Here is a 288,358-nt window from a genome sequence, read left to right on the forward strand (position 1 = left end):
GCTTGGTGTGGACTGTACTGGCTTGAAAATACTAACTACTGATTCGCATCGAAGCGTTTATTCGAAAGTGATTTTATCACTGTAAACCTGTGATCTCCCTGTCCCCACTAGGCCTGGCCCCACCATGCCCCGACCCTACTTTACTGGCTTTTTAAGTTTAATATGGTATTTGAATTTTTGAAGTCAGTACGAATGAATACTTTTGGTATAAAAACGTTTTACTACACACTCTACATGAATAAACGAATTTCATATTATTGGTATGTAAAATATAAATTTTTTTCATTAATTCCATGGCTTGATTTTTGATGTGTAAACGGTATGTACATTCAAAGACCAAACTGTTCGTTTATATAGGCAGCAAAGTGCATTCAGTGTGAACTTCTTAGAAAAACTTAAAAACTCCATCTACTACTCATAGTTCAGCTTGAATAAAATCACTACATTTATTGTATACAGTCGACTAAACTATACAAATTGAAATTTCTGATTATTTCTTTAACACTGTAAACAAACAAATTTAAAGTGCTTGTTTGTAAAACTTTTATCAAAAATAAACGTGAGAAAGTTTCTTTCATAAATAAAGGTCTGAAAACTAGGGAAAAATTAATTGGTGGAAGATCATAACATGTTTTTTAATACAATATAAAATATGCAAACAAGTTCTATAATAGTTAAAATTGTAACTTTATTCGATAGATAAGACACATAACTTTTATTACTTTTTATCACATTACTTTTTATTTTGGCCTTTTTTAAAATTTTATTATCTCCATTTATCACTTCTGTCTACCTCTAAACTAATTATGGTTAGCTTAAGTTTGGTCCTAGGCACTACAATTATAAATTTGTAGATACGACTTGTACCGAAACGATTTATGCAACTGATATTTATTAATTAACGCGTTAAAATACAGTCACTACTGGTGTGCTAGAATTTTTTTTTTTTTTGGTTTACTTTTAAATACAACCTCTCGCCATATATTTAATCCGCTACTGGTCGACAAATAATAATAGTATTCTACAAAAGCCTCGTTCTCTTTGTATTGTCATTCTAGATTTCACAACGTGCCCAGCAGGTCTTGCAAAGCGCTACTGTACATTATTTATGTTGTCTGTGCTTTGGCAACACTAATTTATTGCAGATTATCCTGACCCGTACTTGCAAAAGCAATTATACAGTGTGTATATATATATTTGAAGCATTATACCTGTATATTTTATTCTTTTCCTCGGAAAACCGGTAAACCGTTTCTTGCGTGCCAAATTAGCTGACAACCAGGGACGGCGCCAAGGGGGGGGGGGGCGAGGGTGGGCGGTCGCCCCCTCATAACAAATTCTTGCCCTTCTCTCGCCCCCCCCCCAGATATTTTGCTAAATAGTATAATTTTAAATATTTGATTATTATTCCTAAAACCCAAATTTTGAATAACTGTATTTTTATATATACAAATTTAGTTAATACGGAAATTGTGAAAACAATTGTTGTTTTGATTTAAACCTGTTTATCTATACAAATTTAGTTATTAGTTATGACATTGCCACCAAATGTGGCCTTTTTTTATCAATATATTTTGAGTGTTTTTGCAATCGGTTTTCAATAATCCGTCGCCCATATAATTATGTGTTTTGGTGTATATATATAATTATAATATTTACCTTTGTGTGTGTGTTTTCCAGAAGCTCAGTGTTTATTGACGGATTGTTTTGGTTTAATAGAATGTAGGTATAACACGATAACTATAATCTCCACTGACTGGTTGTTGGGCGTTTTATAAGCCTTCATTTTTACTTCGACTTTCATAGAGTACAATAAGAGCTATATGATGGCCGACAGGTAAAAATAACGCTTATTTAAAAAAGTTGCCTTACTTAAATTGTACACTAGTATATATTGTCCCTTAATCTGTAATAAATTCATATTTTATACTATCTCACTGATAAATATTAAAGTAATTCACTAATAAATCATTATAATTGTTTTTTATTGACAGAAGTAGGTAAAACTATTGTGGTTGCCCCTCCAAAAAATTCACTTGATCTTTCCCGCCCCCCTGGGAAAAAAATTCTGGCGCCGTGCCTGCTGACAACAAACGCATTTAGAAACTATTTTATCTCAATTTTCCTAAAAAAGCAGAACATATTAATTAGAATATAACATGTTCTAATATTACCACTTATCGGATGCTAATAGCTACCATAATGTTATCCGCATGCTTCGAGTTTAAATTGAAATGATTAAAAAGGACATTAATGTTTATTTTATTCATGAGACCGGCAAAGTGTGTTTACTTGTTGTGCGTCAGCCCTCTAATCAATATTCATACAATACAAATCTCATTGGCTACAAAATGGTGTTCATAATTGTTTTCCGAGTGAGAGTTTTGCATAATGAAACCATGAATTTCCAAGTAAATTCTGAGACATCTGAGAGGAGTAATCGACACGTGTATATCAGGCTATAAATGTAAACTACATACATATTTATAAGTCGTGTCTAAACTGTGATAATAATATGCACGTGGAAAACACTTCAATTGGGTCGATTTACAAACAATGTCATTACTGATCATAGTACCCACTCGGTAGTAACTACATATTATTACAATATAAGATCATTTGTTTCATTATATTTGTTACACGTGGAACCTAATAAAATTAATTATTTGCTGGAATAAGCTAGTAGAACAAAATATAGTGTTTTGAAACATAAGCAACAGGTGCGTTTTGTGTCGAATATGTGTCATTTGAGGCGAAATTAAAATTTAATTTAAAAACTAGCAATGCAAGAATACAGATGTTATTTATGTGTATGTAAGTGTTGAGAATTTAAGAAAAGAGAATTTTAATTTAAAAAACATTGTGGTAAAAGTAGACAATGGACTGAGAGGAAGATATGCTTACTTAGTTACAAGTTGTGCGAGGGTTAAGAATTATTATTGCTAAACACCCTCAAGCGTTCTATTTCTCTCTTGAAAATTTGGGCAAGTTATAAATACAAATTAGGTTATTCAAAACAACAATTGGGGGGTATTAAACGGTTCTTAACGACAGTTATTGAAATATCTGAGAATAACTGATGGTACTGTGAATACAATATTGTTTTTGAATAATATACTGCTGACTGCTATTGTACTTATGCCATTCAAGTTATGTATATATACTTATATAGGTCTTTTGTTGCTGATCGTTTACTGTGTTGTCGGCCGATCAAAGAATCTATCCAGCGGGTTTTTCCCACGCGTTTCGCTTTGAATCTAATGTTATTGACACCTACTGTGATGAAACAATAAATGACACGTTGTTAGAACTTTTTCTTACAATTATTGTTCTAAACGACCACAACTGACTAAAATGAAGACACACCCATATATTATGCATTAATGCTACGACACGCTTAATTAAAAATAATATAAATGTGAATAACGTTTCATTAAAAACAAAAACAAAAAACACTAGTTGTAATAAAGTACCAATAGTCTTGGTTTAGGATGCAATTAATTTACAATTGTAGGCAGCTTGAATACAGTGTTCTAATAGTCTCAATCTGTGAAAGGAAAACTTGCAAATTAGTTCAATAAAATCGATTTTTTGTTGAAACAAAAAAAAAAAATTCAAAATTTAAAAAAAAAAGCACGCATCAGTTATGACTTCATTATAGTTTAGCGTAAAACAAACATGTACATACAAAATATGTTAGTAAGTAATTTATTAAAAAATATATAGATATATGTTAATAAATTTTGCAACAAAATGCAATATACCGTTAACACACACACAGCTGTTTGGAAAAGATAAGAATTCTGTGTACATTATTAATTGGATATTTTAGTTTAAGCAAACAAAAATCAATCGACATCAAAATTTACAAATACAGGACAAAAACATTGAATTGAGTTTATTAAAAAAAAAAATGCTCTAAAAAACAGTTACAATCTGTTAGTGTTCACTGCCTAATATATCTTATTTTCTAATTTATAAAGCGAATAGTATATTATTTTATTTTCCAAATTCAATATAGCCTACCATGAAATATGATGGCCGCTTACTATTTTATATTATAGGACTACTATTGTTTGGACTGTACTGGTTAAGACTGTGCTATTATTTACTTGATTTTACTAGTCTAGTTTTTTATTTAAATTTTTTCCCAAAATAGTTTATTTACTGTGCTCATTTCATACTGTACATAGGTCCGCATCGAAACGTTTGAAATACATTTTAAATTGTACACAACAAAATTTATTTCGTGGAATGTAATCTAAAATATGTGTAAACTTAAAAAAAAAAATACTTGAATTCATAAAAACACCAGAGGATCGTTATTTTACAGGTATTTTGATAGAATATAAGGTATATCGATGTATATATAAGATTTATACATACTGCATACAACAAGATCAGACTAATCAAACAACCTAATATCAATAATTCATAAGTACGATACTACCAATTTTTGTGTAAATAAGAGCTTTACATGTGAATAACAACTTTATTTTTATGAAAAATAATCCAAGTTCGAGTAGGTAAGTGAAATCGACGCAAAGGACTTTCCGATCGTCGATAGCTGTTAATACCAAGATACTAATGTAAGTATTATAGAATTTAAACAAGTTAAGCAATTATTATTGAAAGAAGTGACAAAATGGTCGTGTTGAAATCGCGGTATGTAATGTTGTATTTTCTTATACCGCAATTTCTGTACCGGTCGCACGGTGACGAGAAGGCGGAACGTGTCGAGGACTGTTTAAGCAAATTGTTAAGCTTACAGTCTTTGGCTACCGGTTACATTTACCCGCCTGACCGATTCGAGAGTCCGAGTTTGGCAGATAGGTCTCCCCGTGATTTGCAGGCCACAATAGCCGGCTTGTACGACGAACTGGAATGCGGATACGTTTACAGCGCTCAGTTGCATTTGAAATTGATGGGCGATGCGGTTTTCGACAACATGGCAACATTTTTCGCCACGGAGACAATCGACGATTTCACGTTTGATAAGGAAGTTTTGATGATGATCGATTCGCTGTTGGATCCGAGACACGATCGGGTAAACGATCTGTGGATCATTTTCGTATACGTCCGCCAAATAAGTGTGCTCTTCGGGCATTTGCTCAGCGGCGGTGTTGCGTTGAATTCTAAAGGTCTGAACAAAATCAAACAGGCTCGCAAATACGTGCTGTCCGTGATGGACAGACACTTGTACGGGTGTGCATTCGACAACTATTTCAATAGAGAATTCAAATGGACACATCCAGACGAGGAACCGCAGCCGAAGACACGGTTTGCTTTTCTACATCGGAAAACCGCCAGACGAAACGCAATACGACGTAACAAACGGTTATTGCACAGGAACTTCAACGAGAATCGCAATAAAGGTCTATTGCAGTTCTCGAGTACGTGGTCCGAGACGTTTTCGTACGACTTGTTGCTGTTCCTGGACGAAAAAGCTCTGAAATTGTTCATCGACGAATTCGTAGCTGCCAATTCCGATCGATTGCTTCTGACCGACAAGCTACTTGTCTACTTGAGGTTGCCGAAATTCGAAAACGGCTTAACCGGAATCAAATGCCTCGGCAAGTACCAGCGTCAGGTGTTGGGTACGTTGACAATGATAATGTTGGACATAACTCTCGGGTATACCATTGGATCAGGCGAATCCCACGACGTTTTCGTACACGCCAAGACTTTCAGCGATGAAATCTTAGCCAAATTTACGGACCTGATGGTGTTAGATGACGACGAGCAATTCAAACGGGTCAATGAAAAATTTGCATACTGTTACATAACATTGTTTTCGCACGAGAAACGTTCCAGTAAGGACGAACATGAACGGTGCAAGTCACATTTAAAACGCATGATCGAAAGGGCGATTGAGAATATTGCTACTGAAAACGATTTGCCCAGAATCGAATCGACGGTGAATAACAAGAACCGGGTGGTAACCTTAAGAGACCTCCTCAGAGTGGGCATACGGTTCGTCAGTAAAATCCAAAAAGACATAGGGAAACGTTCAATCAGATTAGCGCGATCGTTTTGGAAAATGATCTACGAAAAACGTGAAATAATTTCACGCATACTTCCTTACATGTAATAAATATATATATATATATTATATAATTGTATAAAAAGAATTGTTCATATTAAATTTAAGGCGCTGTTAAATTATTTATAGTGCACCTAATTTGTTTTGTTTCGGTTGCGATAGAATGAATACTAATACAAATAAAAATATATTTACAATAAAATATAGCGTTCTATTTATTATTTATTTATTCCACCCAGAAACTTTGTGGGTTAAGTGCCACAAAAAAAAAAACACTTGTGCTTTTCATCAGTTATCTTGCCAAAACAACTAGACAATTATGAAAATACAAAAACGATCATTCGAATTATCGATTATCATATAAAGAGGTATAATTTCGTCGGCACATTTGTTTTTTCATTGAAAACAAGTTGTCTTTTGGCTATGTCTTGCTTTGTTATTTGTGTTTTAGAGCGATTGAATTTGCTTGCACGATAGTACCATATTTTAAGGGATAGTCTCCCTTATCAATATCATTAAGGTTATAATGTAAATCTATGATAATCTATTTACTTATTATGTACTTATTATCTATGTAATCCAATAAACATTTAAATTATAAATAGACATGAGTAGGCGCATTAAAAATGGGCGGTTGCGGGTGTTAGGAAATGATCATAACTGAGAAGGAATTTGATCAATTAGGTTTTCATACCGAAAAATGTTAAAAAACTTACATTGAGGGTGTATTTTAGGATTTAGAAATATTTCGGTTTAACAAAAACGTTGTGCTGGGCCTAGATACAATTCCTAATGAGAGTATGCCTGACAGAAGGTTTAAGACCTAAATAGGAGTGGATTGAACTAACACAAACAAAATGTGATGACAGTAAACCTCTATTCCTTAGAGTGTAGAATGTACGTTTTAACAGACATTTTTTTATATTCTCTACTAGAAAGTTGTCGGCGCAGTAAATTCAAAAAAAGACTGAAATCATAAACAATTGATTTGAATTTTTTTATTTTTCGTTCCACAATTTTGAGCACAGTCAATAGTAGGTATGACCGTACAAATTAAATTTCAATATTGCAATATTCTCTAATGCGAACATAAGCTGATATAAGTCTGAGTAATTGTTTAACTATAACTAAGAAGGTATAATATAATTTAAACTGTTCCGCGTCGGAGTGATGTATGCACAAGGTAAATCATAGTGAAATATTAAAAAAAACCACTCCATCCGTCTATATCTGTCTGGGACTTGAAAGAGGTCTGCTTTCTAGTGTTGGATTTCTTATAACAATAATTGTTCCTGAATATTGGCTAACTTTCTGTTCTGCTTAGATATTATAACCGAACGACTTAGGCCAGAAATGCTTAAGCGCCTGAAAAAATAAATAGGCAACATAATATACATTGTACTTTTGGTGTATTTGGGACGTTCCTCCTCAATTTAAAAAGTCAATATAAGACATACGTTGCTACTTTCCATTTAAGCTGTGTTAGGGCACTATAAAATATAAAACAAGTAAACATTTTTAATACTATGATTTTTATTCGACAAATGATTAGCGTTTTTTTTTTTTTTTTAACAAATGTTTCCCTTTAATGGAAGTAAACAACCTGACATAAATGGGTTATAAATGCAAAAAAAAAAACCCTAGCAGAAATATGTAAATTTTACTAGCATTCAATGTTGTTGTAAGATATTCAATTTCAAAAAAATATACCGTTTAGAAATATAGACATTTTTTTTTAATTTTTCACACAAATATATCAAATTGCAACATGTTGTTTTTTCGAGAAAATAATCGTTTGGCATTTTTGCAAATCGTTGGCTAACATACTAACGGAAATTGTATTTTGAAATAAAAATATGTATTTTATAACGCTAAACACCTATTATCGAAAAGCTTGGATGACGCTTGTACAATACAATTCAAAGGATAGGCTGAGCAGTTATTACTCCAACTGGTCCCACTTACTGGCCATCACACCAAAATAATTAACTGCAGTTAACCAAAAAAACAAAAAAAGTGGCGCTGCAAATCTATAAACAGACTACTAAGAACTACTAGCTAAGAATAAGAAACTATAAATAAACTATAAACTATAAAAAAACCTAATTATTTTCTCTACTCCACGGAAAAACATTGAATCATGGATGTGTTATCATTTATCTCTTATCTCTTATCACGTATCTCTTATCACTTTTCTAATAATTCATATTACCCTAGATATATATTATAAACTAGATTGCTGACTAGTGATAAGAATGGTAGTCGACGTCCGCCGTTTTTGTGAGATTATGTGTGTGTATAAAATATAATATTGTTATAAACATATTTTCATGCGATAAGGTTCTAATTCCAACAAAGATGGCTGAAAATGGTAACATCAATTATCTCTATAACTGGCGTCATTTACATTTAACAGTCTAGTTTATTGAATAAACTTTATTCTAGAAATAATATCTGTATCTGTATTTCTGATCTCTTATATCATCTAAAAATGTTTTTGAATATTATCGCGCGAAAATGGCGACATGAAATTTTGTTGTATTCAGCCCTATAACATAATATCCATGTTAGAATATTGTGCTGGGTTTCAATAGACATTTTATTGTGTTCTTTAGAAAGGTTGCGGTGCAGTAAATTGAAAAAGAAGGTAAATAGTGTTGCAAAATAAACGAAATTGACAAGTCTCATAACATGTGTTCGTTAATATTCGTATCGAATTTACGTCGTTTATGTTAACAAAATGGTACCAACACGAAATATCGATAAAAGTATTGTACCTATTGACAATAATATGTGCTTAAAAATGTAATTTTTAGCATTAGGGTGGATACGATTAGGGTTGATTAACAATATGACGATGACATTTTCAAATGTACCGACCTAGAAATTGAGATTTTTTAAAAAATTCTATTATACTATAGTCGCACCCCAAAAGTAGTTTTGGTCTAATTCTGAGGCCTTAAACCTGAAACTTCATCTAAAAAAGCCAAATAAACAAAAAACGTTCCATGCCTTCTCTGCGAAAGGGTTTATGATATTATGTTTTTGGTTAGCTAAGCTCTTTAAACTTTTTAAATGTTGGCTAACAAATTAGGTACATATTTTATATTATGTTCCATCCCCATCACCGTGCTCTGGCCACATTTTGGTGGCTCTTTCAATTAAAAAAAAATATATCCGTTTTTATGCAATGTCAGTATCGGTGAAAAAAGTCTATGTTATGTTGTTAATTATGGAGGAGTATGGAGGTGAATTAATAGAGATAGTGGATTAGAGATAAGATATTAAAGATACTAGATTGCAGGACATAACCTGATAAACATGAAGTAAGGATACTCTTAAAAAAAAAACTATGTAGGGCTTTGAATGGGTTTTTCCCGATAAAACCCGATTAAACCGCCCAAGTAGTAGGTAGTTGATAAATTATATCACCGTCATCGAGTGTTTTCCATATGTCTTTTGGTATTTTTTATAACGGAAAACCCCTAAATACCTTTGGGTAGGTTGGGTTTTTTTTCAAACTTGCTATAGTTGCCCACGACCAAGACTATATTATAATATTTATGGCGCACTCCGGACCCGTTCGATTGCACCGTGTGAGAACTAAATGCAATTATCATCATTGTTGCGTTGTTTGATTATTATTATTTCAACCAATGTCGGTCATACGCGCCACAAATGGATAAGAATTACTTGGCTTTTTTAATAGCAGCGATCACGGCGACCGGAGCGTGTGACGACGTTTGGCGTCGGACGACGATGGTAATATAATTATGACAAAACGAGAAATATTATCATTTTTAACCACGGCTTATGACGGCCGACCAGGTAAGATGTGAGTATAATATGAGAAAAATAATTCTACACACATTTGTATTCGTCGCCGCGGCTTTGTATAGCTGTTCGTATCGCCACACACAAACGCTGACGGTTGAGACACGCATTCAATCACGGGGCTTAGGGCCATGACGATGATGTGCAGCTGTTGTCGTCGGTGTTCTGGGCAAAAGATGGCATTTCAAGTCGACACACGAGGTAAGTAAGTAAGTTAGTAAACGGCAGGACATAAGAATAAAAAAAAACACACAAACGTGTCACCGCACAATGTGCATTAAGAATTATTATTATTATTATTATTATTATACGAAAATACCTCAACATTTCTGCGCTATTGTTTTTGTACCGAATTAATATCTACGTGTATTTATTTAGTTAAATATGTACTTATTTAGTTAATTGAGACACTCGTTAGAACAAGGGCCCAATTCGGTATGTTAATATAATATTGTGCATGGTATTGAATACAAAATATTACATTTATAAGCTTTCAATTTTAAAAGTTTTGATTGGAACAAAGACCCAATTTTATAACTCTTAAAAAAAATCTGCTAAATTAAAATCAAAAATTAATTATAAAGTTTTTAATAACGAAAAACGTACATAGAAAAATAGTTTTTTATGTCTACTGAAAAAAAAACAAAATTACTTTTATGCAATTTAACAAAATATTATTGAAAAAAAAATGTTTTTTTCATAATTCAATTGTACAACATTTTATCATAATAAAAGTGATTCACTTATATTTAATGTAAGTATACATAAAAAACTACACCCACTATAATAGGAAACTTGTTATTGGAACAAAACTAAAAACTTCTAGTCCGGCAATTGCTTTAAGTGCACAAAACAGGACTTTTTTTTTTGAATTATCAAATCATTGGCTTGTAACGTTCAACAGTTTAACCGTGTGAGAAAAATCGCTCTGTTTTTCGTTTTCTTAAAATAATAATACATATCCTAAACCAATTTTGTTGATGAAACTCTAAATGCTAATCCAAAATATTGATGTAACGTTGCCCAACGTTTAAGCTAAATCAAATATTATAGGCTTTATTATTATTATTATCATAAACGTAAAATGAATATAATTATATTGGAGAAATGTATACTAACGTTTTCGTTTTGTTTTCAGCTAAAATAAAAATAATAATAAGTAAATGGATTGGTTTTCCTGTAAACAGTATAATATTATTTAATAGCATTATTCTGCTGTCAGATAAAAGTTACAACAAGTGAGAAAAAAAAATAAATCAGTTATATTCCAAAATAAATACATTTTAAGCTTACCCGAATGATGTGGTACGAATTGTGGTTGAAAAAAATGGAGTATAAAAATAACGAGACACACTAATGTTGTACGGTTTGGTTTTGTTTGTACAGAAGTATTTAAATTAAAAATCAAGAAAACTAAATTAATAATTAACATAAACATTTATTAACGTACACAGTGAAGGGACTACTCAAATGCTGTTGGTATTCATTAACTTACATAACTGAAAACAAAAAAATATTTATGAAATACTCTGATTGTTTAAAACAATAAAAAATATGTTAAGTTCGTTGTAAATTAAAACGAAATTTATTTCAAATTCTAACATTAAGGTATTAAGATCACAACTCATAACTTAAATAGATATCCTGGGGTAATGAAGAGGTTGATTATTTCAGGGGGCAAAAGAAAGACAATATTTAACATAAATTCATTACAAAAATCTCATGATTGTATAACCAATAACAGCTCAATCTGGGAAGGTTTGTCGGATCCGCATCGAGGCCAAAATATAATACATTTTTTTTTGTTTAGTGTTCAAAACATTAATAGTGTTAAATGGAAAAACACCATCAATATTTATGATTGTTTTTTTCCACAAACTTGGGGTTTTATTCTTAGAATATGTCTCCTGTTTGCAGTAAAAACAGTAAACAATCCCCACTGGCCCTTTTAACAATAATAACAATGTAAATTGAAAAACGATTTCACACTTATTGTTCATAATATATCGACACAAATTTTACTGATTTTTAAAAGTTATTCACATTTCAGAATTCTTTTACACTATCCAAAATGAAGTGTTCTGTTGTAACAACGTGCTTGACCAAGTTTTATAGCTTTCATGCGGAGAAAGTAATAATTTTATAATTTAATTTATTTTTTTTCCACTGGAACGATTTTTTTAAATTAATATATTTATTATAGATTATAAACACCGTTTTTTATTCGTACTTAGGAAGGAAGGCGTAAGGGTTGAAAAAATCACTCCTTCACCCTTGAAATCCTACAAAAATCTTTTACATACAACTTGGACTCGCAATAACGGCAACCGGAATGGGCTGAGTCAGCTGATTGTGTTGGGCCAAAGGTTGTTCATTCATTACTTATCTGCTTACAACTTCTACACTTGACCATAAGTACGAAAAAATCTTAATTATGGTGTATACATATTTTGTTAATACAAGCGACGAAGAACTATTAGCCTAAAAGCTACAAAGCAACATTAATAATAGATCTAATAGCATATATTAATAGGTACATATATTATTTTGTTAAATGTATTCAACATTTACAAACAAATTAGGAAGGTTTAAAAATTAGCCAGTTTTTTTCACCTGAGGTCTGGTCTTCCAAAATCGTTTCCCCTACTCGACTTTACCCTCCCCTACTCGTTCACTATTTGTGTGTGTGTACGTACAACACAGAATGCCGTGGTTTTATATAAATATTATTTTTTTGGCATCTTTATTGTTATTTTTATATCGGTACGGAAATCTCAAGGGTTGAAGTTTAACGAAGCCATTCGGTCGTCTCTGGGGTATCGTTTAGACCTCTGTATCTTAAGGCTCGGACATGGCCATAACAACGCCCTCTCGAGAATTCAAAAAAAAAAAAACAATAATAATATTAATAAAAACAGCGGGTAACCGGGTAGCTTTAAAAGTTCGTCCAAAAGTATACCCTTCGACTATACACAGTGGCTTAAGAGCCAGATGATCGAAAGCAATACCTCTTTGAATGTGTTTATGATATTTTAAAAAGTATAAAAACAGACCACGGCGTGGACTAGGATCCAAACGGCTCTATGTAAGTTTTTATTAATGTAAAATTCACTTTTATTTAGGCTATGAATGTTTATGTACAGATTGTGAATGTTTTTTTTTTTAATAAAATGTACAGGTCGATCAACTTATCGTGAACCACTCAATATCTCACTGGGTATCATAAGAAATTACATTTTTTTTTACACTAAGTAGGGAGGGAGGTAAAAGCAAAAAAAATTGTGAGAAATTGAGATCACATTGTATAAAAAAATTATGGAAAAAAAATGAAATTGTTAATCAAACCCAGTAAGATATTTAGTGGTTTACCATAAGTTGATCACCCTGTATATATCTATCCGTGATTCTGCGTTATCAACTTAACTTATAAATGTTATAAATATATTTTCATGTGATAAAGTTCTAATTCCCATAAATATGGCGGAAAATGGCGGTAACTTCAATTATCTCTATTGGCGACATGTACACTTGGCAACCTAGTTTATTATATTATATATATGTGGCTCATAATGGCTACTGATAAGAGGCAATTATTGATAAAAGATCAGTTAGGGTTAGGTTAAATTTGGATTAAATAAGTGAGATTAGGTTGAGTTTAGGTTAGGATGAAAATAAAGACTATTGGCGATATATATATATCTTTTACTTATTTATTTTTAAATTCCTGATAATTTAATGTAAATAAAAAAAATTGTATACTATAAATTAAAAAATTGGGCATTGAAGATTGCTTACTGCTTATAAAACCCATTAAAAACCGCCCGCTTTCGATGACATTATTCTACAACACCCATGTTAGGTTAGGTTGGGTAAGGTTAGGATAGGTTAGGTTAGCGGGTATGTTCTTAAAAATACGTTTATTAAAACATATATGTATTGATATGTAGGTAAAAATGGGTAAATTTTAGTACTACTCTCTTAAATCAAAAAACATGTAAATATCTGATATTTTTACAGTTTCCAGTTTTAAACAGTCAAAATTCATTAACTGAACCTTATATGGCATTAAAAAAAAAAAAACGTCTTTTGTTTATATCATAATGACGTGTAATTCTGACATTCTGTTAAATCTTATATCATTACAAATTTTTCGTTTTTTTTTTTTATGCTGTACTATTTGCTTGTTTGGCGTTATATTGAATAAATAAATAAATAATTCATAATATTGTTTCGGTGTTTTTGACATTTTTTTTTCTTTTAATAATGGGACTTCCGAGCGACTATAGAACTCATTTTCGGACCACCGTGCGCCGGCACCGCGGCTGCTGGGCCCTGCGCTCGCGTCGGCTGCGGTCGGTAGCGGTCGGGTCCGATCGCCGTTTCGGTGCGGCGTGCCGGCAGATCACGTGTGCCCTACGCCGAACGTGCCGCAGAGGTAGCTTGCTCATCGGTCCGAGTGAGTGGATTTCGCGTTGCCGGTTTGGTTGTTGTCTATTTATTCAATTTTTTATTTGCCAGTTTTACACGCGATATTCATATTTTTATTCATTAGTATTATTGTACAACAACGGAGTCGATCGTTTCCACATATCTATAATTTTTTATTTCATTCGCCTTTGTCCTATTCCATGTATTAAAATCGTTACCGGAATAAAGGACAATATATTCGTTCGTCGGCGCCAAAAAAAAAAACGGCCATCACGGTAAGATTGATATAAAAAAAAAAAATAAAAAAATATTACATATTTTGTATAAAAAGTCAGCAAACAAAACAGCTCTGTTTTTCACACGAAAATTAAATCCGAGAAAAAAAAATTGTCCACATTTTAACTGCGTTAAGCCCCTTTTCAAAACTATACTTAGTTTTCAAACTTAACCGGTGAGAACGGTCATAAATGGTGATACACATATTATACTTCTTATAAGTTACACCACATGTTTTGTTACTTCAGATTAACATAACAATATGAAGTTTATCAAACGATTCGTTTAAAGATTAAGTATACAAATTTAGTACTTTACTTTGTGTGCAAACAATTCTGAAATTAATATTCGTGAAATACTCTTTTAAAAATATCACAAAATTCCTAATCGGAGAAGATTTTTTTAAATAAATACAAAAAGGATTTATACAATTTAATGGAATTTATAAATATGTAAAATATTGTTATCGAAGTTCAATAACATAATATAAAAATGTTGAAGTGTTCAATTAAACTTTATTATTTTTACTTCACAACAACTTTTGAGTTTGTGTACAATTCGTTATTTTGACCATATTCTACAATAATTATTTTCTGAAACATATTTTTAATTTATTTTATAGCACATCCCTTTAAATAAAAAAAGTAATTACACGAACGAGCAATGTATAGATTTTATTGGATTCATATAATTAAAAAAAGAAGAAAATATTTCAAAGAGAGAAAAATTGCCATACCTACTTATGTCGTTTGCAGCAACCGTACTTACATTATTGTAAGGACAGTTCAACAATATTGAAACTGTACTTACATTTCAAGTATAGTTGGCGCAAACGGTCGTTTAAACTCTAAATTGTGCAATTAAAAACGTTTACTTTAAATTAAACATGTTTGCTGGACTCAAATTGTTGTTTGTTAATAGGTAGCAAAATATTTGGCTTTTATTTTTTCAAAAATTTCAAATGCTAAAATTTTTTATCTTTTAAAAAAAACTTCCTTGTGTTGTGTACCTATTAAAAACGACAATATATTTTATTTAATCAGTAAATATTTAACATAAACAAACGAATATTGCCAGTAATTTTAAGGTCAATAAATTGACAAGCCCGGTGCATATTTTTCTGGGCGAGATAATAAAAATTGCAAAATGATGTAAGAAAAAAAATCAATTTTTATGACAATATATTATATTGTTACATACTGCCAATTTTAATTATTAAAAAAAAAACAATTATTTTATGAGCTCTTGCTTTATGAAACGTTAGACATAAGATTATATTAAAAAGTATTGCCTATATTTGACCCCTTAAAAGGTAAACGTCTCTGTACACATAATAATATGAGGTATAATTTATTGAGACCGTTGGTGCACGTTTGGATGTATTTAAACGGTTAATTTAATCCTTCAACGCTTAATGGTGTATTTATATGTATTTTCTTTTTTTTTGATAATTAACCGAATATTTTTAAATCGCTAGTTAAATGTCGTAGTAAGGATTGTATGTAAAAAAAAATACAAAAGGTATATAATATATATATTTTAGTAAAAACTTTAAATAAATGTACAGCGTTGCCACTTAAGTGCACCGGTCATATTATCAGCAACAATTATATTGCATTGAAGGGTTAATGTTGTGGCACGTGGCGGTCTTTGAAGACATTTTTTGCTGATAAAGTTAGCGAAAAAATTAATACCAAAAATAAATAGTACAAAGTGTGTGTATATTATTTGTATATCGTCCAGTAAGAAACGCCCTGTGTCAATCATCACTATAATACAACGACAATAAAGCTTTCAACGAAATTGAAGTGACACCGTCTTAAGTGTCTGCGAATTAAGTATTTTAATATTTTATTTATATTAACATAACAAAATGGGTTTGATTGGTTGATTTATTAGTATTTTTTTTTCCATAGACTTTCAAGAGTTTTGTATTTTCTTTAAACAAGTTTTATGTGTTATGATTTAAAATGAAAAAAAAAACATAATCCAAATTTGAAATTACTTCCGCTATATAAAATACACATTGTATAAACTACTCCGGTTAGGTACAAAGTATATTTTTTAAATTCAACGTTGAAACGTTTTTTTTTTAATGAGTCCATTCGCTTAAGTACATGCATAGGTGATTTTTTGAACTTTAAAAAATTAGCGCAACGCTTATTTTTAAACGAGTAAAGTGATATATTGCGTTATCATTAATAATAATTAGCCAATGTAAATAATAATATATTTTTCACACATTTATTTATCTTCATCAATTTTCGATAAAACATTTTGATAGAAAAATGAAAAACCTTATCCGTTATTGTCTCATTGAAATTTCAAACTTATGGTTTAGTTTGATTCTTATAAAATAATATTGTAGATAATTTCAAAATAAAAAAATGTTCACACTGGTGTATTTTAATTTTTGGTCTTAACAATAAAAAGATAAGTAGCTATTTCTTTAGTTCCAAAAACGACATATCAAGTCGAATACGTTTTATATTTAGAAATATGGCAAAAATATCCTGGAAAAAGTTAAGAGTATCCACACTTTATATATCGATACATGGATATGTCCTGCATCTAGTATCTCTAATTTATTATCTCTAATTCACTATCTCTATTATTTCACCTCCGTGATACTCCTCCGTGGTTGATTACTTTTTAATGTTAAAACACCTAAGACATATTTTCCCCTAAACCTTTATCGAAGCTAGCAATGTAACTAACTAAATTACAGAAAAAAAAAATAATAAAAAAATCCTTCAGGCTTGTGACCTTTTTCGATTTTAATATGTCATTTACACAGTTTTTTGGTGTAAACATTTTCCCAACACAACTGTAAGTCTGACTTATTTTGGAGTTAATGAGCTCGGCAACATAGGTTTGACGACATCATACCCTTTGGTAACTGATGGAAGTGTACCAAAAAAACAAAATAATAATACCAAGGCCGTGTTGTCTTCAAAGGAAATATTTGTACAACCCTTTTGAGTTTGAATTCAAAATAAATATGAAATCTACAAAGTATACGAGGCTATAAATCTAAGAAAATTTGGCGCACGTCAAACATAAATCACCGGATTATATTTTGGAGTTGAGCACACCAAACGATTGTGAAGGCTATACTTGTTTTTTTTTTTTTTTTAAGGCTAATTTGATTGTATCGCGTTATTGCGTCGTTTTTTAATTACGTCCAAAAAGTAGTTCAGGTAAAAACAAATTTAATTTTTTTGAAAATGATTTTTTAGATTACTACTTTTGGCGTCGGTTTGCTTTACTTACAGTGTACTATTTTATCTTTTTACTTTCTGTCATTACTTTTAAGGCAGAGGCGTGATGGGATTATGGAAAAATGTACTACTAAAAAAAAAAAGAAATTATCTAAAATCTATCTTTTGTACAATCTCATATTATTTAAGTCAACGGTAATTGTTTTGTAAGAATTCTTACAAAACACACTCTACCGCCATTGTCTTATATCAATATATATATATTGACATATATAAAATATATTCCAGAGATATGCTAATTTACATGGTTGTACTTAACAGCTTTAAGATGTTGTTGGCGCCTTGAAAGTTAAACTACTATTTTTGGCGTAGATATTAAATATTCTTGGCCGTGGATTCTTCTTCGGAGAACTTCAGTTGGTTATGAAAACTGTTTGGAATTATTATTAATCGACATTTTCATAATTTACATAAAGTGTCTTTGCAATACATCAGATGTTCGGTTTCTTTTGGCCGTTAAGTCTTAACGATTGAATACAAATTATAATCCCTAACCAAACAAAGCAAAAAACGATTGCCGACTGGAGTGGTTGAATTTTTTTCCAAAAGAAAATTGAAAAAAAGTGACAAACAAAATGACTGTGATTTACACGGTACAAATTTTCATCCATTAAATTGTGACTTTTCGACAATATAAATTATACGACTCGGAGTAAAATATTTCAAGTTGTCGACCACAGCCAACTTTGGCGTCGTTCGAATAATTCTATTATTTAAATAAGTTACCGGATAAGAGTTTTATTATTCGAGTATATTTATTATTTTTTGTCAACGGAAAATAATTTATATTTATTGGTTAAAGGTTCAATAACAGCAAATACTACCTATTTATTTCAATTTAATATTTGTTTTTTTTTTCAATTAACTATGCACGACGGCAGCTGTTATTAAATTATATTTTGTACAAATTTATTGACGTATCTGCATTAAGTGTGGATACTCTTAACTGAGTTTACTCGGTTCTTCTTCTGATTCATTTTTGGCTTTCTACAGACAATTTTGAGCCGTCGTTAAAATCACAATTTATATCTGGTCTCCGTTTGAATCATGCTGGGATACGTTGACCTTCTCTGTTGTCCTATTCGACTTTTTTTCTCGATATTATTATTGTGTTCTGATCTATTAGAAAAGTTTTTTTATTTTATTATACGTGACAGGAGGCGGTGTTTGTCGGCGTATACATACATATATATTTTATTATAATGCATTTTTGTTATTATATGTTAATCTTATTGGATGGTTTGTTTGCGAGAAATTCCGCCTACTGGTTGTAAAAAAAAAAAAAAAAATAAACGATTTATACCTAAATCTTATCGTTATTTCCATAAACAACACTTTTCAAACGGAGGACTTTCAAAGTAGGTGGGTTCTCGCAGCATATAAAATATATATGCATATTATCAAGTACTTACGCAACGGCGATCGTATTGAGAGGTTATGGTTTGATGTACATTCTTCACAAAATTCTCAGCATATTAACAGAGAGATAAAGTATAAAAAACCAGACACAGTTATTCTTATTTTCAAAGAAAGGTCCCCGCAGCTGTTCGACGTAAAGGTCGAAAAGAATAACCAACATTAATGTGTATACATATATATATATATATATATATTTTTTTTTAGCGTTTTCTCAAATACTTTGCTTCAGTCAGTCTCTGTGCGTTTACCCCGCCATATATAGGTTGTCCAAATATTTGCCTTAAGAAGAACATTCGATTTTATATATCAAACATACGCTGGACAATACCTAAGTTCGGGGAACTCTTTGGGTTTGAGTTGCTAGGCATATTCAAACACACAACAACTTTATGTATTAAAAACGTCCAAAAAGCATTTTGATTTATTTTTTTATTGATTACGACTTAGCTAGCTCAAGTTGAAATTTAAGGGGCTTTAGTGCAACAACCCGGTAAGTGCACATTTAACATTTGTGTACAGAACAATCAAAAGAAAATGCATTTTGTATTATCTTAAAAAGTATTACTGTTTGTTCCACCAAAATGTAGATAATAGTTTTTCCATGAACATTTTCCCATTAAAAAAAAATTCAAGAGTATCCACACTTCGTGCAGATACATCAATACATAGATATGTAATGCAATCTAGTATCTCTAAAATATTATTTCTAATCTATTATCTCTATTAATTCACCTCCATAGTACTCAGAATGACCGCCAGCCATAAGACATGTCAATGTCAAAAGCAATTTTTTATAAAAATGGACTTACCTACCCGGTTGTCGCGCTAAGCCCTTCAGTTGTGCCAACGGTTGGCGTATTTCAGGGCTGCCACCACATTTTTCCCTGGTGATGTCAATACCGTAATCTGAGAATTTAATTTTAGCGATATCAATTATTAACAACGAGTAGTATGGTTTTTTTTTTATGTTGTAGTTATAATTTCAGCTAAACTGAACTCTCTCGCTAATTGCTATCGCGCAAATTAAAACATTGAAAATATTCCAAATAAATAATATAATATTTTCCACGGCCAACATTATATTATTATAAATTAATTCGATTAAAAATTTGTATGCAAATAATTTGGCCAGTTAAAACCTTACACATGTATATTTTAATAAATGCTATTTAATATCTGTTTCACAGGGCTCGTGCATTTTAACCGTTCATTTTTTTTTTTTTTTTTTGGTCACATTTCTATCTTCGAAGTGGGCAAAAATACAATTTATATATGTGTAATAACAGTACACATTATTTTCTAATATAACATTAATGTTTTAGTTGACGGATTATTCTGGTAAATGTTTTGCTATCGTTTTGATGAAATATTACACTAATTATAATTGTATTTATTGATTATCATTTCAATAGTTGTTGTACAAACGAGTTCGAACAAGTATCTTGTTAAAAAAAATAACATACAACAATTTTTTTTATGGCTTTCACATAGAAAAAAATAAGACCAATCCGGGAAAAAAATATTTTTATTTAAATAACCGGTACCTACTGACTTGTTTTTTTTTTGTAATTTCTTACAGTTAAACTTGGTAATGTTGACAAACGAAAAACAACACAACACCTTATTAAAATGTAAAGTGAATTGATTGGGTTGTTTTTTATTTGTACAGGTTATATGTTATGCATTAAATTACAGTGACCCAAACACCCACCTATCGAATTTCATTTGAATTTATTTACTCATTTATTATTATTATTATTACTTTTTGGGAAATGGTAGCTGTAATTGAATGCGTTCAGAGCAATCGCTGTACCTTAATAAATTGTTTACAATTATAATTTTGAAAAAAATCTAGCCTAATCGAATACAGAAATGGTTTATAACATATTTTCACCTTGTAGAGACAAATTAAAATAAGAAAAAGAAAATCTCCTCTCTCGACATTTACAAGTACAACACAACAATGATCTGACTTAAAGACATAATAACATCCTTACCGAACCGGTGACCCAATCTTGTAAAGTATTTTAACGATGATGAATGTTTTGTAATTTTCCACTACTTGGAATATTTTCCAAATTGAGTAAATAAAGTGTGAATTCATATAATTTTTGTATTTATATCATTAAATACCAAAGACAATACATTTAAGTTATTTAAGATAATAAACGCAGCTATACACTTTCATAACGATAATAATCAAAATACAATGTGCATTTTAAATAAAAACAGGAACAACGTCTTTTACATGTGTTTTTTTTTTATCAGTTTATTATTTTTTATGGGTCACGTTCAAATCAAATTGACGGAAATTCGATCATAATAATATTATTCAGAGTTTGGTTTCAGCCATGACGTTTTGCAAATGAGCAAAATCAATCTACAATAGCATGTTTTTCTTTTCTGCTCTCATCGAACAGCGTTTGGTTTTTTAAGAGATCTTGCGACTACATTGTTTGCAACAAAATATATAATAGCGTTATGCACTTACCGTTATGCATGCGATTCAAAACAAATAACGACAATGGAAAAACGAATACAGGTCGCTGCGTTGTCTATTGAACGCATTAGATTAATGTACATACTGACAAAGATGTTGTCCTTATCCAGTTTACCACTAAAAAAACCATTGTTTTCATCGGTATAACACTAGTGTAGAACTCAATTTTAGTTTTAAATTCAATTCAATTGAAAGGTCCCCATCAAGGAAAAGGAAATACCATAAATTAAAATATTCAATTACAGCACAACAAGGGTAAAATTAAATATAGGTGTCTATTTGGACGTTAACAAAAGCGAATGAGAATGTATATGTTTAAGTAAAATATTATCAAGTAATAGCACAGACTAGAATATTATGAAAACAAATAGTTCACTGTAAACATAAATCATGATGACTTAAAAATGAAATCAGCGTGACCACAGGTTTGAGCATAAAACTACATAATATCATCACAGATTAGATAACGAAAAATTATGATTGATAAGGAGTTTGTACAATAATATTCATGTTGCTATATCTGTTTTTATATAGACTGTGGTATCAGCAAAAAGGTGAGCAGCAGTATGACCGGAACAACGAAATTATATTTCTCTCTGGTACAAAACATACAACTTATCGATTATCATACCATCACATTATCATATGAAATTGTAATTTATCTATTGGTCTGTATAATATTGATAAGGGTGATTATGTGCAGTGTTTAACATCTTATATAAAAAAAAAAGTATTTATTTTGATAATATCTATTGGTAACAGATTTTTTATATTTTCAAGTACATTAATAACTAGGTAGTTGAAAAAAAAACCATCAGGTGTCGTTAGGTTTTTTTTTCCATCCACATACATTTGTGTCTGAGCGCGTGGTGTAAAGTGAAGTGAATATAATAATATTGTTACAATTTGTTTAAACGTATCTGTCATGTCGTCGAATCGGCGGCGGTGCTACTTGTTTTACATAATATTAGTTAGCCCACACGTTGTCGGTTTAATTTCTATAGATTAAAATACATGCTAACGATATCGGAACGGTTGTGATTAATTCCTCGCCGTCAACACGTTACCGGGTCAGTACTAATATTATAATGTATTATTCGTTTGAAATAATAAATAAATAAAAACCAAGAATTAAAGCGTCATGTGTGATTTTTTTTTTATCAATTCGTTGACAATATGTATCGACCGACCGGTTTTTTTTTTGTAACGATGCTCAAAAAACGATTGGATGGCGTTTAAGCAGTTTACCGCCTCAAGACCGAACGGATGTTAGTTCACACACACACACCCAGTACAGTCTCTCGCAAATAGTTGCCATTTAACATAAAATATACAATGTGAACATCCGTCTGAATGTATCCGTCTATTTTCTAAAGACATAGTGCTGCCGACAAACGTTGACGACCTAAACACAATAATTATCGTACACCCCCCTTACTCCCAGAAGGGGTGGAATTATTTCCAAGGGGAAGTGCAGTTAAGAAACGAGCGCAGATAAAAATAATACTACACTCCACCGTTCCTGCGGCCCTAAGCTCGAAACTTCAATAACTTCAAAAATAGTCAATCAACCGGTGAAAATGCTAAGTACATTATTTTTAATTAAAAAAGTTAATAAAATCTATACGTTACCGTTTAAGTTTCAAAGGTTGCTATCAAAAAAACTAAGTTGAACAATATGAAAAAAAAAAAAATGATTATAGTTTCTTATTAAAAACCCTGTGAGATATTGAGTGGCTCATGATAAAAAAAACCACCCTGTATATCGAATTCAAAATAGGTGTTCTCATTTGAAAAACTAAAGTACACGATCTATTAACGTAGAATGGATAAAGTTAACAAAATGTCCACGATATTGAAAAATATAGTAAAACTTATACCGAAAAGAATAGGAAAAAAATAATTTTCAAAATATTCTCAGGTATTTTCCGGGAAAACGAGTGCCTCGCGCTGTTGGATCTGCTGTTTTTTTTTTGTGTGTCGTAACATCAAATTATTTAAATCTGAGACAAATTTAAGGGGCGTCCTCGTTGAAATTCTACCAAAAAAAAAAAGACCCGTCTTGATAATAATATGTTTATTTACTTATAAAAATTAAACAATAAGCACAGGGGGTTTGAACGGCGATCCATTAATCTCGGAAACCGTCCACGGTGCAGACGGCAGATTTCACACAGGCCCAGGAACAATTAATTAATCTTCTTATGTGTACCTACGACGTGGCTTTGTGAGAGTCTGTATAATCACTTAAACTATTACTATTAAAACAGTCGTGCACACGCTCAATTTACCGTTTCGGTAACAGTCATCGATTATCAACGGCGAACAAAACAAACTCTAGGACCACGGCGGATAATCGAAACTGTTTACCAGGCGCTATTATTAGTATAATTGCCCCCTCTCCACCCCTTGCTATCCCTCCCTTTTTGGAGCCTTGCCGAAAACAGTATTCCCCCCAAAACGACAAATATCGCATTGTCACACAAAATACAAACTAGAATATCAATCGTAAAATTCCAACATGTCTCCTGTTAATTGTTCACGTACAAATAATTGCTCAACTTATGAGTTTGCAAATGATAACTTTTCTACGATAAAGTTTATTTGTTTTTTTTTTTCGTTAAATTTAAAATAACAATATATTATATATATAATTTTTTTCTTTATTAATATATACACAATCTGTTCCAAATAGGTGCAATAACAGTATTAGCCAAAGTAATAAAATTACACGAATACTTGAGAAAAGAAGCCACCCATTGATGACACTTTTAAGTGATTTATACATTATATTAATAAAAACATGTTAAAACAATATTAAACAGTTGAAGCCAGCTCATTTTTTGGTCAAAAAGTATGCAAGTCACTTATTGTTGTTACAAACACATCACATAAGTTAAGGAGTTATTTTTTTTTTTCCAAAAGAACAAAGTTATTCTAGTCTATGATTTAATTACTAAAAACCTTAAGGAAATAATATTATAATTTAAGTTAGATATTTACTGATTTATTGTTTAACGATTCAGTTAGAGTTGTTGCACTACAACAATTTTTAACAGCTATTAAGTATATGATCTGAACCCGTAAATGTTTTTTTATATTTAATCGGTTAAGTCACGGACAATAATATTGATATATATGTATATGTATATATACACATATATTATGTTATGGAATCAAGCAAGTCATTGTCTTCTAATATATTTTACCGTGGACGTTGATAAGGGTTAAATGAAATTAATTTTCACCAATTGAAATAATTACAAAAGTGTGTAAATGTCAACTGAAATTATCCTTTTCGAAATAAAATTGTTCGAACGGTGCAAAAAAAAAAAAGGAGTAACTTTACTTGTCTCTTTTTGACTCACATCTCGCGATTTTTTTTAATTTTCCTTCACTGTTCATTGACAAAACATAATAACGTTAATCCTGCATTTGGTCGGGGTTGTACTTGTATCATATTATACTGTTCGCAATAATTCAGGCTACGGTCGAAGAGACTAAAATATTATAAGAATTATTGCCATATTGTAAAACCGACACCGTTTTGCATAATAATTGCAGTTTATTAAACACCGACGTTTTGTTTGGTAGGCGAACGTATAATTTTATTTTTACACTAATAAAATAATAATAATATACATATTGTAGTATAATCAAGTTGGGTATAATATGACGGGGCTTGCCTGATTTTTTTCTTATATTATTACTATACTACTGTGTGTGTGTGTGTGTTTGTTAATAACAGCTTTGCATTAAACTGGACTCGGATAACGTGTATTTAACTGTCATTTCAAGTATAATAAAATATTTAATTACTGGACACATAACCTTAATGCGGTAATAAATCTCGGCAAGTCGAAACGAGATGAATAGGAAAAAAAAAAAAAGGTAAAATATCAAATCCACCTGGTTTGACTGTCTGGCAGGTATGGCGTTTCCTTAAATATTTACAATAGAATTTGTTCTAATCCGAGTCTGATCTGTTTCTTACACAACTACAGATTATCACATCCGACGCTAACTTGTTTAAAAGTTATTTGATTTCTCGTGAACATTAACGTTGATTACAATTGTAACGACCGTATTTCCAAGCAAAACTTCAGTTATAAATTAGTTGTAAAAAAAAAAAAATTACAACCAGCTTGGTATGTATCTTAAGATGTTCCACGAATTTGAAAAAGTTTTTCGGTCAGACACATTTAATTTATTACACTCTATCAAATATAGGACCGCTCTCAAAGAATAAATCATATTTAAGTTTTCCATGCAAAAAAAAATTAAATAAAATGGCGAAAAATTAAAAACTATTTTTAAGTGATTAATTTTGAAATTGTTTACTTGTTGTGATTTTATTTTCAGTTGATTGTTATCGTTAAATGTTTTATACTTATTAAACAAGTTTAGATGTACCGATGAAAGTCGCGATATTTTAATTATTTTTATAAACAAAATTAAATACATTTAAAGTATTTCCGGCATGATTTTTGGAATTAAAATAAGTACTTAAAATTTAAAGAAAAGTTCATAGCAAATAAAAACAAAGGTTATTTTCAAAACGGGTTATACGAAAAGCGAGTAAAGCTTGAAAAGTTTTTGGAAATCATTTAAAGTTCTAAAAAAGTAATTATTGCGGTTGATAAACTTGAATATTTAAATTTACACTTATTTATATTTATACTTTATAAACATGCACAAAAGGTGAGGTTACAAATTATTTTAACTGTCTTATAATTTATATTTTGCTTTCTGAAATCTCTGAAATTCAGTTTAAACTAGGTTTTCTATATTTTAACTGAATTCAACGAAGAAATATTAGCCCCAAGACAAAAACTGATTGTTTTGGTGGTTTTATAACTGAAAACTAAAATCAAAGGAAAATTATATTTTGATAAAATAATATGTTAGTGCGTGATTTCAAAAGTGAAATAATACCATAAAATATGTAAAAAAAATAATTCGTCTCATAATAATATTAAATTTTTTTTTTCAGCTCAACATTAAGTGTTAGCCATAATAAACTAAGTTTCTTTATTTTTTTCTAGTGTTTGTAGTGTACTTTATATTGATATATGTCGATTTAATTTGATCGATTGACTTCTAAAACCAAACTAAAGAATATGATATTGTAAACAATTTTGGTTTTTTTTAGGTGGGGGGGGGGGGGGCAAAATACAGCTAACTATTTCTGTAATTAATTATAGCCTCGCGCCACTGCGTCGAAGGTTCAATTTTCCTGCGCTTTACTCTCAAGTCTTAACACGTTAATTATTATGGTCCATTATTAATCAGACTGATGTCTGTGAGCGTGTGCACTTGATTCCTAAGCAATCAATTTCAAACGCAAGTTCGGTATTAATCATTTTGGAAACACTGAACAGGCACACCGAGCTGTATATTATGTATGATTAGGGCAGACTGTATTTAATATGACATATCACTATTTCAATTTAGACATTACAAAGGAAATGTTAATAACTGCATATTTGTATTTATGTTATGCAAAATATACATTTTATCGGTTAGGTATACAACACAAAGGTCCCTAGACAATAAAAATAAAGATGATACAAATAATTATGTTCTTACAACCTGCTTCAGTTATTTACTTGTGATAATCAGTAATAATGATAACACGAGTAAGGTGACTACAATTACCGTATGCAAATGGGTTTAAAATCTTATGTGGCTGCACTGTAAAAAAGTAAGCGCTACGAATTAGATAAAACCAGATGGCGCCAGGTGGTGGTCATATGATAATATATTTGAAGTGCTATAGGTTGACACACAGTGTTACCATATTACTAATAATTTACTACTGTATACAGATTTCAATGGTTTAATTTGTTACGGTACAGTATGGTTTAATATGGTCGTACCTAATCAGTAAATAATATCACATATTAAATTATTCTCATTGTGTTATACTATGCTGCCATGTAGTTTATTGTTTTCAACTAAAGGTTGCAGGATCGCCGCCATTAAATTATAGTCGATTCATATCAAAGTATATATTAGTATTGGCAATGGCCTCTCCTTATATTATTTACTCTATGGATGGCGCTCTTCGTCGTTTTTTGACCCTAACTGAGTTCCGCCTGAGATCAGTGTGACCACATGCGAGGAACGAAATTATTGTAGCAAACATTTTACTGTAATATGCTAGCAAATAATTTTTACAATACATTTGTGATAAAAATTAATAAATTCAGTGACGCTCAGTTCTGAAACAATAATTCCTCAGGAAGTTGTAAGAAAGAAGGTTTACCGTTAGCTATAGTCGGATATAAAAATACAAAACTTAGCTAGACTCGACAAAGTTTGACACGAATCGTTTACCGGCTTAGGGTTATTACGTGCTCTAGTTTACTTGATAACAATAATAACACGGCTGTAATATTATTATGTAGTTCGGGTCTTCCACCGTTTGCAAAAAATACGGGCAATGAAATTTCATGAAATACACGGTTTTCGTTTTAAGCGATTGCACAACAAAAACAAACGCGTGCCAATTTTCCGTTATTGTATTTACCAAAGTAGTGTGTACAATAGTCACTCGTTATGGTATAGTTTCATTATAAATATTATAATGTATTTACAAAGTACAACAATATTATAACACAACTGTATAGCGGGTGTACAGTGTGTTAAAATAAAGGCGAACTGCGACAGTGTGACCACTTTAAATAAAAACAAATACTTTCTTTTATAAGATAATGAACACTGCACAGTATCACCGTTATCAATTATACAGACCAATAGATATGACAATACGGTAATGTGAAAACCGTATGATAACCGATGAGCCGTATTTGAAAATATGTAATAGAGAAATGTAATTTCGTTACTCTGGTCACACTGCAGCTCGCCTTTTTGCTTACTTCATAATATTTTTACTTATATTGCGACCTGCCCGGTTCGTCATTAGCTTTAACGGTCGTTAAGTTTCCAAATGATTATCAGTGGTCAACAAAACCATTAGTACAAAAGTGCTGCCAACCTTTTTATATTTGATGTATGCACTGTTTCGTTTATTTCAAGCGCGTTAAAAACATAATATGTGCTGGTTTCACGTTTAAGATTTATAAAAATATCTCAAGATTAAAAACTACGCACGAGTTTTGGCGTGTTGGCAACACTGATAACAATTACTGTGTTTATGAAAACTCTCCTGGCTTTTTGTCACGTGTGACAACAGCAGAGCTGGCGGATAATACTATTCAAATCAAATGGTCGATAATTAATTATTAAATTTTTTAAATTATTTCAATTTCAATTGAAATTATTATTTTTTTATACTTTCATAGTTAACAGATTGCACAATAACCAATTTAGGCTAGTTAATATGGACTATAAGGAAAGACATAGTATGTCATATCAAGAGTTCCCCTCGTTGGTTCTGTATGTAAAAAAAAAATAGCTATACAATATTATGAAAAAGAATTTTTTTTTTTTTAAATCTAGTATCTTATATCGACTGGGTCATAGCCGTTAACCGATTACTAGAGTGTGTAAATAAATAATATTGTTTTATCATCTGTCGCTTCCGGAAAAGAGCACTGGCATCAGCTTACAAACGTTGTCGCCGTAGAGAGACTAGTCGGTGTAGTGTTTATAATAATAATTGTGATGCTATCCAATTTGTATATACAATATATAGATACACATTTAAGTATGTAATGTATTTTGAACGATACCGACCGAGGATGTGCGTTCAAACCGTGTTAAGGTCAAACTATGACGTGGGCCGTTGTCGTCTGGCCGGTTCTTCCTACTCGCAGACATTTTTCAGCATTTTTTACATTTTTCACACAATTTTTTTTAATCGAAATAACATATAGCGTCGTGTATAAATATAGCTGTTTGCAAAATACAACGAGATAATATGATATTTTCGGATTCACAATAGCCCGGAGGGATGAATATTTTTACACATTGCACCCGTTAAGCGAATTGTCTCCGCCAAATTACATAACTAGTCTGTTGAGAGAAGAAAATTGTCTATAAAAACGGCAAAGAAGACGTCATCTCAGTTAAAAACCGTTAAAAAGAATTGTACATAATATTAAATATAATATTGTAATTTTTGTTCAAACCGTTTTCTATTATCTATTTAGTGTAGGGCTCAGTTTTTTAACCGTTTAAAAATATAACTATCGAATTAATTAATAACATAATAAAAAAATAACTCCCAAAAGATTAGCAACATTTATTATTATTCTGATTTATGAAAACGGTCACGTTGAATCTCCGAATTTACATATTATCCATATAGATTTGTTAAGATATTGACTTGATTTATTTGGTCGATAATTCCAATGTTGTTAAAAAAAAAAAAAACAAAGATTTATAGTAATTATACAAAACCAATTGTACCAAATGATGATTTCTCTATTAATATTGTATATTTGATTTTTTAGGCGAACATTCAAACAAAGGGGAAAACCACTTGTATTAGTCGGTAAGTTTATCCGATGCATTTTTTTTTTGGCTTCTAAGAATAATGTTCAACTTCAAAACTAGTGGCTCAATATTTGTGGGTAAATCAATATTATAGAATGTGAGATTTAAACTGGAATACAGTGTTGGCCACTCATGCACTAGAATTACATAATAATATACCACAAAATGATACATGTTTGGTAAATTGTTTTTTTTTCTTCTGGAAAATATAAAAAAGTCATAACATTTTATATAGGTAAATGATGTATCTATTGCACGCTTTGTAAATAAACCAGAAAAATAACCAACTGATAGATAACACAACGAGCCACCGCATAAGTCCCAGTTTTCAGTCATAGATTTAATGTGCATAAATTAAAATTAAAAAATTTAGCTTCAAGGAGGAGGAGAAGGAGGTTTTTTTCTTCTGGAAAATGTAAAAAATTCATAAGTTTTTTCAATAAAAACATCTCATCAGGATATAATAAATATTTCACTATATATATATAGTGATTACTGTACTAAGCTAATTGAGCAACTATATATGCTTACAAGATTATTATTTCTTTGGCCAGGTGTATGGGGGTGAGAGACAAAGAGAAAATAATGGGAGATAAAAATAACATAAGACAATTACTATTTACCTTGATTTTAACAAGTTCGACAAGGAACGAAATTGATAACGATCAAACACTTAAGTATTAATAACCATGTAATAGTAAATATATAAATCACTATGTTACATTATTATGTTTGCAGTTATCACGCATATTCTTACCAAGTCGACCAATAATATTATATAAAAAATCTGTATAGAAAATCATACACGTTTTGAGTATAATAAAAATAGTACACCTATTTATTGTACATCTATTTTATTTTGTAATTAATACGGACAAGACAGTTTTTTGATGACTAATAGAAACCGATGGTGTTTTTCTCGGCAAGAACAGAAGAAAAAAACAATAAAAGAATAGTGGAATGTTTTTTTTTTTTTTTTTACTGTCCGATTTAATTTGAGCCAATTGAATAGGATCGGCAAAGACAGCAATAATACAATCGTTGTTATGATGAAAAAAACCAAAACAAAAAAGTGACCAAGGCGCCAAGTCCATTTTGAAAATTAGCTCTTGTACTTAGAAGTTCGAGAAAATCGAAAACGTGTGTCTTTCTAAATCTCTGCTGACGGATTGTCCGGTTCGATGGGTTTGGTTTTCTTGTTTTTAATTTTTAACTAGGTTTCTTTTTTTTTATAATTCTTTAGAATTATACGCTTCCCTCCGTATAGGTATATACACACTGTGGTAAAAGTCTTATGGTTTAAAAGATTAGTGTAAACCATTCTCCAATTATTGTCGGGAACAGAATGAATGTTTTTAACTCGGTTAATTCCAAACTCAGTTTTGAAAATGATAGATATCATTTCGTCTTGGTCCCTTTTAAGTGGATACCATCCAAGTTATCAACCTCAATAACTAATAATAATAATATTGCCCATAATACAAACAAATACAACCGTTGTACGTTTTCAGTTTTATATAGTAAAAATGACTAATAATTTCAGTAGCATTTTGTTACTGTTTGCAAATCGTACGGTGAATTAAATTGTTTTTTTTTTGTGTATTCCACGCTACAGCTGACTTATAGACATTAGGCTGTGTCGGTTATTTCTTGACTTTTTTTTTTTGTCGTCTTTTTTATTGTAGTTGAATTTATTTTATACACGCTATTTGATGATATCCCTGTTAACCTGTTGTCGTTAGACGTTAAAGTAGGGGGGTTCTTTATTTTCCCATAAAAATTAAAATTGAGTAACGTTTCCGTTTATCTGCACAACGTTCCTTTGGGGTCACGAGCTTAGTTCTTAGATGATAATATTATTGGCACATCACATGCTATCAATTGATAACGACAATGTTTTTAGGCTACACGCGTAACAATGTTACTAATATATGTTTACAAAAATAACAAATAACAATAAACAAAAATATTTAAAACAATTTTTTTAATTTTGGTTTTTTTTCATGCGACACAAAAAACTTTTTTTTAAGTACATTTTTCTAACGAAAAATTATTATTTTGCCTAATTTATTACCATTTAATGGGTTTATACAATATTGATTTTTAATTTTAATTTAGCCTAAGGACATTTTTTAAAAGTCCCCTAAAAAAACTGAAATTAGAAATTGGGCCCTTGTACTCTAAAAGCGTCTTAATTGTGTTTAATAACAACAATGTTTAATCAAATTCAATAATCCCAATCAATTTTCTCACTAGGTGAATTTATTTCTTCGTTTTGTCGATCAATTTGCTAGTTTACTCAATTTGTTTATTTGAGTTGTTTACCAGTTAAATCTATTTTTTACTTGTTTTACTCATTTGACTTACTTGTACCATTTTCTTCCTCGATGTAATTATTTTATTCGATTACTATTTTATTTCCTATTCATTTACTCGATTACTCTATTTTTTTCTCGATTAAAATTATTATAATTTTACATTTTTAGCCCTTATTTTATGTATTTATAGTTTTTATTTTAAATGTAATTATATTACCATGTAATATAATACTGCTTTAAGCAATATTATGAAGATTGAATACATTATAAAAACGTTGTAATGTGGTAGTTAATGATTTCATTATAGTTTTGTATCATTTTTTTTTTATATATATATAATTTGTATTGAAACTCATTTTTATTATACTTTATAGTTTTCGTTGAAATTATTCATTATTGGTAGGTATAAGATTTCAACAGTGAAAACGTTTCTAACTTTTTAAACTATACACTCTTAACACACTTCTTTGTTACTGTCTTTTCATTATTGATGTTGTCCATAGTTAGACCTACGTCCGATAAACCCAATTGAAACGTTAATGTATTTTCTTGGAATTATTATAAGTTTGTGAACTTTTTCAATTATAATATCATTTAGATTTTTTCCAATGATAGCTCCCTCCCTAATTACAATTCCACCTATTCAAAAAAATAAATAAAGGACAAGCGTTTGGTCTCTTTTAGCAGTACAATAATTCGCAGAAATTTAAAGCTGTACAAGTTTCAGACTGTATTGTTAATTGAGAGTTGTGAATTGTGATCCCTGAAAGCAAAATGTCCATTGTCGAATTAAAAATTGGTCGACAATTTCTTTATAACGAGAAAAATCTTACAAACTGTGTAAAACAAGTGTCAGTGAAAATATGATGCCACATTTGGATTTGACAGTATTCAGGTATTATGTTTTTGGTGTCAAAAAGTTTTATCTTTTATCATTGTGTTCCCCTGTTATTGTTTAATGTGTTAAAACGAAATCCAGGTCCAAGTTATATTGTTGTTTTTTTTTTTTTTTTAATAGCTTATGTTGCTGTGTGCTTAAATGATAAATAGTAGGCAAACCAAACAACAATATCATGTAAAGTTTATTTTAAAACCGTATTCCCGTTTGAAATAAAACAAAGTTTGTTTGTGGTGTTTTTTTTTTGCAAGAGAGTACAATACTGTCAAGTGGTATTCATGGAAAAGCACAATCACGACACATGTTACATCAAAGTAAGCATCTATTGTTATACAATGTTAAACTACAGCGAATAAGCTTTTGTAATTAGTTACAACTTTCCTTTTAAGTTTTCATTTACAATATTATGAGAGAGAACGCATCATAGTATATTTTATCTTTTTGAAATTCAAATTGCGGTTTTCAGGTGAAATTTCCACGTAGGAGCAAATCACCTGATCCTTGAGCGGGGGGGTTAATCAAATTTGATTTTTGGTTATGAAATTAACTTAATAGACGTTTTTGTTTATTTGATATCCTGTCCAGTTCGCCTCAACACTGCGGCAAATGTTTTCTTTTAAGTTGGCTTAGGTAGAAATAATCCAAGGAAATTTTACTGTACGATTTTTAGCTAGCTTTGTAATAGACTATTTTTTAAACTACATAATCAAATTACACTTTTAACTGAAAAAAAAATATAATTTATAGTGTTTACACTTCATTCGGATACATCAATACATGTATAAGTCCTAATAATAATTTATGTATAATTATATGATTATTTCCGATCTATAATCTCCTTGCGATAGTATATGATAATAGTATAGTCTTAATATTGTATGTTCTAGCCAAACGTTTTTTAGTAGTTTTATAATATCTGGCCATAATTGATTTACCGGCAACATTTATCAATATTTAACATTTCTCATAAATCATATTTTGTGGTTCACCATTAATTAAGTGCCTACCTAACAAATTCATTTGACTACCCTTATATATCCTTTTATTCTTATATCCTTATATATCTGTATATATCCTTACATATCCTTTTATGAGGCGCTCAGAAGTCAAACTGATTAACTACATAAAATTAAATTATTCAGGACAGGCAGTTCAATTATTTGAAACAATGTACGTAAGCACAATCGCCAATTTTCTTAGCGCACTCTAGTGGGGAAAAATTCAACTATGGAGTTATTTATCTTGGCCACTGAAAATTATACACTTTTTTAATCCAACCATATGCTATTTTTCGCAATTTGAAAAAAAAGTGGAGTTAATCGGTTTGGCATCTGAGCGCCTCATATATTATCCTTCTATCCTTATAGTCTTATATACTTAAATACTTTTATCTCTAATCTCTAAGATCTAATCTTTTATCTCTTGTCTCCAATCCCTTATCTCTAATCTCTAATCTACCCTCTCCTTTCTCCGCAGCCGCCGAGTGTGACCTACGAAATTGCAATAATTTTTAAAAGAAAACCGGTGTAGGCAATTACACCACCCTGTATACCTGCTGTACACCGTGTGCACAATGCTGTGTCGTTTATTGATTTCAAAACAGCGCCAACACATAGTGATGATAATAATATATTATTTTGTACATCGAGCTTTCTTTGTGTCGTTTTTAATATCAGCTATATGATAAATATTTATGTTGTTTTATTGCACCGTAATAGCATGTGTGACTGCTAACATTCCGTCTCGGTGCTCTATTTCATAATATACTACGGTTTAATCTATTTTCCATACAACCTTAACGCGTCAGAGATTTTATTTTTTATTTATACATTTTTTAGGTTTAGGATATTTATTCAAACAGTATCATTGACATCGCTTATTTTCTCCAAAGAATTTTTTTCACCTCAAAACAGTGTTTGACGGCCGTCTATATAGGCAATACAAAAGCACCGGTGTGCAGGCCAATTTTTTAAGCGGGTTTAACACAAAAAAATCTCACAACCTGTACATAACTGTTGTCAGTACACTAAGCATAAGTGATTAGAGTATATATAAAAAAAAAATAGAAAAGTGTACTTGGGGACTTCGAACGATGCAAAACAGTAAAATAGTCTTAATTCGACACTTGTCTCTGTCTGAATAGTTGAGACAATTAACAAGACAACAGCTAGTAAAGGTCAAGTAACTCGCAGCTGTAGAACCACAGCTTTTATCACAAACGCAAACACCGATAATTAGGTTAATAAGGACGTCGTTTTCTTACTAGAAGTCCTCGTCGAGTTAGGTTTGACTAATAATGTTGTTTTAATCGCCTAACACAACAAATCGTGCACTTGTCAGTTTCAGAACAGACAGCTATGCGTTTCTAAACGATTGCCATTTTTACAGTGAACAGAAACGTTGGAAAAATCAATCGAATTGGACATTGTAGTTTTTTTTTTTAATAGGATTTTCATGTTGAAAACATAAACGTTTTATCCGATATAAAAAAATGTTATTAAATAAACCTACTCTTGACCGGATCAATCGGAATTCCGTTACTCGTTTACCAAGCTTTACACGCATCCGATATGTTTGTAGTTTTAATGGGAATTCCGTGCATATTGTCTAGTACCATAACGTACAGCAATAAGGTAAACATACCTAAGTCGACGGCCGTTTTAATTAAAAAAAAAACTCATCAAATCAGATAAAATCCGAAATTTAAAAACAAAAAATCGTGCAAACAATGTTTTGAGAACTGTACAACTTTGGCACGAGTCCGAAATGAATGCAAGAAAAAATAACAAATGGAAAAATATTCGTTTTTTATTTACAAAAATCTATTCAATAGTCGTCCATTTCTTCCTAACCTAAACTCAACCTAATCTTACCTATTTAATTCAAATTTAATAAAAACCTAACTGATCTTTTATCAAATATCTCTTATCAGTAGCCATTATAGTCCATAGATATATATGTCGCCAACAGAGATATGTGAGAAGTTACCATTTTCCGCCATATTTTTGGGAACTAGAACCTTATCACATAAAAATATGTTTATAATATTTTGTTAAGTTAAATTGATAACACAGAATCAGGGATAATATATATATATATATTATTTTATGCACACATAAATTCCACTAAAATGGCGGACGTCCATTTCCATTCTTATCACTAGTTGGCTATCTAGTTTATTATATATATATATATATATATATATATATATATATTATATATGTATATATATATGTGTCCAGATCTAACTTAAACCTAACTTTTAACGGATATTGTTTTTAAGGATGGCTTTTTTTTTTTTTTAATACCGTTTTAAGTGAATACCGATTTTGTTCATGTTATAAGTTTTTGGCCGGACATATTGTGTTGTGAAATTTGATTTCCTATAAGATAACCAACCAATAGTGCGCGCCGTCGTGTGAAATTGATAAGACATCAGCGGCGGTGCGTTGGTCGGACCTGGTGGTCGTTATTCACTTAAAGGATTTATACATAATTCATGGGTAGGAGACGGATTCACCCCTTCGTTCTTTGCATCAAAAGCACACAACACATTCGCGTTATAAATTCCAGTGTATACATTACCATCGCGCGTGTGTGTGTGTGTGCAGTTGAGGAGACACAAAAGTAATCGACGACGACGTTTTCCGGGCATCTTATACGTACCGTTTATAAGGAAAACTACATACCCTAAGTACAACAAGGCTTTTACACAGCCTCCGGTAATTTACCGCTACACGCCGTGCATGTATTTATGTGTTCAACACGAAAATTGATATTCTTAAAATATATTATTATGTCAATGGTATATTTTGCTAACGAATATTGCTACATTGGAAGACTCTTTTTTTTCTCTCTCTCTTTTTCTTTAGTTCTAACGCGTTATACTTTTACAGTGTGTTTTTTTCTTCCTTACCTGTAGTTTGGACCGATATCAACTTTTTAACCGGAAATCGTAATCGAGATGGTACTTCGAAGAGCTGAAAATTGTTTAAACCACCATAAATCGCCGATAAGAAATAAACCCTCTTGGTCCAACCTGACTAGGCCACGTGTTTTTTTTTTTTTTTGTTAAACTCGAAAAGAGCACCTACACAATTAGAAAATTGTCAAGTTTCGACCACTCTTTCAAAAGATAATGACGTGGTTCTTTTAACAACATGCCCAAATAATTATCTCAAATGCTAGTCTGCAAATAAATAGGGTTGCTTAAAACGAGCGCACTGACAATGGCTGTACTTCTATGGCATATTCCAATAGTTGTATTCTGCTGTAGTCGAAAACAATTTCACATGAATAAACCGCCACTGGGTAAAAAAAAAAAAAAACTTTGACAATTACTATTATGCAAAGCCCCGATGGACAAACTTTTACAACTCGAATTATTGAAGCATTTGAATGTTCTTTTGTACTTAATATATATATATATATATATAGCCGAGAATTTGTTCGTAAGAACCATTTGGTTAATGCAAATCCAAGTTTTTAACAACTCTTTGACAACTCCGCAATGTTCGAGCGTTGATTTATATTCTTACAAATGGAATGCTGCGTTTAAATCAATTTCCGTACAATGATAATATTATAAAATGTCATTTTTTTTTTTTTTTAAGTAAACCAGATTACAACTCAGCATTCTGAAATAGAACCGTATTAAGAGTGCTAGGCTTAAGTGTGGATAGACTTATAATATTATAGCAAAATCGGTGGTCTAAGAGTAACGCCGGATAAAACCCAATACTCTTGTAGCTTACACTAAGTCCCACACGTGGCTAGAATGAACATAACCGAGTAAGTCACGTACTTGTGCAATGATTGGCCAATAGTATCACTACACCAAACGAAATACTTATTTAAAACTTCTTGTAAAACACTACAGTCATTAGAAGATGTCACTGAATAAGAAGTTAATGAAAATGTAGCAGAAGTTATGGAAAGTAGATTAACTATTTATTGCCAATTGGCGATGCTCCAAGTTTTGTAATATCATTTGTATACTATCAATTATCGACTTAACTCTCCAATACAATTAAGTATAAAACAATTAAATATTATTTACACATAGTGCAACTGAAATATTTGATAGAAAGGACTTTGATAGAATTAATAGCTTTCTTAATTTGTTTAATGATTCGAAAAGATTGTAAATAAGGATTCAATTTTCAAAAGCTATTGAATTAATTAAAAACGATTATGTACTATATTTTCAAATACTACTAGTCAAAAGATTAAAAGCCTAAGATCTCAAGGGATCTTGTTCCTATACGTTTCTAGTAGATTTGAGGGGCGGTTGTATCAACATTTGTCTAGACCTAAACACCAAAGGCCATCCTTCCCTCTAGTATTCTTCGTGTCTAGTTCCAAGCTAAGAAATAATGAAGACGTTTCCGGTTTCCCATTGTCAAGTTGGAGTTAAGCTGTATAGCGTACCGGTTAGTAAATTATAAAATGTGTAAATCAACGTACCAGTTGTGTTGAAATATTGCTTAAATCATATTGTCTTTGAAAACACTTCAATATTATTTCACCCTATCTGGGTTACGATAACACTCAGACAAAAATTTTATATTTTGTTATGCTCAAGTCTTCCGAAGATGATGTTTTTTTCTCCTCAAAAAACATGCCTTCGGCCAAACACAATCCCTCCTCGTAGGGAAATCTAATTTCGATAATTTCCTTTTTTTGTTTTAAAATAAAACAATATTTTCATAGGATTTCCTGCCATAATAAACGGCGAGTTGTGAAACAGGCGCTGCCTCTGGTACGATGCTCGTGAGTCACCCGGTATATTTTTAATTACCAGTGATGATAATTACAAGATAAATTGCATACACTTTGCACTCGCCAGTAATCTGTGTAATTTGTCAACCTTGATTAAACTACAGCCCGCTGTGTAAAATATAAGTTGTATCTCTATTATTCTACCTAGAAATTCAAACGGGGATGGAAAACGTTTTTAACCTTTTTTAAGCGTATTATAAATTCAATCTAGTCTAGTTTTAGACCAGACATTGTCGATTATTTTTTTAAATAAAATACAAACAACTATTAAGCGTTATTATCTAATCAATTTCATTCGTTTATTGGTAAAATTTGTTTTACAATATAATATTATGGAAAAGAGTAAATTTTTATTATCTAAATGTACATTATTTATGATTTTTCAGTTATAATACAACTTTTTCTTTTATACATTTTTTTTTTTTCATTCTATTTTGTTGTATTTGTCTTATGTTTAGTTTTTACCATTACTATAATAAAACGTTTTCAAGAATATTTTCCAATTTTGAAATTTATTTATCATAGTACAATAGTTAAGTTCTAAATTATACTGACTTTTTTTTTACCGCTAATAGCGAAACAATTATTTATTTTAATGTTTTGAACTTATTTTATGTATATTTAGTATATATCCCTTTGGGTCCTAAATTAAGATCCAGGCCAAAAAAATTGTTAACTTTTAGGACTTAAGTTAGAAGACATACAATAATTATAATGACATTCGGACGTTGAAGGGTACAACTAAGATAATATTTGCCACTATTATAGCACTTGGGTGTTTAGGACATAAGACCTCTTTGTGGGCAAAGGGAGAATGATAACAACAGTTTAACTATATTTCTACACGTGTTTTATCGTGGGAAACAAAAATCCCATATCTTTTCTTTAGGGTTATCATACAATAAAATAATATTATCAAAAAAAAAAAATGTTCACATGACAGTCTCATTAGAAAAGTATAAATAAATCAGAATTCAATTGAACCCTGCTGAACCAATTATTTTTTATCAAAATGTACACGAGGTTTCGACGCAACTTTTTTGATAACAATTTTTGGTAATTTTTGGGGAAAAAACTAAGTACGGGAAAACTACATTGGAAAATATGAAAACTCATAAAAAATTTAATTATATCAAAAACATCCTTTTTCCATTTTCTTGAAAAAAAAAGTTGTTTTTTTCAAATATTTTAACTAAAATAGCTTATCTAATTTTATAGATAAGCTTTTTTATTTATTTTTGTATCTAATTTTATTTAAAAAAACTCAATTTCTAGGCAATTTTCTAATACGACTAACATTTATTAAGAACCAGTCGATTAGTAGCTAGTATATTAAAACTTAGACATGACATTGTGCATGTCCAACAGCACATTTAGTAGAATCAATTTTAAACTAGGTTTTTTAATAACAACAAAATCCCATTAAAAAAAAAAAAAATAATAAAAAAATTCATCCATTCATTTCTTATCCTAAGAATGTCAAATCCAACAAGAGGTATCCTGGAGGGATTATGGAGGAGTATTACAACATAAAATTAAGACAATACCATATTATATTATCATATTTAAACGTTGCTATCGTTTAAACTTTAAAGAACGGTTTCAAGAAAACTTAGTAAACTCAGGACATATTATGAACGATCTAGCGGTTGTAAGTGATTATATATTATAGATAAGAGCTTAAGTAGGTACTCCTAAATAGGTTATAAGGATATATGAGGATATATGAGGATATAACGATATATATATATATATAAGGAAAGTGAAATGAATTTTGTTAGGTAGGCACTTACTTGCTGGCGAACCGCGGAAATTAATTTATGTGAAATGTTAAATATTCACAACTGTCACTTCCTAACAGCTGTCCTGGATAGGTATCAGGACATATTATCCATATTTGTCGATTTGTCTGCACGAAGTGTGGATACGGTTAACTGAGTTTACTCGGTTCTTCTTCTCGTTTATTATTATTGTATTTCGTTGTTGGCGTTTGTCTTTGGTCCGACATTGCCGGTTTTTTTATGTATTCTATTTGGAGAGTTTAATTAACCGACACACGCAATACCTTGTGTTATTCACTAGGCGTTTGCGCGCACACATTTATTTAAATCACTTTAAGCCAAGTGCAATGATTGACGTCGTAAGTGGTTTTGCCACCGGCCGAAATCGAACCGTACACGCCGCGAACGTCTTAATTTACATACCTATTATAATGTTATTATTATTATTATTATTATGTTGTACGAATGGCCCGGCACGTTCAATGTGCATTTAATTGGTCAGCACGGCGGTTACCTGTCACGCGACCAACACACGAGACTGCTGAACTCAACGGCGAAGACAGAAGGCGGATAAGATATTCTTGATAATTACTAATCGAGGAGATGGAAGAATAAAATTTAAAAAAAAAATTAAAAGAATCCATTAATTTAATCACATAATAACCAGAACGGTGATACAGGCGATGGCATACTAGTGCCATCGGTAAAGTCACAGGAATGTAAAAAAAAAAAAAAAATGATTGAAAACTGATGGCGTTAAAACAAAACCACTGTCAACCTGATAGGTGTTTAAAATTGTTTATGTCGTCAATGAGATGAGATGAATCCAGTTTTGAAAATCCGAAATCCATCATTTTTTTTTTTTGTGAATCTATTTTAGATTTGCTTATGAATTTCTTCCAACAAAACCCCGTTATAATTATCTTTTTGTAACAAAATTAAATAATAGGTTTACACCGTCCGAATTACAATTAGACATTTATTTTGCAAATACAAGTACAGCTAAACTAAAATTATATATTATCTATTAGTGGTAAGTGTGAATAGTTATTGTTAAAAAAAATAAAAAAGTAATAGTTTTTTTACGGTACATAATTAACAATAGAATGAAAATATCTGAAACTTAAATACAATCTATTTTTAATTTTTTTTTCCAAGCTTATCTACGGATGTCTGAGAAAATATTTAGCACAATTATAGATCTACCTTTAGTCAAATTTTCAGCCTTGAAGCCCTAAAACTACATTAGAAAAAGAGAAACAATGAAAAAGTGTCCGCCCCATCGGAGGGAAAGCTTTTTATACATTTGTTAACGTTTAATTTTGGTAGACTTTTATTTAAATAATAATTTGTATTTCTCGACCAATTTCCAATAATATTGACTTAGATTTTTAACTTTTATGTCAAAAGTGTTATTATAAAATTCTGGAAAATCCGAATTCTGCTCAGCTCGGTTGTTGATAGTTTGAGCTAAACTTTAATTATATAATTTTTACCCTATACTTTTGGTCCTGTTAAACGCCACCTCAAGAATCAATTTTTTTTTATAACTTGATGGCAGTCTATTGCAAGTCAATTATTTTGAAAATTCTAAAACGTCTGTGTAATAATAAATGTCGTATCAACATGCAAAAAAAAGCTGTATTAGGTTAAAAAAAAAAAAAGAAAACAATTTCCCAATTATACATAATACTTAAGCCGTTATTGTAGAAACTACTACTAGTGCACTGTTTATGCGTAGTCAGACAACTACCGCTTATTTACATAGTATTTATTTTTAAATATCTAATATTTTTATCCGTCGTTTCTTGCTATTAAATTCCGTGACCGTCAATACACTATGTATAATATAATAACATGTTTGTTTAATGTTTTCAACCGCTTACCGCCGCAATCCGGATTCGTCGGAATATTTTAGGCGTGGAAGATTTTCGTTGGGTATTATTTTCTTAAACTTTATAAGAGGTCCCCTTCGATAATAGTAATTATAGGAAGTAGGATTATACCTAGTTTATGCTCGCAAGTCGAGAACCGAATGGAAACGGCCCGTTGTGGGTTTAACGAGATAGTTTCGTGTTGTGAAAAATAAACCACTTAGCTGACAAGTAGATTCGGTCGAACTTGTTATCAGCTGTCACGATCGCCACACCTTATACACATAGTTCTTGTAGCATCGCGGCCCGACAACGGTATAATTTGTTTTTAACCAAATAATATTTTATTAAGTGTATAACGTTCTAATGTAATAAGAATAAATTATTAAAACGGACGGTCGGCAGCGATTTGTGATGGTGTCAAATTATACTTTTTGTTTGGCACGTCCAACAAACTAGGCGTTTTATTTTATACATATAAACCGAATCAAACTCATTAAAAAATATATAAAATTCTATTTATATTACATGTATAATAATATATACCTACTCAAATAAATGTGAATAAATAAAACGCTTGCAAAGTACCATTTTGTTTTTTAAACAATGTTATGTTTACTTGATTTTAAAAAAAAGCCTATACTCAGTTCGATGGGAAGTCGTTCGGTCTATTTGAAAAATAAGTTTGAAAAAATGTTTTAAAACTTGACCAAAACTGCTTCGCTGAAGTGCCCATTCTCGACTTTATTAAGTAAATAATTTAAATATATAAACTTAATTAATAGGTATGTAAGGAATGAACTTTTTAGATTAACTTGGTTATTTTGAAGTAAAATTATTAGTTGAATAAGTTTAAATAACATAAAAGATAACCTTTAACTTTATAAATGCATTTTAACTTGAATTCTCATAATTTGGCTAAGAGTACGAGTAGACTGGAGATAACTTTTAAGACAGAACCTTTTATGGTCGAAAATTCATGAAAAATTCACTCTTCATTTTATCTCTTTCCATTTCGAAATCCAAAACAAAAGCATATTTTTTCTTTTACTGACATAGTTTAAAAAATACTAATTTTATTTCAACAATTACATTTTTTATTGTTCGGAGATGAACAAAAATTGGCGCCTGGCCACTATAAATAATATACACATATTATTTTTTTCACTAAAATTGACAGTCGGTCCAGATAAAAAAAAAACAATAATCAACAAATTGTGGTAAAACTAATACTTTCTCAGGTCAGAGTCGAAGCTATAATAACTATCGGAAAGTCATTTATCCAACCGATCGTTTACCAGTCGGCGGCTTATATTATTTAAAGCTTGGCTCATCAAACCAATATAAATCAACGGCTTTGCCAAAGAAGCGGATAAATATTTAGCAGGTTTTTTTATTTTTATTTTTGAAAACTTTATCTGAACATTTACAGTACATTAAATACCGGACGTTTAGCATGATAAAAATAGTCTTACAGGCGTCATTAAAAATATTAAAATCCTGGCACACCGGCCACACACTGCCTGACTGCTAATGACAAGCGTGTGTGTGTGTGATAATAAATCCTAATACAGAGGAAAATTGTTTTCATTAGCTGTGGTTGTACAAACATAAACCGGAGCTGATAACAATTTTAATTGCAAGTTTGAATTGACATAAGCAAATGATTTCACTAGAATTCTAATTCCACAATAACGGCGTTGGATGTAATTGAGAAGAGTTGTTGCTGTTCGGCCGAAAATTAATGTTTTTAAAAATGTATAAGTAGGTGAATTTTCAATCGAAATCTTTCTATCCAAAAGCTGTCAGTAATCGAGTGGTCTAACTTTTGTACTTCACTAAACTCAGCTTACTTAGAAATTTAAGCACCCTCCCCCAAAAGCAACGACTTAAAAATATATTTAACGAGATATTTAATGTTTCAAAAATATGTGTTACAGAATACTGTTTAAATATTGTGAAATTATTTACTTTATTTCAATGTCCGTGGAATATATGTCACGCAATGTTATATTTTAAGCATTATAAACACATTCTGTCAACGTTTCGAAAACGGTTAGGTTTATGTATGTTATAAGACAATATTTATTATATTATTATGTAAATAAAGAATTCCACAACACCGTACGGCGGTTAGACTGCACGAATATTATCAATACTGAAAGTGATTAAGCGTCGAAAAGCTTCGACACGAATATAGATGGCTGTAGATGGTAAAAAAAAAATATATTAAAAAAATATATCAATAAAAATCACTATATATACTAAGGCGACATCGTGGTATGTGTATAATCGTGTCAGTAGTAGCTGTTCTTCTTGCTATTCGACCCTTGTACACACACACACACACACAGTGTAAGAGACCATTAAATCCACACAGTCAACCAACACCATGGTCGTTTATCCATACATGGACTAGACCGAACATGATATTATATATGTGTAAACGGAGAAATATTTTTTATCGACTTTATACAATGCGTTATTTCATAAGATTACGGATACACTTGGTCGCATATTATTATAATAACAACCGTGTATAATGTGTAGAAACGAATGCGCAAAGAAAACCACCTAGTCCGACAAGCCTGAACATCAACCAAACGCGTTACAATTTATTGTTGAAATACAATAAATATCGGTTGTTCCTCCTAGTTAACGTTATGATGTTAATACTTCACAGCGTGTCACGTTTTAAAAATATGCAAACTTTCAAGATGTTCTACTGGATTTAAAAGTGTTTTTTTTTCCTGTGTTGGACTTTTTGAACTTTAAGCTTCACACAAGTCCCCGCATTCTTTGTAAGGCGTCTGATCTATAATATTTTATGTGAAGCTACTGTCGAAAAGTATAGCGTTTCCATAATTTCGCTGGAATTCTCAAGTAAGAGCTGAGTAAACAAAGTAAACCGAGCTAAGAGGAGAATTTTTAGCCCCTCGACATACTTACCGGATCAGCGCCTGACAAATGTATTTCCTTTAAACATTTTTTTTTTTTATGAATCAATAAGAACGTCACAAACACGCACGGGATACGTTTATCAGAGAATCGTAATTCGAAAAATGACTTCCTGGTGCTTGTGATATCGGCGTCATATTTCAGGCTGTCAGAGTGAAACATTGACAAAATCACAAAAAATGAACGAAACCAATAAAGTACCATCAAAGAACGGCTTATAACCAAAACAAAAACAAAAAGAATACATAAAAAAACGTTTATTAAAAATAATAATATATTATAAAACAGTAAAGACAATATTATTGTAATCTGATGACTTCAATGGATGATTTTCGCATATATTGTGATTTTAGTAAAATAATAAATATTAACAGTGATATATGCTTAAAAATTTCAGATAATCTAAGTGTACGTTTTTCTGTTTTTTGTTGTTAAGTATCAGTTGATCCGCATTTAAGCTGTGCAGTAGTTTTAATACTAGAATGCGTTCGATATTCATAAAGTGTATTAATTTTATGACTTTGTCAAGTATAATATTCTTTTTTTTTATTTTGTAAGTCGACCATAAACTATGAAGTAGTTTTATGGCGTTAATAGAACTTTACATAAAAATAACAAACTCACGGCGACCTCGTACAGACATAAAGTCTTTGGAAAGTTCAAACTTACTCTAGCGACTAGCATTAAATCATGAAAAATGGGCTAAGCAACTTGACGATTTTCGTGAATTGTCCACACTTGATATAGCCCGAGAGGCCATTTCAATGATTTATCTTGTACTTGTAACCCTTAGAAGTGTAAATATATGTATATTTTATTGAATATGTGTATTAATTGTATTTAGAAACGATGGCGATAACGATATAAACATTTTAGTTTTATTAAATATATTATTTTATGATAAAGATTAAGCAAAAGTTTATGTGGTGGTGAAACTATTAAAAGACGATTTTCAAAAATAATCTGGTTCGAAAAACAAACTTTTGTTAAAAAAATAATTGTACTCTACAATACATGTTTGTGGACTATTAAAATTCAAATTAAAAAAACCCGCACGGTAGGTTGGGGGAAGTATAGTGGAGTGGGATCATAATTTGTAGAATGTTATTTAAGTTTTAAAGGTAATGAGTTAATGTTTTTTTTTTTACTTTTGGCCTTGTAAAGTATCTTTGATGTACGATTGGTCGTTTATAGACTGATCGCATAACGAAATCGGTTTAGTGATTAAAACAGACTGAAAAAAAAACCATTTCCACGTTCCTCAGTATTAGTGTTAACTGTGATACTGTAATAATCACTACGGTTAGGATATTCATCGACCAACTAACTAACGGATTTGCCAATTTGTTTTAATCAGTTATGATAATTTACCATTTACGAGATTCAACGTTGTCTTTTGTGTTTTTTTTTTGTTTTTAATTAACTTTTAATCCGTTTATTTGAAAATAATTTGTGTTGTACATTTTTATTTTCAATTGATACTATTAGAAAACAAGGGCTCAATTTCAAATATTGGGTTTTTTCAGGAGACATAAAAAATTATTTTTCTAGGTACATATTTTTTTTTTTTTAACGAAAACTTTATACTTTAGCTTTTAACTAGGGCTTTTGTACAGCTCTATAATTTTAACCGGTAGATAGTTTGAGCAAAAAATATCTGAAATCCTATTCGACAGTCCCGAGTCGTCGACCGGCAACAACGAGGATGGTCAAGGTAGCGCCACCGATTGTCTATTCAACGTTTCATCACAGCACTCATCAATCTCTCATATAGCCTCGGCGGTCGTCGTCGTTACTGGACGACTGTGTGTGTGTGGGAAAACGGTAGGAGTGAGAGGGCGAGTATAGCTGTTGTGCGTTGAAAGAGAAGAAAGTAAAATAAATATATATATATATATATATATATAAACGTCAAATGTCCTCCTTTGGCTTTGATTTAGATGTCTGGTCACCGTCGTCGCAGTTGTCGACATGAACGTTTTACCGATTTTGAAGACTACCACTTATCTCCTGTGATTGTCCACTGCCAACGCGAACACAGCAATACAATATTATGTACAGGGTGATGATCATCACTTTATCGTGAACAACATTTTTAGTACATTATTTTCAATTTTAAAAAGTTCATGAAATGTATGCGTTACCATAAAAGTTTCAGAACTGTTTAATTCAAAACGGTAAATTATCATAGCTGATAAAAACAAATTGGGAAATCTGTTAGTTGGTTGGTTGATGAATATCCTACCGCAGTTTGAAATTAAGAATACTTTAAGAAAAATATTTCAACAACATTTTCATCATATTCTATGAAATATCTGAATAGGTATTATTTTTTTTTTCCATCTTAGATGTTATTTTTAGTGTCTTTTTATTTTTTTATGACAGATCAAAATGTATGTGTGCGTATTTACAGTGTGATTTATATCTTATTATTATTATTTATTTATTTTATATTCATAGTTTTGATATTATAATTTATAAATAACTACTTATTTAGCCGCTAGGAAACTTAACGGCAACGCGATAATAATATTTACAACTGCGATATGATAATATATAATAATTTTTACATACAAGTTGGTAGTGCAAATAAATCTTGTGTACAATCGTATACAATGAATCCTGTACAGAGTAAAAAAAATAATAACAAGTAACAACCATTCGTTTTTTTATTTTTTTTTTATACATATATATAGTAAGATTGCAATTATAATTAAATTTGTTATGTGTGTTTTTTAGAATGTCATAAATTAAGTCAGCGTTATAAGTATACGTTTTTCCTTAAAAAAAAAAAAGGAGGAAAAACTAATCCAAATTATTAAATTTACTGCGTTGTTTTTTGTTTTTCAAGTGAAAACACAATAATTAAATTTTCCGGACATAAGACTTTTGTGGATACCACGAAGCCTTTTGAAATAGTAAGTAATGTATGAAAAAAATATAATAACCATCCGCTAAACTCCATACAAATTTTGAAATGATTCAACGCAAATACAAATATTAAACACAATTTCAATTAAATGTTACCCAACACAAAAAAATAATTAAAACATTTATTTGTTGTATTGTAAATATATGTGTTGATGTTTGCAATATTATGTTTTAAGTCATTTTGTTTTTGCCATATTCGTTTAATCGCCATACAATTTTGCAGACTTTTTTTATTCTTGTTTCTCACTCTTCTTTTCTTTTATTTACAAGCTACAGCATTAGTACAATAAGTAGACTTAATAGTATGTGTTTAATGGTTATCATGACCATATGAGGATGTTAACATAACGATATTATGGATGACACGGACGAAGTAACTGCATCTAAGAGCATCAGTGCAGTGTGCATCAATCAACCCGGTGTTTTTATTTTCTTATTTTACACGAGCACTTCTCCAAGCAGGTATTTTTTTTCTCGAATCCCGGGTATTATTAACTCTACATTGTACATTAGCACCGTAAACACCATTATAATATTATTTTATTATTTTCACTCAGTACATTTAAAGGGATTGCCACACCCAATGCACTTTAACGGCAGTGTCGAGTTTAATAATTTAGAACAGTTTACATTTATTTTTTCATACCATCGTTATAAGCGGAAAGCTTAAAAGTAAAATATATTTATACCTAGAATATATTTTTGGAAATATATCGACCAGAAAAAAGTCGTCCACTGTAATGTATATATATATATATCTGTGTCCAGATCTAACTTAAACCTAACCGATCTCTTATCAACTTATGCAACTGTCTTTTATCAGGACTCAGGAGCCATTATAGGCTGTCCTTTATCATTATTATCTTAACAGATGTCTCTTATCACTGATGTCTTATCATTTGTCTCTTATCAGGAGCCATTATCCGGTGACTCTTATCACTAATCTTTTATCAGATGTCTCATTTATTATTCTATTATTAAGAATTGTAGTCCCACAAAGATGGCGGAAAACGGTAAGTTCAATTATCTCTATTGACGGCATGTACACTTTGCAATCTAGTTTATTATATACATATAATATCTGGGTTGGTTTGCTGAGTACGAGGCATTATAATAATGATGTTACAACTCTATTTATGTGTGTAAATATTTTTACTCTTCGGTTTTTATTTTTCCTCTTGTACCGTTTACATACATAATATTATTATTAAATGCAAAATCCATAAGACGTCGTCAATGCTGCTGCGGTGGCTTCGGTCGCTGCGAAACCAAGCTGAAGGCATAACAAGCGAAAGAATAATATTTATTACGAACGGCGGTGGTAATAATGGATTTTGTATGTCTCGTGCGGATCAGACGGTAGCAAGATTATCGCAATCAGGTTTATATTGTGGCGCAAAAAAAAAATAATATGTAAAACAGATTTCCCGGTTCAAGTGTTAATCTGTGTGCGCCATTCGTCGTTACCCGTCGTCGCCTTTGTAGTAGTACAAAGAAAGAATTTTTAATGCGGTAAAACATTTAAATAAGTCAATAAAGAAAACAACTGGAGCGGATAACACCTAATTATAACTTGCAAGTAGAATCGTTTGAAATGTCACTATTGCAACAAAACCTTATGGCTCTTTTCTAGAAGAAAAATAAACTACTTGCACCTTGATCGGATCTAAAATGGGTCACTCTCGCTTTTTGTAACGTTTCGGAAATAGCCAATTGGCTTTAAGGTTTTTATTTTATTTTCCGCAATGGTACTCTGTATTAAACGTTTTGCCAAACTCTTCAAACATTTGTGTCCTGTAAGTGCAATTCCGTACACAGCATAAAGCTGCTTTTAATTTATATAAATTATTCATTCGCCCAACTCGGTTTTGCCAGCAGCAAAATTGTCATGGACCCTTTTAAAACCGAGATTTTGTTAAATCCCAAAGGTTTATTTGACAGCCCAAATGTTAACTTATAATATTCAATTATCACACGTGTGTAATTTGTTAGGTTCAAAGTATGTTTTATTATGTAACTTATCGTTAAAAGTATAACGAGATACAATTATTTATTTTAATTAATTGAAAAATTATAGGTGTAACAATTAATGTAAATTTTGGCTATGTGACGTTTTCAATCCATGATATATGTTTATTCAGAGCGTCTCTTGACATTATAAATCTTCTGGGCTAATCAATGTTTTTTTAGTTGGTTTTTTTCTGGATAAATCAATCGTTGAAAAAACACAAATTTAATTGTTTTTAAATTTAAAAAAAAACAAGTAAATAATAAGTAATAAATAACTTTTCTGTCAAAATAGCCATTTTAAATACCTAGTAAAGTTTTTGGTCATGTCATAAATTTTATAAGGGAAACGAAGGGTTCAGTGCAACAATCAGATAAGTCCATTTTTTTAAATTGTTTAGGACAATCGAGAATTTTTTTTTATCCCATTAACTACGATTGGCGGGGAAAAAATTGGTTTTGTATTACTTTTGTATGTAAATATAATCTGATTTTACTTGCACCAAAATGATGTAGACCGTTTTTCCATGTATATTTTTCCATGAAAATGTATTTTTGATACAAATGGACTTACCCGGTTTAATTATTGCTCTGATCCCTTTAAATACTTATGACGTTATTAATGCTTGGAAAGCTGGAATAACAGTACTTGAGTGCATCCATAATTAAAATAATACTGTTTCCATAATATTACCCGAACACAATGAATGTGTGAGACGGCCAATAATTAACTTGGCACGACGGGTATGCAAAATAAAAAAGGTCGGTGTGTTTATAACACCGTACGGGGGCGTAGGAAGGACTGATGTAACCGGTGTATAATTGAATTATCGTTAAAACCAGTTTCAAGTAATAATATTATACTTATACCTACATAATATATTATTATATCACACAGGTAGACACTCTCTCGAGCTACTCACTTTTCTATACAACTATGTTGGTGTGTATGTATTAGATTAATATACATACACAAATATGGTGTTTTTATCCAGTTTACCACTAAAAACATTGTTTTCATATTGGTTCAATACCAATGTAGACCTTAATTTTAGTTTTTGATTTAATTAATTGAAAGGTCCGTCAAGGGAATACCTATTTCCGAAAATTACAATTTACCATTTAACATAACTCAAAATGAAATCAATTTGACCACAGGTTCGAGCATAAAACTTCATAATAACATCACAGATTAGATAACAAAATAGTATGATTGATAAGGAGTTTGTACAATAATATTGTTAAAATTCTGCACAATAATATTTATACTAATTCATGTGGCTACACTGGTATGTTCGCGACTCCCTAATCAGATCTTTTTTTATTTCCTTTGATTATGACCGAGTGAGCTATCTGTTGTCATATAGTCTGTGATTATTATATTTTTATTTTTATTTAACGGTCTAAGCCCTTTGGAAAATATTTACAAATATCTTATACGGTTACGACAAAGCAGCTCCGACAACGGTCATTGCCATATACTTATAATATAATGTTATATTATATCTGACCAGTCATTGGTTTTTATGACTTTCGAAAATGTTTATAAAAAAAAAAAAATTATCAACTCGGTGGTTTAAGGTGAATATTATTATTATTATAACGGATCACATCAACCGCAAGTACGGCTTTATGGCGCCGTCGTCTTTCATTTTTTTCTCTCTTTTTTTTCGTTTCAAAAATGACTAGTTCTTATTTACACAGAAATAAACTCGTTTAATTGGAGTTAAAATAAATTCTGTTCCATAAACCATGTTTTATATTTTATCTGTTGTTAAAAATGCATTTTATCACGAGTTAAATTACAGGGTCATTTATCGTTGTGTAAAAATGTATGTATAGTTTAATTTTCTTATCAATGTTTTGCTTTAAAGTGCTCATAATGTGGACATGTGCGTTATCAGTTTATCATTGATTAGACCCTGTATAATAATAATATTAACTCTAATACTGCTGATACCATTTATTCAATAACCATTGTACTGGTAATAACCTGAATATAAAACAACGATTGAGCAACACTCGAAATAAAAAATAAAGCTTAACAAAAGTCAGTTTATTACAATGGTAACGGTAATAAACAATGGTAATTTAGAGTATTGTTTTGTTTTTGGTCTTGATACACTACTCGAGGCGTCAAATTTTATCATACACATAATTTAGAAATCCTAATGTTTTTAAAAAAAAATTGTTTTGTTCGAATGTTTTGTTGATAGAAAACTCTGTAAATGATAACAAAATAGAAATGACACTTTTTATTCACCTAAGAAAAACGAGTTTAAAAAGTATTTTTAAAAATAAATATTATTTATTCAAAAATGTCACTATTTTGCTCGTTTTAAAATTATTTTCATTTATTTGGATGAATATTTGGTTACCCATTTTAAAAAAAGTATCAATTAATTGATTTACACCTTTCATGGTTAATTTAAAATAATATGAATTTATATTAATTTATTCATTATATAAAATATGGCCGTGAAGAAGTAAGTAATAAGTTTATACAACAATCAAATGGTTTAGGTGCGCTGAATATAATTATTATTATATAACAGTTGTCCAGATCTAAAAACTTAAAAGACTTGCCTCGAGACATTTTATTTAAAAAAGCAACCGCTAGATCGCGCCACATTTGCGCTACTTTCGTGACGCTATTTTGTGTTGTTTTTGGTGTAGGGGCCAAGGCTAAAGCATGTTCCATGCTAATACACCTAAACCGGTCGGTAATTTTTTTTTTTTAAGATCTATGTTCGCTCAGACTTACCGGATTGGGTTTAAGTAGTGTCGGACACGGTATGAGGAGTTTGGTACCGGTAAAATTTTGTTAAATGCATTTCGTTCCACTAGTCAAGGGTCCACATGTCACTCAGATGTATGTGTGTGTGTGTGTGAAAGAGAGAGGAAACTTTTTTGGACGAGACGTGCTTGGAAGTCGGAACAAGCTGATATCAAAAATAATATTCTATATTTGAGCTTGGCGTTCATCAAACGACGGCCACGCAATAAGTTCATTGTTCGTATGTGGAAATTCTTTATCTCCGAATTACCACACCGCCGCGCGTTTGCCGGCAAGTTGTTCAACGTTTTTTTATTATATTATATACGGCTGTGGAATTTTTTTTTTTTTTTTCACTATAAATTACATGGCAAAATATAAAAAACCGAAACGACGGAATCCGCCGCCGACGTTGAATTTAGAAGATTCAAAAATAGGGGACGCTAAAAAAAAAAAAAATAGAAAATTGTTATCAAGGCGACCGACTGTACAACATTATATCATAGTCTAGTTTAATATACATTTATAAAAATTTGTATTTGGATGTAATTGGATTTTTTTATTATTATTATTGTTAAAACTTATAATCGCTCGATCTCAGAACGACCTTGGAAATAAATAACAACGTTATAAGACGTAATGGGGTCGTTCTGTGTGAAATCGCCGCACAAAAATGTTCGCTTTGTACTTAGAATTTTTTTCAAGACTTTGCCGAGAAAATTATTTGCATAATTTTTGGCTTTCCAAATAAGTTGCCGAAATAAATCACCCTTTTTTTAATTGCCAAAAATGTTTAAAACAATCTCGATACACATTTTAAAACGACAAATACACAATAGTCGCAAATAAACCTAGTAATTGTTTAAAAATTACTATTGTTGTGTGTGTGAGTTAATATTAGAAAAATACATATCTTATTTATTTAACCGGACCGTTTATATTTAAGCTTCGGTGTGGAGCTAAGAGTGTATTTTAATGGTTCTTATTGAGTAGTATTTTTCATGAAAATTATTTGCTATGGTTATAAATTATTATGATATTGCGTACTAATTTAAAATGCTTCTTTATAGACTTTTTCCTACTTAGGAAATCCTAGCAATGTAATAATTGCATTACAAAAACCGGGCTTTTGATATATTTTCAGCTTTTAAATTATATTATTCCTAGAACTAAGTTGTTCACCGAAAGCAATTTAAACATGTACGTCGACAAACTCGAGAAAAAAGAAACACAACTGAAGACCAAAAAAAGCGTTAATTTTTTATTTTTGCAACAATAATTTTCATCGTTTATAAATACACTAAGCGACAAAACATTGTTGAACTGTCGCATAACTACTATGATTTGAATTTGTGTCTGAGATATACAATATTCGTTTTTATATCGTTCAAAACAAGTGCGGTGTACAATGAACAAAGACGGGTGATAATGTTAAAAAGTAAGAATAAACACGTGTGTGTTCTAGAACCCAGGTACCCATATTTATTGTTCAATAAATAATCTCGATCTTTGTGTCAATAATCGAATTATGGAACAGTACGGAGGAGGATTGTGAAGTTAAATTAATAGAGATAAGATAGTATAGATACTAGATTGCAGGACATATCCGTGTATTGATGTATCTGCACGAAGTGTGGATACTCTTGACGTTTTTCTCCACTCTAATTGGTTAAAAATCAATCAAAATACAGAAAATAACGGTAGCCTTGTTTGGAAATTGCCGAAAAGAGATCTCTATTTGCGGAGACAAATTTTCGACAAATTTATAATGTACGTGGTTATACGTTTAAAAAGGCATAGAGAAATTCATATAAATATTTTGTATTAATATGTATATATTGGTTTTTATGTCTTGCTCGTTGCAATAAATCAAACCGTAGTACAATAGATACATAAACGTCCGTTTATAACGGCGAACATTTTTGTGGGCATACTTTCTATGGGGTGAAGGGGGTGGCAATTCGTTATTGTTTCCAAGGGCTGAATTCGTTTTCCACGTTTAATCCGGCAACTCCCTCGCGGTGATGAATATTTGGAAACGAGTTGTACGTACGACTTGTACACGATCACATTTGTTTCTCCTATTGTGTGTCGATAGTATCGATTCGGAAAATAGCGGTTCCGGCCAAGACGTTGTTCAATAAGATGTCATCAACCAGCAACGGTATTACACACAGATAACGCGAATCGCTCGTCGGCTGTGTGTGATACGACAGATTTGTATAATATGTGTGTACACAAGTTACCTATTCGGTAATGGAGTTTGTTATTAAGACACACACACACACACCGCGTACTTCCGGTCTTAACGCCAAGCAGCACCAGAGCTGCTGATGTGGTACTCACATCATTCATAACGTTATACACGAAACCGCATTGTCTTGGAAATAAATCTCTTTATCCGCGACTTATTATTACCGTTTTGTTTCGTTAACTGTATTAAAGTTTGTCCGGACCGTGCGGATCGTGGACTGGTTACTAATGCGGTATCATAGTAAAATATGTAAATAGCACAACTACTATACGTCATACAAAGGCAAACACGTGTAATCACATGTATATTGTGTTTTCTGTTGTGTCAGAATCCCTTTTTTTTCTCTCCGTTCTACTCGACCAAAATCGATAATCGAGGTACCGCATGAAAGATTAAGAAACGAACGACAATGGATTGAGCCCGTTGACAACAGCAAGGCAAGTATTAAAGCCAACCTAAAAATCCCATTCGGCATTGGGTTTACCGTTTAACCGTATAGTTGACAACATAAAAAGCTATTTACAAAGCCAGCAGCGAGTAAATTCGGAAAAATGCATGCATTTCGGTTTTTATTGTCGCTTAAAATGTATTTTACTTCAACGTCGATTTTGTTTGTCCGTCAATGTGCGTTCATCTAATCCACACGTGTATGATAAGAATAATTACATTCGTCTCGCTTTATATAATAGTTAACCGTGTTAGTTCAACACACATTGCCCGTGATTCATTGGTAGTCGGACTACCATGTTAACCGACCCGCTTAATTAAACCACATTTTGAAATATATGGAGGAGCACACAAGTCCCCGACCCTATTGCTAGTGGCCCTGTGATCTGATGGAACCGAGAGCATAATAAGAATGGCGTATCATTAGACTACAATCTACTTAACCGGAATTTTGGGTCAGCCGGATAAAATAATGTCAAGTGGACAAATCTCGGCCATTACACGCGCATGGCAAATCATAAAACATGGAGAACACGGTTTTCGATTTAAACATGTAGGCACTGCTTTCGGACTGTTGTAGAAGACGATCAAGCTTAATCTGCAACGGTACTATCGGTCAGTCAATCAATGGTTAATTGATGTGCAACGCTTAAGATAAGAAGAGCGATCCACCGATGGTCGAAAATCAGCCAAATAAGGTATGACTAAGTCTTTGAGGGGAAGGTGTGAGGTATTGCAGTTTTTTTTCTGTGCAGGTGTGTGGGGAGAGAGAGAGAGGAATATGGAAACACTGCAAAAGACATTGTCGGTGTTTAAAATAAATATTTGTCATAATTAATCAATTAGTGATGATGGTAATTTTGTATATGTTACAGCCTGACTTAATAAATTAATTTACTAAAAAAAAAAAAAAGGTCAGGCACCTAACCTATTCGATATTATGTACTCTCTTTGGCCTGACGCCTACGTTCTTAACGTGTCAATGTCGGTGCTTAGTGGCATCTTGTTTCCTGATAAATCGGAATGTTGTACTTACTGACACGGTCGTGGTACTAAATCAAGCTGATCGCAATGTGTCGTAGTTCTGTAATGTTTTTTTCGCCTGTGAAATGTAAAGAATGTGAAATGGGTGAAAACATTTTGGCCGGTCGTTGTTGAGTTACGTTGGTAAGAGCAAATCCCTGCAACGTTTTCCGTCACGGATAATTTATTATAGCGATATTAACTATTACACATCTTTGGGGTAGGTACTTCATAATTTTGTATGTTTAAGTATAACCAACCCAACCTAATCTTAAGTGATGGATCCTAACCTATAGACATTTACAATGAATCTGTTTTTATTTTTGTAACATCTATTTGGTGTAAACAGGCGTTGACGCGACCAATTGTATTTGCAAATATAACTGATAAATTCATTATCATTAATCAAAAATATAATTATTTTTTTTTTTAATTTGCCACGCAATATATAGGTGATTTTACTAATATCAATAAATGTGCATGCAGCAGCTACCATTGTCAACATATCGTCATCGCTCGAATCATCACTTTAAGACACAATTGCTTGTAAAATTAACTAACACACAACTTACATGAAAGTACAAATTTAAAAGAAGTAATTGAATACACAGACACAGAACAAACAGCAAATAAACTATATTTTGTTTTTACACAGGCTCTCTAATGGAAGAGATAAAATCATGTCCGACATCTTGAGAAATGGACAGTGCTAGCAGGTGTAGGGGAGTTCCCATTTTTCGTTCATTTTGGCTACACTGTTGACTCCGCGAAAAAGGCGGTCCTGTTATTACATTTTAAAAACCGATTTTTTCCTGAAGTTTCAATAATTATTATAACACATGGACATGCAAAATTATCTCTGCGACTTTCTTTCAAGCATATTATTCTGGCATGGGAACCGAAAACTCGTCTTGAGCCGGCACAGTATAATAAAACGTTTTTGGAGAGGGTAGCTGACACCGGGTTCAAACGGGTGGGCTTGTTTTGCGGTCTCTGAAACTGATTGCTGGCGAAAGTCAACAGCTTTTGTTTATTGTCGCTGTTACAAGGATCCAAATGGATGGCTGTATTCAGCGGGACAAGACGTCTGCAGCAACGGCATAATAAATACATTAAGTCGTATATATTGTTTTTTTGCAGTGGCAGTTATAAAGGCCGTGAACAGTGGATGTCGTCCCTTTCCCCTATGCCCTCTCACCCCCCATTTACTTCCCCTACGAGCACGGGGGTGATTTTTTTTACCGGAAGTCGTCAATTGTGATCTGAAATAGCATCGTCAACGCTGGCAACATTTTTTTTTTTTTTGAAAAAGGTATAATATTCGCAGCAATATAATGATTGATAAAAAGTATCAAGTCATCAGATCGCAGCTAAGAAGGTATTGTTTTTACAATGGTCGTTTTTAACCCCCAATCTTATTTTGATTTTTTTTTGTTGTTGTTAGATGTCTATAACATACATTAAGAATGATCAGAAAATGTACACACAATTAACAAAAAAAATGTTTTCAATTTTGAACTGTCATATTACTAATAATGTATTACTAATGCGTTTACTGAAAATATATTTAAATTGAAAGTCAAAGCTGTGTTGTAGGTTAAATTTAAATGTTGACTTTTGATATGCCGTTTACAAATTATACATAATAATATGTCAATCCGATTTGTGAATGAGTGTTGCCGACAAACGAACGGGAGCTAATAATATTATATTAGATATTATTTCTTATAATGATAAAGTTTATGACTTAGTTTATCGTCATCGTCAGCTATTATATTTTATAATATTATACAAACAGGAGGCGAGCTGCACTGTACTAAGAGTCCACGTATAGTAAGGAATTAGTACAATTTAATTTTATGATACTAGTCTATATTTCTTTTTTTTTTTATAATTTAAAAGTTCACAACGATATTTTAACGCTATTTCAAAGACGTCTACTTATAACACTACCTATAGATAGTTTTTTTCCTATCATAAAATACACTTTTTATGGATCGTTACTATACATATAAACGAAGTAAGTATTTTTATTTTTTTAATCCAATACATTTTATTATTATTTCCGGCTATAAGAATAAAATGGAAAAAGTAAAAAGTACAATACAATTCAGTAATTAACTAAACCAGTAATGAGCATGTATTTTAATAATCAACTACTTGTCCGGGAATTACGTGGATAGCGCAGCTGATTAGGAATTGTGATAAGAATTGATGTAGTTGATTATGGAAAATTAGCTGTGTATATATGATAGTAATATGATAGCGTTTCGAATAATATAAAATATTCTCAGTTATTCGAGACTTTGGTATTACTTTCTTCGAACAGCTCTTTATTTTGATATTTTTATTCCATATACAATAAGTGTGCGCTTGGATCGTTTGAAGTAATAAATGGGGTTTTTATTTTTTTATTTACTTACAATATAAACTCAATACAATATGTATCTCTGTGTAGTGTGATTGAGCGAGTCCGAGGTTCAAAACGGTTGTGGTTTTTAGTGTAGACACTCGAAATTAAAGATTGAAAACGCGAGTTGTATGAACACATTTTGTTTGTTCGGAACGCCTGAAGAAGGATGTTTCCTTGGGGGCTATTGAGACATCTTAAGTACAAGACGTTATTCGAGTATTACACGTCATAATATGTGTATATACATACTGCACACATACATCTATATTATCTATATAAATCGTGCCGGTTATTTTTTCCCGACGAACCCTTAAGCATGTGTAAATACACTCTTTTTCACTCACAAGTCTCAAAGGTTTTTCCTCGCTGAAAATTATCATTTATCATTTTCCGTTTCACACGTGTCGACGACTAGCGCGTCACACCAGACAAACGTGCCAAATTTTTTTTTGAAAATTATTATCAACCGCAAATACACACAATTTTTTTAACTTTTTTAAACCTTCTCCCAAACACAACCACCTCTCACCAGGTGAACTATCTCTAAACAAGTAGATCAGCCTCTCCCAACGAGTGCCGTGCCTTGTCCGACTTCAGACAATCCACAATAAATCAACCGTTAAAGTTTCCTTAACCGAAAGCTCTAACTATACTATGAAATCAGCCGATTTCACTAACATTTGTTAAGGATTTAACTTATTGTTAATTATATTTAACAATTAGTTGGTGAAAATTGGGTTTCATCGAGATTTGTTAGCCTTAACAAGTTTTTAAAACGATTGTTAGGTTAATCAACCGAAATCAGCTTGTAGAAAAGTTAATTGACATGTTAAAATGCCATAGATATAAAATGATAATATTATCACTTATCAGTTATCACATTTCGTGATACCAATGAGAACGTTGGAATCGAGGTAACCGCTTTGGTAACCCAAGTAACATTTCGTTAACTTAACAAATAGAATTTAATAATGATCAGTGTTATGGTGAATCTTACTTAATTTAAGCAGATGTTCACTTTAAACGAATTGTTAAATAACATTATGTTAAGAGTGTATTTAATAATAGATGGTGAAACTGACTGACTATGTATTATATCAAGAAAAAATTCCTTTCAGGAATGGCGCGGTTCAATTTTATATGGTAAATACGTGCAAGTTACTTCTAGTATACATTTATGCTCACTACTATAAAATATATATTGGCGAAGACGAAAAATGCCTATCATAATTATATTGAAGTTATAGCATAAGCCCTTGTTTTGTGCAACAGTCAAATCAAACTTCAAAATACATTTTTAAGACCTCACCAAAAACTTGCAAATTAAGTACAAAAATATTCAAAAACTACATTTTTTATATTATGTTTAATATTTGGCAAAACTATTGAGTTTTTTGTACAATTTTCATGTATTATCTTTTGCTATAATTCCAAATGTATGTATGGTAATATATGTACTTACCTTCTCCGCAATTTTTAAAGTTTCAAATGTATAAAAAAATTAAAGTAAGTTATAATTTTTGCTATAACTTCGAATTTCCACGCTTTTGTTTAGTATAATATTTGTCAACGATGGATGGAAAATTCCTAAAAATTCTATTTATTTTTAAATCATAAATAAAACATAGCTTTTACTCTGCTTAATATCATTTTACTCGGTCAAGGTTTTCTCATTATTACATTAAATCAGTTATGGTGTTTTTTTTTATTTTTCCATAATTCATTTTTCAAAGAAAACCATTTAGAAAAGTGGTAAATATTTTTAATATTCTACGAATAGATTCCTAACCAAAAAAAAATAAGAACTGTTACGGTCTAGCGGTCTCATCCCATTAAAAAAAAAATAGCTTAAGTATATTTTAATAATTCACAGTAGTTTGCGGGCATACCATTAATTATCTGATACATTAAATTTTCTTACACAATAATTAGGTCGTGGAGATTTGTATAGAATATTATATTTTTATAAGTATCATAAATTGCAAGTTCACATACCGTAAAGTAACACCCTAAATGTGTAAACGCTTTTGAAAACGATAACGTTATTATATAAGACGTTTAATGACGTCATTTGAATAACAGTGGCTTATGTTTTTCCAACGGTTTCATGTCACGGTTCACAAAACGTTTGCATGGACACATTGTAAACCATTAAAAATGTATACATCAAAAGCTTTTAGGAAAATTGTTCTCATTTTCAAACTATCAATACAACTTGTCGTTATTAAAGTACTTATAGTGTGTTTAGCAATGGTTTTGTCAGGATAAAACGCTAACACAATATTTGAGCAACTCAACTAGTAACTTGTTAGCAGTTTGGCTTGTCACATTAAAAATTTACAAAATGCATCTCCATATTTGTTTTTCTAATGGAACTGTTCTATTTACTTGTTGCCATAAAAAACGCACTTGGAAAATATATTATTTGAATTTTTAAATAATTTGTTGCGCTAAGTAAAATTCATTATTATCTGAAATTGTTTTATACTAATACTAATTTCCCAAGCTTATGGAGGATCAGCTGATAAGATACAAAAGCGTGGTCCATTTCATGGTGGTGACCTCTTATTACTATAGAGCCATAGATAGAAGACTTTGCATTTTAATTTAAAATTTGTTTACATAGTTTACTTACTTATTATGCTTCCACATTTTGTTCTGGTATTATGAACAATAGTAATGTCATTAAAATCACAGGTATATGTTTTTAAGTTTTACCTACTTATGATTATTTTCAGCTTCAATACCCCACTTGTGAATATTGTTTGTGTTGATTTGTGTGTGCTATTCCCAGAGGCCTGCCTCTGATTAAATACCCAACTTTGATGTACGACACGCCCAAGAAATAACCGAAGTAGCGTTTTATTGGAAAATGATATAAAAAAAAAAATGAAATACAACCGCTTTTCTGGCTTTTCAGTGATCATTCACTTTTATTCTCCATTTGTCGACCGAAAATTTATGTACATAAAACAGAAAAAAAGAAGAAAAAGACAATCCCGTACAGAAAATAAACGTGCGTTTTATGGACACATGTACACATGCACTCATAAAGACGTTATATTTTATTTTAATAGTCTATCAAGTGACAGCAGTGCCGACGATTTGTCGGTGTAAGAAGCGGCGGCACGGTTGTAAAAGTTACTTTAACGGTATGCCATAATATAATATTTATGTATATTATTATGTTCACTGAGAATCCCCGGATAGGGTTATAGAAATTTAGCGGAAAATAATTTAGGAAATTTAGTTTTGGTAATAATAATATTAATAAAAAAAAATTCAATTCAAATTGATTTCACAGCCATTAATAGTCCTACTTATCGAAAAAATCCAATGAAATTTATTCGCTTTGGTTCAGACAATTGGAATAATTTTTTATCGTTATTTAAATAAATACTTGGACTTTAGACCAAGTCCTAAAATAAGACATTTCAGTTGTGTTTTTCATTTACAAACCAGAAAACCGCAAACTTTGTAGAGTTCTTCAAGAATTATAAGAGAAAAAAAAGTTAAGAGTGCTTACACTTCATGCAATGTCATCAATACATGTATATGTCCTGATAATGATATGATTATTTCCGATCTATAATCTCCTTGCGACAGTGTATGATGATAGTATAGTCTTAATTATATGTTCTGGCCAAACGTTTTTTAGTAGTTTTATAATATCTGGCCTTATTATTTCTGAGAGTAATTGTGCGTGTAAATAAAATAATTTAAAAACTTCACCACCAAGACTCGGAGTGTAGTAATATTATATGGTAATTAATATTTTGAACTTGTCCGGTCATCCACATCATTAATTATGCGGTTTTACTAGTATTAAAAAAAAACATTCTTTAACCGCGGCGCACCGTACTTAACACTTTGTTAGTAATCAATAACCGTAAATAAATTATTGTGTTCTTCAATAGAAATGAATTCATATTATAAACAAGAAGAGACTGTTCGGCGTTGTGGCCTTGACTGTTAAAAAAAAAACCCCAAAACAATCACTCAGCGGGGTTTAACAAACTAATTATTATGCTAAGTCATTTGTTTTGTTTTTTGTCTGCTCGGTTAGGTTATCTTCTCCAATTATATAGTGGAAAAAATATTATTATTTCGACTTAATATTTTTGTAATAATCAAACAAAAACCATTCCCCCTCCCCATTACTTTATGGACTTGGTATTAGGAAAGTTTTATTCCATGTGCTGAGTGCGACCCTTGTGCAATATCAAGAAAAATATTATACTTGGTTTTTGTTCAAAAACTTTATATTACAAAAAAAGACTCAAACCGCCGTTTTGGTTTATTAAAATATGATGTGTGTGTATATATATATATATATTTTTATCGTCGACGCGAAATTGAAAAGGAAGTTTTTTGAAGCGAGCCAGCTTTTTCCTTTTTGTCTTGAGTCAAGTTTCATCGTTGTGCACTTGAATGCTGTACTTTATTTACTCAATTCCATTAATGGATGTTGAAATTTTAATTTCATAATTATGTCCAAACATTATATAGTAAAAAAAGAAAAAAAAAGTAGTTTATTAATGTTTTCAAAAATGTTTTTCGTCCAAAACAAAAAGTAAGGTGAGGTTCAAAAAAATATATACAATTATAAGTAATAACACTGTTTTGGTTGTATAGCTACACCAACATTTCAAAACTTTTGTTCTACATTACCTCCACTTAATAGAAATTAATTTAAAAAAAAAACTGATTCATACTTGAAAAAGTGAGTGTTAAGAAAAAAAAAACAAAAATTAAGAAGCATTATGTGATATTTCCAACTATACAAGAATACTTCAAAAGCTTAAGTTCGTAAAACAAGTTACTCAAACGCTTTTTGTGGTTTTTTTGAAAACGTTTTTAAAAATATTATCATTTCCAAACTGGCTCTACTCAAAATACTTTAGTACACTGTACGGATTTTAAGGATCTGATGCCAGAAAATTAAACTGACATAGAAACCATAGTACGGGTTAGTGTGGGCACGGAAATGAATTTAAAAGACATCAAAACATTATTAAACTTGCTCTAATGGCACAAGTAATATCCTTCCACAGACAGGTAATGGACCGGCCAAACAGGAAATGTCAACGGTCAGCCAAAAGGTTAAACGGAAGTGTTCAACGAGATCCCCTAACCATTAAACACTATGAACTCGGTTAGTATTCAAGTCCACTTGACAAAACTTCATAGAAGTATCCCAAAAGGGGCTCCCCCGTAGGAGAGATATCAGAATTGGTAAGCATTAACAAAGATATGTAAGGCGATCAACTGGGTCTCTAAAGTGCATCCTTTGTGCTTTCTTTGGTGGTCTATTGATGTGCTGTTAGATCAAGTATAGAAATTTTAAGAGTTCCTACATTTTAATAATTCTAAAACAAAACATTTTCTCCTATTCAAGGAGTAATCTTAACTGAATATGCTCCCAAACGACCGATTATAATAAGAGATAAAGAGGGGTGATAAGAGATATGGCGGTGTGATAAAAGATAAGAAGAGGTGATACCAGTGGGTCGCAATAAGTAAAATATTATAAAGTAAACGAAAAGGCGAGCTGCAGTGTGACTAGAATGGCGAAATTAAATTTCTCTATTACATGTTTTTAATTTGTTTCAGTACTGTGATAAAAAAAAACTTGTGTCTTATCAGTCAAAACGATATTATCACACTTTTATATGAAATTCAAATTTATCTATTGATCTGTATAGTTAATTAGCAAGGGTGATACTGAGCAATGTTTAGCAACTAATAAAAAAAGTATTTTTCAGCGGTCATGAAACATCGTTTCAAAATTGGCTTTCCAAAAAATCTTGAAGATTATTTTCAAGCTGTCCGAGTTGTTTTCGAATTCACTGTTGCTTATAATAATAATATGTTGTTGGGAACACGCGGACGGACAAAATGTGTTTAACTCGGCGGTTCAAACGAATCTCGATTAGGAAGATACAAAAACAGATAATAAAATAATAAAACGTACTTAAGCGTGACCGATCCGTATACCGTATCTTTGGCAACGCCCAGTCGTTATCAGCTTGTTGATATCTCCAGTAACAATAATAATAATAATATTATATTACACGGTGGGGATGGTAACCGTCGTCGATCACACAAGTGATCATCACAAGTGATAGCTCGTTAGTAACTTATACCATCTTTCATGCATTCAATTCGTGTCCAATTTAACAACCGTAAATCCCATATCCGAAGATTCATTGCGTTGTCCTTTGCACGTCCAAAGTTTATAGTTGACTCCCAGGCTAAAAATATATCCAGAAATATGAACTATTGGTAGATTCGACTCGTGTGAGAGAAATGATATTTTAATACAATATGTATGAAAAATACAAGTTACATAACGGGGTTCGAATGTAGGTAGTATACTATCATTATACAGCTCTTTGGGTTTTAAACTAATAAATAGTTTTAACGTTTTGTGGAAAAAAAAAACTAGGCTGTATTATTTATTTATTAATTTTTTTTTTTTGTTATTTGGAATTAAACCTAGGGCAGTATGATAATATTATTCTAGCAATAATCTTACACTATTCGAGCGCCGGCTGTGGTCAAATTACATAGTAGTCGGGCCACGTGTACAAACCCGGTATAAATTAATACCTTAACCGTCGTCTTTGGATCATAATAACATTACTATGCTACTATAATATTATATGCCTTTACATCCGAATTCTGCCTCTGACCGGTTTCGGCCTAATTGTCATAATACTAGCCACACACATCCAGGAATTCGAAACACAATCGTATCACTTGCTCTACGCCATTAGGGTCACCTCAATATGCCAGCCGGTCATAACAAATTAGAGTATAAATTGAAACGACGTGTGGGTATGGTATGAAAAAAAAAAAAAAATCTTTATAAACTGTGTATTTTCCATAGTTGAGAATCATTCGAATAGAAAATTGTTCTTAATTTTTGACACGGATATGTCTTACGGCTGGCTGGGGTCCGTTCAAGAATGCTTAAGAATCAAAACCATAACGGGACAGTCAAATATTGACATAGCGACGGCCTTGGAGATCGATAAACTGATTCGATATCAATTATTGCGGTAGGTCAGCTGTTGACGAATAGATCACGAGATCATTTCACACCAATGCGATCAAAGCCATAAGACATATCCACATGCGTTATTTTTCAATGATACATATTAAAATGTTAGGTTAGGTGATGATAACACCAGTGATAATAGCACGGGGACAATGATAAAAATTGACATTCTTATCACACAAAAACGCGGCGGCCATTTTCCTTAGACGACTTAATATGACGTCTTTACAAAACGGCCGTCACTTTTTTGTTTACAATGAATACAGATATAATAAATACAATAAACTAGATTGCTAAGTTACTTGCCGGCCAACAGAGACGATTGAAGTTACCATTTTCCCACCATCTTTGTGGGTATTAGAACCTTTACAGTTATGTTTCATGACTGTTATTACTGTTTATAACAATTACAAGTCAAGTCGATAGCGCAGAATCACAAACATATTTATATGTTATATACATTTATATATATATATATATTATTTTATACACAAATAAATCCCACAAAAATGGCCGACGTCGACTGCGATTCTTATCACTAGTGACCCTTCTGGCTTCTATCCGTTCTGTGATAACACCGTCGTATTACTGATTGAAGTCATGGAAAAAACAACATCGATCATGGACAAAACAATAACCGTTCACAAAATGGCAGCCTCCTACGCGTTCCGTATTATATGGAGTTCAGCTATCTGCGCCTTGAGCGGCAATTATTATCGCATCTTGTGCTTGCTATGATATGAAGAGCGAGACGGTAAATCACTTGGGCGCACGCACAGCACCGTTTTTGAAGAAAACAAAAAAACTCCAATACAATTATTGTGTTATTATCGTTAGTTGTTAGTTATTTGCACGCACAAATGGCGATTCGTGCCAAAACACTGTCTCCGCCGACGATCGGCCACACGGTCCTTGTTAGGATTTACAACCCAACGGAATGAACGGTATCCTGTATATACAATACATATTATGTATGCCATCCATTCATCACCGTCACAATTAATTATTTGCAACTCGCCGTTTTCTTCCGTCCCCCTCCTGCTACGCCTACCACAATGTTTACCGAAAATCCATTAAAACGGTTCAATATTGTTGTATACATTAATTGTTGTCGTTGTGCTAGTCGAGCGTGTACTTGCCAAAGCCGTCACACTCGAATGGTGTAGGTCATTTTCGAATTTTGATTGGTCAACTTCTATAGTCTAGTTTCAAACAACATTTTTTTGATATTATAAAATAGCAAAATAATTATAACGTAATGGACTTTCTGGAAAATTAGTGTGTTACGTTAAATTGATCACCTGTATTATACGTTTTCGGATTTTGTCTTTCAAAATATTTTACTTTAACGTTAACCTAACCCAACCTAACGTTAAAACGTGTAAGGCTACACATAGACGATAACATATTGTGTAATTTCCAAGTGATATAATACAGTAAATTATACAATTATTTATCAGATTCGGTCAAAATTCAATTCAAATCATCAAAATACAATTACTTATTGCATTTTTCTGAAAAACGAAGGGTTTTGCTTAGTTTTTTTCGGATAACTATTTTCTTTTTTTCAAAACATATTAAACTAATATTTTTCAGTTTATTTGTCACAACACAAACGTTTCAAGTTGTATTAATGTTTCTCAAATATCATGATCGTATAAATATTATACCAGCAACGATAAATTAACAGATAAACACATAGGCATCACCTTTAAAACTATTGGCTTCGTTCAAGACTAACCGTGGAATGTGCTGAAGCCTTGAGGTAATAAAACGACGGTTAAGTTATTGCTTACTGGTGGGACATACAGCTTATAGCAATAAAAACTTTTGTGAAAACTTTAAAATATATTATAATAGCTCATACAGTGCTTACATGACTAAATATGAGCTATTGAATCGTTTAACGTGTAAATTCTTTTAGTTTTGATTTATGTAAACCGGATTTATGAATTATAATATGTTGGGGTATTAATAGCGCTTAAAACTGGCAATCTAGTGATGCGACCAAACCGTTTGGAATAGAAGAGAGACCTAAAGTGTTGGGCCATTTTTGAACGATTTTTTTTTAGTATTATATTACTGTGATAAATGTACAAATGGAAACATATCAATGTTTCCCGAACAATAATATATATTTTTTTTTCATTAGTGATATTGACCGAAAAAGAAATCCGTTGTTATTTGGTTTAGTCAGTAAGTATGTTTGTAAAAAAAAAAACTTTCCAACCCCTCTCACATTCGGCCCGTTCGACATTATGTCTAAGATATCAGCTGTCGGGTGCCACGTTCAAATACATAAACCGAGTTTCATCATAAACCGTATTCACATTCATTTTCTTTGGTCGGTATTAGAAAAAAAATATTTCCTCCCCAAACAGCCGAGACGGACCTTTTTTTATTCCATTTCAAGCTCATTTTCCACCCCACACATCGCTCATCGTGTATTTACATATAAATCTACAGCAAAGAAACACCAGCGTTGTGTTGTTTAAATATGCATTTGAATAGTGCAAAGCAGACTTTTACAACAACAACAAAATAGTTCATTAATGTAATATCACTTAGATGCACTATGCGACTCGGTGGCCGGATTGATTACACGGTGCGCATACCTTGTGCGATTATAAAGTCTTAGTCAACTAGTGTTTTCTAATAACTAATCGTCGGATAAGAATCTAAAGTAGTTAAAATATTCTCATCTCTTGTCCATTTGCTGATATTATATATTATTATAAAAAGAAACAACCAAGACCGAACACGAATAGGCCAACACGAATATAACACAATATTATCAATATATTTTTAGTGGCGTACACCAACGCTATAATAGTTTATTATTTGTAAGCCCAGTTAATTGCTCAGAAAGTATAGACAAAAATATAACGGTTATTGCCTAAACAGCTTTGAAACTGTTGAAACTATTAAAAAATATTACCGAGCATCTATTAAAACGATAAGGATCAGTAAATATCCTTGATAGAGTGCATAGATATAAATAAATTGAGTTCGCATGTACACACCGATTGAACCTATGTAGTTTTAATATTTTTTAATTAAAAAAAAATATATATTTTTATGTACATAGTTCTTGGCATTTAATTTGATAAAGAATAAAATGACACAAGACAGTAAGAATTAACTAGTCTCCTTTGTCGTTATTTAGCTTCGACGTGGAGTTGAAAAAGTTTTCTTGATTTCCATTGGCAATTCTTAATTGATTGTGATCAAAAACCATACATCAAAGATATTTAATAAAGTCGGGTGTTGATAAACTTCTTTACTTACCTGCCCCACGAAATCGTAAAAAATACCCTAAAAATTAACATGAAAACTAGAAAGTTATTTTGTGACTTAAGCAATAGGTTGTGACCATATTCTTAGGAGTATAAGAATTATAGAGCGAGAATTATAATTAACGTATTGTGTTTTTATTTTTCAGGTGAACATTTCAAAAAACAATAATTATTTTCATCAATAAACGGTGAGTACAACGAATGCATTCATCACAATAGTCTTTGTGTGTACATAACAATATATTTTATATGACTCTCCAGTATAATAATATAATGAGTAGAAATTATTAATTACATTCTACATTGTCTTGTAAGCACTACAAAGGTCGACATGTGAATGTACTTTGCGAGTTTGTCACTTTATTTACATCAAGTGTGTAAACTGGTAGACAGAAATAATTTAATTTGACGGTACTCAACGTGCAATTAAAAACCCATTTAGTCGACAGGTATAACGAAAACGTTTCAACTGTATCAAAATTAATTACTACAACCGAAAATTGTGTGTATTGTTTATTTTTTCTTTAACTTTGCCAAAATTGAGGAGATACTTGGAGCATTATATTATAGTAATTATTATTTTAACAAGGGTTCTGTAACCTCTTAATTATCCGTTAGTACTCACAAAGGAATATACCTAAACCTAGTTAAATTTAATTTCATCACATCATGAGTCTTACCGAGTAATTTCCAATTTACTGATTAAACTATTTTATACTTATTTTTAAAAGCGATTCGTCCATCAAGTAGTTATAATATGACTGTTTTGCGTATTTAGTAATTCTAAATATGTATGTAAAGTCACCAATTAATAAAAGAAGAGGAATACAAAAAAAAATACACAAGATATAACATAGGTGTTACATCCTCTTGGAAATGTATAATTTCACTTAATTCCATCGTTCTTAAACGTAACATTAGGTATGGCCGTCTAGCAGTGAATAAAGCTTCTCCCATTTTTCCTAAGTATAAGTGTTGATTCAAATCGCTGATATTAACACAAACCGTCAGTTGTTTAAGGATAAAATATAATATTTACTCAAGAAAAAACTAATAATCGAATATTGAGTAAATTTATACATACAAAAATTGTAATTAATTATAAAATTTTAGCGTTATCAATCTGTCACGTTTGATTTATTTGTCTCTTATCAGCCGATTTGGTTATCAATAACAACAATCAAGGTTAATAGATAAAATCTGTCTATTAACCTTGAATAATCTTGATAATCTCTTATCAGCAATCCGGAGATTATCGATTATCACTTATCTCCATCCCATCCCTCTGCCCTTTCGCACTCTTCCATTTTACCACCTCCCCTCTCCGTCCCTTACATTTGTTTATTTTGGCTAGTGCGGGCCCGTTATGGGCTGAAAACATATCCATGATTCAATGTTTTCCTGTGAAACGCGAAAAATAGTGTTATATTTCCAAACCTAATCTAATGTACAACTTTCTTGACGTACCCTTTTCCTTTATTTTATTGTTTCCCAGATTTCCCAGCGATGTGTGAGGGGATTGAGCGTACTTCTCTTTGCCTTACTCCTTCTCCCCCCCCCCCAGTCTACTAAATAGATACTCGTGGTCGTGAAAACGATTTTTGCGTTTCCAACTGATAGAATAATATTATATTTTATTTTACGGTCGCGTTCCTGGCGCAAGACCAATACGACTTCTTTATTATATTTTTTTGATTTTGATTTCTCTTTATCGCACGTTTTATATATTATATTTTTATATGCAGCGAAATGAAGACAATGAGCGAAATTATACTAATATTCGTTTATTTTTTATATATTTTATCGCACAAAAGAACTGTGCATCTTAATTGCCTAGTTAAACTTTGCCGCCCAATTCAAATCGAAAACACATCTAAATGGTCGCCACTGCAGTTGACAAAATTCCAAGACAATTTTTTTTCTCCATTCTTATGTTAGAGCAATTAAAAAAAATATACATATTAATTAAATTCTAGCTTTCCATCATTGTAACGGCAGCTAAAAAATATAAAGCGGGCGCACAACATAGCCCTTTTTAATTAACTGCACAGAAATGCTTTATTAGGTATTTTAATTATTTACAATAAATTAAGTACCTATTATAAAAATGGCTTCGGGCGACCACATACCATATTATACCTGTACCGAGTTTCTGAATGAAATAATGGTCACCGAACATATAGCTGGCCGCCATTAATTACCTATGCAACACGCGCATCTTATCTTTTGTATCTTCAAGTACATTCTGCATATTATTATTTATATATATTTATATATATATAGGTTGGTAAGTGTAATTTATATTCATTCAATCGACAGACCAGTGGCCGCAATAATAATAATGTTGTATATTTATTATGGAAATGCAGTATATTGTTAATTATAACAATGCCAATCGATCGACGGTGCATACGAGGGTACTTGTCTGAAAAAGGTTAATGAACATTTCAAAAGATTATGCTTATTATTCTGTTACTGTGTTCATTGACATGAAGTAAGACATTCATTAGTAAAACACAAATAATTATTTTACAAACTTCTCGATACACAGTTGGGAACGTATGACTGTTAAATATTTGTATTGAGTATTACAATTTTAATTAATATTCTTAAAATTATGGGATTGCTCTAAAAAAAATGTACATTCTGAAAATTTGTCCGTCAAGTTTTGTGACACAGTGCTGACGTCATTATGCATTATGGAGGAGGAGCATGGAAGATTATGAAGGAGTATTAAGGAATTATAAAGGAATACTATGGAGGTGAATTAATAATAGAGATGGTGGATTAGAGCTAAGATATTAGAGATAATAGACTGCAGGACATATCCGTGTATTGATGTACCTGCATGAAGTGTGGATACTCTTAACTTTTTGTACTCTGGTCTGAACATTAAGCCGATGGTTCATCAAGTGTATGTCTAAAAGTTTTTTTTTCAACAAAATTCAACAGCTTTTTTATCCAGGAAAACACTGATAACACGAATTTAACCACATGTATTGCTTGTATAGTGTTGGGTATTGTTTTTGAATACTTTAACAGGTTCGCCAAGACGTTCAATAAACAGACCGCTTTCAAACCACATAAGACACTCATACCGAATGTATGTAATTTTGTAAAAAGGATGGGTCTCGTAAATTTGAAGCTAATTTTGTTACTGACCTCGAAACAATAAAGTTTTAGTGTATAAAATACATAAATAATGATTTGTTATTTAAAATTTTTTAGTAAAAGACCTGCAAAATACCTACTGTCGAGCTGACAAGTAGACCTCGTGGGACGTGAATTTTAACCGAGTGGTCTTTATGGTTTAATGTAAATATATGTTTGCGGTCAACCGTGAAAAAACGTCCGCAGGGGGTTATGCCATTTTTTTTTCTTAACGACTGGGTGGAACAAGTAAACAATAATTATAGGTACCTACTTAAAAAGACATATTTAAGCTGACGGCAAAAAAAAAACCATCAATCGACTGTAATAGAATTTTACTGTATTATTTAAATAATATTGTACAGAATTCGTTGAATTCTATGGAAATTTCACGATACCTATTTGAAAATAATTATAATGATAGTTTTTTTTATTCAAAAGTTATTTAGTACAGTAGCCAAGTACGGTTGACTAAATAATATGATGATTGTATCCATTAATTTTACCAATAGAACGAGAAAGCTGTTGAAAAGAGGCATTGTTGGTGTTTATTCATAAATCGTTTTTACGTTACCGAGGAACTGTCAAAACTTTAATGTAACAAAATAACTTTTCATAATATTGAAGTTTACCGAATGCACTTAGCTGTTGAAACAACTATATCATCTATTATTTTATAGTTACTGGATTGTAATCTTAATCTAAACATATACTATTAAAGAGAGAAAATTAATTGGCCATAAATATAGATAAATGGTTAACTTAACATTTAATTTTATTATTAAAATATTTTCCTTTATGAACTAGTATTTAATTGTATTTAATATATTTAATAGTTATTGATTGAATTGATTCTTTTTTTTTTTTTAATTGAAATTATGTGCCAATATTGGTAAAAAGTTAACCGTTTTAAAAATGTCAAGACATCGACATGGACTTCTAAGGTTAAATTTTTATTTATTATTACCCTTTTCGGTTAATCGCGTTGGGTATAATATTTTCTAATAATTTCTGTGTATAATTCACTTGTAACCGTCAAGTGGTGTACGCTTAATTTAAATAAATCTCTTGCAACGAAAATTTGCACCGATTAGTTTACCTTGCCAGTTTCATCCCGAAAATAATTACCATAATATATTATAAATATCCATGTTGTTTGAATTTAATTCATTCTACCAAATTAAAAATAATAGTCTCATAAAAACAAGACAAATATATCAAAACTTGTTCCCTTTTTTTTTTACAGGAAAATTATTGTCCAATATTTGGAGATGGCTCGAACTGTCTAAAAAAAATATTAATTAAACCTCCCTAATTAATTATATGGATCATTGTTGATTATTAAATGCTTTGAGAGTTCATCCGATGTCTTACCTGATGATTTTTTGCTTGGCAAGAATCTTATATGAAATAATAAGATTATACCACTCCCCTTGGGTCTTCACAGCGAGATCATCAGATTGCTAGAACTGAAATCACATATAATCCTCATCTATTTACCGATTTATCGATCCACCTTTTTTTTAATTTCTTTTCAATTATAAAAAAAATAGAAATTCGATTACAATTTTGATAAATCAACCGACGCGAGTGACAGCCCAATTGGAATTTATCTCATACCCAACTAATCTTATTTTGTAAAATATACCAAACCATTACAAAGCGGTGGCCGCACTCGAATAAAGAAGATTGACAAAGTAAAATAATCGAATTTAAAAAACATACCCAAAAGTAAAGCAGTTAGATTAATATTTAAATTTACTTCAAATGTCTATAGTTGGATAGGACAAAGTGAGATTGCATATAATTTTTAAAAACTACATTTTAGTACGAATTAATAAGTTTTACCCAGGTGTTTTTTTTTTTAAATACTGTAAACAAATGTTTGAAACCGCTTTTTGACTTTTTACAAACAATATAGTTCTTTCTTTGACGTACTTTAAAAGCATTTTCCTGTGGCAATATTATTCGTTTTGGGATAGGTCGTCAACTTCATAATTCTAGTCACGAGTTATAACCTAAGTTGTTCTGTTGTGTTCATTTGTAGTTTGTTAAAGCTGTGATGGTATCAGATTTTTTTTTTTACATGCTTAATCGGCGACGTTAGGTTTATTTTTCGCGTCCAAGCATTGTTAAAACCGCTTAAAAAATGGATGAATTTATTTTGTATATCATCAACGCTGCGACCACGGTTCCATACTCTTCGATAACTTATTATTATCAGCAACTATGTGAAAATATCACAATAATTTAACTAGCTGGTTTCCAAAGAAACGCATACTTAGCTACGGTCGGTATTTCCGAACCCCAAGTCCATAAAAATGTCTTGTCCGTCTCTCGTCTGTGCGCAACCCAAATAAATGTAATATTATTCAAAGGAACAAAGACGTTGTAATGTAATTCCGGGTTTTATACGACCAGGAAATAGTACATAATATACGTCATATTCGCAGTAACGTTAGTAATAATATTTTGATTGTATATCCAGTTTGGGTTAATGTAAACCGACCGGTGGTCGATTTGGTTGTGGGCACTCGAGAAAACTCTATACTTACAATTTATGTATTATGTTGTTTAGCGATTGTACGGTTCTTGTGAGTTTGTAATAAGACATGCAACAAGACTAAAGACATCAACGGAATTGGAACAATCGTAACGTCGGTGTCCAAACTTTACGCAATAATTGCTGTGTGTTGATTTTTTTAATTTAAATATTATAATATACTTTAACGCTTAAAATATTAACGTAGAAGTTACATATAAATATGGGTCAAAACCATATGAAGATTTTCATATTAATGCTTCGAAAAACTTTGGATAATTATAATAATTATTACAAATTGTACTTGGAAAATTCTATTTTCAGTGTTGTGCAAATTCTTATTCTAACATAAATAATCAACGGTAAAACAGAATTATATATTATACATAAATATATATATTTTATATGTAATAAATATTATATTTTATAAGAATTTGTGTTTAAAAAAAAAAAAAATTGAAAACCTTACTTGCAAATAATTTTTATTTAAATCGTGTGTTAGCTAGATGATTATTTTGATAACGCTTTATTCGATTGACGCACTACAGGTTAAACTATTTCCATATAATATTGTTATCTTAGTTTTAACTCTGGAATTACATTTTTAATCAAATTACAAATCTAAGGAATTTTAATTTAATTTTTTCAATGCGATTTGTTCTAAACATATTTCTTTATTGGTTAGCATTTTTGGACAAGTGGATGATGTTTTGTGTTGGTTTTACATGGTTCAGTCAGTAAGTATAATAGCAAAATATCGTTCCCCTATATATTGTACATCCACATTTAATGGACCGATACATCGGTTTCAACAAACCGGTAGGATTTGTACCATTTGTAAACGTTTAGCATGCTGCTGTTGCCAAACATCATTTCGTGCGCTCACGACCATGACGGACTGAGTTGTCTCATCTCCAAGACGTGACGTGATGTCTCCAAGGTATATATATTAATGATATTATGACTCGTATAAAACACAAGTCACGGCACACAGACAGTCTCTCCTCTGGCCGTTTCGTTCAAGCTTAGCATTTGTGCTCTCACTTTGAATACTGTAAATCGACCATGGAACACATCGGCAGGTCTTTATCTCCGGCTGGGAGGTGCCAGCCAATTAAAATATAACAAATAGGTTTGTAAAATATGTCACAGTTTATAACTACAGGCGGTCTACTTCGGTCTGTTAAGTAATTCAATCCAAGTCTAGAAGTCCTGTACAATTTTTAAAAAAATCACTACTAGTAGTAATTACTCTAGTAGACAATATTTCTGAACTTGGACGTTTTGCACAGCGTTCAATATGATGATCAAACATTTATCTGTTTGCATTTTATGACGTATAATTGTATAATCGAATCCAACGTGTTCAGTTGTAATGTACGGAATTCTGTAAGTATACATTTTTGAAACCTATCGTCTTTCCGATAACTATCTGATTATCTGAATATATTATTACATTATATATTTATGTACCAAGTCGCCATTTTCCCACCAACAGAGCGTTTTTTTTATTTTTGACGCCTCGAGTTATATCTTTGTGGAATCGTGTAGCTAAAAAACCCACAAAAAAAAACCATAGTATTACAATATATATACATTGTAATATTATTATCGTATGTGTCCGTCTCATTTTTTTTTTCCGCTGATAAGACGAATTAAATACGGGTATAATTAAATTATATATATATATATATATATATAAATATTCGTGTACACGATTCGTCCAGTTGCAAGTGTGCGATCAACAGTTGTTTTGAAATATCTGAAAAATCGTTATGATCTTCAACCGGACAACTACCGTACCGTGTGAACTGCGTCTGGCGATGGCGATTACCCTTGAGGCCCTAAATCGATTTTTCGAAAACTGCACATTATCATTACCCCGGTTTCACTCAGAGGGATTGTGCGCACCTACAATGTACAACAATATACATAATGTAACTTTGATAAACGACACGACCCGCATTGGTAACGAGCTGAACGCAAATAACGTTGTCACGAATTCCGAACAATAGCAACTTTTGGTAAATCTTAATGTAATATTCTTGGAAAATTACAATTATTGCTGAAGGCGCACAACGTTATACCGTTTTCTTTGTCTCTGTGCTGAAAAAATAGGACTAATCAGGAGATAGTAACATTATAAATTGAGTTACCAAATAATTCCTTTAATAAGTGATAAGAACCTTTAAATTCAGCGATGCTCAGTGCTAAAGCGATGAAGTTAAGAGTGTATCCACACTTCATGCAGATACGTCGATACATGAATATATCCTGCAATCTAATATCTCTAATATCTTATCTCTAATCCACTATCTCTATTATTAATTCACCTCCATGGTATTCCTTCATAGTTCCTTAATACTCCTTCATAATCTTCCATGCTCCTCCTCCATAATGCATAATGACGTCAGGAAAAATTAATAAAAAATGTCTTTCGAAATAATGTTTTTATTAAAATATAATCATCCGTTTAGATTCATAAATTACAAAAAACAAAGAAACAATTTTATTAATATTAATGTTTAGGGATTATTTTATTTTGATTACCAGACCAAGTTGGGTCAGAAATGAGTTTTATACTATTGTCAAAGTTAATAGCTTTATTTATGGACCGTTCTTGTTGAAAATTTAATTATTTGTTTACTACCAATTCTAAAACTTTATTTCAGCATCATAAAATATTTATATGATATAAATTATAATAATAAAATTATTTCACTATCGAACAAAAATATTTGTGACATAAAAACAATGTGTTATTTTTCAAACAGTAATATTTGCATCTGTACAAAAATCAATTACTTTTCAAATAAAAATAAAAAATTTTTTAACTAAAATTGTTTTATTTTTAAATATTGTTTGTTAATGTAAAAAAATACGAATTGTTATATCCAGCCGAACTAATTGTTAAAAAAAAAGAAAATATTTTATTGAAATAATTTACATTTTTTTAAAAACCTTACAAAAAATATTTACACACAAATAGAAACGCCAAATGAATCCATAAAAAAAAATATCAGCCCCATATATTTAGAATTAAATAATTTTTTCGGTTTATTTAATTCAAAAACAAACTGTATACAGAAATAACCAATAAAAATGGTAACGACGAAACTTCTTCAATATAAAATAATATCTTCATAATTCTCGGTTACTTTGAATAATAATATGTGTGTACAAAAAAGGGGGGAAAATGAACCAAAGTTTTACAACACGGTAGTATATTTTTTCGAATATTTTCTTCGACAGTCAAACCAAACTAAAAAATACAACGGCCAAACCCGTTTATTGAATAGCTAATAAGTGTATTGTTCTGTCATAATATGATAATAATATTATTATAATAATATTAAAAGTAATAATTTTAAGACAAATTGTATCTTAAATTGATCTTAAGATAAGTTCGTGCGGGTTAATTCTGGATTTAGTTAGCTGTGAAAACAGAAACACGCATACTCCTTTTATTAATTATTATTGAAATCTTCTGTTTTAGATAAACTTTCCCATCGCCAATTTCCGTTTGGTAACCGATCAAGACGACCTTGCACTCAAACAAAATTATTAATTTTAGGAAAAAAAATATGGATTTATTTAATCTAATCACAAGTATCTTACCGACCAGCACATATTTTATAGCTAAGAAATATACGGGGAAAAAACGTGACAGGTTGATATTATAAAAAGCTGTTTAGCTTATTTTGTTTGACAAACGTGTCCGAGAATACTTTAAATTCGTCATTTTATTTTATTATTGTGAATTCGGTGGGCGAAGATTTCAATTATAATTTCACTCAAGACGGTTTCTTAAATGAAAAGACTATAATATCGATTTTACTGTAAAACTCTCATCCTTATGGGTTTTTTTTTCAAATTAAATTTATAGTACTTACAACATAATATATAGGTTAGGTTTAAATAATATTACTATATCACTTACACAAAACTTGGGCTTGATTTATATTCACTATAGTCCCAGGTACTTCTCAGACAGTCAGACAAACAGACAGATCTTAACGGTAAACCTGTGCGAGCAATTATTTGTTTAACCCGAAATTTAATTAACAACAATAAGTGTATATCCACGTGACAAATCAGCCATCAACTCATATTGTATCCTATTTATTTCCGGCCCAATAGAATGCTAAGAACAGTTGTCCAACGACCTTTACTAAAAAATTCAAATTCAAATATTCTTCTTCCGAAAGCAAGCAAGCAAAAAAAAAATGCATTCTCAATTTACATATAATTATTACCTACTTTACTTGACATGGATATGCCTTATGGGGTCATTCTGAAAATTTGTCCGTCACAAATTTTGTCATTATGGATTGTAGAGGAGTATGGAGGAGTATTAAGGAATTATGGAGGTTAATTTATAGAGATATAGTGGATTAGAGATACTAGATTGCAGGACATATCCATGTACTGATGTATCTACATAAACGACTAATAAAAACAATAACTCATATCTTAAGTAACGTTTATTTAAATAATTATAAAATTAAGAAATTCAACAAGCAGTCGACGTTTGGATTAAAAACTTACTATGAAATAAAAAAAAAAAAAAAAATTGGAAAAAATAAATTTAAGTTGGTAATATTTATTTTGCACAACACTTTTTTTTGTGTAATAACATGTGTTAAGAGATGCACTTTCTAAGTAAATGAGCAGTTTTTAGAGTGCAAGTCTATTTGTTTTAAATGGAACCTGAAGGAGAATTTATCTCAGTTTTAAGAAAGATAAAAAATATTGTCAGATAATTACCATTCAATTTCTTTTTTTTAACAAAAAGTAAAAAAAAAAATACTTATAACTCCCAATATTATCTAAAAGTGCGTTTTTTTCCTTTTATACACAACAAATGCTATTTATATCTTGAACTGTATTTTATAAATTGTGTGTCTATTTATATATATACACTTAACCCGTTGTCCATTTTAAAAGATAATATTACTTTTCTCAACCTTGAATCGAACTCGAATTCAAAAGCATCCTATCGAGTCCTATCTAATTTTCTTTTTTAATTAATTCCAAGACTGGAAGGGATACCGTTTTTTTTTTTTTTTTACTCCGGTTATAATTAAGCCATTTCCGGAATTGCATATTATCGATCGATGAGAATATGGCTGGAAGGCCTCGAGTAATACATATATATATATATATATATTTTTTTTTTTTTTTAATTGTGTTTAATGAAGGGGCGGTGGTGTGTTTGACTCGTTTTTTGGTAAAACGTTTTTGTCATCCTCACCCCCTCCCCCCTCCTGCTCTCGTGAAGGGTAAAATACCTACTACAATAATTTGTTCGGCTTTAAGTAAAATAGAACTCGGAATTCCTTTAAACGTCTCCAAACGTCCGCCTCGTCCCAACCTTAACAACCGGCAAAGGTTTTTATCTGTCGTTTTACTCACGGTAGAATTAGTCTATTCTACAAGCTCATCGGCGTGACGTTAACTCGATTATAACACGGTTTGAACACCGAAAACCGTAAGGTCAGGTATATAATATAATATGAAATTTTTTACCCTCTCTCTCTCTCTCTCTCTGTCCCAGTCTTGCTTATAAACTCCTTCTTATTTCATTTGTACGATTTCCGCCCTGACGATCACAATATTATGGCATGGCCGCAAAACACACACACACACACACACACGTGTACTTGATCTCTTTATCTTTAGGCTTTTGCAGAGTTACAGGAAGAAATAACGTCTCTTGACAAAAGAACCTAATGTAACAGAAGACACTACGCGAAATACACATTTTGTTTTATTTGATTGATGTGTGAAGAGAAACGTTGTTGTTGTTGACACCGTGTCGAAGGTGGTTTTTCTCGACGTCATCATAGTCATGGTTTTCCCCAGTGGAAAAGCCCCAATAATATCGCACGGTTAGGTTTTTATCATTTATCCACCCGTCTATTTTACATACCCGATTATGTTCAACGGTAATTTGAAATTCATTCGGTATGCAATAGTACTGCATAGTAGTTAGTATAAGTAGAGATTACGCTTTATTTAGGCTGTTTCCGCATATAGAATATGTATTTTTAGTTAAATCGAAAAAATACATATTTTTACAAATATAACGTTCAAATCGCCATTGGTAAAAATGCATTAGTTACACAACCTCGGTATTGTATAAGGGAACCTTTCGTCGAGTGATGGAAAAGGGCCGTTTTGCATAGTATTTCAGATAAGTAATCCGTTTTGCATTACACGGGTACTTGTTTGAAATACAATGATAATAATACTGTGCAAAAGGTTTAGTAGAGTAGAGTAGAGTTTTCAGAAGTACATTCTGCATATAATTATACTTATATATAGGTAGGTAAGTGTAATTTATATATTCGTTCAATCGACAGACCAGTTGCCGCAATAATAATAATAATGTAAATTTATTACGGAAATGCAGTATATTGTTAATTATAACAATGCCAATCGATCGATGGTGCATACGACGGTACTTGTCTGGAAAAGGTTAATGAACATTTCAAAAGCGTATGCTTATTATTTGGTAAGACATTCATTAGTAAAACACAAATAATTATTTTACAAACTTCTCGATACACAGTAGAAAATGTATGACTATTAAATATATTTTGTATTAAGTATTACAATTTCAATTAAAATTCTTAAAGTAATGGGATTCTCTAAAAAAAATGTACATTCTGAAAATTTGTCCGTCACGTTTTGTGACACAGTGCTGACGTCATTATGCATTATGGAAGGATTATGGAGGAGTATTAAGGAATTATGGATGAGTATGGAGAAGGATTATGGAGGTTAAATAATGGAGATGGTAGATTAGAGATAAGATATTAGGGATACTAGATTGCAGGACATATTCATGTATAAATGTATCTGCATGAAGTGTAGATAATCGTTATTTGTTGTACTCTGGTCTGAACATTAAGCCGACGGTTCATCAAGTGTATGTCTAAAAGTTTTTTTTTCAACAAAATTCAACAGCTTTTTTATCGAGGAAAACACTGATAACACGAATTTAACCACATGTATTTCTTGTATAGTGTTGTGTATTGTTTTTGAATACTTTAACAGGTTCGCGTGGAAGAGTCTTTATTAAGTGAATTTATCCTATTTAATTTTAACAATTCCATAAGCATCATTACTTTTCTATGCTAATATCCATTGCTGTTGATGCTGAAACAATAAAAAAACCCTAAGCCCAGCGACTCATCTGGGGGGTCCACTGTGCTGGATATTTTGTATTAACTGTTATTATATAAAATATTATGTTGTTATAACATTTTGTATTTTTTATTTTACAGGCCAACAACCAAAAAGGGCACAGTAAACGGTAAGATTTTTCATGCAGTTATCATTATAGTCCTTACAAAAACAAAATTCACCAAAAAGTTTGTGTTTGGTTTCAAATAACATTATTTCAGACCGAAATTAAAATGCTTTTTCTCGTTATAACAAGTACCCAAATTTTGGTTTAAAATGATGTCATTGAATATGAATAATAATAATTATGGTTGAAAAACAAACGAATAAAAATTAATTAATACAAACTTAATTACACGAATTAAAAAAATATATACATATGTATTATATTTGTAAGAAATATTTTTTAAATTGTTATTTAGTTATAATTTTTTTCACGTTATTGAAAAAACAACATAACTCGGTTAGTTCTCAAAGCCATTTAATTATAAACCGAAAACCATAATGCTTTGTTTTTTAATTATTTTTAAATTGGTTACGGTTTTAACATTTCCAATAATGTTTATTTTAAAAAACAAGTCTAAGTTATGATTCACATACATATTTACAGTGCAATGAAACCATTAAAGCTTTGGTTTTAATTTTTAACATATTTTTATTAATTTTTAAGGTCCGGTATTAAATTCTGTTTGATTTAATAACCTAACCTTCTCTGGTTGAATAGGGGGTAGTGATAAGCTTAGACGAGTAAGAAATGGGATGTTGATAATAGGATATTGAAAATTCCTGGCTGACTGATAAGAGGTTATTGATAAGATAATTAGCTGATAAGAGATTATTTATAAGACAAAAAAATATAGTAGAGGATTTTTTATCATTTAAATCTTATCACTTACCTATTATCTTACGGCTCTTATCTCTGATCTCTTATCACTTATATCCAATATTTAATTATTTATATCTCATTTCTAACTGAAAGTGAAAGTGTAACGAAAAAATTGTGACATGAAATTTCTTGTATCCAGCCTAATAACATATCCATGTTAAGAAATCAGCCGATCATAAGACATGTTCATTGTCTAATGCATTTCCTTCGAGGGAAAGATTGAATTTCTTTGTAATTTCAGTTAACATTTTATAGGCAGTTCTATGAAAAAAGAATCTCGTGCCACTTTTTGATTCCTGAATTGTTGATAAATTATACCAGAAAGTTGTCATATACAATTAAAAGCTTGAATAGCAGCATGTATAGCGCTTTTTTTATTTTCCGTGTATGATAAAAATATTGTATTGTATTATTATGATGATAACAAGCGTCTGTTCAACGAAAGTATAAAATATTGCAAGTGTCTTACGCTAGCATGTTGTATATTATGTTGTAAGTAGATGTATTCCGTATCGGATTTTCGTTAGTTTTATGATATATTATTTAATATTCCACCGAGTTCGGTACCAACTCTGCACGCAAACATCCATAAATAGTGTGTTTTGAACCGAGTGTCACGTTTTGCGTTGCTCAAAGGCTGTACGATTTTTTTATATATATATAATATTATCATGTGTTTCGTATGGAAAACAAATTTTATTCGGACACAATCCGTATATTATGATATTTAAGTTTGAAAACAAAAATGTATGATATATTATAATATGTATAAATCGGTTGAAAAAAATTTGAATAAAAAATAGTTTTTAAAATTTCTAAAGTTCCACTAACACAAAAAAAAAAGAACTCTGTTCTATACTTATACTCACTACAATCGTGCCGGTCGTACCGTTCGAGCTGTTTACATTACTATACTATACTCTCCCCCCCTCCCCCCACCAAATGATCTGATAAAAAAGACATTTTTTTTTTAGATCCTTTTAGATAACCACCTATAGTGGTTTTTTTGGGAACCGTCAAGCGACGTCGCTTGGAGTATTCGAAAAACACACGTTTTACTTGCTTTCCCCTCTTGGGTTTGTTGGGCTTTGATTTATCGCGCCACGTTATTACTATTATTATTCTTCTTCTTGTTATTATTATATATAGTTTATCACCCACGCATAGGACGAAAAGAAGTATGTGTGTATGTAAAAGTTTTTTTTAGCGTGACGGAAAACGGCGACAGGCATCCGGCCAGTTATCTGGAATAATAATTATTGTATATAGAGGTTGTATACTATTATCACAGTAACATATAATATAGTTTGTACACTATTACTGTTTTAATGTTGTAAAAAGTCAAAACTGTATCTAGCAGATCCTTAGTTGTAGACTGCATTAGCTAGCAACGTCTATTGTAAAAAAAAAAAACGGGTGTACACTTGATACATTTTTCCTTAGCGCAAATCAATACCTTTGAAACTAAAATATATTTAATTAAAAAACTCGATTACAATACCTTGGATTTTTCTACTAAAACGTTGGAATAAGACAATGGAATTTTTCCAGCTCATTATTTTCAGTCCCTTTCGGCTCCTACTCTTCTCTTATCACTTATATTATCATTTATTTCTTACCTCCAGTCTCAAATCATTTCACTTATCACTAATATCTTATCATTTATCTCTAATCTATTATCGTTTATCTCTTGGCATTTATCTTTTATCATTTATCTCTTATCAATTATCTCTTAGCATTTATCTTTTATCACTTATCATTTACTTCTTATTTCTTGTCTCTAGACATTTTTCTCTTATCATTTTTTGAGTTAGAGGCCGAAAAAGCTGAAAATGATGTGACCCCTCTATTAAGGTGAGCTTTTTGCACTAAATAACAGGGAACACAATTTTTTTTTTCTTAAGTCATTATTTTTTTACTTAAATGTCGAAACTTTTAATTTTTGACTTATCGAAAAAATGAAAACGGGGGGCTTATTTAGGGGTCCCCCAGATGTCGAATCACCTATTACTTACCTTCATGCTGGAACACCCTTTATATATAAAACAATAGACCATTATATCAAAATGTAATGAAAATATTTCCCTAATACCTATTGATTGACTGTTGTTTCATTCACATATAGCAACCTGAAAATTCAATACAGTCAATGCAACTTCCTCTTTTCAACGTTATTATGTTTTATAGCTAAGAAATAGTTCAAAATATGTGTTACACATTTTTCAGTAAGATCAAAATCTGTCCCATTAAAGTATTTTTTTTTATACCATTTATTTTTCGTTTTATTTTCTCGATTTCTTATCATGTATTTCATGTAACTCAAATATATATGAAATATATTTGTGCAACGCCAAATTATTGACTGGAAGAAATCCATCTTGACACCCTTCAAAGATATACTTGTGATGTCTTTGTGTGTATTCAACGCACCAACCGTGGCATTTCGATTTTTGTCCACTTAACAGTTCATTGCCCATTAGAGGTGCTCGCCTAATGAACACTTAGTGTAGAGGAAAACTTTGGCTTTATGTACTATATTGTGCAGAGTGGAAACGATTAACGTATAATAGCACCTGACTATTACCTATAATAATTATTATACCGTTATGAATTCGTTCAGGTCATTTGTAGACAACCGTTTACAAACGTGCAAACTGTCACTAACTATTATTGTTCCACCGAAACAGTCCTAAACGACAACAATACAACGCGTAAATGCTCCTTTGTCTTACAAAGCGTAAAGATTCATTTGTACTTAGTTAATGATCGGTAAAATCCGTTTAAATCTTTGAAATTTAAAATCAAAAAAATTGTGTACTTCCTCTTACGGTGTATACTTTTTTTATTGTTTCTGGAACCAAAGTTACTTTATACTTTCCAAACCTTTTCTTATATGTATACATAGCCTATTGGAAAGAAATTGTACACCTTTCAAAAATCAATAATTTCGTCCTATTTCATTCAAATGAATGTGATAAAAACCCTATAACAATCGACATAAGCTCAAAAAGTAGTCATAAAAACAATATTTTTAGGTATAGAAAAAAAAAATACTAAGAAACCATCAATAACTGGAGCCGTTTTTGTCCGGAAATTCAACTGAAAGTTCTTGTTTGTATAAATTATATGAAAAAAAAATGCCAATAGCCTGCGACCGTCCCTACCCAAACTAGGTTTTGTAAATTTCAAAAAGATTTACCTTTTGATCGTTTTAATTAAATAAATCGAAAGTCTGTTCCTTGTAAATTTTACCTGCTCGAGCGAAGATTAAGTATAATAATACTATGTCGGCGCCCAATAATTTTCATGTAGTCGAGGATTTAACAGCCTCGGCTTTTACATTATTTAATAAAATACAAAAATCGTTTAAGAAAACAATAAACCCAGTCGTGGGTTGACTTTAGAGCATAGACTTTGTCGCTGGTCTTCTTACTAAATAACGAATCGATTGAAGGCACCAAACATAATTTGCTCCACGTTCTAAAAAAATATATATGCCTTGCAGAATGCTTAGGTGTGTGTGTGTGTGTGTATCGGCATTGTTCATGATTGATAAGAAAACAATATTAAAATAAAATACCGGTGAAAAGTTTTGAGAAATTCACTTCGGTTAGAGGAAAGCTCGTGTTGCCTAGCAATCCATTAGTTTGATGAAATCAGAGATGTTACACCTACAATGGTATTTCTGTACAATATATGTGTGATTAATTCCCAGTGTTAAGTCGGCACACGAGACACATTCGTTCATTTAAACGATGTAATTTGCTTTGAGTGACAACACGCGTTCGCTGTGAACCATCTTTGTTGTCAAGACTGTTCCCCCGAAAGCGTATACCTACCTAATAGTATAAACACCCCTCTAACTGAACACTGTCATCATTGCAACGTGTGCAATAATAATATCATCAATCTTCATCGGATTCACCTGCGTTCCGTTGTCTAGACATTTTTTTTTCCACGCAATTCGAATTTAAGTAAAAACAAAACAACATTGTCGGATAACAGATGACAGTGTACTCTTGTTATATCGACGGCAATAACACGAGTTACTTCCCAGTGAAAGGAATTTGTGGCTTAGGCTATTTTTATTTACTTTCAAAAAACTATGTACTGAAAAAACACAACGACTTCTCGACAAGTCTAGAAAAACAATTAAGCGCAACCAGGTTTTGGAAAAAAAAATATGGTAATTAGTTGATGATCCCTAGTGACGGATATTATGTTATATTATAATAATATAAACCGAATGCTTATAATAATATTAAGTAAGATAAGAATTGGCCACGGAGATAGTGCTTAGAAAACTAGAAATAAAATCAAAATGTAACAAAACTACATCTTTATTAAGCTTTTTGAAATAAAAACAAGAGGGATTAAGGTAGCATTAACGGTAGGATATGAGGGGAAATCAGCCGATGGGCATATTAGAGGTATAAAGGTTGAAAAACTGATAAAAAATAAGATAAGAATAACTATTGATAACTGATAATGAACAATAGGAGGGATAAGAGAAAATCGTCCAATAAGAGATATTATTGGAATAACAATGATTGATTGATATTTGATAACGTTAGAACCATTCCGAAAGTTGAATTATGTTTTGTTTTTCTCAAGTTATAATGGTTTTCTTTTTGGATTTTCAACTGTAAGTTTTTTTACATCAATATCGATTATTTTTTCATTAATAACAAAAAAAACTATCAATTCAATTTAAAAATTTTTTTTTTTTTAATGTTTTAATTTCATGTCAAACTCATAATATGCCAAATTTTGTAAAAAAAAAAAAAAGAGGACATGATCTCCATTGCACGGAAGTACATAGGAACATTGATATGTCTTTATATACAAGTATAAGACCCTGGTACTTTGTGGTACTTTCTAATATCGACCGTTTTATTCCTAATCTCTAATCTCTTACCTCACCTCAATAATTCTGATAGATCATTTCAGCATCCAGCTGGACCATCTCTTAACTCTTATCTCCAATCACTTTTCTCTCTGAACCGATGACTTGGATCAATTAAGAACAAATAGGGCAGAAAGTCTGTATTGGTGTGTGTGTGTTAAAGAAAAGAAACCCATAACGGACATTATTTTCATCTCATGACGATTGCTATGGAAAAGTGTATTGAAAGTGCGGCAGCGACCTACATAGTGTGGTACGTTGTTTGTGTACATTAGGCAAGTCCACGGCAGGATTAATCGTTGTAGAACGTTAAGAAATTGCCTTGCGTCCATTGAACGAGTGAGACGAACCGAAATGTGCAACAACATCCAGAGACATAGTAAAGTGCATTTTCTGAGAAAACGGCATTAAATTCTCAGCACTGTTCGGACTAGTGAGAAACCTTACCATTAATCAACGGATTCGCATTATGGAAAAAAAATAGACATGGTAAAAGAGCTTTTTGGCAAATAGACAAACAGCTAGAAGACTGCGTTAGAGGTGGTACGACTAAAAATGTCGAGATAGACAAAACGACTACCTAATTTAAATAGCTATCCTAACCGAAACTACGGTGCGTCAAAAAGTATAAACCCCTTATTTATAACTACTATGAGAGGCAGACAGGCCACCAACTAGCCTGTTATTTAACAGAAAAGTGTGGCTTCATATTACCTAGATAGAAATATCAGTTCTACAGTAATGTCTCGGGGTGAAAGTCAAAAGACAGTGTCAAATTCCTCGAGTGTACTAAAATTGCCATTATAATGAAACTATTAGGGTTGATAATGTGTCTATGACAATTTGCTGTCGTCGTTACCTATAAACAATATAATTAAAACAAGTATTCCCTAATACCTATCGACATGGGCGGTGATTTAGAAATAGTACAAGATAGAATTTAATTAGCTCATTGTACTTGTACTCTCAAAAGGCACCAATTCTTCTAAACTTAAGGAAGAATTCTAAATAAACAGAATCAGCGTCCACAAGATCCGCGAGTAGCTTGTTCAGTGTGATCTTTTAACAGCTTATCTAATCTGTAATGGTAAAAAATGACTGAAAAACATATCGACGTGTACAGTGTTGTAATTCGTTATTGTAAAATAAATAAGTATAATGTTGTCAATATAAGACAATAGTGAATAAACGATCTAGCGGTTGTAAGTGATTATATATTAGAGACAAGAGCTCTAATTAAGTTATAATGATATAAAAGGATATATGAGGCTATATGAGGATGTACTAAGATATATAAGGATATTTAAGAAATAAGAATATATGAGGATATAACGATATATATATATATATATATAAGGATAGTCAAATGAATTTGTTAGGTAGGCACTTACTTGCTGGCGAGCCACGGAAATTGATTTATGTGAAATGTGAAATATTCACAACTGTCACTTCCTAACAACTGTCCTCGATATCAGGACATATCCATGTATTGATGTATCTACATGTTAGTGTGGACACTCTTAACTGAGTATACGCAGTTACCAATTTCAAAGGGAATGGGTGAATTTTTTGCCCAATAAAGTACATCGGATGTAAGATTTCTGGTGCAGATTCAAAAGTAAAAGCCAAAGTAGACAAAGTAATGTAAACGGTTTTGCTCTACACCTGCTGCACACAAAACCGTTTTTGTATAACCGCCGCCAGCTGCGTGCTATAGTGAACCGTTAAGAGGCGCCTCCGAATGGATTTGCAATGTCTTATTGCGATTAAGTCATCGCCCGGCGGTTTGACTAGGGGTTTAGAGTATATTAGCCGGCGGTATTGGATACACAGTGATAGATAGAAACGTCGCTAAGTCAGACGTACAAGGGTTTAGCAGCTGACAAATGAACGTTCTGTCGGAATGGTTTGTTTAACGAATAAATCCAATATGCTCGACACACTTGGCAGTTTAATGATTAATGAATAAGTCTATATGGTTAATATGTATCAATTATTTATTTTATATTGCAACAACCGCGTGTAATTTATCACGCGCCTATTGTTTGAACCCAAATGTGTCTTGTTAGATTTAATTCAAACAAATGGATATCGCGGTATTTTTTTAACGCATTGAAAGGTTTTAAATGGTTTTTTATTTTTTCTGCTAAATCCAATATCATTCATGCGGTTTTTTTTTACAATTATTATTATTATTTCATTTCAAACAACGAATTGAATAACTTTAACGACAATCAGTCGGTTTCACCAACATTTGTTAGGAATTTAACTTATTCTTAATGATACTAACAACTAGTTAGTTAAAATTGGGTTTCATCGTGACTTGATAGCCTTAACACATTGTTAAAACGATTGTTAAATTAAACACCCAAAATCGGTTTGTTTAAAAGTTAATAAAATGTATTTATTTATATATAATATTTATATTATTATAGTTCAGAAATTGTTTTATAATTTTTGGTTGACTAATATTTTTGTTGTACTAGTAATATATAAAATAAATTACACATTTGATGAGGAACTTCTTTGTATTGAGTATTTAGAGAACAATAGAAATGACAGCTTCAATATCCCTTTATTAGGTAAACAAAAATTATTTTATGTAGGTAGTTTGGATAAAAAGTAATGGCACAACACTTGAACTTGCACTATAGGTTCAAATATCATAATTTATTGTATTTTGTAATTTAGATAATATTATCATGTCTTGCCTGTCCTGACAATGGAAATAATTCTTATTCTTTTAGGCCTTCAAAATGGAAAAAAATGTTTAATGACCTTGATGACAAACTATTTTTAGAAAGGTATAGACTATCTAAACAGTATATTAAAAAATCATATATAAATTATGTATATAAACCGAAACGTTGAAAGAATGTAAAATAAAATGTCAAATAATAACAAACTGACAAATTAAATAACACAATCGCTTATCAGTTATCACATATCTTAATAACCAATGAGAACGTTGGAATCGAGGTAACCACTTTGATAACCCAACTAACGTTTTGTTAACTTAGCAAATAGAATTTAACAACACTAATGTTATGGTGAAACTTCTTTAATTTAACCAGATGTTAAATTTAAATGGATAATGTTAATTAACATTGTATTTAACAATAGTTAGCGAAACCGGCTGAATATATTTAATTATCACACTCGACATAAGACAAAATGCGTACCGTGACTTTAGAGTTTAGTCCAATTTAGTTTAGGTTAGTATTTTATTAAAAAAAAAAAAGTCGAGGTAGGTACCTACTTAACGTTTACTCCTTCGATGGATCGACTGCGGTCGATGGTCGTGACAAAGTATCCTTTAACCTAACCCGAGTTGTTATGATGTATTATGAAAGTTTTCGGTGTGGCGTCAAGTTCAGTAGCAATCAATTATTATCAACCAAATATCAACATCCTTAGCGACGATGGAACTTTTCCAAAGTCGGCCCAATGTAAAACATATTATTATATTGTATAAATGATAGCACGCTATTGATTGATATTCTGTTTGCCTCCGTCTACGTTAAAGGAACTAGGAACGTCTGGAAAAATAAACAATTAAACATTTCATATTTTTCGCAAATGAGTCCAGTATTTATACCGAGGTCGTTAACAAAGGAGAAAACGTTCCATCAATCTTTTGCAATTCAAAATGGACTTTGTGTGGACGCCAAAGAAAACGGGTCAATGTCAAGTCGACCGGGCTGCCGTTATTCTGACAATGTTGAACACCTTTAAAAGAAGAAAAAATAAGGTTTGAGAAAAAAATAAAACGTCAACCACAAGGAGAAAAAATCAATATAATGTCCGGCCAAGAAACTTAATATTTTTTTCTGTAACAATATAATAAGTATGAACCTATTAAAATGTCAAAGATGATCAAAAACAATCAATGTAGCGATTGTCGTGGTAAAAACAACTAATATAAATTGATAAGTCTCAACAAACCACGTTAGTTAATGAAATTTTAGGCTTAATAGCAAGCACAGTGTTCTCATTTCAACAAACTTATAATTTTTTATTTAACTAGTAAATCCTAATTTGATTTAGTAATGATATAGGTGAGGTGATGATTTTTGGTAATTTTTCTTGACCATTTTCCGTATCTGGTGATTAATCAAATTAAACGGTTTTTATTATAAAAAAAAAAATGGTACAGAAACAAATTAATTATTTCTTTTTAGTACAAATAAAATGGGTTTAAAAATATGTAAATATCGCTCTTCGTAATTAAATTTAAATTAACATAATTTCAAAAACTAAACAAGAACAATAAATAACATTTATGTTGTATATTATATTTATATTGTGTTTCACTTCATGCCAACCCAAAAATTGCACACACACACAAAATACAAATATTTGATTAGGTATAACATGTTTGAAACGTACATAATCAGCCTGTTTCACCAACTATTAATAAATAAACTCTTCACATCATGTTAGTTAACAATTTAAATAAATTTAACATGTGGTTAAATTAAGTAAGTTTCATCATAACATTATTATTATTAAATTCTATTTGTTAAGTTAACAAAAGTTTTATAATAAAATCTCAAATAGTAATGTATAATTCGATCAATGACATTTTGACATACCAATTAACTTTTTAAGACAATTATAATATTATCACTTATCAGTTATCACATTTCGTGATAACCAATGAGAGCGTTGGAATCAAGGTAACCGCTTTGATAACCTAAGTAACATTTCGTTAACTTAACAATTATATTTTAACAATAATAATGCTATGGTGAAACTTACTTAATTTAACCAGATGTTAAATTTAAATGAATAGTGAACTAACATTTTGTTAAGAGTGTATTTTATAATAGTTGGTGTATAAGTTAAATCCTTAGCAAATGTTGGTAAAATCGGTTGAATATGTGTTATTAACATTTGATTTCCTGTAAAAATATGATTTAAAAATATTGTAACAACTGATAAAAAAATGTTGTAATTATTTCTTTTCCGAGTCTTAGTGACAATATACTTTAATGTATTGTGTGTGGGGCTAAGGTATATTATAGGGGTTCGTTGCTAGTGGATATGGATAGTGTTTAAACGTGAAGGTACATAATAGGTAACCGTTATGGCGGAGATAAAAGAAAGCAGTCGAATAAATGTTTTGAGGTTAACGCGCATTGTGTTCAGAAGTCTTGGGATTGGCAATAATAGAAAAATAAATCTACGGCAGACACGCAATTCGATTATAAGTCGCGTTTAGGCACACAAACTTTACACGACAAACTAATCACGCGACAGGTTTTTTTCCCCCTTAATAGTCGTCGTTCCGGCTTAACGTTTCTTTATTAGGAAAATCACGACTTAACCATTACAATAATATATACTTGTGATATTTTTTGACTCGAGACGCAACAAAATATGGACGTTCGGATAGTGGTTTTTTTTTACACATTTCTTTTGTTTTCAAACAACGCGTACAACGTCGTTTGGTGATACTTATTTGGAAGTTTTAAAAAAAACAAGTTAATTATATACGAGTGTGTTAATAAGTAAAATCAGAAAAACATGCAAGATGATTATTATGTTGTGTAACAAATACAATACAATAAATTTGAGGTTATCTTGTTGATAACAAATTGATAACGTTATATGTACAACTCATAATATTACCTATATTACATCTCTTTGAACATTTTTTTTTTTAACATACCATTACTTTACAATTATTACATTATAATATTATAATAATGTTTTACCGAAAGTCTAAGGAAAAAGTGACATATCAACTTGAAGAAAATTATGTTCATTTAATTTTTGTTTCTCTTAACAACCTAATTTGGTATTTTTATTTTAGATAATTTAACAAGTAGTTGTATTTATATTACCATTATTACAGCTGTTATTCAAACATTAAATAAAATATAATACACGAATAAAAGATAACTAATAAGTAATAAATTAAGAAAATTCATTTAAATTATTAACAAATTATGAGTCCAACATTAATTGAATATTTAATTATACTAACTACTAGTTAAGTTTTGGTAAAAAAGCTAAGCTATACACGACTGCAGTCATTTTTCTCCTCCATATTTCTATTCTTATTTTGGCAACCACTTAATGTCGTTTTCCCCTATTTAATAGACAAATTAATTACATAATTAAACGAACCCTGTTATTTACAACTAATTGACTCGTACACAACCTAGAGGCAGCAGTAGGCTTATTAATGTGTAAAAAGTGAAATTACAAAAACTTTGCTGTCAGTGAAAACTAACCCAGGGGAGCTAAGAGGGCTGTAATGGCCTTCCTTTCAACCCTTCGTCCGTGGTGTTAGTTTTTTTTTTCTACACTAGGGTGGTCCAAGTAATGTAAAATTCTGTATATTATTATTATGTAAGACGTTTAGACAACCGCATGTTATGTACATACTCGCCAAAGCACACACACCAGAAAACTAATTCGGTGGCCACGTTGTCTCGATCGATAACCATTATTATTGTTGCATAGTTATTAGACTCTACCTATTACACATATTGCGGTTTTCCTGTGCCAAGACTGAGGTTATGTATATAGTATACTTAAGTGGTACAACTTGCTGTGTCTGCTACTGCTGCTGAAATATGCCTGCGGTTAAATTTACACGTGTTGTCCTACGACGGCAACCGAGATTAATGTGTAGGTATAATAATAATATAATACACACATAGCAGTGTTACCGTAGATCGTCCATATCATCTTGTCCGTGTAACTTACCCAACATAATGTATATAATAATAATAATAATGCGAACATCAACAACGCATACTATATATAATGTACTATTGCCATTCTGTTGCGGTCGGATTTATGTATGTTACTCCGACCTGGGCGAATATTACAACTTAATTGAAAAATATTTGATTATAAACATGAACAAATTAAAAAGGTTAAAGTACATACCTACATGATAAAAATGATGTATAACGCAATATAATTTGTCGAACGATGAACGCGGCTGTCCGGTGTTGTGCACCGTCGACTCTATTAATTTTTCTACAGTTTTTTTTTTATGTACACACACCTTATTTAGTAATGTGGATTTTAGGTAAAAAAATCGTTGCCTACTTGCACCCTCTCCCCATCCCCTTCTTGGTGGTAAATTCACGTTATTTAATTTAAATTATGAAAATTCTCGTTATTTAGAAACAAATTAATTTATAAAAATCAACTTGCCGACAGTCTTAATTGGCTCCGTTAATATGTTTATAATTTAAACCAAAAATACTGTAAAGAATGATATTGACTTTAGTCGAACTTTGAGAGAGCAAGAATTTTTATCATTTATATCTTATCACTTATCCATTATCTTTCGGCTCTTATCTCTAATCGTTTATCATTTATCAATTATCTCTAATCTCTTATCACTTATATCCATAGATATATATATATTAATACTACTAGATAGCCGTCTTCGAATTATCAGTGAAGCCTACGCCATATGCAATGTAGACACAATCGGTAAACAAACGTTATCAATATTAGGCTTTATCATCTTGTATAAATTACCCATAGTCCTTTTGCTAGGTCTATGAAATTACCTTATGCCTTTATCATTTTTACCCGTTGTTGTTATATCATTGATAACGTTTGTTTATCGATTGTGCCTACGTTGCGTATGGCGGCGACTTCAACTAGTTTCAGGGTGATTATGACAAAGACGGCTATCTAGTATTGGTATATATCTATGCTTATATCTAATATCTTATCATTTATTTCTAATCTCTAACTGAAAGTGAAGGTGTCACTTATCGCTTACCTCTAATATCTTATCATCTATATCCAATATCATATCATTTATATCTCATCTCTAACTAAAGTGAAATTTTCTAACTTTTACTCAAGAAAGCGATTGAAAAAAAAAAATTATGTTTTAAAATTATTTCAAAACGTAAAGCTTAAACTATAAAACTGTTTAAAACTATAATTCTTGAATATATCTATAATTATTGAAAAAAAACGCTCAAACTATTAGGGTACTCAACGTATTAGGGTTTTTTTTTTGATATTTCAATGCAACCATCTTTCTCGGCCGCAAAAATGTAATTAGGAAAATCCACATAGTTTCATCCTTTTCGCTTCTAAATTACTTTTCAATCTTTGCGGTTGCGGCCGGCGATAAATCGCACGAAAACATACAAAATACAAATTGCACAAGTAGACGGTAAAACATATTATCGGTTACCCGTGGCAAATTATTCACAAGGCACCGGCGGAAATCCTATCTTCGCCAAGTTAAATTACACCGGTCGTAACAAATATCGTTGTAACTGATTAATTACAGTGAAACTATCTTTAACTTTTTTTTTTTCAGTTATACTCTGAAACACTTTGACAGTTACTCCTATATATTGAAACATATCTACATATTTAATAGAAATTACCTTAATATTTATAAAGCAGTTCAATTTGTATTTATTCGTATTTTTCTCCTCTGAAACGGTCAACCCAGACTGGTCGGAAATTAATATAAGACGTATAAAACCTTTAAGTTGAAGTTTTTCGTCCGTGTGCTCTTATTAAAAATGTGTTTTATAGTATCTAAGAAATATTAATAAAATTTTGTGTTATTAATATTGTGTTCGGTTACTAAATATTGAAAATAGATATGATTCCACGTAGAATCGACGCAACCACTTTAACTAGAACAAGTATGTTTTCTTAACATTTTGACTTTCTAATATTTAGATTCAAAGTGAATTTTCAGGTATGAAATTATCCATAACTTGATGAATGCCATGTCACGATTAATTTTATATGCATTTTTTTAAAGCTATAATTGTTTTTTTTTTCAATTATCCCAACATGCATCACTTTTACATACAACATCCTCGCTGAAAACGTTTAAACTGTAGAACGGCCCATACTCTAGTTATAAAAAAATAAATCCTATTACAATTTTTTTTTATTATATAACGAAAAAATCATGTCGGTTGGTAGATGATTTTTTTTTCGACAATAATTCTTGTTAGAACGTTAAATTAAAATTGCACGCGTTTTTTTCTTCGTTTGTTAAATTTACAATATTTGTTGGTCCTTCGACATAATTGGATCCGCCTCTTGAATGTTTACTTATTGTTAGTATAAACTCAGCATAGCAATAATTACAGTCTTGACGGGCAGTACTAATAGTGCGTACTATTCAGTTGATAGATATAAACAAATTATTATTTTTTTCTTTTTTTAAACTGTTTTCTTCGACGTTGATTGATTTTTACGTTTCCAAACGAATCTGACAAACATAAAATATATTGCATGATTTCAAACAAAAAAGTACAATTTTAAACGCACATTAATACTTGTTTGCATAATATGTGCCACTAATGTGCTATTACGTTTGTGTTGACCATTTACACTTTGATATAATTTATTTTAATTTCATCTTAAGCTTTGCACCTTTTTCCAACAGCAAACAAAATGTATAACAATATAATATTATACATAAATTAGTGCGATTTTAAATCTCGTATTATTAAAAAGTGGACAAAATTGTTATCAAGAACAAAATTAACCTAATCAATCAACTATATAACATTTGTTGCCATGGTGACTTTGGCGGGATGGTTGAGCGGACACTATAGATGTATACAATATAATATTATATGTATACATAATTAAGATGTTATAATAAAGAATTTTTAAAAAAAAATGAATTTTATTTTATCACTAGGCATTAATTGAAGTTAGTCAAGCGGAGGCTCTTAATAAGTTTAAATATTTTATGTTCAACTTAAACAGCATTAATTAACTATAAAAAAACTTACAAGCTGGATTTCCATGTTTTTAGTGGAAATTAATGACTTGGCGTGGACACTGCACATTATAAGCTGGGCATAAAAAATAAATAATCTCTTAATTTATACTACTACATTATTTCTAAATAAGAATGTGTTATCTGTTATTTGATATGCAATCAAAAAGCGATCATTAAATAAAACGTCAATAACATGGTACAATTTTTGTTTGAAAGTCTACTTGTTGTCATATAAAGTGTGTCACTTTGTACATAAAACATTTTTTTTTTAAATAAATTATTACAATATAGTCATAATAAAGAATTTGCACATCTTTAAAAAAATAATATCAATTGTCGAGTACCTGGTGTGTATTCTATGTAAATTATATTCGTTTACTGCGGACAGCACAAACGATCATCGTACATAAACCTATGGGATTTTATATGAAATAAACATTGTGTTCTATTAACTTAGACCAAAGCCGTTTGCCTGGCCACAATATACGATTATACTGCATTATTCATCAGCTCTGTGATATATCTTAAAATTGAATCACGTACAAAATAATATCACCTGTCGTCGCCGAGTTAAGCTCTGAAGACCTGTTGTAGTGTATACCTCTAGGTTAGTATATATATTATTATAACCCTCCTAATAACAATAATATATTAAAACTGCATACCTATACCAGGCAATTCTTTTGTATGTAAATCAACCAGAACACACAAATACCGTTTTGATCGATGATTGACAGCGTGTAATAATGTGGCGCTGCTTATTTTATATAAATATAATATTATTATACAGTAGTAGTATGGGTATAAGTACCTTATTGAATAACTACTATTATAATAATATTATAAAGAAGACTAAAGAATGATTTATTCTCACAAACTTCGTTTCGCGTCATCGCATACAATTAAAACGCTGCCAAAGCGTTTGGCTTTCCTTTGCTTTGAGGTTAAATGAAACAGTGAACTGGGCCTGAAAATATAAACGTTCTAATAGTAATTTGTAAAAATTATAATATCAATCCACAACAATTTAAAAAAGTTTATCCTCTTAAATCTTAAGTTAAACCACTTTGAAACATGGCAATTGAATGTTTTTAATATTTATTGATTTGTTGTTATTTCTATTATTCTGATACTTGTGTATAAATTAAGTCTCGTTCATTACTCGCTTACCCCAAGCACAAGTCATGGTTTTTGAGGCGGTGCCAGTTGCAACTTTGATGTTAATTATATGTTTACTTGTTTTGGCAACACATTGATTCATTTATAAAATTAAAAAAATAGTAAGGGGACAATTAACCAAAAGTACTTGTTTGAATACTGGAAAAGAAGATTGAAGATAGTTTAAATCTGAATTTGGAAATTGTTTCTAACAATAATTGTGTTGTCGATTTCGTTGTAGAAGCCAAACAATTAAATTTGTCTAATGTCTATACGAATATTTCTTATGGTTATCATTATCATGTCACGACCGATGACGTCAGCTGACAAAGAGATTAGCGATAAGATAGAAGTGATAACGCATGAGTGATATGTTATCACTCATATGTTATGTCACTATGGTAACAGATCAGCGATAGAGACAAGATGTGGTCCAAATTTGACTGAAATAAACATTGGTTTTTTTTTTTAAGTTTTTGTACTTTTAAGTTAAAAATAGGATGGCTTTGTTGCCTCGAAACTGCGAAGACTCCATACATGGCAAAAAAAAAGTTAATAAAATATTATAACAAATTGCTGCTAAACTTCATGAAATTTGGGAAAACCAGAAAAGTCGTTTAAAATGTTTAAATTTGTAAACTGAAAAAAAAAACCAAAGAAATACAAAATTAATTTCATTAAACATCTACAGTTAAACCCGGGGAACATTTGTGAACTGATTTGTTCCAAGTAGAACAAATGTGTTAATACTTATGTTAATTTTGTTTCAGATTCCATTACCAGCCGGATCGTGTACTTAAAGCAGACTATTATTTCCACAGAGGTATTTATAACAATATAATTGATTATTATGTACTTAATACCCAAAAACAAGACTTTGTCTTTGACAACTGACTTTGCAGCAGTGTGATTTTATCGTTACATTTTTATGATTGTGTTGGCGAAGAATATGTTTTTTGGCATCTTTTTCATTAAATATTCGTGTCTGAAAAAAATATGGGAAACTGTTTGGGATGTCTCGTGAAATCTTTTATTTTACAAAATATGTTCCATAATAAAATCTGTGTCAATTCGACTAGATTACAAAAATATTGTCTACAGTGAAAATATAATTTTGTCAATTCAAAAAACGCGCATAAAACAACGCCATTGTGGCCAGTGAATATATTATTATTCGAGTGCGTCGTAAAACAGTGACAACTTTGACATAATCAATTTATAATATAATATCTTCAGGCCCTTAAACGGCTTGTGTACACTAATATGCATTATTATTCTTTGCGCCATTTAACGATTATTAAACGATATTTTATATTCACAAAAGTCGTTCGGCAATAAAGATTATTAATACTTTAAATTTCCAATTGAGTATACATATTATATCATGGTTCTGGTTCTGATTTGCATTTTGCAGGCCGTGTGCTTGTGCATTTTAATTTTGTAAAACCGTACAGATTGTTTTTTTATTATTTGTCTTTTAGTAGTTTTACTTGATTGAGTTTTTTTATTTAAATTTGTTTTTTTCAATGGTCCAAGACCAAAACCTCTATTGTTGTAGCTGTAAGATGATCAGTTTAACTATCATGTCTGTAAAACAGCTGAAAAGGGTATTATAAATATTACCATTTAATATGTACTGCGTAAAATATGAACTCTCGTCGTTTACAATGAAATATTTTAATCAAAGATGCCGAAATAGTCTTTATACATTCTATACAAAATGTGGTTTATAAATCTCTTATCTCGAATCTCTTTTCACTAGTATCATTTATATCAGCTGATCATTTATATTTTATTTCTCATCACTTATCCATTATATTTTGGTTCTTATCTCTAATATATATCACTTAACTCTTATCATTCATATCTCATCTCTGAGTGTGAAAGTGTAACGCGAAAATGGCTATGTAAGATTCTTGTATCCAGCCCAATCAAATATCCATGTTAAAATATTAATGATTTTCGTGAGAAAAAGTCATTTTCGAATTTCAAATTACAGTAAAAATTATGGTCGATTGACCGAATTATATTATACAAATAGCATTTGTATAACATGTCCATGTTTTCGGTCTGTGTCTTATACAAATTTGGTTAAAAAAATAATTGCTGTCATACTTTTATATAAGCTGGATATTTCTATTTGTTCCTTATGAAGTTGTTCCCAAAAGTATTTGAAATGCATGCAAAATAAACGACTTATTTGTAGTTGTAATTTAAGCAAAAATACTCAAAGTATATTTTACAAGATGTGCTTCTTCTAAAGACATACTTGCATATCTTGCGAGCAATTCGAATAGGACATAAATAATTATTACCGTAAAACAGCTATTATCAAACGACACACAGCCTTTATTGGAGAAGACATGTCAACAACAATATAATTGAATTATAAATGCTATTTACACATACACGCATAACTAGTATTGAAAAATCAATACCGTTTTGTGTCAGAAAGTCTACAACAAACACGTTCAAACATTAATACCTAATTATTGAATCGTTGGAAAAATCTACAGGGTCAAAGTGGTTGTTGTTTACAGTTTACTTGATCATAAGTAAGGTTCTTCTGTACAATATATTATGTATAATATTTCTCCATAACGAATTCAAATAAACTGTTACATTTATTCGTATTGAACATTGCAGTATATTTCATAATGTCTTTACATTTACACAAATTAAAAGTATTACGGAGAAACGTTACCATCTTAATATAATATAATTTATTATTAGCTTATTAGTTTAATCGGTGATTTAAAAACTATTCAATTTTGTAAGAATTAATGCATTAAACAGCCATAAAATAACGCGTTTCTCTTATGTCTTATTTGATTATTTTTTTTTTTTACAACCCGTACATTTGAATTTATACGTCTTTATTTACTTGGATTAAAAAAAATAGTGTTCATAACAAAATCAACATGTTATTCATTGATTAATAATATTATTTTTCATTTCAAGTATGCAAATTAGGTACAACGCGATTTGTATGTGTTGTAACCTCATTTAAATTACTTATTCAATGACGGCGGGGTAACTTCGTTATTTTAATAATGTATGTTTTACCGTTGATGATACATGATACACAGCTCTATCGAGCTCATGATGTATAATATGTATACAATGTATTCAATCAATATTATTTGTTATTTAATTTTTATGAGGTCAATCCATTGGAATAGTGTGCTAAGTTCATAACTACTATTATTCTTCTATTACAGAATAAAATTAAACAACCTTTTTTAAAAAAAAATTAGCTGATAAGAAATGTGAAAGTGATAAGAACGATAATTGATAAGGAAGAACTAGCCGGTAACAAATGTGTCAGTGATAAGAATTCAGCAATAATTAGCTTTTCTATTAGAAGCTATTCTAATTAACTTTTTTAAATACTGTTAAATTATATGTCTTTATTGGGTATGACTGGATTAGCTGTATAAGTTTTTTAAAACAGTTTTTATAAGTAGTACCTTTAACATTTTTTAAACTGTATTGTAGTTAAGTATTAAGTTTGTACTACTTGTCAGCACACTCGATAAATAAACCAACAGTATAATATCATATAAATATAATATTTGTCATGAAGAAACTATATTTTTATTTTTAATAGTTTCGTAAAAACTATAGTATTTTCGTATTTTTCTTTATTTTTTGTACAATAATTTGATTAGAATTCTAATCGGTCGTTTCGCTCTGTCAAATGTATTTTAAAACCCGAGCAAAGATCATATCGCTGATTGTGGAATGATTAATATAGTGAATACTCGTAGAGCGTGTTTAACTTTGCATTAAAAATGAGCTGTTTTTTTTTTTAAAGGGCCAAACGTGTTACCAGGTTGAATAACCCGGATCGTTACAAGGGAGAAAAATACATATTATAATATATTTATTTTAAAAAAACTGTCTCGAAATAAACAGCCTAATAAATCATTATAAAATCAAAATAAATATGTTTATCATGTACATAATATTATACTCGTGTGGAAAACGTTTAGCGACATAAACAGAGACAAAATTATTTTACAAAAACTAAAATGTCCACTTCCTCTTCGTTTAAAGTTTAAACCGCACACACACATACACATACAACACAATCGATAGAAAGGTATTGTGATAACTGATAAAGACATACAATTTAACAGTATTTAAAAAAGTTAATTAGAAAAACTACTTATAGAAAAGCTTATTATTGCTAAATTCTTATCACTGTCACATTTGTTATCACACATTTGCTACCGGCTTGTACTTCCTTATCAATGGTCGTTCTTATTACTATCACATGCCTATCAGCTGATTTTTTTTTTAAAAAAAGGTTGTTTAATTTTATTCTGTAATAGAAAAAAAAATAGTAGTTATGAACTTAGCACACTGTTCTAATATTGTTATAATAATAATTTAAGTGTTTAAAAGTGTTTTCTGTCGGCCAAAGGCTTACTGTGTTGTCGCCGAAACCATTGTCTTCTATTGTGCGTTAATCGCCTTATTTATTTCTCGGGCCAATACACATTTCCTTAGTTATTCCAACATTATGTCATCTCTTCCTCGGTTGTTGCCTTCCGTATACGTTCAGACGAACACATGATCTTCTGACCTTCATAACCACAAATTCGTTGTCACTTTATTTGAGCACATCAGAAAATATATTTTTAATTTTATGGTCTTACAGACGTTTGTATGTTTCCTAAAACTTTGGACCATTTTTCATGAAGTATTTTATTTATTTTGCATAAACATTAAAAACGTCCCTTTAAAAGTAAAAACACCTTTTCTTAGAGATAAACATTTTTTAAACTTGCTGATAAATACGCCAAGGAGGCCGCAGCCGACACTTACCTAGAGATTTGGGAAGCCACTACCACACAAGACATGCAGCAACAAACAAAAAGGGCAATCACCAATCATATCCAAAACCTATGGCACAGATTCAGAGACAATAAACTCCGTGAAATTAAACACTGCTCAACCAAATGGACAAATACTACTCACCTAGACCGAAGAGAACATACAGCCTTAACAAGACTCAGAATAGGGCACACATGGCTAACCCACAGTCATCTCATGAAAAAAGAGCAAGCACCAATATGCGATACATGCACCATCACTGTATCAGTAAAGCACATCCTCACCGAATGCATGACATATGAAGACATCCGAAAGGAATCCAACATCCCAGATCACCTCCAGGCAGCACTTCGCCCCAACCTTCAGGCTGAACGCAACATCATCCAATTTCTAAAAAAATCAAATCTACTCTCTCTTATCTAAACAATTGTATACTTAATTTATTTGTAATTCTCCCTATTATACTATAACATATGTACACCAAAATTGTACGCCAATGACCCTGCAGTCGAGGCTTTTGAATTAAAAAAAAAAAACATTTTTTAATTAAAATACACATTGAAATACAAAATGTTGAACTCGATTTTTGTTTTATTGACAAATAACTTTTCAGTTATAAGTCTTGGGTAATTGCAAGTTGTTTGTACTTTTCAAAATTTATTCCACGAGAAGTATTCGAGACTATAATTATTGTTCGAAAATATTAAACGAATTTTACATTAATTACATTCAAACTTGGACTTGTTTGACTTGATGGAAAATGTTTGGTAAACAGCACTTAAAATAAGAATGATTTTTGTTTTGTAATATAAATAAAAAACAAAATAAAATGCCATTTTTGATAATTGAAATTTTAATAATGTCTTGTAAATTTTTATTTTGGCAATGATTCGAATTAAATATTATTTACATAATTTATTTTAATTAAATACATACTTAAATGATTTCGAAAACATGATTAATAGATTATAAATGTGAAAATTAATCATTTAAAATACAATTATTCGAATACCTGCCAAATGTATTGTGTATTTACAATTTTTTTTTTTTGAAAATATTTGAATAAATTCTAATTAGAACCGTTGATCAAATATATTATAATGTTGGCATGTTTTATGGTAATGTTAGAATAGACATTTTTCATTAATAAATCTTGTTTGGGAACTAAGCTCAAGTCTGTGGTCCATCTAATGATGAACCTTAGCCCAATGAAAGTCTCCAAAGTGGGAACTCACGACGTGTAATTACAGTGTACGGTTCACAGAATAATTATTGTTATTATAATAATATTCTACAATGCAATAAAATATGCAAATAATAAATAATAACTAACGATGACTGGCTGATCATTAGCGAAACCCTATATATAGTAGTGGTGGCCATACTTGGCAAAATCTGTTAAGGTTTTCATGCAGTAAATGCAAGACGACAAGTACTATATATTGCACATAATTTACAAGATATAATCATCGTAATACTTATTATTATTATTATTATTGGTATTGGAGTTATTGATGTGCTTTTTGAACTCTGCATTGGTAGGTATCGTTTAGTTATTTTTTTTTAAGGTATTTTTTTAGTAGGTTACCGTTTGTAGTGTAGCAGTAGGCAATTTATGCGTTTGCAATCAGAGCGGACAGATAATAACCGATTAATATATTATATTAAGTGACCACTGTCAAAAATCTCGACACGAATAAATTAATATAAAAAAAATTATAATACCAAATAGAAAGAAAAAATAACTCACTAGGCGGTTAACCCGATTCTCGGCTTTAACCATATTATAATAACGGACCATCTCCGTTAAATGTATATATATATACATATTATAATATTATATATTAATACATTTATTTTAAGAATGTTCTACAAGCTCTAAGATCATTAATCATTAGACAGACTTACGGACATGTGATACTTATTTAGCTCTTATTAGCCTTAAGGGACGGGTGAGCATAAATCCTTACAACATCAAATCGCCAGTTAAAAAAAAAATTGTATATTATAATATGTATAAGAGATGTGTGTGTGATGGATTCACTTTTGATAATATCTTACCTCGATGATACTTTGAACAATAACACGGTTTATGCGATGCTAATAAATAATATTATAATATCCAAACGGCGAGGCTTCGACAAATAGGTCATTACATAATGTTTTATATGGCTGTTACAATGATTTATAATAATAATTAGTGGGATATGAAACCAAACCAAAAAAAAAAAAATTACCCATAAATTATAGATTTCAAGTTTCAATTACTTTGCAACACTTATAATGGTTCAGTCTTAGATAATAATAATATCAAATCACTTGACAACTTCAATTACCAATTTTTCTAATGACAAAAATGTAGAGTAATTAATTATTAGAAATTACATTTTTCTTAAACAAGCAGTTTGTCATCATGTTGTAGTGGCCAAAAGGGTACAATTGGTTTTGTATATAATTTATTATTATTTTCATAGGAACAATCAAGTGATTTTCTATCCATTGGCTTTAATTTCTCTAAGTTTTCAACTGTTAAAAATTTAAATATTTTATTTAAAAGAGTTATTTTGCAACAATTTCATGGAATACCAAAAAAAAAAAAATTATAGAACACCTAGGCAATTTATATATGTTATATACAAAGCTATAAATTATAATAAAATGTTATACATATATTATTATTTTATAGCTAATTTGAAATTAAGGTTTTAAACTGATTATTTAAAACGGGTAATAATGCATTTCGTTAAATGCCATAGGCACTATACATAATGCCTAAATTATCCATACATCATATATATGTGTATATTATATTGTCGGTATACTTAAATTATTATAAAAGAAGCCGAATAGTGTCTATTTTTACTCGTCCGCCGTTATTTTGATGAACTAAATATGAAAAATCAATCTATCAAAATATTATATAAAAACACAGTGTGATACAATATACATATATCTTACTTATAAAATATTATAATAACAAGGTTCTTGCAAAGAAATCATAACCGAATGAATTATATAACCTAAAGTGGATTTGACAATCTTATTTTTAAAATGAAACACAACAACAAACACCTTTAGTTACCGAAAATAAGGTACTCTTTAATAAAGGTAACGAGGAAATTGTATCTTATTGGAACAGGTCAATAATTCATACCTCGTGTTTTTTTATCAGTCAACGAATAACACATAACTCGGGTGATTAACTTGTATATAATATTTTGGAAGGACATAAATTATAAAAATCTGCCTCGAGTACTTATTTTAATCTCTCCATCGACTAAAAAGGAACTTTTTTTATGAACATAATGTATAAGCTATTAAATATGCCGTAAAACGTTTTAAAACTTTCCAAACTTAATTATTGTGCTGGTTTCCATAAAGACCTTCAACTTTTGACACTCGAAGTTAAAAGCATTGACTTTAGGTACAAGTTTTTTAATCAACGTAGTGCATTCAAAAAAAAAAAAATCAAAAAAATCACATCGTAGAGGTTTGTCGAAAAAGTGTTGACAAATACTTAGAAGATACATCAGCTCTTACAATAGCTGTCCGACCAAAGACATTGCAAAGATAACAATAGGTTGTAAAATATGTATAACGCATATTTTTATAAAAATTATAAGTAATACTATAATATATTTTAGGTGTGATTCGCGTTGGCGTATTAATGTATAAACCGACAATTAATTTGATATATGGTTCGGTTAGGGCACTCTACAATTATTAGATTAAAGCAACACGTTGTTGTTGTTGGTATAATAAATCGTTTAAGCGACCCTGTAATAATAATATATTTTAATTTGATGCCTTAACGATACGCCTATATTAGCTATGATAAACGGTTAACACTTGCACAACGACGGCTGTAGTACTTATTGACCAAAAAGCCAGACAAAATTTCTACTACTTAGGGTGGTTAGATTTCAATGCTGTTAATGCACACGAGAATTCTCGGGCAACTTTACTAGGTCAGGTAGGAAACAGATTTTTGATTTTTTTTTGTTTTTTGACATGGATATAATTCTGAAAATTTGTCCGTCACAGTGCTGACGTCATTTTGGATTATTGAGGAGGAGTTTGGAATTATGGAGGTGAATTAATAGAGATAGTGGATTAGAGATACAAACTTGCAGGACATATCCATGTATTGATGTGTCTGCATGAAGTGTGGATGCGCTTAACTTTTTCATGTAAACGAATTGGGTTTTAATATTAAAATAATTGCAAATTTAATTTATTTAATTACAAGAAACTGAATCGTTTAAATGAAAACCGTCTTCCTACATAACACATGGCAAAGTAGCCAAAGAACTCGAATCTCTTTACAGAATTGAAATTCTATGTATAGTCAACATTTTGTCTAGCTTTTTGGTGTAAAATACACTAAAATGGCTATTACTTAAAAAATTGTTTAAATTTAAAATAATAATCCCTCGAAGCTGTTTTTTTATTTGATATGCTCATCGATTGTGCAGTGTATCGTTACCACGACCGAGTTAAACACAAATCTTGAAAAAGATGCAAATAAATGTATTCTTTGGCAATCCTTTTATATTCTCGCCGTACACATTTGTGAAACCAAAGCAGTAAGCCCATAATTATTTTAAGGGTAGTCGGTTATGGTAACAAAAGAGACGGTGCATATTATTATTACCCACAGCGAATTTATCTGTAAATTATTATTCATGAATTTTATCGTCATTGTCGCCGGTTTTTTTTATTATTATTATTAAATTAGCGGTACCAATACACAAACTGTTTCTATTTAGACGTTTCTTCGATAGTCGCAAACGACGGTTAGGTTTTTTTTTTTTTGCAATCGAAACATTATAATAAAAGAAAACGATAATAAAAATAATTCTCCTAGTCTTTATATTATAATATAGATTATTATTATAACAACGAACAGTGTAATTTCACTCGATGATCGAATTCAGTTTGTTTAGTTAGGAATAAGCGCGCCATGGTAAAAAAAAATAAAAACCATCTAATATTATATTCCATACTACTATTATAGTGGTATAACAGCTATAGCTTTTTATCTGTATAGGAAAAAAAAATCTGAAACTGGTGATAAGAACGTCGATTGATAAGGAGAAATCAGCTGATAAGATAAAAACGTTATCACGCTCTGGCGATTTTAGCTTGAGCGTTTTTGTCCTTTTTCAATAAAAAATCGTAGGTGGATTGCTATTAATTAATACTGACTCATTACCACGACTATTTTTTCAGAAACGTAGCACACCTCTACTTGTATAATTATTGTCTAAGTAGGGGGTTTTTTTAAGAGGTAAACTAATGCAGGGTACGCTCTTTTTTACACAATATACAAGATAACAAATGGAATTATTTTAATTATTTGTTACTTTTATTTCAAATATGATTTTCGACGCCGTTTTGTGTATTGAATTTATATTAATTTTTAATCTCGGCAATGTCTCAACGACAATAATTGATTTTAGTAATCATAATCATTTTAACTGTGACTTAAGATACAACAATTAAAATTACTGTTTGAACAAAGATTTTCCAAAGACATGCCGCAATAGTAAATTTAGAAAATTGTAATTGAAACTTTTTTATCTATCATAGGAACTATTTAAGTACACTGTTTAGTGTTTACTGATAAACTTATGTTGATTATTAACGTTAAACATATTATTTTCGTAAGCAAACAAATTTGGCCAATAATGACTTATTAAAAAACAAACGATTCACGTGCTTAGGCAGACAAAAAAAAGTACATACTTGGCCCAACTAAAATAACTTATGGTTAATACAGGCACACAATAAATGTCTAGTTAAAATAACTAAATAAATGGTTGGGCCGACTAAATTTTTAGTTAAAGCAACTACACATTTAGTTGGGTCAGCTAAAATGTATAGTTGAGCCAAGTGCTAACTAAAAATAGTTACCCAAAACTGGTTATCGGTCAGTAAAAATATTTTGTACATAGATTTCAATTTAAAAAGTTAATCAAACGATGTGTTACCATTTAAGTTTCAAAAGTTGATACAAAGTCCTATTTGTTGGATCCATAACGATCCAACATTGGATTCACAGTTCTGAAGTCTGCCAAGTCTAGATTGACTTATGTGAATTATGAGATCTTTTTCCAATCGTTACCGGTTTATCGCCTTGTGATCGGATCGTTATCGCGGCTCTTCTTTCTTCCTATATATATCTTGATAGTCTTCACACCGGAACACATCTTGCCCGGGAGATAGTGGTACACGATAAGCATTTGACAGATTATACACACGGTGGCGGCAACGGGCCTGGTATACGAGATCATAAATTACACGTTCACTCCGACCTCGTTATAGTATATAAAATAATAATAATAATAATACCGTTGGTGAGATGTATAGAACGTTGTGCCGTTTCTTCCAGCGGTCTGAAAAACTTGATACCGTTTTTTTAAGTATTTTATTCTCCTACCTTAGTGTTATCACACTTTCCTAATATAATATATAATGAGAATAAAAAAAACCAAACATAAACCACCTTGGAATTTATGACAACGTCATGCAACCGACGACTGGTTGGGGTGAGTTGACTAAAAAATGCGTGCATTAAATGCATTGTTTATCAAGTATTGTATGTCGTAGTCGACTTGATCGAAGCACAACACCATATACTACATTGGAACAACCGATGATAAGAATTTTCAATGGGACATAACATCCTCCTCTCCGAAGTTATACAGTTTTTTTTAAGGATAAAAACTTACGTCAACCCTACGTCGTTGGAGGTGATCGAATTACTCAACGAACGTTATCACAAATTACTAACCTACTGAGACATTAATGCCGGGTTGCACCAAACGTCTTGTCGTTATCTATTGGTAAATTATTTACCACTGTAATAAACTAACTTTTGTTAATCTTTCAACCGGTTTCACCAACTATTGTTATACTCTTAACACAATGTCAGTTAACAATTAATTTAAATTTAATAGCTAGTTAAATGAAATAAGTGTCACCATAACATTAGTATTGTTAAATTATATTTGTTAAGTTAACAAAACGTTAGTTGGGTTACCAAAGCGGCTACCTCGATTCCAACGTTCTCATTGGTTATTAAGATATGTGATAACTGATAAGTGGTTGTATTATTTAATTTGTCAGTTTGTTATTATTTGACATTTTATTTTACTTTCTTTTAATTTTTCGGTTTATATAAATAATTTATTCATAATTGTTTAACAAATTGTCTAGATAGCCTATACCTTTTTAAAAATAGTTTGTCGTAAATAACATTTTTTTCTACATTGAATGCCTAAAAAAGGGTAAGTTGTCATTTCTATTGTTCTCTAAATACTCAATATAAAGAAGTTCCTCATCAAATGTGTAATTTATTATTATATATTACTAGTATACTCAGTCAATTATAAACCAATTTCTGAACTATAATAATATAAATATTATGTATAAGTACTGCAATACATTTTAACATGCCGATTAACTTTTTAACAAGCCGATTTCGGGTGACTAATTTAACAATCGTTTTAACAATGTGCTAACAAATCTCGATGTAACCCAATTTTCATTAACTAGTTGTTAAATATAATTAACAACAAGTTAAATTCTTAACAGATGTTGGTGAAACCGGCTGAATATTTTTTGTTTAATTAATATGTGTTAAATTTACGAGTGTTGCTCAATCGTTGTTTTATATGCAGGTTATTACCGGTATACCAGGTTATCGAATAAATGGTATCAGCAGTAGGAGTTTATATTATTATCATACAGAGTCTAATCAATGATAAACTGATAACGCACATTTCCATTATCACCACTTTAACGCAAAACATTGTTAATAATATTTAACTATACATACATTTTTACACAGCGATAAATGACCCTATAATTTAACTCATGATAAGGTACATTTTTAACAACAGATAAGGTTTGTGCAATCACACATTTTCTTCACTTTCCGGAGCAAACTGTTTTATGAATTTTATAATAATATTACTTTAAAGTTACAGTAACTATGCTTTGAGACGTTAAATGTTAGTTATTATTATCTACTAAGAGCACTCGTCTCAACTGACTTGGCTTGGAACTTAGCTGATAGTTTTCGATGCTGTTGTTTTTTTCTTTCGAATTTAGCGTCAACCGTTGTTGTTTAATTAAGCAATTTATTTTCAAACTAGATATCTCCACACCCCAGACCGGTGTGGAGAGAACAAAAGTGACTAATGTAATTGCACCCGTTCCTATATTGTACGTCTCCTCGCGTGAACTCAGTCAAAAACAATAACAAAGTCCGTACTATCTCTTTACGTGTAGCCTGCACGTGTCTTTGCTTTCTCAGAAATATCAACGTGCCCGACCGTGTGCAATCCAACGGTTTTCACGTATGGTTTAATTCTGCGACTCGATGATAACACATACAAAGTAGCTGCAAACACACACACGTGAAATTCCGGCAAATGTAACTGTAAATATTAGTACCTATGCACGTCACCAACACTCACTTAGGTTAGGTTTGGTTTGGTTAGGTTAGGCTGTAAGTAAAAGTTGTATAGAAGTCTTCTTTTCAATTTTAACGGTTTCTTTCTCTCACACACTACCCACACCAGGTCGGGCTCATCCAGCCACACTTTATATTCTACTCTCCACAAGTTTCTTCAGTTCTTCCAAAGACAAAATTCTTCATACAATACATTTTTAACGGTCTAGTCAAAAATAAATTGTTAGGTTAGGTTAGGTTAGGTTTTTTCAATCGGATAATGTCTAACAACTCGACAAGTGTAATACGTTTGTGTGTTACTGCCATAACCGTTTAGGAACTTGTGTTTTTTTTTTAATTTATCCGCAGACCGGCGCTGATATTTTCAAGTGGCTCGCAAAATCTGTGTTGAACAAACAATTAGAGAGAGTAGGTACAACAACAACACATTATAATATAGTATATACAGGCACATCGGTGTAGACACTAAGAGATCAATTTATTTTTATAGGTTTTCATTAAAACCCATTAACAGCGGTAAACGGGCTGTTGCGGGTACGAAATAATGGTTTTTTTTTTTATCTAAAACACCATCGGATCACACGTTATAATTAAATACACCGTATAACATGACCGAAAACCCCTGGGGGCAAACGCGCTTGTTGGAATTCAATAATGCGCCGTAAAGAGGTATAGATATGTACATATTATATATTTTTTTCTTTAATAATATACTTATTATTCCGGTCGGCGTAATTAAATAAATAAATACAAATTATATACAGAGAGAAAAAAATAATTTAGTTTCCGACCGATTCGAATCGGTCGCACCGAGCGATTATTTTTCAATTTTGATTTTTTGTCGATTTTTTTCCTTTTTTTTTTTATTAATTATTGTCGTTTTCAAGACAATTATTTGGATTTAACGGCCGAACAAACAAACAGCTCCCCAAACGTTTTATTATCGCGTTATTAATATTATTTGTCCGGCCATCAAAAACCATAATTATATTCAACCGACCGCAAAATAAATGTCTTGTCGTTTGAACATTTTCCTCGTCCTTTGTTCGAGACGTTTTGGTTTGGCAAAATCAAAAATTTTCAAACTTGCGCCGAAGAATATAATAATAACTAAAAAAAAACAACTTAAAACAATATGAATGTATATCGGTTTATGTATTATACAAAATATGGCTTTAAATAAGTAATAGTAATAAGTTTATACGACAATCAAATAATTAAAGATTATTTGATGCACTGAATATAGTTATTATTATATAATAACGGTTGTCCATATCTAAAAACTTAATAGACTTGTCTGAAGACATTTTATAATAAAAAAAAAACAACCGCTAGATCGCACCATTTTCGCGCTACTTTCGTGACACTATTTTGTGTCGTTTTTAATCTGGAGGGCCAAGGCTAAAGCATGTTCCTTAGTCCGTGGTCATCTAGGCGAATCCAATCACCTATATCACCGTATTAATCTTCAATCACGACCTTTTTGATTGATTAAGTGTATTCAATAGAAAATTATCTAATTTATTGGAGTACAACTAACACAATGATGGACACGGTGTTCCATATATATATATTAGGTTAAAATTTTGTATTTGAAAAAATCAAATTATTTTTAACCGAATTTCGTTATATTTTTTTTATTAATATAAAATATAATATAATCCAAATACGAATAATAAATGTGAAGATGTGAAGAAATTGTGTTAAATGTTAATGACTTTACTTATAATTATGATTTATTTTTTAATGTAATGGCAACTAATTATTTATCTGGATTTGTTTTATATAACACTTACCAAATTTCTAAAACTTGAACTTTCCAAATTTGAACTTATGTACTGCACATGGTATGTGTGTATTTAAAAAAAAAAATGACACAGGCTTTGTGTCATTCAAGTTTAACTGAAATCAAGTTTTCCAAGTTTCGACTAAACCACACTACACGTGCAGTGTAATTAAAATATACTTACACAACTTAAAAATAAAAACACTAATATTAATATTATTTATTAAAAACTTTTTTAAATGGCATTTTAATAATTTCAAGTTAACCTAACCTAACCAAATTTACACATTAATCTCTACATTATACGCATTAGTTTTAGCACTCTAAAAAAATAAAACAAGATATAGGATGAAGGAAGGTATTTTCGTGGCATAAGCAATTTCGTGATATAGTTTGTTGATCGTATCGCGTAATTCCCTATTAGAAAATTGTCTTGAAAATCACACTGATTGTTAAAATAACTGTGTTTTAACAATTAGTGTGATTTTCAAGACCATTTTCTAATAGGGAATTACGCGATACGATCAACAAACTATATCACGAAATTGCTTATGCCACGAAAATACCTTCCTTCACCCTACTGTTGAAATAAATGGTTGGAAGCAATAGACAATTAATTAGGCAATAATCAATCATTTATTTAAAAAAAAATCCCTATCAGACTAGGTAAAATTACAAGTAGGTATTATTTAAATTACCAACCGGTGTGAGGTTAACTTAGGTCGAGTAGTCCGTTTTCAAAAACAATTCTGTTTTGTATACTTACATTTTCTGAGCAATTTTTTACCGTTCTCCGTGTGTACGACACGTGTGCTTAATAACTACCACGCCAAAAAAAAAACCAATATATAGTAAATATTAGTGTTATGGAAAAAAATAATCCACGCTGTTATAATGATGTATGTGTAAGTTTTCCTCGTGCAAAAAATAAAAACAAAAAAATCTCAAAGACGACCAAGAGAGGCGTATGGGCGTGTAGAATCGTATAGAATATTCGTTTTTAATAAGATGTAATTAGAAGATTGTATTATTATTATTACTTATCGCCGCCGACAAAGTGGTGGCGGGCTTCTTATTATCTTTTATCGTTATGGCTCGTATGTATAATAATAATAATACTCTGTACTAGATAGTAGATATATTATACCTAATAGTAATGTGATAGGTAGGTATGAGCACCTTCACACCCCGACCGCCCGCTCAGATATCTTCTCATATTTTTCTTTTTAATTAAAAAAAATCCATCCAAATCTTACAACTGTGTATTTTTGCAACTCGGATTTTGATGAATTTTTTGTTTTAATGTTCTACTCGGTATCTAAAAAAAAATTTTGATTTTAATATATAATTAATTTTCCACTACTTGTAAGTAATTTATAAGTAAAATGACAATAGTTTCAGAACGTATCTACCGTTTAAATTTTAAACTATACTCACAAAAAAATAATTTCTAACTTGAAAAACCGCAATTTTGTTGATAACGATTACTCATAAACTGTTCCTTTAAACCACTGGTTTCTCTAAAGCGGTTATTTCAAAGTAATAAATTACTGTGCATACAATTCTTGAATACTCTGTCGGACAAGCAGTTATATACTTTTAAAATATGTGAAGTCATACTTCATAATAATTGTCATAATATTTTTTTTTTATAGTGTCAAAATATTTACACATATTGTTTTGGCAGTAATTCAACACATGATCAACACAAAAGTTTCTATAGTATTTCTTAAATGTTATTAAAATAATCTTCACCTGTACATCATCAGGGTTAGCCAAATTATTACTCAAAAAATGTGTTTAATTACTAATATTACAAAGGTTTAAAGTAATCGATTACTAATTATTACAACTGACTTGAATTTACAAGTACAACATGTAGTTAGGTTGGGTTAGGTTAGGTTACAAATTATTCGAACAAGTAGTTAGTCGATGAGTTTAGTGTTGTTTAGTAAAACAAATTTTGGACTAGAACTCAAGTTAGGAATTTTTTTTTTTTTACTTCCAAAAAGTTAAACTGTGGCACATTTCTAATCGAATTATTATTTATAAACAAGACTTATAGTATTACATAATATTATACATAGACATTTTTTACTATAAAAGGTATATGCGGTATTAGAATGTAAATAAATTGTGATAATTTATTTAATTACCAATTGAAAATTCTTCGTGTAAAGTGCAATTCATCATCAAACACTGCTCTGGCTGTGCATTAACATATACATATAATTTTTTTGGCAAACTTACCAAGACGCCACGCGTAATAAATAAAAATATGTATTTTAAAAAAAAAATATATATATAAATAATATATAAAAAAAACTCATAGAAATTCAGTATGTGTTATGACCGCCGACCACGACGGTGAATAATAATAGTAATAATAAAAAAACGTTTGAAACGAACGGTGGGCGGTGACATTATTAGGCTTTGGTTTGAAATGATTATCATATATCGTTATACATTTTATTATTTATTACATGCAGTTACACGGCTAATGGTGACAGCCACGAAACGCATCCTATATTACAATAATAAAATTAGCCATTTTTCAGCCGAGTCTGCAACCACGAAAGAGCATTTTCATGTCTCGTTGAAGTACCGAAAAATTTAGAGTAGTGGTGGAATTATAGATAATGAAATAGTATATTAACAAGCAGTAACAAGCTAGTATCTAAGGTGGCTAAATCAAGTTTCTGGCTAAAATTGTTGTGTTTATTATCTGGCCATAAGTAACTTAACATAGAGAATTAAACTATTTTGAATTTATTATTTAGTTCTAATTTGAACGTTGAACGTACAACATATCTCTTATCTCTTATCAGATAACAGCGTAACACTTTTTTCGTTATGCTTTTTTCGTTACGCTTTTTTCGGTTATGCACCACAGCTAATTCCCACCCCCAACCCCATTCCCATTCCCACCCCCCACCTCATCTTCATCCCCTTTTATTTTTTGGTAACGCATTTTTCGTTACAATATTTTCGTTATAATATTTTCGGTTATGTGCCAGAGCTAAGACATGAAAATGTCAATAATACTAATATGCCATAATGGATGTACTTCTTGGTGATGCACACAGCACACAAGATGTATAAATGTATTACCAAACGTAGAACTTGCAAAAGCCGACCAAAAAGTGATTTTCCAGCACGAGGAGCATATTTTAAAGTTCTGTTTGAAGTAGAAACATATATTTTTCTGTACAAAATTAGATGTGAAATATTATGTAAAGTTTTAGTAAAAAAGTTGCCTAAACAATGCGCCTTAATAAATGACTAGTGTAGGATAGGCAAATTATTAAAAAAAAAAAAAAAACATGAATTAAATTACTAATCACATATAACTACAAATTGCACAAGTTTAAAGTGATAATTGATTAGGTTCGACCAGTTACAATGATAATTTAAAGTAACGCACAACAATTCACTGAATTGAATAATTACCAAGTTGTTTTGGATATTCATTTTTTCTCGAATCGGCAATTAGCTATGCAGATCGAGTAGGTTGACTATATGCCTATAAAAAGCGTTCTATTAAATAAACGGTATTTTTAATAGAAGTGTCTTGTGTTATAAAATCGAGCAAAATATATAGTCAACCTGACCAATATTTGCACAGAAAGCTATTGTCGAAGACAACAATGTCAAGTTAAAAGGTATTTGTGGTTCGTTAGTGGAAAAAAAAATTCGTTAAATTTGCACGATTAATCGACTTGCCGAGTTAATTTTCCAACGTTAATAATTTTTTCTCGTGAAATAATAACAACACGTCGAGATAATCCGAGTCTTATGCATCCATAAGCTTAACACGATAAAATAAAATTTAGAAAATATTAAAAATAAAAAAATATATATATATATATCAAGGTAGATAAAAGTCGGTCTTAAAAATATTTACGACAAGCAAAAAAAAAGTGGTTTTGGTCCAATTTAGTGTATTAATACTGCAAAACGCATTGTTAAGTTGTATAATAGGAAAATACATTTTATTACAGTGTAAAAAACTTTGTTGTAAACGCAGTCCATAATGAATTTTGACCGTTCGCTGCTGTGCTTCACTTTTATGATGGGCCTTACTGGTGTATACTTGCTGCGCCCCTTTCGTTTGAAAATAATATACTGCCAAAAGATAATAATGTTTGTATATAACTCAAAAATGATAAGAGACAAATGTTTGGCGACAAGAGATAAGAAATAGCTGATAAGTGATAAAAAATAAATACTAAGAGATAATTGATAAGAGATAAATACTAAGAGATAATTGATAAGAGATAAATGATAAGAGATAAATGATATGTGCTAAATGATAAGGGATTAGAGGTAAATAATTAGAAACTTAAATTGAAATTTAATAGATAAATTATTAGAGACTAGAGGTAAGAAATAAATGATAAGATAGTGATACGAGAAAATAAATATTTTAAGTTGGGGTCGAAAGGGACTGAAAATGGTGTAACCCTTCTTGAAAGGTGAGCTTTTGGCAATGAATAACAGGGATTCATTATTTTTCTTTTTTTAAGTCATTATTTTTTTACTTAACTGACGAAACCTTTAATTTTTTACTTATCAAAAAAATGAAAACGGGGGTCTCCAAGATGTCCAATCACCTTTACTTATCTTCCATGCTGGAACACCTTGTATAAAATAAGATGTGCACCGGAAACGCAACAATATTACATCCTAGTTCTACTTATTGGCATGTTGCACATGTACTATTATTATTATTATAAATAATAGTGTCGTTAATCATTATCGGATCACACAGTGTACGGGTACCCTGTATTATTATTATTACTTGTGAAATAATATATTCTATGTGCTACATTTAACGCGCTCCTTGCACAAATCACGACCAAAGTACGCACCTAAAAAAAAAATACAATACCCAATAATTATGTTCAAATGATGGAATTTGTTGCATTTGCGATTAAAATCGTAGAATATAAATAAATTATATTTAATTATTACTTTCGGTGGCAGACAAATATTATCATGCAAGACATCCTCTAAAAAAACTAATATCGATGAAGTCGAATCGGTTTTGGCTATTTGTCCCTATCAAAAATAATCGCCAAATAATCAATGATCTACATATATATATATATATATATATAATTATTATGAACCAGTTTCGAACAACTTGTTTGGTTGTGGTCGAAAATCAAGAGACAAACGCGCAGGTGATTCAAATGTTTTTAATTCTGAGATGTTCCAAAAGAAGTATAATTTATATCTTTGTACACAAGAAAGATTTATATTCATTAAGACTTTGTCATTAATTATTTTTAGCATTTCGACTAAGATCAAAAAGTATTTTTGCACAATATATAATGTTCGTTTGTTTACTTTTGTGGTTATTTTACTATACTATTATACGGTTTCCAAATCGACCAGTCGACGTTTCCGGTAGATTAGTCTCAATTCAAAACGTTAACGAAAGACGACGGTAGAGCTTTAAGCAAACATAAAAAAAGGTAAGAAAAAGGAAGTCTCAATCTTTCTCCCGAAGGAATTACATTGGATCATGAACAATAATTTAGAGTGGTCCCTAGTTTTATAGTGTCATGAATGATTAATCTAAACTCAGTTCAAACATGACAGCTTATATTTTTGTCTTTTTATCAGACCACATTCTCATATCAGATGTCTAGAAATTGTATACCACTTCATCCCCACACAGGAGGCGACGGGATATAACTTCCCCTCCTCGACTAGTGACAAAGGCAAATATAATAAGTTATAGTCCCGAAACGTTAAATGTTATGCTCATATTGGCTTATTTATGTACATATCAGATGCAGTTGGGTGAACAGGAGCACAAGTACATACAATAGTTGATTATGATCACAACACATTGCCCCGAAGGCGAGAAATACACAAGAGACGTTAGGTCCTTTGTCGAATGCACGATAAACGTTTAATTAATATGATAATATGGGACCGGCTAGTAATAGGACGCCCCCCCCCCCCATGTAACTGTGATACTCGAATAGCTGCTAAAACAAAATTCTAGTACTTAGTAATACTTTACATAAAGAATGTATGGAATTCCATCACATACATGTTTGGAAGTAGTTATACTACTTTTTTCAATCGGTTAGAGTAAGCTTAAAGTTGAAAATATTTACATTTATTAGGTGTTTCTCCTGCTTTTAGTTTTCTTCATCTTTTTTTTTCAGACCGCTCTAAATTCATCGAAAAATAAAGGAAAAGTTTTCACTCCTTCTAGATAGAGGAAAGGGTTTGCGATATTTTGTTTGATTGTCAACGTTTATCGGTTGTAAATAATATGTCTAAAGGGTAATTCATACGGTTCTGGGTGTTGTCAATGCAAAACTGTTGATGCGATAAAATATAGGGGTCGAATGAAACGGTTAACTGTTATTAATAAAAGTACAAATTTAACTTATATTTGTACATGTTGATGTAAAAAAGTATTTTTTGAACTTGTGCTATTATCGATAGAACTTATTTCAACACTGTTTTTGTCATAACTTTTATTTTCTAACTGGATTTATAAACGTTTTTATTTAACAGTTATTGTAAACCATTCGCATGCATAGGGTTCAATGATAAAAGTATTAAGCTTTTACGTTTTTATTAATAGGAAATGTAATCATCAATAATTGCACTATACTACGCGTTTAAGTATTTAACATAAACAAAATTGAAAATTTCAATTTCAATGAACAAATGATGATAGTATATCAATATAAGTAACATCAATAGAATAGTAATATATAATTATCATGAAAATATTTGCATAGTATAATTTACAGTTTAATTTTTTTTGAGTACAATAATTTCTATGTAGAAGCAACCGAGTACTTGACAACTTAATAATAATTTAATTTTTTTGTACATATAACTTTAAAAGTTAAGTTAAAAAGTAAAAGTTTAACAAAAACTTTTTTTGTGGCATTTATTTAGATGTTAAAAAAGCAAAAACAGTTAAAGTCGAACTCATTTGTAAAAAGTGGACATGGAACATGGATATTGGAACTTAGGACATGTACATAGCAACATGGATATATGTCTTAGTATACAAGTATAGGACCCTGGTACTTTTCGGTACTTTCTAATATCGAATGTTCTATCTCTAATCTTTTACCTCTTACACCTTATCTCTCACATCACCTCCAGCATCCTACTGGACCATCTCTTAACTCTAATCTAATCTAATATATGTATACTTGGTAACGTTCAGCGTGATGCACACACACAAAGATTGACCCCCAGCCCAATAACATCCATGTTAAATAAAAAATAACTATTTTAATCCCTGATAAAATGCCTTTTAGGGAAGACTTTGCTCTATATTTTGATCTACACGGACATATATCCGCCCAACGGCTTAAAAGGTATCGTGGGTAGGTTAGGTAAAATATACCTTCTCGGCTGAAGAGTATTTCGGATACGTTCATATTTTTTAAATATTCATTTTCATATTTAAATCAATATGATACGGCAGGGTTTGTACGATATAGCGCGACCCGGTTAGGTTGCCCCGTTTGGTTACATACAGCAGCGTTATAATTAATTACTATAATGTGTCTGTAAAGGCCGACCGCGTGTCGTATGTCGTCGAGTTCAGCTATTTATTATCAGCTATGAATTTCGGCTGACTGGGAGTTTGTACATTTTCTTATTATTGTCATGTTATGTCTTTACTTTGGCACGCAACCGGAAAAATCGACAGGCGTTACGAAAGAACCTAACGAAAATTATAACACTTTTATATATATATCCTTATATATCTTTACATCCTTATATCCTTCTAGATCCTCATATCCTTATATATATATATGTTCTAATATCATTCTATATAATGATAACCTTATATCCTTCTAGATCTTCATATCATTATATATATATATATCCTAATATCCTTTTATATAATTATATCCTAAAATCAATATTTTGTATTTCAAAAATGATAAAAATCATGTCTGAAAATCTAGCATAAATTTATTTTCAATCAGTTTTTTTCATTAGTTCATTTTTGGATTTTTTTTCACAGAAATGCCTAGACCGACGACGGCAGAGCTGTGTCAGAGCACAGCGTTAAAAGGCGGACGAATGCAGCTGTCGGTCGACCGTTGCTGTTGCTGTTGTTGGAATCTTAACCCTTGTTAGACGCGGCTAAGACAGCCCAAGACAAAAGCCGAGCAATACACAATAACATGGCCAGCACTACTGCAATGGTCGTCGATGGCGGAGAAGAAGGTGGTCAGCTGCTGCTGACGACGGCAATGACGACCACCCAAAGATATGTCAACGTGTCCGACGTGTACGCCGACGACGGGATTAATTCTTTCTATTTTTACGAAGTGAGCCCGAAATGTGTTTACCACATTAATAATTACAACTGAAATAGCCCCAGCTATCCGTAAAGTCGTCCAAACAACAACATTGTTTCGTTTTTAAATAATAAATAGCCGGTTGACCCGAAAGTTTTTATTTTTGATTAACATTGCTCAAGGTAATGGTTTGATTATAAAAAATATGCATGTTTTGAACGCGGCCATTTCTCATTCATGAATTGGCTCGCTCAAAAGTTTTTTAAATTTAAAAACAAAACAATATAATATTATTATTACACAGTGTACTAAAAAATGTGTCAAGCTGTCAACCTACACCCTATTATTATACCATAGGTAGGTATACCGTGTTGCTGACGGTTGTGTATAATGTCCGCGCTGTACACACAAAAGTTATGAGCGATGAATTCTACATACGTCTAGCTCTTTAATTTTGCAAGTTCAAGACAAAAAAAAAATACATTTAATTTTACCTTCAGCTTCTGCTATCAATTCCAGTTACCTAACATGTGCACAGACACATATCCGTTACTTGTGTATAATTGACGTTTATCAATGAAACGTTTTGTCTTTCGAACGACTGTCGACTTTTAAACTTTCCAAACAAAACCATCAATGCAGTTGCTTAAAACACGAGACGAACGACTTGTATTTACACGGTAATTAGTTATCAATCAATGCCTATTGATAAAGATGGTTATTGATAGAGACTCGCTGATAAAAGATAATAATAAATAAGAAAATGTTGATAAGGATAACTGATAAAAATAATAAAATGTTTAAAAGGCTAAGATCTCATTTGGTGAGTATAGAATGAAATAAACTCGACAATGTCAAATCACTAACTGGAACAACACACAAAAGCACAGGCTATATTACGAGAAAAGATAGCTCACTTGGTATGTAAACAAAAACCATGACTGAAAATTAAATCAGTGTGGCCACAGATTTAATCATTAAATTTCATAATAATATCACAAAATAAGAAATTGTCTAATCTGTGATAAAGTAGTCAGTTATCATTTAAACCTTATGATTAATAAGGAGTTTGTATAATAATGTTATAAAATATCCGCACAGTGATTTACTAAACTAATTAAATTGTGCGTAACACAAACAACACTTAACTTAGAAAACTGTAAAACATTTATACTTTTTTGTATAAGTAAATATGGTGGTGTTGATTTCACGTGGAATTATCCTATTATATTATTTATATATTCATTCTATTCTTATATTTATACTTCATATACTTAGCATTGTGGTTTTGGATATGAGTATTTTCGAATAAAATATATTTTTCCTGTTGGTTATAATATGATTTCCCGTTATAATTATGTCACAATAGAACGTTGGAATTAAAATTAAATTATTGAACTTAGTGTTATATTCATTTTTTTGTTTTTTGCAAAACTGTTCAAATGTTTTGCCACCCAAGTAAATATACTGGGTAGAATATGTTTCGTCTATTTTTTTTTATTTTTTTATAAATAATCAGCGGTTCAAGTGGGGAAACCCGAAGTGTCTGTACACGGTACAAAGGATTTTACAGAAATGAAATACTGGCCTTAGGCCTGTAAAATATATATATTTTCGAGGGTGGTTTTATTTGGGGGGATGTTTATGGCTACTGCTGCGGAAAAATGTTTATGGATGATAGATCGTATTCTAGTCGAGAGAAATTTAGGGGAGGTTTCACAGCCCCAAAAACTTATTTCATGGTCCATCGTTTTCATCGCAGTGTATAATATACACTAGGTTGTCCATTGTCCTGTTTATATCTATTTTTTACCAATATACATCAATACATCAATATGTGGTACTGCTCACGTTTTGGTCGCTCATTGAAATATAATATAATTCCTAGCAACGACTTCGGTGTTTACTAATTTTCTATTATTTTTTATTGGACCAAGGGGGACGTGGGGAAGAAGAAAATTGGACAGTGTAGGTAGGTACCTAAATCCTAATAAACCCGCAAACTATCGACAGAGTACATAAGTACAAGTTACACTGTACATAAAAGTACGACGGCAAAACAAACTTTAAAGGCTTTTGTTTTTGGTTTTTTTTTCTTACATTTTTCCCACAAACAACGACCGTAAGTATAATATCCCCAGTGACAACTTCATCGTCCACCAACCCTTTTCTTTCCAAAAATCCCCAATCCCATCCATATTGAAATTTACAAGCAGCTTTATTAATTTAATTAGTTAATAGAGATATAACACTGTTAGTTAAATTTGTTTAGTTACTTATCCTGTTTTTTTATCAGAGCATAATATCTCAGCTTGAAATATAGATTTTCATCGGCTTTCAAATATTTTCTTAAGACTTTGATCTTTCGAGTGGACTAAACGGAATAGACTTATTAATATTAACTAATTTGCTTATAATAACAATAAAATGTTGTCGAGCCATACCCTCCTCAAAAAAACACCAGAATAAAAAAAAAATAATCAATCCTAATTTGAGTTTTTATAAAAAGTAACGTCAAAGTCAATTTCAATTTTTCTTTTCTTTACAAAAGCATAAGGTAATTTTGCTAGAACAAACAAAAAATATAATTTGTATCCATTTTTTAAGAGGTCCTAAACTTCTTTACCAAAATTGTGTGTTCACCTGTTTGAGAAAATCTTTAAAACAAGTCGGATAAAATGTTGAATTGACAGTTGAAGAGACCTTTATAGTATATATAGAAATTAACTACATTTTTTTTTATGATAAACGAGTTGTGTAATTTGTTACTAAATGTACGTTTCAAGTGACACTCAGTTTTTTTTTTTTACTTTATATATAAACCGTACGATAACGATACATTTTAATATTGTGTTATTTTCCGTCTCATTTGAAAACAACAGTTTTTACATTCATATAATAGATAATATTATACATTCATCAAAAAACTTGTGTATATATATATATATATATATAGTGTACGGTTGACGTTAACTCGGACGAGACATTTTTAATTTGATTTGTTTATCGTTATTTTCCAAAAGCGTGTACTTGGGTATTTTATCTGTGTGTACTTATATATTTATATTATAATATACAGTATACGGTTACTCGACTTGAAAGTTGTACGTACACAATATGTCATCCAACTTGTACCGCCGCCGTTATCTAATCTTGAAATAAATTTGTTTTGCCAATGCTTTGGGCCAACAAGACTTTAGACTAAACGCAGGTTTCGAATTATTTTTATCTGTTCGAAAACAACAAAAAAAAGGTACTCTAGGATTGAAAGTTTAAACCTTGCCAAACTTCACACCAGACAAAGCCCCTACCACGTGCTCGTTACCGTTCTAAAGCTATATTATATTAGGTTAAACAAAATACACAAAGTATAAATATGATTTATATAATATTATGATAACGAGCTACTCTCGCGGGCACACATCTTTGATAAAATTTGGGCCACTTTCAGTTTTGAAAATATTTCGACGGATATCACTTCAAAGGTGGAAATCCCAAAAATGTCATCATAGAAGCTTCTCGCTTTTTATTTGCCCAATCAATTATCTATAAGTCCAATTCCACAAAGGAATGAGCCCCAGGAATATGAAGACTTCCACTTGAACTTGTTACACTGTCTTAATTACTTTAATTTCAATTGTTTACTGTTGACCGAACAGTATTGCGGTTTTTTCGGTGCAGGCTTTTTTTAAAGTGACCTATCACTATGTCAAGTGTGGGGCCTCGAAAGGGTCAGCCATAGCTGTTGACCATAGACCTTGCGAAAAGTCCGGGATGTGAGGAAATAGCTATTAATTGATTTTTCTATCTTTGTTATTCGACGATTCTGATTGACATATTTCGTCCACCTAAATACACCCTAAACGAACACAATGTTCAAGACATACAAAAAAGAAATACTAACAATGAATCGATGAACGCAAACGTACCACTTTCGGTAAAACCACCCACACTCTTTTCTTCTTTGTAATAAGAGACTAGTATTTTGACATTTTATGTCTTTGCTTTGGCACACCACCGGAAAATTCGACAGTTTTATCATAACGAAAATGTCTGATAAGATAAGAGAGATAAGATATTAGAGTGTGGATGTGAATGGTTTTTTATTTTTAACAGAGATTTTTTCCTTAGCTTTTTGTGTTCAATCTATAAAAAACCAAACACGGTATAAATCAGTACAGTAAGAAGATAGCTAAACTAAAATAAAAAGATGCTTTATTTCTAAATTTTAGTATAAAAAACTTCAAAACGGGTAACATTATAAGTTTTTGGAGGTCTTTAATGTCGAATTTTGTATCAGTTTACAAATTTTACCCTTTACTCAATGGGGGCAAAGTCAATTTTTACTTATACATAAGAATAAAATTAAGTATGTTTACGGTATACGTATAGGTACTACATTTCTTGTTAGTAAACCCAAAATAGCTTTACAAAATCCACAATTAATTAGTTTATGGAATTTAAAATTACAATAAAAAATTTACAACAGGTTTTTTTTATACATGTTATAGACCTAGTTTGGATTCATCTTCTGTCTAATTTTCCACTGTTATATTTTCAAATTGCGCCAAAAAAATACAAAAAAAGTTTCAATCCTCACTAAACGTTGGGGGTTAATGAAATTTGGGTCTTAGGCATTTAGATTTACAAACAAAAAGTGTTATTTATTGTAAATTTCACCGGTATTTTTGCAATTGTTTTATTAAAAAAACAAAAATAATATCAACTGCGCTTTAAACTCTTCTAGTCCTATATTTGCACCTGGTAAAATTTCAAAAATAGAACTCAAAGTACTAAACTACTAAAAAAAAAAATTTACAACTATAGTAATAAAAAGTAGTTCCATACTTGTTAATTCTTGAACTAATTTTCCATATAAAGTAATTAAATTTTAACAGCAATAATATTAAACGGTTTTTTTTTAATTTAACGTATGTTTTTTTGTGAAATACTTATTTGTAAAATTTTCGAAAGCCACAAATGTATATGACATATTTCATAGTAAAATTCTTAGTAATTATATTATAAAGTAATAAATAAACAATTAAAATTGGCGTCAAGTCTAAAATATAAAACAAAAATCGTTTTCTCATTAAACCGTTTGCCTTTAATATAATTATGAATTTTACAGTAGCTCTAGTAGTTGGCGAATATTCAATGAATTAAAAACGGTAAAAATATTACAATGATTTAGTGTTGCGAATAAACTAAGTTTGATTTTCATTTAAAACGAACACAATTAAATTATAATAATAACAATGAGAACAATTTTATCGCGCGAACTCGTTTTCGACGTTTAAATGTGTTTTTTTTTTTTAATTGTTTTTAACTTTATTTCTATTTTGTGTGGGTTGATGAATTTTTTAATACAGGTATACGACTATAGTTAGTTTGGCCTCTTTGCTGAGTACAATTTACATTTTTGTCGAACACAATGGCAATGTAGAATTTGTATTTGATTAAAAACTAAAAGACAACTTACCTGAATTCGAAACGTCCCCTTTCTGAAACTAGTTATTTATATTTTGTCAAAGTAAAAGCACACATTAGATAAAACCAAAATGGTGCACTTCGTCATAATGTACTAACAACTGGAATTATTTTACTAAACATGTTTTACAGTAATATGTCATCAAATAATTAATTGAATAAATGCTCAATCGATGCTCAATTCCGAAACAATAATTTCTCATAAAGAATTTTTTCTACAAGTGGTTACTCTAAGTTGAGGAGGGTTTTGGTTTGTTTACATTTTTCAGCGATTGATTTCGGTATTTATTGTTTTATTACGGTACATAAAATACCTATTTTTTAAATTTAGGTGCGTTTTTAACTTAAATTTTTTCTTAATTAATACAAATAAACACACTTATATACGTCATACTTTAAAGATTAATACCTATTCTACGTAAATCATAAAATACTATATAAAATAATTGCTGTAGTGTTTTTCATCTTAATAGGTCTACGTGGCAGTGTATCTTTAAAGATAAGGTAAAATTGTCGACAGCATCATTGTAATTTGTAGCCAGACATTAACCATTGTTACAATTATTTATCTGTTGCTGCCGAAACTGATTTAACACGTTTTCCCGGTTAAGATAAGCAACAGTGTCGCCTGAAATGACAGAAAAAGTGTAATTATCCTTTCGTCCATTTCGTCCAGTTCTAAGTGTCTTTTCTGGTTACTCTGCGATAAAAGCTTGTAGCTAATAGCTATTACATGCACTTGTACCGTGTGTAGGATATTGATAAACCCTCAGCATTTGACTTTTGGAGAAAATTGTCCGTTTAATTTATTTTTAGACAGTGCGACCATTAATAATGATAATAACGATAACATAACCTAGCGTCAGCTACTGTAAACGTGTCGTTTACACTAATCGTCCGGTCCCCGGTGTCGACCGCAGACCGAAGTGTATTATTCGGGTTAAACCGTACTTTCCGGTCGATTAACGAAACTAAAAAAAGTAAAAAAATAGAGGGAAAAAAATCAGGATAAAACATCGGCGAGAGTGAATACAATATTTTGTTATGTTCGTTGTAAATTTCGAGAAATTGACAAAACGCAGTTGGCCAAGCGCGCGAGCATTTGCGACAAATTCATAAAAGTTTAACAAAAATCAATACCTTCTTCTGAAGTAGAAGTACACTTAAAGTCGGAAAATACTATACCACACAAAGAGAACATACCGGACTATCGGCTAGCCTATATAAAAGGTCCTCGAGGAATTAATTATCATTCCCGTTTAGGTACCCTCAGGGATATCGTTTAGATTCCCTGGATGAACGTAACATACAATTTTTGCCGGTTCGCAAACGGTCATACATATGGCCGGAACATAGATGAAAAATATATAGAGCTGTAACATCATGTGCATCAGCAACATTCAAGAAGGCGAGCGACGGTGTGACCACTTTAGACAAAAATACATACTTTTTTATAGATTGTTAAACACTGCTCAGTGTATCTAGTCCTTATCAACTATACAGATCAGTAGAAAAATTCGAATACTATATAGAGATATATAATAAAATAAACTAGATTGCTAAGTGTACATGCCGCCATACCATTATCCGGCATTTTTGTGGGAATTAGAACCTTATCACGTGTATATAGCTGTTATCACTGATTATAACAATTATAGGTTAAGCTGATAGCACAGAATCACATATATATATGTATTATATATATATTATTTTATACACACATAAATCCCACAAAATGGCCGACGTCGAATTCCATTCTTGTCATTAGTTAGCAATCTAGTTTATTCACAGATATTTATAATAAACTTTATTGCTAACTATTGACAAGGACGGAAGTTGACGTCTGCCATTTTTGTGGGATTTATGTGTGTATAAAACTATATATATATGTATATCTTTGTTATCAATTTAACTTATAATCGGTGATACCAGTTATAAACGTGTGATAAGGTTCTAATTCCCGCAAAGATGGCTTAATTATCTCTATTGGCGGGCATGTACACTTAGCAAATCTATATAGTTTATAATATGAAGAGCACAGGGGAAAAACGGTAGTAGTCACATTATACAAAATTTTTTTTCAAATAATTTTTTTTCAATTTATGCCAAGAATTTTTTTTATTTTTGTCAATAGATTGTTTAAATAAATACATTTATTATTAGAGTAGTATTTAATGTGATTTTTTTTTGTTCTTATGTAAGAGGTAGAGAAATTCACGAACTGTTTTTGCTACACTCTAAAATTTTCATAATGTGACAACTACCGTTTTTCCCCTGTGCCCTTCATATGTACCTGTGGGTTTATTGTAATATGTATCTGTGATTGCATATGACAATATTATAATGCGGCAATAATAGGAAACCGATAAGCCATAAGTATGTTTCGTGTCACATGGTTGTAGAGCAGTGAACCAAATTGAAAATATGTACTAGAGAAATGTGATTTCGCCAATCTGGTCACACTGCGGCTCGCCTTTTCGGTTACTTCATAATATTTTACTTTTTGCGATCTGACCTAATCCGAAATGACTTTGGTGGATGTTTTTCGTCAGTTGACTCTTTTTAGTTTACCATAAGCCCTATTGTTAATAAACAAACTCGATACCTACTATATTTTAAATGGCAGCTGTCGACGACGATAAAAAAAAAACGTACTTAAGCGCTAAAACGTGATCGGAAGTCGATTAATTCGTGGCGCGTACTCGCCGTCTTATTGCAAAACTCGATGGTATTGATTTTAATTATTTATCGCCCACGTTTTGAGATGTTCATTTATTTTATTAAACGGCCAGTGTGTCTTTTTTTGGCACGGGCCAATATTGACGAGTGCCACGTCCGGCCAAATGTACATAATTAATATTATAAAATAACTTTATTATAATATATTATATTGGCGTTGTTTTTGCCGATATTTCCGTTTAAAAGACTTCGTGCAGAAACAAAACAACGTCATCGACCTAATAGGCAAAAATCACAATATTGCTATTGGTTCTTTTATTGCCCTAGGTTTTTTATTCCGCATGAATAATTAATAACGATTATTGTTATTCATCCATTCATATTGGCATGTTAAAATGTCATAGATCGATTTATACATTACTAATTGAGATTTGTTTGAATTTAAATGAATTATTAATTAAACCCAGTGAGATATTGACTGGTTCATGATAAAAAAATCACCCTGTAGATATAGTTTTGTTTACATCCCGAAACCGTGTTGAACAGTATTTAGTTGGAATTAGATCCCAATTTAACAAAATTCATAATAAATACCTACCTGATTTTCGATGCTTTTAGATTTAGACTTATACATTGTTAAAATAGTTAGTTGTTAAATTCAAGCCCCGGTTACTTTTTTTTGTATTAGAGTAAGATATAGCAGGGGGTCGTAAACAATTATGAAGTACCTTAAAGGAAAAAGGCGAGTTGCAGTGTGACCAGATTGGCTAAATTACATTTCTCTAGTACACATTTGTTTAATACTACAACCATGTGATACAAAACGTATAACTTAACAATTATAATTGATAATAGTATGATAATTATCATACTATTTAATTTATCCATAATTTTGCCATTGATCTATGTATAGAATGTATTTATTTTTATTTAAAGTGGTCACACTATCGCTCGTCTTTTTCATTACTTCGTTACAGGATTACAAGGCATTATAATAATATGATGTCACAGCTGTATTTATTTTTACTCGTTAGTTTGTACTAGTGCCTGTGATTTTAAACGTGTAATTTAAATACACGTATACACGAACCCCGTGTAATTAACATACACGTGTATTTAAAAAAATTTATTTTGTCAACAATTTTAGTTTGAGTTAACGTAATGACACAATTATACTTGTGTTTGAGTTCGTATAATTAAATAGACGTGATATTAAGCGTAAAACTAAAATTAATAACAAAAATAATTTTTTTTGAATACACGTGTATGTTAATTACACGGGTTTCACGTGTAATAGGGACCTCTAGTTTGTACTATGTCTTTCTGTCATAGAGACAAAGGTCGAAGACAACCTAGCAACGGAGTTGGGTAAAAGTCACGTTGACCGTGTACGTGACGCGAAAACTGTAATTAGGCATTCGGATTAAAAAACGCACGAGGGATGGAAATAAAAACCATTAAAAAAAAAAAACCACTCGAGTCGAATATAATGCAATTTTTTTGTGTGTTTTCGTCGTGTTGAACGCGATAACAATATAAATACACATTATATGTGTGATATATCATAAGAATTTGTCTTGTCGCCTAGTTCTATCTTGGGGGGAAGGGAGGCCGTTTGTAGGGGATGCATACACATAAGACAATGCAGGACAAGAGTGTGTATCCTTTCTGGCAAAGGAGAGATAACCATTTGGACGGTCCAACGACCGTGTCCGTGAGGGGGATGAAGCGCTAATTCCCGGGATTTACTGTTATAATATACAGCCGTTATTCATTAGTGTATAATTCTATATTTTATTTCTTTTCACTTATTTCATTTTTATTTGTTTTTACAGACCGTACAGTTCACCGTCTTGTGGATACTGTTCTTGTCCATTGTGTTCGGCAACGGATCCGTTTTGGTGGCGTTGTCGTTCAACAAAGCCCGGAAGAACCGCATGAACTTCTTTATCATGCATCTGGCGCTGGCAGGCAAGTGCAAAACTATGTTTAAATTGTAACGTTAACATCGAAAAGCCGAAAATTTTCCTGAAAAAATTAGAGAATTTAAAAAAAAAAGAAACAGTACTTGTACATAGTTGTGTGTAATCCCATGTAAGGGATTTTTCCAGTCAGCAAAAATATATTTTTATTTAAAAAACTCGATAGAAAATATATTAATATTGTAATGATATTTTTTAATCATTTTCGGCAGGTTTAATCGTTTCAAGTATATTTTTTTCTAAATAATTTCATTGTTTAACTCAAGAATAATTTCCTGCCGAAAAGTAACTAACAAAGTTTCACAATATTCATAAAATATGTTGTAGTAAAAAATATACTTTTGCTGTCTAGCTTGTTAAAAAAGGTAGGATCATATGTTTACTTTAAATTACTACACTTTTTTTTTCTCGTCAAAGATAGTTATAATACTTCTGATGATACTATAATATCTCTTATCACTTTCCTTTAATCTCTTATCTATTATATCTTATCTTTTATCACTTATAACTAAATCTCTTATCTCTTATCACGTGAAAGTGTAACGTGAAAATAACGACATGCTATTTATTGATCCAGCCCAATAACATGTGCCCAATTCATGTTAATATATAATACAAATTTAAGAAAATGAAAACGTATAATAAATGAATACCCAAAAATGTCGGCGTAGACAGAAAAACCATAAACCAAACGTATGTGTTTTTGATAATTTCTTTTTTATTAAATAAATGCACGTTGCCCGACTACACGGTTTTACTGTGAAAATACAAATTAATTACAAATAGTTATTAATGGTCGGACTTTGCTACAGAATATTCATCGAAATTCGATCAAAACAATTTTAGGTAAGTATTCGGTTTGAACAATTTATTTACTTTGCGTCGCTGTTGTAATCTATTTTAATACCCCTTGAAATTATTAAATAATAATGCAGACAGGTATACAGTCAATAGGTACTCGTTGAACGTTTCCCATAATTACACCGTATCAAGTCGGGTTGTAGTGTAATTACTTTTTGAAAGCGGGTGTTTACTTTGAGCGTTTAAGATGAATACATTATAACATCTTTGCACTAATCGCTCAATTCAATTTACAGGTCAAATGAAACACGCCGTAGAGGTAATCGATAAACTGTCATAACCGATGGTTAAAAAATCAATAAATAATATGTCAGTAAATTAAAAAAAAACACATTTATCCGTTTAAATACAAACCACATGATTTTAACGCCAGTTTCTTATTATGAACACTAAAAACATACACACATAAATTATGAAAAGAATTTAAAAAAACACATAATAATTATTTTCTAAGAATTATTATATAACCGTTATAATTAATATTATAATAGTAAAATGTGTTTGATTAATTTAACGATTTGAAAATAATTCAATTACTATTTAACGTTACTTGAGAATTTTTCTTAAAACAAACAGCCGACGACGAGGCTCTAAGTGACTGTAACTTTAATATGAATGTGTTACTATTTCCAAGGCGACATTGGAAAAATTTCCATTTAAATTCAAAACGCAGTTTTTAACTTTAACCTTCATCGGGTTACACGAAAAAATCTAGTTATTTTCTCCACTCCACAGAAAAACATTGAATCATGGATATGTTAACTCTTATCACTTCTCTCTTATAATTTATCTTTTATCACTTTTAACTAATAACTTATCTCTTATCACGTGAAAGTGTAACATGAAATATTGGCGATCTCGGAAAAAATTCCATTTCCTTGCAATATAATAATATAATACAACAAAACAATATCAGTATAATAATTTAAAAACGTGCATAGGTGCACTTCATTATGTTGAAACTACCATGGCCAGGCTAGTCTCGACTTTATTAGGTGTATTATTACTTAAGTCATTTGAAAATCTATACCACGCTAGTTTTACTATAATATTGTCTGAAATATTATGTAAAAACTTTACCTGAAAATTATACACAACAAATTTCGTATCGTTTTCCCATTACTATTATTGTCCGGGTTCAGACACGTTTAAAAATATTATGTGAGGTAAGAAAATATGTGCAACAATAGCCTGAAAGAAATACTTTTTTTAAACAACTTAAAGTAAATTGCTTTACCCCGGGTTTATATTAAAGTAATAAATGCTTGTCACACTCGCTTTAAAAATGAAAGTTGCTTATTTCCGGACAGTGTTGTTTTCTTACCAAACTACTCGACAAAATTAATAAAAAATCCACAGAGTAAGGTTTTTTCGGAGAAAAAATCCTTTATAAGTAGTTCTCATACGATATGGTTTTGTTTTGGTCTTACGTGAAAAATAAACACTTTAAAACAAATTACACGCCAAACAAAAAAACTAAGCCTAAGTAATTGAACGTTCCATTTTGTTAAAATACGCAATAATAATGATTATAACACTTTTTTGACCTCAACAACTAAAATTGTTTTAAAATACTTGTTTTCATTTTTTTCCAACGCCTCATATTTTTACAATTATTATAGTATTATTATTTCATATTGTTTTATGAAATATTTTTTTTAACAATTTTTCGTTGATTTCCGAATCACTTGAGCCAAAAGAACACATTGTAAGTTTAATTTATTAAATGGCTCTGCTGTGTAAAATTTGATAAAAATCACATTTACCTTTCGGACAATGACCACTTCATCATTGTATTATTTGTGGCAGTTTATTGTTTCCTCTGTAGCTCATACAGTTGAAACTAACGAATAATATTGGGTTAGGAATTAATGTAACAAGCCCATTGGTAACAGTGTTTCCCAAATCAAGGTATCAAACTGTCTACACTGAATATTGATATTTTATATAGGCTTATCAAGTATAAAATATTAGGATCATACGTATTACGCGTACGGTATATTGTATCACAATGTATGGCTACACTGATGTTGTGGGGGGGGGGAGTGAGCCCTTTAAGAGACCTGGCCTTCAGGTATTATCATTTATAATATAACTCGTCCAGTTGATCTTGACACTTCGTGACGTCACGCGTCTGAACAGATCAAGGGTTCAAAATAATCGTCAGAAGTCAGTGTTACCAACCAGTATTAGGGAATATGAAACCACGATCCACTGTTTAGTGATACTGACTAACATTTGGTCGTTGTCACGAGTTAAAATCAAATACCAATAATATGTGTTTTAATTTTTATTTATGAAAACCGTGTTACTCAATAGTTAATACAAACTCTACAAGAAATACGTTGGCAACACCTCTTCATTTATACTACTTTGCTGACCCCTACAACTTTTAAACCGTAACGGTCGCCAGGTGTCAGGATAAACTGGATGCGCTATATTTGCTATAATGTGTAATAATCTAATGATAAATTATCGACTGTTGTTATAATGCCATGATGTGTGTGTGTATCTGAACAAATAGATCTGTTGGTCGGACTGGTCAACGTGATGATCGACATGATATGGAGAACGACCGTGACCTGGACAGCCGGACCTATCGCGTGCAAAGTCGTCAAGTATTTACAGGTTTGAATAATAATATGAATGTATATTATAGACACGATAATAATTATTATCCGGGTTTAATACCGATCGGCCAATGACGATTAACATAAATAATACCTACCCGTGTAAATGTTATGCATCTTTCCAGTAAACGTCGTCCGTAGTGTGTTTGTGTAGCACGAGGTAAATATGTACCACACTGTCTCCCGCGTTTCCTATTATCTCCTTGTTCGCACAAAACCGAATACACTTCGGACTTTAAGCTTGTAACAAATAAAATCGAATCATTTTGAATCATTAATGTGTACTTACTACCATGGTCCCACAAATATTAATCTAATCATAAACATATTGTACCCGCTAGTAAAATAAATAACATTACGAATCTTTAAATTTTATCTTTCAATGATCAACATAAAAATATGTCAAACGACGACCATTTTAGTTTTTATGATGCCGTTCGAGCCATTTATACACTTTACTACTCTATTTAATTGCTTATAATATTTTGTTGTGTACTACTTTTAGGTGGTCGTCACGTATTCGTCAACATATGTGTTGGTCGCATTAAGCATTGATCGGTACGACGCCATCACTCATCCCATGAACTTTTCCAGTAGCTGTGAGTTAATAAACCGTGAAAAATAAAGAAATACATATTTTTTTAAACTTAAACATCGGTTACACTTGTCATTTTTTTTTGCAGGGCGCCGGGCTAGAGTATTGATTGGCTGTGCGTGGATTTTGAGTTTTTTGTTCGCCGTCCCCAGCGTGTTCATTAACGAAGAAATGATAATTCAAGGTATACTTCAAAGCCAAAGTTAAACAATTAATCTCAGATGAGCTAATTTCAGAAAAAGCGTTTGCTGCATTTTTTTTAGGAGGGGGGGTAAAAAAATACAAATTTAAATTTAAATTATTTTAGCTGATAAGAGATAACTATGATAATAACGGTACTATTGATAAGGAAGGACAGTACGATAAGACTGTATTGATATGGATGATAATATGAAAACTTTAGACAATGAATAGTTGAAAGTTGACGCAGTTAACAAAATATTGACCTAATATTGTACAAAAAAGATGTCACGGAAATCTAATGTTTAAGATATTATACACGAGGGGAACTCAAGATATATATCACTAGTAAAAAATAAAGCAATTTGCAATCATAAATGTAATCGTAATTGCGATTAAATTATTAATGTTGATTAATGATACCATTAATTTAACATTACAATTACTAATTGCGATGGGTAATCGTAATCATTCATCGTTAACGAGATTAAAATACGCCCAACACTGCTAGTAACGTGTAATGAAATTTAGAAGTAATATTGGTCCTTCGTACCGGATTAACTTGAAAGAAGCCCGACCATAAAATATTGGATACCTTTCATAAATTCAAATTTTATTAACTAAAAGCCAAGGCTTACAGATTTCGGAGGCGTGTCGTTTTTAAATTAATACTTAGTAGAAAAAAAATTTTATTTTTTAAATTTTTTTAATCAAAACTAAATGTCAGTAGCTACCCGGTTGATTGAACGGTAGGCGAGTCCTTTACATTTGGCCATGTGTAATTTGTGAGCTCTGCGTGAACAAACAGCAAAAGTTTAACCGTCATTTAATGACGGTAAATATTCAAGAGAATCGTTTAAAGGACCTTTTGTCGTCGAAATTAGTTTCCCGGCAATATCGAGTATGGTTCAATTCGCCAAATGTCACAGTATACCGGTAATAACTCTCTGGAAACGGGAAATGACAATGCGGTAACAAATCACAAACGTCAAAGTGTCATTTGCGGAATATCATAATATCTGCCATATTGTGTCTGGGATAAAATAATATACCAATTATATATGAGTAGATATCTTTATCCTGTAGAAGGGTTAAGTGATAATTGTCACACGCACGAGGCCAAAAGGGGACGACGTTGAAAAATGCACAAGTCCTCAGAATGTGGACCTGGAGAAGATTACTTTGTATTAGTTGGACTGTAAGGAAGATCAATGCAGAAATTCTCCAAAAAGTAGAGGAGAAAATAGTATTGCTATCCATCAATAGATCAAGAAGCGGAAAACTTATGGATTACTAAATAAGACATAACCAACACAATGGAAGGACGAATCAATGGACGCAAAGAAAGAGGAAGACATTCATAGGAGAGATGATTGAAATGGCTCGATGTAACGGGTATCACACATGAAGACTCTGGCATTAAAGAGAGAAGAGTGGAAGTATATTTTTTCGCTAAGACAAGGCTTAGCCTTAAAAAAAAAAAAGAAGAATCAAAACAGTACACATAAAAATATATTTATACCAATTTTTTTTTTTTTTCAAAATTTGTATATAATATATTAATAGCCACTTTGCTTGTTTTCCAAATAGGCCGTACTCAGTGTTGGATTGAGCTGGCGCCGTGGCAATGGAAATTCTACATAAGTGTGGTGGCTACTACGGTTTTCGTCGTGCCGGCAATCGTCATCAGCGGCTGCTACGCCATTATCGTCTACACAATCTGGTCAAAGAGCAAACTATTGTCGCCATCCAAGAACAACACCACACTGCAACGTGGAACCAAAAGTATTGGCAGACATGAGTTTTGACATGAATATAACATGATGTCTTATGGTTCGCCTCTTATCAGCTGTTTGGCTCATCAATAATCTCTTATCAGTAATGCCGGTAAGAAGAAATCAGTAATCTCCGGATGACTGATAAGAGATTGTTGACAAGCTAATCAGCTGATAAGAGGGGGATGAAATTCTGAAGCGGCCGTAAGACATAATATTGTTCGTGTTTAGATTTCTTTCCTTCGAGGAAAAGACGCGGACATTGTTAGGGTTCTAATGCTGTTATGTTATTGTGTATTTGTTTTTGTTTGCCAACAGAACCGGAAGAGCACGACATAAGACGGTCCAGTTCCCGGGGAATAATACCAAAGGCCAAAATCAAAACCGTCAAAATGACATTCGTTATCGTTTTCGGTCGGTACCAAACGACTACTACTTCATTTTTTTTTTTACTATTGTCTCTATTGCCAAGTCGTTTGGTCGACGGTCAAATATGCCGAATTACCATGGTCGTTTCTCTTTTGCTGTTGTAGTTTTCATTCTTTGCTGGAGCCCGTACATAGTGTTCGACCTGCTCCAAGTTTACGGATACATACCAAAGACCCAGTCGAACGTGGCGCTGGCCACATTCATACAGAGTTTGGCACCGCTAAATTCTGCCGCAAACCCCATCATTTACTGCCTGTTCTCCACTCACATCTGCAGATCTCTCAGGTAAATCCAAAAAAAAAAAAAATCTAAACGGTTAATAAAAAACCGTACATCCTTTCTGCACTGCTAATTTGATGGCGATCCAGTGGCACAAATCGATATAGCTTAATAGTAAAAAAAATATTTACTTGCAGTTATAAATTCCGAGGTGAGTTGAATCCTCGAGATTTATCATATTGTTTTTAGTACTTGATACACACACTTGAAGAATACTACAATTCTTACTTAAATACTTGAAATTTCAAAATACACATTGAAATATTGAAGTTTTGTCAATGAAATATATTTTTTTCCTGGCATTTACACACTTTATAGGCAATGAAATCAATTAACTGGTAACTTTTCAACTAGTTCCTATGGTTTTGCTTATAAGGCTCAATGACTTAAAGATAACTCCGCATGTATCAAAATGTTTCACTGGAGGAAATATAAAAATACTTGGTCGTACAAGATTTCAATTTTCTTGAAAAGGTGTGGGTTTTTTTTGTGGTGCTTGCTGCGTTGTATTTATATTCAAATATAAATGAAAACCTTGAAAAAAACCAGGCATTTGTTTTAGTTTTGACACATTGACATATTATTAGATATATCATAATAAAAAGGTTCTCGACTCAAGGTCAAGGTCTTGTTTGGCAGACGTTCTATTGTGGAAATAAAACAAACAAAAGGAATATTTTACATAGTTTATATTAGTTTTTTTAAAGTATAGTTAATAAAACAAAACTATACTTTGGCGGTTGTTACCGCAAAACTCAAAACAATCATCCGCTGCTCTGTGGGGCGTATGTAGTATAAAATATGCATAGATTCATTTCGGACGTTCATTCAAGCAGCAGATATAGGAAAAATATTGAAATTTCAATCAACATCATATTTTATGCACATTGTATGATATACGAGCCGTATCCGTTTGTTTTCCCGGGAAAACTTATAAAATACAATGTAAACTGAATTTTAGGATAATATTTTTGTCGTTAGGCAGATCAACAATGGCCGCGAGCACGTGTTGGTTAATTGAACAGACCTAAAAAAAAATAATAAAAAAAAACTCTGTTGAGTGGTTTTTTTTAATTTTAATATAGTTTAAAACACAATTCAGGCGAACAGACTAATAAAAAAACATCAAAGTTAATATACCGGACATACCGGAAGTTAAAAACACCCCATTTCAAACGGTTTATTATTATTTTTTTTTTTCCAATAACAATATATCATATTTACAGTAAATAATGACAATATAGCTAATAGATTTTTAAAACACTTAAAACGTCACTGCAACAGGCTAGGTTACCAAAATAAAGTACAATTAAAAAAATATACATTGGTAAGTACTCATAAAAATCACTTTCAATGCAAATTTTGTAATAGCAGTAAAAAATTGTTCATAGTAACATAAAACATTTGTACATACATAAAAAACATGAGTGTGTTTTTTAGAGAATTTTAAGAAGGTCGAAAAATTCTAAGTATAAACTTGGAAATATTAATTCTTTAGTGTAATTGGTAAAAAATCTTCTCAGTTTTAACTAACCTTTTTTTTTTTTTTTTGTGGGGGAAGGTACTTATTGTAATATACTAAATATCTCACAATAATATCAATATAATATCAACATGATTTTGAAACAAAGAACCAAAATATAACTGGTTTTTTCCGCCAAAGCTGGCCTCAGAATTTTCATTGTTTTTTTTTTTTTGGAAATAAAATCTGAAACTAGGTAGGTCTGAATCCAATAATGAAATCATAACAATAAATATCGTTTTAATAATCAATTCCAATCTTTTTGGTATTTTTAAAATAAAGCTTGTTCGTAAATTTTAAATATCTAGACTTGCTAGTCAAAATCCGATCTAAAAAATGTCTTTTGGTTCTTATTCCAAAAAAATGTCAAATTTGTCTGTACTATGTAATATTTTCTAGTTTATTAATATAATGAGTTAGATAATATTTTATCAAAAAAACAATTAATAACAAACTATAAAAAAACAAAACCAATATGAATACAATTTACAAAGGCCTACTTAGGATTAGGTACAACGGACCCGAATGTCCACTTTAAACGCCATTAAAACAATACTACATATTTGATTATTTTTATTTTTCTATTCATTTTTTACTTAAAAAAATAGACAATCTGTTTAAATCAAAATATTTCATACCGACATCACCGTTTTTACTCCTTTTAATCCTACATATTAAAATGAAATAAATTTCAAAAGTAATATATTATGCTTTTTTTCTCTCAGAATCTCTGTTTTTTTTTTCAATCCCCAAATAAACTGACAGTTGACATATTACAAACGCTACCGTATTCCAAGTGCACCGGTTGCCTAAATACGGATGTTGGAATAATAATAATAAAATATGTACACAACAGCAATGGACGAAAAAAATATTGTTTTGTACATAATATTATACGCTATTAATTATATATTGTATTTTGAACATAAAAAGTGATGAAAAATTAGTAAAAAAAAGGCGTGGTGCTAGTCATCGAAATTAAATAGACCCGACAAAATAATACATGACAGCTTATATTTTTCACAATACTAATTAGTGAAAATTCAATAGCCTAATTGGTAGGATAGATAATCGTTCAACGGTGGCACGAGATGAGCTAGTAAAAGTAGCTACTAAATTTTTAGTTAGGTTAAGTTAAGTAAAACAATAATGACTTAAAAAAAAATATATTCCCCGTTATTCAGTGCAAAAAGCTCACCTTAAAAGAGGGGCACATAATTTTCAGTCCCTTTCGGCCCTGAACTCAAAATATTTATTTTCTCTTATCACTTATTTCTTACCTCTAGTATCTAATAATTTATCTATTATCACTAATACCTTATCATTTATTTCTTATCTATTTCCCTAATTATTTATCACCTATCTCTTATCTTTTATCTCTAATCTCTCATCGTCGTTTATCTCTTATCAATAACCATTTATTTCTTATCTCTGGTCTCCAATAATTTGTCTGAGGTTTGTATTTTGTTATAACATGTTAAAAACACAAGTTCGAAATTAAAATTAGATTAAATAGGTAAAGTTAGGTTACATATTTTATGTTAGGCCTAACTTGAATTTACCATCTCATCCCGGAGTGACAGGTCCCCGTTATCCGGGAACAAGCCTCTAGTCACCGTCTCCAATGTAGCGGCTTCCATCTGGCCCTCGTACATTTCGCGCGCAGGCCAGCGATCTCTTCCGCGTCCACCAGTGGACGGGTGGTTTAGCGCCCGGGGGTCCTCTTTCTGGCCGGGAGAGCAGAGTTACAGGCGATTGTGGCCCTTCTCTCAAACCCGGCCGCCCACCACTCGGACCGCTCCGCTGGGTCAACGGGAGGCTCTTCCAATGACCAACCTAACCTTACCTTTCTAAAGATCTTCCTGTATGAATATATATCAACCATACTATAAGACGTGATCCAACGTTTTTAATTCCAGGTGAAAACTAACGACGTTTTTTTGTTCTTCCTTTTTTTCCCAGGCAAGTGCCTCCGTTCAAGTGGTTGCTGTGCTGCCGGAACGGCACCCAAGAACAACTTAGCTACACGGAAACGTTGACCTCGTCCAACCGGCCAGTGAACACGTCCCTTCTGCGCAACGCTACCGTTCACGTCCACTCGGTGGTCAGAGCTCCCATGCTGAACCGGATGGGCATTTCGACGGAAAAGAACAGCTACGCCGATTCACTGCTCTAAGATAACCACAGCAACGACGACGGCCCTCTAAAAATAATCGCATGCCAGTGTTGCCAACTGGGACTAGGGTCAAATTTCCCTGATCTTTATTAAAAAAGTCCCCAGATACGATACGATATCCCTAAATACGTACACCCATATATTTTTGTAGGTTTTGTGCTACTTAAGTTAAGCTATTGTCCAATCATTATCTTAAAATTTTAATAGCCAATGAAATAAATGTGGTTATATTATATGTACTACTCCGTTTGCCGGGGTCCTAATGATAACAGTTAACAATGATTAACATTAATTAGATTTTACAAAAAAAATCCCTATACAATATTGTAATTCCCTAAATATGGGGATAAATCTCTATAGTTGGCAACACTGTGACGCATGCATTTGTGCGCTGAAATGGCCAACAATGTCTCCGCGCAGTACCGTTCTCTCGTGAGACAGAAAATAATGTATGATAATTTAGGTGGCTTCTAGTAATCAAAATGTGGCTTTTATTTCTCTAGATAATAATTCAATACAAAAGTAGAACAAAGTCAAAAATCTACAATATTGAAAACGCATAATTAAATACATTTATAATAATGATATCTAAAATACTTAATCGACTTTTTAAAATTTTTATTGTTCATCCGATAACATTAATTTATGTTATACTATAATTCCCTGTTTTTCAATAAAGCAAAAAAAAAATTATAATATTCCTATTTTCTATTGTCATAGTTTTATTTCTGTTTTTGTAAGAACAAAATTTAAATAATGCCAAACAAATTTTTAATATAGATTTCCATTCGAATTTTTACAAACATGCGAATGAAATTAACTTCCGGGTCCTGGGACTTATCAATAATACCATCAAATACTACCTATTCATTTTTGATATAAATGTATATATTTAGGTGTATAATATATCTTCAGGTGAAAAGATATTTCTCTATTTGTTAGAAAATCTAGTTTTAGTTTTTACAGCTGATGTCATGTACGTGGAAAATAACCAGAAGAAAAAGAGGAATAATTTTTTCTACAACTAAAAAAGAATCAATTTAACGTGGCGTTATATTATATTAATCTATATTTAAAAATTCTATATTTTTAAATGTCAACTGTTTAAAATTCAATATTTATAACGCAAAAAAAATTAATAACTAAAAGAAAAACAGAAATTTAAATGACCTAAAAAAAATTGAGAAATATTTTTTTACCTGAAGTCATACTGCTGTCACTAGTGGAATAGGAAAAAGGACATTATTTTAGGTCCACTATAATATATTTGTGTGTATAATATATATATACATGTTTTGTATAAATATTAGTTATTAAGTATTATTATTATTATTACCTATTATATTAATTAGAACATACATTTAGCTATATTCTATGACTGACTTGAGCCCTTTTACTTTATAATTATTATAATAGTTATTTCTGTACAAACTTACTGTACTTATTCCTTATATTATATTGTATCGTCTCGATTCCTATAACTCGTACTTATGTGCTACTCATTACGTCATATTACATGTACATATACTATTATATTATAATATATATATACATATAGAAAATTGAAAAAATGTGTTAAAACCATAACGTTATATTAGATTAGGTATTATCGTAACGCTATTATAAGATAAAACCGAATATCTTAGCTTATTCAAATTGGTAGCATAACATATTAAAATAGATGGTTTTTTAATTATATTATAACTACGAGTGCCAAACGATAACGATACCTATTTACATCTGTTTATTTATGTAATACATTGTTTATTCTGTGTGTTGTATTATACCGTTGAGTATATATACTCAATGATTATACTTTGGAAATTTGTGCTTAAATTACAAAACTCATAGAACAAAATATAAATTTAAGTATTGTACAAGGTGCGTTGTTAAAAATGCCTCCGATATCAATTTTTTTTTTAACGCTACAACAATGATTTAGTGCAAAATTGAATGTCGCAAAAACATTATTTACAAAGTATTGTCAAATCTAGATTTAATTATTGGAAATAAAAAAATGGTTTAAAATATATCATGTGAAAGTGTTACAGTTGTAATATTGTACTTAAAATAAAATATTTTAGAAACTACGTACAAAAATATATCGTTTTATATCGTAAAATATATGTAAACAACATTCGTGTCTATGTCGAAATAAAAAATATACGAAAATTAATTTTCAAGCAATTCAAAGTTTTTAATGCACAATACACTAACAACAATATAATGAAATATAACAACAAAACCCGTATAAAAAAAATATACGTATTATATTTTTCTACATACTAATTTACACAAAACGATGACGTTATTTTGTTCTCAGCTACTCGTCTTCTCTTGAATTACTTTCTTGAGTTCGTCCATGGTTTTTTCTGTTTGGGAATAGTTGTATCTACAAAATGTCCTAAAAAAAATTAAAATCACATTATTATGTTATACATATTTGTCTTAACGCTTTTGTTTTCAAAAATAATAGAGTCAACATTTAACCTTTCATATTAAACCTTTGAAGATATTTTAATAAAGTATTTAAATAAAAAATACCACTAAAAGGCAATTTTTAAATAACAAAGAATTATTTCAGTTACAAATGTCCTCTTTTAATGCGTCAAAAAACTTTTTAGTTACAAATTTTAATAATAAATATTAAATTTTAAATAATTTATCACTCAACTTTAAAAATAAATATTTTTTTTTTACATACATCATTTTTGTCTTTTTTAAAACATATATTTATTAGATTTATTATTTTTAATTTAAATACACATAATTTATTTTCTATAAATATTTCCATTTTACGCGATAAATTATTTTAGTTAGTTAATTGAGATTTTATATTTAAATAATTTGTTAATTGAAAGAGTTATTTAGGCACTAAATACATGTTTGCCGTTTCATAGATTTCCAAAATAAATAATCCAAAAGTTTTATGTTGTGTAACTTATGGCAACCACATTAACAATGTACTCAACATTTTAAATTTATTTTCGTAAAAAGTCATTTGCGGGTTGTTAATAAGATATCGGCTATTTTGAAATTCAATGTATACAATAACAATTTTTTCCTAATACTTCAAAATTGTAACGCCATTCTTCGGTCACTATAAACAAAAAACGTCGTTGTGATAATTTCTGAGCAGTTACCAACTAAATATGTTGAGTAATTTTTTCAATAAAAAAAACAGGTAAGCAAATAACATAGTATTGCAATTTTATGGTCAAAAACTAAAGCGAGAACTATCGATCGATAAATAATAAACGCCAAAAAGCATTTTATTGAAGCATTTAACTAAATATTGTCCTTCGATGGCATCGTGCAATGATGTAGTGAGTACATTTTTTTGAGAACTTCAGACCAATTGTTAATATTATGGTCCAGTAAAAAAAAATGTACCTTCGACACCTGTACAGCTCTATTCTGTCAATATAGCTGTTAATAATATCCTATATTATAATATAGAATTATTGTTATGTAAAAATTTTTACCAATATGAACTGGCTATGACGCAAAACGAGCCGACGCCAAAATGCATGGACCTTTGTGTTCGACTCGTAAACATAAAGTGACCCAGTCCAGCAACGAATCCACCAACAATGCTGTACAAATAACTATTTCGAAAACAAGGAATTTTCGAAACGTCTTTTCCCAAAAACATGTAGGCCTGAAAAAAACCAACAAAATGTAGTCATTTAAAAAAAACATTAAAAATTTTATAATATTATGTGCTTTTTATATCTATTTCAAATATACAATAATTGAAAACCTACAAATTTCACTAGTTTTTAAGATATAGCTATTTAAAATTTGCCCTTTATGGTTGCACTGTTTTAAGTATTAAACTTGACAATTCCACACAAAACACACTCCCTTTTCATGGTGTTGTTTAATTTTTCAAACATTTGCCGATAAGATTTAGTTTCAGAAATGCGTAATAAAAATTGTATTTATTATGAACAAATTGTGTTCAATTAAGATATTATTATAACGGTCAAACGGGGTTAATGCAATTTTCCTAATGAGCGAATAATACAGTAAATAAAAGCAAAATGTTGATTTTAACTAAACAGCTTGACTTCATTTCAGCTATTTTGAAACAAACGTACTTTATGGTCGTCGTCACTTGAAATCGAAGCCATGATAAAAAAAACCAAATTAAAATTAAGTGTCTAATAAAAAATACAATTAAAATTATACGGAATTCTTCTAACAAAAAAAATTGGAAAATTCAAACACAAATTCTATTAACTTAGAATGCGAATTAAATTTGATCAGTTTAATAACTGAAAACTTCTGTAATGTCAATATAATATAAGGTATACAACAATTAAGACTTAATATTAAGTAAGTATTTCTTTTTATTCCTGAATACAATTTAAATTTTATAGTGAAAACCAAAATATGAGTTTCGAGTTCCAGTCGGTAATCAACACTCCCACAAAATGATAACACAGTTCATTGACAAGTGATTACACGGTCAAGTAGGTAACCAGGTTTGAACCGTGGTTATGGTAGTATCGAAAATTGAGTAAACAATAAACATTTTGAATTATTAAATTTTTGTTTTATAAGCGATAATGTTTTTTATTCCAACATTGAACGGTAAAACTTAAAAGTAGCTTTAGAATAAATGTAGTAGAGCTTAAATAAATACATTTTTTTTCTTTGCTTGGACAACCAGCGTGCAGCAGTTTTCCAAAGCTTCCATACTAATATTCCCCATTTTTTGCCAGCCCAGTTCACTCTCCAAATGTCCATTGCTATTTTCTTATTTATCAAATCCACCCAAGTGTTCTTCTTCGGTCTATCTCTAAATCTGTCCACCGAGATATTCCTAACTTGTTAACACACAACAATGGATGTATTTTGGTTTTTGTTTCAGGACAATTTTGCCGTAGATAGAAAATTTCACTTCTCTCAAAACATATTTTTCTATATTAATAACAGAGAAACAGGAAAACCATTTTCAACAATATTAACAATTCGTAGTATATAACTGACAATTGAAGTTTTAACTGCACTTCAACTGTATTAGGCTTGCAACTTTTCAAAATGCAACCATAATAATCATATTTATAAGAGTTCATGTCTAAGATGACCGTTCTCTCAGTTTTGTCTTGACTTTTACACAAGTCCAAATTTTAATCAGACCTGGGCATTATTTGTATGTTATTCTATAATAATACCAATAAACAAATGATTTGAATACAATTTTCAATTTCAACTCTAAATAATTGTTATTTAAATAAAAACGGAAATAATAATTCGAATTTAAATATTAATTAAATAATAATAGGTAAGCAATAAATTTGATTAAATACAATTTTTATTGTATAAACAAAATATTATTTGCAATTGTAATCAATAAAAATTTTCAAAAATATAAATTATTGACAGTAAATAAAAGTGCATTTCAAGAGAATAAAATGATTTCAAATAATTATACTATTTATTTTTAAATAAATACCCAGGTTTGATTATCAAATGTCAAACTTTACTTAAATGTGATAACGTGAGAACAACCACATTTTTTTTTACTACAAATTAAAAAATACTTAAGATTCTCAATTTAGAGAAAAAAATCTGTCAGTTCTCTGTATATTCTTATAGTCTTTTCTCAGCTAATAAGTAAAGACGACTCACATAGTTTTAAATTGTATAATGGCTTACAAATATTTCTTTTTTGTCTAAAAAGTGGTTTATAAGCATAAAACCTTATATTTAGCTGTTTTTTTTTTATTGTGTTACCGGTATTATTTTTTTAACAATATAACAAAGCTTCATTATAATGATAATAATAATGCAATCATGTAAAACTGTAGCGGTTGAATCCTCCACAAAAACATAATATAATATATTAAATTTAACTATTACAAATTAGATAAAGGCGAAACCCTAATAACAGCTTTTCGTTAAAAAAAAACATATTTTGTAATATAAAATATTAAAATTATTGCGGAGAAATATGATCAATACGTTGAAAACGGGCAGCGTCGAATAAAACAAATAAATTATAATTTTTTTAAAATTGAAACATGATACACGTAATAAAATTTCACTAAATGTTTGTAATTTTTCAGTTTTTTTTTAAATTTTTATTATTATTATTATTATTTTCCGGGTAACAAATAATTATGTACATAACTCTACTTAGTTTATTCGCTGAAACACGAACAATAATGTTTACTTTAAACTTTTAAGAATACAAAATTTTACGAGGACAACTTATATGTGAATGGATTCAGTAGCTTTTACACAATTAATTTGTGTTCTTGGCTAAGGTGTCAGCCTTGGCGACTACTTCTTCAATCGGTCCAACCATGTAGAAGGCGACTTCGGGCAAGTGATCGTAATCACCGGCCAAAATTTTGGTAAAACCCTGAAAAATTAATTGTAAATAATGATGTAATTAAAAACAACGTACACGACGGCAATAATAATATTTCGTAAAATAAAGTTTAGAGGCTCACTTTAATCGTTTCTTCTAGAGGTACCAATTTTCCTGGATGTCCAGTGAACACCTCGGCCACTTGGAAAGGTTGGGACAAGAACCTTTGGATTTTCCTAGCCCTGGCAACGATCAATTTGTCTTCTTCCGAAAGTTCGTCCATACCCAAAATGGCGATAATGTCTTGGAGCGATTTGTAATCTTGCAGGATCTTTTGCACTCCACGAGCTATGTTGTAATGTTCTTCTCCGATGACGTTGGGGTCCATAATACGGGAGGTGGAATCCAGTGGATCTACGGCCGGGTAGATACCCAACTCGGCGATGGCACGGGACAACACGGTGGTGGCGTCCAAATGGGCGAAAGTCGTGGCCGGAGCAGGATCAGTCAAATCGTCGGCGGGTACGTAAATAGCCTGAAATCGATAGAAAAAGACATCAGTAGTAAACATCATATCATTATTTTTCTTTTTTAAATTTGATAAAAATATATTACCTGCACCGACGTAATGGATCCCTTTCTGGTGGTGGTGATTCTTTCCTGCATAGTACCCATGTCGGTGGCCAAAGTAGGTTGGTAACCCACAGCGGACGGGATACGTCCCAACAGGGCAGACACTTCGGAACCGGCTTGCGTGAAACGGAAAATGTTGTCGATGAAGAGCAACACGTCTTGTCCTTCTATATCTCTGAAGTACTCGGCGACGGTCAATCCAGTCAAAGCGACACGGGCACGTGCGCCAGGGGGTTCGTTCATCTGACCGTACACCAACGCTACCTAAAAAGTAAATTTAAATAATATAGATCCACTAGAGATAATTATCAACTATCAAAACACTTTTTTCTTTCATCAGATTTACGATTAACATACCTTCGAGGTTTTGTCTTTGAGGGAAATTACGCCGGACTCAATCATTTCATGGTACAAATCATTACCTTCACGAGTTCTTTCCCCGACACCGGCAAATACAGAGTAACCACCGTGAGCCTTGGCAACATTGTTAATAAGCTCCATAATCAATACAGTTTTTCCTACTCCGGCACCACCAAAGAGACCTACGAAAAACACAAATTATAAATACATTGTGAAGATAGATCATTTAAGATAAATCATCTCGACTGAATATTGAAAATTACCAATTTTTCCTCCCTTGGCGTACGGGGCCAACAAGTCTACGACCTTGATACCAGTTACTAGAATTTCCTGTTCGACACTCATTTCAACGAATTCAGGAGCATCGGCGTGAATGGGTGCTCTTTTGTCAGTTGGAATTGGACCCCTCTCGTCAATTGGCTCGCCTAAACACAAATTCATTGGTTTTATTGGATGCCATATTATTGTTAGTTTAGCGTAAACAGCTTTAAATAATTACCAATAACATTAATGATACGGCCCAAAGTCTCGGCGCCGACTGGAATTCTGATGGGAGAGCCGCTGTCGAGTACTCCCTGACCTCGAACAAGACCTTCGGTACCATCCATAGCAATGGTTCTGACAGTGTTTTCACCTAAATTCAATTTGAAGATTTTTTTTTAAGGAATCCATATTAAAAAAAAAAAAAAAACTACTCAAAACAAAAAATGTTACCCAAATGTTGAGCAACTTCAAGAACGAGACGGGGAGATCTGTTTTGTACTTCGAGCGCATTGAGGATGGGGGGTAGTTCTTCATCGAATTGGACATCAACGACGGCACCAATAACAGCAACTATACGGCCTTGAGATGTACCAGCTAGGGGTTTTGTGGCTGTTTTGTTGTTAGCTGAAAAATTTATGTTTAAATTTCAATATAAGTTATACCAAATATTAATATTTTGTGACATACTAACAGACACTTTGCCAAATTATAATAATATGTACAAAAAGACACATTTTACATCCAAATCTTAAATGTTCGCTACAAGTAGGTATAGTAGAAAAAGTTTTTTTACATTAAAGAGACTTGCAAAAAGTCAATATTTTAACTGATATGGTATATAATGTTTTAATGATATTGTATCATACGAGTGATATATTTAAAAATAACTACTAAGTATAACATAACTAAAAAATTGAATAAGTACAAACGATCTATGGTTTATTAAATGCAAAATAAATCAATACACTTTTAAATTCACGTTTCATAAGTATCTATCAAATACATATAATTGACTACATAAATACGTAATAAAAATCAATTTTTTTTTTAGAATTTCACGCTTAAGACATCTAAGTATATTGCCAGAGAATTTAAATCTTACTCTTCGTAATGCCGTACCAGACTATGTTACATAATTTCATGGATAATTATTACTCTTAAGGGGTAAAAGACGGGCACCTTTAAATTCTAGATATCTAGGCCAAAGTTTTTATAATCGACTTTCGCTGGAAATATCCGATCACGGTTAATAATTGATGAAATGCGAGGACTCGATCATGAGCTCCCAGCTCCGATTACCGAGCTCCTGCCTAACGTTAAAAAAATCCCTGAAGGTCACAAAAGGTCATATCGTCTGTGTTTCTTTTCGAAATCGGACAGTTAGCTCGTTTTTTATAAAATTTGGCCGTTTAATCGAAATCGTTCATGGTTGCTGGCCGAAAAGTATGGACAGCAAGGTGTAACCGAATGGCTTCTCGTGTATGGTTTGTACAAAAATCAATATGACCCGCACACGAGCGAACCGGGTCATTCCGGGTCCGACTTGCAAGGCAGATATTCCCTTTAAAATGCAGTAAAACCTTTTGTCGACCGGGAAAAAGCTGGTGTAGGCCAAGCAAAGAGGTCGTTTAGGTCAAACGCCGGGTCGGTCCGGCGCCATTAAAAACATACGGGGCAAAATAGAGAAAATACTCACAAGTCGACGTGGTGGCCACCATTGCTTTGGGCAATTCATTTTGTACGGATTTCGGTGTTAAATTGCTTTTGCCGGCCTTCAGGGCTCCAAGAGCAGCCCTAGATAATGCGTTCAACATGATGTATATTCGGTAAGCGATCGAACTGAATTAATATTAAATTTCAAAAAAAATAATACTCTGCTGCGGCTAGTCAGGACTGAGCACGGGAACGGCCGGACAAAATGGACGACCTACGCCTATGTTGCGATACGGCGATCAGGGTTCACCTTTTCGCGTCAGCTGTGCGCCGGGTCGGTCGTCCGACCATGTGTTTGCGCCCACCGCCGGTGGCAACACTGACGGCGGTCACCGTAACCGCGGCCGCACGCGTCCGGCGTTACCGGTGTAAACAGTTTACTTTTTTATTTTTTAAACATGTGGTCACACTGACGCGGCTCCGAGCCGCTGCTGTTTTGTTGTAGCCACAGATATAGATATATCTGTGGTTGTAGCAATTCTCTTATCGGTTATAACGTCTTATCAGCCGTATTATTTGAAAAGTAGTCGCCGCCGCAGTGAAAAATCCAAAAAGCCATTTATCAAAACACACATAAAAAAAGGACAAGACAATAACACTTTAGAGGATCATAGTGAAAAGTGTAAGTAGAGTAAGATAAAGAGTAATAATTATTAGCACCTAAACTGGCCAGAAGGTAGACTTATTAAGAAGTGAATAGAACGTCTTACCTATGTGTGAAGAAATGCAAAGAGAGAGGATAACTCGATCTATGACACTTGTATAATGGAAGAAGGCATAACAAATTGTTTGTGTTTTATTATTAAATGATTGAGAGCATCCCTTGATGTATAATTTATTTATTGTTTCATATATAATTGATGAAAATATGTGATGCTAAATCATAACAACAGAAATAAATATAAATATTAAAAATAATATGTATTTTTTTTTTTAAGTGGCTTTATTATACTTACTACATTTTTTGCTAACACAAAAGTGTCCGTTTGTCATTGAACAAGTTCTAATTGTATCGAACAACTGTGTGTACTGTAATAGGTAAATCGGATTTGTTAGTATCAAAGAAATCCACACAAGTAGATAGTTTGACCAAACTATAACGAATTAATACAAGTATAATGTTTAATATTTGATAATCAACTAGAACATAAAAGAAAAAACAAATTAATCTAGTTATGAATATGCCTTTATGAGTATTTTAAATAATTTAACACAGTCAAAACTTTAAACGCTCGTTTTTCAAAAATTACAAAAAAATTAGAACTTTTTTTCAGATCAATTTACTTCATTAACTCTAATTTTTATAACTTAGTCTTAACCAATTGTCAATCTTATTAGTATTCTACAAAAATGAAATGTTTTAACGACCTTCACTTATTTATTTATTTATAAAAATAAAAACAATTTTAAAGCACTTAAATTTTTATTTGGGAATATAAATATAATATAATATAATTACTTTTTTTTGTCTTGTATACCGGATTCCAATTCAAAATTCTGATTTTTAATACTGTTTATAATAATAATGTAGTTTTTAAATCAAAGGTTTTGCAGGGGATAGTTTAAATTGTCATTTAATCATTAAGATACTTTTTGATTGATGCTTAAATACAAATTAAGGTTTTTTAAGAAAAATAATATTGAACTAAAAACTTAAACTGTTATTAAGGCCCCTGTATACCGTCCGTTTTTTTCAGCCAAAACACATAATTTTTTGTCCATCGCACAGGGTGAACCATTAATCCGATAAGCAATCTAAAAACAGATATGAATTCGTCATTAAGTTTACTTGAGATCGGTTAGAGCACTTTTTTCAATTTTTAATTTTAACCCTTTCCAAATTTGATTTTAAAATTTTATAAAATATTCAAACGTGTTTTATGCGTAGTAGGAATAAGATATCAAAAAAGTACGCTGACCGATCTCAAGTAAACTTCATGACGAATTCAAATCTGTTTTTTTTTTAGATTACTCATTGGATTACTGGTTCAGCCTGTGCGATGGACAAAAAATGTACTATTATATTAACTAAAATGGCTTTTACTCATAGACAAAATGATTTAAATTAAAAATAATACCATAAAGCTCATATAAATTAACCGGTAAATTAATTAACATGGTTGAAATTTAATAAAACCACTTTTTTCTTAAATATTGCCTATACAAAACTCCTTAAAAATGGTCGGTATCCAGGGGCCTTAAGAGCATTGCACGCGGTCTGTTTTTAAGGAGTTTTGTATAGGCAATATTTAAGAAAAAAGAGGTTTTAATCAATTTCGACCGTCTCAATGGCCTTAATTACCGAGTAATTTGTATAAGCTTCGAGGTATTATTTTTAATTTAAATACAATTTTCTATGGGTAATGCCTAGTTTAGTTTATTTTAGACCAGATTCGAGTTCTTTGGCTACTTTGTTGTGTTAAGAGTAGAAATTAATGAAATTAATTAAATTTGGTTTTTTCATTTTTAAAACCCATTTTTTTACATAAAAAAATCAAATATCTGTTTCCTACATGACCAAGTAAAGCTATCAAAGATTGCCAAAGTTACCAAAGTGGCTTGGTAGCTGCATCGATAATTACTAGTTATTAGGATAAGTCATAATATAATAGTTGTTAGAAGTAATAGGAGATATATTTATATGGAATGACCGTGTTGAAAGAAGGTAAAAGAAATATATAGTTGAACGAAAAAAGAAGACACGTAGACACAATTTATTCCCTTAAAATTTTTGTAAATAATATTTACAACGTTCTCACTCTGATTATGAAAACTTTAACTTACTATTTTGTTATATAATGTAAATTCTTAGATCCCAACTATAGGTTACCTAAAACATAATATCAGAAACGTGGAGGAATACCTACAGTACTATCAAATTATCAGGATCGTTATTTTCCAGTTGTTCTAAACGTCTAAAGCTTTCAGAAGCTTCAAGCTGACCGAACAAGTGTATTGTTTTAAAATTAACATCTGGTGTTAATTTATCTGTAACGTACTTGACCAGTACTCGAGTGCCAAACAAGCTCTCACTTACTGTATTAAATTCGGTGTTTTCATCAGCCGGTCTGGGAAGTCCATACTTGCTAATGATAGAACCAACATCCTCCATTGTCCGGCCGTTGCTGTTTACTTGATCGACTACTTGCATCGGTTGGTCAAATGGCATTTCTTCTGACGAAATCTCTTTCAATGATGCTGACAATTGACTTACATACAAGTCGATGAAAATGCCATCAGAAAAATGTGAAGATGGACTGGACAGCACGCCGATTGCCAAACCCAAGCGATGGTCGTCGGTTAGATGCAAATACTCTGCAAACGAATTCAACTGCTCCACCATTTCTGTATTGTAATATTTGCAAAGGTCATTGTTATTAGTATCTGCAACAAAACGTTTTAGCTTTGCGTCATCCATTCGCTTCATGTTAGACAAGTATCCAACGACCGTCCGAATGGCCACGGCTTTCATAAAGGTCAAGAAATGTTTCTGAAACAAAATTATCCATCTTATGCGAGCGTGCAAATGGTTGCAGACGTTTGTGCCCATTCGATAATAGTGGCTGAGTGTTTTCCCTATGGCAATCAAGTCCAACTGAACACCAAATTTTTCAATGTCTTTAATTCTGTCGCTATTGCTGTGATCCAATAAACGAGACAAGAGCATATGTTCACCAGTGAAATGGCTTTGTGCCCAGTCAAATCGCACGTCTATCATGCGGTTATGTTCCAACTGTCTGTTTACCAGTTCTTTGTTTTGGCACACGACTTTTATCAACCGTTTTAAGTTTGTATCCGTGTGTATGATTATTTTGATATTGGACGATTGATTAGTAACCGGATCGAACACTTTGCAACAATGCGATTTTATGAACTCTTCGAGCATATTCACTACGACTTCGTGAGTTTTCAACACAGTCTTATTGGTTTCTTCTGGACGACTGATGTCTATCGAGAAAAGGTGCTGTACCAGTTCAGCGTACATGAGAAATATCCACATAACTTCTCCGATGGCGTTTCGGCTATCATCTTCTTGGCGGTGGTGGTCGTTGTACATAACGGATAATATTTTATTGGCTTCCAGTGTAAATAAAACACTAGTTCTTTCTTCAGCTGTTAGACGGTGTTGATAGCTGAAGTCCAACAGCAACGTCTTTGTCAATTGCATATGGATGGTAGCGATCACAGCGTAGCTGCACCACAGTTCTCTGAACAATTCTTGTTTGCACTTATTCAATGTGTCAAACGATTCCAATTGAAAAGGCCCACTGTAATAGCCTCGGTCTACACGTTTCGCCATTGCAATAAATTGTTTTAAATCTTCATTAGAACGAACACCGTTAATAATTATTATAGTGTAAACGGTGAAAACCCATACAAAATACATTGCTTTAAAATGCGCCTTGATACTCACAAAGTTTTGACAAAGCGTGAGAGAATTATTGCAGTTTAGAATTTGGACGTTGAACCATATAATAAAATAGACAACACCTAAATACACATATTTTAAAAATATATTTTTGTACATTTCAAAAAAACCAATAGACGAAACATGTGTCTACACAACGTTTATACCATATTATATATAGTTTTTAGAAAAGTAACTTGTATTGTATAAAACAATACTATTTTAGTAGTGTGTGACACTTGTGAATATATGTTTAACTCGATACATCTTAACAAATATTTTTACTTTTCCAATTATTTGTTTAGCCTGTAAATTCTCTATTCCACCTTTTTTATGAATTTTTCAGAGCTCTATCAACTTTTGTAACTTAAACGGTAACCTATGTATTTATTATTTAATTAGCTATTCTAATTAAGAATAATTTACTGAAAAATTTGACTGACCGATAACCGTTTTGGATATTTTGATTATTGTATAATAACACACATTCAAGTGTCCAAAAAGAAAAACTACAAAATTTCCATTATTTTCTGAGGTAATGAGCGTCTTAAGTTTTCTAACATTATAGTTATACATATTATAGTACTATGTTATATAAAATTATATTAATTTGCCAATCGAATATGACAAGAGACACATAGTTGGGTATTAATATTTAAAAAAAAAAAAAATACTTATACAATGTGGTTACTGACTACAACAATAAAATGTCTAAACCAATTTCGGTGGTATTGTAAGAAGTTTAAATAAATAAATTGCTTATACTCGACCCCGTTTTTCAACCAGGCGCGTTTCTTGGCGACTTAAAAAAGTATAATTCTGTACAGTAAAATGTAATTTAATATTTAAACGGGTTTGGCATATTAAATTTTTCATCAAGCCGGTTAGGCCCAATTGAATGTAACACCTTCCCTTCTGGTGATTTCCTGCGTCTTTCCAATAATTCCATCTTCAGAGCCTGGCAGCTGAAATGGTCAGCTCAATCTCCTAGCTTCGCCAATTGACATAGATTGACATGTCCCTTAATTTAAGCATTCTCAGGAAAATCATTTCCAATGTTCTGCCGCCTCATATTAGGCCACAACCTTCTTCCTAAAAGACTATTATCTTTAAATTACTTTCCTCTTTTTTCATTGCATTGCGAGAAAGTCTTCAGAGACTTGTCTTATTATCTCCTCGATTGTCCTGCTCTGTCTTGTGTAATAGAACAGTTCTTTTTAACTTCCTAGCTTCCAATGATATCCTTTTTCCTTCTCCAGAATTTGTCAGAATTTTATCCTTTCTTCTTATTTTTATTATCATATATTTTTTTTAATTTCATATTGTATACATTGTTTATTTGTAGTGTCTAATTTCAAAATTTAATTCCTATAGAATAAAGGCTATAGAAAAAAAAATGTATTTAATAGAAAACATAAACATATCGCAATTGATGAGGAAATTGAAGCAGCTTATTTTGAATTAAAATCTTACATTTGAAGATAAAACTATTATCAGTAAAGAGGATTTTGAACAACATACAATCTAATCCACACTTATTTTAATAAAACGTTTTGAAATCGTTTTCAATACTTTTAATAACAACATAATATCAATAACAATACAATTACAAAAAGTTCATACAGTTACTAGAGTACAATCAAAGTTTATAACGTTAAAAAATATATTATAAAATGAAATAAAAAAATGTAACTTTCTATTAGTTTACAAGGTCTTGGTAAAACGACACTTTTTGAACCTACTTAATTTTATGTGCAACTTAAATACATCTACAGCTTATCTTTTTCCAAAACTATCTCAATCGTATTTCCTTGGTAACATTTTTTTTTTTTAAATTTCATAAAATACAGAAAGCCAAGAAGTTCGTGACGGGCCAAAGCTCTAAACAGTTAAAGCGATAAAAAACAAAATTGTCACAGTTTAGTTATGATGGTTTTGAACCGTTCTTGTCGCTCGAAATCTTCAGTATCGATTTCGGAGTTTCGCATACACTCCAGCGACGAGGAAATGATTATCGGCTGGTGCTTACAGATGGGAGGCCAACCCGGGGAAGTGTCTAACTCGTGTTTGACCACCCGGTACATACACTGTTTGTTGGATTGGTGTGAAGCGATTTTCAATCGTTTCGTTAGCAAATAGTCGACGACAAAGTACTCGATTATCAGGCACACGACACAATCGCACAGGGCCAACGCGACCAGTACGACCGGAAATCCGATTTCCGGTGGGAATTCCAACTGGAGTGCTTGCTGCACCCAATCGGCCGGAAACACCGTGATGTACACACAAACGGCCGTCATGGTCAGCAAGGAAGTGAAGAATATCTTGTTCTTGTAGATCGGCACCCGGTACGGCTTGCCGTAGGAAAATATGAACGCCAATATGATGTACTGGAACTGAGACGTGGCGTACACCGCGTAGTTCTCGTAGCATTTGTACTCCATGGGTTGTGTAAAGTGGAAAGGCTTGAACCACGAGAACTGGTGGACGAGATAGAACGACAGCACCTGAGTGGACATCAACACGATAAGGTTTGCCGTCATCGAAAACAACGGCACGAACGACAGCAGTCTGGTGAGCGGAGGATTTTTGAACAAAGGCCCTTTGAACGACCGGTTTCTCCCGAAGAAGAACATGAAATGCACCACCAGGCCGACGTCGATAAACAGGAACTCAAAGTCGGTCAAGTTGCTGTCGATGTTGTACAAAATAAATGTCGAAGTGAACTCCAACAAACTGTAGAGCACCATGAATTTGAAAATGCCAAACGACGTGACCAACGCCGCTCGGCCTTCGCGAACGATCAAAGGCATGCAAGATATGTCAGCTTTGTGCGACGTGAAAGGAGAAGCCACCGACGATTCGGCTTCTGACAACGAAACGCCCACGTGGGCAGCTCGCAGTGCACCACAATCGTTGGCGCCGTCACCACACATTGCTGAAAGCCAAAGGCATAAGATTGGGTTAGGTTGGGTAGGAGCAGCAGGCACGAATCCAAAAGGTCAGGCCCACAGCAGTTCGGATCCTTTGAGGTGTCTTTCCGGTAAAATAATGAGTAGGTTCGAATGAAATACATAAGTGGCAGTCTAGGGGTTGCATCAATTGTGGAGAAAATGAGAGAGAATAGGCCGAGATGGTTATGAGAAGAGATGAGGCAGAGGCAGTGAGGTGTTATGAAGATTAATGAAGAGGGAAAAAGACCATAGAAAAGATGGACGGAATAGAGAGTGATATGAGGATAGCTGGGGTGTTTGAAACTAGATGTAGAAGACCGAGCTCTACGGAGGTGTAGGACTAGGGTAGCCGACCCCATGTAGTTGGGAGTGTAAGGCGAAGATAAAAAAGAAGAAGAAGATGGGAGAGGCGAGGGCAAAAGTAAAGGAGGAGTAGGGAAAGCTGGGGTGTGAAGGTCAGATGTTCAACATGTTTCAGATCAACTGATTTTCTATCAATCATCTCTCGATGACTCTCGGTTGACCCCTAGCCAAAAATCATTACCATGTTAAACGTGCTAGTTGAATTCTTCTTCGCCCCCGCCACCTTTGGATCCGCGCCTGTTTTAAAAGTAACTACGGTTGGCAGACTCACCGACGTGATAACCGATGTGTTGTAGTTCTTGAACTAATTGCTGTTTTTGTTCCGATTTCATTCGGGCGAAAACCGCTCCTTTGACGAGTATCCTGGGCAGAAGGTCCGGAAACGTATCTCTTATGATGGCCCATGTCCGACCGGTCAACGCAAAACAGTATTCACCGGTAACGCGGGCTTCCAAGTCGACGTCGTTTGCGTTGGAACTTCCAAAAACCGTAGTAGACCTCTAAATAAAAATTAAAAAAAAAAAAACAGTAAGCTCTAATGTCTAATTCCATAGACAATAGTTCTGTTGAGATATTCACGCAAATTATTTGTCCATACCAAAGGTGAAGTGATACCGCTGGCGGTGTAGTATATTTTAGGATTGTGTCCCTCCCTTTCGTCGGCCGTCACGTCAACGATTGTTTTCGATGGTAAAACTATACCGCATTCTTTGGCCACGCTCACGGCCGTTAAGATATTATCACCTAAATACATTTTCATATTGTACCAAAAAGGTCGGAAACACTTCTAGCGAATCTCCTAATTGTAACGATTTTCAACATACCTGTTATCATAACGATTTTCATATTGGCTCCTTGAAGTTCTTCGATGACCGGAGTGGTTTGGTCCTTGAGACGATTTTCTAAAATAACTAGACCAGCAAAAGTCAATTCGCATTCGACTTCCTCTCGCCTCAGTTTCGATATTTGAACGAAATTGCATTCGTCTAGTACTTTGTAAGCTATGGCGATCACTCTGTAACCTTCTTCGGTATAACCTCTTAACACCGTACTGGTTTTATTTGGCACTATATAAAAATAATTCTTGCTAAATATCCACTCGTAGGTAAGGTTTTAGTCTGTTTTACCTGTACTCGGGATACACAGAGATTGAATCATTTCCGGCGAACCTTTGGTGTAGACAATAAAACGAGGATCGCCTATCGTTTTGGTTATCATGCTCATTCGTTGCAAAGACGATGAGAAATGAAATTGATGTATAAGACCTATTTCGATTAGTTTCGTGTCTTCAGACGCAGACGACGGGGACCTTACGATCGAAGGTATTAAAACATCAAATTTCGAAGGGTCAACCACTTCCATCTCTTCTAGGCTCCATCCCGTCGACTCGAACATCTAAGAGTCATTTCATATTAGGCACGGGCGTATAAACTAAACAAGTTTTTTGGTTTAAGAACTATTATCGATTACCTACTTTAATATCGAGTGGATCGCCGGACACAATCGAATTCAGCAGAGTCAAAGAATGACAAGTGGCCATGCCCAATTTCAACGAATGACCATTAGACAACGCGGTAACATCTCTAATGGGCGATCCTAGCTCTTCGGTCGTTTCCACCGGCACTATTCCCCACATGTCCAATCCATCTTCTGTTAGCGTTCCCGTCTAAATTCATTCACACATTGTTTGTATCTAAATCGAGATCATCGTTAAGACCCCGCAATATGATCAGAAGTCTTACTTTATCGAAGCAAATGCAATCTATGGACCCCGATACGTTAATCACTCTCGAGTTTATGCAAGAAATTTGATATTTTTGCAGTCTCCTCAACGCGTAAATCTTTCCAACCGTCATCGCTGCCGGAAGCGCTGGCGGAATGACAATTGTGAACAAATCTAATGACTTCACAACGATGTCGGACCACGTTATACCTCTAGACGCCTGCGTGTGGCACAAATTATATTGTTAATTAACGTATTTCATGATATTGGACGTGCAATTATTAACAACTGAACCGTGTGTTCATATACTTTCGACAATCCGGTGTAAATCGATCCGATGGTCGCGATGGTGGCCAAAATCCAAATGAACCGATACGTGTCTTTGTCGAATCTAAAATCAGTTGGCGGAGGGTAAAGGATCGACCTCACCAACGAACCTTTGGCAGTCAGAAAACCTGTTCTCAACACCACCGCGTGTACTTTTCTGTCGGAATGGTATCGCGCCTGCAGGACTTTCGTTCCGGAAAACAGAGTGTGGTTGGTGTCTTCGCGTTCGTTGTACAGAAAATTGATGTTTGGCAATGTGGTTTTAACTACCGGCACGCTTTCGCCTAAAACGACGTGTGAACCGTCGGTAATCATAATTTACTATCCCCCAGTCAATACCGATAATAACTGGCGTAATTACCTGTCAGCATGCTTTCGTTAACAACGCACGTGCCACACAGCAATGCCGCATCGCAAGGCACTTCAAATCCATAACGCGGTATGACAATTATGTCGCCCGGCACCAAATCTGTAGTAGAAATTTCTTCATATACTGATTCAACCTTTGGCTCGCTTAGTCTTCGGCAAACGACCACTTTGTCAGTAGAATGCACCGTTTGCCGCAATGTTTTTTGGTTCTAAAAAATACATAAAATTCGCATTAAATTGGTAATACAATAGCTCTCATTTTTTCCAGAAGAATTAGGTCATGAGACTTGAAGAGTGGAGAGAACCGCTTGAAGGGAAAAAATTGAGGATTGGTAGGAGTAAAACGGAGACAATCGTGTTTGATTTTGGAGAAAGTTTTAGGGTAAGACAGGTAATGCAGATGGGTAACGATGAAGTGTGTGAGGTTGATAGGTTTAAGTACTTAGGATCGGTGGTACAAAAAAATGGTGAGTACGAGGAGGATGTGAAAAATAGAATAAATTGTGGATGGATGAAGTGAAAGGGCCCGTCGGGTGTTTTGTGTGACAGAAGGATGCCTATAAGATAGAAAGATAAATTGTATAGGTCGGTAGTGAGGCCAGCAATGTTATATGGGCCAGAATGTTCGGCAGTAGATAAGAAAACTGAACAGAGAATGAGTGTAGCGGAGATGAGAATGTTAAGATGGATGAGTGGAGTGACTAGGGAAGATAGATATAAGAAATGAATACATAAGGGGAAGTCTAGGAGTTGCATCAATTGTGAAGAAATGAAAGAGAGTAGGCTGAGATGGTTCGGTTATGTTATGAGAAGAGATAAAGGCAAAAGCTGTGAGAGGTGTTATGAAGATGAATGTAGAAGGAAAAAGAGGAAGGTCTTACTGCGCGAGTTTGAACAACCGACGATGTTATTCCAAATACAGACATGACGACAATCGCTCCTAGATAGTACACATAACCTTCGGAAAACCACACAACAAAGGAAAATGCCTGAAAGATGTACAGTGGATTGAGAACTTCCAGTCCTATCAGCGTCAATATACTTTGAGTGGGTATGTCAATTGTGTTTGGGCCATAAATAAAACGTCTGCAATTGAACATAAGTGAATAATTATTTATTTATCCGTTTTTTTTCTTGTGCATTTTTTTATTATATACCTTATAAACTGTTCTTGAACAGAATAACCTTTGAAATTGTGCAGCTGCGCTGTTGTCAGTCCTTTATCTAAACCAACAAGTTTTTGAAACAGACCTTGCGACTCGCACCAAACGTAACAAATTTTTTTTATATGAATCGCTCTGATTTGACATACATCTGAATTTCAAACGTTCAAATTGACATTATCAAACCGTTCGTTTTACGGTGGAAAATAAAAACTCACATACCTTGAAACGATCCGTCGTTCAAATGTATCCTAATCGATTTCACATCCGATCCTTTTTCGATTTCATCGTCTTTAATTGGTTCTAAGATATCTTTCGAGTAGGCCTCGTTATCGTAGACACTAAAAATGCAGTAAAATCAAAATGATCTATTCGAACAAAAAAGTGATTCGTTTTTTTACATATTATGATGGCTCACCCGATATTTTCGATAGATACATTTTTCACTTTTTTAACGAAGTACGACTTGTACATTCCTTCATAACTATCCTAGAAAATTAAAGTCAACCCGGTTAATTCGAGATCAGATTCACTTGAATCGCAGGCAATACAAATTACGCACAACAACCAGAACCCGTTCTGCTTTGCTGAGTGGACACTTTGTAAACATGGCGTACACAATCCAATGTGGATACCAATGGAACAACAATCGTATAAACCCCAAAGACAGAAAAATAAACATCCATGTTAGTATTGTCAACGGGACGCTTCGTTTGTAACCGAATATTATCTAAAATTACACTTGTACACAATTAAGATAGTAGTAATATATATATATATATATATATATCATTTACAATCTAACACCACATTCGAAGCCACCGAGTGCACTCGCATTCAATAAGAAATTGGTGTTTTGTTATGTGCCCTTTCAAGAAGGTACTTATTACTTAATACACCGCATCATATTGTATATTAGGCAGTAGACTTATATTATATGTCTATTGCCAAAAACAAATATTAAATACTAATAAATTATTATATTTTCCATTGTTTACCATTTCATCTTCCTCGTCGGCATTGAGTATTGCATTATATTTCACTGTCGATGCTCGTTTTGATTGGTAATCGAAGCCGTTCTGTTTAAAAACTGCCCCTATTTTACACAACAAAGAATATTATGTTTTTAAACAATAATTACCATATAACTATTTAGTTCGAATGGTACACGTTCAACTGAAAGTCATCGAGTGATACGCTAGTAGAGATGGACATCATTCGAATGTGTGTTTAATATTTTTCAATGAATATATTTTCGGTTGTAATAGTTAATTAGCGAAATATTATATATTTTAGGTAAAAAAGAAATGTTAAATGTTCAATCATGTATAATTTGTGTATTTGCGTATAAAAGTTAAAATATTGCAAGTATAAGGTGAATGTCTTTGTACAACAGACGATTAAAATCTTTAACTTATAAACCATTTTCGTGGACATAGAATGAACATTACTTTCAACACAATACACGTTATGTTAAGATGTTACTTGGCGGACCTTTCGGCTAAAAGTCGACAAATTAATAATTGTAAAGCTGAGTAAATGTATTTTACCTTGAGGGCAGTTTTCATTTGATGCCATAATCAGGAAATTTTAAAACCCCTAACGATCGTGTTAGTCTGATATTATTAACCGCCCAACGTACAGGCATTCACGAGCCGTTCCGGTACCGTCTGATTTGGTCTGCCACTGAGACCCTGTTCATAATAACAAACAAAACACACAATTATTACTGCCGTATGAGTAATCATTCTTAAAACTCAATATGTCAGCAATAATAATATAATATACAATAATATTTGTGTAAACCTACACACCGATGCTTATCAAAATTTACTCGATAACGGATGCTGCTGGCGCGAGCCGATAAATCACAATAGTCGTACATTGTTTTTTAAATCATTCCCTTAAGCGATTGTTTTAAACGTATGTTTTCGTTTAAGATTTTTTTTTCTTTTTTAAGAAGTCAAGCCACTTTCAAGGACTCGTAAAAATTATTTTACGACCGACGGACAATAAGAAAAAGGTACATGGAAAATTCAGTAGGTACACGCGAATGAGAATTGGGTATTTAAAAAATATTGTCTAACAACAGTAAAATAAAAAGTGTTACGACATACATATTTTTTTTGGTTATTACCGGAGGCTTGGATTTGCGGTATCGTGGAAAGTCTGGTAATTACCATATTATGTCAGTAGCTGTTTTCCAAAATGACTTATATATGACTCTACGTGTAACCGACAATTTAGTCTTCTATCTGAAAATAACCTAACCTATCCTGAGTTATTTACGTCGGTATACCACAAGTAATAATACAGTATTTTTGTTTGACTCGACATATTTTAATAAACAATAAATCTACCTCAAAGCGTTAAGTGAAAATATTACCAACATTAGTCAGTAACTCATTACAATATCCATAAAATATTAAGAATAAAAACCAGTAAGTCTTCAGAAACCTAACCTAGCCTAACCTAACTCGACCCTCGGGCTTCTCTATGGGGGCTACTCTTTCCCCCCTTGTTTATCGTCTTCCCATTTCGAGCGAAATCTGTAAAACATAGGCTGTATGTTTTTTGTATATTATGCACGTCCCTTTTGATGACGTCACGACTTGACCGTGAGCTGACGTCATCAAACGAGCCTTGACGGAATTCCGTCGTGCAAAATACAAACACTTTTAAGCTAATAATTAAAAACCGTAATGATTAGCTTACTCAAAAGAGTGGACCGCAGCTCCTACGAAACCGTCATCGTCGATTAATATTTATCATTATAACTATACTAAAAAAAAAAAAAATGTTTATACACCAATGATTATAAAAAAAACCTTTGTGAGAACCTAAATTGACAAAAATTAATATTACTGTTCGGTGTACATGAATAACCGACAGTAAATAATCCGCTTAAATGGTTGCACGGTGTTATATCCATTTTAATTAGGACAAGTACTCGTTGAATAAATCTCTATAGACAACAGCATGAGTTATTAATCTACTCTCAGACGTTATCACGTGGTATGTTTACACTTTACCAACGGGTAACTTATATCTTAGTTTTCTCTTCGAGTAGAACCGCATCAGAATTTGTTGTCATCATTTAGCTTGCACGTGTGACAAGAGAGCTTTGGAGTATGATAATATTTGCAAAATAAAAAAAACATTCACTATTTTATTAATTAACATCCACCAACATACTATTAATATCTCAAGTGTAATATTGTTTCACTCGTTTAAACATGGAATTCTTGTACAGGCAGTTTAGACATGGTAGACAAATAGAACCGCAGAATTGGGAAAAAAATAATTTAAGCAACGAATTAAAAAGCTAATGCAAAAATAATAAAAATACGTACTAGTTTAAACAAAAAGACACTATTATTTTATTGGAAAACGCACTGTTATTACTAATATCATTGAGTACAACGTATACTCAATGCTAACATTTAGAGTTTATTGGTGAAAAATGTAAACCAAAGTAATAAACAAAAAAGCTAGTACAGTGGGGTCGGGGCATATGGAGAGGTCATAGGTCTACAGAAATTATTATAACTGAAAGTGATAAAATCACTTTTAAATAAACGCTTCGATGCGAATCTGTGGGTAGATGTATAAACCACAAATAGCAACTAAAACTGACTACGGTCAAAGTGTAATTTTTCCCTATTTTTTGGTTTTTCCTTAATAAAAAAAATGCTTGGCTATAGCTTTTCGAGAAAATGTTATATGTTATAGCCCATTCTAGATCTACCTTTGGTCTAATTTTCATACATAAACCCCTTAAACTTTGAATGCAAAAGCGAAAGAAAGAATAAAATTCCACCCCTTATATGAGAAAGAGTGTACGATAATTATTTAGGTTGTCAACGTTTGTCGGTAGTACTATTTTTTAAGAATATTCTGTACAAGTTTGGAACTAATTGGACTATGTAGAAAAAATATATGAGCGCCGAAATTTTAAGTAGAAAAAAATGTGATTTTTTGGTCGTTTTTCTCGATTTTGATGGGGAAGGAATGAACTTTTTAAATTTTTAGTCTGACAAAGTATCTTACAGATGTGATTTTTGATCTTAAGAGCTGCTACACGAAGAAAACGGTTCAGTGGCTTAAAAAATATCGTGGGTACAGACACAAATAAATAGACATAAAATAAAAATACATCATTGTAAATACAATACCTTCTCAGCTATCGCATCGAAGCTAAAAGCATATTATTTAAGCTTACTAACCAAACCGACATTGAAATATACTATTAAGTGTACTTAAACAAGAAAAAACAATTCAGCTGTCACTACCATAGAATAATTAATTACTTTGACTAAATTAAATAATTCATTTTTAATTAAATTGAATGTAATTAGTTAATTTTATTAGTAATTTAAGTTTACCTAAATTATTTATTAATAACTCATAAAATCCTCCGGCCTAAGTCACATTAACTCTTAAAATATGGAATTTATTCTGAATTGTATTTTAAGTTTAAATTCATTGGCCCAAAAACAAATATAATTTGATATTTTTTTATGATTTTAAACAAAAGTTTATATATTTGAATTATTTCATTATGTTTAAATGAATAATACAACTAAAATTTGCGTTTATCTTTACCTTTGCTTTACGTTTAGAACATTTTTTATCAGTTTAAATTTTACTTCTGTTTTTATATGAAATACATCAATCCAAAACACCCACTGAATTCATTAGTTAGTACATATTTTTTCATATGGAATGAAATATCGGGTGAGTCTTTTAACGCTTTACACCAGTTATCTGTTCAAATATTTGATACTTATTATTTTGTAGTTTTTCTTTCTAAAAAACATTTTTGTTTTTGCTATACTAAAACATTGAATAACATTATAATTTTGATTTTTTTAGTATTTTCTAGAGCTTTATCAACTTTTTAAACTTAAGTAGTAACGTTATATTTGATTGACTTTTTTTAATTAAGGATAATTTACTGAAATGTTTGACTGGTCGGTAATCAGTTTTGAATAAATAGTTTTAGAGTTATTTAAGTTTAATATTTAAGATGGGAGGATGGGTGGAGTGTAGAGTTATTTTTAACACTGCACGCAATACTCATTCGCATTTCACCTCACGTTCTTTAATTTAAACTTAAATAACTGTAAAAATAACTACTCAAAACTGATTATCGACCAGTCAACGTTTTCAGTAAATATGTTACAATTTAAGTTCCAAAAGTCGATTAAGCTCTAGCAAATAATATTAAAAAATATACGCTATGCAAAATTGCAATAATTTTAATAGAGTGAACTAGTGTAGGACATTAAAAGAATCACCCGGTATATTTGGACGAGGGACTTTGTACACCGTTTGTATTAAAGTAATAATACTTTAACTTGGAAATTTGTTGAACGAATGTTATTATAAACATTTAGGTGTATTTTCAAGTAGTAAAATTAAATTGTGCTGAATGAAACGATGGCCTTTTGGGCAAAGTGTATAAACACTTGTGGACGAAGAGTGCGGTAAACCATTAGGTTTTTTTTTAAATAATAATAATATTGTAAAAAAAGCTATGAGATTTATGTGGGGGGGAAAAACAGTTACTCACAGTCGCTTGACTAGTAGATGTAAATGATTGTTGAACACCGGTTTTGCGATACTCCCAGGCACGATAATGGACACTAGTGGACATAGACTGATGAGTGGTCCAAGGTTTCGCTGTTGGATATGATAGTTTATGGTTCATTTTAATAAAAATTTGCATACTGCTATAATACGTCCACAACACAGCTGTATACTGTCGTGTGCGTAGATGTTAAATGAATAGTAATTAAGGCCATTAACAAGCTTCAGTGGTTGTTTTCTCTAATTAAGCCAAATCAAGGGCAAACTTTACGAATTTATTTTCCGTGGTACTACTTACCTTAGGGATCTTTCTTTCTTCGGATTCGTCGTCATGTAAAATAGTAAAAGTAGCGTCTCTGAAATAAAAAACAACACTACAATAATTAATCTTCCACGCTAATAGGTTTGTGATGTAGGTAGTGTATATATTATGACAGTTAATTTTATCTATAGCCGAAGGAACAGAACACCTCATTTCTAATTGTTTCAAAAAAATTAAAAAAATTCGTGCTGTGAAGGATTAATACTTTATTAATTCCACCTAACCGTAATGTGACCGACCACAGTGCTCTAATAAGGGTTTATACAGAATCAATAAATCCAGCATAAGTGGCAATACAGGTGCTATACACTATGAAACGGTCTCTCTATAATAGTCTCTATGACGCAGGTTAAGAAGTTCACAGTTTTTTATCTCTTTAATCCTAAAGAGGTAGGACTAGACAGATTATAAAATAAAGACGCTACTAAATCGTGTTCGATGGTGGAATATTATGGTGCGTTAATTTTGATCGTATTGGTCACATTTTATATATTATGAATTAATCATATCGATCATTTTTGTTCTATTATATCTCCAATATCCAAACTCACTTTTGAAATAACTTAAGAGTTGAAAATAAAATACTATCGACAGTAATTTGGGTTTGTTCGTTTTACTAAACAATTAAAACTATTTACATACCTACATTTTATTTTACATTATTAATTATTTAACACAAATTAATCCATTGAACGATTTTTTTTTTAATTTACATAATATTGAATCTTAAAAGTAAACGAATACATGTTGTCAAACCTTACCTAACCTAACCTAACCTGCCCAAACTGATGAAGCTTTAAACACTTAAAAAAAAAAATAATTCTATTCTAAATTTAGTACTTATCATTAAAATATTAAATTCCTTATAGCCTATTTTCTTAGTTGACAAAACTCACACAAAAATAAATCTATATAAACAGGTTTTTTTTTATCGTGGGCCACTCAATATCTCACTTGGTTTAATAAATTTTTTTTTTTTCATAAGAGTTAAGTACATTATTCTTAATTTAAAAAGTTAATGAAATGTATGCGTTACCATTTAAGTTACAAAAGTTGATATAAAAAAAAGCTAATTAGAGAGGGGCTAGGAACATAAAAGGTTGTGGAGAATTGAGATTACTTTACTTTATATGAAAACACTGTGAAAAAAAAGGTCAACTATTAATTAAACCAAATGCGAGTGGCCCACGATAAAAGAATCACCCTGTATAGGAATCACTGTTTTTTATCAATTTTTTTTAATACTTAACGTAAACACAATAAGTACCTTATTAATATGATAATGTTGCGTTTGAACTTGATCGACTCGTTGAACAGTAATATTTTTATTTCATCAACAGCGATTTTACCGACATAAAAAAACACAGGCCATGATTAAACCAAATTGATCTCAAAAATTAGTATCCATCTAATAGGTAAGTACATCGCACGTATCAAACGATCAAACGATTGAAGCCAACTACTATGTAGGTAGTAAAGTAATCGACACATAGCCTAAGCCAGCAACAATCGTGTCGACAGTTAATAATTGTACAAGGCCTAATATTGCCTTATCACTTGTTCCGAGGTATGCCAGAAATGTAAATGCTCTCATTAAGACGTTCTTTGTAGAATTTTGTAGGTTTATTTTTCCACTACACGTACCTTACTGACAGTGCACTTATGTCCGTTAACCGACACCATGAAAATCTCTACGGAGAAGACTGGGGGAAATATCATCACTCATCATATATTTTTTTAAAAAAACACTAGATAACAAATGGTTCTTTTGACATTTGTTCGTTTCACGACAATATTAAACAATAATCTAATTTTTCTGCGTTTTGTTTGGTTTTTTTTTTTTTAAATTGTTAAAAAATATATATTACAAGAAGGGACTTATGAGTGTTTATAGCACTTCTCGATTTTTACTATCTTTTATAATATGATATATTATATTTGTTGTACTAATTTACGGTGATATGATAATTTTTTTATTGGAACAGACCGAGTGGGCGTTGCACGTGCATTTTTACAGTATAAAAACACGAGTTGGCTTTCTGGTACAGCTCTTCCATAAATTATCTTACAGGAAAGTTACTTATACCGTCTGAAAGTTAAGAACTTTATCTGTGTCGCCTTGACGATTTTTTTTTAATGACGCAATTAGTTTTTTATTCAAATAAAGGTAAAAAAAGTTAAAAAAAAAAAAAAAATTTTAAGCACTCGTTTTGTTTTTAATAATAAAGTTACTATAAAATTCTCTCCTGTCAGAAAATGTTTGGAAGATCTGTATCGAGAAAAAGGAGACAGTTTTTCTATAACAATTTTTTTAAATCTCTGTCGAGGAAGCTGTGATAGTCCCAAATATCAACATAGAGTCCTAATTACTGAACTATTAATTACACATCACAGTTTAACCTTCAAGTTAAGATTTTATAAAAAATTGCCTTAATAAATGGGCGGAGTGGCGTCCTTATAACGTACCTTGTAGCATTGAGTGTACAATATTTATATTACATTCTTATAATAGAGTTTATTAGTAACTTTCATCCCACCATAAGACTGTACGTGTAAGTGAAAATATACACTAAAGCAAATTGTGTATTTTATTTCAAAACCATCAAACCTAATCTAACCTAACCACTAACCCAATACATCATAATAGGTATTATGTAAATCAGGGTGATTCATTATGAATAAAACACAATTTGTTTAATTAAAATTAACTACAGTTTAGTAGTTTTCCTTTTTGAAAACATTTTTGTTTAAATTATTTTACAATATGATACTACTATTAAATATTTACATTTTTTAGTACTTTCTAAAGCTATATCAGCTTTTGAAACTTAAATGATAAGACACTCATTTTTTTCCTAAAATTATCGCAATTATTTCCATACATTTTTTTTTGAAAAATACATTTTAACCGATGAATTCAAGCCCAGGTAAGTATAGTTATGATACTAATTTATAACTTTAATAATAACGCGTACTCTAACAAAAAAAATTTACTATGTAAGTATAATTTAATTAATTAATAATTTATTATTAATAGTTTCTAATAAAGTACCGCCTAACCAATTAAAGTTATCTAATAAATCTATACTATAATTCTATTGTTTTCCAACCACTCAAAAATATATTATTTTCTGTTGTCATTATTTTATCGCTGCTCTTTAGGGTGTTTCAATTGAGCTGTTCACGATAAAATTATCACCCTGTATGTATATATTAAACCTATTAAATCTAACATAGCCCAACTTTTGCCTTGGTTTTTTTTATACTGTCACAGTAATGGAAAGAATTTAGTATTGCTTCCCTTCGTGGGACCATCTTATCCTAACCGAACTTATCTAAATGTTTTTTATTGTACAACATTTCCTGATAACACCGATTGAAATACGTTATTGTCTCATAGGTAAACCTTGAAGACAGTGGTGTTTATTACAATTTCAATAGCTAACGCTCGTTCGCACGGTCAGTGAAGACAATATGTATGTACATTAATAATAAAAAAATTAAAACAATTCCCAGTTTGCATACGGTTTACGATCGCGTAATACATGTCATTTAGTCAGAAGCTAAACCGGCAGTTATTAATTATCTCCAATTAACAGTGGTCGTGACCCATGTAAAACGGTACACATATAACAAAATATTCTGCGTTTACACCATTGTAATTAGGTATACACGAACAGTTGGTGGAAATGTAACAATATTTTTTTTATAATATACGGCCTTTATTATACAATATTGGGCGAGATCCTTTTCCGCCAAAACAAGATTCAAATCAGTCGATGAATTAAGCGTAAGTAGCCCATTTCCAAAACTAATTATCCTCACTTTTTGAATTTTCGAGAAAATAAGAAAAAAATTGTTTACACAACTAGAGGTATAACATACAAATACTATTATTAATGGCCCTATACGTTATTTTATTTTTCCAATTATGTTCAAAATTTAAAAATTAAGCTAAGTGGAAATAATTTAATACAAATTTGTTATCAACTTGATAAACAATAAGTACTAATACTATAAATAGTATAAACTATACTAATGAGTATAATTATTTACCTGGTACTTTTCTTTAATAAAATAAAATTGTTTCTAACTTAAATATTAAAATAGCTTTTATGAAATCCGTTTTGTTGATAATATGTCCACAATATGTTTTGACTCAACAAACGTTTTATATTATAGTATGTTTATTACTGCTGATAATAACTTTTAAAAATAAACTTGTAAATTATCATTTTAGAAAATAAATATCATTAAAAGCTGATGGAATACTTAAGCCAGACAAGTTTTTTTTTTTAATCTTTGTCAATAACAAAATAATAATAAGTAATAACTAAAGCATTAAAAGTAGATATAACAGACAAATCATTTATATTGTTTTCTAATTTTAATATAATAACTTAATCATATTTTATTGTCTTAAGTCTTTAAAACTATTCATAATCCATTTAATAATACAATTTTTTTCTTGAAAAGACAAATGTAAAGTGTATAAAAAAGCCATAAAACGCAAAATATTTTTAAAACTTATCAAGACCATTTATAACAATCAAAAAGTTTAAAAATTAATAAAACACCCAGAATATGTAAATATGCACACATAATGAAACAATGTGGATTAAGGCAACACAATAAATAGTCACATAAATGTATGTTGTAGATAACTTGTATAATATACTAGTGTAAAATAAGGAAATCCGTGTTTATAAATATATTAGGAAATACATTTGAACTTTTGTGTTGTCTGGGCATCAATACATATTATAGCACGCTGTGTTTGCAATATTGTGCTTAATTCATCGACTACTTTGAATTCGATTTTATTTTTGGTAGAAAAGAGATTTGGACGTTATCTTTATACACTTACACACAATAAAGTAACGTTACATTATTAAATAATAACGATTGTTAAGCTTTGCAACTTATTAGATTAGCAAGATAGAAAATGAAAGGTAAAACAAAATGAAAACTCGTAATGTTAAAAAGAGATTGAAATAAGCCAATTAAATTGAAAGGCCGCAGCGTACGTTCAGTATGTTAACAGTAAAAAGCGGAGGCTGAATGTTTAGGGAAAAATAAGAAGTTAAATAGAGAGAGAGAGTGTTTTATTGGACAATGGCCGGGCAGGTTAAACAATATGGGAATAAATTATTAAACGATCGAAGTTTTAATGGCCAAGTCTGAGACGGTAGAGGAGGAAGTAACATTTCATTATTATTGTGTAGTTATTATTACTATTTGTCTTGGTTTAATCAACCCGTGAACGCGGTTGTCAATAGTATCGCGCGACAAAAATTAATAAACACAACTGTTCGTGTTTAATAATAAAATTGTTTTTTTAAATTCAACAGTTCTTGCCGTCATCGATTTTAGAACACCGAAAATCGTTGAAGATATTAACCCTATTTACCGGACACGAAGTTGAAGTAAGACACGCCGCAGCGTGGTCTAAAAATATCCAGTTTTAATTTTTAACATTTTTTTTGTTACTCTAACTGCTAGGTTAAAGTTGAGAGGTCACGTACTGTTATTTTTTACCTAAAAAAATACTCTATATTTAATCGGTAGAACTATGTCTCAAGAATATTCTTTACAAATTTAGACCTAATTGGACTATTTTTAAAAATATATGGAGCGCCGTAATTTTAAGTCGAAAAAAATGTCAATTTATCTGGTGTTTTTCTCGATTTTGAAGGGGAAGGGAGGAACTTTTTTAATTTTTAGTCTATCATAATTGATACCTTATTCTAATTAGATAGATCTAATTATTTCTGATCTTAAGAGCTGCTACACAAAGAAGTCGATTCAGTGGCTTAAAAGATATCGTGGGTACAGACACAAAAATAAAAATAATAAAACATCATACAGCTGCCACTACCATAGAATAATAAATTAATTATTTTGACTAAATGAAATAATTTTTTTTTTTAAATTAAATTTAATGTAATTATTTCATTTTATTAGTTTAACAATTTATATTTACATAATTGAAATTGTTCAGGAGAGCAAATTAATTTGTTTACTTTTAATAAGATTGTACTACAAAATGTTCATTGTAAATGTGAACATCGCAACAAATATAAATTTGAGATTTAAAGAACTTTTATAAAAATTAAAGCACATTTAATTCTCTACCAATTAGTACCAAAAAGTGCATTTTGAAAAAAGTGGACTTACAACAAGTTTGCACTAAGTTATTTTCGATGGTTTTTTTTGGATTCTAAACCACTGGGCACTGTGCGCCGTTAAGATTAACAATTAGGACTCGCGAATAAACGTTTTTTTCCAATAATAAGGCTTTGGTGATTAAATAATACTAATAATACTCATATTATTTATACTATTTAGATAACGGCATTTCCAGGGTGCATTTATTTGACTGGCTACTTATCTTGTTGACGATTATTATTTAAACGAAACGTTAAATACCACCAAAAACTACTAATCGACATTGTCGTTTGGAGCGACGAATAAGAAATTAAAAATATATATATTCCTAAGTTTCATTCTTTTTAGTTGTATAATAAATAAATTTTAACTCACCGTTCAGAAGTAGGTCGATTGGATTGGATTTGTGACGTTATACGAAGGTAGTTGTTTACATTCGGCAATCACAGCTAGTCTTATAACTTTCACTTACAAATATTGTATGCAGAACTTTCTCTGAAAATAATTATCCACTTTTGAACAACTTAAACGGTAACTAATTTGGCTGGCCCGTACACGCTTACCATGGCGTCCAAACGTTAACGATTAAAAAAAAAAAATTTTCAGAACTGCCGGTAGCGACCAGTGGACATTTACTAATTTTAAACGACAACAAAAAAATTATATCATAATTTACGTTACCGTTTAAGTGTTTGTAAACGACAACAGAACTCTGAAATCGACCAAAATAAAAAAAATGAGCGAAAACCGGTACCCAGTTGTTGTTACATAATTCGAATATTTTATAAATACTTTGAAAGCGGTCGCATATTTTGTTTTGTTTTTACTAATGACGTCATACAGCCAATTTTCCAACGTTAAAACGTGCCTATGGAAAATGCTTTTTAATCGCTCCGTGATGATTTTAAAGCAAACAAATATCCCTATAACAAAAACGAAAGATAAGATTTTGAAGATAATGTCATAATAATATCCTTTACAAACATGCCGTGATAGGGCGAAAAACACAAATTAACTAACAAAAAATGTTCGATCTTATTACTAAACTACACGTTACAGTTCAAGGTTACAGTTAAGATTTTGCAAAAAATTCCTAAATAAATAGGTAGGCCAGGTTAACGCGACTGTTAGTTAGGGTCGTAAACAGTGTTGCAAACTGAGTTGAAGTAAAATTCCCCAGATTATTATTAAAAAATCCCTTGATACGATACAATATTCCTAAATACACATACCTATATTTTTTTGTAGATTTTGTTGTACTTGATAGCTATTTTTCAATCGTTACTTTAAAGTCTGTATAGTAAAATGAAAAAAAATGTGATTATATTATTTGTATTATGCCGTTTGCCGGGGTCCTAATTATCACAACAGTTAACTACGATAAACATTAGTTAGATTTTACAACAAAGTTAATTTGCATTACATTTCCAATTGCATACGTTTTAGGAAAAAAATTCCTATATACCTATAGGCAATATTCTAATTCCCTAAATATATAGGGATAAATCGCCCTAGGGTTGGCAACACGCTGGTCGTAAAGGCGAAAAACGTTTTGCAAAAGTCGTTATCTAAACTATAAATAACGAATATGACAACATACCTGGTAAATGGTTAACCACTATCGACCGCCGTTACCCAGCGTGCGGTCACTATAATGTTATTATCATCACACCGTGTCACAAATTGTTATTGCAGTGGAGACGTTTCACGCGTACCGGCCGTGCGGCGACAACGCGGTTTCACCGTCGACCGCGGCCAAGCTCGGTACCTGTTTGCTGCACATGTTTGTTATCAGCGTGGCGTCGGCTTTGATTAAACTCTGCTTGCATTTGTACCGGCGGCGGTTGACGTTCGCCAAAGATTCGGATTATGTCAAATACGAAGCCGTCCGCATCTTTGTCGAAACGGTCAAGATCACCGAGCACTACTGTTACGTGATGGCCATCCGCATTGGTGTGGTAAACCGACAAGGCAAACTTGGGAATTCCGGCGGGGAAGGGGAGGGGGTGCTTAACTGGCTTAAGGCGATATGGTAGTTTAGATTGCTAACTTTCTTCATTTTCATCCCCAAGGCTTTTTAAACTTTTTTTTGAATGAAAGAACTGATAAATAATTATTTGATAAGATATGAGATATAAGAGATAAGATATTATGTATTAATGATAAGAGAATAGAGATAAGAGATTAGGTACTCCTAATTAGGATATTTAAGGATATAAGGATAGTCAAATGAATTTGTTAATTAGGCACTTACTTACTGGCGAACAACGGAAATTGATTTATGAGAAATGTTAAATATTGATAAATATAGCCAGTATATTGATTAAGGGGATTGCACGCGGTTGGTTTTTAAGGAGTTTTGTAAAGGCAATATTTAAGAAAAAAGTGGTTTTAATAAATTTCGATCATATCAATTAATTTACCGGTTAATTTGTATAAGCTTCATGGTATTATTTTTAATTTAAATTATTTTGTCTATGAGTAAAAACCATTTTAGTTAATATAACATACATTTTTTGTTCCATCGCACAGGCTGAACCAGTGATCCGATAAGTAATCTGAAAGCCGATTTGAATTCGTCATGAAGTTTACTCATGTCAGAGTACTTTTTTGATATCTTATTCCTACTATGTATAAAATACGTTTGAACATTATGTAAAATTTCAAATTTGAAAAGGGTTAAAATTAAAAATTGAAAAAAGTACCCTGACCGATCATAAGTAAACTTCATGGCGAATTCGAATCTGTTTTTAGATTGCTTATCGGGTTATCTCATGTTATCGGGTTATCTTATCACTGGTTCGGTCTATGCAATGGAATAAAAATGATGTGTTTTGACTGAAAAAACCGACCGCATGCAATCCCCTTAACGTCAGATATTATAAAACTCTTAATAGATACTCTTAATTTTATATAATGTAGATATATTATAGTGATCGGTGGGAATTAATTTAGGGAACAAAATGTAAGTCCGACCGACTGATTGGTAACCGAGTAAACTCAGTTAAACGAGGATATGTCCTGATAGTTATACGATTATTTCCGATCTATAATCTCCTTGCGATATATAATGATGAGTATAGTCCTAGTTCTGGCCAAACGTTTTCTAGTAGTTTCATAATATCCGGCCTTAATCGAATTACTGGCAACATTTATCAAATACTCAAAATTTCTCATAAATCAATTTCCGTGGTTCGCCGGTAAGTAAGTGCTTACCTAACAAATTAATTTGACTATCCTTATATATATCCTGCAACTGGATGTATCTGCATGAAGTGTGGATACATCTTTTATACAATTTTATAAACTATAAAATTATAAAAAAGAAATTACATTTGTTTCTTCTCCTCAGTGCTCAGGCTGGATATACCCGGCAAGACCGTAGTAGTGTTCCTGTTGAGACTGCTGTTCAACTATTGGATGAAGTTAACGACCAAATCGTGCGCCTACCACGTGTTCCACACTAACTTGATATTCGTCGTGTACCATTCGAGTCCGCTGCTGATGACCAATGTCTATGACAAGGTCCGCCGATGGTCGTGAGTGAATTTTAAACAAATACTTACTGGTTATGCCGACACGGTTTTCCGATTAGGAGGTTCTCATTGTGGTACAAGATAAAATTATATCACTGAAAAAATCTCAAAAACTGCCACGCAGATAGGAAAAAAAATAGACCGAGACGGTTAGGTTAGGTTTAGACATATAGAAAGATTAGTAAAGTGCAACTTACATACAAGACATAGAGGTTTGTGGAATAGACTAAGAAATGTTAACGAACTAAGATAGTAGACGGTCAGCATTTGGTTAAACTACTCAAAATAATTGGACATGGAGGGGAAGCAAATGTTACAAGAAGTCAAACTGACTAAGAGAAAATATACCTGAAAAACATTTTAAAAAGTCTTCTACCGAAAGTGTTTTTGAGCTAAATTCCACCTTTTACCTTAATTCGAATCACACAATGGAATCAGCAAAAGGCTCAGCGGTCAGAGCACTTGCATGCTAGATGTCTTTTGTTTAAATTCTGCCCTTCTATATCAACTAAACTTTTCCTATCTAGTTTTACTAAATTTTTTTGTGTAAATTTAAAAATTGAACATTATTTGCCAACACTTCCATTTTTAGGGAGGTTTTTTTAACGATGTTAGAGGAAAAGGGGCGAACTTTATCAGCTATGCAGCCATCATAGTATCAATCGAAGAAAAATGGCAAAAAATAGTAATACCACCGGTTGCTTCTAGTAAGGGCAGTAAGGGCACCACTAATTATTAGGACTTATCGACGTACATACTTTTCCATGTCTGTTGAAATCTATAGACTATAAACTACATTGTATCTATTGAATATGATGGTATATAAATATGTAAGTTTTGAACGACGTTATTGTAGTAGGGATAAGTTGCGCTGTTCGGTACGAATGTGCGACAGTGATGATAATACAAACGAGTCATCGAGACAGTGCCAACTCATCGTCGAAAAGAACGTTTTGCGAGGAATTGAGATTTTGAAAAAAGTGTTCATCCTGATCCTGGCCAGCTACTTGAGCAACAGGTAAATTTAGTATTAATTTATCTTTACAAAATATATAAATCGGGCAAGGGCAAGGCCATAATAATTATTTTCTGTTTTTGTCAGAATAATGTTGACATTGTGGACAAGTAATGTTATGTGCACACGAGAAGTATTTTTGGAGGCTCGTTGCAATGGTCACATGAAGGTTCCTAAAAGTGAATTGTACAAGTGGTTTGGCGGACAAACGAGTTACATTATTATTTAATTTCGTGTTACAGATTAACAGCACGTTTAAGGCGGCCACAACCGAAGCGGTTATTACCATTGTTTTCTTGGCCGTGCAACTGATTTTCGGAAACATAACCAAATGCTTTACCGCTAAATACTTGGTGAAAACAACCATAATAATGATTATTAATTTGATCGGTACGCACACTTGAGAGAGCATAATATAAACATGATTGATCGCTTTTGTCAATTTCCACAGCCCGTCCAGTTTATCTTCTTACGTCCGTAAGCTCTTTAACTTGTCTATAAACTGGACGGACGATGCACAGTAAACGTCCTTTCCCCACCCCCCCCCCCCCTCTTCTAAATTGTATTTTTCATCCTTTTTGAGGTTAGGTCAGAATTCTTGGGACGAAATCCCTTGTTGTTTTTACTATGAATGGGAATAAGGGTTCATAGGGTTAGGATTGGATTTTCAGAAACATATTATTATAATTATTAGTTTTGTACACATTTTGAAATGTCAGCGTTTTAAGTAGTTTTTACGCACTATATTTAAATAATGACTAGGTAATAGTTTTACAATTAACTTCAGTCTATGATTTAATTAGAAGGTAAGTGTGACCAGAAAAACGTGAAAAACACTCAAATACTCTAAAGGTCGTAAAATTAGACTCAACTTAGATCTGTATTGGGATTTGAGACTAATATATCTATTTTTTCTTAAAAATCTGTAATCGAACTTGTATTAGGGAAAACCAAAGGTATCAAGGAATAATTCCTGAAAACCTTCGACCCCACGACTTATGGCACATTTAGTTTCGGACCCTACAAATCTAAAAATAAAAACTATTTTTTAGGCACAGGCACTCTGGACATTAATTGTTGGATGTGTTTAGCCTTCAGGTGTGTCGGTGCTCTGATGAACCCCACGTACGCCACGGCCGGAATGTATGGATGCCAGGGAATGATTAACAGACAGCATTTCATAGTGTACTGGATAGGACCACTGGTCGGGGCTGTTGTCTTCGGAGACATCGTTAAAGCGACTCAATGCTTGTACAAAACGGTCACGTCTAAACTGGGGATAACGTGGAAATTTCCATGCCCGTTAATGTCAAACGACAGGAACGATTAAACGACGAGTCACAAGTCCACCATTCGAATCCAACGCCAATATCTGATTAAAAAAATTCATAGTAAAAGCAGAGGCGTTATTTCTGTATTTGAATGGAGAGGGCCAAACGTTTTGACCTACCCATAAAATTGAAAAACCAATTTACTTGCAATCCCTCAAAAAAAAATCCAAACTTATCCCAATGGTCATTGTTTGCAAATAGCATACTTTGACAATGTGTCTCGATTTGAATGTAAAAAACATTCATAGAAAATTAAGTTTAGGTCCGCCACAACAAATGGGTTTATCGAAGCTCTGAGTTCTGACTTCTGAATCACAACGTCGCAGCTCAAGTCGATGAATAAAAAATTTATAAGAATACAAACCTTCCCAAAAAAAAAAAAATCAATAATTACTAATTGTGCTTCACTCGCAGACCTTTGACGCTTTCCTATCTAAGTATTGAATAATTTTTATAATTAAAACACATTTTATTGTATTTTGTTGAAACATAACATTTTACACCAACATTAATTTCCTTTCAAGAACCAGATTTAGATCTGGTTATAAGTAGGTTTTAACTTTTAATCCAGATCTGGATCTTGATCTAGATCTTAATCAATATTCTATGTCTGAGTCTTGAAAGGGATCTAAATCTGAATACAGATCATCTAGCTCTGGATCTCTTTTTGGGTTGCTTCCTTGCCATCTCCATTGGACGAATTTGTATATAGGAAACAAGCCGCGGCAATATTCTTCAACAATTTCACTGAATAGTTCCAAATTTATGTGTTCTAAAAATAAATAAATAATATATACATAATTGGTAGACACTACGCGCTCTACTTTAACTTAACTTGTTATAAGTTACTTAATTTTCATTACTTTTCAAAGTAACAAAATTACAAGTCATCTTTATACACACTCTGTTCTTTTCGACCTACGATGACTATAGACTAAATTAAAAAATTAATAGTTAATAGTCATCAACGAAACGCAATATCAATTTTTCAACCTAATATACAGTAGGTATTTGATTGATAGTATTTAATACTGTAACCATTAATTTTAATTTCGATGCAGAGATAAAAAGATACTAAAATAAATACCTAAAATTAAAAGATAACGAAGTACAGTTAATAGTTACCTCGTGTATCAGCGTCAATGTTTTTTGCGTTCAAGTAGTTAGTAGTCTTAGTTACAACTGTATAGAAGCCACCAAAATACTTTAAAAGATCTTTTAATGCGATATCTGGTTTAAGTTCTTCTAAATTATAATCTTTCCTCACTTGTTTTCTAGCGTCAAGAAAACATCGTTTTAGCCACTGAAATATATATATTTTTGTTAGTATTATTATATACGAATATATATTTTTTTTAATGTTTTTAAAAATTGATTTATAAAATATCTATTATACTTTTCCGGTTAGCGGGTACCTTTATTTTATAAATTTTAATTAATTAATTGACTAAAATTGAAAAAAATAACTTGTAGGGGCGTTAGGCCGGTGTCAATAAGTTTCCTATTTCCATTGTACAACTTTAATTACTACAAAAAGTAAGTACTTAGGGTAATGTAAACACTTCACATAATTTTGTTTTTAATATTTTAGTTTTAAATCTTATTGTAAAGATGATTAAAAATTTAAAAAGTTACAAGACTTAGTATTATTACTTAAATGTATTAATAACAGAAACAGGGTAAAGTACGTTTTTGAGATTTCGCGTCTGTCTGTGTTTGTCAGTGGTCCGAGAATGAAATTTAGGTGGCAAAAATAGGCTTTTATAAATGTTAGTCAAATCACTTTTTCTTTCCAGAATCTCATTAGTATATGATAAAAAGTTTAAATATAAAATTTCAACTTGACAACATTTTTTGAACCGGACAAATTTTGTTTTTTCTATTATTTTGAAAATAAAAATGCCAAAACTTCATTAATTTTTTTGGTTATTGAAATGTATATGAAAAATAAACAATTTATTTTGTAAGTTATTTATTAAAATCATATTTTTTTTTATTAAGTCCTTAACGGTTATAAAACGTAAAAAAAACAAACGTTTGTGTGTTTTTTTAAGTGGTCTATTATTGCCACCTAAATTTTATTCTCAGACCGCTGTGCGACGCAGCGCGTTTTTTAAATGTTAAAAGGAATTCAAAAAAGGTACTCGGTAAAGTAGATTTGTTCCAAATTTTTATAAGTTACACTTTAGAACAATATTGTGATACAAGTCCAGAGAACGACAATATTCGTAAATGTTTTATAAATGTTATATTTAAATAAATTCACGAATAGAAAATAAACAGTTATTCCATTATTCATTCATTCATTCATTCATTTAGTCATGATTTATTAACGGTTATTCACAATAATTAAGGTTTAGATAAATTATTTATATTTTCACATTTAAATATACGTCTTAAATTATTTATATAAATAAAATTAAATAAATTATGCATAATATTATGTATAGAAATGAGGAAAAACCTGCCAATATTGTAAAAACGAACGATCAAGTGTTATTGTCTGAAAACATTTTAAATACTTACTTGTTTCTGGGTAAGTTGAAGTCCACCCTCCTGTATATAATAGAAAAATTGTACAATCAAGACGTGTCATTGTCTGAGAAAATAAAAAAAATACTTACATCGCCCTCGGTTGGTAATGGGGCCGAACTTGACGGTCCACCCGACGGTAAATTCAGGTCAGGTTTTGGGTCCAACCTCGGTGGTTTGCCCAATACATGGTTAGTAAGTAAAAAGTTCGATACTAACAAAATGGTGTACATTAATAACATTTTTTATTAGTGCTCGAGTTTGACTCGACGACAAAAAGAATGACTCGTTCTCTCTAAAACTGTTGGTTTTATAGTGAGTTTAAAAAAAAAACAGCTATCGCTAAAATAAATCTTTTTGAACAGAAATATATATTACAAATTTATACTGTAGAACAAATCAAACAGTAAATTTCATTAAATCGATATTGTATGTGTTTAATTAGATGTGAAGCGAACAGAGAATATTATTTACTTTCACAAACAAGTGTTTTTTTTTTTTTGTATAATACAATTTTTAGGCTCGACGTCAACCAAGAATGTTTGTGTGACTCTTTATGCTTAACCTCCTCTCCCCTCCCTTCACCCAAGTATCTTCTTTAATTAAATCATCGGAATAAGATATTTTATTTAAGGCTAGTTTTTTAGTTAATTAATTATAATAAATTTTAATATATGTATATTTAGATGGCTATTTATTTTTTTAACATAATATACGGGAAATATATACATATTTTAATAATAAATAACAATCAACCATTTTATCAAACGTGGAAATTCCCATGTCCGTTAATGTCAAACGACAGGAACGATTAAACGACGAGTCACAAGTCCACCATTCGAATCCAACGCCAATATCTGATTAAAAAAAATTATAGTAAAAGCAGAGGCGTTATTTCTGTATTTGAATGGAGAGGGCCAAACGTTTTGACCGGCCTATACAATTGAAAAAACAAATTACTTGCAGTCCCCCAAAAAAAATCCAAACGTATCCCAATGGTCATTCTTTGCATACAGCATTCTTTGACAATGTGTCTCGAGTTGAATGTAAAAAACATTCATAGAAAATTAAGTTTAGGTCCGCCACAACAAATGGGTTTATCGAAGCTCTGAATTACAACGTCACAGTTTAAGTAGATGAATAAAAAATATATAAGATTTCACACTCTACCAAAAAAAAAATAATAATAATAATAAATAAATACTAACTGTGCTTCACTAGCAGACCTTTTACGCTTTCCTATCTAAGTATTGATTATCTCTCCGAGTTGCTAAGCCAACTGAAGCCAGTGTTTTTAACTTTGGCGATTGCTTGTTTAAGTTACCTACATAATATAGTGTCACAATGGATGACGTATTAACTTCAAAAGAAATTACAAATTTCAAAGACATATTCGAACGGACTTTATTGAAAATATCATTACTCGAATCGTTGTACAACACAGACGACACGGTTGATACTATCAAATCTTTTTTCCAAACGACTATTAACAATTTAAGTTCATTTAGATCTTCAATAACATGTCACGATCTACGTTGGGAACCAAACGATGATAGTCGAGGTCCAATAAAACACAATGAAAATCATAATAAAAACAACGAACACACAAATACTCTTGAAAAAAAAATCAAGCAACTGAAACGAAAAGAATTGCAAGTCGACGCAGCGATTGAAAAAGACACAGTAAGTTGAAATTGAAACTGCTTAACTAGAAAATTTTAAGTAGGTTTCAAACACTTATTCGTACTTACACTGTCTTATTGTCTACAAATTCAGCAATTTTTTAAAAGACTAACCGGTAAAAATGTCTCAACTTATGCAATTAGCTTGCACGCATAGAAATAAGTCTTATACGATCAAAGATAGACACACATTAGTAATGAATCATTTCACTGTCCATTTTCTTACACGACTAATCCCAGCTACTTAAATATCTCTACTCTGATTACAACTTGCACGCTAACAACAGCTTACGGGGCTATTGTCTAAAAATTTCTCATTGCTAACTATTATGCAAAAATTCTAATTTTAAGCATGACTGTTGTATTCGTGATGCCTTCGTCCACTCCGCCCATTTTTAAACGGGTAAAGTAAAGGTAATATTTTACAAAATCCCAATTTAGAGTTTGAACATTAGTGTATACTTATTGATACAGCGATGAGGATACATTAGTGATTGCCATTTTTTTTTTAGTCAGGCTATCACAGTCATTTATTATCTATATTCTATAGGATAAATTACAATTTTTTTCCCATCAAAACTGACAAGTATTCGAGGCCTGTATCTGTACTAGCAGTTGAAAAAGACATCCATAGTCGTTTAAACACAGTCAAAATATCGTCGAATGGAATCTTTGAAAAAAAATCAACAATATTTCAATATTTTATGACTATTATTATTTTTTTATGTAAATAACAAACGACATGTTTTATTAGTCTATGATGTTTACTAAGACAAATTTTGTCGTACGGTATATAGGCAGTTTTGTGAGAGTTTTCAGTAACACACTGCTATATTCAGTAATTGTAGTTTTTTGTGTATGGATCACACAAGTAGTAGGTACGTTTTCAATCAAATTGTAAATGTTAAATCTAAACGATTTAGAATATACGAAAGTGATTTCAATTTTAATCGCGTTTTCCAAATTATAAACGTGCAAAACGTTAAGCTACCACTAATGAAATATTACATGGAAGACATAAGCGATAATTTGTTCAATATGGGTTCCCGCAATGACCGGCTACGGGCCACACTACCTTTATAATATATCCATTGTAGCTTTCAAACAGTATTGACATTTTATGTCTACTTTGGAAAATCGTCAGTTTTTATCATAATGAAAATTTCTAAAGATTAATCTGATAAGATAATAGATAAGAGATGGAGTGTGGATAGGGTGGGGATGTTTATTTTTATTTTAACATCTCATTCAGACGGACTTTATTTTCCACATAAAAAATAGTTACCGGTAAATTGAAATGATACAAATTCTTTTAATTATGCAATGTTAAAATATATGTTATAAGTTATAACTACACCAAGATTAAATCTTTGAAAATAATTAGTTTGGAATTAAATGATACAATAAAATGTATAATAATAGTCAAAAACTTGTTACTATATAACTGTCATAAGACCCTTGGTAATTATTAAGATGTGAATGCGCTTATAAAAAATACACCGAAGTATATCTAGAATTGATTTACACGTTATGTAATGGAAACTAGGTATAACAATGGAAAAAAAGGACATAAACTAGAAATTATAAACATCTCCAAACAGTAAAAAAAAAACAACTATTGTACATGAAAAGTCGTATCTAGGTTTAGTAAAATAACTAGTAAAATTTGCAATTTCTTAATAAACTTTTGCCAGGTGCAAGGAGAAAAAAACACAATACGAAGGGAAACGGAAAAACTCTATGTGGACAAATGGGAACATTCTCGAATAGAGCATTTCAAGATGAAATTTACCTTGGACGAATTGGAACTCGAGAAAAAAATCTCAGAAGCCCGGAACAAACTCAAAACGGAAACGTTGGTCGACAAGGAAACTAAGTCGTTTTTAGACCACAGTACAACCGTGAGAATGATGTTTAACCCTTGACTTGGCCGGTGTATCTTTAAAGATACACAAAATTGTTTTCAAAAACCATGTTAAAATAAATTATTTAGTCACTTATTTAGTAATTTAAGTCATAAATCGCATGTGTCCAAAAAGATACATTACCCTTTTTTTTCATTTTCATACCTGTATCCAAAAAGTTACATTGCTCCAATAGTAAAATACTTAACATTCTATAAAAATTAATAAATAATTAAATTAATTGTTTCGTTCTAATAGGTATTTATTATTTTATTGCGGTAAACAAAATACCTATTTTTTAAATAGCATTTTTAACTTATTTTCATTTTAAAAAAATGTCCTAAAATCAAATTTTTTCTTAATTAATACAAATAAACATACTTTTATACATAGATTAAGGAAAAATACCTACTCTACGTAAATTATAAAATACTATTTAAAATGTTTTTTTTATCTTAATAAGTATATGAGGCAGTGTATCTTTAAAGATACAACTATTGAATTAGTCAAATGGGATGTTATGTATCCATCATAGAGTAATAATATAAAGAGATAAACCAACATATAGTAGCTTGTATGCTAGAGCGAAGTAAACAGTAGGACTAAAACCAGTATGACCACATAAAGGAAAAAAAAAGTCTTTATTGTTGAACAAATAAAACAACCAAGAATTATTGTTAAAAAAAAAAACCCCCGTCAAAAATGAATTCTACGCGGTTAATTAGTAAAAATAAACTGAACATGGTTTGGAATTTTCGTGTGTATTTTTATTTCTGCCAAGTTTAGGGTTAAAAACAAAACAAAATCAATACAAATTTGTTTCAACTAAAAAATTGAGGAATTTATAAAAAAAAACTACTTGCCGTAGGAACTGAAAAATCAAATCGAATATTGGCAAAGTAAAAGTACTTTGGACGTCGTCCGAATAAACGAAAGACTTGATGAACTGACGGAAAATCTTAAAACAAAAACCGATCAAGTGTGGCGTTTAAAAATGACGGTAAGTGCACTTTTTTTATTTTTTTACTTAAAACGTGTATCACTAAGATACACCGCCTCGTAGACCTATTAAGATGAAAATTAATTAAACAGTTTTAAATAGTATTTTATGATTTACATAGAATAGGTAAGTATTAAAGTCTTTAAAGTGTGTATATAAGTATGTTTATTTGTATTAATTAAGAAAAACATGTTTTTAGGACATTCCTTAAAAAGACGATAAGTCAAAAATGCACCTGCATTTAAAAAATAGGTATTTTATTTACCGCGATAAAACAATAAATACCTATTAGAACAAAACAATTAAAGTATATCTAAGTATTTATTATTTTTATAAAAAATGTTAAATATTTTACTATTAGGGCAATGTATCTTTTTGGATACAAACAATAGATCTGGTGTACGAAGCATAGTATATTTTAGGATACATGGAGATTTTATACTTAAATAACTAAATATGTAATTGACTCATAGTTACACATCTTGAGTATATATCAATAGTTAAAAATTCAATGAAAATATTTTCAAACACCAGTTCGACTGTCGACTTATTACACATTTTTTTTTTGGGGGGGTGAGGGAAATTCCTAATAAAAATAAAAATTTGAATAAAACATTAAGTACACTTAAGAAAATTGTACATGTTTTAACGAGTGTTACTTAGGCAATATTTAAAAAAACACATATAGTGGAACTTGTATTAAAAAATATACAGACTTGTTTTTATTTAATTGTCACAGTTTTGTCGTTGTTAACGTTTCAGTTTAACGAAAGGCAAACGATTATCGAAGAATCCGTTGAAGCCAAAAGGAAATTGGAAGAAGAGAAAAGACTCGACCAACACAGAGAAAGAATGGCGATAAAAATCCAAGCCTGGTGGAGAGGCACCATGGTCAGACGTCGCTTGGGACAGTACAAACATCTCTTGGGGCCTAGAAAAAAAAGCATTAAAAAACCAGCAGCAAGGGGGAAAAAAAATAAAAAATAAATCGACCACCGTCTACACCAGACGTTAATAATATTATTTATCATTTAATAGATCATCTTAGGCCAAAAGCCGCTCAAGTGCAAAGCCTTAATAGACAGGAACCTACTACATTTTTTAGTTTGATGCATATTATAAAAAAAAACAACTTCCAATTTTTATTAGATAGAAGTTGAACAAAAACGTTAAATATATATATTTAATAAATTTAGGAACCATTCTACTAGAAGCCATGTTTTGTAAATCCATGTATTATCAAAGTAGTAAATGGGGGCACAAAAATGCCTATAGCTATTACTATCATCAAAATGGGTAAACTAGTCTTGACTTGTAATTAAAAAATAATACAATTTTTGTAATAAAAGGACAGCTTTGCGTCTAAGAAATAAAACATTGTTGTATTTACACACTTACTAATTTTTTTTAAACAAAACATAAAAAAAAAAAAAAACAAAATATTTGGTTACCTTGCTAAAACAATTTCGTTTTATTTTAATTTACTTAATATATATGTATTTATAACTATAAACTATAAATATAACTTTAACTTAACAAACATAATAATCTACTTAACAATTACTTAAAAGACTAATTAACTCATCATCAACATAACTTTTTTAGTATTTACAATAGGATACAAAAAAAAAAAAATGAATACCGGTACTTCAGAGATCACTGATTATTCACAAAAAAAAAAAAAAAAAATTCTGCTTCAATAGCATCTCACCCCGTTCTCTCTCACTATCACTTTTAAATATTATAGTTCTTTTTTTTTTTTTAATTATCATTATTACTATTATTTACATGGCAGTATCGAGAAAGTCCTATTTTAGTCGTAGATACATTTTTTCAGTCATTTTACGTTGGCGATTTGCATAACGCCCAAGTTAGTATTGACAAATTGAGAAGAAGTAAATTTTGAAAAAGACCAAACTTATACATACATAATATGAACTATTTTTTAAAACACATATACATATTATTATTTATATCTTAGAATATTGACAGCGGTAGATTTAACTTGAAAATTTAATATATATTTAACTAGATCGGATCACTCCATCGTGGGTCATGGGCCACAATGTCTGTGTGTGTTTTGAATTTATGCAATACTATAAGATATTATTTGGGGGGGGGGAATGTTTTATTTTAAAAAATAATTAACAGGGGGATATATTTGATTTTATTAAGCGTCACCGGACAAAAACCGATGGCCTGAAAATTACTTAAAAAAAAGTTCTTTTTACAGTTACGTTAAACTGTGTGTGCATCATATATAATATGTTTATATGATATTGTATTATTACCACAAGATAATAATTCTAGTCTGAACCGCTCGTAAAACGAAAAAAAATCAATTGGAGTAAGTAGGCTACAATAATTTTGTTTTTAGACGTACCGAACAATTTCAAATATTATTATACGATATTGTACATAGATATTATAAATGTTTATAATTTAACTCACTCTCCAAATAAAAATATTATTAACCTACTAAATATATATCTAGTCATGACAGCAGATAAAAAATAAACTATGCCAACTTTCTTTTTTTTTTACATTATTTCAGCAAAATGTATTGTTTTGTCAGTAATAGTTTACTTGTCTCACCACGGTTATATATTGATGTTTTAAATTTTAATTATTTATGTTAACAACGATAAAACAAAATTATCTATATATATATATAAATTTATATATATATATACATATATATACAAACATAAATTCCCCCCAGGCGTGTTTGAGCAAATTTTACCGGAGATTTTAAAGTACAAATGGTGTCTAGACAATGTTGATTTACATTTTTTTTTTTTCATTCAATATATCATATCACAGTAAAATAGCCTTTTTTTTTCTCGTCAGAAGAGGGTCGAAAATTCGCATCTTTTTTTCCTACATATATGTGTATATATATATATATATACTATGTGTTTATTAATTATTAATAAATAACAATTTTGAACACAGAAGGGCGAAATATGTTTAAGAGTATAAATATAAATATATTTTGTTTTTTCTTTTCTAACCAGCAAGACTGCCAATTTTTCTGAGCTTAAGAAAGATAATTAAGTTAAATAATACTATGAAAAATAAACAAAAAAAAGTGTAGGAATAGCTGAATGGGCTATAAACAGTCTTGTTTGGGGCTATTTGACTTTGATCGCGTACGAAAGCGGCAATTTCTTTTTTATTTTCTTTGCGTTTTATTGTATAGTCATTGACCTCATGTCAGAACACATTCCTTCTACCTGAGGAGCGCTCATGTCACCTCCGGCTAACGGATCTGCGCGACTATCTTCACTGCTGGACACTTCGGGATTGTCGGCGTGATCGGTGTTGTATCGGTTTATCCTGTTTCCTTTGTAAGACTGAAAGAAAGAAAAAAAATGTTCATAAGTATCTCGTTGTCAGTGGCGTTGTCGTAAGGTAGGTACTCACACTGTAGTTCTTTTTATTGTTTTGGTAGTTGTTGCTGTTATTGTATCTGGCGCCGCCGCCACCTCTGTTGAACATTTGCTGATGTCCGTTAGTGGGACGTATATTACCCTGAGCTGGATAAGGATAGTTTGGATTTAACATCACCTGAGGAACAGTAGGATAGTGTACTTTAGGAAACCGGTGACGATAGCCAGTGTTAGGAACATAAAATTGGTTAGCATAGGACGAGTTGACCATCTGTGGGCCGTTAGGGTGTCTGGGATGCGATAGAGGAGACGGCCCCGTTTTGTAAAACGTACGCGTCTCTGGATATTTTTTGGGGCCGTTTTTCATGTAATCGTTGTTGTTTTTAATGGACAAGTTATTGTTGTTGCCCTGATAGGCCTGAACGTCGCTGCGCTGCTTGTTATTGGCCGGATCCTTTTGTTCGGGACGAGCGTTGATGTTGGGCGGGGGATGTCTAATGTTGTACTGAATCTGGGTCATGAGTAGTTGATTGGATGGGTCGTTTTTTTCAGGATCTGGCGGAGATGATGTAGCGGGCTTGGAGACTACTGGTTGGGCGACAGACTGAGGAGGAGGCTCGGCTAAGCTTATGACCGGAGTCAGACACAGTTGTTGGGATTCGGGTGTATACATCTGAGGTTTGTCCTCGTCGTTTCTAACTACGGACATCAATGAAACAAATTGATTGGTGGTAATTACTTGTGCTTGTCCGACCTAAATTCAAAAAACAACAATATTGCAAATTAAACATCACCACAACAACACTAAAATAATTAAAAGCCTAGTCAATTTCAAATTTTATCTCAAACAACATTTGATATACTTTATTATTATTGTGAAATAAAATTGACAATTGCGGGTCAACAATTTACAATTTGTCTGGCATTGAAAATACCGATTAAGATTAAGAATTAAAAGAGAGTATAATGATTTTATCTGTAAATTAATGTTATTTTTTTTTTTAAATTTAATGTAATAAAATCAATATCTAGAAAACAGTGTCGCTAACACATTGTTTAGTATTTACCTAAAATTTGTATTTATCACATTAGCCTTTTTTTTTTTTGAAATTGTACAAAAATTAATAACCTATGATACTTTGTTATTAATATTATATACAGTGTGCAATAAATCGTTGACAAATTTTGATAAATTTACAAATTCATTCCCATTCGGAAATAAATTTTACATCAATAATAATAATTTATAATTACTGTAGTATCCGAGGAAGGCGGTCGAGAATTTGCACATTGTTCTGCGTACATTTGCGGATGAACAAGTTGAATATTTTCCATAGACGGGTCGTAGTACGGATAACTACCATCGGATGTTGTCACCATATAAGGCATGTATGGCGACATAATCGGCATTGGATAAGCCATGTCGGGGCCAGGAACCATATTAGACATTTGAGGTCCTGAGTAATAAGATGTGTCGTAAGGCATTGAGAAAAGAACCTTCGACCCTTGAGTGCCGTTGCATACCTATAAATTAGCATTAACAATTAATTATTCTGAACGCAGCGGTTTAGTCTCGAGCTGTGCGTACAATTGCACCACTATTTTTGTGAATTAAACGGAATTTGAAAAAAAAAAAAAAATGTAAAGGCTTACCGAACTCACTGGTAAGTTTGAATAAGACTGCTGTACCAACACTTGAGGTACAGGATTTGGATAGAAGATAGGTTGACCACTGTACCCTTGCATACTTGTAGTGTTCTGAGTTCCATAAGGAGCTGCTAAATGAATTTTAAAATATTAAAAATATTTTAACAAATTCATTTTGTGCGGGTAATTTAATTTTAAAGCTGCATTTACCAGCTGCGTAAACACTAGGGACGAGCGATTCCGACGAAGCCGAATTCGGTTGGCCCGGGGGTTGAGAAGTAATGGCGGAATTTCCGCTTACAGGCATATTAAAAAATGCCATACCGTTTTGGTAAGTATACATGACTGGCGTTAACACTGGTTGAGCTGATGTTGCCATCGGAGGAACTGAATACTGTTGGACTTGAGTGCTGTACGACATCAAATGGGCTTGCTGTTGAGAAGACGTGATATTGGTGTCGTTGTAGTTTGGCCTGTTGTCCTGACGGAATAAAGTATTTTCATCAGTAATACACAATACAAAACTAACTATCTATGATCATTACGAAAATATTAAATACTGTAACATTTCATACTTTTTCAAAAGCTGGAGCTATATTAATGCGTTTGTCTTTGAAAATCAAAACTGGTCCCTAAAAAAATAAAAACAAAAGAAAGGCGTTGATGAATCAAAGTTAATTTTAATGTTTATATTTTTACTAAAATACACCGAGCACAAGATGAACTTACCGCATCAATAATTTTTTTCACTTCTTCGTCAGACCCGAAAGTGATGAACCCGAAACCTTTAAGGGCTCCGGCCTTATCTTTGACTATTTTTACCACTTTGACTTCACCGTAGATTGAGAAGAAATTCCGCAGTTCTTGTTCGGTCGTACCATTGGTTAGGCCCCCGACAAATATTCGGTTTGGCACCATGGTTGATCCGTTCCGTCTGTCGGCCACCGTACGACTGTTATATCTAAACGTCTGTTGTTTGAGAGTGGACAGTTCTAGACGTTGGTATCTTCCTTCAAAACTCGTATAAGTAACCTAATTGACAAGGAAAAAAAAATGTTTAAATCAAATATTAATTTATTTTTATTTTACAACCATCTTTTAGTTAACAATCTTTACCGAGTGATATTATCATTTTATCATTAGCCAGAAATTTTACATAATTAGTTACTTTATCGACTCAGTTGTGAAGTAAAAGACGATCAGAATAGTATTCTATCGCATTCAAAAAGAGAGTTAACAATAGAAGTTAGTTATCTGGCTAGTAATAAAATAATTACCAAGTATAAATATATACATATTATTATGATATATACCTTTCGGCTGCGTTTCATGTGCGACATATTACACAGACAGTAATACAGGAATGAAGGATGAGAAATTACAAAGGAGACCTATTTAAAGGAAAATTAAAAACATATTAGCATAATAACAGTAATAAATATTTTCTAGTAATCGACTATATTTACTTTGATTGTATAGCGTAAATTAGTTTTGATTTAAACAATTACCAAACAATAACTTAAAAAATAATCTAATAAAAAAAAATAAATGACCTCAATCATATAATATCTAAAAAAGTGTATGTAGATCATACATTTGATTGTAATCAATGCTTATCTCAAAAGGAATTTGTTTTACAATGATAGTTTTTTTTCTTTGTAATTTATTTAACAAAAATAAATATAATTAATTAATTTATAAAAACAATATATCATTCAAAAATAAGTTAAAGGATTAAGAGAATAGGAATAGAACGTTATGCAGCACATATTGTAAGGTTATGATAACATCGTATAAAACATGAACAGATACATTTTTTTTTTAACCAATTAGTACAAAATTATTAGTATTAACGTCAAAGATAAAAAATATATAATATAATTTACTGATGATGTTTCGATTATCTAAGATAAACCCTTTAAATATACATAAGAATATCATATAATAATGTTTTATATTATGTAAAACGCCTGATACCTGGCACTCAATCTCTACGTTGAAAATTATCACAAAATCTACGCCATAGAAAATAATTAAATCACCACACAACATGAAAATGTCTGTATTTTTTTGTGAAGCGTGGCTATAATGATGTTTTTTGTCAAGAAATACTATTTGGCCTATTTAAACAATAACATACATTACTAAGGCCTTATGGATGAGTTATATAGATAGTCACAGTCCAATGCGCCAATTACAGAATGACTGGGCTGATTTTGATGCAGTTCTTTAATTTTTTTGTACAATCAACTGGTGACGATCAGGTTCGACAACAGACAGATGTGACAACTTGCCCACCAACCCAAAATACTACCCCGTTGTTTGTAAAAGTTGAATAGTTATTATGTACACAACAACATTTACAAACAATGTTAGAATACATACAAATGTTGCTACCAGTCGACTCGGATATAAATCACAATGGCTCAGTCTGACGACAATAATATTTAAGTAGAATGATTTTTCAGCAAACCTAGTTATAAAATAATTATTGTAGAATCAAGATTAAAATATACCGAGTTAAAAGTTCTTTATAATATGCGAATTTAAGAACAAGAAAAGTGTGAACATCCTCATAATGTAAATAGGTAATATTTAAAAAAGTCTAATCAACACCAAACTTTCATAATGATTTAGATAAAGGACACACAAACGTCAATGTCGTTTGTTATTTATGGAAATATAACAATATGCAATAACAATATAATACAATACACCTAATTGTTATTATAATATTATCATAGCACAGGAGTTTTCGCGTTGATTTGGAAATTTTAATTATATAATATTTGTCATATTTTATAATTATTCGTATACTTGACACGACTTTATGGCGTATTCGGCCATAAATCATAGATCTCACTAAACAAATATAACAATAATATAACCTAATAATACATCATTTTTTATAGAGTCGAGATTGTGTCGAATCGCATAATGGCGGCAAGGCAATACTCCTCATCAAAGGTGTGTGTGTGTGTGTGCGCGCAAAGGAAAGCGGCTTTTTTTTTTTACTTATTTCTAATCTCAAAACGAAACAAACATACCTATAATATAGTTATAGTTGACGTGCAAACAAAAGGACGGTCCTGATTTTATTTTAATTTAGCATCGGTGTCGGCCGATCCAATGGGAATTCCCTACGACCGACAAAATTATTATCGGGTGATAAGATTTTTGTCGATTTTCAAAAACGATTAGGTCGCAATATAATATAATATCTTTAAACGGACGCAGAAAAAGAAAAATTATCCAAAAATAAAACCCGATATTTTCCCGATCCGTTTGCTCAATTACACTCCCACCATTTTTTAGGGAAAAAAAACAATGCACGAAATCGTTTAGAACAATAATAATAATAATAATAACGAAAATTGTATGTTATACACACCGTCTATTAATAAAAATACCTAATCAAAAAAAAAACGGACGGCGGCGGTTACACACGGTGCTTCCCGCCCTATTGTCGACCACGACGGTGCAGCAGCACTTGACCACAGCAATGATAATGAAACGACATACACGATAGGTATATTATTATTATATATTTCAAATCTTCAAATAGGTAGGTATACTTACTGTTTTTCGACTATTTTCACCGCACTGCTGTTGTGTAATTATATTAATACTAATCTCGGTTGATCGGCGTCCGTGTTGCGAACATCAGCTAAAAACGACGAGCAAACGAGAGCTGCTGCTGCTGCTGTATACAGTTGGACGTGCGACGATAAATTAATATAATAATAATATATATTTTTTTTTTTGATAATAAAAAATAACAAAAATCGAAATCCACTTGACTACGGGTCGCGTTGGTGGGCAGCGGCGGCGGAAATTTACCGAGTTGAGCAAAACAAAAAAAAAATATAATAGAAATTTGTTTTCAATATAAAATAATATACATCGCGATATAGTACTATATAAACTCGACAAAAATAATATTATCGTGAACGTCTTTTGTTGGCCATGTCGTGTGTGTGTGTGTTGGATAGTTAGGGAAAAAAAGGAGAGAAAAAAAAAACGTGAAACGACGGCGGGAGCGGAAAGGAGTGGACTTCACATACAATAATATAATATTATGTAGAATTATATTAAACGAAATATTATTGTGTGTGTGTGTGTGTGTGTGTTTGTGAACGAAAAACAACTCTTGTAATATACAAACGGATTAATTTATCAGCGCGAGAATGATGGCAAAAAAAAAAAATTATATACACAGGGAGAGAAGTATAAAAGGCAAAGAGTACACAAACGCGACGCGATAATAGCTGTGTGTACTGCCGTTGGGTTAACAGTTTAACACACACACACACACACACCGGTGTGGCGGCGGCGGGTGTGGAGTAGGGGGACAGCGGTATCATAAGGGCACACGTGTGGTCGACGGTACATCGGTGACGTCACACCGTATCCGACGACCCCGGCCGTCGAAGATAAGCTGCGCCGGCAGTCGACGCTCTTAGTACCTACTTACCGTGTGCAAATTGCATATTATTATTTCAATACCTATGTTCCAAGTGTCGCAAGTTGGAATTCATTTTTGGGGGGGAGGGGGAGGGACGGCGGTATACTTATTATACATATATAATATACACCGTACCCCGGAGCAAAAGCGCTATTTATTAAGGGGCAAAGGATAGGCAATATTTGACAAAATTCGATTTAGTAGTCTTTTTTAATAATATGCCGACTAATTTTTAAGACGGAACAAATATATTTAAGTTATTCTAGTCATAGTATACTTTTAAAGTTATGGCGAAAGTTTGATAAAAATGACTTCCGCAGAACCCATTTTCTGGCGCATCTATTGGACGGATTTCAATGTGAATAGCTTACTATTTTTTCTATGCGGGCTAAAAGATCGATTTTTGATTTAGCAATTAGAAAATTAGTTAGATTTATTGGACTGATTTAATCTTACAACGAATAAACACAAAAAAAAACAACAATATTTTATACTCTTAAATATTAACGAATCACTTTTAATATACTAAGTGTCATCACTCATCATATAGGTTATTTTATATTACAAAATTAATTTTTTCTACATATCTATCTATCTATACAACATCATCAGCAGATATATTGTTGATGGATTTTTGACCTACCTGTGTAATAATATGTAGCAGAAAGCTGTAAATTTGAGCTATTTACTATTGTTCAGCACGTAGGACACATAAGACTGTTGGGAAGCGAATAATAAGCGTTAATAGAAAAATGAAACTTGCATATTATCAGAATTGGAACAACTAAGAACTAGTTACCTAAATAAACAAAAGTAATCAACGATATTACAAAATAAACAAAATTGAAAAACAAAATTTATGCTACACACTTGGAAAATCTGTCTAGAGGGATTAATTTTAAATTGATATTTTAGATTAACTCACCCCAGTATACATATCAATGAACTCGAATGGATATCGCTGTAGCCTGTACAACTATTTAACAGACGCTGTCAATAATTTTTGTGTAGGTACTTGCTTTAAAATAAGTTAAATCAAACATAAAAATATAAAAGATATACTGTATACTAATTAAATTGCAACCGTTAATTATTAAAGTCTAACAAAGACAAAAATGTTACACTTTTTGCTAAAAATTAAGAACTGTTCTACTTTTTGTATGATAAAGTAGGTATTTAAATCCATAGATACCGAATACACGGATTGTCCGTTTTCTTAATTTTTAACATGATACTATGTAAAATAGTATTTTTTTATTATCTTAGGTATCAATTTTCATTAATCATACCAGTGTATCGTAGAATAAATTATTTTATATAACTCTAGTTTAATAATATTTCCCTATATTTAATATATTTTTCTCCAAGGTAAGGACGACGTTATCAATGCCAATAAAACGCTCTTAGTGTTTCGCCATTAATCATTTACAAATTTACAAACCAATACTGGTTATCGACCAGTAAAAATGTGTAGCAAACGGCAAAATATTCTCAATTTAAAAAGTTTGCCTATTGACTATGTAGTTGGCAGAGCTTTGGAAAATACTAAAAAAAGGTATATACATTATAATAATTTTATAATATCTCAAATAAACATAAACTATAAAGAGAACTACCTCAATTTTTTCAAGAAGAAAACTACTAGCGCCTTGTCATTAACAAATGTGTTATCTGTTACATACTGAATGCGTGCGCACGAGAAATGTACAAAATATTTCAACGTTTTAAAATTAAATGAAAACAATTTTAAACGCGATTTTGCGCGGGCTTTCGTACCGACGTGTTCCGCACGCGGTTCGTCCGCTCGATCGGTGCACACGTGACGTCACCGACGGCCGTATCGTTATCAGCCGTTATCACGTTCGGCGCGCGCGTTCGTTCAACGTACCTATGCCACTTTTGACGCACCCCGCGGACAATCACAACACGCATCCACACACACACTGCACAGTGCACACGCACGCACGCACGCGCCACACACATTACCATTTTCCACGGCCGTAAGTGCGGTTATTATATTATTATAGCTGATTTTTTTCTCCCTATATTTTTCAATAATTATATTATAATACTTACTGATTATCACCGTCACGTCGGTTTTTGTGAATTTTTTGCATTATTTTTTATTTTAGATTCTCCATAGAAGACTTGGGGAAAAATTATTGCGGAAATCCGACCGATTTCCCACCGGTCAAGCGCGCAGCCGGCCGTCGTTCGTGCGCCTTTCGGATCCGCCGATCGCCGCCGCCGTCGCAGTCGTGGTCGCCCGGTGTCGTTGTGTCTGTTGCAGCAGCCGATGGCGATAAACTTTTATGGGAAACACAAAATGGCCGGTGTCAACGAGTGTTTTTCAATCGGCAGCGTCGTCATGTGCACCAACTGCTTCGACGAGGAGATCGAAGGCGAAGTGCTCGGTTTCGAGCCCAACACGAAAATGCTGATTTTGAGTATCCTTTTATTTATATATACAGGTTCGCATCAGGTCCGCCAGCTACTCTGCAAAGTCCCCGGCCGATGCCAGACGCGAATGACGTCGTTAAAACGTGATAAAGTACAATCAATGTAGAGGTTTTGGTTGCTGAAAAAAAAAGTATCGCGTCCCTGTAAATGGTGGGACGACACGACAGGTAGTGGGCGGCTCAACAGTCCGATTGTTCGGCCGCATCTCGGCTGTCTAAAGATTTACAAGTCGAAAAAGACGCGACTGATATCGTGGCATGCAAAATACATGGTTTGTTATCTCATTTCGCCTCATACCAGTAGATATAATATTATGACAAACTTAACTTTGAAAACTAAAGAAAAAGAATTGTTTAGATAAAGAAATAAAAACGTTTTTAAGAAACTAAAATTTCTCCTACTCTATTTATTATTATTGCATTTAGCTTGTATTGACCGGGAGTCAGTTTTAAAGCATAGTCGGGCGGTCACCTAAGATAATGGTTTTCTCTCTATTCTATTGATTCTATCATTAAAATTGCAACTAACGGTTATTTAAATGTGACTTTGATTTTGTTGTTTATGTTATGAATAAAATTGAAAATTACAATAACTATTGACTATGACCTTCAATGTTGTGGTCACCCTTATCTTTGTATCGTACCACTCGACGACATTTTCCCATGCGCGTTTTTGTCGATAAGTAAAGTTTGCTGTTTTCTACATTAAAATGTATCATCTGTATTACTTCCTTAACGCTAACTACTAGAATGTCCATCAACTACGAATAATCCAATGTTGAACGACATCAATATAGTTAACTTAGCTTTTGCCAAAGACGTGCAAGTCAAGAAGGAATCTAATTTCAATCCTCCACCTTTGCCTTCATTAAATTTAAATAGGGTGAGTTATTGGTATTAATTTTTTTTAATATTTTGAATCGTTTGTATAATAGTATTAATGTATATATATTTTTTTCTTACAGTTGAATAATAGGGTAAAAACCCAAATTCAAGACAAGAAACGTCAGATATCGGCTATGTCTGCAAATGTTTCTCCAGAGGCTCAAAAGCTGTATCTGACTATAACTAAAACGTAAGTATCTGGAAAAATCATCAGGGGAAAATATAACATAATGTTTTATCACCTACTGATTGTTATTATTATTTGTTTTTTAAGGATTCCAGAAGTATCTTGGCAAGGACAGAATATTGTCGTCTACGATCATGTAATAATAAGCCCACCGTATAAACCTGAAAACGTCAAAGGAACTGGAAATCAAGAAGACAAAGCGATTGTGTACATAAAAAATATTGTAAGATTTTGATATCATGATTACTTTGCATAAAAAAAAAACAAGTTACCTCAAGTTGCTAAATATTGTAACTTTTTTTTAATTTGTTGTAAACTACTAGTTGTTTCACGTCAATTGATCGTAATTAGCTACTGATATCACTTTTCTAAGCCTTCTGAACTAATCTAGACACGTCTAGATAACATGAATTCGATTCATTCACATCTAAACATATTAATGTTTTGTTATTTTTCTACACACAATTATTTTAACTTCAGATATTGCCAACATATTTCTTGTACTGATCCATTACAATAAAAAGGCGACGTAAAAATGTCGTCTCCATTAAAAATTTTGCTCGTTTTTGGTGACAGAACAAAATAATTTCAAGACAAATACGCTATTAAAATATTTTTGATTTCGTTCAGGTGGAAAAACATGTAAAAGACAATGCATCTGTTCAACAACTACCGGCCACACCAACAACACATCGAAGTAAGTCGACGGCTCCAGCTTCGCAATCTCAATGAAGTAATGTTCAAAAAAAAAAAAAAATGAGATAAAAGAGTTGAAGTGAAATTAATATATAATTTATTAAGTCAAAAATTATAACAGAGGAAGAACACCTGTGTAGAGATGTTTATTATCACTATGTCAGCAATATATTCATCGGATATACTTTGTTTTTCTTTATATATAAATTTTAAAAACAAAATTATATTCGTTTAAAATGTAAATTAATTGATTTTTTTTTTAACCCAAAGAAATCATCGAAATTAAATTGTTTGTTTTCTTTTATATTTTTGTATTAAACCATCATCGGTATGATTAAAATTCGTTAAGTATTATGTTTTCAAATATAAAAATTCACAAACAATCCAGTGGTTTGTTATATTAACAATTTTTATTTGGCAATAAAATATCATAGTTAATAATCATACGAGAAAACAACAAATTTATTTTTAGTTAAGTATTATCTGAAATTAATAACGTTTAAATAACATTTACAAAAAAAAAATTGAATTTTTTCGATTAAAAATCTGCTCAAATTTGAGACATAGTAAATTCTAAATAATATTATTTAGTTGTAAAACCCGAATTTTTTTTTGAAAATGTTTTCTCAATTAAACCAGACGTCTTTTGATAAACATTGAAAAACTGTAGTTTGATTAAACAGTTGCATAAATATTTAAAGATACATTTTTTTTTTTTATGTTTATTAAAGTTTTGCTCAATCGCTTTTTTGCAAGACGTGTATTTTTCATCATATTTGAAATGAAAAACATGTTTTTAAATATTTATAAAAAAAACAGTGTGGACACAAAAAATAAATTGCATTCAAAGTAGCTTCTCAGTTTTAAAAATAGGGTTTATTTTATACTAAGGAAAATATGTTCCCAAAATTATTGTTGATAATACATTGTACATTGTGATATCTTATTTTTACTTTAGCTCTGATTAAGCTTTAAATGCTCAAAATATTTTTACTTGTGTAACTATGATAGTACCTACACGTTACTTTTAACTCTTGAAAATATTATTTTCAGGGAAATTTTATGAATTAACGGTTAAATATATTTTATGCGCAAAAAGAACTATAATTTAATGTATCTTAACATTTTGACGTTCGACGAGGATTACACTTGGGGTTTCTTGTGTTTGTATTAAGGAGTGACAGATGATAGGAAATTTAGAGTCGACTATTTTTTAAAAGAATCAATTGTTGCGTTCATCTTGCTGCGCTAACAAATTTAATACATAAAATAAAAAAAGCAATTTAAAAAAAAAAAAACATAAACTAGAAAAACAACAAACTCAAAAATACTCTTAGATCGGTTAGGAGTTATTAATTTTGAACAACGCCGATGTTTGAAAATAAATAATTAGTTAACAATACAATCACAGATATATATTATAATAAACTAGATTGCTAACTAGCGATAAGAATTGAAGCCGACGATCCGCCATTCTGGTGGGATTTATGTGTGTTATCAATGCATATATATCTGAGATTGTTAAAAACATATATTATTCTCACGTGATAAGGTTCTAATTCCCACCAAGATGGCGGAAAGTGGCTGCTTCTTCAATCTTCTCTATTGGTGGCATGTACAGTTAGCAATCTAGTTTATTATGTATTATATTATATCTGTGAATATAATTGACACTTAGTAAAAATAATAGTTTATTTTTAAAATGTAAAATAGCGGTAAAATCATAAAAAATAAAATAAATTTTTGTCCAAATTATACAAAAATCATAATATTATAGTTTTGTCACTGGTAAGCAGTAAATCAATATCTCTATCGCACTTGATCGCGCTTGGTTTAAAACAAATAAAATAAGGTAATGCTGCATAAGTCACGTGTCCCGATGTCAACTATTAAAATATATCTTAAAAGAAAAATGAATATAAAAAAACCCACACACTATGATTTTTTGTGATTAAGGCCCCTGGTACCGATCATTTTTAAGGAGTTTTGTGTAGGCGATAATTAAGAAAAAAGTGGTTTTAATCAATTTCGACCATGTTAATTAGTTTACCGGTTAATTTGTATAAGCTTCATGGTATTATTTTTAATTTAAATTATTTTGTCTATGAGTAAAAGCCATTTTAGTTAATTTAATAGTACATTTTTTGTCCATCGCACAAGCTGAACCAGTGATCCGATAAGTAATTTGAAAACACATTTGAATTTGTCATGAAGTTTACTTGAGATCGGTCAGAGCACTTTTTTCAATTTTTAATTTTAACCCTTTCCAAATTTGATTTTAAAATTTGAAATTTTATAAAAAGTTTAAATGTGTTTTTGCTGAAAAATAAGGTGGGTATCCAAGGCCTTAGGTTTTTTTTTAAATAACTTATTAATTTTTTTTTTAGCGTGTTAATTATCAGCTTAACTTAAGTGTTTCATTTACTACCTTAAATTATAAAATTATAATAATCGTAATTGACTACATCTTTTCTTTTATTGATACAACAACAACAATTTTGCAAGTATACAATGTTTTAATATTTTTTTTTCAAAAAAATAAATAAATAAATAACCAAAAAAATAGTTAACAATAACAACAAGTAATTTTTACATTATCCGATTAATTATTGCTTCGTTAAAGTTTTATGTTTTATCTGTTTAAGACCTGATAAAACCATTTTCTCACCATCGACCTTATAAATTAAAAATTAAGTACATTCAAACAATTTAGGTAAATACCACCACGGTAACACAGTGTACAACATACGAGTAGTTCATTAAACTTTCGATCTACTGTTTTTCCAATACACGTCCGACTGCATTTCCGTGAGTCTCGATACTGTACGATCGAATGCAAATATTTCTTCGTCGCCAGTAAAAACATTTGCTTTTGCATCGACCTAAAACGTCCGATAATCGATTGTTATAATTAGCAAGGAGTATGGTTAGCATGAAACGCCGCACGTACCGAATCAGGATCCAAATTCAGGTCGTCCATAAGAACCTTTTGATCGTCTCCCAAGCCGCCCGTTTTTCTAGCTACGAATAACTCGTTGATCGGCTTATCGGCATACAGTATAACACAGACCTAAAAGTAGTAAATTATTACTACTAATTATTATTATTATTACTTTTTAACTATTTATGTCGTTACTTTATTGTCGTATAGTGTATCTACGAGCGTAATGAAACGTCGCATCGGCGATAACGAATCCAGGTCTAATTGAGGGATATCTCTAATTGCAATCGTGTGAAACATTTGCGATAAATACAAATAATCGACAGCACCTAAGGGCTGAAAAAGTAAAAATGTTTCTTTAATCATAAATTTGGTGGTGTAGTCGTCATTGAGAGTAATCCCATCTGTTCTTCTCCACTTTTATAATATGTGTATAAGTATTAAAATAACAGAAAATGTTTCAAAATAATAATAGCAATCTTTTACGTTATAAATAATTACCAACATTTGTCTTACCCGATCGCAAAGTTCATCGAACGTAGCATCTAATATTTGTCCACAAACCCGTTGGAAAGTCAAATTTCTCTGCATAATCACCAATGTTCTCGGCCGAACGGTGTCATTTTCGTTATTCGTCAATCGTTTAATAGCATTCTCAAAGTCTTCTTTGTTGTCAACGTTTTTTCTACAGGGACAGTTTTATCTTAATTTAGTGGCAATGATTATTACATTTAACCGATTAAATTGAACGAAGAGAATAAAAAAAAAAACATTTACAGGTATTTTTTTCTCTCCAAAAGACTCACACAAAATAAGATTTTGTTCCGCTTTTCGATTTCAGAGTTCTGTAGTCAATACCCGAATCCAGATTAACGACTACGCTGTGTTGTTTCAAAACGGGTATAAAAGGCAAGAATAAAAACCGTTGCAATCCATTTTTATACAAATCGTCAGGTTTTCGATTACTAGTCGCTATCATGACAATGCCCCTTTTGAATAATTCGGTAAACAACCGTTTCAGAATCATCGCGTTGGCTATGTCGGTCACCTGACAATACATGATAGACCTACAAATAAAACATTGGACACAAAACAAATGATTTCTAAACTACGGCTAAGCAAGAAATCAATGCTGAAGTACCTGAAATTCATCGAAACAAAGAAGCCAAGACTGTTCCAATATAATGTCGGCCACCATTGGTATAGAGTCAAAATTTTCTTTACTGCTCAGCCGTAACTTATGAATTTTATCGTGAACGTCCAACATGAACTCGTCGAAGTGTACTCTTCGTTTTTTTGTTACCTGAAACGTCAGAAATTCAAGCATTTTTTTTTGTTTTAATGAAGACAAAGAAAATTTTACTTACAACGCAGCCGGAAAAAAACAGGTCCATTAACATGGTTTTGCCACAGCCGACCGATCCGTGCATGTATAGTCCGTTGGGGGGCGCTTTTGAACGACCAAACAACTTAGAAACTATATTACGCGATGGCGGCGAATAACCTTCTAACGATTCATACACGGCATCCAATTTTCTTAAGATTTTCCTTTGGTGACTGTCGTCGATGAGCTCGTTGTTGCTTACTCGTTCATCGTACAATATAGACGGCTTTTTCTGTAGTCGAACACTGGTGAAAATCTTGCGTATGTGCATGTTCATTTGAATTTTCATTGTTACAACACTGGCGGGTGAATTATACTAAAAGGTGCTGCTGTTATAATAATAATATTACAGGCTATTGTGAAATAGACTATTTTACAGATACTCATAAACGAGGTCGAATTGAAGTGTTACTCGAAAGGTCATAAAACGAAGAGCTCTGCTTGACGATTAGTTGTTGATAACACGACGACGACATTTCATTAGACTTTTAACAGAAAGTTTAAAAATAATTAAATATTCGAATAACCTTAGATCAGACGTTTTCCGACGGCCAACGAGAAAAGTATTCTCAGAAAAACGTTATCAATAATTAATAAGATTTAAAAAAATTGTTATCACTTCTCATTGCAAATAAAATCCAAAGAGATTGCTAGCACACACACAAAAAAAAAAAATTTCTTGCATTAAAATAATTTTTGAATTAAAAATTTTAGACCAATCTCATAACAAGTATAATATATTATAATTTACATTAATATAGTATTTTACGTTTAAAAAATATCGTGCTGAACACATTTTAGTTATTAGGTTAACTTAATTAACTTGGTTAGCTTCGGATACCGAATTTGAAGGTATGAAATCTTCTTACGACTGACTTATTGACACTTGGCCGTTTTTGCAATAATGATTGATTTAAAATATTTGTCGCAATTGAAAAAAAAACCATACACGGTGAGCTTTTCCAAATTTTGACCCACCAGATTAGCGGCATTATTTACACAAACAAAAAATGCACAAGTCATTGTAAATTCAATATATAATTGTCTTAACATATTATTAAGTATATTTTAACCAATCGGTATTTTTTATCCACTTGAATCTTTTTTACACGTATTTTACTATCAGAATTTTGGAATGCTAATAAGATATTTTTTTTGTAAGTTATCTACTTATATGTAGCGTTCTCTGTAAGTTAGAGTTATTGATTAGAAATAGATTCCGTCCTTACCGTTGACCTTTACACGTTCAAAAGAGAAAGGAGCATCGCTGAGTATTTTTATAAGGAAAATGTATCGAGTCTTTCATCACATGCAGTTTTTTCACGATGAGGTGGCAACTTTCATTGACATTTGTAGTAGGTACCTACGTTTATTGCACAGTGTACATTCATCCTTTACCTGTGGTAATACTAGTGGTTCCTTGTAGGTACTTGTGCATACAAATAGCTGTATAGTTATAATTACCTAGATGACCTCCGAAATTTTGACTTGGTATAGCTCTAAAATATGTTTGTCCGATTTTACTTTAGTCCCTATGGATAGATTAGCAATGGTTGTGTTTTCCGGATTATAGTATAGGAAATGATCTTAATTTATCTTTAATTTCGTTGAAATGAGTTAGAAATATGCGGTAGAAGACCTTCAAGTGATATATAAGAAACTGTACCCTCAAGATAGAGACCGGTTTAGGTTATATTTTATTTGTATTTGATTAAAATTTCATATTCAGATCAAAGTTTGGAGTTATTTTTCGATAAACACGAAAGTGAACATCGAATAAAAGGAAATGGAATGGGAATAAGACTTTTCGTGAACTTATTTGTATAATTCAATCTATACAAATGCTGATGTCCAGTTATGAGTGGATTGATCTAAAAATTAAGTAGTTTTATAATTGAATTATTTGGATAATTGTCGATGGATGGCTAAATGTCATACAAGTAATTCCAAATAGATTCAATAAAGATATATGCCACACAAAGCATTTTAATTCTACCTATATACTATAATAACATTGTAACTACAATTGAATGACAATACTGACAAATCAAAATTTAAAGAAACTATAAGAGGAATAAGGCATAACATATTATACAAAGGACATAATAATTGGCAACTTACCCATTATTAATTTGATTTTAACATTGTGACAATATTATTCATCTTACCTAATGTCGTCGACTTGGTTGTATCAGATATCGGTTGCGGATGAACTTTACATTGGGACACCTATACATTTTTACCAACAGTTGTATTTAATGACAGCTCCAACAAGTGGTGGCTGATACGAAAAATAATGTAAAAAAAAACTTAATGACTTAAGTCAACTTAACTTATGTATTTTTTTTTTTTTCAATAATAGCACTATTAAATGTTATAAGTACAAATATTTGTGTAAAATCGATTGTTTTTTTGTAAACATAAAAAATGTTCGACTTGTGCAATGCACAATAGCTAATACCAACTAATATAATAATAAATAAATAACCTGGAGAGAAAAACAATGGATTAGCGTAGGATTGAAATCATAAACAATTATTTCGCCGTTGCACCGATTACTAAATTGTTTTTAATTGCAATTATATGATGACTTAACGTCGATTAGTATGCGTATGGTTTTCTAACATGTCGCCCGATGTGAACAGCAGCTGAAGTTCTTGATACCTAGTTTTCGTTTGGTTTTTACAATATGAACATGATGATGACTGATTTTAGAACGGAAATGGTCATTACGGAAATTTTGGATACCGAAAGATCGTATGTCCGGCACTTGAGGGAGGTGGTCGAAGTAAGTTTTGATCAATATATAAGATTTAGTATAACTTACTGAAATATATTACTAATCCATGTTGTAAGAACTCACATAACAGCTGAGGATAAACGTTATAATGTTATTTTGCACGTGTCAGGTTAGGTTAGGTATTATTAACCTAACCTAACCCAACAGTATCTAAGATACAAGTATTTCAAATACATTTTGTATCTTAATTTTAAGATAAAAAATATAAAATGCATTGTACGTTGTCAGCTCCTGTTGAAATACTTTTTTCATTTGCTGGTTTGCGCAGTCTAAATTACCAGATAAAGAATAAAAACAACTAATGTTCCTAAATGGAAACCAATAGAGTTTATTACTCAAAATGTAGAATAGAAATATTAGAATGTGCAATGTTACTTCACGATAACGAGACTAAACTTTAATTTTGTTATGTGTATCTAAGTTGTTGGTACAAATAGATTATTGTTTTTCATTTTGACCGTATTAATGAGTTTATCGGCTATTGTAAGATGTTAGTTTTTGTTTTTATATTACTTTTCGGTATTGTGTTGATAATCTTGGTAGGTACATATTATATCAATATTTTCTTATGTTGCTAAGCAATCATGCTAATCGTGGGAAGCCAATTTTTTTTATTGTTTATTGCCATTTACTTTGTTGGATAATATTGTTGTTGTATCAATGACTTTACATTAAGTATTCAGAATTCAATAGGTTTTTTTAAAAACCTTGATAACATGGTGTAAAGTATGCGATATCCTACTATAACGTGTAATATAAGGTTACCAAGTATATAAATGTTTAACAAAAAACAAACAATACTATTAATCATTACAGATTTTGTATTTTGACCAGGTATATTTTATATTTTGTATCTTATAACTTAAAATACATTTTGCCTATTCCTGATTGTAGCTTCATAAGCAGTTAGTATTATGTCCATTTCTCTATCGACGCAAAATTTGTTAGCTTTCTCAATTTTTATAAAAAATGTCAATAAAGGAAACTTAATCTGACTTGTTATATTTTCGCGCATTGTAATAAATAATATTGTACGTTATTTCAAATGGAATTAAATTCAAATAGTTTTAACGTTTCTTCGAATGCATTTTTATAGTTTGAAAGTAGAAAAAATATTATAATTTTGTAAAATATGTAACTCATTAGTCATTACTATGTATATTATTATTGTATAGGACTATTTAGGATACTGGAAGACCAGAAATGTGCTATCCAAAGTACAATGCAATCAGCTGTTTGGGAATATAACGGAAATCTATAAATTCTCCAAGTAAACACTATTTGATGTACTTATTATTTTCAGTATTTGCACTCATTAAGCGTTAATCGTTTTAATGCTAAGTATAAAATAAGGAAATGGTTTTTTTTTATTGCAGATTGTTTTTGTGTGAATTAGAATCTTGCAAACCCAACGCAAGAGAAATCGCTCGGTGTTTTCTCAACAACCGTTTGAAGTTTATTGTATACTCGACGTATTGCGTTAATTTCCACAAGTAAGTATCGCCATTGTTCTGAACGAACAACTTAATACAAATGATTTATTGACTTGTTGCCCGCAGAATTTTTATGCAATAAACAACAATACCGTATTATTCACCGTATTATTTTTATATTTTTTTGTTAGTCAACTAATTCAACTAATTGTTACAAACCAAAATTTGCGGTTTAGATCAGATTCCATACTATCAGACTTGATGCGAAATCCCCAGACGTTAAACACGATCCTACAGAGACAAAAAGATTTGGGTCATCGATTGCCGCTTGGTTCTTATCTCGTTTTTCCTATACAGAGAATGCTCAGATATCATTTACTCTTGGAGGTAACGCGTTTGAGATTAAATAAACAATTACTATACGGTCAGAATATTAACCCGTACCGCCTGTTAGACCGCATCAGATATTTGTTACAATATTGACTTTTGATACAATGTTTCAAACTGTATTATTAAGGTACCTTTAAATAGTCGACTTGTAGTTAAGTTGGCAATATTTAATAGTCTTAGTTTTAAAAATTAACTGAAAAATGTTCTACACTTCATCAAACTTAGGTACATAACATTTAAGTAAACGAGTAAATTAATAGAATAAACAAGTAAGAATCACGAGTAAACAAATTGAGAAAATAAGTCGAGTACACCAGCAATAAAATCAAGTAAACGAGTTAAAATATAGATTAACGAGTAAATATATCGAGTTAACGAATAAATTAATAAAATTAAGCAGTAAATAGAACTTTTAATGAAAACTAGTAATCGAGTAAATAAAGTGTGTAAATAATTTAAGTAAAGTTATATTGTAATATTATTATTTATTAATATTAATAATTACTATTTTATTACGGTTTATTTATTGTTGCGGTTTAAAGTAGTAAAACTAAACGAGTAAAATAAGAGAGTTAACAAAAGCGCATAATATAATCGGGTAAACGAGTAAAGAAAGCAAGCAAAGAATTTGAGTAAACAATAAGAGTAAATTATTTAAAAAAAAGAGAAAATGAGTAATTAAATTGAGAAAATAAAGCGCACAGTGTAATCGAGTATACGAGTAATAAAACGTATTAACGAATAAATAAAGCGTGTTAACCAATCAAGCGTACAAAGCGAGTAAAGAAATCAAGTAAATGAGCTAACAAATTAATGAGTGAACTAATTGAAAAAATAAACCATTTAAAAAAAATCCAATTAACGAGTAATTAAATTGAGTAACCGAATTAGTTAATACAATAAATGAGTAAATAAATCGAGTTAACGAGTAAATAAAGCGGGTTAACCCATCAAGCGTACAAAGCGAGTAAATAAATTGAGTAAATGGTTGAACGAACAAATAAAATCAAGTAAATGAGCCAACACATCGAGTAAACGAGTAAATAAACCTAATCAAATAAATAGATTGAATAAATAAAATAAGTAAACGAGTAAAATTGTTGCGTAAGCAAATTGAGAAAATAAATCGTGTAAAAATAATCCAATTAACGAGTAATTAAATTTAGTAACTGAGTTAGTTAATAGAATAAATGAGTAAATAAATCGAGTTAACGAGTAAAATAATAAAATAAACGAGTAAATAATTTTTTTAAAGAAATCTAGTAAACGAGTAAATTATTAAAAACAAATTGAGTAAATTAATAAAACAAACGAGTAAAGAAACCGAGTAAACATAAATTGAAAAAATAAAGCGCGTAGAGAGATCTAGTAAACATTTCGAGACATCGAGTAAAAAGTCGAATTAAATCGAGTAAATGAGTTCACAAAATGAGTTATCGAGTAAATATAATGTAGAATAAACGAACGTAAATAAAGCGAGTGTTATTATAGAGTAAATTAGAAGAAAAAAAATGGAATAAATGAGTAACACGTTGAGTAACAATATAGAGTAAATGCGTAAACACATGGAGTAAACGAGTAAACAAATGGAGAAAATAAAGCGCGCGAAGAAATCAAGTAAACTTATCGAGTAAACGAGTAAATAATTCAAGTAATGAAATAGAGTAAACCAATCGAGTAAACGAGTAAACAAATCGATAAGATCATAAAATCAAAAATAAACAAATAAAACTATGTTTTAACCGGACAGATTTTGATCTTTGATGTATATTATAATAATTTTCACTTAGGTCTGTTTCATTTTGTTTTTTTAAGAAATTAGCAATGTACACACCGGGCAATACGTCCGAGCGACTGCTAGTTTCGAAAGCCCACGGCAAAATGACTCTACTCGCCAGAATCATCGACGAGACGAAAAACAAATTCGAAAAAGGAGGTCGCATAAAAGAGATGCAACAACTGATGAAGCAATGGCAAGATAGAACAAACGTAACGAGACTTTACCGTGTTCTTGGAATAACGATAATAATGTGATCACAATACACAGCATATTATACGTCACGCTTTGAATATACTTACATACACACACACCACACACACACGTTATTATTGATAAGAATAATGACGATTCGAAAATGATCTATGTAACCGTCTCGTTGCAATTAAATTATGTATTAAAAATGTAACACCGAGTGCATTGTGTGTACCCTTACAGATAGAGCTGTCGAACAATTGTTTTGAACTGTACGCCGAAGGCGATTTGCTGATTGCCGGCACCAAGAAGAAGCTCCGTGTGATTTTATTGAACAATGTCTTATTGATAGCCAAGGAACAAAAATGCGGTCAGCTCGAATACAAAGATCATATTTCGGTGAATTTAACATAATATAAATTATAATATATGTATATACATATATATATATATATTTCAATCCAAAATTCACACTACTAACAATAACTATGTTTGCTTGTTAGAGCAACGACATGACAATCACCGAAAACGTGGACGGAGATCCGTTGAGCTTTTGCGTTTCGTCAAACGAAGATCACAAACACTCTTACAAGCTACAAGTGATAATATATATTTTATACTTATACTTTTTCCCCCCTAGCTTCGAAGCTAGGGGGAGCTTCGATGCGTATCCGAAAAGGCAGTGGCTTTATAGTTTTTTTTTTTTTAAATAATTTTTATTTTTTACCCGGACCCACCCAAACACCGGATCCAGTTCCTCTTCTTGTAGCTAGTCAATGGATAATATGAAAGCGTACCCGAAAGGTATTCAATTGGGTCAATAAAACAGTAAAAAACACGATTATAATCAACATAATATATTTTTTATTGTCAATAAATTATTTTTACATGTTAACTGTAATAGCTTTTACCATCTACGCATCGAAGAGGTTTTTTCTATGACTTTTAGTTATTTTTTGTCTTACTATCAATGTTTGTTTCAAAGGCTCGCGTTAAGAAAGAGAAGATTTTTTGGGTGAAAACATTGAACCACATGAAAGCGGACACCACTGGGTTTTCGGCAATGACGGGTTTGGCCGAATTGATAGCCGAGAGATTTTACCTACCGAGTGATTTACTTTAATTATTATTATTATTTGGTTTGACATCTAAAACATGTTCATGAAACTTTTTTCAATTTTTGAGACGTTGACATTTTATTATTAGTTATGTTTTTTTAAAATAATTATAATATTAAGGGATTTCAAATAATAAATGTATAGTTAGCTATTGTAAGGAATACAGATTATGACGACTTAGTGGAAAACTCATTGGCAGTTACTACAAGTGTTGTTCATCGATGTTACCGAAGAAGACGTGATGGGATTTATAAAACACTTGTTGTCATGTTGCAAAATTTTCGATTCCAACATGTTTCAATATAAAAATACTTACTCCAACTGCCAACATGTAATCCTTTCCTTTTTCTCTAGAAAATATAATCAATGAGTGTACACCGTAGAATAATAAAAGATATGCGTACCATTTAGTTTTCACGAGCACATCATTTTTGATTTCATTTCAAGTATTAAACAAATTCATACACACTAAAAATCATTCCTAAGTCAGTAAGAAGAGATTTAGTCGTGGCTTAATGAAAAAATCCGATTTAAAAAAGTATTAACAGTGTGAATACAGTTTAAAAACATACATGTTAAAAAAAATTAAAAGGCATTTTGTATTGGTATTGCATGAGGCTAATGCCCTGTTTTATATGGAGGAAGTAACTATCGAGTGTGGTTTTGTGCTTTTCAAATTTAAATGTGGTAAGTAGTGTTATGGGTCGGCTACCTTTTCAAAAAAAAAAAAAATATAGGTTTTATTACTCATTTAAGTGGTTCTGGAAAATATATGTATCACTTATGATACAATACATTACAAGACATTGTCGAATGACAAAGTAAAAAACAACTATTTCACATACTATTTTTTAAAAGTCTGGTATAAAGTATGGTTACTTGTTATAGTTTTGAAAAAATAATAAAAAATAAAATTCGTTTTATTGTGTTGCTAAATATTAGAGCTGTAACGTGGAAACGCATTTAATAATAAAAAATCCAAGAAGGATGGATAATTAAAAAAAAAAACAAGTGGGAGTAGGGGTGAAAATGCTAGCCGAAAGAAGTGGAGGATGGCATACCCCTCACACTGTCTCCTATGATGGTGGGTGGCAGTGTTGGGCGTAATCGACTACAACAATCATAATCATAATCAGTAATCATGATTAAATTAATCATTTTATAAAAGTAATCAGTAATCATGATTACATTTTGTAATCATCGAATATATGATTACATTAATCATTCAACTGCACTTTCTCTCAAATATATTATGTATAACCATATTAAGAGCGATGATTTGACCTTTGTAATATCTCTTGAAGAAATTCATTTTCTTAACCCTACTTTTTCTAAATATTTTCGTTAGCCAACGAGTAATTTATTTTTTGGAATATAACAAAATCTAAAATCATTGTTATTAATTTTTGATTTTGTATAATTAATAGCTGTTTTACTTGAAAAAACATTTCGAGCTTTAATAACGTTTATTACTTTATCATTACTTTTAAATTTTTAAACGACAAAAAAATACAATTCAAGTCGACAAGGAATATTTTTTGGCAGGGGAGGAGCTAAATTCATAATTATGATTACAAACGAACGATCAATGTAATCATGATTAGATACAATTACACGATTACAGTAATCAATAATCGTACATACCTACACGATTACTTTTCTGATTATGATTACATTAATTACTAACATTATGATTACTGATTACAATTTGCCCAACACTGGTGGGTGGGTAGGTGAGCGGGGGAAAATGGGGGGGGGGTAAGTGCGTTGCACCGTCGATGCGCGGTGGACGAAGAATATTATATCTTACTATGTGATGTTCTTAATTCTACAGGTTACTACGGTTATTATACTATTACCCGTGTTATATTATTATTATTATTATTATTATTATAAAACCTTGTGTGTGTGTGTGTGTGGAGCGATGGTAAGACCGGCGAAATGGTAGTGGTCGCGGCGGTCGCGAGGCGGGAGTAGACGGGCGGAGGACGTCGTGTCTTTGCCCTGGCCTGGCCCGGTCAGTGTTAGTTTTTGCGCGCACCGCTTCGACGTTACACGCTCGTCGATCTGTACATAATACCTACACAGTATTACATTGATACGATATAATAATACACTGTAAGACGGTGGTAAAATATTTATTTTCTTACAGTATACGTCCTACAACAGTGGTGTGTACAGAGCTGTAAACTTTACACACGGAAAAACGTCGTTTCGCACACTTTGGTGACTTTAACGCCCCGATTTTTTCCGAACGGGACTTTGTTTTTTTTTTTAGATTTTTTTTAATCAGTTTGCCGAACGATGCGCTGACATCGCCGCAAAAGTGAATCTCTGTCTATAACCACACTAAAGATTGTCTATATGTGCCCCAAAAAAAACCGTCAGCGGGCGTAACGCCAACGAAACACTTCGGTTCCATGCGATCTCGTCAACAAGTCTCACGCGCAACACACCGGCTCAGATTTCGGTAAGACCCGACTAAAATAATTATAATAGTAATAACAGTTGGTAGGTAGGTAGATTGAGGTAAAAAAAACCGGCTTCTTCCGTTACAACAAAAAAACAATCAAACGGAAACAACGGTTATTTCTCGATAATCGCGCTCTGCTAATCATCCAAGCGGTGTAATAATATAATATTTTTTTTTATTATTATATTATAATAATAACGTTATTATTATTAGAGGTATATACGACCGACCGCCGATAATCAGAACACACGGTCACGCCATCGATGAAAAAAATAAAAAAACTAAATAAATAAAAAACTCTCTCCTACCGCATCCCGCGTGCCGCGGCAAATAATAGATCCATGTGAAACTACTGTTGGGTTTTCTCCGTGAAATAAAAAAATTACCGTTGTTTTTTTACACCCGTTGGTCTTGTGTGTGTGTGTATTTGTATGATTGTCGTCAGGTCGTTTGCACATAATATAATAATATGTCGTTTACCACCGCGGGGTTGTCTCTTGGCGGCGACGATGACAACCGTCTCCAAAAACATCTTAAACACCGGTCAAGCAGCGCCCACGTAACCGGGAAAAGTCTTGTGTTGCATTTGTTTTGTGACGAACATGGAGCAGAGCTGTTACTTATGACGGCTGTGGAAGAAAGAATTGACATTCTTGTCGACAACGCGCCTTCCTCGGGGGGTCATTAGCTCGGCTTGCACAGAACTGGTTCTAATGTAGTAATAATAAATTTGTTTGAATCGTTCGGGGGGTTTTTTGTATTTTGTCGCTGTTGTTGTTTATGCAACGCGTGTCGGCCCGGCAAATACGGGAATGCCAATGAGTACCCAATTATTTAAAATATTTAATGGCCAACAACCGCACAAAGATCCACGCACACCAGCCACCAACCGGCTACCACTGCCGCGACTGCTTTTACAAGCTCATAAAACCGTCTAGACTGTCCGTCGGTCGTTCGCTCTTTAATATCTTCTCGGCTCGTCCCGTCTCACGTGTACTAAGGCGAATCGTCTTTTGCAACAGTCGACATAACTCCATCGAGACATATTTCAGAGTACACTTGACTAACTTTGGCCTGACTTTGGCTTTGTTGTATCAAACGATGTTAAAATCCAGAAACCACCAACAAATTTAGGTGCTTAAAAATGTACTTGCATCTTTTCTTGCACTAGAGATGGTTTAGCTATTACTAATAAAATAATAGTAAAAACCCTTAACCGTAAAAATTATATACTCTCCGCGAATACGTCGTATTTCGGCAACAATGTCATCTACAGCGCTCACGACTGACTGAGCCAGTCGGTCATAATTTTTATGGTTAAGGGTTTTTATTATTATTTTATTACATGTAACCATAAGTGCTTAAGTTTTTTCTTGATTAGCTATTACTAAATGGATTAGACCCTGTTGTGGCCGCAATGAAGGTTATGTCAGCTGGACTTTTTTTCTGGTGTTTACTTTTGAGCGAGCTTTCAACAATTGCTCGTGTTTTAAGAATCAGAAAGAGTCTTAGCGTAACAATATGTCACATGTTCGCAATAATCTTATGATGGCAAGTATAATGGACAACTAACTCATCTTGAGTCTGATGGTGTACATATATCAATTATTTATCTGGGTACCTCCCGCAGTCAAAATCGTCTACCCGGCACCATCTTTATCTTTCTTATAATATCTCAATTCGTCTATCTTAAGTTCTCATCGTTTGTCAATTGTGATTTTCAACGTGCTATTTTCTATTGTCTTAAATCTAATTTGAGGCATGTCTTTTCAATATTCTTCAATCGTTTTTTTTTTCAATCTCTAATTATCGTAAAATTGATTAAAAACTTGGAACCTTTGATGTCTTTGTCTGGTTTCTCCGCATGTATTAGTTCTTTTTGTATTTTTTTCTACTACAGTGTTGGAATATAATATTATATAATGTATATCATATTGTAACAATTGTCAAGGTTGATTCAACGAGAAATAACTTTAATAAAAAAAAACCTAATTTTTTTATGTAAATTCATCTTACTGAAAAAACACATCTGAAAGTCAATAAACTATGCGTCTTGCTTTGGCAGACAATTCCTATTAATAATTTTTCGTTTTTTTTTGCATTTAACCTTCACACTAAACGACTGACGACTGTAATCCTTATTCTGATTTTATTATATAAATGATAACGAGAAACTATTGAATTGGTTTTTTTTCTTAAGTTGTGTTTGCAAACACAGGTTTGTGACGTTTGCCTCGAGTCGTTTGATGGGAACTCCTCATTAAAACATATATGTTTTTTTTTGTCTCCTGGCGTATCGTCCTATTGCATGCAGTGCCCACCTGTAATATTAATTACAATGCCAATAGCTATAATACAATAATATGTGCGTCTCGGTTGTGAGTCATCTCATTAGGTTTCATGACTTGTCGCCCCGAGTGCGTATCTATTGAACCGACTTAACGGTACCTCTATAATGAAGGCACTCTATAAAAAACGGACGTACCACCATGTGTACACGGACCAGCATATTATTATTATATTGCGCAATACGAATTAATTTCAATATTTAAATACTATTGTTACAATCGAAACAGTGAAATCATTAGGTCCACGCAGATTGATTTTGAATGTCTAACATTAAACCGTGTCCTACGCGTAACCGAGCAATGTACCTAATGTGTTCCAAAACTATGGTCCGATAGTTAGCATCGATTATTGTCGCCACGATAATATTACCATCATAATCACTATTGTGCTCTTGTAGATATTAATATACGACCGAAATTGTCTGGTCATTGAGTATAATAATAATAATTATTGTGCGATGGCATCACACGGTGTTCTGGTAGACTTCTATGCAAATCGTATGGAAATCTACCAGATTGTGGTGATGCAAATGAGAATCGTTCACGTTAAAAAAAAATTACTTTGAAACAATAAGGATTTGTACGGGTGGGTAATAAATTGGCTTATGAATAAAAGTCCGTCAGGATCACTAAAGAGATATAGGAGAGATGACTAAAATATCTGGATGTAACGGGTATTCAGATATGAAGACTCTGGCATTAAAGACAGAAGAATGGAAGTCTATTTTTTCGCTATGACAAGGCTTAGCCTTTAGAAAAAAAGAAGAAGAACACTTATGAGAGCTCTCGTCAATTTAGCTTAAACATTAAGAGTATGTTTAACAATGCTAAAGTGATAGCCATTTGCCTTAGCTTCTTGTATATTGACCCATAAAAAGGTTTAACTAACCTACATTTAAAAAGCATATTTTATTAATTATTTATAAATTGGACGTTTATGTTTTTGGTAGCAGTTTTTGGCTACTTTGCTTACTTATTTTTAGGCGTGTTCTATTATCATCATCAGAAATATTTCTTTAAATGTTTGAAATATTTATAAATGATTCTGTTGTTATCACTCGCACTCACTTACTTGCAACACAGAACGATCTCTTTCCCCAAGAGCTGCCAAGCGAGCACCCATCTTCTTATATGTATAAATCTGGAAGTCTGTTTGTTATCTTTGTAAATCCACATTCTTTAAGGCGGAGCTATACAATTTTGAACTGGTTCATAACGGGATCCAAAGAGGGTGACTACTGTTCACATGGAAAATTGTTCATAAACAGCTATTATTGTTTTTCTTTCCTAATAATTAGGTCTTACACAAAGACAGAGTAGTAAATATAACGACTGGTTGCACTAGAACTGTAGCAAAGCTAACCTTCGGTTCAAAGCAATCAACATTTGATAGTTTTCATCATCGAATTTCCAATGACACAATTTTTTTTTACATTTATAATCAAACGAAATATTTAATTTTATTTAAAGTAGGTATTCACGTTTGACGTCACACTAATAACTTGGATACTGAACACCATCTGGGCTCCCAAGAAGGAGCACCCTATGAATGTGTGTTATGCATGATAACATAACAAATGGTAGGAAAGTTATGTAAACATTGTCTACCACGCATATTATATGTATGTCGGATACACATTATAAACTAGATTGCCAACTGGCGATACGACGTGAAGTCGCCATAATATTATTGCACGATACCGATGAACGTTGTGCGTTTTAAGTATCAATGGTAAGATCTTGAAATTATTTTTCTTTTTACCATCTTTAAATCTGCGCGGTCCGAAATTAAAATAAAGGCCCTTGTTGGCCTCATAATATTATGCTTATATGGCCAGCATAGGTTACTCAGTTGTACATAGTCGGCTGGGCTTTGTCAGCTAAAACTCAATAAATCAGAGCTTATAATCACAGTCTATGGACATGTTATTTTGTTGTAGGCGGGTGTTAAGTCATAGCTGAACAAGTCTCCTAACCGGGTTGGGCGTTTTTTGTATGCTACATTAGTAATATTATTGTATAGGCATATTAACACACCGCAGGTGTACGATAAAATAGATGTATCACGTGTCCACCACAACACCTAAAGAAACCCACGCTGTTTAATATTGTAATAGGATGTTAATATTATTGTCGAAACCGCAAATTTGCACTTATTGCATAAAAAAAAAACATTACCTAACACAACAGCTAATCGAACAACAGTCACATTTATGTTATATAGGTATCTTATTATATTGATGAGTCATACGACAATATTTATTTGCAATGTCTTTTAGCTTGTAAATATTTATTGTTTTTTTATACAGAATATGTACTTTTACAACAAACCGTTTATATATATATATATATTATTGTATACTTTGACAAAACATTTTCTAAATATACCTTATGAAATGATGCGGTAAGAAAAAATACTAATAGTATTCTTTATAGTTATCAAGTTATGACTTTTGAATTATATTCTAATATATTTAATATTGTTTATAGCTCTAGGTATGTTTTTTTTTTATATTATACAATTAACCTTGGTATATTTTTTTAAAAATAATTATTGGCATAACTTTTGCGGTAATTCGCAGAAATTACAATAACAGGAGCCTTCCTGACATTCTGTTTACAAGACGTGTCCTTTAACCAAATCGCTCATTGAATTCTGAGTACATTGGGAATTTCAATGGTGAGTTCGGGGGAAAAAAATATGATTATGTTTGTGTTTTTTAGGTCATCGAGAAAAGTGATTTGTTTTTGTGTTTCGTTTCTATAGTCGCTGGTCCGTTTAGGGAAAAGTTAAAGTCTTCCATTTGGATTACTATGTTTCAGTAATTATTGTCTAAAATCATTCATCTGCCTAACCGAAACTGTTTCTTTTGGATGAACACATCTTAGTCTTGTGTTTTGTCTATCGCTTCGAAACGTGTAGGGCATTCGTTTTGTGTTTTCTTCCAAAATCATTAACAGCAATCATTAGCCATGCTAGTGTGAAAAAATAAGATATTATTTACAAACAAAAAAACAATTTTTAAACACCATTTTTTGGTTATCAATTTACTCATCTCATGCACATACAGTGCTTTGTTGTATTAGTTATTTTTGGTACTGTTATATTATCACCATCTTTATGCAACAGACACTTAATAAATCAAATACCAATTTATATATATAAGAAAAAAATTATATGATTTATTGAGCAGAGTGACCGAAGGTGAAAAGGGCCTGAGGGCAGACAGATTATGATTATTAATTTAAAACTTAACAGCTCTTCAAATAGGTTAATATTTTTTTTTTATAAATAACGAAATCTAACGCGATTATATAACACTTACGGACAAGCATAAATTGCGTTTCATAATTCAAATTTGAAAACGGTTATGGTCATAGAACTGAGCTTAGAACGAACAATATTATACCATTTTAAACCAACGTGAACGCATCGGTGAGAATGTCAAGAGAAAATGGTTTTCAGATTTAATGAACAATTAAAAAAAAAATCGATTTCCATTCGTGTCTACTTCAAATGTGGTTTTATCGATTACCTAGTGTTATAATAGTAATACTGTTGGCATTTCGCTTGTTAAATATCTCTTTGGCATCCGGTTATAGAAGATGGCTATTTAAAATAATAATTCTGGCTGAGTAAAGACATAAAAGTGAAAAATATCTATTTATGTGGTATAGAAGTTTCGGATAAAGTGAATAAGTAGTCAAGTAGAAGATAACAATACATTTTTATTTAATTATTGTAATTTTATTTTCATATCTTTTATTAAACTTTGGTTGCTCATGGAAAGTTATAAATAAAAGAATAAAAAAAAAATATATATATATATCTTTAAAGATATGATGTCAAGTCAAAGGTTAAGGAAAAACGAATAATATAATTAACAATTATAAAGAATTTTATACCTATCTATTAAAAAAAACTTAGTCGTAAAACTCGGTTTAGTTTTAATTGCAACATTTTGTTTTTAAGTTGTTCACATAAAAATAATTATTAATTAACTGATAAACGTGAATTAATTTTAACTAAATAATATGTATGTGATAATGCGATTTGATTTCGTAATTAATACTTAGTTTACTTATTGATTAGATATGTGATTTTTTGGAATTTTAATATTAAAGTTCAAGGACTGATATAATTTAATATTACCAACGTAATAAAATATTTATATAAACCCTTGACCACAAAAATAATACTCTATAGCCGTTATAGAGTATTATTTTTGTGGTTAAAGGTTTTTATTTAAATATTCTATTATCTTTTTATGATATATAATCACACGTGTTGCTTAAATTGTTTCTAGATTACTAACATAATTAATGGAGATATTTTCTCTAGTAAAAAATAGTTTGACTACAAATTTTCGCATACAAAATTACTTTGAACACAAATCTGAGATTAGATCTACCATTAGATTTCAGAATTTAAATCCAAAAACGCTCTAAGATAAAGGGCTTAAAGGTATAGTTTTCATCTCATCTGGGGTGAAAAGTTAACAATACCTATTTTAGTTTTAGACCGTATATAAATAGCGGTTTAAGTAAAATATATTCCAAACAGATTTAGAACAAATTTATGTTATTAATACCATTTATCTCGGGTTCGGTCTCGAATAAACAAAGCACCGTTGGAATGTAACACTTACCTGTTGTATAATAATGGTACAGGTATATTATGGACATATTTTATTTACCATAGACATTATATATTGTTTCGGAACAGCGGGAAGTTTTGTTTGTTTAATAATAAACGCTAAACGTTTTCGATAGGTAGTAACATTACTGTAGCAGCAAGAAGTAATAGTCAAGTATAATATTAATTACCTATAGCAATTTTATATGTGTACAGTAAAATATGTAGGTATAGGTGTATTATACGATGGCGGACTTACTGTGTTGTGATGTAAGCGTTTCACATATATATATATTATATATATGTATACAATATTATATGTACATATTGTATTTACTATTATATACCTATATCGAGATCGTTTTTATTTGGTGACCCATTTATCGGCGGGCGATCGCAACAACTTTTACTTTCCGCTCATATTTTTTATCCGACCCGGTTTTAATATTATTCGTGATTTCGATAATCAGCGAATTACCTACATTGGCCGCGGCACGGTCTTAGATAATATCATGCAGTGGATATAAAATGCAATAATATTACACCGATTTAAAGCCACTATTAAGTCGTCCGTTACCATATCTCATTTTATAATAATATACTCTTCCGTCGAATTGACTCCCGGACCTGTAATATGATACGTATGAATTATATTTATATATAAATATTTTACACAACATAGCGTGCACTCACTTTACACACGTGTCCCCCGTTTGAAAGACACACAATGTGTTCAACAGGTAGTAAAAAACGTATCACGGTGGTGTTATCATAAAAATCCAATTATGGCGTTGAGAAGTTTTCGTTGAAGACCGTTTCGCTTCGGGTAATCACAATCGTTTAGAGAGAGAGAGAGAGAGAGGAGACACATAACGTCGACACGGACGAACTTGCCAGTCGATATGCAGTGATTGGGTGTCGTTAAACGGTAGTTTAAATCTACATATATACCGCATTATCACATTATGCTCATAGGCGGGATGTGCTCGATAACAAGTCGGTGTTGTACACGGTATGTACGCTGTAATTATTTTCGTTTAAACTTTCATTTTCTGCTTTGCAGTTCCACCTCGGCCCACCTTGCCAACCTATTCATAATACGTTTATTATGGACATTTGCAAATGAAACGAAAGTATAAAAATTGCGCGCATCGACGGCGGTGGCGCTTTATGACAAGACAAAAACCTTGGTTTGAAGTCTTGGGACTACCTTGCCCCCCCGCCCTCCGATAAAGTGTCACACTCCCTGCAGAGTATATGTTTTCGGCTCTAGACGTACCTAGTGTGTCTTATTTAATTCTCTCACACGCACGACTTAAACGCCAAGGTCGTCCGTACAACAAAACTACAACAATACTGTGTATGGCCGAGGATACCGTACAGAGTATTTACAGAGAATTGGTAGTAATTGCTCTCTGGGAAAGCCTCGGATTACAATGATATCGTACCACCGAGTGCGTGCTGTGTGTTTTCATATGAATAACTTTTTATGTATTTTTTTACAATAATGATTTTACGCTTTCAGCACTTGGACGATGTACACCTTGGGCGCGAGTAGTTCCATTAATTTTCCGCCAAAACGTAGTCCCATATAAGTCTATTGTCTTGAAAAGTAAAAATCTATTTCAGAAAAATGACCAACACGTGTGCTTTTGCTTTTCCATCATTAGTATTGCGCACCGCGAGTCTAGAATTTAATCAAACAAATAATAATTAGGTACTTTCATTCTGGAGTTATTCCCCTGCGTTATCGCATTGCATTGCATTGAATTTATTTTCTAGTGAATTATTCAATAACAATTATATACTCGGCTGGAAAGTTAGGTTAGGTTTCATTCTAATCACAATAGTATAGGTCACTATACTATGCCACAGCAATAGTAACAGTATACAGTTCTTGTAGAGTCTGCGTTAGCAGTTAACTTGTTACAATGGTTTAATACTTTTTTAAATTATTTATAAACCGCTTATCGGCCATATCGAAATTGCAAACGCATATTCTTTCATTGTACCGTCTGAGAAATATCGTTGAATAAACACATAATGGCGCGAGGCAGCCTTCGGGATATGACATTAAGACGTATCCTTGATCTGAATTTTAATCCCGTACTCATGTGTTACCGGTATGATGTAATGGTTTTTTTTAAGACTCGACACATTGGCCAATGCAGTTTATCCAGTGGTCTATCGCCGCATAGTGTCATCCGTATCGATGGAAACGATAGCTTGATGCTGTTGGACGATGTGACGTTGCGTAACGTCAAATGCGACAGCCACAGACAATTATTATCGTTTCCAACGTGATATTATGAAAAAAAAATAATACATATAATAAAGTCAGACAATTATATTTCATGTCAAAATAGCGGATGCGAAAACAGCGTCTTTACAACGTGTGACATGTGGCAGTTTGAAAAACGTCCATAGATTTATTTTACTAACACTTTTTTTAGTCTGCTGTTATTGGACAATTTACATAAGAAACCGATTTGCCGGAGATACCTACTTTGTAGAAATTATAATAACTATCAACTCAAAATGCACTATCAAGTGTACGAGCCGCCTTGGCACTTTGCATGCTTATTCGACATTGTTACTAGCGTTTTCGTTGTTAGCGCAACCATAAGATCATATGTGCAATTATGTAGGAGGAGGGGGGCCTTGCACCAAAAACTTTTTGCAGAGTTGATAACAGTATTTGTTATTCGGTATAGTTCATACATTTCAGATGGATCACACACTTCTCATTAGGTCGTCATCTTGTGTACGTTCGATTTTTGTTTTAAGACAAAGACTTGGCTGGGGCAGGACAGACTTACAGATTTGTCAGTATTGTATATATATATATATAGAAAAAGACATGACAAATTTATTTAAGTTGTAGACACATTTGCAGAACAAGATAAGGCGTATAACTCTTGTGTACAAATTACCTGTAAGTTGTATTTTTTTTTTGTTATAAAATTAAAATGTTAATAAACTAAAGTGTTGTTAAATGTTAAATTTGTACACAAAATCTTCGCTCGAAAAAAAAAACAATTGACCTTATTAATTAAAAATTAAATTTAAATACCCGGAAAATGGAGAGCTTAAGTACCGTCAATTTCGTTTGACATGTACATGTCTATTGGCTGGGGGTCAATACGAAAATCACGCTGAACGTTACCGTAGAAAATATGTGCGTGTGGTGCGATTTAGCGGTTGTTTTTTGAATGAAAGAACTGATAAATAATTATCTGATAAGATATGAGAGATAAGAGATAAGAAATAAAATAACTAAATAAATAGATAACTAAAAAAAAAATAACTAGAAGTTATATATTAATAAATGTTGACAGTAAGTCTATTAAGGCCAGATATTAAAAAACTACTAAAATATGAAACATAAAACGTTATAGAGTATATATACAGGGTGATCTACTTATCATGAACCACTCAATATCTCATAGCGTTTAATAAGAAATTAAAATTGTTTTTTTTTCATATTGTTTTTATACAATGTGATCTCAATTTTTCCCAATTTTTTTTGTTTTTACCCCCCTCCCAACTTAGTTTTTTTTATAGCAACTTGTATGTTAATTGTATATTAGAGATAAGAGATTAAGTACTGGTAAATAATTTTCACTGTTCTGGCCAATTAGTTTTTGTTGCTCATTCAAACAGTATATTATAGTTAACATAATCATAGTTAACATAAGACATAATATACATGCGCCTATGCATGTATATTATTTCTTATGCATATATGATATGAGAACACACATTTTTTTTACATTTTGGACGAGTCTTTTTCTTTATGGACAATAACGACAAGTTGTAGATTTTGTAAATAAAACACAATAATTACAGAGCTCGGTCGGCACCGAAAAAAAATATACAAGTAACTGGTAGAATTCCTCTTTGCCCCACTGTCGCTGCTGTTCGCGACCGTTTAGCCACTCTTGTTTACACTGCGCCTCGACAGTGTGGTCCAAGACATTATTAAGAGGAGAAGGTACAAACCATGTGTTTCTTCTATGAATATTGTGTTGGGCTGCTTGTGTAAAGCGAGTGAGCTAAAAACCGTCGTTAAGATTAAGAGTGAAAGAGAGAGAGAGAGACAGGTACACGAACGCGTCTAAAGAGATAGGTGTACATGATAAGTAGGTATGAGGTGACGTGTGAGAGATAATGATGTAGAAAGAGAGAGAGATAGATAGATAGAAAAATCAGTTCACAGTGAAAGTTTCGTCCTCCGATCGTAGTTTATGCGCTATCGGACAGACGTATATTAATACACACACACAAGCGGTATTATATCTGCTCGTATAGTGTGTGTACAGTGTACACAGTGTCCGTACACACATAAACCGAGCAATGCTGGTGGTGCGAACCTTATGGAATTATTCCAAAAAAAAAAAACCACTATAGAATGGCACGCGTGATAGCTGACGCGTAACGCCATTGTTCGGCGCTCCTGATGTAATCATCTCGAGGCAACGACATACACACACATAGGTGTATATAGACTACTTTCGTTTGAAAAAAAAATACATATAATAATGATAATAATAACACACACACAACGCCAACAACAATACTTTCTCAATGCCATCGCGCTCGTTGTGAGCAGCCTAGACGTTTTTTTTTCCATGCTAAAGATCCTGCCAAATTTTCCATATTAAACTCTCTGACAAGACAAGGCGAGAGGAATAAGTGGCATGGTAGCATTGGCCTGGTGCAATTACAGGGGCGGTGGGTGGAGGCTAGAAAAATGTATAGTTATATAGTAACTAACATGTATAGTATATGTTAGTTCAAATGCATAACATAAGCAAGAATTGAAATTGACTTATAGTAAAAAAAAAAACATATTCTCGTGTAATATATTAAATATTATATTACTATAAAAATTAACCTAACACTTTCAACGCATAAAATAAGTACACTTTAAATAGTTATTGTAAATAAGACATCATAGTATAATACATACATGTTATGGCAAATATGTGAATAACTTCTTTGATATTTACAGCAACTTCGCTATGAATATTTAAAACTGCTTAACCATTTAAACGTATTAACTCGAGATCGACCTTGTAGTTGGTATAGGTAACTAAATAGTTGGGTCAATATTGAAACAAATTCAATATTAGATCTTGTTGTTTAAACGAGGTATTCTTATTTTTTCACAACTGATACAAAATTGTCTCTAATATTCCCAATAACATCAATGACATCTTCTTTTACACGTGAACACCGTCGTAGTCCTGATACCTCGTTAGTCGTTCGTGTCTATAGACTGTAACCATGGTTTAAGCTCTAGCTAATACCATTAAAGGTAAAAGTTGAAAAGCCAGAGCAGTAGACTCTGGGTGGTGGTCACGTGTCTTCAGCAATATAATCTTCTTCTTGGCATCAATATATTTTAGCTTTAGACCTGACTTAGTCGGTTTTTTTAACACTTAAAAATCAATATACTTTGTCATGATTGATAAATAAATTACAACTGTCTATAAAACCGTTTTCGCGTGTATAGTTATAACGTTGGAATACTTTGAGACAGAAATATTTGCTTATAAGACATTATGTTATTTCCTGTAATTAATCATAATTATCGATCATTATTTTTATAATAATTGTTATTTTTTCTGAGAGGTGAGTTTCTTATCAGCTTTTCATTCCTTATCAATAATCATTCTTATCATAGTGATTTATTTCATGACGACTTGCGAAAGGTTTCATAGTAATACAAAAACATATTTATATGTTAAAACTAACCAAATGTAAGTGTTGACGGATTTTTTTTTTTTGCCGAATACTTCACTATGAGCAGAGTATAATGAGATGCTCCAAACTTTTTATCATTCTTCACTGTTAGCATAAGAGTACCGTGCATAGTCCTTTGACCGGTAAGTTCATGTTTTGTTGCATTTAAAATAATTATCATCTGTAAACTAATTATTAAAAAGCGTAGGCATAATTGTTGTTTTATGTTGCGGTAGACAAGCCCTTAACTGTTATTTCATATAATCTCATTATAACTGTATTATAATATAATAATTTATATACTGTATATTTTATATAATACTATACAGTTATGTAAACGCAGACGGATTTACATACGAGTATGAACGTGCATTAGAATTTAAACAACCGTATGAGTATTTTCTCAAAAATTAAAACGAATTATGAAATAAATACAATTATCTATGTACTCGTGAGTATGAAAGTGTGACCGCTCGTTGTCTGATTTAAGTACTTACATACAAATTACTATACTAACGAGTGCATATAGCCGTTATCGTTATTTGGATCTGACTCGAACAATTATTACCGTCACAGATGTTTTTAACGGCTAATTATTACAATTAAAACTCGGCTATGATTTCATACTCCATTTTAATTGTATAGTTTTCAATCGAAAATGTTCTATTGCTTGAACGCATATTCAATGCATAGTAGGAAATTATACCTACCGTCTGTTAGGAAAAAAATTGGTAACACTGGAAAATGGCTAATAATAATTTAAAAAAACCCATTTTTCTTATACTTTTACAAAGAATTATGATAGTAATACTCGTATAATATTTTATGTTGTTACCATTTCTTTGTCATGATTAAATTTAATAATGAAAATTAACCTTATATGTTATTGATTTCCTGCCCAAGCTTTCTTTTAGTGACATTAATCTATATCTTGGGAAATTATTGTTCAATATCATTAGTTGAATGAGAAAGCTTATTGTCTTAAATTGAAAATCAGGCTACAAAAAAAAGTGGAAATCATATTTGAAACCAATGAAGTGTACGAAAAAAAAACAATGTAGGTATATAAATAACTTTCATCACACATTATTTTTAGATTAACCTAAAGTATAATATATACGTTTTTAAAATAAAAAGGTACACTTCATTAATTTACATACTGAAAACATATTTATCTTGCAATAAACAGATTTGGTTTTAGACCATAGAAAGTTGGTAGGTATAATTAATTGATTTTCAAATTTTGCACGAAAATAAATCAGTATCGCTTGTTTGTATAGTCATACTCACATTAGTCAAATACCGCCATTAAAATGCGCGAGATGGTGTTTTTAACTAGCTTATGAAACATTGAAAGTGATTCCTTTCCATTTTCTTTTGTTTTATTATACAATAACCTAGAATAATCAGTTTCTCTAAAATGTCAATTTATATGTTTCAAATTAAAATCAATTAATGTGCATATTTAAGTACGAATGTTACTGTTTTATACCGACTGCGAAACCAATCTAAAACGGTAAGCGAAAATCTTTAAAGCTTAACAATCAAACTGATACATAATATTATTTTATTTTCTGGAAATGAAAGAGTGGAAAGCAAACTTCACTTTTGTTTAGCACTAATCGATGCCCATACAAGTTTGCCTGGACTCATTTGGACCCTCAAAGCGTTACTGCACACACACACATCATTTGACAAGGTCACCCTAATGTAAAATTAATAGGCTAGACAACAGGTGGGCTATTCACTGAAATATTAATTATCGGTGCTTATCGTACCGTCTTGAATAGTAAGTGTTTTTATACGTCTTCTATATTACATAGATATTATACATAATTTATTTTTGGTATTGTATCATGATATTATTATACCCATAAATCATAAATATATATAGGTACCGTGAACGTATACCGAACGTGGAAATTTTACTAGAAACTTTTTTTGCAAAGTAAAAAAACCAAAGGGGGTGGGGGGAAATGCTTATTGTAATAAATTTAACTGTATGTATACATTTTAATTGGCTCGCGAATAAAAGGAAAGGAATTGTTATGATGTAACTTGTGTATTTGAATCGTGTAGCTGAGGTTGGTTTATGTTAACCACAGGGCGCCAAGATTTTTTTTATCGCCGTCTAACCGACGTCTTTGTCTTAATTAATATTTCAAGTGATTGATTACTGGTAAAAAAAACATCCTAATTATTTTGGTTCGTTTTTAATAGTGTACAGTGTACACTCGCGGGTACACGTTAAAATGTATAGCAATTCAACCATTCTGTTTAAACTTATTATATTTCTATAATCTTTTATTTTTTGAAAAAAAAAACGGTTCTCAAAGTGATCTAAAATTTTTTTTAAATAGTTTTGAAAGCACGACCTTAAAATTCGGCACACAGCCTCGTATACGAGTCTATTATCCTGGTTAGGTTAGGCTTGATTAGGTTTGATTAGGTTCTTGACCGAAATAACTATCTCCCCATAGTGCTATTGTCGATTGGTCATATCGTTTTAGTGTACAAGTCCTGAATTTAAAAACGCAGCAAATCTCATTTCATTTTCAATTCAAACTTTAAGACGTTTCTTTGTTAAGGATACCTTTGTAGCTATTGTATTAGACCACACACAGACCTTGACTGATATATTATGCTGTGAAAATCCTGTAAACGTTAGTTACATTTTTAAGTTATTTGACAGATTAACTTATTGAAAAATTAGATAAATTTTGTAAATACCGCCATTTTCGCAAACTTAACCTAACCTAACCCGCACAGATTTAGATTTTTAAAAATTGGAGCTCAATTGTTTTCCCACTGCGACATTTAAACTAAACTATTTGCTCGTTATTTTGAATTTAGCTGTAGATAGGATGTAAATAGGACAGGGCAACAAGGTCCAAAAGAAATCCAAAATAGCGCAATTTTTATTTTATGCAAACATTTTACTGGCAGTTAATTGTCGAGTGAAGATCACTAATTTGTCTATAAGTTGTGCTCATAATATGATGATTTTAACGCACATGTACAAGTAATAGCGTTTTGAAAATGACAAACAATTAAATTAATGTATGCACAATTTACGTAAAAAAATAGAAACTCTAGTGTGACTTCTACTCGTTAGAAAGAGCTGAAATATATACAAATAATGATTAATGAAAATTATACATATAAAATGGCTATAATATAAAATGAATCGAGACTTGGTAACTTATAAGTATGTAAACTGTGTTAGATGTAATCAATTGAAAATCAATAAACTTGTTAAACTGTAACATAAGTTGAATATCTAAAACAAAAATGGACATTTCTTATATTATGCACACAAACCGCGGATTGTCATCTTATGAAAACATGTTGACATTGAATATCCGTTTTCTTGTCAATCACAATATTAGATCAATCGATTACTTAGGTCAAGTCGGCGTCGAAGGATAGCTTGCTGATCGTTCTAGATTGCAATTGTCGTACAACGGTAAGGTTAAACCATTTGGCATATTAATCATGTGTAGATCATGCCTAACGAATCCTCATACCTACTTGGGTCACCAAACATGTTTTACTTAATCTTTCCCATTAGATGACTTCCCTTGTCTTATCCGGTTACATGTGTAACATTAGTCTACAAATGCAGCAGCTGTATTTAATTAATAGTATGATATTCTATTATTATCATAAATAATATTCGTTTGGACGAGCGCAATAGGCTGGGCGTACACAAACCGTATTGCAATTTTTTGTTCTAATAAAAAAAGGCAAGTTCCAGGTATTGTGTATGGTGTACATTTCACCTATATGTCTTTTTGTTGTCCGACTTGTGCACATATTCTGTATCAGTTGCAATAATTACCGCAATATAGATTTATTTCATCATAAATGAAACACTTGTGTAAAAAAAAAAAAAAAATACCCATTGAATTCGCAGCAATCGACCATAACGACGAAACGTCCATATTATTACAACCAAATAACAAAACCCTCATACACAACGCATAATAATAGTAACAGTGATAATAATAATAATAATATTATATTATAATAATATATAATATATAATATGTAGACGTGTTAGTGTTTCGTATAAACGAATCTTATGCATTGTAAAATGGCAAACCGAATAGGATTTTTTATATTCATTATTTTACTTGTGTCTCTTTGTCAATCTCCCCGTGTGTTTGTGTGTGTTCTCTGATTTTTTTTTCACACCAACACTTATCATAATATTATATCTAAATATTAGTTCATTACATTGCATATTATTATGTCTTTGCATAAATGAGAGACAAACCAGTCAAGGCTGTTAACGGGCACACCCAGATATTATAGTGTATTTTTAAATTCAAAAATGATATCAATATATATATATAATATATATTAATATACCTGTGTATCAAAACGATAATAACATTATATTAGTATACACATATTTTGCTCGTGCCATAACACCATTTGGTACAAACTGGTTTCTGAACTGAACTTCCAGTGCACGGTTGTGTTATACAGAGCGATAATAATGCCAATTATTAAAAAAAAAAAAACGTTTTGCAATATTATATTGTCGCCGTGCTTCCTCTTTATTTCTATAAAATTAAAATTAATTTTTCTTGTCCAACCGACAATGAACGGTCCACAAAACCACATTCAGAAAACTATACTCTTAGCTTAGTAAAAGAGTAATGTATAATATTACAACAGACCACATAAAATATTATGATAATTTTGTTCGATTTTTTAAATCATATTTTTTACGTAAATTTTACACAAATAAACGATTATTGGAATAATTTATTGTTTTTTTTTTTTTTTTAATGCCCTACTCTACTTATTATATAGTATAATATTACATTTTTGTATTGTGAAAAAAATAAGATAAAACATAAATATATTATAATATTATTTATCTTTTATTATTGTTTATGTTTCAGAGTGAAATGAGACGGCTCAAAATCATATTCGTTTATAAGCTGACAATTTGTAAGTATAATATTATATTACAAACATTTTAAATACACCAAATACTGTGTTTTTTTTTTAAATTTAATTATTATAAAAATAGTCAAGCAGGATGTACATTTTTATTTAGTTGGTTTTTTTATCACATAATTAACTACATTAATTAAACAATAGTTAGATAATTTTACGTTATTAAAAAAAAAAGTCTAAAAAAAGGTTTCACTTTGTTAATTTAAAACGTAAACATGTTTGTACATTATCATTTGAAAGCGCTTGGAGCCAAAAAATGTGTAACCGAGAAGAAGGACCTTGAATAATATATGTGTGTAGTTCCACCAAAAGACATGCCGAAAGGCGTTGGTCAACTGTTTAAAACGATTCTCGATTAGTTGTCTAAGATTACATAAAGCAATAATAAATAATAATTTATTCCATAACGCACTAATAGAGACAATCCATTAAACGTGTGTTACATTATAGACACACTTGCACAATATACATACAGAACAATAATTTAAGCTGTATGTGTACACATAAAATACTTAAATATCAAATTATGTAACCTGGCAATTATTGACTTACACTTTGAAAAAAAAAAACTAACGGTTAAGTATGAGTCGGATTTCACGGTGTAAAATAATTTTTTTTATTGGTTACTAAGTTAAAAATTATAACAAATTTATGAATATCGTTTAATGTTTTTAAGTAAACAAATTAATTACAATTATACGTCTATGATACATCAAAGATACATTGCAAATATTAGTTAAAAAATATAACACTTGTTTGTAATAAGTAACAACACAGTTAGGCAGTCGTTAATTAAATCACAAGCTGTGTTTGACATTCACAAAAGAGCTCGACCAAACGATGCCAACATGCGAGCACCTGTATTATGTATAACATAATTTCATTACATATTTATTGATTGTTGACCAATTGAAAGTTACAATTGTTTTTTTAACTTTCCATTAGGGTTTCCAATAAGCGATTGGGCATGACTAAAGAATCACTTGAACAGGAAACGTGAGCAAAACATGTTTTATTCGACACATTTCACACATTTAAAAAAAAAATCAATTAGGTGTTTTCTGGTTGTAAATTGTTGTATGTCTACCATTATAATATATAGTCTAGACAAAACCTATTTTCAGTATAAATATTGTGATGAGAGTGCGCAATCAAACCCGGCAAACATTTGGCCATTTTGTATTGTTACCATAAAACATTTTTTTTTTATAGACTTATTATTTACAATAATAATATAGAAAGCGAGGCCGTCGAGTATATTCCAAAAATAACAACAAAAATAACCTTGAAAATTTAAAAAAAGTCACATTCCCTACACGGGGTTAATGTCCATGTGTTGAAAAAAGCATTGGACCAGAGAAAAACACATTACCGGTCTTCACCGTGAATTCGTCTGGACCAAGGACTTCTCTCTTGCTATACTTTGATCGGCCAGAGTTTTTAGAATATATATAGGTATATATATATATATTTTTTTATGATAGATTCAATAGACGAGGTGGGGGAAAACCCATGACTTGCATTATAAGTCATATTGTAGTATCTTCTTACAAAATAAACACTTTTAGACACAATTGCGTCACTTGTAAAAAATATTATTGTGTTTTTGTAGCTCATAATAATAATGTTTTTCCTTCTTCAAAAGATATCGCAATGGTCAAGAAACGTTGACATCTTGACGATGGATAGAGCACTTTGCTTAAGGCGTTCCTGATAGTACCTTCACCGGTTAAAACTGGTTTAACCGAATCAATGTGAACGTCGACAATCGTTAAAAATATTTGAGCGCAGTTACACAACTAATAGTATCATATCTTGTGTACGCGTTAATAGGTGTTTAAAACAAAAATAAACCATTCGTTTCGAAGGTCGAAGAAAAAAAATATTAGCCAAAAACTAAAAGTTGGTCACCAATCTAATATTTGAGAATTTCTAATGTTGATTGCATTAATGTTTAGTCGATTAGATGGCATAATATTAAAACGACTAATTATTATAATAATTGTTGCTTGTTTAACGTTACCGTTGTACTTAAATATAATAATATTGCATATTTATTATGTTTTGTTCGTTACAGGTGTACTATCATGGTTTTTGCTGGTAGGAGAGCTAGATGCATTAAGAGGGTCCGCTGTTGTACTTCAAGCAAAATCCAAAGCGGAGAAAAAAATTTCGGTAAGTCACTTACATCTAATGTTTACCTCATGTTGCTTTTGGTAGGGATAATAAACTCAGTTAAGAGTATCCACAATTAATGCAGATACATCAATACATGGATATGTCCTGCAATCTAGTATCTCTAATACCTTCTCTCTGATCTATTATTTCTAATCCACTTTCTCTATAAGACATGTCGAAATGTTAAAATGAGATGAAGTAAATTGATTCTATAGACGATTTAGCCGTTTATTGAAACGATGAAGAAAATATAGTCAAGACAGTGAAAATAACTGTGAGAGGCACAAGTGGTAGACCAAGGTCCGAAAAAATTAAGGCTACTGTAATATTATTTAAAAGCGGTCAATCCTAAATATTTGAAAAAAACTAGCGAACAGCAAGAATAAAATATTGTTATTTCTAAATGTCGTACATGAAATAAAAATTAATTAATACTTCCTTAAGATGTTCAGATTAGAATATGAGTTTATACACTCCTATTACAACCCACGTGCACATTTTCATTATTTTCCATGAATAGTTATAAGTTCTTACCACGCCTAATCATTATTATTTTTTTACTTTCTATACATGTGTATTAATTAACCGCACATTTAATGCGTGTATTTTTTATTATCCTTGATAGTATTACATGACACGGGTTCATAGTGTTGTCACAGATTAGATAAAACCAGATGGTGCACTACTTATTTAAGCAGCAATGCAATTGCTGAAAACGAAAACAAACCAAACTCTTCTTAACTCAAGAGTAACTAGTGATAAAAAAAAAATTCTTTATAAGAAATTATTGTTTCAGAACTGAGCATCACTGAAGTTATGGATTGTTATCACCGATAAATTATAAAATTAATTTAATAAAATAGTATAGTAAAACGTGATAACCAATGAGTACTACAAGTTTGGAAAAAGTATATCAATAATAATAATAATATTGATGTTTATAACCAATAGTACAATCCATTCTTTGTGTATAATACATTTTATTAATTTTAACGTTATAATCTACTCTAAAGTTTATATTTTATTGAGCGATTAGATCAGGCGTTTTGGTAAGTCATACTCGTTTAATAATTGAGTTTAATGATAGAAATTTATTTATAAATACTACATTTTATCTGGAACTAGCAAACATTTAGATTCCTTAATTAGGCATTAGTGTTCTTATCAACCATCATTCTTATCGCTGTACTATCTCTTATCAATGCAAATTCTTATCAATCGGCGGGAATGGTAATCGGTGTAAAAATCTTAACTCAAATAGGCTCTATCGATTTTGTCCGTTGGCTTGCGTTTAACGTGTTAATAATATTATTATTCTGACGGTCATCCGCAGGACGATGAAGTTATTGAACTCGACGAAAATGGCGAGCAAATCGTCAGTAACGTCACCGTTGTGTCCACAAAGCCCACGCTGACAGGCATACCTCAGATAGACTACGTGCATGACCCGAATCTCCCCAGGGAACTCAACGGCTACAACTTGACGGACTATCCGTTCCTGAACTCGGTGCCGGAAGAAATAGAATTCAAGTGCGATGGCCTGCACGACGGATTCTACGCCAGCGTGCCGCATAAATGTCAAGTGAGTAAAACGTCTCCTCTCCGTCGACAACGATAATAATTTGCGCAATGCTCGTCCTTTTTGAATTCAGCTGTACCACCATTGTTTGTTCGGCACGAGGTTCGATTTCTTGTGCGCCAACTACACCGCGTTCGATCAAAAGACGTTCATTTGCCATTTCGTGTCCCAAATAGACTGCAACAGCTCGCCAAAATACTTTAACCGGTGAGTGAAATTTCCAAGTGCGTTTTGGTCAGGCAAAATCTAACCTAACCCAACCGTCTATCTTATTCTTGTCTTGTTTTCAGAAACGAAGCCCTGTACAAAGCGGCCGAAACGACCACGACTTCCACGACTACGACGACCACGACCACCGTAGCTCCGCCACGACCACCGCAGCAGCAGCAGCAGCAGCAATATCAACCGCAGTATCAACAACAGCCGTACGAAGGTCGCAGGGTGGTGGCCGGAGGGTATGCTCAAGGGCGGAAACGTAGGCCGCCGTACCGGAGGCGCAGACCTATCTACGAATACTACTACGTGGACGATGAGTACGACGACCAAGAGTACTACGACGATCCGGTGGAGCACGTTCCGATGGTCAAGAAACCCACCAGGAAAAGTTCCAGGCTAAACAGTCAGTATCAAATCAAAATAATCTTCTTCTTTATCTTCGCTTTACACTCCCAACTACACGGGGTCGGCCACCCGGCTTCTACATCTCGTTCAAATACTCCAGCTATCCTCATATCACTCTAAATTCCGTTCATTCATCTTTTCTTTGGTCTTCCTTTTCTCCCCTCTACATTCATCTTCACAACACCTCTCACTGCCTCTGCCTCGTCTCTTCTCATAACATGACCGAACCATCTCAGCCTATTCTCTCTCATTTTCTCCACAATCGATGCAACTCCTAGACTCCCCCTTATGTATTCATTTCATCTTAACAAATCAAAATAATCGGCTTAAATAACCGTCTCCTCGCTTTTTCAATTAGGCCAACTTGCATTCCATACAATCCAACCGAATTCAAGTCACAGACTATGTGCAATCAGATAGCTCACTCCATAGTTAAATCATTGTGACCGCAGATCCAAGCATATAAATTCCATAATAATATCACAGATTAGATAAAGATATCTATTATCTAATCAATGTTAATAGAGTCAGTTATCGTTTAAGTTTGTGTTCAAGTGTGGACCTAACGACAGTCATGTATAACGTCCTTGTGCATTTTGTGTCAGCTTGTATCATCTGCAAGTTCTTTTAATGCATCCCACAGTTCTGAGGTTCGTTAAATCCACTCCGCTCTTGGATTGTTGACCCTAGAACCTATGATCAGTCATGACTTACCTACTCTAAAATGTTTAAGACTGTATAAAATATGATACGATTGAATGGTTTTTATTATATTCTTTCCACCAGCCCCAAAATGTTTAGCAAAAAATTATCCTAACGTCGGACTATCGAAACTTTAAAATAACAAATACTTTAGTCATAACTCAAAAGTAAATAACTATTTATTTATTTTTAAAAAATAATAACAATTTCCACAAATATTGCCAATTGCCTTTCTACATTTTTAGCTAAATACTGGAACGATTTGAGATTATTATTATTTACCAAACCTTCTTTAATTTGGCATGTAGTATGAGATAGTTGTGCTTTTTTGTATTCATTTAAACCTACAAACACCAATTCCACCTCTTAAAAATCGGTGTCAACATTTTGGAACGACCAATATTTAAATAAAAAACAATTAATATTATCTTGTATTAATTTACTAAATTACAAAAAAAAACCGTCATTTTTCAATAATAATTAAATTTTTATTATGATTTATTGTTTCAAATTCTTTACTTAAGAGACTATTGGTAAGTAATTTATTTTTATAAGTTTTAGAAAAGGATGATAAATATATATTTGAAATAAATAATAACGTTAAGCTCAAAGTGTTCCAACGTTATAACTGAAAACCAGAACATAGTTTTAGTGTCACTTTATAAATAGTATGACAAGTAAACAATTTTGTATTAGTTAGTCTACGCTAAAATAAGTATATCTTTTAAAATTTTGCTTTATGAGTTCACCTGCTTGTGTTTAGTAATATTACAGAAACAACGCTAAATTGTAATGTTATTATTATTTACACAAACAAATTTTTGCAATACATTTTTTCGATCTACTCTTTTTCTACGAGTCGCCATTTTCTATCGATATATTTTTTTTAACTGACAGTTCTACTCAACCTAGTCACATATTTAATTGATAATAACCTACTCGGAACAAGTACAACAGAATACACGTGGTGATAAGGGACAGTTGCTATTTCAGTGCAAATGTAGATAATTGTTTTATTTTTAAGCGTCAAATATTGACAAATTTCTTCATTAATTATAACGAAGAAAACATTTAAAACAAATATATGTTTTATTCGTTTCAGTATACGAGTCACGCACTCGTTGTAAACACAGGAAGAAACATTTGAAAATAATATACATTAAACGTCTTATATATGCTCGACTAGTCGATTAAATTCCCATTCATGCTCAGTTTAATATACAATTTTCTTATGCCTAACAACAATAAATTACTTGTTATGCCAATAACGTACATCAATACACCATCTTGAAAGCGGCCGTGTGGCAATTATTGAGTTGTATTAGCTTTGCCAATGTTTTATAACAGGCATACACTATTTATGAAAAGAAATTGCGGTAACCCATAACACGGGTATAATACATTTTGTATCTAAGAAAGTTACATCGATTTTTTATTAGACTTTTTTTTAATATGACCAATTATTTTCTCTATAGGTTATTTTTAAATAGTCACCTCCAAAGTTGATCAATATTTTCTAATTGTCTTTTGTACTTAAAAAATAAAACTAACAACTTGTAAGTTGAGCACAAAAAAAAATACAATAAATAATTTAGAATGGGCATGATGTTCGAGCATATTACAAGTTTTCCACTGAAAACAATATTGTTTTATGTTTTCAGATTACAAGCCAGTGGATTTGGAAGCGGAGTACGCCGAAAGCAGCTCCGAGTCTGACCGTCCGAACGACAACGAACCTGTGCAACAACAACACCAACAACAACACCAACATCAACAACAAGAACATCGAGCGTCGTCCGCGGTCAACACGAAAAACGCGTCCAACCAGATAACTTCGGTGTACGACAAACCCAGAGCGCCGCCCAAGATAAGGCGGCCGGTGCCCATCAACGAACGCGACCGGTACGATTACACGGCCAGGACGGGCGGCCAACAGACCGCCGCGGTCGCCCCGTCCACAACGACCACCACGACGACCAGTACGACGACGACGACGACAGCCGAACCGCCGGGCAAGTCCAAAGGAAAAATACCGCCTCCGCCAACGGCCGCCGCCGAACCGGAATATTACGACGAGGACGAGGAGGAATACGTGGAAGAGGAAACAGCCGGCGCCGGCAAAGTGGAGTCGGCGGCCAACGCAAAGGGCGCGCGGCCGGACGACTACGAGGAAACGGACAGAGTGGACAAACGTCGGCCGTCGTCCTCTTCACCGCCGCCGCCGCCACAGCCACAGCAGACACCGGCGTCGTCCATCAGATCTAAATTATTGGCCAAAGCGCCGGTGGCCAAGTCGCCGCCACCGCCGTTTGCGGTGTCGCTGAGGAAAAAACCGGTGGCCGAACGGGTCGAAGAGTACGAGGACGAAGTGCCGGCGGCCACGCGACAGGCCACCACAAAGCGGACGACCGGTGCTCACGCAATGAGACCGAAGGGACCGGTGGTGAGGTCGTCGGCGGCCGACGAGGCCGTCTACCATCAGCCGCCGAGGGTGAGCGCCCGGCACGCGTCCAGGCCCAGAGCTCAAGCCGACCATTACAAACCGACGAGGATGGCGAGCAGAAGACCCGCCAGGCCCGTGTACGAGTACGCCGACGAGTATTACGACGAATGAGTTACAAATATTATCGTTTTAATTGGATTTTATTTTAAGGCTAATGTGATTATCATCGAAAAATTATGTATATTATATTATTATTATTATTATTATTATTATATATTAAGTATTATATGTATACTATATATAATAATTAATAAATAAAGACACAATAAATAAATATTTATACATATAATTAATATAGTTGGTTAAAACAAATATTTAAATAGAAATATCGTTGAATTAGTACAAAAATACTTATAGGCCAATTACTCTACTTGTGCTTAGGCCAAAACTGTCATAACCAGTGTCCACCACGGCAATGGTGCAAGTTATGAGCAACGCCTTAAAAACAAACACATAGGCAACACAATAGAGCGCAAGGTATAATAGCGAATTGAAAGAGGGCAGCGTTTTTTAAGGAGTTTTGTATAGGCAATATTTAAGAAATGGCGGTTGTAATAAACTAATCGACAGCGTCAATTTTATAATCTGTATAAGCTTCGTGAAAGTATTTTTTTAAAGTATTTTCCACGAGTAAAGCCATATAAAAAAAAGCTTTGGTCACTTTGGTTGGTCTTATTTCAATTCTGTAAGAGTGTAAGAGTTTGACGGCTTCTTTACTGGGTTACATTTCAGTCTTACTGAATTATTATAATAAATTAAATAACAAATAAAATTATTACCATAAAAAGTGATTAGATCACTTTCAAGTGTAAGATTTGATGCGAAACTGTAGACTGTATAATATAGTTATTAATAATTTCGTTGACAATCAATGTGTTTTTGGGTTTTTCCTATTGATAATAAATAGTATTGGTATAGGGCTAAAGAGTTCAATTTTGGTTGGTAATTTTTTTTTTATCAACTATATAAAAAAAATTGTTTTTTTTTTCTTTTAAATAAAAACGGTTATATGTCACGTTTTGCTTACATTTACAAAATTTAAAAAGCAAAAACCCAAATGTAATTCATACACAAGCCCATCAAATGTTAAATTGTGTGTGTGCTTTTTGTTGACATGGATCCTCACTTCATGCAGATACATCAAGTTGCAGGATATATATATATATCCATATAATGATGTACATGTAAGGATATATATGGATATAAAAGGATATAAAATGATATATAAGAATATATATGGATATATAAAGATAGATATAAGACCAGATATTATAAAACAACTAAAAAACGTTTGGCCAGAACATATATAGTTAAGACTATACTATCATCATAGTTGCAATTTCTGAAAAAAAAAAATCACATACATTTGCTTTTTTGATTGGCAGAAAATTGTATTACTTTTCAAGTACTTTTTTTTATCTATCCAAGTTGTAAGTTGTCCGTTTGATTTATCATAAACACATTTTATGATCGACTGGATGTGTGTTTCGATCAACACATAATATACTTTTAGAGATTCAGTTACAATCAGCCAGCTTTTTTTTTTGTCTTAATTAAAAACTAATCTTCGGATTTAGCCCCGTTTAAACCGTACTAAAACAACAATAACAGTCGGCCGGCATTTTTGTTTTTTTTTTTAATATTTTCTCAACCGAAATACTTAGTTTGGTAACGTTAGTCAGCAGAACAGATTGAATAGGCCAAGTCATTGGCAAAAATTAGAAAGTTTTTGATTCGATTTTGATTTTTTTTATTACCTTGAAACGTAGTAAAATTAAATTAAACCAAAATACATCAACACCGAAACTATTTTTGGGTTTTTTTTTCTTAGATGAGATAAGAAGATGGTACGTTTTGAAAAGTAAACTACACGAAGTTTCTGAGAATATGCATATATATATATATATATATTTTTTTTACAATGACAAGTGTTTTTTCGTGTTACATATTATATATAGTCCATTCGATTTCTAATATATATAAATAGGTAATATTTGGAAATTAATACAAGAAAATTGATTAAAAAAAAAAAACAAAGTTATTGTTAAAATGGGTTTTTTTTTTTAGAAATACTTTTATTGGAGTATTTAGAGGGAAAAAATTAAATTTATTATACTAAATATCTAATTGATGATCACACTTGACCGCCTCAGTTTTAGCTTCGGTGCGGAGCTGAGAAAGTATTGTTTTTACAATGATGTGTTTTTTGTATTTTTTTTTTTTTGTATCTGGATCCACGATATCTCGTAAACCGCTGAACCGATTTCTTCGTGTAGCTGCTCTATAGATCAAAAAATCATATCTGGAAGGTACTTTGGCCGTAGTCAGTTTCTAGGTTGCTATGTGTGAGTGAATCAACGGTCAACAGGTAATGCAAATATTTTCGTTATATTGTTAATTACGATACACGGGTAACTATGACAGTATCTTTTTATAGACAGGCGATCAAATCCCTAATCGTATCCACCCTACACAGGGCTAAATATTAGTAAATTTTAAGTACATTATTGCTGGTCCCACGATATCTTCTAAACCACTTTAACCGGTTCGAACATACTAGCATCGAAGGGTTTATTTAAAAGTGATTTTATCACTTTCAGTTATGATAAAATCTGTAGACCTGTGGCCTCTCCGTCCCCACTATGCCCCGACCCGACTGTACTGGGTTTTTTTTTCTAAGTAGGTTAAAACTCGCGTACAACAACTTTGGTGAAATAAAAATATACACTTTAATCAGATCAAAATACGTACAAGACAATATTAGGTAAATTACACGTTTATAAAAGAAGCAAAAAAAAATTAATATTTAATAAAGAGAAGTAGAGGGCTCGAAATGAACAGAAAAATATTGAAAATTGCTAAGTATTGCATATGATGTACATCTCACGTATAATATATTACAATGTAATTGTACATGTGCGCGTTTAAAATTAGCTAAAATCAACAAAAAAAAAAAACAACTCATAAACTACAACTTTACCGTTAAAAAAAAAAAAACACAAAAATGCTCGGATAAACAAACAAATAATAATAATAATTATTCTAAAACAAATATTTCACATTTATATATACACAAAAAATAATAATGCTATTCCACATTTCTATGCAACAAAAAAAAAAAAGTAATAATATACAAAATATAAACGCATAATAATAATAATAATTAGGTACACAACTTAGACAAGGTTTTTTTTTAGGACTAACCCAACCCGGTCTAACGTGTCTAACACAATTATTGCATTATTATTATTATTTTTTTGTTTAATCGTAGGTTATTAAATAATATATACTGTACAGAGATTAAAAGAAAACATAAAATAGGAATCAAATTTCAGTTATTAAAAAAAAAATATATAGTTTTTATATTAACTAATTTTTACACAATCGTATAATGATCATACAAATAAGATTAAGGAACATTGATCGTTTGCTCACATTGCACACGTCGTGCAATGTTGTTAATATTAAAAAACCTTACGGTTACTATGATGAAATAAAAAAAAAATATATATATATATTAACATTATAATATTATTTTACTCATACATTATAATATAGTAGTGGATCTTTACTTTTGATTCGAAACGTAAAGAAAGTCGGTAGTCACACACACACACACAGACTTTTATCTTATAATGTTGTTAGGTTTATATTTCATCTTATTTTTTTGGGAGGTCTTTAAAAAACAGCCGTTTTCTTTACACGCGTACCAACTAGTACCACGTGTAAAACGGCGGGTGCGTCTGTCGAGGTTGGTAGCCGTGGTACGCGGCCGACGTGGGGCTCATCTGGCCCATGCACGACGACGGTATCAACGTGGGCTGCGGGCTGATCCGGGCCGGGTTCATGGGCGGCATCTGATGACCATGGTGATTGGACAGGGTCGACCAACTGGACGGGCTCTGCATGGACACCAGTTCGGACGACGAGACCGTGATCAGGCTGTCGCCGCCGTTCGCACCTGTAAACACACGCATGCAAGCAAACGTTGTAGGTTAAAGTGTCAAATTACTTGGTTTTACCATATCATTGTTTGGTATAATATAATTATTGGTAGGTACATCCGTTTTCAACCCAACACGACTTATCTGATTAACGCGATTATGTGTCTAGGCTTGTGTTACTAATATAACAATAACAATAATCACGATATATACTCGATTTGTTACTCTATTTATTTACACTTTACTCGATTGATAATTTACTCGTTTATTTACTAATTACTCAAATTATTTACTAGATTGTTTAACGATTAACTCGATTTATTGCTCTATTTACTCGTTATTGATTGATTTTCTAATTTACTCAATTTACTTGATTTTTCTATTTCTTCTCAATTTTTACTCTTTTTCTCTATTTGTTTACTCTTTTACTCTATTGATTTACTAATTTACTCAATCTGTTTACTAGCTTTGTTTATTATTTTACTCGTTTATTAATTTATTACAAAACTTATAATATAAAATGAAATACATTTAACGTTTTATAAAAAAATCAAGTACCCTAATTACAGTAGCGATTATGCGAAAAATACTTTAAAGTGATAAGAACTATTTTATAATTTGAAATTTATTGTAATTGCTTAATTAAATACACAACCTCGCCTAACCAACCCTTTTTCCCCTGTCCTAAAATGCTATCCAAATTTTTTCAAATTGTATTAACAATAGTGCACATTTCTTATCATCGTCTCGCAATATTGCAATACGACTCGTCTTTAACCTCTTCATTTAATGAAAATATTAAATACCTTAGCTAGAACAGTTCCCCAAAAAAAGGATGGTATAAATTGAGAACTTTGACTCCCTTTACTCCATCAGATCCAATTAGGCTCAGTTGTTGGTTTGTCGAAAATAGAAAATGTATAGTCCTTATCCTAATTGTTAACCTAACCGTCTACTCTATTAGTAATGCATAACAGATAGGTATATTTTTTTGTTACTTAAATCTAACCCAACCTAGCAGTGTAACTCTATCGACAATGAACCCTTGTAATTACCGTTGGGCTGTCCCATGAGGGTGATGTTGGCGGAAACCGGAGACAACTGATGATGAGTGATCATGGTAGGAGTGTTGGGAGTGGCCGATCCGATCTGGTACGTTTGCGAAGCTCCCGACAACAAGCTTGGCGACGTGGCTTGATGTCCGGTACCGACGTTGCTTCCGATGTGCAATTGAGAGAGCTGACTGCTTCCGTTCAACTGTCCCATCTAAAAGTGAAAAAAACACCACCATCGTTTAATAATAATAATAATAAAAAAAAACCCTGATCTAGTAATAGTTACAACGACGATAGGGACACACAATGGGTTGTATAACCTCTGGTCGAGACGCTATAAATAACGACCCGGTAAATAGTGTCCGACCCCTTTTTTACGAGCCAACGACAAGCGTCGTCTCGACCCCAAAGACGACAACCCTTTTCAGAGAACATAATAAAAAGGCTATTGAACCGCACGTGTAACCGCATACGATCCTTGGAAATGGGCATGTCAAAATATCGGATGAAAAATGAACATCATGCGTTCCTCCAGAGGTATCAGAGATAGCATTCGTTAAGAGTCACCAACTCATCACGGATCCACAAACTCTACACGATCACATCAAATTCACGAATCTCGGGGCAGGAATCATTCGCAGGCATTCGGGACACAATAAGACATGTAAACTTCTTACCTGGGAAGCCAATAACGACGGGGTTGAAGTGTATAACGGCGTGGTGGCGTAGGATCCAGCCGTGATGCCAATGTAAGACGTCGCCGTGGCTGCTTCGGTGCTGATGTTGCTGTGAGGTCGGTTGTCGTGGTCGATCAAAGTGGTAGCTCCCAGACCGCCATACATCATGTTGTTTTGCTGCTGTTGCTGTTGCTGCTGCTGTTGTTGCTGCTGCTGCTGCTGCTGCTGCTGTTGCTGTTGCTGCTGCTGATCGTCTTTGATCATCTGTTGATGGTGATTGTCTTCTGCGCCAAACAATAATAAATTGATGTATACAATAATATGTTGCAATTCGATATAGAGGAGGAATAATTGTTTCCAGCGAAAGGAACGACTCCGTTCCAATCGAGTGGAGGTAGAGAATCGTTTGGGAATGTATAGATGTTGTGTAATTAACGCTGTAGTATACAATACCTTTGTATCCGTCCGTTGTGTTGTAAGGTTCGTGCAACTGTTGCGGCGACATGATGTACGCGGGCGTGGTAGAGGCATTGGGTGCCGACGACTGTTGCTGGGTTTGCTGGGCGGAAGGCGAGAAACCTAAGGCCAATCCCATGCCGTATCCACCGGAACCCGGTGTCGAACTTCCCGTGTTGCTAGACATTTGCTTTCTCAGTCTGGCCCGGCGGTTACTGAACCATACCTGGGTGGGAACAAAAAAAAAAATAACAATTATAATGCGTGTAAGACAAGTCAGACATTTGTTACCCTAACAGAGCCAAGACACTCCCAGGCAGCTAAAAAAAACCCCGCCATTCGCCAGAGATGAGCATCAGACGTTAGGAGGCAAATGGACAAATCATGCTAACGACAACGATGCTCCAAAAATGACTTTATCGATGACGATTTACTGGGCTATGCCACGAGAATCAAATGCAGATTGGAAAAAGTAGTGTTCATTAGATTCACTACAACGCAAGTTGTCTAAGACATATTCCCAGCCTGTCTAGCCTAATGATATTGTCTGGCATTCAGTACAGGTTTAAGATTGCTCCAACATTTCGAACTACAGACCGGATTGCCATAATACAACTGGCATCTTCAACGTGAATAGCATCAATTATGCATAATCTGGATCCTGTGCAAGGGCACAGTTTGTTATAGCAAGATAGCAGATACAGTCTGGCGCCAATGGTTTTGGATCAACGAATATGAGCTATTGAAAAGCATATTGTGACTGTGTTTACCTGTATCCGGGCTTCGGTGAGTTTGGTGCGCTGAGCCAGTTCTTCTCTGGTGTAGATGTCCGGGTATTGGGTGCGTTCAAAAGCCTTTTCCAGTTCGTCCAGCTGAAGAGCGGTAAACGTGGTCCGACTCCGGCGCTGTTTGCGTTTGAGCGGTATGCCCGGCTCCGAATCGCAGTCCGACCCGTCAGACGTTTTACCTATAAAAAAAAATATAATATATTGTATCATTTTTTTACCGCCGTCGCCGGGTCGTGATCCCGCCCGCCCTTTCGAAAAGGGTTTATTATTTGCATTGGCATTTGGATTCGTAAACGATTCGTACACACACACACACACACACGCGCGGTTTTATTATTATTACCGCTATTACTGTTATTGTATAACAATAATAATAATAATAATATGACTGGCCTATATCACGGGGACACACGCGGTTTAGCGACAACCATCGAACGTGTCGGATGACCGGAGTCTGCAATTTCGGCAGACCGCAACGATTGGGTTACACAAAGAGCTAGCCGACAGTAACATATTTTGCGAGCCGCCACACGGGATATTTTTATTTTTCATTATTTTTTTTCGGTTCGGTTTATATAATACACATCATACAGTACACGCCGGCGGCGGTGAGCAAAATTCATTTTTCACGGTTTTACGCCAAACTTGGCTGTGGGTTTTCGACGGCGGCGGTACTCTGTGTGAAGCATCAGTCTATATAAATAAGGCGCTAAAAGATCGAGACGTTAATGATGTCGAGAACCAAACAATAACACCACCTAGTCATCTTTATCTTCAGATCATCAGAGCGCACACACACGTTGGCGCTAATGACATTTGCGCAGTGTCTCGCACGATCATTTGGCCGACCACAATGAGAACAATTTGTTAAAGGTCGAAACCACCAAAGGGGCCACGCTTTGAATATATAAAAATCCAATTTCATAATAATATTATACCTACACCGGTGTGTATTTATACTCCGGCTCATGTCTAGTATATAATATACTATTATAAGGTAGGTATAATAATAATATGTACAACAGTCCATTGTTGTTGTTTGATAAACGCGGGCAAAGTCTTTTGTGCCGATTGGCGATTTACAAACATTTTTTTTTTTTTTGTGTAACATTGTAAGTGCGTTTATGAATCTATTTCAGAGGTTTTTTATAAGTAGATTTTTAGGAAAACATAAGAATTCACCTGTTTGCTGTGATTTTAGTTTTAATTAAAACAAAATATGTCAAACCGATATTCGTTTATTATACACAAGCGGAGTTTAAATTAGCCTAAAAAATTGTTTTATCCGTTTCTATAAATTATTTAGTTTATAGTTTCAAATTCGGGTGATTTAGGAAGGTATTTCATTTTATATTATTTATTATCTGTAGTTATTTATTAGAAACAATTATTTAAAATAAAAAAACAAACGATGAATAATTTATCTTGTTATATAACATATGTGGTTGATATTATTACAACAGTTTTTTTTGCCATAAAAATAACAAGAAAAGTGTGAAATGTCATTATTTAAACCTTACAATAAACATAACCCCATTTGACTCGGTTGTTAAAAAACTACAAATTCAGTTTTGCCTTTTTAATCGAAACAAAAAAACTTAAACAAACAAAATTAATAAGTTTACATAGCTTTTATTTGTTGTTGAAAATTTCCAACTATAGCCGTTTTAAGGGCTAAGCTTTCGCGGTTAGGTCCTCGCCTATAACTGTTTTAGTATTTCCAAATAAAACCGAGCGATGGACTAAGATGGAGATTAAAGAAACACGAGCGGCCCGGTTTTCTACAAGATGATTTACAGTTACAAGTAGGTATGGTTTTTTTTTTATTTTATCCGATTTATCTCGTGCGACCGCCGCTTTGCTACTCTATTGTTGTTGTTATTGCCAATGCGCTATGTGATCGCCAAGACATTTAACTGCGACGTTTAAAAAAAAAAAATATATATATATATATTAACCCGCACACGTTTAAAGAATATAATAATAATATTATAATATATATATTTTTTTTGTATTTATAGTGCGACGGTACAGTAGTACTTATATATACACACATACACTGCAAACTATATTATGGTGTATATACGTTCCCCTTTTTCCATTCCGTCAAAGTAGTACACAGAGCAAGCGTTGCACAGCATTTGAACGCCGGCCAAACACAATAAAAATTGTTTTATTATCGCTTCATTAGTGGGGTTATAATGTGGAAAAATAAACGGCCTGTAATTTGCTAGTGTGCGGCCGCCGCCGCCGCTGCTGCTGTTGCTGTTGCTGTCACGGTTGCGCGATTTGCGATTTTAAAATATCACCAAATTGAAAAAAAAAAAATATATATATATATATAAACTACCGGGAAACTAAAAACGAGTTTGAAAAAAAATATATACATTTCAAAATATCAATAGCACAACGGGGTCTGGACGGGAAACAAAGTCGCACGTGTATCTATCTGCTGCTGATGTTCAGCAGAAAAAAAGTTGGCCATACAATTGGGTATTGGAAAAATGACCAAGACAACAATATTGAACGTTTTGGCGGCATTGGGGAAAAAAGTACTCAAAAAACACAAGTGCTCAGATAGAAAACATAGCACTGGAAACGGACGAGCAACAGGTTGTAAGTTTAGCAGCAACAGGTGTCAGTGTCAAGTCATAATATTATAGTACATTAGTTCATCACAAAGCTCGTTATTTTGATTTGTTATTGATTTTCTATTACAATTATTAGGAGCTGATAATTCACTTTTACAATGAACGACACAATATCTATACCTACGCAAGAAATAATACAACAATAATGTAGGTATAAATTTGTTATATGGACTTACCGTCGCTGATTTTTTTCTCAGACGCCGAATCGTCGCCGTCGTGGCCTCTCAGTAGTCTTGAAATCGCACTGATAGACGGAGCGCTTCCTCGGTCGCACAGCCCTTCTCTGATCAACCTGAAGAAAGACACAAGAGGTCATTGTCAATAACTAGGTGGTGCAGGCACATATCATGCCCAAAACTACAAGCCACATTACAATTTGGTGTACTAAAATTTAAATTACAATAATACTGCTCTTTAGGTCGGTCATGGAAAAGTTACAATGCCAATATGCTGTTAAGGGTCGATTCGGAATGAGTAATGGGCATAATATATTATGCATTGTACCCTTTGAGAAAGATTTCCTGAACACCGGTTATAGGTTTAAGTCAAGACGCGTGCCCGAGGCACTTGAAACCACCTATCTTTGCACACATGCTAGCAAGTAGTTGGGAAAAAAAATTGTTGCTCTTCTCCGTCCGATGGTTTCGATAATAATAATAATAATAATTGTGTAAATGACGGTCTCCGTGTATTTTTATAATAGGTCAATGCGCATTTAAGGAAAGGCGATAAAACATCCGGTACCCGTTTATACGTGCTCTGGCAACGGTTTCCAATATATAATAATATGATGAAGTTGTCCGGACGACGGGGCGGCCCTCCTACCGTTCTTTATACGGGAACCGTTTAAGTTTTCATCTGGAGACAGGAATAGAAAGGAAAAGAAAAAAAACAATAACGAAGTAAGCCAATGTAGACATGTGTGTAAAGAAAAAAAAATACATGGCAGCTCTCGAGCTAAGGAAAATAGGATAGCAAATAAAATACAATAATAATATGTTTACAGGATGTGCAATGCAATATTTTTTTGTCCTTCGTGTCGGTGGTAATCGGACAACATACATATTTTTTATTATTAAACGGTTATATTTTTAGCATTTAAAAAATAATTTATGCACACGTGCCGCCACCGCCGTTAGAGTTAGGCACAGTCGGATGCGGTAAAAAAATGGATTATGCATTTTTTTTTAGTGTGAACAAAGAATAAGAATTGGGAAAAATGTGTTCAAGATAAAATAATCGAAAAACCAAAGCTTAGAATAACGGGCACACACGTAGGTTTTCTTTAAAACCTAACATCAATTGAGTATAACTTATAAGTCTATAATAGTTTACACGTTGTGATGTATTTCACACTTTACTCGAGACTGTAATTGTGTTATATTATAATTTTTTGTTACATTTTATTTTTTTAACCGATCTTATTAAATAATAATTAAGGGGTGGTGGAGGGCGGTTGTGTTGGGTGCGCTTCTGCGGTTATGTTAAAAAACGATTGCATTACATTATTATTATTATGATAACATAACACCGGATAAAAATAATAACAATAATTGCGTAATGGCCAACCGAAGACAATCGGATTGCACAACTAATAATAAAAAAAAAACCTCAAGGAAAACAATGGACATACCGGACATTTATAATATATATATATATATATATATTGTTTAGTTGCGTCAACTGGGAAGTTGTTTTTATTTGTATTTTATTCACCGTAAAGGTAAATTTTTGCGCTATCGTTTTGTAATGTAATGTTGAACTCAAGAACTACCGAAATTAAAATTTACAAAAAAAATATATATGTCTATTAAAAATGATTGCAGTGTCGCCGCAATCGTCCGACCTATATACAGGTACAATACACAAAACATTAAAAGGAAAATAATAATTATAGGTACCCTATACAGGGGGAGGGGGTGCTTTGGACACCACGGAAGAAGAAAAAGGGATGAAAAAATAAAAACGTTTTTTGAGAGTTTTTACACGCTTACAAGTAGTTGACAAGCGGTGTACGGCTATAAATTTCAGCCCACTTCGGTGGAAACCATTAATTTATCACATAATAATAATATATTATCGGCTATTCGGCTGTTGTATAATATACAGGGCGTTTTATTATTGTCGCGCCGGGATCGGTTAACGGGCGTGAAATAGCCCAACAGTGTGTGCATACCGGGCGACTACCTAACACACACGGTAAAGAAGAGCAAGTAAAAAAAATAAATAAAAAAAAAACACTTATACAAACACCCTCCGAATAGGATAGAATAGAAGAATACTATTAAACTGAAGATGGTGTGTGTCTGAGAGAGAGATAGATGGAAAAAAAAAGGATCCAAAGGTCGCTCGTTGGCTGACCGTTATTTATGGCCAAGTATATATGTATAAACCTAATATCTATGTAAAAAAAACACACAACATACAATACACAATATAATATAACATACACTGCCCGACGGGCCATCTAATATAATATGTAACGATAGAGCCCCGGTTTAGAGGAGCCTATATAATAAATTCGGGCACCCTATACAGTAAGTCCATATATAATAATAATATCAGCAGCGGTATTGTCGTTGTATGTATTATTATGTTAGGTACATCTCTATTTTAATATAGTCATCTCTTATATATTGTTACGGACGTGTCTACACTTATCTACACGACGAAAGGGTTGCAACGGAGAGAAAAAAAAATGTCTCCACACACACAATAGAAAACACCCCCAGAATGACAAACGATGACTTTATTAGTAGCCCCTTACCAGTGTGTATCAAGTGTGTGCGGGTAAAAACTGTATTTTCTTATAATAATACAATTAAAAGATATCACCAAGCACGCGTCTTGTAAGAGTGTAAGCAAACGCTTATTAAAGAAAAAAAAAAAGATACTTTTAATGAGAAGAAAATAAATTAACAATATATAAAAACGGTTATTGTCTATCTTGTTGTTATTATTTTAAACAAATTTCCATAATATACAATGTTATAATATAGGTATTAGTGTAGTATATTATATAATATAATTATATGTAATACACCCATGTGTTGTTATTATTACTGTTAAGTTTCAAATTTTGAAAATTCAATGAAAAACACTAACCTTTTATTATCGTGGTATTGGGCGGACTCATTGTCATTTCTGAAACAAAAACGGGATAGGTATATAAAAAAATATTCGAAACAGGTGTAGGTACAGCAAATGAAATCAAATTAGTAAAAAAAAAAAAAACAAAAAACAAAAGCAATTTCCTCCTCAATGGCAAACCATCCTCGCTGCGACCACCCCGCATGTAAGTGTACAGTATGTTAATGTATAGGCAAATGTTTAAACAAGGGGTATTTTTGTTTTAACAACGAACTACCCCAGGATGGGAGAGGGGGTGCGAAAACATACCTAACACAGTGTGTGTAATGAATATTATGTGTACACTATTATAGCTATATATTATTTCTGGCGGTAAACATATTATGATACGGTTTTCGAGTTAAAGAATAATATTGCCATATTAAGTGTATGTGTGTGTGTGTTTTGTGGAGTCTATATAGTAATAATTCCTTATTTATTATTATCCGAACCGCAAACGGCTATTGGAGTTCACGCGGCGATGGGCGTGGGCGGCGGTTTAGTGTTTCTATTAATTTATCAACGTTATAATAATAATTATTACTATTATTATCATCATCATAGTACTACTTACTACTATACAACACTCTAGCCGTGTATTATTACCAGCATGACTGACTGTAAACGTCAAGAGAAGCCGCTAATAATAATAATAATACACAGGCAGCCAGAGAGATTATAACGTTATAATGTGTGTGTAACTATAAAACAGCGGGACACGGTTTTTTTTTATTATGGTAACGATTATTACTATTACAATAGTTTAATAGTAGGTAAAAAAAAAAATAATAATAAAAACCGAGCGCTATCGAGAAATGGGTTTTGAAAAATATACAAGAAAAACTTTAAGTATATTATAGCGAACAATTGCAATTTTACCACAAAAACCGTTATTACTACTTTACACTAACCGAATGAGATGAAAAATAGCAGTTTCGATGAATTTTAAGTATTACATAGATATATTTTTATACTACTACTAATTCAAATCCTAGAGCGGTACCCAATACCAAAAACCTATCTTGTTTAATTTTTGTCTAAACGAAACTAGAGCAAAACGATGATAGGTAGCACTTAACAGATTACAGATGTTAATTGTATACTAACATAATGTTAATTGTCCATTGTACTGTACTTATATATTTTTTTTTACAATAATAGAAGTATTTATTTGCTTTACTCGCACACATATTTAGAAAAAAATTGTTAAACGTTTTGAGTAGAGGTTGGGCGGAAAAAAAGACAATTGTAATAATTGTAAATCATACATTTTGTTTGATGCAAAAATATTGTAGGTAAGCAATTATTATAAAAATATAATAATTTTTCAGTAAAATAGAAACAAAACAAAATTTAATTAACTTTAGTTGATGCACTATTATGGGAAGCATATGGGATCTTTTTTATTAGTTTTATAAAGTCATTTATACAAACATGGCGGGTGACAAACACCTCAAGTTGGATTTTGTTAAAAATTGTCTTAAAATTCAGAAAGATATAATTCCGACCCTTGTTTTTTATCATATTTTACATCAGTTATCGCTTAAGTTGTGTGTATGTTTTGGGAAATCCCCAGTACAGTTTGGATTCAGACATTTATTCAAAACAGACCGGCCGCTCGGTTCAAAAATAAAGTCTCTTTGCGCTCGACAAATCTTGTCTTATATAAAAGTAAACGCCCTTGTGTTAAGCAAGCAAAGGCCTTAGCTTTGCCAAAGGGTTAATAGGTGTATTTGAACATCTCTTCTCTCTCTCGGTCTCACCTGTCACGTATTTCCCAGCTGAAAATTCCCGGGTTTTCCGTTTTGTACTCTTCGATGCGCCTCTCCACGTCCGGCGTGGCCACCCTGGGCTTGCTGCCGCCAATCACGCCCGGCCTGATGCTGCCGGTCTCCTGGTATCTGTTGAGGATCTTGGAGACGCACCCGTGCGACACTCTTAGCTGTCTGGAAATGACACAGGGCCTGACTCCGGCCGCGGCCATCTCGACGATCTTCAGCCGTATGTGGTTGGGCAACGGCCGACCGTTGATGAACACACCGCCTAACTGGTTCACCCGGCCCTGGCCTGCGCACAAACCCGTGATTATAATATATGAATATTGTTTAAAGCACAAAAAAAAAAAAAAATGTAAATTTTGATTGGTAAAAAACCAGGAAAAACGCACACTCGAAGGGAAAGCACCGAGTCTCGGTGGCGGACAAATGCTCGAGTGTTTGTTAATTTTTTAGTTTGAAAACCGGTACCTAACCCTACCGCTCAAATGAAATTCTACCCAAGGTTCGGTTCAAAATAGTAGGTACACTTGCCTTGAAATGGATATCCGGTAAAACAGGGCCTCATCATGCCAAAGTTGGTAACTGTCATCTTTCTTTGACCGTGCGCGAAACGTTCGGTAAACGGACCAACATCGAATAACGAAAAAAACGGCGAATTAAAAAATTATTACAAAAAAACAAATTAACCGAACCGACAAAAATAATATAATATTTATCCCGTTCGGATCAGGAGAGACCGGCGGTCAGTATAATAATATTTAAGTACAACTCAAGTACATAACTTAAACGATATCTCGATATGTTTTTATTTCTTTTTAGAAAATATTTTCTTTGGATTTATCCTCTTAAAAAAAAACGCGCGCAATGCCGTCTCGCATTGGTGTCCCGAACAAGACTGGATTCTGTTGGAAACGGCTTGGGGCGTGAGGTCTGATGGTATGTCTGTGTGGGCGTGGCGTCTTGGCGAAGGTCCACCAACGGCAGTCGACCCGGCCCGAGCGAATGAAGTCATTGCCGGAATTTTCCTTCGTCGTTTACTATTTTTTTTTTTTTTATCATCTCCCGTCCTTTTTATTATTATTATATTTTTTTATCCTCACGCCAGTCTGGTTATTTCGGTAGTAAAAAAAAATATATACATGTACTTACATACATACATGCAATTTATTTGACTTTGACGTTGCCCAAACAGATGCCGACGTTAAAATATTATTCTTTCTCTCTATAGACTATATATATATATATATATATATACATACATACATACATACTTACACGGATACTTTATATGTATATACCTATATCTACTCATATTATGACGGTTATAGGTACTCGCTTGTACCTACAGGTATATAATATTATTGTTGTGATATAAAAATTCTTATCGCTCTTATATACCGAACAAACGTGTTACTTGGAAAAATCACTAACGTTCGGTGTACATACACTTTTCCGAAAACACCGTTCGCATTGTATAGTAATACCTAAATGTCACTATATATGATTTATTTTCCAGTAGCATTTCAAGAACACACAAACCCTCGCGAAGAAAGTATTATTTTCTGTAAAATACCTACTATCTATATAATATGTAGGTATATTCATAAGGTACGGTTAGATTGGGAAGCCTGACTCCATCTAGTTGGAAGACAAAAACAAATACCGTTCAATAGGACGTATATCGGTGGTGATAATAATATATTAATGATAACAGTATTTCGGAAAAACCCAATAATATTTTTGATAAGGGGTAGTACCAACTGTTCGACGACGAAGCGATTTTCTTTTCTTTTCTTGCGGTCATACGGCATACCGGTTTTAATCTTTCTGTTCGCTTCACTATCGCATATTTACAAGCTAGTATAATATATGTTAGTTATAGTCTCTTTACATGTTATGTATATTACTCTATAATGGGCTCAACACACAATAATGGCCCTACTGAGAAATTTTACCAGTATTAATTATATCCAATTAATAAACGTCCAACAAAACAATGTGGGCCATGATACGGAATTGTTCATAACATATATTAAATAACATCCTATGCAATAATAGGTCCAATCATTGATAGTATAAATATCATGTTTAAATATATTTGAAGAAACATCTTCTATTTGTCGAACGGGAAATGATAAAGGCGTTCTCGGTAAAGCAATATACACATAGCAAGCCAATTTGTTAAACATAACATAAACCTAATCTACATAATATGAACTTAACCTGAGCTAATCTAAAAATAGGATAGCACTGTTATAAGTACGGTATAAGTCGTATTGGTTCTTTGCTTTCTCCTCGGCTCTTAAGTGTTATGCCTATTGGTCGAGTCGGTGCTGGTTTCCAGTCTACATATGAACACAGAACAATAGCTGGTCATATATAACAATAATAGTCTCATCTTAAGTGTTAATAGGTGGTACTGCTATAGCGCGCAGATTAGATGTACTATAGAAAATATAATGGCTATATATGCGTCAGAACATGATAATAATAGTGACTGGCAATCCAGCTTGTTATTGATATAATATAATATACAAATGTCTATATTGAATCAAGTTTTTTTTTTAATGAAATATATATATATTAACAATTTTGCTTTTAACCTTTTTTTCCACCTATACACTATTGTTGTCCGCGCATAGACTATAATACCTATATAGCTCATTGGGTTTCTCTATTCTTGACATATTTCTGACGCACACGGTATGACTATACTATAAACTGTGAGTTAAAAAAAAATGCACATTAAACGTTTGTCTATCGTGTATTGAAAGGCAATAATATATATAAATATAGATGAGATGAACGTTTTCAACAAAAAAAAAGTAAATTTCCAGAAGGGTTATTACACGTATATACTCTTCGACCCCTAATTTGGTTGCGTCACGCGGTATCCACCAGATGTTTGGTCGCCGTTTTTTTTTACAACTAGGTTTTTTATCATTTCCGCCCACACATATAATACCTATACACAGGTAGGCGCATGCACGTGTGCTGTTATATATACCTATACTTGTTGCCCATGCGTGACGTAGCAACGAATAACAACCCGACATATTTGATCTACAAGCAAAATACTTATTCTGGGGAGGAGCTCGGCCTGTTTTTTAAACGACGTTATATTTGGTAAAAAACGTACGCATGTATTGTACAGGCATCTTAGTTATAGGTATACCTACAAATACAAATATCTATGCAGAACAGGGACATTATTTTTTGGGACACTTCATTTTATGTATTATCATTTACAATATGACAATAACTTGCTGAAAATGTTAACTGGTCTATACCCAGTTTAAGATAATTACTTTTAAAGTACTCAAAGCTAACAATTTAGGATGGTAGAGAGTGTAGTGTTATTTTGATCTGCACGCATTACTCTACTGCATTCCATCCCACGTCTTAAATTTTAAACTGCAAAAACTTTAAAAGCAATTACCCAAAATTAGTTATATATTGACCATAGTGAGCGTATTAGTTATTAAAATTTAAAAAACATTCTACTATTTTAACTATAAAACTATATTGGGATATTCGCCTATTGAGCAACAGCCAACATCCTCAACCTTACCAGGCGTACCTATATATTATAATGGATCTCAATTTTTTTTTTTTTACTTATATATATATAATAATTAAACCCGTACAAATATATATTCTATTCTATAAAAAACAGCGGACGTAGGTAATGCTATTCTACCTATGTATTACATTATAATACAGAAGTGTTTTATAGAGGATACCTCTACCCACGCTACCGTCCGGTTGCAGGAATATAATATATGACATGTTATACCTATATGTATCTGTATGTATATAATACACAAGATGGTAAAATAATCAAAACAAGAGTAAAATATATATAATGATAATACCCGCGAGAGAGGAATAATATAATATGAATATATGTATATAAAAAAAAAAAAGAAAAAAGTAAAAGATTTATGTAGGTATATACCTACGAAATAAAAATCTAGTGGCAACATAAAAAAACAAAATAAAAAATGGTGGATCGTGACGAATCGAAAGTAAGGACTTTCACGGGAAACGAAGCCAAACAAAAGGTTTCGAGATGTTCAGCGGACCGTGCACGCATCGAGTGCAGCAGCAACAGCAGCAGCTCAATACCACACAGCCCGACACAACTCGTACCATTTTTTTATATTTTATTTTTTACCTTCTACTCTTTGTAGCCTATTATAATACCTATATTATATAGCCTATTATTATTATTAGCGCTATATATACAATATATATATATACATAGGTACGTCGTGTTCCCTTTATATACCGCACTTTACAACGTTAACCGCTGCTGCTGCACCGTCTAGAAAGTATATAATGCTTAGCTATATATAATATTGTGCTTAGGTACCTACCTACATACATACATACGTGTGCTGCGACATGACAGAAGATAGGTATAGATATATAGATCACACTGCGGCGGATCGATAGATCGGTGGCCCATCGTGATCGCCAAGAGTCAACGGTATATACAAGATGATAATTATCACAGTTACCCCGTCGCTTAGTTTTGTTAAAACCTAAAAAGAATTAGACAATTTTAAACGGATTTGAATATTTCGCTGAAAATGTTGACCGGTTATTTAAGTTTAAAATTTAAGACGAGGTGTGGAGAGTAACTTATTACCGACTTAAAAAGTAAATTTCTAAAACCGGCCATGGACCAGTCAATATTGCAGCAAATTTTAATCTAAATTAAATAAGTTAATCATTTATGTGTATGTTACCATGTTTAAAAAGCTCAAGTTCATAAGATGTCTCCAATTAACAAACGTAAGTGTCTCCCTAAAAGAAAAACTACAAAAAATTGCCATTTTTAAAAAGAAATTTTGGCGGAAAATGAATGAAAACTGATTTAAAATTTCTGTTCTACCCAAACGGATTCGGTAAATGTTGTAAAAAGTAAAAAGGATTTGGACAAGTAAATAGCTGTTCAGGTGTTGGGATTTTAAGGGCTATTGGACACTCTGATCAAGTAAATTATTTTTTTGGGGTTCACCCAATTTTGAAAGGAAGTAGGGGAGGATTTCTCAACTAATACACCTATTTCATACCAGTTCTGATGGACTGTTGTGATATAGATTGTACCGTATGTGTTTGCTAGCGTCGACAATATACTTATATGGATTAAAAAAAACAAATTGTCCATCGATAACGCAACAAATAATAACGATATTGGTTGATATATTATGTACTTTCCAACAACGCAAATTGCAACAAAGAAAATCAAGTTAAGTTGGTCATCTCCAAAGCCTTAGGCTGTTCCGGAGATGAGAGTTAGGTACCTATACACAATAATGTCTACAATAATAATTTATAATAATAGATAATATATTATATACTAATCAAAATCGACACGACTGGCGCTCCATAAAATGATAACATACTTCTATATATAGGTATATAAGTTCCGATATGTAAAATATAGAAGACGATGAAAAATAATCACATTTTGGAATAGCATATTATTATATCATGTATATATGTTTTGGCACGGCCAAATGTCAAGCTAAGGTCGCATTCTTTTTTTTTATCATAGAAAAACTATTATATACGTTATATTACATAATATTATATACACTCGGAGACGTTTTATTTTATTTCTTATTTCTTATTATCACATTTTTTTTCATTCATAAATATATATATATATATATATATATATATATATTATAAACAACTGAATGTACGCAATTCGCATTTTTTTCCCTCGTATGCGCAACAACCTTATTTTTTCCCTCCCGCTGTGGATTTTTCAAACACACTTATATTATTATTATTGTATACAAAAATATCCGTTTGTATTTTTCTTTCTAGGATTATATTATGGTGTTTTTTTTTGTTCCACCTATATATTATTTTTATCTAACGCTACCTTCGGAACGTTAGTTTTTAAAGGGCAACAAAAAAAAAACACCAAGAAGTAAGAAAAAACTCCCGCGATGACAAATTGTCGTCCGAACCTCCCAAGTCGAGAGACGCTCAACGGGTCGTTGCAAAAGGCAAAAAAAAAATTATATATATATATATATCATACCCTGTATATTGTAAATGTTTTAACCTTGTGTGCGAATGTTACCCTTGTGTCGTGCACATAGTATTTTTTTTTTTTTGCTCTACCGGCTATAAAAATATTTATCCTACAATAGAAACGTACGAGATAAATCATCTTGAGGAATTATCTCGAGGACAAATTAAGTTTACAGTACACCAACAACGATAATATAATATCTGCTGTGTGAACGCTTGTTGGCTAAGCGATAGTCTCCCCCGACCGGCCACCTCCTCAAAAAAAGTGTCAATAACTCCACAAAATTATTATCGTACAACTACACAATATACAATGGCGCATATTCTAATTAATTAGAAAATTGATGATGTTTTATTGTAAGAAAAATTATCATGAGGGTTATAAGCCCACCCATTGAACAAACAAAATCCACCCTCGTTGCCAAGGAAATAAGGCTGCACTTTTACCGAGCTTCTCCAAAAAAAGTCCTGGACCAGGAAACCTGCAGGATGGATTATTGTAAGGATATAAGGATATATAAGAAAACTCAGTAAAGAGTATCCACACTTCATGCAGATATCACTTATCAGGACATAACCATGTAATGATGTGTCTGCATGAAGTGTGGATACTCTTAACTGAGTTTTAAATGATTTTTTGTATTATAGTTTTGTTTTTTCTATATCCTTGTAATCCCAATATCCTAAGTGGATATCACTAGGGTTCCCGGTGCTATATGGGTGCCCACTTTTCTACAGGTAGGTATAGTTCAAATGTTTAACTGAATATTGTCCAACTTGGGATGGCCAACGGGGTATACTTACTGACAATTATTATCACTACCGCGTTAAACGGTCATTTCAATGTGAACGTCTTAAAGACAGCAGTCCCCTTGGATGAGCCTAGTCATTCTAAACCGGGTACCCTTAAACCTACCTAGATGCTCGCCTTGTTGAAGTGGACATGTTCCTAGAAAAAATCTAGTCTTTTGCCCTTGTCCTGTTACTTACGTTACTCAGCTCCATATGAACTACATAAAACAATCCAAAAAAATATTCAAACGATAAAAAAAACCCCTTTCTAACCAGAAATGACCTGTGAATTCTGTGCAAAACAAATGACTACCTATAAATATATATACCTGATATTATTTTAGACTGCGTTTATGCATAGCTGTCTGCGATGATACACCACAGTGAATAGAAATCGCCCACGGTTTTTCTTATTAAACAGTTATAAACGTCTGGCCAACAAGTACTTTTTGTTTTACGTGACGTCGACGTAATAGTTTCAAGTGGTTTCTCAGAAGATTTCCCCGAAGACCAGACGAATGAAAACCAGCAATGGAAATTGAATATTGTGCTCAATGTTCATATCGGCACAATTACAAAGCTATATATAATATGTATGTAAGTAATTTTTAAATTTTGAACAATTCCACGTTATATACCTCATACACATTCGAAATGGAAGACTGTTTATGGCAACAGCAACATGGTTATTGGAGTATGCTAAATCAGAACGGCATGGCAATATCCACAGCATTACAATATTATTTATATGCACAATATAATATGTAATGTATATGTTCACTTTATCATCAAATCCATAACTGGCCGAATCGAATGGTGAAAACTTATGATATCCGCATCACATATTATGTAGGTAGGGTAAAATCGATGATAATACATTATCCGAAATGGGTGAAATGCTTTAACCATATAGGTATTTTTGAACTATATGAAATACAAAAAAGTATGACCGGTTAGACTGTGCCTAAAAAAAATATCCATTTAATCGGTAGTCACCTATTCAGGTAGGAAATAATCTCCAACAATTTCAAATCCCCATTTTTAACTCTAAGTACTTCCTCGTGAATTTTATTTGCAATTGATGCAACATGGAAAGTTTTTATTTTTCGTAAAAAAAAACTGACCAGGTGAATGTTACCAATAAACCGATTAAGGCCAAATATTAAAAAACTACTAAAAACTATTTGGCTACAACATAATATTAAGACAATACTATACTATATAATCATATTTAAACGTTGCTGTCGTTTAAAGAACGGTTTCAAGAAAGCTGAGTAAACTCAGTTAAGAGTATACACACTTCATGCAGATATCAGGACATAACCATGTATTGATGTATCTGCATGAAGTGTGGATACTCTTAACTCAGTTTACTCAGTTCTTCTTCTGATTTGTTTCATAAATTTAATAATAACTTGTATGACTTTAAATAATATTTACAATCATTACAATGCTGTACAACAAGTAATGATACATGCCAGTGATTGGCGGCTTGACAGGAAGGTTTACATTAGAGCCTCTTAACAATTAAAAAGATTCTTAAATCTGAGATCATTTTTTCTAAATATGGGTACTTAATAAAAACAATTTAGGACAATTTTGATTATTTTCGTGTAGAACGCAAAATCTTTTTTCATCGTAAATTTTAGTTTACAGTAAAACTGTCTTTATATTCTCAGTTATAACTTTGCAAAATTTGTATGTATAAATTGTTTTTTAATCAACATACAAAACTTAGTTGGTAAAATTATAAGATTTAGTATGCAGCTCGTTTAATTCAATTTTTACTTTTTTGTAAATTTTAAACTATTATATCAATTTATATACCTATTTTTATTTTAAAATTAACACACTTTAAAAAAAAACCAACTATTCACTTTGTAACGTAGACTAACTAATGAGGAAATCGAAACTATGGATCAACACATATTATAGGTACTTTATTCATAAATATTTTTTAAAAAAATACTCATTTTTTTATTTTTAATCAGAATTGTTATTCATAATAGCCACTAACATAGTAAAAATTGTAATTATACTTAAAAATTACCCAAAATGAAAATGAATAAATAGAAAAATTGATTTTAGATTAGACTGAAGAATTAAAATGTATTAAATTAATTTAATTTCAAAATGTTGACAGTCTTCAAGAAAAAAGTTGCATTTATATTTGCTTTACTTTATGTGTTCAAGTTACCTAAATGTAGTTATGTTTTGCGGTAGTTCGCCTAACTTGACCTTTAAAAAAAAAAAAATAGTTGGCGCAAATGACAAATTTCTAAACTTATTTTTTTTTTAATATACAGGTAAATTAATCTGTCATATTTATACTAGATAGTTGATTAATCATTGTATACCCTAAAACTATATATAATGTTAGGTATATATATTTTTTACTATTATTAATTAATTATTTTAATATGGAAAAATAAACATGCATATTATATTATATAGTGTGTAATAATACAGCGATAATGTGGAGGGAGTCCAGGGCTGGTTAACCGATTGGGCGGATGGCGGCCATGCTAGTCCGGACTTCCTTTCTCCCCACAACGAACATGATATATATTATATTATTATTATAAAAAAAAAAAAACTAAAAAAAGTATACACTTTAGTGTAACACGTCGTTTCTTGAGTTATTTGTATTTAAAACAATAACAACGCTATACTTTTAACATAAGTGTTGCTGTGCGGCTATTTTTACACCTAATATATTATACTATTTTTACAATAAAAAATTCCGTAATTAGATGGCAGTCATCTTGCATATTAGTTAAACAGCCTCACAGACAAATTAAAACAAATAACTTTGTTTACGACATTACTATTTATGTGTAAAATTAAAAATGTAAAAAACATAAATGTAACAACATATAAAAACGAATGTATTATTTTGATTTAAATGTTGACAAATTAACTTTCAATCAAGTTTTCAGGCTTTTCTACGAGTTTTCATGGAGAAGTGTTTCCAAAAAACAAATTTTATTAATAAAAAGTACAAAATAAAATAGAATTGTTTAAATAAAAATGTATCTATATTTCTGTATTAAAAAAAAATCCATACAACGATTAAAACGGTTAACCAATTCAGTTTTGAACACTATTCAATTAAAATTGCTTGTGTCCAATCAAGTAAGTTCAGTTGTTTCCAGACATTTGTAGTGTTGGTTTTGTTCAATTTCTAAACGGAGTTGGCTGAAAAAAGAAAATGGTTTTTTCAAAAAAAATGTTTACCGAAAAAGTGAAAGTTTACCATTCTTTCTTAACTGGCAGCTCTTTGTATTTTGTGCGATTTACATAATTCGACAGTGGCAGTTTTTTAAGGAAAATTTATAATTTTTCATAAGCACCATAATATAATGTAGGTACATACAAGTTGTACGGTGAGATATTATTTCATAAGTTATAAGAGCAATACACTAAACAAGTTGGCACGTTAAATATAAAAATTTAACTCTGTTATCTCATAATTTATAACTAATACGTTATATGTTTTACCAAGTATACAGGATGATTCATTAAAGAGAACGCACTCGTTTTTTCTTTGAATAATGACAATTTTTAATTTTGGTAAAAAATTGCCAGGATAAAAATTTAAATTAATTTTCTTACTATTTATTGTAAAGTGACATAAAGTAACATTTTTTCTTAACTGCAAATTAATGTAGGTCTTGCCCTCGATGAACCGCCTTGTATTATTTACAAAAATATGCGTTTACGTATCAGAAGAGATAAATTTGTTAAAAAATATCAATTACGGTTTTTTCAAACACCTAATAGTAGCTTATACCTACTCTTTTCTGGGTGTGAAAAATAAAAACAAAGTATCAAAGTTCTCATGCCGCCTCTGTGAAACGGCATTTGGCCTATGCCTCGCGCCAGACTTGTCGAGTAGGTAATGTACTACTTGTATTTCATTGTAACCGCCTGTCTTAAGCGGTTGTGTGTGTGTGTGTGTGATGTGCGGTGGAGTTAAAACGGCTTCTGTGAAGCCTTCGGATCACGTTACCTAAGCCGTGTGTGTGTGTGTGTAAAATATAAATTATTTTTGCAACGGTATATTTTACAAGAGTACTATACAGTACAGACGGGTTGTGTCGTGCAATATAGGTACCGTACCGCTATGACGTACGTCCTATACCCACTACGACCTATATAGCGGTTTAACTACTCCAAGACCGTACGGTAGGCGTCCTATACACACTTAAGACTTAAGTGTGTGCACTGTGTTTATGAGTGATATACACATATTTTACTTGTGTAACACCGCGTCGGGATAGACGAACGAAAACATAGAAATTATCATCAAAGAGACCGGGCGGACGAGACGCCTCTCGGTCTCGGTTGCACACGTGTTCTGGTCTCCTTAAAAAGACACACACACACCGCCTCTTAGATGGACCGTGTCTACGCACTGTAAAATCGCGCATTTCATGACATTTTGAAACGCACATTATGTGGGTAAACATCTTGTTTAACCGCGTCCAGAGCAGGTATACATATAATATACACACGAACGACGGCATTCGATGCGGATCCAGTGATTTTCAGGACACTTATATTGTATAGGTTATAGGTGTGTATATTTGATATAGTAGTCTCGGTCAACACGGCCACAGACCGTCGTGTCAAAGGGGCCGACCCCGCAATAACCACGTGCTCCCCCTCGCAAAAAGTAATAATAATATTATATTATACGTACACCGTACATTATAATACTGCAATACCGGTTGAACGCGCGTTTTGAGGCTTGCCTTTGGCGAGATGTGTGTGTTGAAAGTGAATTAAAAAAAAAAAACCGGATATTTGCCGCCAATTGATTAGAACACTCATTAGAAAAATTAGATAATAATTGAACGTGTTTTTTCTTATAAACGTGTCTTCTTTTGTTTTATTTGACATCTCGGTAGAATATTGGAATATGAGAAAACATAATTACTTATTTTACTAGAAAAATGGCCTATTAAGACCATGTTATTTTATGAACCAAAGTACAACGCTGTGATTATAAAGAAAGTCTTACAAAATAATAAAATAGTGCGATAACTACTTTTAAATGTTGTATACTATTCTCAAAGTCAATATTGTTTGGTTTTTTTTTTTTGTAAACATGCTAATATAATATTGTGCATGATATTGAATGAAGCCGTTACATTTCATACACAGAACAAGCGTTTTTTTTTTTTATTAAATAAATATAAACAAAGGTCCAATTTTACAAATTTAAAAAATCCCTTAGGATAAATTTAAATTAAAAATTACTATTTTATACATTAAATCAACCCATTCAATGGAAATTTTATTTGTATAGATATTTACTGCAAGTCTTCTTAACCGTTGGTAAATAATTGTTTTATTTTATGTTTCAATTGTATCAGCTTTTTTTTTTGCATAGTAACCGGTATCGGTTAAAAATTTTTGTTTCTATTTGATTCAAATTTAAATAATTATCATCTGTTAATCTGTAACCTAGTCATTACACAACAGGTACTTAGTAATATACAAATGTGCACAACTTTTGTTTCATCAATTATTTTACATTTATATATTTTTGTTTGTTTTGATTTATAAATTATAAGCCATTAAATTAGTATGTACATTTTTTATCAAGTTGTATAATTTGTAAAACTGTAATGTGGTACTTGAATTAATATAGTTACTATTTGTCACACGTTTGGGTTAGGTTAGGTTCCGTTTACAAAACGCATACCTATTTATTATTTAATGATATAATATTATCTTAATCAATTTTTCGGGTGTCCGATTAAAAATCAATAAAACGATAATGTGCGAGCCCATCCAAGTGTAATGGTAATATACTTAGACACGAGTGTTAAGACTGTGGCATTCATATTATCAATCGTATACGGTACACCGGTGTTAAGACCGTTCAAATTGATTATTATATTATGTATGTCGAGACTAGAGAACCCAGATCATAATAACAATATACTACAACAATATTGTGTATTATTAATAATGTTAATTGCACTGTGATTGTTTCGATTTCAATGGCAGGGCTTCCTATTCCAGCTCGCCCCCAATTGTGAATAACTGGTTAATGTGTTAATAGGTTATATTTTGTGGGTCGTATAGAGTCACCTAATTCTAGAGATATACTATAACAGGACTCTATAGCTTTGCAATAAATTTACACAAATATATTACAGGAACTGAGGAGTTCTGCGAGGAAAATAAGAGTACAAAGGAAACTATTGAAATTGTAATTAATTGTACCGTAGTTATGTAAGTGATTCGGCTGACTGGCCCTCAATAAGACAGCTCTTCCCGATGTTAACTACTTCGCCTTGAGCCGTTTAAAAACGCGTGAAGTTAGCGAAATACATTAGACATAAAAATTGCCATCGAAGGTGTGCAATAGGCAAAAGCTAGATTAATAGTGAAAATAGGTCATCCAGCATCCTAATCTAACTAATTGACCTTACAATACCTAACTAAATAGCTTTACTCGCTTACATTTTCATCACAGCATTGTCTTATATTTTTCACTTAAAACGTATACTATATTTATATTTATTTTTGGTGTGCGTTAGTTAAAAAGATTAAAATAATAGTCAAAACGTTTTACTTTACACATTTCACTGGTAAGCTGTTGTTATTATACAGTTAATTAAATAACTCAACCCGTACAAATTTAATATTTAACACTTTAGTTTATTAGCGTTTTAAATGTATAACAAAAAAATAAATGCAATATTACATTTTACAGGTATTTCATACAAGAATTATGTGCTTTGAATGTTCTGCAAATGTGTCAATAACTTTGTTTATGTTAATTAAATCTGGCACATCTTTTTTTCTATTTTTAGTATTGGCAAATCTGTAAGTCTATCCTGCCCCGTTGAAACCCTAAGCCAAATCTTAAAGCAGAAAACCAACGTGGCTTTGTGGCTTTTGGGAGTAGAGATCATCCTATATGTGATGGAGATGTGGAGAACAAGAGATTACACGTTCAGGGAATTTCTGGAATTAGGTCGAGATTGGATATAACAATATTTAGAAACGTTTAAAGTATTTCTACAAATTTAACGACATTTTTTTTTTTTATGGGATTTCCTCTGTTGGTTAGGACCCTTTTACTACATTTTAAGTGTTGTACCTACCTGAAGACCTAACACCTAACCCCCAGCACGGTTTTTCCTCGATCATTTTTTTACAGCGGACTTTGGTCCATTTTTGTATCGTTAATGGTTAATTCACTACTATTATCTTACGTCCATCCTCACCTAACCTGTGATTTCCTGTCTCGGTTCAACCGTTTAACGTCTCTAATTTGTTTCCTCGTTATACTTAAACATTTTTAGTGAGTTTTACAATAGTCTCCAATCGTTACACAATCGATATTACTATCTTAGTGGCTTGTTTTACAAATACAGGATGTGATCAATCGAGAAATCACTTTTTGGGGGGAGGGAGGGCAGAACTTATCGGAAATTTGTTTGTGGGTGTATCGTTATTATATATTTATTTTACAGTAGGTCCTATACCTACATTGATAGATAGGTCCAGACGATTTGTTGCCTAATACTCTCAATCTGTGCGCGGACAACGTGATTTATACAAAATAATAAGACGTATAATAAGGAGACGGAGACGTGCAATAATTCATAACAGACGACTGGGGGGGGAGGGGCGGGGACGGGTAGGGGAGGGTTCAGACGGTGGGAAGGGCGAGGGGCAGCAAAATTGGCAACGAACAAAGTACACACAGGAAAAACACTTTCTCCATTGGCGGTCGATTGGATAACGTGGAAATTGTTTGTCGGCCGGTCATTTTTTATTATTATTATTTTATTTTTTTACTGTTCGTTGTTCTATTCAGGGCTATTAACTCTCCGAATATGTGACACGTGACAGCTAGACATTGTGGCACTGCCTGCCTGCCCGTGTGCCGGCTTGTGTGTGAGTGTGTTGTTGGTTAAAAAAAAAATAGAAATAAAAAAACGCTTGGCATATTTTAACGGGGAAAAGCTTACCGCCAAGGACACGCGGTTGCTCTCTCGGCTCACATACACACACACACACTCTCTCGGCCCCCCCTCGAAAAAAAGAGTGAAAATGCCAAAAAGAAAGACTAGAAGAAAAAAAATTGTCTAAATACACATACATTTAAAAAAGGGTATAAAATATATAAATACATGGTTTTTTTTATTTTTTATTTAAACAACAATAGCTTTAATGATTAATAAGCAAACTATTTCAAGTACATTTATCGTATGTGATTCGACGGTTAATTAATTAATTTGTGTTTCGATACTTATACATACTGCTATAAATATATTATAAGTTTTTGGATAATATGGTTTAGGTTGCAATAATTGAACATGTATTTGAATATACATACATTTTTATTTACATTTTGTTAAAATTCAAAATGTAACATGTTATTGCTTATAAAATATAATCCTCGGGTCTGTTGTTTAGCAAGCAATTTCCATACAGTGAGTTAATATAGGCATGTATAATGAGAAATACAACTAACGACTGCTGCATTTCTTAACTTTTAAAATATGGTAAAAAAACACAATGTCTTTAAATTAGAACTGACTAATTTTCAGTTGTATTAATATTGTTATAATATATAATATCTAAATGTAATATATTGCTCTAAGTATGCAAAAACAAAATTAATGGTATAATTTGCCCGGCTGCGCCATGTTAATATGATGCGGTATAAAAAATTACTTTTGTATTGTACCTACATATACTTACCTATTTTTATTGATCACCCGTTGGAAGAACGGTTTTCTTTTTGACAAATATCCGATTTAGAACTCGTTGGCGAACCAAGGTTGTTTGCGTGCACAGATATAGCGGAAATTCGGTATAGGTACAACAAGGGCGTTTGACAAAGGTTCAACGCCTCCAGAAAAATTCGGTGAAGGCCACAAATAGACCAATGGTTAGGTATTGTATTTTATTTTCGGCAAACACCTCAATCCGAAAACCGAGTACGCAACAACGTTTTTCCTAACCTATTTATAAGTTTTCCCGTTGCTTTTTTACATGTATTGTGTAACCGTTAAACTTTTAAACAAAAGGATAAACACTGCGTATTTGCCGAAAAAATGTGAATAAATTAGCTAAAAAAACTAAGACAAACCGACTTCTTGCTTTATTTGACATTCTGACTAAGGACTGACAGGCGATAACTTCATTAAACATGTGTTGCGAACGGCGACCTTACTGACATCAGTCTGGTTTACAATTCAAATAGAATTTAGCCATTCGTTTTAGTGTCATTAATACAACACAGTACAACAATTAATAGACACATAATATAATTGTTCTGGTTTTTTTTTTTACTTCTGATGAAAAGATTTACCATACATAATTAAATATCATACCGTTAATAAGTACATTGTCTGATGTATATATGGTAATAATATTGTAATCGACGTTGCAGCCTGAAGCTATTGCGACCGATTGGTCGCTGTTCTTATTATATTGTAACATTATTACAATAACAAATAAATATAACAGCTAAGAAAAATTAAAAAGGAAACAAAAAAAGTCTGAATTACAATAATTGTTTTCTGTCTACAAAAACAATACAACACAATGGCGGAGCCGAGACCAAGTGGATGCCGGCAAATTACAGTTTAAAAATATTTGGTTAACAATCTATTTTCTCAATGGTAAGTACTATATATCTATTACTTTTATACTAATTACCGATTTATTAAGAATTAAAACTAAAAATTAATTAATTAATTAAAAATTACATCTTCACTACTAAAATAAAACTTTCAAAAAAAAAAAAATGTGTAATTTTATTGGCTTTTGATTATAAATAAGCCACCTTAAACTTTGCATATCTACATAGTATTGGTAAAAAAAAAAGAAAAACAGGAATTGAAAACGTTACTAAGCCAACATTTTTATATTTTTTGCTATACACAACAACTATCACAACTAATATTGATTAAAAAGATTTACTGTATGACATTCTTTTAGCTTAACCGTTTTTGATTTCTGAAAAAAATATGGTAAGCTTTTTGGAACGGTATAAATGATTCGTTTCAGCAAGATAATAAGTTTAAAATCTTCACTCAGGCTAACATAATCATTTTTAATCGACACATAATTTGGACTCTGTGTGAAATGTCAATATAAATACAAAAAATAAAAAATCTCTTATATTTTAAAATACACAGGTTATATTTTTCTTTATCGAATTTTGGTCACTCTAAAAAACAAATATGATAAACTAATAGGCCACCGCGGACCATAATAATATGTAGGGTATAATGATATGGTATACATTTTCCAGACCGTCTTAAGAAATTACCATTTTTGCAATGATTGACCATTCAGTATAGGTCATATACATCTTGTATCCGTGTTATCTTCATTTAACAAACATACATAATATGTTTTGTTGTGTATGTATTTTGTTTCGCAACTCGTTTCCAGTTGGGTATATAATACTATAATATATGTGTATAATAATAATGATAATAGTATTTTTTTTTTTTTTTTAATTTTTAGTCCACTCGACAGTAGCTGAGGCATTTTTTATTTTATTTTTTTTATATATATATATTTATTATAATACAATGGCTGTCGGTTTGTGCCCAAGGTTAGCGGGTTCGTCGGGCGTAACGGGCGTGTAGGTATATAGGTATATACCTATGTTTACCACCCAGCCAACTATGATATTTCGGTTCACGAGACACAGCGGCCTCGGTGGTATTATCTATCCGAAAACCCAAGGACCAACAGATAGTGATAATATGGTTGGTCCACATTCCACCGGTCTGCTGGTATTTTTTCGTGTGTAAATGTATATAATATTCAATAATATGCATTTTGATTTCTTTCCAACACGCACACACACACACCTAGATACCTATACTACTTGTTGGTTTAGAAAATTATTGTAAATTCTGCAAGTAGTGCGGTCCGGTTGGCTAATCGACAGACTGTAATGGGGAAAAGAAAAAAATACATAAAAAACCATACAATACAAACACAAATGTTTCAATAATAAACCAACGATTTGCTAATTCATTGTTTTCGACTAATAATACCTACCTACCTATACACGGTGTCGCATACAAGTAATATATATATATATATATATATATGTAGGCACGACCATAGATAGACTTCATACACGTACAGCATCTAGCTATATTCTGGAATTATTAAAAAACAGTCTAATACACATATTACTTTTGGCCAAGTGCTCGGAATAAGTGCTCAAAAATATGCCTTTTGCCGTCCGGTTTGAATGAGACAATGTCAATTTAAAATGTAAAAATTAAATAGAGTGCTAAAATGTACATAAGTTAGACATGGGACTGAAAAAATTATAATTAAGCCTATATTTTTTATTATTATACCTTATTATTAATATGTTTATTATATACCTACTTATTTCTCGAGTGCATATAAAGTCAATTGCACTTTTACATTTCCTACTGTACAAAAGTGCCCTCTCTTAAAATGAAGTCCAAATTACTAGTACCTACAAACAACAATACATAATTATTTTGAACAATTAAGGTTTTGCCAAGAAAATATTTTAGTATTTTATTTTTATACAAAATGATGATGATAATGTAATTAATATACTTTTTTTTTGTCATTTAAGTTTATAGCTTTTCAATAAAATGATATACATAAGCCCAAACCTAGACATTATTCGAATTATATCTTTTATTTTATTAAAAAATTAAAATAATAGGTCCCCATTTTCATTTTTTATTTAAACAAATTAAAGTAACAAACATTGAAATATGTAAGTTTTCGGTTTTAAGTCTAAATAATTGTTTATACAAACAAACAACAAAACCATTTAAATAAAATAAAAGTTAAAATAATAAAATTAAAAAAAAAAAAACAATACTTTCTCAGCTATCTCATTGAGGCTAAAGGTATTTATATAAAAAAACAGGTTATTATTATTATAAAAAACTTTTTAATAAAATAGTATTTACATTTATGAACAATAAATAATTGTTTTTTATTTGATTTGGAACAGTAAATAAAAATGTACTTGACGCATTAAATAAAACAATTGTATTCCAATGATCTCATTACTTTCAAACGATTATTTATTTGTTATTTAAATAGAAAAATAATATAAAAGCTTTTATATTTCTAATGCAATTCATAAAATAATATATTATTCTAATATCACATATTAATATAATCTAAATGAATGGGAATTCGTTAAAAGGGACCCAAGTTGCATATTTGACCAAATTAGCTTCATTATAAATAATTGATCTACTTATGTAAACACATAGTTTTGTGTTAAAAAGACCCTTTGTCTTATAATTTTATGTACATGTTGATTAGTATTCAAAGTTAAATATTTTTCTTCGCTAATTATTTTTAATACATTATTATCAACGAATAAGCTAATTCATTATCAAGAGCAAAATAGTTCTTTGTTTCTCATAAAGTGTTGTTTAAAAGTTACATGTTATCATATGTTCCTTTTAACAAATTTCCATTCAGATATAGTCAGAGTATATTATCCAAATTAAAACTATTTACATATCAATAAAATACAAAAAACTCAAAACTTCCTCGGCATACTTTCATTTTCTTCTGACAGCGAGTAAAACAAAATGTATCATGTACTGAACCCAATTTTATAATTCTTTTTTTTTTATTTAGGCCCCTGGATACCCACCGTTTTTTCAGCCAAAACACATAATTTTTTGTCCATCGCACAGGGTGAACCATTAATCCGATAAGCAATCTAAAAACATATGAATTCGTCATGAAGTTTACTTGAGATCGGTCAGAGCACTTTTTTCAATTTTTAATTTTAACCCTTTCCAAATTTGATTTTAAAATTTTAAATTTTATAAAATATTCAAACGTGTTTTATGCGTAGTAGGAATAAGATATCAAAAAAGTACGCTGACCGATCTCAAGTGAACTTCATGACGAATTAAAATCTGTTTTCAGATTACTATTATATTAACTAAAATTGCTTTTACTTATAGACAAAATTATTTAAATTAAAAATAATACCATGAAGCTCATATAAATTAACCGGTAAATTAATTAACATGGTTGAAATTTAATAAAACCGCTTTTTTCTTAAATATTGCCTATACAAAACTCTTTAAAAATGGTCCGTGTCCAGGGGCCTTAGTATCATTTTTTTTTTCTATTATTGTTACCATCGTCGACGGTATGTTATAATAATATTATTATGTTATTGTTTCTTCCCGGAGCCGAATGCCAGACGTGCCAGCCAGCCAGCCAGAGAGCACAATGACGGCGGACGCGTCGGCCGATAAGTCCGGGGTGGAATGCTCGCCGGTTTAGTCCGGTGTCGGGATAGGATATCGACGGCTCAGCGTGTGACTGTCTATATAATATTATATAATATAATATTAATAGTATTATTATCGTCATCATCATCGTCGTCGTGTGTATGTGTATAATGTGTACACACACACACACATATGCATTGGTCGAGGGTTCCATAGTAAATGAAACAGGAGCACCCGGTAATTACACGGCAAAATTACCCACCGACTACTGTGCTGTGTTCACAGGCCGGTGGCGCATTGTGTACGATATAATATTACCCATAATAATATTATGTGTACTGACTGCACGTGGGAGGGAGGAGCTCTTGTTCTGGTCTATAGATATACCTACCTACCTACCTACCTATCTATAACATACAGTAGTAATAATAATAATATAATATTCTCTCTATCGCCACCTCGTCGAAATTGTTTTGGCTTGTTGGGTCTCGTCTTCATTGTGCTCGACAAATGTGTTAAAAAGAAGAACACACTATTATATATATTGTGTATACGAGATGAATTTTATACACACCACATTCTATACACACACATTCAATTCTATTATCGTTATATATATATTTTTTTTTATTATTATTATTATTATCATTTTTTTTAACTCCCTCTATCGTGTATAAAAAAAAAATATTATATATCCTCCCCTCGCAAACCCAATCCATCACCGGCCATCTATCTATCAATATCTTCGTCGTCGTCGTCGTCGTCAACCGACACTCTGCACGGCCAACGGCTAAACATCTCTCGGGTCTTGAATATAATAATAATAAGAACAAGAATGATAATAATAATAGGTATATAATACCGTCGTCGTATATAGTCCTGCGGGCTACGACGACACGGCCAAAGTACACGAGCCGGTTGGCTTCTCAACGGACCGTGTATTTTACACGGCATCCGGCCCTTGATATGTAGTTATATATACCTATAGTTAAGGTCTATATAGTGTAGTAAAACGACCGCCATAATTAATTACACATCGTGTGTGTGTGTGTGTGTGTGTGTGTAATTTAAATAACAAGATCCGGCCAGAACAGACAGAGGGGACATTTACATTACCTCACCAAGTACACCTCTCTTCTATAGACACGCGTAAGCACGTCGAGGACTCTTTAGAAAAAGAAACGAAATGGTAAAAAATAATAAGTTAGGTATGCATTTAACTTGAAGTGTCTAACGGGTGAGTGGGTTAAGGTGGTCGTTTGTAAAATAGTTTTTAGCTTGAACGAATGAAAGTGTTAGGGGTTATATGTACTACACAATTTAGCAAAACATTATTACAACAGTGGAATGTGTGTTGAGCTTAAAAATAAAAAAAGTTCCAAGCACTCGAATAATAATATCGAGTAAAATGTTGTCAACCAAACAGTTTGGTAATTGTCGGTAAACAACACCTTTATCCACTCACCCCTTCAATTAGTTACATAATATATAATTTTAATTAACCAGTATTAGAAGAGTAGAGCCCACATATGCGCGTTAATGGAAATCGGTGAAAAACCAGCATGACCAAAGCAGTTTGTATGAAATAAAAAAAATATAAATGGCTTTCAATTTCCCTGCTAATTATCGTTCCCCGCGCACAAAATGGCGGTAAAAAATGATAAATAATAATTGTTGGTAACATATAATGTTACACATATTTACATATAGTAGGATACTATAGAATAATAATGTTTTTTAAGTGTAATATATGTATATATATTATATAGTGTATTATACAAATAAACAAGTGACGTCCACCTTGTGAAGCCATAACATATTATACTAACCCGAGCCGCAGTTTGAAGTTGTGTGGGGACCAATTTACCATTTCCTATGTATACTAATTAACGTTGATTACTATATATAAATATACATATATATATATATATATATATATATATATATATGTATATATACACTACGAAATTGACGCCACGAGCGTCTGTCTGGTATTAGTACAAGTATAATATTATACAAAACGAATAATAGAAGACCACCTTTGTATTGTACAGCAACGTCTGTTTGTCACATTAAAACAAAACAAGACGTGTCCAGTCAATTTCGATTGGCATTGGTTACAAGATTACACGCTGGGAAACGTTTTTTTTTTAAATTGCAAAACCGATTTACACGAAAATAGCTTGGAAATAAAAATATACTTTTTGGCGCTGTCCGTTATTTAGTCGTTCGATTTAGAAATATTTAACATGCAAACTTTGCAAACTGCCAAAGCGCACGCCAAACGCGGTTTAATGGCTCACGGCAACATAAAAAGGCCTTTAAACGACACATATAAAAATGCATTACAAATGTGTTGTAGTAAACATTTACAATAATGACTTAAGAAAAAAAAACCAAATAATAATAATAATAATAAAAGCGTTCATGGTTGACTCGGTACTTACTATACTTTTTATGTCGTCTTTCAAGGTAAAACGAAAAATACATATTTATGAACATTTTTTTTTTTTGTCTAGATCTATACGTTTAAATATAATACATACCATACTGCGCGTTTTTAAGAAGTCGCCATTATTTTAGAGTGAATAAAAAAAAATACCATGTAAGCGACCGGCGTTAACCAAAATTGCTATAAATGCGTTAAAACAATAATCAACAACATATCAATAACCAAAGCTACACAAATAATCAACTACATCCATACGATAAAAGTCACGGTTATTGTACAGGTTGTGTTAGCTGTTTACGGTTTACTAATATACTATGTAGTTAACATTTAACAATACCTAATAATATATTGGGTTGATCGGTGTGCTGTGTAAATATTTTTTTTTAAAATCATTTCTTTGTGTATAGGTTTAAATAAAAATAAACACCCAAAACTTGGATAGTTGATATTGATATTATTATCACATATACATAGGTTCCAAGTGTAACAACAATATTGTACACAGCCTATACGCTAGATGCGTTATAAACTTGTACGGTTGTACCTGTATCTCAAGACAGGCACATATTTACATATTGTATGTATGTGTTGTATAAATTATACAATTTTATGTGTATTGAATATGCTGCTGCTGGTGCTGCTGTTGCTATGTGTGTGTACTGCGTGTGTCTGAGTTTTCTCGGTGGTCATTGGACTGAATCCATTATTATCATGATGTAGCCTATTGTATTTTCCCTCTGGTTGTGTTTTTTATTTTGTTCTTTTTTTTTTTCGCCAGTTGATGTCACAACTGACGTGGGGGCGATATTCATGACAGCTTTCACTGTGCGGTTACTCACTCGAGAAGAGCCCGACGCCGAAAAATATGTTAAAAACACGAGCCTTGGCCAGCCAGATCCGCAGCCATTGTGAAAACAAAACAATAGATCATTTGATGCGCGAACTAAGTGAAACCGAACGTCGAATCTATAATAATAATAATACTACTAATACTAATACTATAATGATTATAATGATACTACGCTTGTAATCAAATACTATATTTGTGCACTTATATATTACAAAATAATTTTGTTACTGTTACAGTCTGAACAGTTGTCGGTTTTCATTTTTGGAGACGTTTTCGTTGCGAGCATTTTCCACTTGAACAACTTGACTGCCACGAGACTCTTATTTGGGATCTCATGAACTCTAACTTGCCTGCCGTGACATTTTTTTAATATAAACATCTAAAAAATGATAAGGTTACTTTTTTACGTTGTTTGGTTCTAATATTTTAGACATATTATATCAATAGCATCCAAGTAATGGGTTTCCATAGCTTATTAGATTTTTAAAACGTGAGATCCCATAATGAATTTCATGACACTCATTCCAAACGGGAAGCAATTAGCGGGCAATTGAAGTTTGAAAAAAAATGGGTGGCAGTCAAGTTATTAAAATCGATAAAAACCTTAATGTATGTAAACATCAATAACGCTGCAACTGCTATCCGGCGTTCTTCTTTACCTCTTTCCTGATTACGCCTCGGTTCCAAAAATATCTTCTTCTAAATTAATCAGTAATCACATACCTAGCTAAAGTCATAAGTATGGTAGAGATAACTGATCTCTACGACCGACAAATTTACTATTTACACATTTATTGTTTTTTAGCAAACAAATAACAATTAGACAACTACAGTGCAATTTAACAGTACTTATCAATATTAACTTAACTCGTTAAAACAAACAATTTTTTTATATTAATACACATAACCTATTAACTTACAATTTGTTTAATGTACTAGATAACCGAACGTATTTCACTATGTCCCGACTACACTGTAATCTAAAACAAGACCTAAAATATATTAACTGAAAAAAGACTCTTCAATATTATGATGAAAATTTAAACTACTAAGGATATTTAGTTAATTTTAAAAACATCAGCTCAATAGTTAAGTCAAGAAAATTGTAAGAACACATTGTCACTGATAATTTAACTTCTGCACATTGCATACCGTCGATGGCAATTTTAATGTCTAATGTTCGCTTAAGTGATGTTTCATTGCGGTCGCACGTGTTCAGTCGGCTTTAAGATAAAGTACTTAACATTGAGAGTTAGTCAGTGACATATTTTGCCATCACCGAACAATACATAATTACAGTACAGTCAATTAGAATGTATAATATTGCCCTTTGTACTTTTATTTACTTGTTCTCCGAATACGCTTCAGTTTCTTATCTTCAAGTAGGTTTATCGCAGAGCTAGAGTCCTGTATAATTCTCGGATCAGGTGACTCCACGACCCACACATCTTTCTATTTACACATTTATTGTTAGCGAATGTCGCACTTGTTCAGTTCGCTTGAAGCCCGCTTAACATTTGGGGGCCAGTTGGAATTGGAAAAGTTACCGTTGACCATAACAATTATTACAGTGCAATTAACAGTACTATACCTAATATTATGATATCCTTTTTCAGCGTCTCGACATACATCGTAATCAATTTAAACGGTCTTAACAGCTGGTAACGGATGAATATAAATAGCGCAGTCTAAGTATAATATTTTGCCATCAATTTCGCACACACTAACGTTCAAACGAAACGCATTTGATGGCCATTACCGTTTAATATTGTGCTAATAAACTGCTATGTACATTTTTTTTTATCAGTTATTCATAAAAGACCTTCTTCGTCCGTACCGAAAATAACGGTCATTAGCGTCTATCGTTTTATTAGTATTGTTTTTTTTTTTTTAAATACTTTGTTCGGTCGTAACGGCTTCCGGCGATGGACTTTACTGTTAATTCTTCTTTATATAAACACATATATATATATATATACCCTGTCGGCGATGAAACGGTGTGGAGTCACGGTTAATATTTAAATGCACACAACTGCAGTGGACGTCGCCGGGATTGTTCTTATATTGTTATTATTATTATTATTATATACTTTGCTCTGTGTGTTTTGCACTATCGTTGTTTAATGAATATATACAAAAAAAAAAAATTTAATAAAAAAAGCGTACGTTTCCTAGACCTGCGCTACACCTGCGTAGTGTAGTGTACCTAACCCGTGTGTTTATTTATAATAATAGTACGGTCTACGCGAGTCGTTTGAACGGCGGCTTTGGTAAAAAGAAGAAGAAGACGTGTGGCCGAGCACGTTATCTCAAAGTAAACGGGAAATTATACGCTTTGAAAACCGGTACGTCTCAGATCTATACCCGAATAATTCGGATTTGTCTTGGCGGCTCTTCGCGCGCGTTCGTCCCATGCAAATTCTCAATCGATTACCAATAGTGTCGGACGCGAAACCGAACCATTATTATTATATATACTTATCTATACACGTGTACATGTACATATACCGTGTAGTGTGTACCTACATAGACAGATCCGGCACACGGAAAAACGCACAATATACCGGCTGCTAGCTACAACAGTGAACCCTCATACCGAAATCCAGGTAGGTACAGTTTATTGAGAGGTTAGGTTGTAAAAAGTTCAAAATACGACGCTAGTAAAGGGCGATTTTTCTTATGGTGAGCTTTGTCAATATCTCACAGGGTTTAATTTTAATAATTTAATTGTTTTTTTCCGTAGTGTTTTCATCATATATTGTGATCTCAATTTCTACAAATTTGTATGTTTCTACCCACTTCGAAATTAGTTTTTTTAATAGCAGCTTTTAAAAATTAAACTAATAGATTTTATTAACTTTTTAAACTGGAAATAATGTACTTAACTGGTCGATAATCAGTTTTGAACCACTATTTCTAATTTATAAGAGTATAAAAGTGAGGAGATAGGTACACTATGAAAAAATATTCAATTATAATTTAATCCCAGTGAGATATTGAGTAGCCTACGACAAAAAAAAATTACCCTGTATATGCACTGGTAAAATATCTTAAAATATTCTCTTAGTATCTCATTAATAGACGGTAAAATATGTATTCCATTAAAAAGTGTCTTAACCTAATATAATAGTCTCTACTATTCCCAATATACATATACCACATATACATTTTATTTTTGAAATAAATAAAGATACACTAATAAAATGTTCAATTATAATATTGAAAACAATTTCTCTAAACAGAAAAACATTCTGAATAAAGACAACAAACTAATGTCAACATAATGTTAAGTTAAAAAAGTAATATGGTTATTAATTTATACGCAATAACTCTTAAAACGGCATATCTTAAAGTTATTACAATATATTAAAATGAAACAACAAAAAGTATGATTTTTTTCTTAATTATGCAAATCACACTCTAATCTCTAAAATATGCTCTAATATATGCAAAATGATTTATTTTTACTGATTCTGTGATTGAGCTGCCATAAAACCGAGAAATATGACTTACCTTTAACTCTTAGACTTTGATAAAATATATATATTTTTTTTTTGGTTGTTAGTATGGTAACCGATAGTCTTTAAATATTATGGAAATACAAAAAGCAAAATATTGAGGAAGTTTTGTGCCAATGATTGGGAAGTGGGGTTGTTATTGTCGAACCTTGGAAAACGTAATCAATATTAAAATAAGTATAAAAAGTGTAAATCCTGTATATATACAATATATAAACATACATTTTCATAAATAATATTATGTTAAATGATAATAATTCATAGACGACTGATGCTATTATTATTTTTTTTTTTTTTTGAGGTGGAAGAAATATTTGAAATTATTTATTAACGATTAATCTGATAAAGCTAATGGAATTACTTTAACATAATAGTGTCAAGTTATACGTTTAAATGAATAATATAATACCTACTATGAACTTGACTCATTAAAAAAAAATCTGGTTTATTTTAATGAGCAGAGTATAACTTGTTAAATTACCACGTTATTGTAATATGTTGTACTAAATAACCATACACTTTACTACAATGTAGATACCAAATATAGTACAATCTAAAACGAGACTTATATAAATACTATAATATATTTATACATGTTTATATCAATTATTATAAATTTAAAAAAACTTATCCCACTAAAACTGAAATCGTTGACATACCTAGGTAAGAATTGTATTTTTTTTTTTAGCAAACAATTAGACAACCACAGTGCAATTTAACAGTATTTATTAATATTAACCTAACTCGTTAAAACAAACAAGATATTTTATATTAATAAACATGGCATAACCTATAAACTTACAATTTATTTAATGTACTAAATAACCAAACATATTTCACTATAACTATACTTAACACTGTAATCTCAAACAAGACAAAATATTATAATGCATATTCGTATAGTTATTGAAAATAAAAAAAACAACTTATCCAACGAAATTTATGAAGGAATTTCAAACGAAACTAACAACCACTTTGGCTATATATTGTATGTAATGTGTATACAGTAAATAATAAGTATAAATATTGGAAGTAAAATACGGTAATAGCGTACACATTGTAGTGTAGCATAAATTTTAAAATAATCTTTGACGTAGGTAATGTAATAACATAAATGACAGGTAAAAAATAACTACTCGAGAATTATAATTTATTTTGAAGACGACAAGCCTAATAAAACAACCAACCAAATTGCTAGCCTCTAAAATATATTAACTGAAAAAAGATACATCAATATTATGTTGAAAATTAAAACGACTAAGGATATTTAGTTAATTGTAAAATAACAGCTCACTAGTTAAGTCAAGAAAATTGTAAGAATACATTGTCACTGACAATCTAACTTCTGCACATTGCATACCGTCGATGGAAATTTAAATGCCTAATGTTCGCTTAAGTGATGTTTCGCTCAGGTCGCACGTGTTCAGACAGCTTTAAGGCGAAGTGCTTAACATTGAGAGTTAGTTAGTAACATTTGTCATCACCGAACAATACATAATTACAGTACAGTCAATTAGAATGTACAATATTGTCCTGTGTACTTTTTTTTACTTGTTCTCCGAATATGCTTCAGTTTCTTATCTTCATATAGGTTTACCGTAGAGCTAGAGTCCTGTATATTTCTCGGATCAGGTGATTCCACGACCCACACATTTTTCTATTTACACATTTATTGTTAGCGAATGTCGCACTTGTTCAGTTCGCTTTAATTGCTTAACGTTTGGCGACCAGCTATTGGGGGCCAATTGCAATTGGATGAACTAACATCGAACAAAGCAATCACGGTGCAATTAATAGCAAACAAATATAACTATACAAGTAATGATCTCTAGTTTCGGCATAATCAATTTAAACGGTCTCAACGGACAACAAACCATGTACGATAGATATAAATTGCCCAGTTTTAACATTCATGTTGTTATTTATGTGCGTTTGTACGATTTCCTTGTACATATTATAGTGGACTCGCTCAATTTTAATAGATACACTCAGATATGACTGGTTTGCCAATGGCCTTAGACTTGATGAGTTCGATTGAAACGTTTTTTAACGACAGTTTAGCGTTAAAATTACAACTTATCGATCCGAATGGAACATAATGTTGTTTTACTATACTATACTTTGTCGACTGCTCGATAATTACCGGTTAATAACAGTGTAATATATATGCATTATTTATATAGGTATCTGCTGTCTGCTGTGAGAGGCCGGTAAACGATTTCACGGTTCGAGCGATCCGAATAAAATTCTATTTGAAACACTAATAGCGACGTTAGTTCGATGATGATAATAATAATTAGTCAGCGCTCTTCTGGAAGATGGAAACCTGACCAGTCACACCGGGCAATCTTATCTCGGTAGGTATATTCTCGATCGAATAAAAACTCTTTTTAAATTAATTAAATTTCTAAATTAGTTTCTTTAGTCTGTATACACACACACTAGATTAGAAGATGTTGTTTGCGCGAGGCTTGATCTCGTTCGCACGTTTTGATTGCTGCACCGAAGAAGAAGAAGAAGTGCCACGTCTGTCGGCCGTGATGTAATTATGTGAATTCGTTAGTACAATATATATCTCCAAAGAAAATCGTTTGGTTTAACAAAAAGAAATAGACCATGGTTTACAATGGAAACATACAAAACACATACACGGATTGTCGATCAAAGACGCATCAACGATAATATTATGTATATGCGTTTCTCGTCTTGGACTTATCTGTACAGAATAATAATACAATTATTATTACTGTACCCATCTAATTTGGGGGCAACTGTTTTCACATGGATTCAGTCGAACAAGCATAGATACACTAATTGCAAAATAATCAACTACCGTGTAAACGGTCAACAGTCGATTTTTCCCAAACTTGTACCCAAAAACCGTAACAAAATGTCTTTCCTTTTTTATCCGCACTTATATAGGTATGGTTAGGTTAGGTTAATTTCAAAACAAAATTTGTTACAATTAGAGGAAGGTGAGGGAATTGCGGCCACTTAAGCGGGAATTGAAATATCGTTGGAACTAAAAGTCCAGAAATTCTGTACTTTCTTGAAATCGTACTATAAATTTGTCAGGTGTTATGTATATAAATTTCAGATTTTTATAATTAAGTCAAATATTTTTTTTTTAAAGTGCAAAAGACCGCCATTATCAATATAGCGTGGTAATACCAGTCACCAAAAAACACATGTAAAATCATAGGGAAAAATGTAAGTTCCTTAAAAACATACAAATTATTATCGAAATATCATGTTATCAGTACAGACCTATTGTACAATGATATTGTTCGAAGACATTGTGTGTTTAATGGAAATATTAAATTCTTACTTTGAGGTGAGTTTTATTTTGGAAAAATATTACAACAAAAGTGATAAAAAAATTGATAATTATTTTTTAAAAAGTTGTTTATCATTTTGAAACATCTGGTATTACGTTCTGGTAACAACAGTTATCAAACTATGTGCTCATCTAAATTTTAGCTATCATATTTTAAGAGATATTCCATTGACCGGTATTAGCCACTGACTGGTATTCCCCCATTCTCCTCTACATTAACTTACAAACAAATATACGGTTGTGAAATTAAAAAAAAAAAAACTAAACCAAAACCAGGTCAGATACTGTCGAATTTCTTCTTAGCTAGCTAGGTAACTGCCAATCACAGTGGTTAGTCTACTAGATCTGTGGATCGATGCACGAGAGAAACTTGTTGACTTGTATTGCATACTTGTACATAAACTCGAGTCTCGAAACATTTATATTAAAACTCATTTGGATGTATTAAATGAACAATTATTTATATAAGGTATTGTTGCAAAACCGATTGACACACGGTTCTATATTATTATCTTATTGCTGCCTAATTCAGTTTGCTTAAGATAATAATAACGCATTATGCCAATTTTGGCCGACTATTAAGTACTTCAGTACTAAAAAACTGCGATGTTCCAAAATCTACACCCAATTGTGTTCGGTCTACCCACACACAACACTTGAATCTCTTACCAGTTTTAATCTACCTCAATCAATGTATGCAACGGTTGTGCTTTTGTGGACACA

At 31.7% G+C, this 288,358-nt stretch overlaps 12 protein-coding genes across 30 annotated transcripts; 5 read left to right on the forward strand and 7 right to left on the reverse strand.

The window, feature by feature from the left end:
- The first annotated feature begins 9,950 nt into the window (after positions 1-9,950).
- Positions 9,951-145,785, forward strand: LOC126847006 (cardioacceleratory peptide receptor). 2 transcript variants are annotated; one of them, XM_050586934.1, is made up of 14 exons: positions 9,951-10,078; positions 30,202-30,242; positions 70,211-70,252; positions 83,049-83,077; positions 100,425-100,477; positions 122,791-123,100; positions 133,075-133,210; positions 136,607-136,710; positions 137,218-137,311; positions 137,396-137,491; positions 139,078-139,272; positions 139,581-139,676; positions 139,796-139,976; positions 143,455-145,785. In XM_050586934.1, the coding sequence occupies exons 6-14, from the start codon at positions 122,954-122,956 to the stop codon at positions 143,666-143,668; spliced, it is 1,263 nt and encodes a 420-aa protein (XP_050442891.1). In that variant the 5' UTR covers positions 9,951-10,078; positions 30,202-30,242; positions 70,211-70,252; positions 83,049-83,077; positions 100,425-100,477; positions 122,791-122,953; the 3' UTR covers positions 143,669-145,785. The 2 variants fall into 2 exon arrangements, with proteins under 2 accessions (XP_050442891.1, XP_050442889.1); XM_050586932.1 differs by lacking the exon at positions 9,951-10,078 and adding an exon at positions 14,321-14,580.
- A 55-nt stretch (positions 145,786-145,840) lies between these two features.
- Positions 145,841-148,081, reverse strand: LOC126847007 (cytochrome c oxidase assembly protein COX20, mitochondrial). The gene is made up of 3 exons (XM_050586935.1): positions 147,772-148,081; positions 147,154-147,329; positions 145,841-146,072 (listed from the first exon to the last, which is right to left on the reverse strand). Exons 1-3 carry the CDS (start codon positions 147,802-147,804, stop codon positions 145,988-145,990), a joined length of 294 nt encoding a protein of 97 aa, XP_050442892.1. The 5' UTR covers positions 147,805-148,081; the 3' UTR covers positions 145,841-145,987.
- A 1,716-nt stretch (positions 148,082-149,797) lies between these two features.
- On the reverse strand, positions 149,798-153,175 carry LOC126847005 (ATP synthase subunit beta, mitochondrial). Its single transcript, XM_050586931.1, has 8 exons — positions 152,947-153,175; positions 151,701-151,874; positions 151,486-151,620; positions 151,250-151,411; positions 150,984-151,168; positions 150,609-150,890; positions 150,136-150,528; positions 149,798-150,044 (listed from the first exon to the last, which is right to left on the reverse strand). The coding sequence occupies exons 1-8, from the start codon at positions 153,062-153,064 to the stop codon at positions 149,925-149,927; spliced, it is 1,569 nt and encodes a 522-aa protein (XP_050442888.1). The 5' UTR covers positions 153,065-153,175; the 3' UTR covers positions 149,798-149,924.
- A 620-nt stretch (positions 153,176-153,795) lies between these two features.
- LOC126847004 (uncharacterized) lies at positions 153,796-157,507 on the reverse strand. 4 transcript variants are annotated; one of them, XM_050586927.1, is made up of 3 exons: positions 156,001-157,507; positions 153,920-153,992; positions 153,796-153,839 (listed from the first exon to the last, which is right to left on the reverse strand). In XM_050586927.1, exons 1-3 carry the CDS (start codon positions 157,489-157,491, stop codon positions 153,811-153,813), a joined length of 1,593 nt encoding a protein of 530 aa, XP_050442884.1. In that variant the 5' UTR covers positions 157,492-157,507; the 3' UTR covers positions 153,796-153,810. The 4 variants fall into 4 exon arrangements, with proteins under 4 accessions (XP_050442884.1, XP_050442886.1, XP_050442887.1 ...); XM_050586929.1 differs by lacking the exons at positions 153,796-153,839; positions 153,920-153,992 and adding an exon at positions 154,071-154,103 and having other exon boundaries at positions 156,001-157,506; XM_050586930.1 differs by lacking the exons at positions 153,796-153,839; positions 153,920-153,992 and adding an exon at positions 154,452-154,473 and having other exon boundaries at positions 156,001-157,506.
- Positions 157,508-158,992: 1,485 nt separating this feature from the next.
- LOC126846181 (polyamine-transporting ATPase 13A3-like) lies at positions 158,993-178,078 on the reverse strand. 7 transcript variants are annotated; one of them, XM_050585405.1, is made up of 23 exons: positions 177,953-178,078; positions 177,145-177,275; positions 176,916-177,064; positions 176,728-176,847; positions 170,161-170,218; positions 169,846-169,955; positions 166,986-167,052; positions 165,821-165,964; positions 165,269-165,366; positions 164,833-165,000; positions 164,689-164,759; positions 164,493-164,611; positions 164,265-164,421; positions 163,989-164,193; positions 163,100-163,316; positions 162,721-163,022; positions 162,431-162,631; positions 162,163-162,354; positions 161,816-162,083; positions 161,513-161,755; positions 161,287-161,432; positions 160,960-161,188; positions 158,993-160,309 (listed from the first exon to the last, which is right to left on the reverse strand). In XM_050585405.1, the coding sequence occupies exons 8-23, from the start codon at positions 165,846-165,848 to the stop codon at positions 159,285-159,287; spliced, it is 3,669 nt and encodes a 1,222-aa protein (XP_050441362.1). In that variant the 5' UTR covers positions 165,849-165,964; positions 166,986-167,052; positions 169,846-169,955; positions 170,161-170,218; positions 176,728-176,847; positions 176,916-177,064; positions 177,145-177,275; positions 177,953-178,078; the 3' UTR covers positions 158,993-159,284. The 7 variants fall into 7 exon arrangements, with proteins under 7 accessions (XP_050441362.1, XP_050441364.1, XP_050441363.1 ...); XM_050585407.1 differs by lacking the exon at positions 166,986-167,052; XM_050585406.1 differs by lacking the exon at positions 177,953-178,078 and having other exon boundaries at positions 177,145-177,348.
- Positions 178,079-178,133: 55 nt separating this feature from the next.
- On the forward strand, positions 178,134-190,626 carry LOC126846223 (uncharacterized). Its single transcript, XM_050585483.1, has 11 exons — positions 178,134-178,305; positions 179,705-179,891; positions 180,745-180,906; positions 180,991-181,072; positions 181,146-181,293; positions 181,995-182,205; positions 184,685-184,770; positions 186,136-186,449; positions 188,143-188,349; positions 189,221-189,352; positions 190,115-190,626. The coding sequence occupies exons 1-11, from the start codon at positions 178,134-178,136 to the stop codon at positions 190,337-190,339; spliced, it is 1,926 nt and encodes a 641-aa protein (XP_050441440.1). The 3' UTR covers positions 190,340-190,626.
- Positions 190,627-191,466: 840 nt separating this feature from the next.
- LOC126846687 (dual specificity protein kinase splA-like) lies at positions 191,467-198,653 on the reverse strand. 6 transcript variants are annotated; one of them, XM_050586421.1, is made up of 8 exons: positions 197,971-198,653; positions 195,121-195,423; positions 194,967-195,023; positions 194,716-194,872; positions 194,398-194,519; positions 193,999-194,268; positions 192,779-193,498; positions 191,467-192,708 (listed from the first exon to the last, which is right to left on the reverse strand). In XM_050586421.1, the coding sequence occupies exons 2-8, from the start codon at positions 195,307-195,309 to the stop codon at positions 192,544-192,546; spliced, it is 1,680 nt and encodes a 559-aa protein (XP_050442378.1). In that variant the 5' UTR covers positions 195,310-195,423; positions 197,971-198,653; the 3' UTR covers positions 191,467-192,543. The 6 variants fall into 6 exon arrangements, with proteins under 6 accessions (XP_050442378.1, XP_050442377.1, XP_050442375.1 ...); XM_050586420.1 differs by having other exon boundaries at positions 194,398-194,522; XM_050586418.1 differs by having other exon boundaries at positions 194,602-194,872.
- A 2,184-nt stretch (positions 198,654-200,837) lies between these two features.
- Positions 200,838-203,326, forward strand: LOC126846411 (protein LSM12 homolog A). Of its 2 annotated transcripts, XM_050585780.1 has the most exons (6): positions 200,838-200,856; positions 200,989-201,303; positions 202,065-202,198; positions 202,281-202,390; positions 202,475-202,610; positions 203,018-203,326. In XM_050585780.1, the coding sequence occupies exons 2-6, from the start codon at positions 201,153-201,155 to the stop codon at positions 203,117-203,119; spliced, it is 633 nt and encodes a 210-aa protein (XP_050441737.1). In that variant the 5' UTR covers positions 200,838-200,856; positions 200,989-201,152; the 3' UTR covers positions 203,120-203,326. The 2 variants fall into 2 exon arrangements, with proteins under 2 accessions (XP_050441737.1, XP_050441736.1); XM_050585779.1 differs by lacking the exon at positions 200,838-200,856 and having other exon boundaries at positions 200,879-201,303.
- A 2,253-nt stretch (positions 203,327-205,579) lies between these two features.
- On the reverse strand, positions 205,580-207,981 carry LOC126846491 (putative ATPase N2B). The gene is made up of 7 exons (XM_050585923.1): positions 207,392-207,981; positions 207,166-207,327; positions 206,831-207,072; positions 206,541-206,709; positions 206,220-206,360; positions 206,034-206,153; positions 205,580-205,965 (listed from the first exon to the last, which is right to left on the reverse strand). The coding sequence occupies exons 1-7, from the start codon at positions 207,695-207,697 to the stop codon at positions 205,843-205,845; spliced, it is 1,263 nt and encodes a 420-aa protein (XP_050441880.1). The 5' UTR covers positions 207,698-207,981; the 3' UTR covers positions 205,580-205,842.
- A 2,011-nt stretch (positions 207,982-209,992) lies between these two features.
- LOC126846834 (pleckstrin homology domain-containing family G member 1-like) lies at positions 209,993-215,437 on the forward strand. Of its 2 annotated transcripts, XM_050586643.1 has the most exons (8): positions 209,993-210,196; positions 211,384-211,478; positions 211,585-211,701; positions 211,878-212,028; positions 213,847-214,020; positions 214,247-214,402; positions 214,507-214,602; positions 214,989-215,437. In XM_050586643.1, the coding sequence occupies exons 1-8, from the start codon at positions 210,098-210,100 to the stop codon at positions 215,124-215,126; spliced, it is 1,026 nt and encodes a 341-aa protein (XP_050442600.1). In that variant the 5' UTR covers positions 209,993-210,097; the 3' UTR covers positions 215,127-215,437. The 2 variants fall into 2 exon arrangements, with proteins under 2 accessions (XP_050442600.1, XP_050442601.1); XM_050586644.1 differs by lacking the exon at positions 213,847-214,020.
- Positions 215,438-217,128: 1,691 nt separating this feature from the next.
- Positions 217,129-243,141, forward strand: LOC126846634 (uncharacterized). Its single transcript, XM_050586325.1, has 7 exons — positions 217,129-217,591; positions 235,243-235,291; positions 237,378-237,475; positions 238,812-239,060; positions 239,131-239,264; positions 239,348-239,676; positions 242,042-243,141. Exons 2-7 carry the CDS (start codon positions 235,249-235,251, stop codon positions 242,992-242,994), a joined length of 1,806 nt encoding a protein of 601 aa, XP_050442282.1. The 5' UTR covers positions 217,129-217,591; positions 235,243-235,248; the 3' UTR covers positions 242,995-243,141.
- Positions 243,142-245,896: 2,755 nt separating this feature from the next.
- On the reverse strand, positions 245,897-258,235 carry LOC126846334 (protein gooseberry-like). 2 transcript variants are annotated; one of them, XM_050585649.1, is made up of 9 exons: positions 257,893-258,235; positions 257,347-257,650; positions 255,560-255,598; positions 252,631-252,746; positions 249,786-249,982; positions 249,013-249,241; positions 248,560-248,843; positions 247,883-248,093; positions 245,897-246,844 (listed from the first exon to the last, which is right to left on the reverse strand). In XM_050585649.1, the coding sequence occupies exons 1-9, from the start codon at positions 257,948-257,950 to the stop codon at positions 246,597-246,599; spliced, it is 1,686 nt and encodes a 561-aa protein (XP_050441606.1). In that variant the 5' UTR covers positions 257,951-258,235; the 3' UTR covers positions 245,897-246,596. The 2 variants fall into 2 exon arrangements, with proteins under 2 accessions (XP_050441606.1, XP_050441607.1); XM_050585650.1 differs by lacking the exon at positions 255,560-255,598.
- Between the last annotated feature and the right edge of the window lie 30,123 nt (positions 258,236-288,358).

The sequence above is a fragment of the Adelges cooleyi genome, unplaced genomic scaffold (genome assembly GCF_023614345.1).
Source record: "Adelges cooleyi isolate 19-005CV unplaced genomic scaffold, UGA_ACOO_1.1 ACOO_flye_CR_arks_rails_tigmint_CR_PRNA_9, whole genome shotgun sequence".
In the NCBI taxonomy this organism is placed as follows: domain Eukaryota; kingdom Metazoa; phylum Arthropoda; class Insecta; order Hemiptera; family Adelgidae; genus Adelges; species Adelges cooleyi.

Excerpts from the sequence above, each read along its gene's own strand:
- LOC126847006 (XM_050586934.1), top strand. The coding sequence starts at position 122,954 with ATGGCCAGCACTACTGCAATGGTCGTCGATGGCGGAGAAGAAGGTGGT. Across the intron at positions 137,312-137,395 it reads CATGAACTTTTCCAGTAGCT|GGCGCCGGGCTAGAGTATTG; the intron begins GTGAGTTAATAA and ends TTTTTTTTGCAG. Across the intron at positions 139,977-143,454 it reads CACATCTGCAGATCTCTCAG|GCAAGTGCCTCCGTTCAAGT; the intron begins GTAAATCCAAAA and ends TTTTTTTCCCAG.
- LOC126847007 (XM_050586935.1), bottom strand. The coding sequence starts at position 147,804 with ATGGCTTCGATTTCAAGTGACGACGACCATAAA. Across the intron at positions 147,330-147,771 it reads CAAGTGACGACGACCATAAA|GCCTACATGTTTTTGGGAAA; the intron begins GTACGTTTGTTT and ends GGTTTTTTTCAG. Across the intron at positions 146,073-147,153 it reads GTCATAGCCAGTTCATATTG|GACATTTTGTAGATACAACT; the intron begins GTAAAAATTTTT and ends AATTTTTTTTAG.
- LOC126847005 (XM_050586931.1), bottom strand. The coding sequence starts at position 153,064 with ATGTTGAACGCATTATCTAGGGCTGCTCTTGGAGCCCTGAAGGCCGGC. Across the intron at positions 150,891-150,983 it reads TCAAAGACAAAACCTCGAAG|GTAGCGTTGGTGTACGGTCA; the intron begins GTATGTTAATCG and ends TTTACTTTTTAG. Across the intron at positions 150,529-150,608 it reads GATCCATTACGTCGGTGCAG|GCTATTTACGTACCCGCCGA; the intron begins GTAATATATTTT and ends TATCGATTTCAG.
- LOC126847004 (XM_050586927.1), bottom strand. The coding sequence starts at position 157,491 with ATGTACAAAAATATATTTTTAAAATATGTGTATTTAGGTGTTGTCTAT. Across the intron at positions 153,993-156,000 it reads AAAACACCGAATTTAATACA|TACACACAGTTGTTCGATAC; the intron begins GTAAGTGAGAGC and ends TACCTATTACAG. Across the intron at positions 153,840-153,919 it reads TTGTGTTAGCAAAAAATGTA|CATCACATATTTTCATCAAT; the intron begins GTAAGTATAATA and ends GTTATGATTTAG.
- LOC126846181 (XM_050585410.1), bottom strand. The coding sequence starts at position 165,848 with ATGGCATCAAATGAAAACTGCCCTCAAG. Across the intron at positions 164,612-164,688 it reads GTATCTATCGAAAATATCGG|TGTCTACGATAACGAGGCCT; the intron begins GTGAGCCATCAT and ends CTGCATTTTTAG. Across the intron at positions 161,189-161,286 it reads GCGGTATCACTTCACCTTTG|AGGTCTACTACGGTTTTTGG; the intron begins GTATGGACAAAT and ends ATTTTTATTTAG.
- LOC126846223 (XM_050585483.1), top strand. The coding sequence starts at position 178,134 with ATGTTTGTTATCAGCGTGGCGTCGGCTTTGATTAAACTCTGCTTGCAT. Across the intron at positions 179,892-180,744 it reads GACAAGGTCCGCCGATGGTC|TAGGGATAAGTTGCGCTGTT; the intron begins GTGAGTGAATTT and ends ACGTTATTGTAG. Across the intron at positions 181,073-181,145 it reads GTTGCAATGGTCACATGAAG|ATTAACAGCACGTTTAAGGC; the intron begins GTTCCTAAAAGT and ends TTCGTGTTACAG.
- LOC126846687 (XM_050586416.1), bottom strand. The coding sequence starts at position 195,309 with ATGGTGCCAAACCGAATATTTGTCGGGGGCCTAACCAATGGTACGACC. Across the intron at positions 194,523-194,601 it reads CCCTAGTGTTTACGCAGCTG|CAGCTCCTTATGGAACTCAG; the intron begins GTAAATGCAGCT and ends AAATTCATTTAG. Across the intron at positions 194,269-194,397 it reads CAAACTTACCAGTGAGTTCG|GTATGCAACGGCACTCAAGG; the intron begins GTAAGCCTTTAC and ends GCTAATTTATAG.
- LOC126846411 (XM_050585780.1), top strand. The coding sequence starts at position 201,153 with ATGGCGATAAACTTTTATGGGAAACACAAAATGGCCGGTGTCAACGAG. Across the intron at positions 201,304-202,064 it reads CACGAAAATGCTGATTTTGA|AATGTCCATCAACTACGAAT; the intron begins GTATCCTTTTAT and ends GCTAACTACTAG. Across the intron at positions 202,611-203,017 it reads TTGTGTACATAAAAAATATT|GTGGAAAAACATGTAAAAGA; the intron begins GTAAGATTTTGA and ends GATTTCGTTCAG.
- LOC126846491 (XM_050585923.1), bottom strand. The coding sequence starts at position 207,697 with ATGAAAATTCAAATGAACATGCACATACGCAAGATTTTCACCAGTGTT. Across the intron at positions 207,328-207,391 it reads TGTTTTTTTCCGGCTGCGTT|GTAACAAAAAAACGAAGAGT; the intron begins GTAAGTAAAATT and ends CTGACGTTTCAG. Across the intron at positions 206,710-206,830 it reads GGAACAAAATCTTATTTTGT|AAAAAACGTTGACAACAAAG; the intron begins GTGAGTCTTTTG and ends CTGTCCCTGTAG.
- LOC126846834 (XM_050586643.1), top strand. The coding sequence starts at position 210,098 with ATGAACATGATGATGACTGATTTTAGAACGGAAATGGTCATTACGGAA. Across the intron at positions 210,197-211,383 it reads ACTTGAGGGAGGTGGTCGAA|GACTATTTAGGATACTGGAA; the intron begins GTAAGTTTTGAT and ends ATTATTGTATAG. Across the intron at positions 214,403-214,506 it reads AATACAAAGATCATATTTCG|AGCAACGACATGACAATCAC; the intron begins GTGAATTTAACA and ends TTTGCTTGTTAG.
- LOC126846634 (XM_050586325.1), top strand. The coding sequence starts at position 235,249 with ATGAGACGGCTCAAAATCATATTCGTTTATAAGCTGACAATTT. Across the intron at positions 237,476-238,811 it reads AAGCGGAGAAAAAAATTTCG|GACGATGAAGTTATTGAACT; the intron begins GTAAGTCACTTA and ends GGTCATCCGCAG. Across the intron at positions 239,677-242,041 it reads GAAAAGTTCCAGGCTAAACA|ATTACAAGCCAGTGGATTTG; the intron begins GTCAGTATCAAA and ends TTATGTTTTCAG.
- LOC126846334 (XM_050585649.1), bottom strand. The coding sequence starts at position 257,950 with ATGACAGTTACCAACTTTGGCATGATGAGGCCCTGTTTTACCGGATAT. Across the intron at positions 249,242-249,785 it reads TCACCGAAGCCCGGATACAG|GTATGGTTCAGTAACCGCCG; the intron begins GTAAACACAGTC and ends GTTCCCACCCAG. Across the intron at positions 246,845-247,882 it reads CCTCATGGGACAGCCCAACG|GTGCGAACGGCGGCGACAGC; the intron begins GTAATTACAAGG and ends GTGTGTTTACAG.